General features: G+C 38.3%; 1 protein-coding gene across 1 annotated transcript; it reads left to right on the top strand.

Moving 5' to 3' along the window:
• Positions 1-97088: 97088 nt before the first annotated feature.
• Positions 97089-249724, top strand: LOC120523143 (melatonin receptor type 1B-like). The gene is made up of 2 exons (XM_039744148.1): positions 97089-97755; positions 248662-249724. The coding sequence occupies exons 1-2, from the start codon at positions 97581-97583 to the stop codon at positions 249528-249530; spliced, it is 1044 nt and encodes a 347-aa protein (XP_039600082.1). The 5' UTR covers positions 97089-97580; the 3' UTR covers positions 249531-249724.
• Positions 249725-288358: the final 38634 nt, after the last annotated feature.

Raw genomic sequence — 288358 nt, 5'->3', positions numbered from 1 at the left:
TATCAATGCTAATTATTCTAATAAACATAATACTTGGAAACCATACTCCTGCCAAACACAATTTCTGTTTTTATCACAAATGATTATTGACTTAGTCTTGGATAAAGTGAAACTGGGTCACTGGATCATTAGTAACAAACAAAACAGTTCCTTTACTGACCTACTTTTTAAGATATTGTTTAATGACTTTAGCTGTTAGGACTGTGCATCTGTACTAGTATCATTTTCTATGAATGCAATGTACTTTAGTTTTTATCATTTATTATAATATGCCTTATTGGCTTGAGGAAAATACATATAATCTGAACATAAATTATCTTTATATTCCTTGCACTATAAATGGACAAAAATGTTACAAATGAAATAACATCATAAATTAAAAGCAGATCTGAATCTCACTCAAATGAAAATGGTATCATAAAAGTGACCTACTTATTATCTTTCCAGTGCCTAAAAGAGTAGAAGTCAGGGACTATTCTTTTCATTGATAGCAAAGCAAAATGTCAAAATCGAAGTATCAAGATGTGAGAGGGAAGTCAGAATACCCAGATACAATCCAATACAGATAGAAGGCCAATGACGGGGATAGGAATTCTACCAAGGACTCTGGTGCTTAGAGGTCGCAAAGACTGAAGAAAGGAAATAAACAATGTTAAAACATTGTGGAAAATGACAGCATGCAAACAATCACATTAAAATGAGTGTTTACTGTGCTCATGACTGCCAATAGTTAGACACATATCAAGCTTGTCAATAAAAGCTATAATCAGTCAGGGTTAGATGGTGCCAATGGGATGGCTGTATAAAATCAACAACTGCATCACTGTAAAAATGTTACAAACCATATAGCCATGTAAGTCAGTTTTATAATCATCTAGGATACATCAATAGTGAATATACATGGTCACCATAATGTATCATGTGTAAAAGGCTCTATATAGCGCCCGACCCGGCACAGAATCACCCGCACGTGAATAAAACACACAGGCTTTATTTTCTTTTCTTCAGCCTTGGGGCACGTCTTCCCCGTGTCCCACAGGCACAACACAGTTCCCAAATAACAAGATACAGCACAAACAACCTTTCTCAACACCTCTCCTCCCAGGTTGCATGCTTTATAGCCCACCCAGAGGTGCTCCAGGTGCCTGACCAGCTGGTCTTAATTGCACCTCCGGGTGGGGCTGGTAAGTCAGCCATTGTGGCGGCTGGCTCTCTGCAGCACCCCCTAGCGGCCACCCCATCTCCCAATCGGGCTGTGGTGGACTCCATGTCCCATGGAGCCACGGGGGAGACTGAGGAAGGACCCACGGCCAGGGAGGTTGCCCCCAGGTGCCCCGGGGGAGGCATTGCACTGTCCATGGTGGCTCCCCCAGGACGTATGCAGCAGAGGCGTCCCGGCCAGGCATGGGACCCGGCTGTCCGTTGCACATGACATACGTATCCCAGTATTTATGACGATATGATGATGATTTTTCTTTACTTGTTCCCTTAAAAAATAAGCAAGAACTTGTAATCAAAGCCCTCACCTAAATTACGCAATAACTTATTTTTGTCCACTATTTTCAAATGTTATACTCGAATGCCACACTCCTAACCAGATATTTTTTTTATAATGTTACAAAAACATAAAATGGCAGCATCACTGATAAAAACAAAATTGCTAGTCAAATAAAAACAAAAGAACAATAATAAACACATACTTGTAGGATGAATAATGGCAAATATTCCAATTAATAAACAATCCATATACAGTAGTTCATAAATACCAAATGGAAGAAAATATGTTCTTAACAGGGTCTGAAATATTTGCAAGAGAGCTCTTTTGGAAAGTTCTGCGAGACCTAGAGGAACAACACTGTGGAAGCAGCAAACATTGTATTTCATTATTTTCTAAAATTTAGAGAGATGCGGCTCCTTATGTAGATTAAACATGAATACTTTTTACCAATAGGTTGACAGCTCGTATGAGGTAGGATTCCTTTCACAAGATGAGCCTTGGCCATTCAGAATCTACCACAGCATCTGAATTTGCATAGGGGTAGTATAGTCTAATCTTCCAAATGAGGGGCCATATTGAGGAATAAGGCCTAATTTCCCCTTTGAGTCTAACAGCTGCACAATTTATATGTGGAGAAACAGCAGGGGTCATGCTGTTAATATCTTATTCAAAGATCTTGCCTATACATTGTTCTTCTCTCTTGCTTAATGAATCTTAGCCTGAAGCGGTCTATTAATTTTTTATATTTAAGATGTCTCACTTAAGGCTAGAATTACCAAAGCCTACGAAATAACTCGTAAACTCAGCCCACCTTAAATCTGTTCACACCTCTTCATCAGCATCTTTTATTTTGGAAATGTGTCGATAAACACAAGCAGCAAGCAGTCTACTATCTCATCCTCCCACCGCCGCCAAAACTGCAAAAAGCTCTCCCAGCTCAAGCCTTGTTTATCTGGGAGTGAGGTACCGGGCAACGTATAGTGTAAATAATATATCGTTATTAGGAATGCATGCATTTCATGTGTGTTCCATGTCTACAAAGATCTATTTAAGTGTAGCATGACACAAATGTTGAACGCATACCTAAAATACAAACTTTTTCATGTTTTAGTTCTAACAACAACATTTTGACATGAAGTGTACAATGTGTGATGACTGAAGTCCGAATGTCAAATACGCACTTACACAAAAGGTACAAGTATAACAAAATAAGTGAGATTTTATTCAAGCCTATAACTAAAGAAAAATAAATCGGGTTAGTGTACTTCATAATCAAGAGGTTGCAGGTTCAAGCCTTGCCGCGTCACAAAATAAACGTTTTGAGTAGTTTGCTGCTCTTATTGTTAATATTATACAATAAAAAAATACATTTGATTTGAGTCTGTAACAGCCAGTTTAAATGTATGGTACTTGTAAATGTAACCTTTTTTTTTTTAATTCAGTTGTATTCTCTCAGTTGCGTTCACGGTCACCCTCGATCTGACACTGTTAGTTTTCAAATAAATGCGTGTTATAACAGAGGTGAACTCAGATGAGGATGAGGGTTCTACATCAGAGAAGTAGAACAGAAGCCCTCCCCTCCCTGTGAGAAATGACCACTCACATATAAGAACAACGCAGTTGCACCAGGTGTAAAGGCAAAAAATGGCATCATTTGGATGCAGCAAGAGGTCCGGCTTCATCCTGCTAGTCAGTTTGCCCCACATCTGTTCTTCAAAGAAAAAGCACTGCTTACAGAGCTCGCCAAGGTATCATGCAAAGTCCAGTTTATGATTATGTTTTGTGATGGACTTTATATAAAAACTTTTATATGATCTATACTAATAAAAGGCAAAGCCCTCACTGACTCACTCACTCACTCACTCACTCACTCACTCATCACTAATTCTCCAACTTCCCGTGTAGGTAGAAGGCTGAAATTTGGCAGGCTCATTCCTTATAGGTTACTTACAAAAGTTAAGCAGGTTTCATTTCGAAATTCTACGCGTAACGGTCATAGCGGTCGACAACGTCCGCCATGTTAAACTTTCTTATTTATGGCCCCATCTTCACGAAATTTGGTAGCCGGCTTTCCTGCGCTAACCAAAACCGATGTACGTACTTATTTCGGTGGTATGACGCCACTTTTGGCTGCCATTTTGAACTTTCCAATGGTCTTTGTTACCTATGGGCCCATCTTCAAGAAATTTGGTACGCGGGTTCACAACACTAACTGAATCCTATTAATGTACATAACTATGTCCATAGCCTGCAGCTCGGTCGCCGTTTGAGGTGGCGTTGGGTCCCCCATCCCCACACCTCCCATGTTGTTGGCTGCCTGCCTATATAAGGCTGTCCATCGCTCCGGTCTCTTCATTCCCTTCATTGATTCACCAAGGTATTCAAGTCTCACTGCTGATAACTGCAGCCTTTTTATTTAATCCACGGCTTCTCTGCTGTTTTATTGTTCATTTATTACGATTATAGTTATTATGTAGGTATTTTAGACTTAGTTTACATTGTTCAGGTACCCATTTCCTTTATCGTTCCAACCGTACCCCTATTAACATGACTATCGAGGTGATCACCATCGATCTAAGAACTGTCACTTACCGAGTGGTTTCCATGCCCAGAGATGGCACCTACCTTTTCCATTCTCTTTGTTACATATTGCACGGCCATATCAGGCTCACTCTTGATATCCAGAGGAACATTGTGTCTTATGTATTGAATGACTGGGACAGGTTCAAGGTGTGCACTGATGACGGTACAGGAGATAATTATACTACGCAGGAGCACTATAAGAGTGAAATGCTTAAGCCCTTCACCTATGGTTCTGCATGCGAGTTGATGGCTGCCGCTGAATTGTTCGGTTGTCGCTTTCAAGTGTACCGAAATGGCCAAATATTTTACACCTTTGGACAACCGCCAATGCCTCTTAAACATCTTAGATTGACAGGTGATGATTTCAGTAGTGGACACCTTGATGTTTATGAATGTTTAAACTCTCAAAAGCTGGATGCGAAGTTATCGATGAAACCGGTTGTATGCTTACAGCGCTTGACAGATGCCGAATGTCACTTCAACACAAGTCCTACAAATACTGTTGTAATTGAAACAAACCATGAAACTCAAACTGATTATGACAGCAGCAATCCAAGCTGTCAGATTTGAGATAAGATTACTGTTCACATGGCCAACTGTATGTTGCATGCTCAAGAGTAAGCTCAGCGCACAGCTTGGTCATATTACAACCGGAGGGCTGAACTGACAACGTGGGATACAAAGAAATCCTTAACAAATAATTATTGGTATGTTTTCCCTCAGTTTAAAAAGGTTTACTTTTCTTCTTAATAAAAATTTTAAGGCAGTACTTTGCCGCTGCAAATCGTGGGTATTTTGCTAGTATTTATATAAAAGCCAGATTGAATGTTATTTTCCTTGGTGTATTTACGTATCTTCCTACAGCATAAAGTCACATGTAAACTGCAGAGATTCCTGTGTTTGATCAACATGGGCATGCTGACAAACTACATGTGTACTGAAGTGACTTCATGTGCAGGTGGAAGCTCCACACAACTGTTGTTACTGTTCTGCCTTTGTCCAGAAACAGTTTCATAAGCTTTATGACCTTAGTCTCGGAAAGGGTGACTGGGATCTTTCCCCGAATAAGATCAAACACAGTGGTGTAGGGTGCGACAGGAGCTTCCACCTGCAGATCTTTGCAGACATTGAAATGCATGCATTCCAAATATTATTTACACTATACAGCTCCCAGTACCTCACTCCCAGATAAACAAGGCTTGAGCTGGGAGAGCTTTTTACGGCGGTGGAAGGATGGGATAGTAGGCTGCTTACGCTTATCGACACATTTACAAAACAAAAGATGCTGACGGAAATGTGCAAACGGATTTAAGGTGGGCCAGGTTTACGAGTTTTTTCGTAGGTTTTGATAATTCTAGTGTTAAAGGTTTTCCAATGTTGTATTTGCCCTGGTGTCTATATAAACACAGGGAACTCCAGTTTCTGTATTACATCTTGCCTGAAGAAGGGTCTTGAGTTGCCTCAAAAGCTTGCATATTGTAATCTTTTTAGTTAGCCAATAAAAGGTGTCATTTTGCTTGACTTTTCACTACATTCATAATGGCTAACATGGTACAACACCCTAGTACGCAAGGTACTAGAAGTTTGTAGAAAGCTGGTGCTGACACTTTTTTGTTAGGCCAGTGCAAGAAAAAAACAGTCACTAGAGGACAAAATGCCTTAAGGGGGGGACTAGAAGGATAAGGATAAGCAAGTAGGAAGGGATACCTACACAAAGATGAGTAAGTGTTAGCTAGGGTGTATGCACGCAATGTTTTTTCCAAGTTGCTCAGACCAATGTTCCAGTAGTTGACAGGGATGGATATCCCTTGTCAAACAGAAATAGAACGTGGCCACAAAAGGTTGAAGGGTGTTTCAAGACTTCTTGATTAAAAGGGGGCAGAACCTTGTCCCAAGGTAAAAAATCGGACCATCCTGCCCTCTTATAGTCAGGTACTCCCATGAGGCCACTCTCAGCCCTTGAAATAGAAGCACACACCCATGAACTAGAAAGAGTTGAACTGTATGGTTCTTTATAGATCTGGCCGTTTAAAAGCAACAGAAGATCTTGAGGTTCAGACACTACAGGCTACTACAGGCTGATACAGCCTGGTGTCCCTATGGTGAAAATTGAGTTGTTCTATACCAGAAGTAATTGTGGGGCATGGTCAGAAGTGACCGCAGGATAAGGATATACAAAATCCACCTTTTTGTCAGGGCTTGGGAGTGGAGCTAGAGGGGTTATTAGGAACAATTACTCAACTGACAGGAGAGAGTCAGGGGGTGTGTGAACACAGAAGTGTTTAATTGCGATAGTCTAGTGGATGTACTTTGTTTAATGAGTACTTTCCCTTTGTTCGTTACCTTTCTGAGTTATTATTTGGATAATAACCACATCTTTTATGTATTACTTTGTCAAGTTTCATCTGTATTGGGAAGCTCCATGGATACTCCCATCTGTATACTATTTAATTATTCTGCAGATCTTCATTTAAAATTGTGTTATTTCATGTTGTGTGGTTTGTTTAGGGGTTCAACTCACCACTGTAATAAGGTATGCAAAAGATTCAGACCTCTTCACATCATTGCTTGCCTTGATTTAATGAGAATACTAAATCTCCTAAATTAGAATACTTATAAACTAGAGCGTAGAAGGAGGGCAACAAAGTTGCCGGTCTTCCAAATTGCATGAACAGAGAGTGTTAAAAAAGTTTTAAAAAGCTATTTTTATAGTCCTCTCAGACTTCTATTTTAGATTTATTGATAACAACAGTAATAAACCTCATGTACCAAATGGTAATTCTGAACTGCAATGCAAAATACCTAGAGACATTAGCAGTGCAGACTTTATGAACTTCTTTAATGAGAAAATTGACAATATAAGATCTCAGCCATACAGTGCAAACTTAATACTGGATTAGTAAACCCTGTCGTGTCTCTGACACACCACTTTAATAATTTTAATTTGGTAACCGAAAAGGAAGGCATAACTTTAATTTTCATAATGAAACTCACTACTTGTTCTTTAGACTCATTCCCAACAAAAAGTAAAAAAGTCAATGTATGTTCTGGTAACAATCATTTTTAGTATATTGATAGTTCATTACTGAATGATACAGTTCCTGATATATGTTAGAATTGAATATACAATGGGAGGTCTTAAAATTTGAAAATGTAACTTATGAGAAGGATTTAGAGGTCTTATTGGACTTGTCAACATCAACTTCCAGACAGTGTTCAGAAGCCATTAAGAAGGCTAACAGAATATTAGGTTAAATGGCACAATGTGTGAAGTACAAGTCCATGGAGGTTATGCTGAAGCTTTATGCAGAAGCTTTATAACAAACTGGTGAAGTCTGATTTCCAGGATACAAAAAGGACATAGCAGCACTAGAAAAAGTCCTGAGAAGAGAAACTGGGCTGATTCCACTGCTATAGTGGATGAGTTATGATGAAAGATTAAAAGAGCTGAGCCTTTTCAGTTTAAGCAAAGGGTCATTAAGAGGTGACATAAATGAAGGGTTTCAAACTATGAAGGGAATTAGTAAAGTGGATCAAGACTGGTACTTTAACATGAGTTCATCAAGAAAATGGGAACACTGTTGGAAAGTTCTTAAAGGTAAATTTTCCACAAACATTAGTGAGTTTTTTTTTTTCACACAGAGAACCACAGACATGTGGAACAAGTTGCCAAGTAGTGTGGTAGACAGCAAGACTTTAGGGGCCTTCAAATGTTATGTTGTACTTGTTATTTTGGAAGAATTAAGTAGATAGGGCTGATGAGCCTGTTCTCAAATTGTTCTAATGTTATCTAAAAGTGGCAGTTATCAGACCATTTCCTATGCTTAATAATTTTAGACTCATTTCAAATTTACCTTTTTTCACTAAAATACATGAAAACACCTTCAATCTGACCTTACATAATTTATTACAAAGTATTATAGAAATTCCAGAATTCCATTTACAGAAATGGAGCTTACCCATGTTGTAAACAACATTCTAATATCCTCTAATGAAGGAACTTCAACAGTAGTTATGTGGTTAAAGTGCAGGTATCTGATGCCATTGACCATTCTATTTTACTACACAGGCTGGGAAATTACATTGGGTTCACAGGTGCTGTGCTTGCCTGGTTTAGTTCTTACTTATAAAATAAATTCCAATATGTACACAAATGAACTGACAGTACTCCCATCATTATTCTTAGAAGTTAAACATGGTGTCCTGCAAGGCTCAGTATTGTGTATAAAGCATTCAGTACTGTATATAGCCTTAAATGGCCAAGGCCCTGCTTACTTATCTGAATATATCACTGCTTACAAACCAGAATGCATTTCAATGCAGGTCTACTTAAGATTCCAAGAATGTAAAAAAATAACAGTGGGAGATCAAGCTTTTAGCTACAGGGCCCAGAGGCTGTGGAATGATTTGCTTGCTAATAGAAGAGATGCCCCTTCGGTGTTAGCTTTTAAATCAAGGCTGAAGAGTTGCTACTTTAGTCTGACTACCGCTACTGATTACCTGTACATACTGCATCTCTGTTTGTTAGTCATTTGTACAGAAATATAAGTAATACAGTGTTTATAAAACCTTTACTGACCCTCCTCTATTCTGTTTCTTTTCTCTGTATCTGAATGTACCGCTCTACTGCCAGGCTGCTCTCCTGCATTTGGAAAAGCCATCTCAGTTACAGGAGCATTGAAATCATTTAACGGGAAGATTCTCTCACTGCATTGGATGGCATAGCACAGACTCTACTACAGCATGCCCATGAGAGGAGGTAGGCAGCCTGGTGGCCACAGTTTCCAGGACTCTGACTTTGTTTTTGACCTTCTCTTTTACAATTTTCACTTCCTCTTTTGTCAACTGGCCATAGTTCCTGAATTGATTAATGGACAGATATTGTTGGCTTCCATTTATGTTAATTAGTTTCTACTATGTTTTCTGTGTGTTTTAACAAACCTGTATCTTTATGTGTACTTATTTTGTATTTTGTAATTAGTATAATCTATGCTTGTATTTTACCTGTAAATTTGTTCACAGCGCTTTGTTTCTGCACTCATTGAATAGCACTATACAAACATAAAAATAGAATTGTATTTTATTTTATAGACACTCCTATCTTTGCCCTGTACTATGCTACCTTCTAAGAAGAAAAGTCTTCATAAGGAGCTGGACTCAAAGAAAAATAAACTACAACTAAATCATTATTAATTCCTCCAAAAATATATATCTCCCTCAACTATATCCAAATACAGCAATAAACATGTTGCATTTTGTGATTCATTCCTTTCGAAAATGAAGCTGATGCCGTTAATGGACATTCTCCTGTTAATATTGTCCTGTAAAATACTTTTTGGATGGTCCTTACCGAGGAGATTTGGTTTCAGTAATTTATAAAACACACAGGGTACTCAATACAATCATTAAAAAGATTGGAAGTTACTGTACTCACATATCTGAGGAGCTGAGGTGTTCAAAAAGCTCTCTGTAAATAACTTTTGGCAAATCTAGAGCAGATTTTCTTTTTCCTGGAACATCAAAACCAATGGTTGTGAATAATCATAATAAAAAAGATTTCAATTTTTGCCTGGCATAGAGAGATAGAGTACTTTATGAAATAAATATGTGAAAATTAACAAAAGAGGCATTTATCTGGGACATGGACCACATTTAGACTTGACTGCAAAATAAGGTGCACTTTTTTCACATTTTGCTCTTTGTGTCATTTAAAATCAGAAGAATGGCGTGCACAATGCAATCCCTGAAAAGAAAACCATTTAAAAGGGATGAGACCTAGTATGAATTGTAATGCATTTATCTAAGAAGGCATTTTATTTTATTTTTAGGTTTAAAATTAAAACATTCAACCCAGTTTAAATGAACTTATGTAAGAAACAATTTAAATTGGCATCTCCAAAATGGCACAATAATTAAAACAACGTTCAGAAATGACCCCGATGTCTGTTTGTACAGTATGTGTTTGTGTGTTTTACATGTAAAGATCTAAAGCTTCACTACAAAGTATATTGACCCACAAAATTCAATATGAAAGGCAAAGTGAAGTTATAAAGGAAACAGCGTAACTGTCTAATATAAAAAAAATGTGTGTAGCTGCAGCCAAAGATAAAGATAAAACAATCCTTTGAGAATCAGAAAAATGCTGTGCTCTAAAGGAAACAGCAAACTTTTATTGGATTGCTGTGCTTTAGAAGAAACATATGTCGTTCTTTGGAAGAAATCAGCAAGGTTAATTTCTAACTGAAAAACATGTTTCATTTTGAGATATTACATATTAAATCTGTCTTTTAGTTTGCCATAGCCTAAATGTTTCAATCATGCACTTGAATTAGTACTCACTACCAAAATGAATTTGAAACTCATCAAAGAAAACATGAATCTTTTAAACTAGATTTAAGTAATTGTTTTGTTTTAGTTTTAACAATTAAGTACAATGTCCAACATTCACACTGTTACAATTTATTTACATTGGTGCCAGTTTTTTTTTGAGTCATATCTATAACTTATATTAGCTGCTAATTTAGGGGTTTGGCATCATGACAGTATAAGAGATGACCAGTACCTAAAAGTCATTAAGCCTATTTGTTTCCTTCGCAAAATTAACATTTTTTTAGTGATCTAATCATTTGACCTGCTAGAAAAAAAGTAAAAATGATTTACATAATCGCATATTGTAGTGAAAGTTATGCATTTTTGTTCAGAAATTTTCTTATTGTGTGTACATTTTTAAGCATTCGTAAATGATTATTAAGTGGCAAGATTTAGAGGAGATATGCAACTTTCCACTAGATCCTAACCTTTTTCAGCAGCATATTAATTTACATTCTGGAAGGTGTTGTTACAACTGATCAGACTTTTCCATAAAGAAATAAGATTGAAAAAGGTTGTTGATTATTGTTTGTGAGTAAATCTTCAATTTCTTTCAAAGGACAGGGGAAGAGAGAAGTCAGGACTTTACAATCTCTACAAATGAAAGAGGCAAACATTGACTCATTCTCTGGGACAAAAAAAAAATGTTAAAACCAAAAAGTTCAAACATCAAAATTAAATTGCATAAGAAACTAGTTTTCTCATACTAGAAAAGTGTCTTTTATTAGAACCATAGTTCAGTCATTTTATGAACATGGTTCTACCTCTTAAATAAAATGGCTGCTATGACAAGACATAATGTACAGTAACGGCCACTCACTCTGAAATGATTACACCTGATGACATCCACCAACACACAACCACATAATGCTAAGATAATAAAGCATTAAAAAAATTATTAAGGCTTACGAAATAAACATGAGGGATGTGTTACAAAAATTAAGAGGTTCTTTTCTATTTATTACATAGGATTTATCTTCTCTAAATAGTCTATTTATAAATAATGCACTACAACACAACATCTATAGAAAGAATATTTAGGTAGCAGCAGATGAAAGACAAAATATTTAAATATCATTAAATAAAATGGCATATGGTCATAAATCAGTTCGAAATGTTTTGTTTTTTTTCACCAGTCCAAAAAAACAAACTAATCTGTAAGTGGTAGGAACAATGATAAAATGTACAGTAAGTAATCTTTTCAGATATAAGCCTTTAGCCTTATGGCAGAAAAGATACAAAAACTGGCAAGCTGAAATTATTATGTCCATGGCATCTCTTATTTAGATCATAAATGTGACATCAACATGTGTGACCTGTGACATGTAAAATAAATGGAAATAATAATAGAGGCACCAAGCACTTTGCATGGTATTCATGATGTCCTGAATCCTGGCATTATGACTGACTTCAAACTGTCAATTAAATAATCATACAATTTCAAAATTTGTGACAGTTTATGTGCCTCATCATCATAAAGTAACAAGCTTATATACAGAATAGCCACCAAACAGTAAATAGTAAAAATTCAGATTGAATCTGGTCCTCTAAGGCTCTCGTACAAAAATATTATGAAAGGTATAAAGCTCTTTAATATTACTTTCTCCATTTTTAAACTTCAAAAAGGGCATCTGGAGGAAGCAACTAAAATTTGGTAGTGACCTCTTTACAGTAATGTCAGTTATACTTTAGGAATAAACACAAATCTTCATCGGGTAGTGTTTCATCTGTGAAAGTCATTTCTACTGCTGGCTACATGCAGAAAATTGCTTGATTCTTGTGTATAGTTCTCTTTTCATTGTCTAATGTTCTGTAACTCATGAGGGTTCCTAAACTCTTTCCATAATAATAATACATTGTGGCCAGTATTTAGGCACGGTGCCAGTATTGGGCCTAATCACACCCACTTTACTTACTGCCCACTTTGTTTTGTAATTTAGTTTATTATTTTTTTACAAACTAAATTGAAGTCTATATTGCATTAATTAAAGTTGATATTGCATACCTGCCTTTTAATATATACCTGGCATGACTAAAATATCGTAAAGTGCACCAAGATGGAAGAGACTGACCTATATACACTGTGACGTATGGCTGGAGCCCTTCACTGACCGGGATGACTCTATAGTGGATGGACTGTGGGAGAGAGCATGCACAGGGCACTACCTCTTCTAGAGCGCTAGATGACAATCTCCAGTATTAAAGCAGTGCCTTGGAATCTCACAGGGCTTCATGGGAGTTGGAGTTTGGAACAGTTCTGTTGGGTTCCATGGGTGCTACAGGAGCTGCAGAGCCCTACTACGTTGGGGTTCCACCACATTCGGGAGTATGTGAACAGAACTTCAAAGCATTCCAAACTCTGATTTTTTGCATAGAAAATTTCAGTAAAGCTCCAGTGCCAAGCGAAGACAGCATTGCTAGCAACACTGTTACTGAGTGTGCTGAAAGATGCATGAAAACTCAGTTGGCATATGCTGAAAGTAGGAGTATTTTGAAGCTAGGTCCCTCCCTATCATTTTTATTTAATTTATATAAATCATCAACTGTCAATTATTTTACTGGCTCACTTCAAAATGGAACCCCCTCCAGACCTCAGTTCAGACATCAACAAACCAAGCTGCTCTAACCTTCAAGGGGAAGGACCTTAATTTAATAGTCAAAAGGCTGCAAAAAGGACATAGCAGTGCTATAAAATTTCTAGAGAAGAGCCACTAAGCTGTTTGCAGGGCTACAGGGGATACATTATGTGGAAATATTAAAAGAACTGAGATTTTCCAGTTTGAGCAAAAGGAGATTAAGAGGTGACATGATTAAGTGTTTAAAATTAGGAATGGAATTACAACAGTGGATTAAGACTGTTACCTGTTATCAAGACCAAAGGTACACAGCTGCAAACTTGTTAAGGATAAATTTCACACAAACATTAAAAAAGTTTTTCTTTATACAGATAACCATAGACACATGAAATAAGTTACCAAGTAGTGTGGTAGAGAGTAGGACTTCATGGACCTTCAAAGCTAGACTTGATGTGATTCTGGAAGAATCAAGTGGATATGATTGGCTAGCTATGTTGGCCTGAATGGCCTGTTCTCATCTAGAGTATTGTAATGCTCTGTTCTAATGTCAGTAAAGCGAGATGCTCCCCGTCCTTGCTACCTGTGTTGCTTGCCCAAGCAGTTGTTTCCAGGCCAACCCAGTTTGAATTTTCTGGGTTCACTGGTGGTTGAAGGATTGGCCAAGGCCATAGATTTGTCTAATATAGATGAGCCACCAACTCAATTGTAAAAAGTCTCCATGTTCCATTTTAGACAGTAAGACGAGCAGCTTTGTGGACTCTAGGTTATAGAAGTTAAGGTGCATAGCTTGATTACAGTATAGTATATTTTGCAAAATAAGTAGTATTGTTGGTTGATGCTTAAACTTTGGGAGGTGTAGTTTCAAATGTACAATATGTATTAACTTGTTTGCAGGATGGCCTCTTCTTTTCTCCATTCTTGCTCTTTGGGTGTGCATTCATTTGCTCTCTTTCTCTACCACAGATGTGAAAAGGGGCTGTAACATGGCATGTGGCATGTAGCTGATTCTGTCTGTTTCTGTTTGGTTTTTAGCTCTTTGGCCTCAACTCAACTAGTGAAAAATGAATGTTGGTAGAGGTGTAGGGTTAACTTTGCTGAGCAAAATACAACTTACACAATGTACTATAGAGTATGTCTGTACTGTATATAAAGACTATATAGTTAACAATAATAAAAACAACATTTGGTTTACTGTCATTAGCCTCTTAACTGTTGAATTGTCTTAAAGAACCCCAGAATATATTGTTACCTAATAAAAATACTTATTGTCTATTAACCAGCCTTATCTATTTGAAAGACTTTGACTCAAGACAAAAGCTGATACTCCAGAGTCATATTTTCTTGCAAAACAAATATATGACAAAATTATCTGAGACTAAAGTATAAGTAGGTTTAGAGTAAGGTGACAACTGCATTTAGTAAAGCAGAAATTGTCTTCATGTAAACAAAAAAGGAAAGCCTACACATAAAGTAAAACATATTTATTTATTCATGTAGTTCAATACCACAACATTAAGGATGTACAAAATAAGAAAAATAAAATATAAACTTTCAGTATTGAACAAGATGTGAAATGTTTGTTCTTTGTGCACAAAACATGTATACATTGTTTATTTAATTTCCCAAATGAACATGGATAGAGAAATTCACCTTAACAATTACCACTTTTTTATTTCTAAACAATTACCATTTTCAAATTTTCTTCAGTCATGCTATTCAAATCTATTTCTGTGGTGCAGTAATTTTACACAAGCTGTAATCAGTTATGGTATGCTTCCTAATCCAAAAAGGCAATAACTTGAAAAACGTCTTTGTTATATCAAAAAACATGCTATTACCCCAGAATCTCTTTAATAATTTTCCCGATATATTACATGACATCACATCACACAGCCTTTTCCCTCCATTTTATTAGGCAATTTGCAATTTCCACATCTTTCTGCTTTCCATGCTCCTATGGCCTCCAAGTTTCTGTTAGATGAAAACAAACATTTCATTGTGATTGACGTATAAAGTAAACTATGTCAAACTGTTTGGGATTTCACAATTCATCCCTAAAAATGAAAAACCCTTATTCAGCATTTCTCCAAGTAAAAAATAGATGTCAATTGTACTGACAGTACAAAGCAACATTCTATGATGAAGCCAGTATCCAAATTTTGTTATGTCCACAGAGATTATTTTCTTTCAACCATTTATTTGTCTGCATATTATTAAACTTGTTTATTCCCATTCAGAAAATCCAAGAACATCACAGACAGGAAGCTGAACCCCCAATGCACCTTTTGAACTGAAAACCCATATTTCCCCTCATTCATTGGTCAAAAGCCGTTTTCTTCAATTAAAAACAAGTCAATCTCATGAGGCTTTAGTTTCCTGTTTATGAAGTATGTTTTTTATTCCAAATGGAAGTATTTAAAAATATTTTAGCAAAAAGGCACGTGTTTTGCATGTTTTGAACACACAACTGGATAACTGGACATTTTTTACATCATTTGTCCTTGCACAGCATTGGTCACTACTGGCATCTGTTACATTATTATTATTATTTTCTCCGTGAGATTAAAAACAACACTACTAAGTACATGGACTAAGTAACAATATAAAAAGACACATTTTTTGGTTGGAGTACTCCTTTAAGTTAATGTTCACAATACTTACAATCCTATATCTACTGTCCAATATGTATATAACCCTGTTTTTTTTTTTCAAAAAATCACTCAACTGACATACTAATAAGGTAAACAGTATAATGCCCTAAGATGAAATATCCTAATTAACTGTGTCAGCCATTGAGCAAACATTCAATGTCTTGTCATATAACCAAGTACTTCATAACTGTTTTGACATTTGTATCATTTCTTTCATTAGCAGCAACTTTGAATGTACTTTTCAAACAGTACTGCCTATGGATTTATTTCTTCTAATATAATGAACAAATTTTTTTTTTGTTAGATCTACCTGCATTTTACTTTAGTTTACCTGTGTTCACTTTTATGCAATAACTTATGGAGTCATGAGTCTTCACCATGAGAAGAAGTTCTTAATATATAAGATCTGTATATTGTGGTTGAGTGCAAATGCATTGATGATTTTCTCAACATCCCCATCATTTGTTTGGTGTAAGTGTATTGCTAATAGCCATGTTACTTAACCAACGTTTTTCAATACTGTTTCTTGGTAAAATTTTTAAGTAATAAACTACAAGTAACAATATTTACAGGCCATGGAGGTAATAAGTAATTTAACAGACATGGAAACAAGATGGGACAGATTAGTGACAACATCCTTGTAAGTCTGGGATTGAAGTGTTTATAGTTTATTAATGCTGAAATAAATTGTTAAAATTAGCATACAAACTGTATTATAAAAATATATGTATACTATTCTACATGGCCTCAGACGGTTTGGCAAAAAGTTGGGGGAACAGTGTAGAAGGAAAATGTTTTATTAGCATGAGAGGATAGCAAATTAACATATAGAGCCATAAAAAGTAGTTAAAAGCTTTTAAAAAATTAGATTAAGCATAAATTAGAATATTAAAGCAAATAAGATAGGTCTAGCAAATAGTTAACTAAAAAATCTGTTATATTGCATTATTTTTTAGGCTTACATTAAAATTTCCAAGTAAGAAAAGAACAGTATAATTGATACACTAGTTTTGGACAGGATAAGAGTTTGAGAACACCTGTGATTCAAGGCTAGGAAGCGATAGCACAGAGAAGCTGCCTCTGAAAGCAGCTGGGCTGATGAATCAGCAGAAAGGCAACAAAAGGCTTTTGCTATAAGCAGGGTCACGCTGACCTAATGCATGAAGAGAAAATCTTAGTAAATGCAGGCATTAGCAAAAATATTATAAGAATATATTAGCAATTAACTTTAGTGTAGAAATTAAGACAAATCAAGCATGCCAAGCAATGATTAAATGAAAGCACATACTATACTTCTTTTTAATTAAAGCTTAAGCTTCAGGTCACTATTGTAAAAAGTTTGGAAGGCTTAAGAGAGAAAACAATGAGAGGAAACCCATATATGGAATTGAAGCCTTGGCCAGTTAGAGAAAATGGGAACAACATAGAAAGATTACAAATTCCATAAGGGGGCCAGTGAAAGGAAAAGTAAGGAGATAATAAGGGTTCCCATGGAAACTCAAGGTCTGGCCAGACAGGAGTAAAAGAGAGTCAGAGGAGACGGGCAAAAGAGCTCATTAGAGCAAGGTCAGAAAAGATAGGAAATTACATAGAGTAGCCCAAAGATGGTAAGAGGAAGTCATCCACCCAGTCTTAGACCAATCAAAATAAGCCAAACAGACACCAAGAGGAACAATGGACAGTAAAACCAGGTGCAGAATGAGCTAATTGAATGAGCCAAAATGATAAGAAATTGTTATAAAAACTTCAATTGCTGTAATGATCGTTGCTCAATCTCATTCGGCCGAATTGGGTTGAGTCCGTGTGGTTGATTTATTGCAATAAAGCCTTAAAACTCTGTCTGTCTATCTCGAGTCCTAATAGCCTTTATTTTTAGGTAAAAAGCCTTCTGATGATGAATTTTTCGCCACAACAACAGTCCCTTATAAAGAGGAAACTTCTGATTGTAATTAACTCGTAACAATATAATGGTCCAGGGAACAGCCATAGTATTCCAAATACCATAACTGCTTTAGCGTTGTTACTCACTGCACCTTCCTCTTCTTCTTATTTTTCTTCTTCTTTCAGCTCCTCCCGTTAGGAGTTGCCACAGCAGATCATCTTTTTCCATATTACTCTCACTGCACCACTCGGAGTATTTATATCACTGTATCCGAGTGTGAATCACAGCAGCAGCTGATCGGAAAGAGAATTATCGGTATACTATACAGCTTCAAGGACACGCTGTCTCAGCCACTGCAAAAGGTTTTAAAGCCTTTCCTGTACAGACCTCGCGGTTCAGAAACAGTTTCATCCCAAGAACTTTAAACGCACTCAATCAATTGCTCCTTGTAGAACTGTTTGTACTTATAAGTACAATCACCCCACTGTAAACTTGCACTATAGTTATAATATCGCACAACCTGAGCCACTTTATAAAGAGTGTATTTACATATGATGACGATATCATTTTTAAGGTGAAATGCAGCAAAATATGTTTGTTAAATTATACAGATAAAACTTTAACTTCATTTAAATAATCTATATTCTTCACTGGGAGTGTCGTTAAGGATAGAATAATTAAACATGTACTATGAAGATATTTCAATGTTCTTTAAACGTTTTGAAGAATTGGCGCTAAGCTTACAGATGGCTTAACTTCTATTACAGAGCTGATTGTGTGGCGACCGGTTACTTGGGGAAAGAAAAGCACTGACTGCAGTGACGGCTACGCCAATATATATTAAATATAACACAGAAAGAGAAAATAAAAACTCAGCTAAAAACGCAGCGACAAATTTTGGCAAAAGTTAAATGCTTGTGTCATGAGCACGAGGAGGCTATGCAGTGTCTGCAACGGACGTGGCCATCCAGCGTGCATAAGCTACCTTACTGACATTGTCAGACGAAGGAGCCACCGATTCTTCCTCTGCCCAGTGCCACCACAAGCCTAGAGCCGCCCTTGAGTACTGCTGCAATAAATTATTTCATCGAAGTGAAACACATGTTTAATAACGTACTTTAACTCCTATCATCATGAAAATGATATCACGTATACATCTCAGTATTTTAGTTATTCAGAGAGCTGTAATATCACGAATGTAATGGATTCTGTGTCCAGTTGGAGGAAGAGAGCCGGTTTAAGAAGCAAGTAGTGATTCACACACATAGGCACATAGAAGATCAAATACAAAACAAAGCATTTAACGTGCTACTTTAATTACGATGGGATTTGAGAAACTGGTTAATTAAACGATTTTAAGATGAAGTTTATGATGTTCTACTTTAATGACAAAATAAACTACGTGATTAAAGTGGAAATGTCGAGATTGAAGTTGACATTTCGTGCTTTTTCCCCACTGTGTGCCGTTTTTTCTCTGTACCCTAATAAGCTTTCATATGACACTCAGACATGGGTTACAACTCGCCTTTTCACGGCGTCTTTGATATGTGACTTCTTTTTTATTTCCGGGACTGTGCGATTTTGTGAACGTGAGCTTTCAAGTTTCTCCAACACGCTATGTCACTCGATCAACTTCCTTTTGTTGATTATCCCACGGTTTATTTGAACAAATAGTATGTTTTTCCTTTGCCTCCACTTGGTATTCGCTGAAATTCTTATATTTTCCCCCATGCTTTTCCCATTGTCTTTTCACAGAAGGCTGAGCTTAAGGGCGATTTATATTCATTTGCATATTCAAAAAGGCGTAATTCTGGGAGGAGTTGGGGCGTTACATAAAGCGCGTGCACGAGCGTTAGTTTTCACGCTGATCGGGATTTATGTAGCGGAAGAACGTGGAAGTTGGAGTATGCATGGATTCCTGCATCTGGATTTTTCTGTGCGTAAGCACATTTCGGCTTTTGTGCTTACGCCATGTTATAGTGCGAGTTCTATGCACGCCGTTATACATGAGGCCCCTGCAGACAACGAGGGACTGTAATTGGTCAGACATTCATTTTAGCAAACAGCTGAGAACAAATTGCTTTGTGATTGTCTTTTTATATTTTTGAGATTGTTGCAAATGTGTGAGAAAGTTATCTATATATCACACAGTGGTTAGTACTGACCTAGAATGCCTCAATCATTTTTGGGTGGAATTTGTGGCCCACATGATTGAAAAATAAACATGTTTATTGATATTTATCTTTTATGTATGACTTAATATAATATACAATTAAGATGTACTTTTCTGTCATCATTGTTGTTTGGAATATCATGATTCTTGAAATGGAGGAAGTTTCTGTTTTTTTAATCTTGTACTCTTTTTTTTTGTTTTAATTTTGTCTACAAGACAGCCAAAAATGACGTTTTTTTCCACGTGATGGTACGCAGCTTTAACAATCCTCTGACAAAAACTTCAGACTTCTGGCATGGATCCTTTACATGCTTTGGACTGTGTCACTTTAAATGTTCCTGCAGCTTTGTACCAACACTAGAAAGCAGCAGCAGTGGCTAGAGCATTGGCGGCAGCTGATAAAGGATCATCTTTTTCTATTGCGATAGCAGGAACTTGCTTCTGTGTGTAGGACACTCAAAGTAAAACAAAAATTGCCTGTGAGAGAACTGAGGCCCATCCTGCCCGAGGGTATCAAGTGACAGGTGGAGAAGTGTAAGCTGTTCACCAGACAGAAGACGAGTCCTTGCGTTACTCTGAAGAGTTCGTTAGAAGTCTGAAGATTACAGTAATCCCTCGATATATCGCGCTTTGACTTTCGCGGTTTCACTCTATCGCGGATTTTAAATGTAAGCACATCTAAATATATATCACAGATTTTTCACTGGTTTGCGGATTTCTGCAGACAGTGGGTCTTTTAATTTATGCTACACGCTTCCTCAGTTTGTTTGCCCTGTTGATTTCATACAAGGGACGCTATTGGCGGATGGCTTAGAAGCTACCCAATCAGAGCATGTATTACATATTAACTAAAACTCCTCAATGCTATAAGATATGCATCCCGCGCGGAGCTTGATTGTTTGCTTGTCTCTGCCTCTCTCTCACCCTCTCTGACATTCTCTGCGCCTGATGGAGGGGCTGTTTGCACAGAGGCTGTTTGCTTAAAAGATACTGACGCTCCTCTAAAAAAATGCCGCTTTATTGCGGTGCTCGCCATATTTAAAAGCACAAAAGCACACGTATTGATTTTTTGATTGTTGCTTTAATCTCGCTCTCTCTCTGACGTTCTCTGCGCCTGACGGAGGAGATGTGAGCAGAGGGGCTGTTTGCACAGAGGCTGTTTGCTTAGAAGATACTAACGCTCCTCTAAAAATGCCGCAAACTTAAAAGCACAAGTATTGATTTTTTGATTGTTTGCTTTTCTTTTGCGAGCGAGCTCTCTCTCCCTCTGAAATTCTCTGCTCCTGAAGAGAAGAAGATCTATTTGCATTCTTTTAATTGTGAGAAAGAACTGTCATCTCTGTCTTGTAATGAAGCACAGTTTAAACTTTTGACTAAAGGGTGTTATTTCATGTCTAGAGGGCTCTAATAATGTTAACAGTGTGGGAGAGTTTATAAGGGCTTAAAATATATAAAAATAACTACACAAACATATGGTTTCTACTTCGCAGATTTTCGTCTATCGCGGGGGGTTCTGGAACGCAACCCCCGCGATTGAGGAGGGATTACTGTATTTCTTTTATGTTTTCTTTCGGCAGTGGAATACTTGGAAGTGGAGTGCAGTGGAAGTTCCTGATTACTCAGTTGACTTGGTCTGGCTTTGACATCAAGCTTATCATTAGTCACTAGTCTCTTTTTCCTTTTGTCACATGAATGACTAAATTAGTCTATTCACAATTAGTCTATAATCAAGTAACAATTCTTGAGTTTCATTTTTCCTGCAAAAACATGTACTGAGTCAAATCACCCTTCTCCAACTTCCAAACCAGAAAATTCAGAAATACTAGTCTAGTTATGCTTTTGCTTAAATTGATACAAATTGTGTTGATAATAATAAAAATAATAATAATAACAGTTAAAAGCTAACATTAAATTTAGTTTTTCTACACTTTCTACACTTTTTCTAAAGTAAATATATTTTTTCCTTTTTAAAAGAAAGGTAACATTTTGAGTTCAAATACTTCTTTTTGATGACTAATATTTTAATGTAAATCAGGTGTGACTAAAAAATGTTTTCTTAATTGAAACATACATAATGTGTTCTGGTGGGTTATTCTGATAAGCCACAGAAAAAAAAAAAGGTACTGAAATACCATCTTCTTTTTGTAAAATATTTTCTGGCTATTTTTAATATTAATAAAAAAACAGTACTGTATATCTTTAATGACAGGCATAATCTTAACTAGTAGGAGAGCAAAATTGTAATTACATACTGTACATAATGTATACTTATGGACTGACGGATTATGTCCAATTTATGACTGGAAACTATAATGTCTGCAAAAGTGAAGGCATCGTGAAACACTAAAACATGGTGGTATTATCTTTCATTTCAATTTACTTTTTACAGCTCTAGTATTGTTAATCTTACATCTCTGAAAATTTAGCACACCTCTCCTCCACAATCAGTGCTTTCATTTAAATGATTCATCCTGTTTGCTGATGCCTTTGTGGTCTGCTTTAGCAAAAATAATTACATGATGGCTACATAACATCTTAGATAAAATGTTTCTTGGTGTCAATCATTTACAAAGGCATAAGGTCAATATGTACTGTATCTTTAGTTATTTATAAGAATATCACAAGACAGTCATTTTGAAAAGTAAATCATTTATCTATTCATATTCTTTTTTTAGAAAGATTATATGTAAGCAATGTTATGAATTAAACTACTGTGCTTCCTGACGCAATTTATATGCTGTAAAAGTGTTCAAATTAGAGGCTGACCTAGAAATAAAAGTGTTTAGAGAAGTCCAAAAGACAACTTTGAGGAATTATTAAATCACAATCAAAGGGGGGATGAACAAATAGACCATTAAAAACTGTAGACAGTATTAGCAGACACGGGCAGCCATTAAAATATAATCCTTAAGTTGAATTCAGGACAATTTATGTAACTGCCCTAGTAAGTAAGGGGACCATTTCAATACACTGCCCTCTGTTCTCTACCAGGGCAAAGAGCCTAAGTCTGCATTTGTCAATGGGCAGCAAAGCCCAAGCTGCTCATTTCAGAGTTTCCTTTCTTCGATGGAACAAATTTGGGATTATAACGTGACCTCTCAGGAGATTTCCAATATCATCCCAATTGTCTTGGCCCCTTCTATACTCTTAAATAAATGAAAATAAGTACAAAATTTATGATTGCCATTCTTCAGCAATTAGTGCTTAACTACATTGACTTTTTGAGAGCCTCTTATGTCATCATGTGGGTTCTTTGTTTAGTTGACTCACTCAGGCCCTTACCTTATTTTGTGCCACTTACTCTAACTGCACTCTTTTGTTTGGTATTGCTCAAATTGACATAACTCCCTAGTTAATAGTTGGTATTACATGCTCCTTGAACCTGTTCCTTTTCCATAAGGATCATCCTATTGATATTAAGAGCCTTGAATGCCAGGCAACACAGCAAAATCCTGATTCTAACAGACCACAGACATCCCATGGTTTGGTTTAAAATTAAGCCATATGAAGATTGTAATGTTCAAAACTCACAATATTAAAAAAATACAAATTAAAATGTGAATTGTGTGAACTAACATTGATTAACCTACCAGTAGTAAGAACAAATAGAAAACATTTTGACTTCATTTAAATTTTCAAATTTTGGATTATTTAATCCTATTTTAAACTTGCTCTGTGTATATTTTTAATGACTGATTTTTAATTCTGTATCTTTACTGACTTTAACCTTGTATCTTTTAGAACAGTGATCCGCAATATGTGATGCTATGTGTGGCGTGGCGCAATGCCTCCAAGAGGAGGAAAAACACAAGATTTATGGTGGGCACGTGTGTCATACTCATATCACAGGGTGACACTCATGAATGTACTCAGTACTACATATGTGTAACATTCGCAAAAGCGTGTACACAATAATAATAATAATTCTTTACATTTATATAGCACTTTTCTCTCCACTCAAAGCACTTTGTGCTCCAACCATGGAGGACCCAGAGCGTGAACTCATGATCTCCTAACTGCGAGGCAGCAGCACTACCACTGCAGCACCCTTTCACTGCCCAGCGTGAAGAACGAGGTGGTGAGGAATTAGAAACAATTGTGATAATGAGAAATCATTCATTTGGTGGTCACAACTGCCATTGGTTGTGTTGCTACAGAAACTATATACTGTAATTGTTTTTTTTTTCTTACAGAAATGTTCTTTTGTGTTAAAGAAATATAGATATTTCGTTTATATTTATTTAGTATAAGTTTAAATATATACAAGTTTTTGAGGACAGGACTGACTAATGATGAGGAAACCAGCACGCGCAGTGTTGTAAAAAAAACCTGAAGATTGTGAAGAGGCAGTACAATGAAGAATACATTTGATATAGATTTTCTTGGTTTGGGGAAGAAACAGCTCCAAAACCAAAATGCATTAATTTGCAGAGAACAACTTTCTAACGAAGCAATAATGATTCACCATCTAATATCAAAACATTCCAGTTACACCAACAAGGACAAACAAAATATTTTGCAGATTTTAAAGCAAAATCTAAAATTGAGGAAATTTATGAGATTGTCCATCACAGCTTCTGAAAAAGATTTGAAAAATTAATTGCATGTCAGAAAAAACAACATATCATTGGTGAAATACTTATTAAACCAGCATGCAAGGAAATTGTTCCATTAATGCTTGGGCCTAAAGAAGTGAGCAAAGTTTCATTGTCAGCTTATACTGTTAAAACATGTATTGACGATATGGTGAGTGATATTCTGGAAACACTGATTAAAAAATTGAAAACAGCAGAGACATTTTCACTACAAAATGAAGAATCAGTAGATGTTAAAAAGTAAGTGCAAGTAATAAGTATTGTATATTTCATTAATGAGGACTCATCACTTAAAACATTATTTATTTTGCAAAGAGCTTCAAGGGCAGACTACCGGTGAGGAGATGTTTCGAGCAACAGATGATTTCTCCGCAACTTTTGGCATCCTATGGAGTAAATGTGTTAGTGTTTGGACAAATGCCGCTGTAGCAATGATGGGTAATAAAAAGGGGTTTGTCTCATGTGTAAAATGACAAAATCGGACTGTACAAATTAAACATTGCTGCATACATCAGGAAATATTGATGGCTAAAAACTTGCCAGAGGATCTATTACAAACAATGAAAAAATGCATCAACATCATAAACATCATTAAAACAAGAGCCTTAAATTCACAGATTATTGTAATACAGAAATGGGATTTCAACATCAATCATTATTGTTTTACAATTAAATACTTTGGCTGTCCTGAGGCAAAGTTCTGGCAAGTTTATTTGAGCTTCGCCACACGGTTAGTCAATTTCTTTTAAATCAAAACTACACCAGGGGGGTATTTTCAGTACGTCGCTTAAATCATCCAAGATCAGATGCCTCATCTTGGATGAGTTAATGCCGGTGAAGCTCATCCGGGATAAGTTGGTTTTTCAAACGCAGCCGTGTAGTAGATTGGTCTAGCTGTATCTAATTATCCAAGATGATTGTACGCGCACATGCTGATTGAAAAGCCCATATATATTGAGTCTAGAAAACATGATCAGCAGGTCTTTGATGGGTTGTAACAAAATGCCGAAAGAATGGGCGCATTTTTTCACACAAGTGGAGCAGGACCTTTTACTTGAATGATATGAAGAACTTCAAGATTTAATATGCACAAGGGTTAACACTGCAAAAGCAGCCCAAACCAGAAAAGACGGCTGGTAAAAAGTGGCCGACAAATTAAACACTAAGTAGTGTGCATTGTACTTAATGAATGTAGTGTTTCATTTCCTATGTGTCAGATTAATTATTATTTAATATGTCATAATTCCAGATCAAATGTGAGTGCAAAGAGAACATGGGAACAGGTTAAAGTGAAGTACAAAAATATGCTTCAAACTGGTAAATATTGGTATATAACTACTTAAAGAATTATTGACATAAAGAATCATATATAACATATAAAACATTAATTTTAAAGCTAATAAGAAGGCAGACAAGCAAAAAACAGATGGAGGTCCACGCGGTCCAGACCTAAACCCTGCAGAAGAGTTGGCTTTCCAGGAAAATGCCCATCACCCTGTTTCTGAGGGCATTCCAGGGGGAAGGTCCTACTCAGAACCAGTGGCAGGATGCAGTGGTCACTTCATTTCAGGTAAAGGATGGTCATTGCATATATTTGTCCTCAATGTGTGCCATAGGTATGTTCCATATAGCCCTCTTTTTTTGTTGGGTCAGTTGCAGGAAGTCATATTCCTAGAACCTGTGTCTGCCCAACGAGATATTGAAGAATGTCAAATATTTCATGAAGACACTGTGTCTGATTATTCATCAGGAGGAGAGGTACATTTTCCAAATAATGTTTGATCAAACTCCACTCTGATCAGTCCCATGTGCCCAGTCCCATTTGGAAACCCTGGGTAATCAGAATGGTAGGCTGATTGTGAGATTCTTTATGGAACTGTGGGTGTTTTTGCCTGTGTACCTGCAATGGCATGAAACACCTCTTTTATTATCTGCACAAGCAGGTGTCCGGGAAACACTATGAAAACCCGAAGGAAATATTTCAGAGCCAAACAGACTTTACGAATTGCCTGGCAAACTGCACTTTTAGATAGATTTTCCGCATCGCCTACAGTATAAAAAAAAAGTGCCGCTTGCAAAAACCCTTAAAGCAATGCATACTGTCTGTGTGGTTGTGAGAGCCCAACTTCGCCTAGTTTGACTTCGAAGGTGCTAAAGAATCTTTGAGGTACAATATTCCCCCTCGGCTAAAGCAGTATCTTTTGAAAAGAATTTCCTCCAGGAGCAATAAAGGATCTTGCCAATCGCACAAAACCCTCTCTATATGAAATTCTCTTCTTATAATTTGCGCACCAATATCAATTGGTCACTCATTCATGAACGGCGAAGCCATGACTGAATGAATTCCATGCACAGACACTGATTAAGTGTTTCAGCTAATCCTTGATTACATAGAACAAACCTGCTCTGAGCATGTTTAAGGATTTGGATGTGCTGCTATGACAACACATCCAGCAAGAGTTTTGAAAAACGACAGATCCAGGATCATGCCAAATTGTCAACAATTACATCCGGCTAAATGAGTAATCAACATACGAAAAATACCCCCCAGCTCTTCTAAGATAATCACTGGATGGCCAAACTTGCATACATGGCTGACATTCAAGCACCTGAATGAACTCAATAAAAAAATGTAAAGTCAGAATGAAAATGTATTGAAATACTTCGTAAAAATTGAACGGATTCAAACATAACTTTGAACCTTGGCAAACAGAGTTATGATGAGGATAACTAAAAATATACTAAAGGACCAACCAGACTATGATTGAAAACAAGCAGATTATATTGGATTTAGCTCAACAACATTTAACATTGCTACAATGGAAATCTGAGAAATACTTTTACACAATTAATACAGAGCAATATGATTGGATTTGAAATCTTTTTGCAACTAATGCCGAAAATTCTACAGAAGCACTGTCCCTTCTGAGAGATCTGAGAGTAATTTCTTGAATTGAGGAACAAAGGTATGCTAAAATGAAAACTCATAAAGTTCCATTGGATGTTTCTAGATTGTGGTTAAGGAAGAATATTCTTGGCTACTGCAGTTCTGCTCCCATTTTCTACAACGCAGCTATGCCAACAAAACTTTTAGCTTTAATTTTAATAAAAAATGATAAGTGGTTGTGTTTGAAGGACCTTAACCAAGAAATTCAAGTTGCTCTGTCAAATATCAGGCTGAATATAAAACTATTGTGGTCATTAAAACAAGCAGAGGTATCACATTAATTGTAATTAAAAGTTAATATTAGTTAATGTAAGTTTTAAGATAGCGTTATTAGCTGTGATGTTACATTTATCATATAAAAATAAATACATTTAATTTCTTTGTATGAACTTTGTAACTCCTATATTAGGTTTAGGCTTAGGGTTAGGGTTAGAAAAGTAGAGTGAGAAAAGTTTGCAGAGCATTGTTTAAGATCATTCCTTTAGAATCTTAAAAAAAAATAGAATGATCAAATACTTTTTGTAATTAATTTAACCTGGGGTAATTATGAACTGAATGGACAAACAGTCTGAGAAAGGCAAACACTTATTGATTATTCTTTTAGTCATTGTTAATTCAAAGTGACGTTACACTAGGTCTTAAAGTTTGGTGTGCATGGTGAGAAAAGAAGGGTAGAGCAAAGTAAGTAGGAAAAAAGCAAGGAGACCAGAGAAGAGGAAGAACCTACGGAAACTAGAATGGACCTCTGCAGACTGAACAACAATCTAAATCAACACTGCACTCAGTAATTTTGTTTTAAAATAAAATTAATGTTATACTGTTTGAGTAGGTCAAAGTATATTGTTAAGAGCACCAGGGGCCTAGAATTCACACTAAAACATAGTCTACGGACAAAACTAGAAATATGCATATATGCAAAAAATGCAGACAAAAAATCTGATGCATGAAACTATGTGTAAGCAAAGTTCTACATACTTTCTGCTTATTAATCCAAATAAACATGAAATTTAACACACATGCACAAGACTACAGCCCTACTCCAACTCCTCCCAGTATTTCACATATTTGAATATGCAAATTATTATAAATAGCCCCTGATGTTCAGTTTTAGTTAAAAGACAATGGCCAAAACACATTTAGAAAAGAATTTTAGTGAATGAGAATTGGAGGTCCTGCTCAGTGAAGTGAAGGCAAGGAGAAGAATACTATTTGGTGGCTTAAGCAGTGGTATAAGCAACAAAAGGAAATTGATGGAGTGGCACAGCATAGGCATTCAAAAGTTCAAGTCACACGGTTCCTAAAACAAAAAAATACTGGTCAGATATCAAAGTCAACGTGAAAAGGTTAGCCTCAGCCCACTGTCTGAGTGTCAACATCATTGGAGGAGGTAGCAGAATTCAAGGGCTGACATTGTTTGAGTAAGGAGCTGCTGCGTTTATTGATTATTGGCAAGAAACTTACTGTATAACCGACATTTTACCAATGGGTGAGGGTGAGTTTTCATTTTTTTCCTTACCACTATCCTTACTCATGTAAATAATTTGTATGTTTAATAAGACAAACAAGCAGGCAGCAGATGTGTTATTACTGTTTATTCTGTTTCAGACAATATTACAAAAAGTGACTCCTGTGCAATTGACACAACTCCAGATGGACGCTGTTCTGGAGTCACAAAATATAAAGCGGATGCTGTAAGAGATGTGAAGAAAGAAATTAAGGAATATAAATGCTATACTACATGATTCTGACCACAAATTAAATTAATTGGTTACAAAATAAATGCTGCATCTGATGATCTGTTTTACATTCTTCTAAGTACATTCAAACAAAGTTGTAACACTGTCTGATTTGGCATATCATTTGGCCACGATTGTGTGCCACATTATGCAGCATGATACATCCTTGCACAATGCAACACACTTTCTGTGGACTATGGAGCAGCACTCCAACAGTCTTATCCAATCAGTGCCAACAGCCCTTAAGCTACTCTATAGTACATTCTACCACTGCTTAAGCCCGAGAGTAGATGTCATTAAAACTTCACTCTTGTTCATTGAGTAGGTTGGCAGGCAGAGTGAGAAGCCACATCTTCAGTAGTCACCTGCTGTCACCTAAGTAATTGTGTTATATGGTTACATCATACAGATAACTTATTGTTTTGACCAAAGGGGTAATATTACATGTCTTATCTTACCTAAAAGCCATCACATACAACACCATTTTGAAGTTTGTTCCCAACACTAATATTTCTCACAATGAATGAATCATGAGATGAGCCAGGACATCTCACTACAATATTAATGACAACATTTTCGCATCACAGATAATTTTCACATTAATAGAGTAGAAAAGTTTTGTATTTTAATAAGGAAATTCATTCTCTGAAGGCACCTTTAGAGCAAGTGATGTATATGTAATGTACATGCAATCATCTGCTCCGATTACATTTGGAAAACCAGGACATTGCTGCAAATTGCACCTTGATGTTTGCGTGTTCAACCATAGTGCCATGATGCATGATGACTGAGAAATACCCGATTGATCAGCCAGTTCACATTGAAAAGATCCTGTGGCTAACAACTCGAGTTTGGACAGAACTTGCAAAGGAACAGGTAGAACAAAATTCCGCTTTTTTCAGCTTTTTTGTAAAGTCAGCCGCATTTCACCACACAGCTCCAAGAGGATAGCTCTTGGAATTCTAAACTGACTTAGAAGCCAATCATCATCCAGGGACAAGAAATCAGTATAGTCTCTAAATACATGCTCTCTTATTCTTCCATGTGTGATGTCTTCTAAGAATGCTAAAGCAGACATGGTAGTTGGAACAGTTTGGTCATTACGTGCCTCATTATATTGTTACAGGCTGATTACAATCAAGTTCCTGAAATATGTAAACAATATACAATTAATTTTGGTGTATTTGAAAAAGCATACATCATGAATGTGAATCTAAAAAAGAAAGTGAAACCACACAGGAACAGTAGCACTGCTTTGATGCTGGTTGCAGCCTGTTTACAAAACCGGGGAGAAACGTGCATATGCAAGGTCTGAGGCTGCTGTGAAAATATGCATAGAGTTACAGCAAGTTTAGTTTTTATACATCTCAACATGAGTGTGGAAATGGGCATACACTCCATTTTTACGCGTATACACCATTTATACATGAGGTCCCTGCTGTGGGTGATTGTCATATTCCCACAGGGGTTAGAAACTGAGAAGAGACATATTCAGAAGAAAGTAGCGCAGTGAGTGGGCACCTGCTTTGGTGATTGACACAGATTTAGCTCAAATCTGAAAACAACTGTTTGGTCAGCTTGTGCAGAGCTAGTAAGCCTCTTTGCCTGCGGCAGCTGTCCATACGCAGGTAAGGCTATACACGAGGAACACTAAAATTATCTATGCCTAACACTCCTATAAAGAATATAGTTAACAGTATCTATAGCCTAGGTAATATATTCAATGTATACTAATAAGAGCATCTGGTATGGGTGATTGCCATATTCTCACAGGGGGTTAGCAGCTTGTGTCGGACGCCTCCAATAAAAGGCCAGGCAGTGAGCGGGCACCTGCTTTGGTTATTGGCACAGATATAGGTTAACCATTTGGGCTGCTTGTGCTGTGTTAGCAAGTTGCTTTGCTTAAAGCAGTTGTCCACTTGGACATAAAGCTGTATACATGTGATGCTATAAAGCAGCTATATTAAGGCAAATTTTACAACACTTCCCATAACTAGTAAAGCTCAGGAGTTCTTACTTCCTGTCATTCAAGTTCTAACCATCTTCACCACTGGCAACAGGTCAATTTCTGGGCATAAGCAAGCTAAGTGACTACTTAGGTCTCCACAGCCAGTTTGGACCCCCCAAATCACACACAGAATAAGGATGAATTAGGATAGGGGCCCAAAATGTATTTAATGCTTAGAGCTCACAATCACTAGAAAAGGCCCTGCTGGAAAGATTGGGTTCACAAAGCAAGTCCAAATTTTGTCCAGGGTTGAAGATACCAATATTACTCCAAAATACTGGGACATACAAATCAGAGTACGTTACGAATGCCCAATTTTCTATTTAGACAGAAAGTGTAGCTATGTGAGGCAGGAAGAGGAAGAAACAACAACTTAGCCTGTGTCTCACAAAATTACACAAACAAGTTAAATTACTGAGTCATTTCCTTCATTTTCTCTTTTTAACATTCTCTTTGGTTGCATAGACTTAATAAAAACGTTTAACATTTATATAGAGCTTTTCTCACTATCCAAAGCACTTTGTGCTCTAATTCTTTCATAACGACAATAGAAGCCAATGCAACAATGGCACCGACATTTTGATGGAGCATTTCTTATTCAACCACTAACTGTTAGAGAGCTTTTGCAAATTATAATCACCTTATCTAGAATGCAATCTCCACATGTCTGAGGTCACTCATTTATAATTGTCTGATGTTTTCTTGTTACTGCTTAGGTTTCCTCATAAAATGTTCAGATGAGTATTAATCTTTTTTCTGAGAGAGAATGAATTAGAGGTGGAAGTTCTTTGAGGCCAAAGTAAAAAAAAAACAGAGAACACGGCAAGGCTTGTTCTGCAGAGAATGAAAATAAGAACAGAAAGTATAAAAACAAATTGAATTTGAAAGAAATTTTTTGAGAAAACTGTTTTTGTTTTGTTACAAGGTTGTCATTTTACAAAGTTCAGAAGATTCCAGAGTATAAGTTTCGACAATAAAGAGCGTGGTTGCCAATGACATTACAGACCGCATGCATAGACACAGTACACAAAAAGGAGGAGCGCAAATATGCCACCTAAATGGTAAAAATGTCACAAACTGCATGTCAAAGAGCATGACAAAGTCTTGATGACATTTTCTGACATCCTATAGAAAAGAAATAAAACAAATGATGAACAATAATTACATTGATTATGGAAAGAGAATGGCTGCCAGATAAAGGTCAAATCATATTTAATATCAAAATTTAAAGTTAAGTAATGTCCTGTACAGCACGGGTGTCAAACTCCAGACCTGGAGGGCCGCAGTGACTACAGGTTTTCTTTCTAACCCTTTTCCTAATCAGTGTCCAGTTTTCACTGCTAATTAACTTCTTTTCCCTTCATTTTAACAGCCCTGTTTTTAAGGATTAAGTCTTCTGAATTGATTCTTTTCTTCATTAAACGACAGCCAAACAGAAATGAGACATGAAACGAGCCAACAGATGACCAGCTAAACTGGGATTTCAAACTCCCACCAGTTTCTTAACGAGAAGCCGATCCTTGCTGTTAATTAGACCCGTTATTCAATTCCATGGCTTGTTGCTGCTCTCTTTTTGCCACAGCAGCCATTTCCAAAACTGTTGATATTCTGTTTTTTTCTCAGAACTCCTAAAATGTTTTGGTAACCTGAGGGATCAACCTTACTGAGACCTTCATCCTTATTTTCAGTTATTGTGTGATGGGTACAGGTGAGCTGGTCATGTCCTGCTTGTTTTATGCCTCATTATTGTCCGGCTGCTAATTAAGAAAAAACGACTAAGGGGCCTGAGTAAAGCTAATTAAAGCTAAGGCTAAAGAAGTTAATTAACATAAAAAACTGGTCACTAATTAAGACAATGGTTAGAATGAAAACCTGCAGCCACTGCGGCCCTCCAGGACTGGAGTTTGACACCCCTGCTGTACAAAGCTTTATCACTGAGCAAAAGAGAATCCTAAAGAAAGATGGAGTTGTCATAGAAAGTCTCAATAATAATACTTTAGTTTAGGTGCTGCAAAATTGCATCTATTACTCATTTCCTATTGTGTAACAAGATCCTAACATTCACTTCTTTGGGTATTCATAACACTTACAAAACATCAGTAAAGCGTTTATTCATCTTTCTAATGTCACCTACTAACAAAACTTCACTTTGCAGTGGTCTGAGGTGGCTTAAGCGAGACACATTTCTCTTAATATTTCATATATTAAGTATGAATCCTTCATATTAATGAGTCATTTTACCATCATGTCAATATGCCACACTGCATATAGATGTATAACAGATCTACTAATATTTTATAAGTGTTATGAAGACCAAAAGAAACCTTTGTTAAGGTCTTATTACATAAGAGCAAATGAGTAAATGATGCATTTTTGCAGTACCTAAACTAAAGTGTTACCGGCTCAATTGTGACATGCAAGTCAGAATTAACCACGTCTTAGGTAAATTTATGCATTGAAATGGTTCTAGTAAAATATTGTGAGTTTCATGGGATTTTTACAATGATCCAGGAACTGAGATCATCACTGAACAAGTGGTATGGAAAAAGAGGTAAAGAGTAGACATGCAAGTAAGAATTTCACTGTCCTGTATACAACTGACGATGCTATTACTACTACTACTACTTCTTCTATAATTACTACATTACTAAATGTCCAATGTGCTTCTGTGGTTGCAGATAATCTGTAGACTTTAACCACAACGAACAGTGGAATTTTGGGGTTAATCAAGGCCACATTTTAAATCTCTTCTTGGTCTAAAATAAGTAGTATAAATGTTCAAAGTGCTTTTACATATTCCCCTGGTCCTTTATTTGAAGGAGCACAAATACCCTTGCCATTTGTTGTAGGTAAATCTATTATAGGATTTACCCGCTGCCACTTGCCAGCTTGAGAAAAAAGTGCTTGCTTTCTATCTATAACACGTCTTTTAAAATTAACATCTTGGCAATTTTTTTTCTTGGAAAACCCTTTTTGATTTTAATCTAATTCTTAGGTAATTAAGTCACATACTATGGAGATTCTTTTTAAGTACAGTGGTCATAGCCCTGTTGCTGTCTCCTCACACTGGGTTTTGGAGGGTACATCTGTTGTGGAAAAAACTATCCTCTATTTTCAAAGAAGCCATTCAAGGAGACCAGATGAGAATACAAAAAAATTCCTTACTTGCACATAGTATGCACATATGCCCATAAATAGTCCATGGAGTGAGCAATTAATTAAACAATTTGTCTGCTTTCATGCTTCTCTGTTATATTACCCCATCTAATAAGTCACGTCATCTGACTCTTGGTATGCATAATATGCAGAACTTTATTATTCCATCCAATAAACAAGTCCCACCAGTATTTTCAGACTCCTGTAGACTCTTCCATTTACCTGAAATTCCACCTCGATTTTTTTATCGATTTAGTGCCACTCCATAGGAGGCGTCTTTTGGCGTTCCCATTAGTTTAAACTTGTTTTCTAGTGGGGTATTGATTACTTATTTACCTCATTTTAACCTTGAGAAATCAAGCTGGTGGTTTCTCTAAGGTGAAGACTGACCTCATGTGTTTAAGCTTTAAGCCACGTTTACTTAACCATTTAGTTACAGTCAGTCCTTTTCCTTATGTTTTAATAGTTCATTGTTACAACTTCATTTAGGTATATACTTGTAATAATTGTAAAGATTATATATTAACTAAAAATTCCATACTTCCTTGAGCCTATCTAACCCATGCTCCTGCTCCGTCTTCACTGGCTCCCTGTGTCTTACAGAATCGAATATAAAATCCTACTAATAACCTACAAAGCCTTAAATAAACTCGCGCCAAACTACATCAGTGACCTTCTCCATCACTATGTGCCTGCCCGTCCACTAAGGTCCTCTGATTCTGGCAATCTTGTTGTGCCCCACACTAACCTACACTCCATGGGTGACAGGGCCTTCAGCTGTATAGCGCCCAGACTCTGGAATGACCTACGAAATTAATCAGGTCAGCTGACTCCATGAATTCTTTTAAAAAACAACTTAAAACTCATCTGTTCAGGAAGGCTTTTAGCTCTATTTGACTTCATTCCCCTTCTCTCAGTTTACCTCTCTGTCAAGATGCTCATGTAACCTGTGTGTGTGCTAGACCATCAATTCTGTTATCTGTTAGGCTTTCTCTGAATTTACTGTCTTAATCTTCTTTATTTATTTGTTTGGTTTGTACAATGCTATATACTGTATACCCTGCCGTTCTTTCTTATATTCTGTAAGTGCCTTGAGCATGGGAAAGGCGCTATATAAATAAAATGTATTATTATTATTATTATTATTATTTATGCTGACCCGTAAGATGCCATCTTATACCTGGATGGCTAATTGAGCAACACATTGAAATATTATTAAGCTGTATATGCACGGTTTTTATTATATACTGAAACTAGGTGATGTAGCAGTGGTTGGATGTTATTCGCAAGTAATGTGTCATTAACTAAATCTAGACATACTTTGATTGCCTCGTAATTATATTTTTTGAAGCTCTTTGTAAAATACTTGTCATGTGCAGTTCTTCTTGACATTCATGCCTATTTCACTTTCATCTTTTAACTGCTATTTTCTTAGAGGCAACATTTTCTCCTGTTTACTCATAGTTCTTAATGTAAAATTGTTTTCAAACAACAAGTGTGGCACAGGATATTTTTTTTGATAATTTACATTGTTTCATTGCAGAGATGGACAACAACTGACCAGAGATGGACAACAACAATCTCATATTACTGTAATTACAGTATTAAGAATTGTGTTCAAAAGCACCAACGTTGAATCTAGGATGTGTTAAAAATCCATCCATTATCCAACCCGTTATATCCTAACTACAGGGTCACGGGGGTCTGCTGGAGCCAATCCCAGCCAACACAGGGCGCAAGGTAGGAAGCAAACCCTGGGCAGGGCACCAGCCCACCGCAGGGCACACACACACACACACCAAGCACACACTAGGGACAATTTAGACTTGCCAATGCACCTAACCTGCATGTCTTTGGACTGTGGGAGGAAACCAGAGTACCTGGAGGAAACCCATGCAGATACGGGGAGAACATGCAAACTCCATTCAGGGAGGACCTGGGAAGCGAACCTGGGTCTCCTAACTGCGAGGTAGCAGCGCTACCCACTGCGCCACTTGTGTTAAAAATAATTGGACATTTATGTTTATGCCCTGCATTTCTGATAACTATTTTTTGTGCCAGGGGCAAGCTTCAAGCTAGTGAATACAGATGTTATCCTGCCAGTCAACTACATTCTCATCTTTCTACTATCATGAAACTGTAGTCATCCAGCTCCATGTCCTATCATGCATAAAAGAAAGGTTAGTTCTTTTACAATCAGTGTGACTGTGAATAGCAATCATTGATATCCCAGATGGTCTCATGCTGCCTGAGGCACTTAGATTTAAGAGCCAGAAGAATTATAAGGAGCTGTCATGGATGTATGCAGATAGCAGAAATGGCTACCTGTTTTTAAGCAACATATTCTGCTTCTAGTCAAGAATGGCTTTTTATGTTTTGAGAAAGAAGAAGGGGGAAACCATTTTCATCATATCTCAAAAATATTCAGCTTCCAAGCAACTTTGGGTTTGATGCAGTGCTTCTATTAAAGTATAGCTCATTTGATGACATTTGATTACAGTCAGCATAGTCATACATCAGAATATGCACCTTTATTCAATCTTCTAAAATTTTACCAAAATAAATACTGGCTGACTTCCCATAAACCATATGAAAATTCATTGAACAAAAACTGATGAAAATAAATGTTAAATAATGTTTGAATCTTTGTTCAACCTGAATTTTGATGTCACATCCACCACAGTGTTCATTACATTACAGTGTTCAACACACTTTGAGATGCATGGTGACGTAAAAAAAGTTATTTTCAAAGGCTGGCCTGCTTTAGTCATCCAGTGGGTTTCAGTAGTCTATAAAAATAACTTCTATATATATATATTTGTGACTATTGTGATTATGGTATCATCAGGCTCTTTCCCAGCAAGAATGATTTTCTGCAGAATTAAGTTACATACAGTTTATATCCACAACAGAGGCTTGCTTTAAAATGTCTATGTGTCCGAGTAGTGTACAAGTCAATGCAACAGTAGAAATAGAGGGTGAACATAATATATGAATGAAACACAAATAAAGAAATTAGGACATAGGAACTGTATCAGAAAATATCATTGACAACTTGATAGAAGCCACCTTTAAGACTAATCCAGGTTCATTTTCACATGCTTAAGAACAACTTAAGAAAATGAGCTCCTTTTCAGTCACTCTTGGAGATGACCTCATCAGACCTTCATCTAATCCAAGCAATCTTGGTTTATTTTTTGATTCCTCCCTTTCTTATTACACTCACATAATTCTTGGTGCTTTAATATAACTGCAATCAGCAAGTTTTGTTGTCCGGACGTGGAATATCTGATGCTAAGATGCCGACTGTTTTACATACCGAGAGAACATACCGTTGTTATTATTATGGCAGTATACATACCTCTTCAGGCTAATGATAAGTCAGCGCTTGAAAAATTGTTTGACATTATCAGTAAACAAAAGAACTTGCACCCTGATGCAGTTTTTATCATTGCTGAGGATTTTAATCAAGTGAATCTTAAAGATGTATTCCCCAGATTTTATCAGCATGTACATTGTAAAACCATAGGGGAAAACACCTTAGACCACGTCTACACAAACATAAAAGATGCCTATAAGGTCATTCCACGCCCCCACCTTGGCCAGCCTGATCATTTTTCCTTGTTTCTTATTCCAGCTCTCAAAGCCCTTATCAACAGTACTAATCCAATTAGAAAGACTGTTAAAGCTTGGACCTGAAACGGCCATTTGCCAACTCCAGGACTGCTTTGAACAAACAGACTGGAATATATTTTTTCATCAGACAGACTTAGAGACATATACTTAATCTGTGCTGTCATATATTAATTACTGTGTGGACAATGTCACTGTCAACAAAAGGATTAAGGTCTACCCAAATGAGAAACCATGGATGAATAGTGAAGTCAAACAGTTGCTCAGGGAAAGGGACAAAGCCTTTAAATTAGGAGACACCTCAGCCTATAGAGCTGCCAGAGCTAACCTCAAGAAGGGCATCAAGTCTGCTAAACTAATCTACAAACAACGGATTGAGGAGGACTTTGACAGTAACTCTAACTCACAGAGGGTGTGACGAGGCATCTGATTAATCATGGATTACAGAAAGAAAAATGGCATACAATACACACTGGCCAATAGCAATGCCAGCCTAGCAGAGGAACTTAACAGTTTCTTTGCATGGTTTGACAAGGACAATAACCAGCCTCCAGTTAGCTTCAAGCTGACCAGAGACTCACAGCCTTTGGTCGTACACATACATGATGTGCGGTGGGCACTTGAAAACATCAATACAAGGAAGGCAGCAGCTCCTGATAATGTGTAAGGACGCGTGCTTCAGGCCTGTGCTGACCAATTAGCGGAGGTATTTACTCTCTCTCCTCAGGTGTAGACCCGTTGTGCCTGAAATCCACAACTATTGTACCTGTTCCCAAAAAAACGAGGATAACCTGTCTTAATGACTATCGACCAGTCGCTCTCACCCCTGTCATCGCAAAGTGCTTTTAATGATTGGTAATCACTCACATCAAAGCCTCAATCCCAGCTGATCTAGACCAACACCAGTTTGCCTATCGGTCGAACAGATCAACTGAGGACATCATCTGTGTGGCTCTATATGCTGCCCTCTCGCACCTGGAAAAGCCCAACACCTATGTTAGGATGCTCTTCGTTGACTACAGCTCTGCATTTAATACCATCATACCTAACCAGCTAATCAAAAACTCTGTCCATATGCAACTCTAGTTTTGGCTCTGTCCATATGCAACTAGTTACTGGATATTCTCACCAACCGCCCCCAGTCTGTCAGGATGGGCAAACACACATCCTCCACCTTTACCCTGAGCACTGGTGTGCCGCAAAGATGTGTACTAAGACTTCTCTATGCACTCTTCACCCATGACTGTCAACCCATCCACCAATCAAATATTATGTTAAATTTGCGGATGATACGACTGTCATTGGGCTTGTAACAGACAACAATGAAGCTGCATATAGAGAAGAGGTTCAGAATCTGACAGCATGGTGCAACACCAACAGCCTGGTCTTAAATACCAAAAAGACCAAAGAAGTTATTCTGGAATTTAGGACCACTAAAAAGACCAATCACAGTCTGATAACAATTAATGCAGATGCTGTGGAGAGAGTTTCAAGCTTTAAGTTTCTAGGAGTCACCATCTCAGAGGACCTGTTCTGAGCTGACAACAACTTGGCTATAATAAGCAAAGCACAACAACGCCTCTATTTTCTCAGGAAGCTAAGGAGAGCTGACCTCCCCCAGAAGCTGATGGTTAATTTCTATAGATGCACTATAGAGCACACCTTATCTAACTGCATGATGGCCTGGTACAACAGCTGCAGCAAGGCTGCTAAAGAAGCCCTGCAGTGGGTTGTAAAAACAGCAGAGGCCATTAATGGGACTGAACTGCCATCACTCGAACTCTTGTATAAGACTCGCTGTGTGAGAAGGGCCAAAAACATTCTCAAGGACAAAACTCATCCTGGAAAGTCTTTGTTTGAGCTCCTCCCGTCAGGCAGACATTTTAGGTCAATCTGTGTACGCACAAACAGACTAGAAAATAGCTTTTTCCCATCTGCCATAAACTTTCTGAACTCTGAATCTCCTCAGTCTGAGATCATTTTTAATTGAACATGTGCAATATACTAATGTAATACAATATATAATATGTAATGTACTATCCATTAACAGGTGCAATAACAATTTATGCTGCTGTACTTTGAGCAATAATAATTTGATCTGGTTACTTGATCACTTAACACTATATACGACATATTTGGAATTATTTGACTTTTGCACCTTGGGGCAGTCACAAAAAGTAATTTCGTTGTGTTACACAATGACAATAAAGTGCTTGAACTTGAACATAAACCACATTAATAAACCTTCTTACTTTTGCTTTTGTAACATATCCTGTGTTCACTCTTTCTTCTCCTTTTCTAATGCTGAGAAAGGTGTCCTTGCTTTTATGACATCCCAGATCAATTGCTGTAACTCCCTACTGGCAGGTGCCACTTCTAATTAAATATCAGATCTTCAGTTAATTCAAAACTCTGCTGCAAGAGTCCTTACTAAAACCAGCAACAGCGAGCACATAACACAAACACTGCTTCGCCTTCACTGGCTCCCTGTGTCTTACAGGATGGAACATAAAATTCTATTAATAACCTAAAAAGCTTTAAATGGACTTGCACTGGACTACATCAGCATCACTATGCTCCTGTTTGCCCACTAAGGTCCTCTGATACTGGCAAACTTGTTGTTCCCCACACTAACCTGCACTCTATGGGTGACAGGGCCTTTAGCTGCCCAGACTTTGGAATGACCTCCCAAAATTAATTAGATGAGCTGAGTTAACTCAATCTGTCAAAAAACAACTTAAAACTCATCTGTTCAAGAAGGCTTTTAAATTAACCTGACACTCTACCGTTTCGTTCAGTTTACCCCTCTGTCCAGATGCTCAGGATAATTTGCATGCTTGCGCACGTGCGCGCATGTGTGTGTATGTTATGATACAAATTTTATTATTTGTACAGGATTTATTTTATTATTAAATATAGCATTTTGCTCTGGTCTATTTTTTTATTCTTTGTATTCTAGTTATTGCTTTGTATATTCTGCATTTATTTGTTCTAGTGTTCTATGCAGTAAATTATTTGTATCCAATGTTACATATACCCTGCTGTTCTTCCTGTGACTCTGTGAAGTGCTCTGAGCATGAGAAAGGCACTATATAAATAAAATGTATTATTTTTATTAAGCTGTATTAAATAGGGTGTCTGATAAGTCACTTGGATATCACAACACAGACTCTCACTGCTAGCCAACAAAGCACAAATGTGTCAAAGAATGAATCACGGAGACATTTACCTGTAAACTAATTAGTTCATTATTCAGATTATTGAAAATGCAACAGTATTCTTTCAGATATAATAATCAGTTATTTTAAAAGGTTGTATCTGGTATTGGCAGTTGCTCTTCATAGAAATGAATGTTATTGAATCCTGAGTCATATAATTGCATTTTATTAAAAAATGAACAGAAAAAGTAAGGTACCATTTTATCTAAGAAAAGTAAATTTATTGAAAGCCTTTCCAAATGCTGTAAATGATTAACTTATTATGTATTCATTCATACAGCTCAACTATTAAGGCTTGAAGGCATAAGGGGCTTGTATTCTGTTTAAGGATAACAGTCCAATACCTCCCCGGGGCGCTTTCAAAAGGTGATTCCCCAACCGCCCGCGGGGCTCCATGGGAGATGGAGTCCTCCACAGCTTGCCCTGAACAGGGATATGCCTGCTCAGCAGCCTGGCTGGAGAGCTTTCAGCCCCAAAGTTCAAGAACCTGGAATGCCCTGGGCTATGAAGTGCCACCACCACTGGTTCATGTTGGGAGAAGGAGGACTAAGCTCTGGTGCAAGAGAAGGTGGAGAAGTGAGTTTTGTGGCTTTGTGCTTTTACTGTGTTTGGGCTGTGTGGCACGGGGAAGGCGTGTCACACAGCTGAAAAAAATAATAAAGCCTGAGTGTTTTGTACACGTTGCCTCTGCACATATAGCGCCTTTTACAAGGCATAAACTTGTATTTTATAAGATAACATTTTCAAAAGTGCACAATCCAGTTCAAGTTGCACTGAACAGAGATATTCTCAGCAGCATCAGATACAAAGCAAGAACCAACCCTGAATGAAGTGCTGGTTCATGTGCAGGACTCTCTCGTGCACCCACTTACATAGGGTCAATTAGGCAAAAGTGTGACCCACAACTACCCTAACATACATGTATTTGACACGTGGGAGGAAGACAGAGATAGCCAAAAAACTCCATCAGACACAGGAAGTAGATATAAACAGCATTTCTCTACATTTTTGGTGTTGCTGTCCACTTGTTCACATGTAAGCGTCTTCACAACCCACCAGGGGAGTCCCACTTGTTGATTCAAACGTGATCATTAGAGCAAGGGAATCAAGTGCACTCATCAGGGAGGCAATGGACCACTGCACAGCCCCTAGTGACCAACTTCCATTATAAAAAATAGCAACTCACAACCAAGTGGCTTAGAAACACTGTTATAAATGACTTACAATTAAAAACAAGTTAAATGTTATAAACCTTTATTAAAGCAACTGTATGGTACAATTAATATTTTTATAAAAAAAATAACATTTTCTATAACTTTGGTATATTAATCCTTAGGCGAATGTACTTACTATTTAATAAAAACATTTCACAAGAATCTAAGTTATGCCTTGACCCTGCTTTTATAATTTTTTTAACATCTGTGTTTTAGATGTAGTTGAACATTTTTAAACAGATCTTTCATAATGAAGTGTTACCTTTCTTGTGCAATAAACTATTATATTTTGCATCTGATGTTGTGTAGTAATGTCAATACTAAACTTGCCACAGATATGACTAATATTTTTGTAATAATAATCTATTCTTTTATTTGCTTTTTGTAAGAGTATAAATGTGCAAAGCAAACATGAGAAAAAAAGGTTTTGTTTTTCTCTGAATTTTAAAACCTAAAGAAAACACTTCAAATAAAGTGTGACTATTAAAAAAGACAAAGTTTTTATTTTACAGCAAGAAATGAATGAAAAATATTGTAGAATTCCTCGTACTGATTAATTTTAGACATTCATTAAGGAGCTTGAGTTTGAAGAAATGAACTAATAATTAAAATTCTTCAAAAGGTAAAAGCTATATAGGAATCAACAATCACAAAAATAATTAGGAGATAGGAAGCTTTTGCACCCTGTCACTTTGCATAAGTATTTTAAGAAAAACTGTGAGAGACAGAGGTTTGCTTACATGTACAGTATATGTATCAATGGATAAATGAATAATAGTGATAACTGCAGTAATTCTGCAGTGTCTTCAAGTAGAACATTAATTGACTTTGAGAACTCATAAAAAATAATCTCACCAGGAAAACTGTATTTAAATTACAATAATAATAATAATAAGAATAAGTCAATTTTCAAAGATATTTGCTTTTAGCTCAGAAATGACCAGTTTTAGAACATATATTGGAAATATACTGTATGTACTATATGGACAAATCAAGAAACAATGTCGATTTTATTCTGTGGCTTATAGAGGGAACATTTTATTAAAATTTGGGTTCATACTTACGCTTTGAAACTCAACTTGTCATAAACCAATGTGGAAACAAGAGATGAACGACCAAAATTTCATCATTGTTTATCAGATTATGACTGCCATAAGAATGAGAAACATGTTAAACTTTTATAAGTGTCAAGAATACTCTGAACACAAGTATCAAGAATAATTGGATTCTGAGTAAGGAGCAGCCATTCCTCTGCACTGATCTACAGTGCCCGATAGCACTGAAGTTAAAAAAGAAATATTCAACAAACCAGTACTCCCCTTACAATTGGTTTGAGTACAATGCAGTTGTAATAATAATAATAATAATAATAAATTTTATTTAATAGGCGCCTTTTTTGACACTCAAGGTCACTTTACAATGAAATTAAATAACATTAATAAAATATAAGTAAGTAAGTATAGTCTTTGGGTGAAAAGTAGAGGAGATTGTAATAAATATTTATTGAATGGTTAGATAGCTATTCCAGTAGTTAGAAGATGGTGAGAAGTCTAGTAAATCTGCTAAATATATTGCCCTTGTTACTTTGTAATTTATATGACATAATAATAATAATAATAATAAAACTAGTACATTTTATTTATATAGCACCTTTCCCATGCTTAAGGCGCTTCACAGAGTCTTACAAAAAGAAAACAGCAGGGTATATGTAACATTGGATATGTTTTCCTGAATAGAATAATGAAACAGATAACAAAGCATTAAATAGAATAAAGAACAATAAACCAGAGTAAAATGCTAAATTCAATACTAAAAGAAAAACCTAAAAAATAACCTAATTTGTGATATAACAGACACACAATTTATCCTGAGCACCTGGACAGAGAGGTAAACTGAAAGAAAGGTCAGACTGTTAAGTTAAGTTAAAAGCCTTACTAAAGAGATGAGTTGTTTTTTAAAAGAATGAATTTAGTCTAATTAATTTTGGGATGTCATTCCAAAGTCTGGGTGCTATGGAGCTGAAGGCCCTGTCACTCATAGACTGCAGGTTAGTGTGAGGCACAACAAGATTACCAGAATCAGAGGACCTTAGTCGGTGAACAGGCACATAGTGATTTAGAAGGTCACTGATGTTGTCCAGTGCAAGGTCATTTAAAGCTTTGTAGGTTATTAATAGAATTTTATATTCAATCCTGTAAGACACAGGGAGCCAGTGAAGGCAAAGCAGGATGAATGTGATGTGCTCGCTGTTGCTGGTTCGAGTAAGGACTCTTGCAGCAGAGTTTTGAATCAACTGGAGATGTCATATAAGATTAGAAGGGGCACCTGTCAGCAGTGTTACAATAATCGATGTGAAATAAAAGCATGGACAAGTTTCTCAGCATTAGAAAAGGAGAGGAATGAGCGAACACGGGATATTTTACAGAGACATCGATATTATGTATTATTAGATATATTAACTGTTAAACTTTATATTGTCCTTTATTGTGAATATTGTAGTATTTTGTGGGGTCCAAGTTATTTTCAAACTCCATAAACTCCAATAACTGCTTCCTGTCCTCAGTAACATGGAATAACACAAAGCTGGAACTTTATTTAGTGGCCACCCTTACTGCAATAACAACATCTATTTATACAGTAATCCCTCCTCGATCGCGGGGTTGCGTTCCAGACCCCCCCGTGATAGGTGAAAATCTGCGAAGTAGAAACCATATGTTTGTATGGTTATTTTTATATATTTTAAGCCCTTATAAACTCTCCCACACTCTTATAAACATTTATTGCACCGTTATACAGCATAAACCCTTTGTATTCTCTTAAATATTAGGTAAGATTCATTGAAATTATGTATGTAAACACACTTTATATGCAGTAAAACCTAAATATTATTTTAAAGATATCGAGTGTCACTGATATCACATATGTTACAGCCATTAGGATAGACAGGCCACCAGCAATAAATACGTACAATGCAAGAAAAATTGTATACAGTAACTGTGTACAGCGACACTAAACGTACGTACATGTACTAAGTACTGTAAGTAGAAAATTAATTATGGTTACTCACCAACAATGACACGATGACTTGTCCGATAACGATGAGTTTAGTTTTACTACACAACAAAGGAGAGCGTTACAGCTTTTCTAAAGGAGCCTCTTCAGGCGACTGTGTAGCACCGCCGTTGTTCTTCTTCCAGCAGTCTTCAATCCAAATCCCTAAAGCAGATTCCATCCAGACTACTGCCTTATTACATCCACTTACAACTAGTTTTGCACCCTGGTTAAAAGGACACTGCAGCCGTAGATCTTATATTCCTTTCCTACTTTTTAAATAAAAAGAATCGTAGCCTCATTGATGCCGTAATGGCATCCTACAGCGGTGTAGTTTTTCCCTTCCTTCAACATATTCAAAACGTTTACCTTTTCGGCAATCATTAACATCTTCTGTTGGCGCTTGGGCACGGCCCCTGAAGCAGTAGCAGGAGCAGATCGTTTTGGAGCCATAATTAAAGGCTTGACTATGCACAAAGATAAACATAAAAAAGCACAAAAGTTAACTCTTTACACAGCGAAACACGTTGATGCTGAATGAGCGAGACGAGACTTCCTGGTTAACGCTGCGGAATCGAATTCGGCGCTGCGTCGCTGAGCCATTCAGCACACAGGAACTTAACTGCATGCTCTGATTGGTTAGCTTCTCAGACATCCGCCAATAGCGTCCCTTGTATGAAATCAACTGGACAAACCAACTGAGGAAGCATGTACAGGAAGTAAAAAGACCCATTGTCCGCAGAACCCGTGAAGCATCGAAAAATCTGCGTTATATATTTAGATATGCTTAAATATAAAATCCGCGATGTGAAGCCGCGAAAGTCGAAGCACGATATAGCGAGGGATTACTGTATAGCAAATTTTCATAGAACAATGTAGCTCAAAGTGCTTTACAAGATGGCAAAGAAAAAGTTACAAGAAAAGAAAAACAAGAAGATAAGGCAGTAATATTAAAGAATAGGTAACAACAAAACAAGGTAAGGTAAAATGGCTGGGAGGAAAGAAAAAACAAATAAAAAACTCTACTTTGGCTGGAGAAAAAAAATCTGCAGGGGTTCCAAAGCCAAATGACCATCCAGCCCTCATGGGGCAGACTAACATAAATATTCCTAAATCAGGTGCCTTGATCATGTAGTAGTGGCACAGAAGGAGAAATACAGACTTTTACAAAGAAAAATTCGACTCTTGTTATACTGAGCACAGCAAAGAGAGTTGAAAGAGTGATAAGGTTTACTTTTCTTTTAGTAATATTGAGTATGTATTGGCTGTTTTCTCAGTACAGAGTGTAAGGTATGCAGTTTGTCCATTTTAGCTGAATCAACAAAGGTAATTAATGTGTTTTTCACCAAATTAGATAGATAGATAGATAGATAGATAGATAGATAGATAGATAGATAGATAGATAGATAGATAGATAGATAGATAGATAGATAGAACTTTATTTGTTACATGTGAACTCTAAAAACATAAACAGTTATTTTCCTGCATTTTAAAATACACACTCCATACCTAATGGACATTGTTGAATGGTTTGTTGGTTTCCAAAACACATTTGACAGGTGATGATTTGACAAAGGCAAAAAGTACACAAACATATTATCAGAAGCACCAACAATAATTCTAATGTGAACTGACTTCATTATGGCTGTTAGACTATTTCTGCCACCATGAATTGGACAAGGGGTTAGAAAAAAATACATAATTACTAATAATAATAATTATTACTAATAATGTTATGCATTTACACACATACATTGTGCTTAGGAGACTTCTTCGGGGTGCTGAATCAAACTGTAACACCACTAATATACGAGCTGGCGCTGCGAGTAATGTCTTCTCCTTTCTTGTGTTTAGACATGAGGACATCGACCAGAAGACTCCCTCCCAGATGCTCTGCCCCTTACAACATGGTCAGTATATAAAATCCTACAATGCAAGAAATCATCATTCAGAACATGATCAATGACTGTGAACAACAGAGATTGTGCACAAAGGCCCTGACTAAAGAAGTCACTCTTGTTTTGTCTTCTTTGTTTTAATTTATTTTGGCCCGGCCAGCCACACAATTAAATAGGGGTCACTGTAATGTGCCTATAATCTTTATCTTGTCCTAGTCTCTTATATTACAGTGTATATACATTTAAAAAAAAAAAATAAATTAATAAATGGCATTAACTTCCACATGCCCACAACTTCATGGATTAATAATTTTCCATGGCCAACAATACAGGAAATGTCAATTGTTTCCACAACACCCAATTACTGGGCAAGCACACAGTCAGGAACATATAATCAGTTTTATCCCATTTGTGGAGGATGGCTCTGTGAATATGCTACACACATGAAAATGGAATTTGAGCTTGAATTTGTTCTTGTGTTTTCTAATTGCGGTTCAAGCAGGCTTAACTAAATATATTTCTGTATAAGATATGCTGTCATTTCCTTAAATTGTTCTTACCTTAATTGATTTAGGAGATGGATTTTGGGATGTTGGACCTTTTAGCCTCATTATATTTGTCAAAATTGTTCTCTTACCTCTCACTCAGTACTGTATTTTACCTACAGTATCTTTATCCTGACATCTAAAAATTCAACAATTAAATCATGAAGGTATTTCCACTAAAGTTCAGAGATCATACATATAGTTCAGTAGATACAATTTTAGACTGAACAAAATAAATAAATGTGCCTATCCAGGATTGTTGTCTTAGAAGCTCACAGTATTAGGCTTGTCTAGTCATTTCTGAAAGCACAATTAAATGTAATGCTTTGTGCAGTCAAAGAGTAAATGTCTGCATGAGGTACTTCAGTTAAAGAGATCACTGTGAAGTACATAATGTGATAACTAATGCAATATTTATATTCCCACCTCACCAATACCACACAAAAGCATTTCTCATCTTCTGTTTGTCTGCCAAGAATGTCCTCTGGATGCTATGAGATTCTTTGCACACTTTGCCCTAAAAACACAAGGCATGCTTACCAGCTTTGAGTACTATAACCTTATTCTTGGCAAAAGTTTGGTATACAGTGATCCCTCGCTATATCGCGCTTCGACTTTCGCAGCTTCACTCCATTGTGGATTTTAAATGCAAACATATCTAAATATATATCACGGATTTTTCGCAGGTTCGCAAATTTCTGCGGACAAAGGGTCTTTTAATTTATGGTAAATGCTTCCTCGATTGGTTTGCCCAGTTGATTTCATACAAGGGACGCTATTGGCGGATGGCTGAGAAGCTACCCAATCAGAGCACGTATTACGTATTAAATAAAACTCCTCAGTGATATACGATATACTTCCCACACGGTGCTTCGCATACTTGAAAGCCCAAACAGCACGTATTGATTTTTGATTGTTTGCTTTTCTCTGTCTCTCTCACTCTCTCTGACATTCTCTGCTCCTGACGGAGGGGGTGTGAGCAGAGGGGCTGTTCACACACTGGCCTAGAGGATATGGATGCTCCTCTAAAAATGCTGAAAGACTACCTTCACATTGCTCCCTTCCTTGCAGATGCTTTGTCCGGCGGTGCTTCGCATACTTAAAAGCCCGAACAGCCCTATTGATTTTTCATTGTTTGCTTCTCTCTCTCTCTGATATTCTCTGCTCCTGACGTGCACTCCTTTGAAGAGGAAGATATGTTTGCATTCTTTTAATTGTGAGACGGAACTGTCATCTCTGTCTTGTCATTGAGCACAGTTTAAACTTTTGACTAAAGGGTGTTATTTCATGTCTAGAGAGCTCTAATGATGTTAAAAAACGTATTTAGAAGGTCGTAAATGGGTTTTCTATGCTCTAACTGCAAAAATATTCGATTTAGAAATAAAGAATCCTACTTCACGGAAATTCATTTATCGTGGTAGAGTTTGGAACAGATTAACTGTGATAAACGAGGGTTTACTGTATACAGTACGGTGTTCTTATGCTCTGCAGTCTCCTGGGATATCAACCTGAGCACAAAAGAAGCACAATGCCTGAACAAACTTATCAAGTAAGCCTGCTACACTACAGGGTAAACCAGGACACATTGGAAGCAGTTGTGCAAAAGAGAATGCCATCAAAAATAATCCCCTCTGACCCCTCCAAGAATTACTTTCTTGGACCACTTTTAGGCACAATCTCATTCCATTACAGTGTGCTAAGGAGTACTAAAAGCCCCCCAGAAAAAAAACCAGAAAAGATCTTTGCTATCAGGCAATTCAATACTTTCACCCAGTGTACTTGTTAAGTTTATTTTCATTTATTCATTTATCAATTAATTAATTGGATATATTATCTGTCCTGTGAGTCTGTATTATTATAAGTTTCTGCTTTTGTATGTGTTCCCCATGGGATTAAAAAAGTTTATCTAATCCAATCTAATGTGCAACATAAAATCAGATAGTGTCAAACAAATAAGAACAATGTAACTATTGAACTGAAGGAATAACACAAAAAATAAAACAGAATTTTTAATGAAGTACTCCTGCAAGGAACTGGAAAAAGACAAAAACAAACAGATTTCTTTGTTTTAGGCTTCAGTGATTTAGAGAATCATTGTACAATGCTTGAACACAGGTCATTCAGAATTACTTTTTCTCTTCTACTCCAACTTGCTTGCCCTGCGTCATTCAAGCCAAACACTTTGTAAATGAAATCTTCCTCTGATTTGGCTTTCTCATCCCCAGCTAAGAGGTACACTTGTTTTTTAGAACAACGTGGCTCAGGCCTGACAAGAACGTGTCTTTGTAGCTTTTTGTGAGTGGTTTTATAGAAAACCAAATGATTTATTGGGATGAAGCTTCATAAGCTGTTTGCTGTTGTTACATTTTGTTTGAGCAAAGAGCTGTTTTCATTCCCAAGCAAATAAAGTACAAAACCATTAAGCACTCCCCAAAACTTACACTACAACAATGTTTACAATGAAGAAAAAAAGCAACACTGAGGAATAACAAAGAACAAGGAAAGGATATGAGTGACATTGAAAATGAACAAATAGGGAGACTAAAAGAAGGTAAAGAAGAGAATTATATATACTGTATATATATATATATATATTTATATGTATATATATATATACTGCTCAAAAGAATTAAAGGAACACTTTTAATCAGAGTATAGCATAAAGTCAATGAAACTTATGGGATATTAATCTGGTCAGTTAAGTAGCAGAGGGGTTGTTAATCAGTTTCAGCTGCTGTGGTGTTAATGAAATTAACAACAGATGCACTAGAGGGCAACAATGAGATGACCCCAAAACAGGAATGGTTTAACAGGTGGAGGCCACTGACATTTTTCCCTCCTCATCTTTTCTGACTGTTTCTTCACTAGTTTTGCATTTGGCTACAGTCAGTGTCACTACTGGTAGCATGAGGCGATACCTGGACCCTACAGAGGTTGCACAGGTAGTCCAACTTCTCCAGGATGGCACATCAATACGTGTCATTGCCAGAAGGTTTGCTGTGTCTCCTGCACAGTCTCAAGGGCATGGAGGAGATTCTAGGAGACAAGCAGTTACTCTAGGAGAGCTGGAGAGGGCCATAGAAGGTCCATAACCCATCAGCAGGACCAGTATCTGCTCCTTTGGGCAAGGAGGAACAGGATGAGCACTGCCAGAGCCCTACAAAATGACCTCCAGCAGGCCACTGGTGTGAATGTCTCTGACCAAACAACCAGAAAGACTTCATGAGGGTGACCCAAGGGCCCCATGTCCTCTAATGGGCCCTGAGCTCACTGCCCAGCAGCATGCAGCTCGATTGGCATTCGCCATAGAATACCAGAATTGGCAGATGCACCACTGGTGCCCTGTGCTTTTACAGATGAGAGCAGGTTCACCCTGAGCACGTGACAGAAGTGAAAGGGTCTGGAGAAGCCATGGAGAACATTATGCTGCCTGTAACATCATTCAGCATGAGCAGTTTGGTGGTGGGTTAATGATTGTCTGGGGAGGCATATCCATGGAGGGTCACACAGACCGCTACAGGCTTGACAAAGGCACCTTGGCTGCCATTAGGTATCAGGATGAAATCCTTGGACCCATTGTCAGACCCTATGCTGGTACAGTGGCTCCTGGTGCACGACAATTCCTGGCCTCATGTGGTGAGAGTATGCAGGCAGTTCCTGGAGGATGAAGGAATTGATACCATTGACTGGCCACCACACTTTCCTGACCTAAATCCAATAGAACACCTCTGGGACATTATGTTTTGGTCCATCCAATGCCACCAGGTTGCACCTCAGACTGTCCAGGAGCTCAGTAATGCCCTGGTCCAGATCTGGGAGGAGATCCCCCACAGCACCATCTGTCATCTCATTAGAAGCATGCACCGATGTTGTCAGGCATGTATACAAGAACACAGGGGCCATACAAAGTGCTGCGTACAATTTTGAGTTGCTGCAATTAAATTTTGGCAAAATGGACTAGCCTGCCACATAATTTTTTCACTCTGATTTTTGCGGCGTCTTTGAATTCAGGGCTCTGTAGGTTGATCATTTTCATTTCCATCAAACGATGTGGCATCCTTTCGTTCCTAACACATTACCCAGTCTATATCAGTATAGATATCCAGGAGGATTTCTTTTTCCCATTGAGATCTGATGTGTTTTCAAAGTGTTCCTTTAATTTTTTTGAGCAGTTTATATACCAAACATTCAAAAAGTACTAAAAAGACCAAAAAAACTTAAAAAACAGCAATTGATGCAGAAACCAATTGTATAAGCCAACAATCAGAATATCACAACTAAGTTAGATATATACAGGGAGATTCACTCCTGAAAGAGGCCCTGAATATTCTGTAATAACTCTTGCTAAGTCGAAGCAATCCAAACGAAACAACATGCAATGTGCTCCTTAGTATATGGAGCTCTGAACAAGCCGGGATGCCCCTGTATCGGAGCAATGAGGTAGGTGCCAAACAGAGTTGCAACATTTAACCTCCATTTGCAACTTCTGGGTGCATACCGCCCGTACCTCTTCACTCAATCACTCGACTTCTCATCAGGATGGTGGTGTACAGTATTGAGCAGCACATCTTCATTGTTTGAACATATTGGGTCACCAATTTGATTAAGCAATGTCAGAATCAACTTGATCTTCGTGAGTTAATGGAGGGTTACTTCCAGCAAGATGGAGCAACGTTCACACACTGGCAAGGAGCATGGAAGAAATTAAGTCCTTCTTCGGCAACAGGGTGATTTCAAAGGGGCTTTGGCCACCATGGTCGCCGGATCTGACACCACCAGACTTCTTCCTTTTTGGAATGGTCAAAGGAAAAGTCTATCAGAACAAGCCTCGCACTGTGAAAGATTTGAAGGAAAACATCCAACATGAAATTCCTGCAATTCCCCCCGAGAACCTTGCTGATATGTTCAGGAACATGGAGCAATGCGTCGAAATGTGTCTGGCAGAAAATGGAAGCCACTTCCAGCATCACATGTAATACAATCATTTACACACAAGTTAAGATATAGAGAATATTTTTTTTGGTTCAGATTGCTTTAAACTAATGGGAGCTACAACTGAATATTCGGGGCCTCTTTCAAATGAATCTCTCTATATGTGCTTATTGAATTACTAAGAATCTACTCAGGAAGCCAACTGCAATGCCATAGCAAAAAGCTGAAGTGAGAGCACTTCTTACGTCTCCCTCTGGTGAATGCTATTATGCACTGAGGCCACCATGATTGCAAAAAGACCCAGTGAACAAGAATAAGCATTACTCCTGAAGTGTTTTTGCTTCCAAGTCTTTTAGAAAGCAGTTGAAGAGAGCAGGTACTACTGTAGAGACTGTGTTGCAATCCAGTGGGTCTGCTGTCAGCTGCAATAAAACATTTTCTTTTAAATTTATTCTAGAGTTTAAAAAAATTCTGTCATGTCTTGTTGTGAACCACAATTTTAAACGGAAGAGATGCGCTCAATACAGTATATAATTTAAAGTTGAATAATTCTATGCTTTGTGCATATAAAGCTTGAATGAATTCTGTGCGTTGGTACTTTCCACTTCTTTTCTGAAATATTGAGTAAGAGATCCTTTTCCCACTTTTCTCTTAGATCTTTGAAAGGGAGGGACTCTAAAATGGTTTTATATATTACAAAAATGCTGTCTGAGCCCTCGAAACTGTGCAATATTTTTTCCAGCACAGAGAGAGGTGGGGAAAATTGGGCAGGTTCTGTTTAACAAAGTTTCGAATTTGAAGGTAGTGAAAGAAATGTGTTGCTTGTAAGTTAAATTTGGAGTGTAATTGTTTGTAGGATGAAAAGACATTGTCTATGTACAGATATCTAAGTGATTTAATAGCAGATGTTTTCCAGGTATCAAAAACTGCGTACGTTTGAAAGGGTGGAAAAAGATGGTTCTCGTGCAGAGGTGCCACTGATAAAAGCTTATCTATCTTAAAATACTTCCTACATTGGTTCCATATTCTGATTGAGTGAAGCACAATTGGGTTGTTAGTATATTGGCGATAATTTGTATTTATAGGGGTACAAAGCAAGGAATATAAAGGAGTACTGTAGGATTTTATTTCTATTGCAGACCAAGCATGTGTATGTTCGTCTATTTCTGTCCATGTCCAGGTTTTTATAGTTTGTATGTTTGCTGCCCAGTACTAAAATTGAAAGTTAGGTAGAGCCATGCCACCTTCCGCATTAGGTCTTTGTAGGGTCGCACTTTGGATACGTGGATGTTTTGAATTTCAAATAAACGGGGTTATGGTTGAATCTAATTTCTTAAAAAAATGATTTATTTAATGTATTTTGTTTTGAAATAAAAAGAGAAGCTTAGGAAGGATATTCATCTTAACAATGTTAATTCTTCCAGCTAAAGTGAGATGAAGGGTTGACCATCTATGCAAGTCTTGCTTAATATTTTCCATACAGATGGCACAATTTTGTTGCTAAAGAGCTTTATGTTTACTTGTGATGTTTACCCCATGGTATTTAAACTTTTTCTTAAATTGATTACTATAATGCATTCATAACAGGACTACCAGTTCAATCGGATGCAGTTAGGTCAAAAAGCAGAAAGCAAGGCTAATAACCAGGGAAAGAAAATCTGAGCACATATCACCAGTTTTAGTAACATTGCCTTGGTTGCCTGCTCCTTTCTACAGTTCATAGTTCCTTTCCTCTTCTAATAATGGCTTGTTTATGATTCTAACAGCTTAGTATAAAAGAAGTGGTGAACTAATGTTTTTGCTGATATGCAGCAAAAATCTGAAATACTTTACCAATAAAGGTACGCCAGGCTAACACCATGGAAAATTTTTAAAATAATCTAAAAATGTAACTTTTTTAGATTTGCTTTTTTATAATAGCATGTTGATTTGAATTCTAATGGATTATATACCTGTATGCGTATAAATATATTCTTCATTAATTTTTAGTCATTATTAATCTCTACTTTTCTTTGCTCTCTTTTCCTGCTTTCTGTAGTGGTTTTGAGTTATCTCCACCTCATGAAAGTATGTTCGGCTATCTGTGATGTTTAAATGAAAGTAGATAGCTACTCCAGAAGCTGAAGACACCCACTGCATTGAATCTTCTGGAATGAAGCTTAAAAAACTATTGGAACTACTCAATTACATTTATGTTAGGTAGAATAGCTCAGTGGAAGCTGGGAAGTATTTTGGCCTTTGGACTCCAGCAGATGTACTTTCCTTCTCCAGCATCTCATGCCAGGAGTTTTGTTTTGTTTTTTGTTCTCCCTGGCCATCTGATCACAGCATCAGACTTTATATGACAGACTTAAAAATGAATCTATAAATAAGGACTCTGTTATATCTGTGACATGTATATTTGTGTTATGTAAGTACATATTAATTTATTCTTATTTAGTGATTTTGGCATGCCATTTATTCATTCCTGTTCTTATATAATTAATGTTGTTGTTATCACGGGTGGCACGGTGGCGCAATGGTAGCACTGCTGCCTCGCAGTTAGGAGACCTGGGTTCGCTTGCCGGGTCCTCCCTGCGTGGAGTTTGCATGTTCTACCTGTCTGAGTGGGTTTCCTCTGGGTACTCTGGTTTCCTTCCACAGTCCAAAGATATGCAGGTTAGGTGTATTGGTGATCCAAATTGTCCTTAGCATGTGCTTGGTGTGTGTGTGTGTGTCTGCGCACCCTGTGGTGGGCTGGCGCCCTGCCCGGGGTTTGTTTCCTGGATGTTAGGATGTAGCGGGTTGGATAATGGATGGATGGATGTTGTTATCACATCCAATTGTCCTTTAGCATTCATAGTCAGTACATAGTCATATTGGTTTTCTGGAGACACATCAGATTTTAGTTATTTATGAGTTGCCATTTGTAGTCTTTCCATTCTGAGTATTATTTGATCAAATTTCTAGTTAGATTTTCTCTCACTGTCATTAAACAGCTCATCAAGGAAAGCATTTCATGTACAAGAAGAGAAACATTAGATGTCCAGTGTTAACTCAGCTGTCTCTTCACCTGTTGTGAGATATTTCAATATCAGATGATGTAAAATAAAGTTTATAATTTTTTATATTTTGATTGAAGCAGTTGATGATAAACCAAGTCTAGCATACTATTCAAACAAATTCTACCTTTATCCTATTATTTATCTTCTCGCCATTGCCCTATAAGCACTTTCCTTTCAATGTAAATTGTTTCTGTAAATAAAACCACACACCATCAGCATTTACTGTTCTGAACTAAATGTTTTTGTAAGTCACCTTAGCTACTCAGTTAGAAATCCTAAACATATCACTTTTACTCTTCTGTAATTTTCTTAGACACTTCCTATAAATATTGCTTAATTATCTTGTCTTGTTTCCAAGCAGCCTCTTTGTTCAAATCCGGTATTACATTCAATATGTCAATTATCTTAAATGTGTACAGAATAAGTAAATGCATTATTGCATAATTGTGTGCTGCGAGGGACATAGGCTTCAAAAACATTTTTTTGGACATCAGTAGTCAATAGTCATGGCTCTAACCAAGGTCCACCTTGACCAAAATAAACATCAATCCAAGGAGACAAATGCTAAGGTACTTTTTTCATCAAAATATTACTCCTCAACTACTTTTGTCTAAGGTAATTGAATGTGACATCTGCATTTTTAAAGGCTTAATAACCCACAATCAAATGAGTCATAACTTTTAATTTTGCCCACAATTGCTCCTCCAGCCCCATCCTCACCATAGGAGCAGCAATTCCTTGGCCATAAGCACTCAATAAATCAGGTTTTTCTCCTGGTCACAAAAGCATTACAGTCAGGAATTCAAATGTGTAAGTACATCTCCGGGACAAATCTTCTCTGTTAACCATAAAAACGAAATATGCACCCTGCTGCATTTCTTCCCTATAATGTCGTTGAAAAGAAAATAAAGAAAATACAAATTTCATCAATTTTTTTTTTTATAAATGTATTCCTGACAGGCTTATAATTAGAAACTGCTTATAAGTAAAAAAAAAATCTTGTCTCCTGTAGACATCACCTCTGCTTTAATAGCAGGGTAACAAAGTGAACAAGAAACTGCAAAATTAGGATTGATTCTATTTGTAATCCCATTAAACATTCTTTAAAAATGTCCCTCATGACTAAAAATCTGACATACAAAAGATAATAAGCTCAAAATAATTCTAATGCGGGTGGCACGGTGGCGCAGTGGTAGCGCTGCTGCCTCGCAGTTAGGGGACCCGGGTTCGCTTCCCGGGTCCTCCCTGCGTGGAGTTTGCATGTTCTCCCCATGTCTGCGTGGGTTTGCTCTGGTTTCCTCCCACAGTCCAAAGACATGGTGGATTGGTGATTCTAAATTGGCCTGGGTGTGTTTGTGTGTGTCCTGCAGTGGGTTGGCACCCTGCCCAGGATTGGTTCCTGCCTTGTGCCCTGTTTGGCTGGGATTGGCTCCAGCAGACCCCCATGACCCTGTGTTTGGATTCAGTGGGTTGGAAAATGGATGGATGGATAATTCTAATGCAGTTAATCTAATGAATCTCAGTTTATAAAAAGCATTCAATGCAACAAAGGCCTGAAAAATCCTAAAATGATTCCAGGAACATATGATTTAATTCATTTGCCTTAAAGCAGTTGCCAACACAGTTGCCATTTCTAAACCAGCTGGGATGAAACAAGCTGTTCACACTAGAGATGACAATTCAGTAATCAGACAGGAGAAATGACTCCTCGGCAAAATGCCTTGGAGGGAGCATTCTTCAAAAGCAGTCTGCTACAGCCTGGTCAGAATGATCAGAATGATCAGAGAAACAAAGGATAGAGATTAATTTTATAAACTGTTGAATTTACATACAGTGTTAATCGATGCATACATTTTATTCTGGTTGGTTCATTGGTTTACACCCAAATGATTTATATAAAATAAAAATATATTATATTCTGGTTCTTCTTATACCTTTTGAGATGCCACCACCCTTGAAATTTCTGTGCATATAACCACTGTCCTTTCGCGTTCATAGGACATCTGCTGATTTCTTAGTCATCTCTTAGGGCCGGTTTATACTTCACGCTCAGAAGCATTCCCAGCGTTCATTTCACACATCCTCTGAGCATGTCCTCAGAAATTAACATGACACGTGCACAAGTTGCAGTACCAGCAAAAAGTCAGGGGGCGCAGTGTGCTAAAAGTTGGAATGTGACGTCAGAGTCTCTGTTTACTATCCACATGTGACAGAAAACCGCTTTGAGGATCCTAAATCAATGTGTGTGTTTCGATGTTTGATGAATGGTTCGATGTGGTGAAGCAAAATGCTGACATTCAGATGCATTCGTGGTGCTTTTATATTCAAGTGTCACATATTTCCGATCGTAATGACACGATACATTTTAAAAGTCTCACATAACATCTTTTGTGCCGTCTTTTTTTTTGCAACTTCACAGCAGCAACATAATGTGCAGCTCTGTATTTGAGCCACAGAGTAGAAAAATTAAGGACATAGTGAAAATGCGTAGTTTGTGATTAAAGTGGAAATATCGACTTTAATCTCGAAATGTCCACATTAACTCGTAGTTTACTTTATTACTAAAGCAAACCGTCATAAATGTCATCCCCGTTTTTAATCGCTACGAGCTTCTTGGACCTGACAGCAGCGGCAAGCAGCAACAGATCACCACTCAGAACACATTAAATGTGCGATATTCCAACTCTCTGCAAATTTAGAATCTTTAGATTTATACTTGATATCACTTTCATGATGAAATGCAATAAAGTATGTGTGTTACATTTTACAGATAAATTGTTAATTTCGTTTAATACTGTTAATATTTACACACATGGGGGGGTGACACGGTGGCAGAATGGTAGCACTGTTGGCTCACAGGGAGTCACGTCGCTGGTATTCCCTGCTTGGAGTTTACATGTTTTCCTGTTAGGTTTCCACACTATGCTCCGGTTTCCTTCCAAAGACATGCAGATTTGGGGATTTCGTGCCGCTAAAAGGACTCCAGTGTATGTGTGTGCTTGTATTCACCTTGCAATACCCCGTCCAGGGATTGTTTCAATTGTTTTTCGTGCCCAGTGTTTTCTGGAATGGACACATCCCTGGATTGATGGATTTAATCATTAAACATCCTTTTCAGAGATACTGCGGTAAAGTGTCATTGGAATTTAATGGGTGTTTCAGGCAATTCACAACACAGAGAAACTGAAACTGTTCTCACTGTGATAATATCTCACACTGCTACCTGGTGGTTTTCTCAAGATTTACGTAAAGTACGTGCGCAAATATAAACAATCAAATGCTAGCATAGCAGGAGCGTCCACTGCAGCATGCATCGCATCGCGTCAAGTATAACCCTGGCCTAAGTCATCCTTCAGTACATTTTGTATATTACATCAACCTTTCTTCTGGTACATTCCAATTTACTTGACCATCTCAGTATTTTTCCTAAATCAAATCTTATATTTCAGTGTACACTTGATCTTTATTTGGTTTCCCACATTTATTAACACTTTATGCTGTTTCTTTAAGAAGAATGCTATGTTACCCTAAAATTATTCTTCCACAACAGGCATTACTTTGTAACAGCACAAGGTTAATAAATAAAAATATCTACCAATTTTGTCATTAGAGCAACTACAAAAGCAGTTGAAAAAAAACATTGAATTCCTGAGGGAACATCAGACATTCTGTTGAAGTTTAAAAGACTCCAATAGAATGCAATAAAGTGATTGCTGCCACCATTTAAATGAAAACATAACTCATGCTGGATCCTTCTATCCTCCTGTGTGTTTACTGTGGCACACTACAGATCATTTAAAATTTATAGGGTCTTACTGTCTTTACATTCTGCAGTGGTGGGTCTTGATTAAAATACCATGAGAATGTTCCTGGTGTTTTACTGTTAGGAATCCTAGTTCCATACTTTTTAGGCATACTCTCTTTGCCTATATTCTTGCTTGCATTTTGCATTTTGAAAAAAAAGCATAGGCCACATTTTAGGCCTGTGCAGGCCTGAAAGTCTGTCTGTAGCATTTGGGGTCTGGCTGCTTGGGGAAAGGCCTATTTTGAGGCTGACTACTGAGGTCCAGTCATTTATTCAATGAAGCATTCATGTGAAATCAAGACCTATTTAATTAAACCTCACTTGAACAGGCCTCGATTTATAACCAAGGATCAAATAGTGCCATGAATGCAGAGTTTCTCTCATTAACTCAAGACAGACTTAAGCAATTCATGATTATGCATGCCTTTGGGATATTTAAGTAGCCACTAGGAATGATTGCTAATAATGTCAAGCATAGTTCAAAAAGCGCAGGGGTATATGGGGTATTATGGGACAGCTTTAAAATTTTACTTTTATTTAATTGAAAGAACATGTAACTGAAACAGTGGTGGTCTTTTCAGTAATTGATCAAAAATTAATATTTGATTTATAATAACACAAATAGGAAATGACTCTGATATTAAGAAAGTGAGAGAGGCTGTACAACAATCTATAGAAGACCGATGCTTAAGTACATTATGGTTCTGAATTTGTGCATTACATAAACACATTTTAATTGCATTATTCAAATTAAATTTACTTTTAACCATCCAGTTTGATTATAAATAATCTAGTTTGTGAATGTTATAATTCAGTCACTTAAAACAAGTTAGTCTTCAATAGCAATATGAAGCATATTTGACAGCAATTGAAAGTTATATAGAAAAATATACTTACTAGAAAGAACAGCACATTTATATAAAAAATATATTGCACCTTGTGGGTGTCAGAGGGGAAGGATTCCTGCCTAGCCAGGAGGCCATAATGGAAGACACAGACAAACAGGCTCAGCAGGAGCAGTTTATTCCCCTACAGTACAGATGGGTGGCATGGGAGTTAAAGTTCGGAAATGCAGTCCTACTCAGCCCAGCCGGGGGAGGACTGCCCTGGTTTTTGTGTGACCTGGAAGTGCTTCCGAGAGCATGGACAGGAGACTGGACACAATTCCTAGGTCTAGCTTAAAAAAAAGCCTGCTGTCTCACTTAGTTCGAATGCTCTTTTGAAAGGAGAATAATTATGAATGGTTTACTTTGTTGTTAATTGTATGTGAAAGGTACTTTCTCAAATAAAAATCCTTTATTTGAACTTGGAATTGTGTTGGCTATTGCTTTGTCTGTGGTTTGGAGCTCAGTTGTAATCCACTAGTGGTTACAACATATAGCTGGAGCGTCTACCACAGTTTCATTAAATGCATTCTACATAGATTCACTTACCAAAAAAAAGTAAAATTAATGCAAATTGTTTGCTTAGTGGTAAGGCAATTGCAGCGGTGAAGTAACTTTGCAAATTATTGCAACTAATTGTATATAAAGTTGTTTTTGCTGTTCTGTAGTTCTCAGTAAATGCCAAGGCTTCTGTGATATCCTTTCACAATATTTGTTATGGGAAATCTCAGCTCCCTTATTCATCATGTTTTTCAAGGCATGAGCCCACCTTTTATAATCCCACAGAGTTGATGAAAGCAAACTGACTTTTTATGTATTGAATGTAACCTCAAATGTCTGTATGAAAATCATATTTATGAGTACCACGTGATTTTTGCCAGTTTTTATAAAGAGAGTTTCTATTTTAATGGCATATTCTCAATAAGAAAACATTTCATATCTTATATATAAACGTATACGCATGGAAGTGCTTCTGTCTGTCCAGCCCGGATGTGAGAGGTGGAGTCGGGGTAAGGGCTCCACCTCTGAGGATACACAAGTGGAGCCAGCACGTCGGCAAAGCGAAACCTCCAAAGAAAGAGTCACTTACTTAGCAGCTAATACAGAACCAAGGTGAGCACGTCGGCAAAACGATATCCATTTTACTTTTTCTACCGCTGCTAAAACACAAGCAAGACGAGCACGCCGGCAAAAGGAAACCTCCGAAGAAAGACAGTCGTTTAGCCACTAATGCACAAGCGATGCAAGCATGTTGGCAAAACGTAACCTCCTAGGAGAGAGATGCCCAGAGTAGTTCCTTTCAACTTCCTGACATCTCTGCATTTCAATTTTTTTTCTGACCGTTTAAATAGTTACTATAAAAATAATAGAGGTTTAATGCATTTAATATTAATATTAAGGTATGCAGTTGAATTCATTTAATATATTACTCTTTATTATTATATACAGTATTATATACAAAAGGAGTGGTGGATCTGAGGCTAGGGATCAGCACTGGCAATCGGAAGCTTGCCAGTTCGAATTCCATAAATGCCAAAAGGGACTCTACTCTGTTGGGCCCTTGAGCAAGGCCCTTAACCTGCAATTGCTGAGCGCTTTGAGTAGTGAGAAAAGCGCTATATAAATGTAAAGAATTATTATTATTATTACCTCGGTATATGACCTTAATCCATTCCAGACCCTTTGACTTATACCAAACAGGACAGATACCAAACAAATTTTTCCCATAAGAAATAAAGGGAAATAAAGGGAAAAATCCAATTGTTATTGGCATATTATACATTGATGGGGTTGTATAAAATAATTTAAACACGCTTAATACTAAAATACATAAATACAAAAGCAATTAGATGAAATAAATGAAAATTTAACCTCATTTTACTTTTAAATAACGTTTTTGTTTTTCACAATCATAGATACCGTTATTCTCAGCATACAGTATACAGCAGCCAAGTCGTGGATACGCATGCCACCTTCATACTTTTCAACAATCAATTCAAATTTACGTGAAAAAACACAAAATCACGTGATAATTCACTGAGATTTATAGCGCGTACTGACGATCGTGGGCAGTCGTGGCTTTGTCTAGAGAGAGGTAAACAAGGGTAGCACACGGTGTTCTAGCACGCAAGTCGTATTCCAAACAAAGGTCATATACCAAGCAAAAATGTTCGCATTCAAACTGGACATATACCAAGCTGGACTTATTCCAAAGCAGATTTATACCAAGGTACCACTGTAATACACATACAGATACTGCCTTGACTTCATCAAAATGGCAAAGGGCTTTCTGTTTATTCATTATTTGCGCTAATGGTTTATGAGTTCTTTGTAGTTCATGAGGACAGAAGTACACCAGGGTTGATCCTAGAAGGTTGTGAAGTGAAGCTTTATTTTCTTGTGTATTACATTACTATGAACAATTTTGTACTTCTTTCGTGTTAAGAGGTTTACTGCCTTAGAATTGGTACTTTTGATAACTACCAATTTTAACTTTATGGAACAGACCTTTTTAACATATTTTGCTTTATCTTTTCCGTTTGACTTTCACAGACAAAAAAGAGCAATGAGGATGAATAGGATAATAATTTAAATGTGATATACTATTAATTCTTGTAATTTTCAATATGTAGTACAGCGTTTAATGTTTTACCATTTTTTAAAAAACAAATCAGATTAATACAATGATTGTGTAACTGGCAACAATGGTTTAGAGGTTTCTTTAAACTCTATATATAAACTTTATATATATTTGTGACAGATTAGTGCTTTCTCGCACCCTTGTACCCTCAGACCACTCGTCAGACACCAGGTAAAAGGTAATAATATGTGCACAAAGCACCCTCCACTCCCAAATATTCAAATAATTAATACACAATAAACAATCCTCCAAACTCCCAAACGCTTAGCCACCCTGCCTCCCAACTCAGCTCGTCCGTCTGGGATCTCCCACAGTCCTTTATACTCCTTGACCCGGAAGCGTTTCACCCTCTCTGTCCTTGTGACCTGGAACACTTCCAGGTCAGATAAAAATCCTTCTTTTTCTTCACCCAGGAAGCACATCATTCCCTTTGTCCAAGTGACTATGACGTACTTCCTGAGCGTAAGGCAAATAGTCTCCGGGACTCCCTGCAGCGTCTCCTGGTGGCCCCCATGGTATCCAGCAGGGCTGTGCATTAAAAGTCCATTGTCCATAATTCCCTGGCGGCATTCGGGGCACCTCTTTGCTGCAAGGAGGGCTCCATCTGGCGGCCTGGGGGTATTGGCCGGGATGAACGGCCGGCCATGTACCACAATATTGTAAGGTTTCTAAATTCTTTTGGGACTACCCCCAATGGGACAACACACCGAAGAGCGAAGAACTGTGGAAGACAGTTTATCCATTGCCTTGGAAACCACTGGCTCCCAGCACTGCAGCAGCTCACTATGAAACCAAATTTAAGCCGACCACAGCCACTCTATAAGTGCTTGTAATGATGGGTGATACAAGGAACATTATAAATGCCCTGTAGTATTACTTGGCCACGACCCTGCCTGATTGATGTACTTGTGTATAGGAGAGTAGTATATCCCGCTACAATAATGTAGCAATGTTCCTGTTTCATGCTGAATAAATCTAGTTTTGCTAAAGTACTAAGACTCAGCCTCGTGTTTTGGGGTCCAAGACAGGGACTTACATGTCACTATATATATATATATATATATATATATATATATATATATATATATATATATATATATATATATTCACACTTGGGTCACAGATTTGCACAGAGACACAGGAGGTTGTAGAAACAAGAAGGATTTTTATTCAAACACTGCAAACACATGAGCTTAAACGTGCTCCATGACAAGTCAGAGATGACAGTTCCGCTAGGAGCAGAGAGAGAGATAAAAGCAAACAATCAATTCCAAATCTGACAGGCTTTGTGGTTTTCCCAGGGGCGTCTGTCTCTATTTGGGGTGCAAACAGCCCTCCAGCTCACACCCTCCCCCTCAGCTTTATTCACATTTGTGTGAATCAAGCGACTCTCTGTACCAAGTTCATGTTCATGTAGTCGTGATAATACGTCTGCGTTGACATATTCAGAACCTGGTCGGTGCTTTACTGTGAAACTATAAGGTTGTAAACCCAGAAACCATCTTATTAGACGAGAGTTTGTATCTTTCTCTTGGTACAACCACTGGAGTGGAGCATGATCAGTTACCAAAGTGAAGTTTCGTCCCCACAAGTAATATCGAAGTGCTTCCACAGCCCACCTGATTGCCAAGCATTCTTTCTCAATTGTAGAATAATTACGCTCCCTAGGTAGTAATTTCCTACTTAAATATGTGATTGGATGTTCCTCTCCATCAAAAATCTGAGACAACACTGCGCCCACACCAAACGCGCTTGCGTCTGTTTGCAAGATAAAATCTTTTGTGAAATCCGGGTTTCTTAGAACCGGGTAAGAAGACAATGCTTTTTTTAAATCGCTGAAAGAACGTTTGCAATTTTCTGTCCACAAGATAGGTCGGTTTTTCTTGCCTCTAGTAAGTTCTGTAAGGGGAGCAGCTCTATGTGCAAAATTTGGGATGAATCTTCTGTAGTAACCAGCAAGCCCCAGAAAAGCGCGCACCTGCTTCTGTGTCCCAGGTCTCGGATAAGCAAGCATTTCTTCTATTTTCCTTAATTGTGGCCTAAGTAAACCCTTGCCCATAGAATAGCCTAGGTAATGTGTCTCAGACATGCCCAGTTTACATTTTTTTGGGTTAGCAGTAAGGCCAGCCTGTTTCAAGCTTCCAAGAATGATCCGTCTCGCTGGAGAGATCGGGTTCAATATCTAAGTTGGGCTTTAGATTTTCCCCGGCCGCTACCAGTTCTTCGTCTTGGTTTTCTTCTTCTTAACCCCCACTAAGTTCATTAGTGGACTGGACTACTGGTCCCTTACATTTATTAATCAGTTTCGGAAAAAGGGCATTTCTCCGTCCTATGAGTAATGGCCAAGGGCACAAGTCTGAAATGGCAGACCAAACCTTAAAGTGGCGACCCCTATAAGTTAAAGGAAGAAGTAAAGTCTGATAATCTTTAACATCACCATGTACACAGCGTATTTTTACAGTCTCACAGTCTCTAAGGCATTGTTCATTAAGACAGTCTCGTCTCACAATACAAAGGTCACTTCCCGAGTCTAACAATGCTGAGATTTCTCTGCCCCCCAATTTCACCGGGATCAACAAGCCATCTTTTCCATCCGAAGGATATGTAATAGTTGAGCAACAAACCTAGGTCAGTCCAATCTCCATTGAATGAGCTGGAGACAAGCGACATTCTCTTGCCAAATGGCTGAGTTGATCACACCAGAAACATCTACGGTCGGCTCCGCTTCCGAAATATCCTCTGCGACGTGCACGTCGACGTGCTCTGTAGTGTCCACGGTTTCCTCGGCCAGCTGTTGCCACCGTCTCCCCAGAAACAGGCGTCTCATCTAGGACTGGATTTCCCGGCGTCCTACCTGACCCCATTCAATTTTCAGGTCCTGCAGCTTGTCGATCGAAGCGACGAGAATGTCCTGGGCGTTCGTTCACAGGTTGCGAAGCAGCACGAAATCCACCGCTCTTTCTCCAAGCGGACTGTGAACCCTCTAATCGTCTGGACATAATTGTTAATGATTTAAAATCATGACGTAGAAATTAATCTCGAAGAACTGCAGGTATGCCGGCCAGTAATATACTCACGACAACTGTTTCCATCATGTCTCCTTCAAACCAGCAGTGCACTTTATATATCAAATCTTGAATTTGTGCACGGATTGGGTCATCCATGTTTAGTTTCCAGTCTTTAAGTGCATAAGTTTTAGACCTCTGAAATAAGTCTTCGGCGGTATCCATCTGTGCAACCACTTCTGGTACCACTTGTCACGCTTCGGTCACAGATTTGCACAGAGACACAGGAGGTTGTAGAAACAAGAAGGATTTTTATTCAAACACTGCAAACACATGAGCTTAAACATGCTCCATGACAAGTCAGAGATGACAGCTCCGCTAGGAGCAGAGAGAGATAAAAGCAAACAAACAATTCCAAATCTGACAGACGCTGCGCATGGCTTTTAAGTCGGCGGAGTACCACGCGAGGCTTGTATAATGCGTTATAGTACAAGGATAAGGAGCAATGTGAGGGTAGTCAGTGTTTCAGGCTTTTTGGTTTTCCCAGGGGCTTTTGTCTCTATTTGGGGTGCGATCAGCCCTCCAGCTCACAATATATATAGAACTAGCAAAATACCCGCGCTTCACAGCGGAGAAGTAGTGTGTTAAAGAAGCAATGAAAAAGAAAAGGAAACATTTTGAAAATAACGTAACCTGATTGTCAATGTAATTGTTTTGTCACTGTTGTGAGTGATGAGTGTTGTTGTCATATATATATATATATATATATATATTTACACACACACACATAAACATATATATATATACATACACACACACACATATATAAACATATATATACATACATATCTACATATATACACACACAGCTATTTCGTATCAGTGCAATACGCTGTTTGTTAAAACGGTTGACTCCAGCTCTTACGTGCAATAACAAATCAAATCATTCAGTTGTCTTTGCTCATATGTCATTTTAGAGCTGGACGCCTGGCATCTTTTTTTGGCCACAAGTTCGTTTCTGTTTGGTGTGAGGTTCTGTGTTGTGGAGATTCTCAGGATGGATTGCAGGTGCTCATCAGTGAGGCGACTCCTGTGTGCTGTTTTGTTAGTCTTTATCACTGAGAAGAGCTTCTCACACAGATATGTGCTACCAAACATGCACAAGGTTCGAGCCGCATGTAGACGGACTTTTTTTGTTCTTCAAAGTCACCAAAGCGCCGTGCAAACTCAGTGCGCAATAACTCTAGCTTCGTGAAGCGCTGCATTATGGGATCTGTAGTTTATTGTGTTACCAGCGCTTCATATACCCGGGCTTTAATAACAATAATACAGTATATAAAATGATCTCGGGCGGATATAATTACACGCCGGGCGGATGTGGCCCGCGCCCTTGAGTTTGACACATATGGACTAAATAGAACTTGAAAAGATATATTTTTTCAAATGTGATCGCAATTCAGATAGAGTTGGCCAAGACTACAGCCTGCATGCCTCAATGAGTCATCCTCTCCTCGCTCTTACTTTTTACCGTTCATCTAATGAATACACTGAGTATGGCTTTACCAAAACAATCATTGATGGCGAATAAAGTATCCATTATTCGAGTATGTAGATCGTGATATATATATATACATATATATATACCCGCGTATCGCAGCGGAGAAGTAGTGTGTTAAAAAAGGTAGAAAAAGAAAAGGGAACATTTTAAAAATAACGTAACATGACTGTCAATATACAGTATTTGTTTTGTGAGTGTTACTGAGTGTTGCTGTCATCAAGGATTTGATTATCATTATTTCTTTCAATCAGGTTCGTATTTGTAGGATGTGTTGTGTTCAAGTTACATTCCGTGTTTGTCAATCGCTGTAAAGATGACAGGTTTCATTCATCGATTCGTTTCTTACTGCATCAATAAACAGCTCGTCTTCTTCTTTATCTGAGACCTGACACACTGCATGCACAGGTTTTTTTTACACTGTCTTCCTTTAGCGGGACATTGACTTTTTCCACCGTGTGCTTTGTTTCCACAGTAGCTGCATTTATGAATATGCTTATCAGACGCTTCATATTTTTTGCTGCCTTTTCAATTGTGTAATTCGGTTTTGTTCAGCTCTTTGGAACTGTTGCTTTTATCTGTGCACTGCCTCAGTTCACGTGAGCCTCGGTGTACATGCATCGAAGGTTCCCAGCTGTGCTGGTGCCATCTCGTGCTATGTCCATAGCTTTATTTAATGTTACCTTAGTCCTGGCACTTAAAACTTTCTCTCACAGTTTCGCTGAGTTTGTGTCAAACACCACCCTGACCATCTCATCTTCCTCTCCATAAGCACAGTCCTTCACCCGTGAATATTTACCCGTGGCAGTTTGCTATTGGATTGCCGCTGACGGACGGCCTTATATGGGCAGGCACTAAATTACAAACGCCAGCGGCAGCCTGTCTATGAACTTAATTTAAAGTGTAGGTTTACATCGTGCTTTGTTTCAAGTAGCAGAACTCATGAATATGGTTGTATATGTCACTCGCTCGCTTCTTATTGTTTCGCTGCCTTCTCAATTATATAATGCATGTTTTCTTGAGCGCTTTTTTGAGGTCTTCCTGGTTTTCTATGTACTGCGTGATTACGTGGGAGGCGTGATGATGTCACACGAAACTCCGCCCCCACGGCGTTGAAGCTCATCTCCATTACAGTAAATGGAGAAAAACTGCTTCCAGTTATGACCATTACGCGTAGAATTTCGATATAAAACCTGCCCAACTTTTGTAAGGAAGCTGTAAGGAATCAACCTGCCAAATTTCAGCCTTCCACCCACACGGGAAGTTGGAGAATTAGTGATGAGTCAGTGAGTGAGTCAGTGAGTGAGTGAGTGAGTGAGGGCTTTGCCTTTTATTAGTATAGATATGGCATCACACTAATCTCCCTTTATTTAATATTAGGTTGTAGTTGAAGACTATAATTATTCAGTCTCAAAGATTTGCAATAATAAAAGAAATTAGTTAACAATATTCCTGGAGATAATAATTATTTGGGGGTCCACATTTCTTTGTAATAAGTAAAGCCAGAAATATTCTTGTCTAATTAGCTGCCCTCCCATTTGTGGCATTCTACAGTTATGTCATCTATATAACGCTGTCCCTGTACATTACCCAAAACAAAGCATAAATAAGTAAACCTTATTTGTTTGGAACAGAGTAATTTATTGACAAAGCTTAGAAAGCACCATCTTTCTGGTAGAAGAAGAAACCATCTACAGTAGGTTGAATAAACACTGTGAGAGGTTGGATATAAAATCTCCTGCTGAACTTTTAAGTACTGAGGCACTCCCATTCGTCATAGAATAAACAACAGCCATTAACTTTTTTTTTTAATTTTATTGATTTTATTGCAATCATTCCATATAAATAGATACATTTTTACAAAAAAAATAGGATTGAAAACAAATCAACTCCCACCCCGAGAAAGAGAGCATGGCCAACGGACTAAAACTTAAAAACAGTTAAAATTAATAAATTGATGAGTTTATTAGGCGGATACGGATAAATGGAGAAGAAAAAGAAATGGGGAGAGAATCTACTTCCTCAGTGCTTTAAGAGCTTATTGTAAAATATTATTGATTAGATCCTGCCAGGTTTTGAAAAAGTTTTGCACAGATCCTCTAAGTGAGAATTAGATTTTTTCCAATTTCAAATAATATAAAATATCAGTTACCAACTGACTTAAAAGAGGAGAGTTAGGATTCTTCCAGTTTAGCAAAATAAGTCTGCGTGCCAATAGTGTAGTGAAGGCAATCACAGTTTGTTTGTCCTTCTCCACTTTAAGCCCATCTGGAAGAACACCAAACACAGCTGTTAATGGGTTAGGAGGGATTGTGACACCAAGGCTGTCTGAAAGGCACTTAAAAGTTTTGTCCAGAATGATGTTAATTTGGTGCAGGCCCAAAACATGTGACCCAGTGAGGCTGGAACTTGATTGCAGTGTTCACCGGTTGGATCTGGCCCTGGAAACATTTTGGACAGTTTTAAGCGACACAGATGTGCTCGATTATATAATTTTGAGTTGAATAATTGTATGCTTTGCACATATGGAGCTCGAATGAATTCTCTGCATTGCTACCTTCCACTCCTTTTTTGATATGTTGAGTGAGAGATCATTTTCCCATTGTCCTCTTGGATCTTTGAAAGGCAGGGACTGTAAAATATTTTTATATATTTTCTCCAGCATAGAGGAAGGTGGGAGATGGGGAAAATCAGGCAGGTTCTGTTTGACAAAGTTTCTGATTTGAAGATAGTGAAAGAAATGTGTTTCAATAACCGTTAACTCTTTCAGTAAAACTAGAACAAAAAGAGACATGGCCTGAACTATAGATAGACAAAATAGAAAAGCATCTAAACCACCAAATAGTGAAAGTCTGTGTTCTGAGAATAATTATACATAAAAGAAAACTACTGTATAATTTATTTTCTATGTCATTATAAGTAAGAAATAAATACTAGTCTGTTTTAATAAAGCAATTACTGAAATTAAAGCTTTACTTTTCTTCAGATAAAATACAAATGGCCTGCTTTGAGTTGTAAATGTATTTGGTTGAAAAACAGGGATGGCTTAGCTGGTAGAAATGAAAGTACACTTGATGGACTGAATGGTCTCCTCTCATTTCTAACATTTGTATGTTATTATTATTAAAGGGCAGTTAGCATGAAAACTAAAATAAATCTGTTTCTTAAAAAATTGTCTGATTATTTCCTGTAGTAAAGAGGGCACAGTGAGGTTTACAGCTGATCTTGAGTTAATGAAAATGAATTCCTTTAAATATTGTCACAATGAGGGACTGTTCTGACCAGTAGATAGAGAAAGAATGCCACAGTCATCCCGTGTATATTATCATGGGGTGAGTGTATGGATTGGCCTACTCTCATGCACCCTAAGCACCACATATGCTCGTACTTAGAAAGTTTTGGTTATACTCTCACTTAAGTTCTGATTATGCCTGTTTACAATCACTCATCAGTACTCCAATTACAGACTTACTAGCCTAGGCTTGAGCAGACCAAACGACTGTCCATATGTGTCCCCTCAACACTGGAAGTTTATACACTTTGATTACTGTATATACTCACGTTTAAGTTCTCCCACAGATAAGTCAGGGCTTAATTTTACTGTATAATTTATGGTATTTTATAATGTCAGTCGAATAAGTCAAATGCAGAAATCTCACGCTATTGGTCCAAGAGATTATGATATGCTAACGCCCGATTGAAAGAGTACCCATGGAGCACATTGCCTTTTTTTCCTATGTATTATGCCTATGTAACCACAAAATAATTCCTGAACTATTAAGAAGCGACGTTTGCACTGTTTTATGTTTTTTTGGCATTTCAACCCTGATACACCTTTATCGTAAGAGCATCCCTTATCTATGATGAAGCCTTAGATCAGAAGAAAATATGAAGCTGGTTTTAAATTAAACATCATTGAAGTGGCAAAAGAAATTGGTAACTGTGCTGCTGCAACAAAATTCGATGTGTCTGAGAAACTGGTTTGAGATTGGAGGAAGCAAGAAGATGTAAAAGTAAAAATAATTGTTACATTTTTGAACGGGCGTATAAGTCGGGGTCTGATTTTATGATCGAATTTTCGGGTTTCAAGACCCGACTTATTCACGAGTATATACGGTACTGCTACCTATTGTAGGTGTTACTCCCTATTGGAGGTGTCCCTCCTCAGCCACTAAACTTGTGGGAAAGCAGTGCCTATCTGCACCCACCAGATGCCCTGTATTTACCTCTAACAGTCAAGATGTACAGAAAACGTATAAAACTTTAAAATAGGGCAATATTCATTAAAATAGGAATAATAGCAGTAAAAGCAAATAATGGCAGCCAACAATATATATGAAAATAAATGACTAGGAATAATAGCAAAATCTGGATGTAAAGCCCTAAATACTCTTTTTCCAATATCATAAAATGTAAACAATATTTTTCATAACGATATGAAAACTGAAGAGTAACATCAAAAGAAGCATCTTTAAAAGGGAGTGAGAATAGAAGAGAGAAAGATCTTGTCTTTCAACTGGCTCAGCTTGACTCAGAGGTCAGGCTAGTGCATGGTATCTTCGAAGTTCAGGTGGAGGACTCTCTCTCTGTCTCTTTCTCTGAGCACCACATGAGGTTTAAGACCTTGTGATGTTGCTTACTACTCTGCTGATGGAAAGCTTGTGCATTAATCATAAAAAATATGTGCAAGCACCTTATCTTGTCAGATTTATTTAGCTATGCTGACTTCAGTTCCCTAGGAATAGATATTTTCCACCAGGTGTTTGAGTCATAAATTGTTTGGTCATTCTTATCTAACGTTATACTGTGAGTTATACACTGATATAAACTAAATGAAAATGTGAAAAAATATGTAGACAAATACATAGAGAAGTATAAACATTAAATCAAAGTTTTAATAACGTTTACTGTTGTTTAGCATCAATCCCCATTGATGCTTATTATACAGTATATCAGTAATATTCTTACCTTCATTCTCTATAAAAACATGAAATCAATAACTATAAACAACTCAGGGTAACGTTAAAAAATTATCATTTTAGGTTGGAGTATTCCTTTAATAATATTTGGGGGTGGGGTAAAAAAATTGAAGATACTTGCAATAGAAATAATCAGATTTTTGTTAAAAAAAGTTAGAGAAAATTCATTTTTTAAGATTGAGTATTCCTTTAAGTTCTGTTAATTCAGGGTTCAACTTGTAAATGGATACATTTTTTTTTCATTGAATTCTTTCCAATTCTTTCTTTGGATGGTTTGCCATTTTTTTATTATTGACTTCTTTAACACTAGAATTACTAGAGCCTACGAAAAAACTCGTAGATCCATCCCACCTTAAATCGCTTCTTAAAACCGTTCAAAGCTCTCCACCAGCGTCTTTTGTCATCTAAATGTGCTGATAAATTCAGGCTGCAAGCAGCCGGCTATTCCATCCTCCCACCGACTTAGAACGTGCACAAACCTCTCCCAGCTCATGCCTTGATTGATTTTCTGGGAGTGAAGTGGAGTTTTAGAGTGGAAATAACAGATCCTTATTTGGAACACATGCATTTCATGTCTGTTCCGTTTCTACAGTAATCTGTGTAAACACATTTTTAAAACAGAGACTTTTTCATATTCTAGTAGTAGATGACAAAATGTAGGCATAAACTATATAAGGTATGAAGCCTGAAGTCCAAATATCAAAGAAACACTTTCACAAAAGGTACAAATCTAACACAATTGCGCTTTTATTCAAAAATATAACTGCAGAAAAAAAAAACCTTCCTTAACATGCAACATTGACACCCATTTATTATGACTTCCTCTGTGGCGTAATAGAATCAGCTGCTGACTGGTAATCAAAAGGTTGAGAAGTAAACTGCTCTTAGTCTTACTATTTTAGAATAAAACATACATTTGATTTCAGTCTGTAACAGCCGGTGTAATTTATGATACTTGTAAAGGTTAGCTTTGTTTTTTTTTTTTTTATTTATTAGTCAGTTTTATTATCTCGGCCGCGTTCACAAGCCCAAACATACCCCACCCCCGCATCTGACACTGCTGTTTTCACATAGACGCGCTATAACAGAGGTAAACTCAGATCCCTTCTACATCGGAGCAAGAATGCATGTACCATTGCTTGCATACTAAAGTGTCAGCAGGCACTTTTCGTGGCATTACACACATTTTTGAGCATGCCCTCTGCACACTACTTGTGACTTTAGGCTTTAGGAAGTAAGTAAATAAATAAAGGTAAATCGTGTCATAAAATGATTTCTTCAAAACGTCACATATATTTGTCTCTTTCTTTTTTTAAAATGTGCGTTGATCACCGCCAGCATGTTGTAGCACACAGCATCTGGCCACCTGCATGTTCTTGCACGCACTGAATAAGTGCACTGAATAAGAGACAAATATACAGTCTGACTGAGAGAATCAGACTGAAAAAAAGCAAACATTTAGAAATGCCATACTTTTACAGCTGATCTGATGCTGTTCATTTTCAAATAATATTGCATTAGTGCAACGATGTTTTCTGATTGGTACTATTCAGGTCATAAAATCATTTCTTCAAAATGTCACATGTATTTGTCTCCTTTTTATTCCGCTGCTGCGCTGACTTCATGCACCAGAAGGCGTGAGCTTATTCAGTGCGGCAGGAGCACGCAGGTGGCCGGTTGCTTGTACTATCACAAGCTTTTTTTGAAATGTGCGTTGATCACTGACAGCATGTTGTATGTAGCACACAGCAACTGGCCACCTGCATGTTCTTGCGCGCACTGAATAAGCTCCTGATCTGACTCTAAGTAATGGTGCCAGCATAAATTCAAACCCAATCTGACGCTGTTCGTTTTCAAATAATATTGCATTTGTGCGATGATGTTTTCACATATATTGTCTCTTTCTTTCAGGTGTGTAATAGAAACCACAGCATAGAGAGACGCTTCTTACAGGAAAAGGCGATGGAAAAAGAAAAGATGATGCAGCTTCAGTTCTTTATTTACCTTTAGTTACCTTTATTTATTTACTTACTTCCTACAGCGTAAAGGGACATGTAAAATGCAGAGCTTCCCATATACATATACAAAGTACAGCGATGGCAAAAGTGCGATGTGCATTCTTGGTCCGACGCTAGATCTGCAGTGTATCACGATACATTCTCTTACCAATGGTAGCGAAATGAAGTGTCTGCATGCACTTTTTGTGGCATTACACATGTATTTTTTGAGCATGTCCGTGCCAAATAAATAACATTCGAACTATAGCGCGTCTCAAATAAATTACATTCGAGCTATAGCGCGTCTTTATGTGATCCAGATAAATAACATTCAAGCTATAGTGCATCTCCAAATAAGTAACATTCGAGCTATAGCTCGTCTTTATGTGATCCAAATAAATAACATTCGAGCTATAGCGCGTCTCCAAGTAAATAACATTTGAGCTGTAGTGCATCTTTATGTGATCCAATTTTTCACATAAAGGCGCTTTAAGGCTTGAATGTTATTTATTTGGATCACATAAAGACGCGCTATAGCTCGAATGTTATTTATTTGGCACGGACATGCTCAAAAAATACATGTGTAATGCCACAAAAAGTGCATGCAGACACTTCATTTCGCTAGCATTGGTAAGAGAATGTATCGTGATATACTGCAGAGCTATAGCGCGTCTTTATGTGAAAACAGAAGTGTCAGATGGGGAGGGGGCTTAGGGAAGGATCCTGAACGTGACTGAGAGAATGAAAAATGAATAAAAAAAACCAAAGCTAACCTTTACAAGTATCATAAATTACACCGGCTGTTACAGACTGAAATCAAATGTATGTTTTTATTCTAAAATACTATGAATAAGATCAGTTTACTTCTCGAGACGGAGTCGTGAGGGATCGAACTTGTGACCTTTTGATTCCCAGTCAGCAGCTGATACCAATACGCCACCGTGCCAGTTGTAGTGAATATGCGTCAGTATAGCCTGCTAAGGCAGCTTTTTTTTCTGCAGTTACACTTTAGAATAAAAGCGCATTTGTTCTGTTATATTTGTACCTTTTGTGAAAGTGTTTCTTTGATATTTGGACTTCAGGCTTCATACATTATATAGTTTATGTCTACATTTTGTCATTTACTACTGGAATATGAAAAACGTTTCTGTTTTAAAAATGTGTTTACACAGATTACTGTAGAAACGGAACACACATGAAATGCGTGTGTTCCAAATAAGGATCTATTATTTCCACTCTAAAACTCCACTTCACTCCCAGATAATCAATCAAGGCATGAGCTGGGAGAAGTTTGTGGACGTTCTAAGTCGGTGGGTGGATGGAATAGCCAGCTGCTTGCAGCCTGATTTTATCAGCACATTTAGATGACAAAAGATGCTGGTGGAGAGCTGTGAACGATTTTAAGAAGCGATTTAAGGTGGGATGGATCTACGAGATTTTTCATAGGCTCTGGTAATTCTAGTGTTAAGCAGAAAATGTAATTCATATAAGAAATTGTTATTTTTATTACACACCAAATTACTATAAAACACCACTTATCTATATATATAAAGGAGAGTTGGGATCCAAGAGACTGTGTTTGTGGAGGGATTGAGAGTTAAGGCGGGTGGGGGAGTCACATGATCATCTCCCCTCCCATTCACGTCATTTCATTCACTTCATTTCGCTCTGAGCTGAGCTCCGCAGTTAACGCGGTCTTGCCGTTCTTTTTCCTTAGTGTTTAGTACTTTCTCCTTTACTAATTTACCATTTAGTACACGCGGTACTTACACAGTCACTCATAAAAGGGGAGAAGACTTCGTGTAAGAAATGAGTATTGAAACTACCTTGGAAGACATGCAATCAATGAGGCCATTAAACGGATCTCAAGAGAGGTCTTCTAGGTTGGAAAAAAAGCGCTTGGCTGCCAAAACTAGGCGATTAAACGAATCTCAACAAGAAACGACTTCTACGTTAGAAAAAAAATGATTCGCTGCCAAAATCAGGTGGTTAAATGGGGTCAAAATTACTGCTGAACTCTCCATACCTGTTAACCCTTTGCATAGCACCTGCTTTGTCAGGCAACATGCTACTGGCTACTTATGCTACTGACATAAAAATGAGCGAGCAGGACTGTGCTAGAAAGTTAGCAGACAATCGCTAACTTCATTATTTTCAGTCATGTAAATTGACATGGTCTGGCAGTGGGATCAGCAACTGCATTGCACAAGTCTGACATAAAAAATAACTAGAAGTCACGTAATATGAGATCAGTTTCAGATTCACCAATCACATACACATCTTTACAACATATGAGGAAAAGTAAGCAGATATGGGTGAACATGCATATTGCACAAAGACTGGGACAAGAATAGAATTTATTTAGCAAATTGTTTCTTTATATAATTATTTTTTAGTTTTGTTAATAAGAATAATTTTGTTTAGTTTATTGTTGGTGTACAGTTTATTTCACATTGTGTATCTTTATACTCACTGGCTGATTCTCCAATATTAACTGATTGCTGAAATAATCATAAATAATTTATTTTACTATTGGAACATCTCTCACAGACTCAAGTGTTCTGTTAGTCTTCAATTCACCTGGTCCCTGAAAAACATGTTGCACATGTGTTTTAAAATGCTTAAACCAGAATCTACTTTTATTTCTACCTGAGGCATTCCATGTATTTCTTCTTTTGTTAAAAAACTGTGGTGAATTATGAATTCTGCTAATTTGCTGTTTCCATTACATTTTCAATTATTTTTCTTTCATATCTCTAAGGCTTTAAAATTGTGTTTCATTATTTTTAATGGGAGTTGCTCAGAAAGAGTTTTTCTTCTTTTCCTTGTAACATTAATGGCAATATTTGTTTCACTTTCCATACTAAAATGTGAAATACCTGTTTAGAACTCGGGTTTCAGTTTCCAGTATTACTTTTTATCTTATATGTGTTCAATATTTGTAAAATCTTCAGCAAAAATAATCTTTTAATTTAGTCTGTGTTTTCATTGTACTTGTTAGAGGGGGTATATTTATTTTATTTATGAATTAGAGTATCCCAGATAATGACACGAAATTTCAATAAAATTGCAAGACCTTTTTAGGTTTTCCACCTTTCCATTTATTTTTACAACATATGAGGGGAGCTGACCTGGGGAAATAGCTCAGTTACCCAGGTTCCATTGCAGTGAACACGCTTAGGCCAGACATGGTCTGAAACAGCAGGACCATGTAGCTCTGTTGGAGTTGATAATTCTCTTGGACAGTGTTTCCAAACCCGATCCTGGGCACCCCCTGCGGCTACAGGTTTTTGTTCCAACCAGATTCACAATAAGTGATAATAATTGATCTCATTTAGTTAGCTGGATTTTTTTTCTCTTCTCTTATTCTGCATTCAGAAAAGCTTAGCAGTATGATTTTTACATTATAAAACATTTAGAAATATTTCAACTTTTTGCTATAGCTTTAAATGTTTAACTCTTTTTCTTTTTCTATAATTTTTCCCTTATTCTATGTAGTCTGCTCCCTTCATTGTATCTTAATAGTGACAATTAAAAACAAGCAAAACAGACACCCTAGTGAACAACACTAAATAATGAAAAGCTGCAACTGCTTCAGAATCAGACCCACTAATAATAAATGGAAAGGCAGAATGGAAATCAGGATGAGCATAAATAAAAAATACTGTATCTACTGTCACAATAACGAGACATGAACAGATAAAGGTTTGGGGCAGCCACCCGTGTAATATGGTATCCCGGCTGCAAAAGTCGTTTTTATCACAATAATTAGCACTGAAGTGCATACAACGGAGTCTAAAACAAGACTGAGGGAAAAGGGGAAAAGGGCAGGCTTTTGAAGGGGAAGACAGGAAGTGAGGTCATAAGGATCGGGCATGTGTTCATCGCTCATTGGATCAGGCCCGGACGTGACATCGGGGGGCCGGAGCTGGTAAGGTCTGTTTCCATTGGTTCGGTCCAGGAAGTGATGTCAAGAGAGCCAGGTGGAGTCTCCCAGGAATGGTCTACAGGGAAGTGAGAAAAAGAGTCAGTGCACTCTGCCACATCCCGGCATGCCTCCGAACTGCCTTCATTTAAGCCCTTTAGCTGCCTTCCAAGCGCACGTGTGTGACAAGGCCCCCCCCTTAGCCCAGACCCGTCGGGTCGGGCGACCCTAACCGAGAGGTCGTGAACCGAGAAAGAGCATCAGCGTTGGCATGGAGAGCACCCCGACGATGAACGAGCGAAAATTTGTACGGCTGTAGGTCAAGAAACCACCGGGTGACCCGGTGCAGAGCCATCCACTGTAGAGGTGCATGATCCGTGACAAGGGTAAATTCCCGGCCCAACAGGTAGTACCTAAGCTATGTAATCGCCCATTTAATCGACAAACCCTCCCTTTCCACTGCTGCATACCTGGTCTCCCGGTCCAACAGTTTCCGGCTCAGGAACATGATGGGGTGTTCCACACCATCGACACTTTGGCTCAGCACGGCGCCCAGGCCTGTGTCCGAAGCGTCCGTCTGGAGGATGAAAGGCAAAGAAAAGTTAGGTGCCATCAAAATAGGTGTGGACGTAAGGGCCTGCTTTAAGTCACCAAATGCAGCGCCTGTCTTCTCAGTCCATACCACAATGTTTGTCAAATCAAATATCTTTGTTAAATCAGTCAAGGGCGCCGCTCTCTCCGAGAACCGGAGTACAAACCGGCGGTAGTACCCGGCTAACCCGAGAAAGGCTTGGATCTGCTGCTTGGTTCGCGGACGGGGCCATTTCAAAATGGCATCAATTTTGGAGCACTGTGGCCTTACGGTACCCTGACCCACCAGGTAGCCTAAATACTTGGCCTCGCTTAATCCAAAGAAGCATTTCTTGGGATTAATCCGAAGCCCGGCCTCACCAAGTGTCCACAATACCGCTCTGACATGCTGTAGGTGTTCCCTCCATGTGCTGGAATAGATGACCACGTCATCCAGGTAGGCAGCACTGTATGAGTTATGAGGCCTTAGCACTTTGTCCACCAGACGCTGGAAGGTTGCTGGAGCCCCATGTAACCCAAATGGAAGGACACGATACTGCCAGTGTTCGCTAGGGGTACTAAATGCAGTTTTTTCCTTTGCGGAGTCCGTTAAAGGAACCTGCCAGTACCCTTTTGTCATGTCAAGTGTGGTCAGATATCGAGCCTAACTAATTCCTTCGGCCGACGATTGGGTTGACTCACCAAATAGTCCCTTCCTCTCCTTAACTTCGTAGGGGCCCTGCCAGTGGGCAAGCAACTTAGAGTGGGAGGTAGGTACTAGGACCATGACCCGATCTCCCGGGTGGAACTCCCGAAGAGATGTGCCGCGGTTGTAGTAATGGGCCTGTGCTGCTTGAGTCTCTTCCATGTGACTTTTATGGAGAGGCCGAATCTTTCCAAATCTATCGCGTAACTGCGCGATATACTCTAGTATGTTTGTAGAGGGAAGAGCCTCTTCTTCCCACCCTTCTTTTAAAATATCTAATATGCCCCGAGGTTGTCGCCCATAAAGTAGTTCAAAAGGGAAGAACCCTGTGGAGGCTTGTGGGACTTCCCGATAGGCAAAAAGGACGAGGGGGAGGAGCTGATCCCAGTTCCTTCCATCCTCGCTGACCACCTTACGCAGCATTTGCTTGAGAGTTTGATTAAACCTCTCTACTAATCTGTCGGTTTGAGGATGCTACACCAAGGTCTTTAAATGCTTTATTTTCAGTAACTTGGCAGTCTCCTTGAACGTCTCCGAAGTGAAAGAGGTCCCCTGGTCCGTCAAGACTTCCTTGGGGATCCCCACGCGCACAAATATCCCTAGTAATTTCCGTGCGATGGCTTTAGAGGTAGCTGAGCGCAACGGAACAGCTTCGGGGTATCGTGTAGAATAATCCACGAGGACTAAAATGTACTTGTGTCCTCGGGCTGAGGGCTCTAGGGGTCCAACCAAGTCGACCCCGATTCTGTTGAAGGGAACATCAATCAGGGGAATAGGAACGAGGGGAGCACGGTTCCTCCTAGGAATTTGTTGCAGTTGACACTTTGGGCAGGAAGTGCAAAAGCGACGAACCTCCTCATTGATTCCCGGCCAGTAGAAACGGAGCTTGATCCACTCCAGAGTTTTCTCAATGCCCAAGTGGCCACCTAGTAGGTGGGTGTGTGCTAGCTCGCAGACCTGCCGCCAGAAGGTACGCGGAATTAGCAGCAGCTTTCTCTCCTGCCCGTCATGCATTGCTACACGGTAAAGAAGGTCGTTGTCTAACACAAAGTGAGGGCCCTGTGGCATCGACTGAACAGTGCGCTGGCCATTGACAAGGACCACTGCATTCGTCGTTCCATTGCTCCCTTCTAAAAGAATCCGGCGTCTCTTTAAATTGGAACCGCAACACGGAGAGAGGGTCCGCGTCGACCTCAATGGCCGTGGTTTCCTCCCGCTCCGCCGCAGCGTTGGTGGATGACGTGTCAGCACGCGATGGCCCGGGAGTTGCCACGTCACCCAGGACTGCCGCTTTGTCTCTCTCTGCCGGCTGATTACACGGCGTGGAGGCAGCTTGAGATGGTTCATCTCCGTCCATAACGAGGCCCAAATTAACCCCGGGAGTGGTATGTGTCTCACCGCTTTTAATTTCAGACCAGTCCCGCCCTAGTATCGCCGGGTGTGGAGGATCAGGAAGGATTGCCGCGGTTACTTTCTGAACTGATCCTCCGTAGCTGATGACACAAGCGGTGGTCCTGTACCAGCGGATTTCCCTGTGGACACAGGTTATACTGCTCTTAAATTTTAACCACTGTTGCGGTAGCACAAATCGGCGGGCAACAATGGAAATGTTGCTGCCGGAATCGAACAGAGCTGAAGTTTTAAACCCGTTAACAATCACCATGCCTGTGTGTGGGACCGTCAACGGGTTTGTAGGAGCACACCAACCCCTCTTCCCCCTCCACCTGCATTCCACCTTATTCCAGGGACGCCGGCACAAGCTCTGGGTTGTACAGGGGGGGGCTAGGTTTTGGGACATACACCACCTGCTCTATTATTTGGTAGGGCTTAAGATTCTGTGGCCGTAGCCACTGCCCTACCTTTGCCCATAGACACAGGCTTGCTTTGGGGTCGGCCGCTCTGTGTCAAACCTCCGGTTTTTCAGGCTACTCACCTGCCAGTCTGGGGCACCCCTAGGTGGAAATCGGGGCTCTGGCTTTACAGGGAGGCGGGCACTCTCCTCCAAGAGAGCACAAACAGCCCTCTTTTCCTCCCCCTTCCGAAGCAGCCCACGTCTGTGAGCCTCTCCCGAACACTCCCTGGCCTGCCTAGTAGAGCTTGCCGGGAGCAGAGCCTGTACTGGGCCATTCCGAAACACGGTACACCCTCCCCGCCTAAAAACTCGGCCCCGGTACGCTCCCACCTGGTTGGGTTGCAAGTCCTGTCCCCTTCTCTTCCAGGACTTCTCCATCCTGCCGACTACGCCACTGTCACAATAACGAGACATGATCAGATAAAGGTTTAGGGCAGCCACCCGTGTAATATGGTATCCTGGCTGCAAAAGTCGTTTTTATCACAATAATTAGCACTGAAGTGCATACAAAGGAGTCCAAAACAAGACTGAGGGAAAAGGGCAGGCTTTTAAAGGGGAAGACAGGAAGTGATTTCATAAGGATCGGGCATGTGTTTATTGCTCATTGGATCAGGCCCGGACGTGACATCAGGGGGGCCGGAGCTGGTAAGGTCTGTTTCCATTGGTTCGGTCCAGGAAGTGATGTCAAGAGAGCCAGGTGGAGTCTCCCAGGAATGGTCTACAGGGAAGTGAGAAAAAGAGTCAGTGCACTCTGCCATATCCCGGCATGCCTCCGAACTGCCTTTATTTAAGCCCTTTAGCTGCCTTCCATGCTCATGTGTGTGATACTACATATAACTGGTTAATTTTTATTAAAATGTATTAATACACATACTTTTCTAATTTCTTAATTGACTCCAAAACATAGAAACAGGGAAATAACAGCTCACTTAATTAGCCTAGGAGTCCAAATAAAAACAGAAGTTACAACAAAAACCTGCAGCCTCAAAGGGTCACTAGAACCAAGTTTGGGAACTAATGCTCAGGGAGGACCGGCTGGAGGAGGCATTTTAAAGAAACACTGCCAGATACAAACAACTGGTAGGTAAATGTCAGAGGCAGGGTTTTTATTGCCCAGCAATTTCTCTGGAGGATACTTAAGGTCCATGGCATCAAAGGACAACAAAAAGCAGAAAAGCCATCTGGAATATCACAGTGGATATGGAGAAAGCCCTAAGATGGCTCTTGATCAAGACGGGAGATTCATGGATAACATCTGCTGCCTGGTTACAGGTTTGGGCCTGAAATATTTTATTCATGTATTAGAACATAAGAACAATCTAAGAAAAATCTGGGGACCCCCTGTGGCTTGTCTGTCCTATACACACAATTCTTCTAAAATAACATCAAGTCTAAATCATAAGTCCTAATGTCTACCACACTACTTGGTAGCTTATTCCATGTGTCTATGGTTCTCTGTGTAAAGAAAAACTACCTAATGTTTGATGCAAAATGAACCCTTAACAAGTTTCCAACTGTGTCCCCATGTTCTAGATGAACTCATTTTAAAATAACAGTCTAGATCCACTGTACTAATTCCCTTCATAATTTTTTGCTTAAACTGAAAAGTCCCAGCTCTTTTAATCTTTCCTCATAATTCATCTCCTGTTGCCCTGGAATCAGCCTAGTTGCTCATCTCTGGACTTTTACCAGTGCTGCTTTGTCCTTTTTGTAGCCTGGAGACTAAATCTGCACACAGTACTCCAGGGGCCTCATGCATAACGCCGTGCATAGAACTCACACTATAACATGACGTAAGCACAAAAGCCGAAATGTGCTTATGCACAGAAAAATTCCAGATTCAGGAATCTGTGCGTTCGCCAACTTCCGCGTTCTTCCGCTACATAAATCTTGGTCAGCATGAAAAGTAACGCTCATGCACGCGTGTGCTGTCCCGCCCCAACTCCTCCCAGAATTACGCCTCTTTGAATATACAAATCAGTATAAATAGCCCTTAAGCTCAGTGTTCTGTGAAAAGACAATGACAAAAGCAAGAGGGAAAATGGAAGAATTTCAGCAAATACCAAGATACCAAGTGGAAGCAAAGAAAAACGTACTATTTGTTGGTTTAAACAGTGATATAAACAACAAAAGGAAGTTGATCAACTGACATAGCGTGTCAGAGAAACTCGAAAGCTCAAGTTCACAAAGTCGCACAATGCCCTAAATACAAAAGAAGTTGTCAGATATCAAAGTTGCCGTGAAAAGGTGAGTCGTAGCCCACCATCTGAGTTTCATATGAAAGCTTATTAGGGCACAGAGAAAAAAAAAAGGCACACAGTGGGGAAAAAGCACGAAATGTCAACTTCAATCTCGAAATGTCCACTTTAATCACGTAGTTTATTTTGTCATTAAAGTAGAACATCATAAATTTCATCTTAAAATCATTTAATTTACTAGTTTCTCAAATCCCAATGTAACTAAAGTAGCATGTTAAATGCTTTGCTTTGTATTTGATCTTCTATGTGCTCTATGTGTGTGAATCACTATGTGCTTCTGTTCTTTTTCTTTCTCCGACAGAACGATAAGCCATCTGTAAGCTTACAACGACGCTTCTTCAAAACTTTTAAGGTACATTGAAATATCTTCATAGTACGTGTTTAATTATTCTATCCTTCCAGTGTCGCGCCAGCCTCAGCAAATATACAGCGCGATGCAGGAACAATAAGTGAACTTGCTAGCGCTGTGGCACCGTGCCCTCACATGTTTAATTATTAACAATATAGATTATTGAAATTAAGTTAAAGTTTTATCTGTATAATATAATCAACATATTTTGCTGCATTTCATCTTAAAAATGATATTGTTATCATATGTAAATACGCTCTTTATAAAGTGGCGCAGGTTGTGCAATATTATAACTGTAGTGCAAGTTTACAGTGGGGTAATATGTACTTATAAGTACAAACAGTTCTACAAGGAGCACTTAATTGAGTGCGTTTATAGTTCTTGGGATGAAACTGTTACTAAACCGTGAGGTCTGTACAGGAAAGGTTTTGAAATGTTTTGCCGTGGCTGAGGCAGCGTGGGCTTGATGCTGTATACCGATAATTCTCTACTCCGAGTGGTGCAGTGAGAGTAATATGGAAAAAGATGGTCCACTGTGGCAACCCCTAACTGGAGCAGCTGAAATCAGAAAAAGAAGGTGCAGTGAGAGTAACAATGCTAAAGCAGTTATGGTATTTTGAATACTATGGCTATTCCCTGGACCATTATATTGTTACAGGTTAATTACAATCAGATGCATTACACTAATAAAAAATATGCAGTTAGTTTCAGTGTATTTATAAAGCCGCGTCAGGAATGTGCATCAAAGACAGAAAGGGTAACCACACAGGAACAGTAGCACTGCTTTGACGCTGGGTGCTGCCAGTCTGCAAAACCGAGCGGAGAACTTGCGTACGACAGGTTATGAGGTACCGTGGAAATGTGCGTGGCTTTACAACAAGTTTAGGTTTTATACATCGCGATTTGAACGTGGAAACGTTCTTACACAACATTTCTGTGCGTACGCACCATTTATACATGAGGCCCCAGATGAGGCCTCACCACTGCGTTTTAAACCTTGAGCATAATCTCCTTGGACTCCACGCATTGTGCTATATAACCTAACATTCTGTTAGCCCTCTTATTGGCTTCTGAACACTGTCTGGCAGGTCGAGTCCAGTATGACTCCATGACTCCTATATCCTTATCATAAGGTTCGCTTTTCGCTTTTCCGAACTCCCATTATCTAGTCAAACCTAAGAATTTTATGTTCTACATGTAATACTTTACATTTATTTATAATACATTTAATCTGCCCAAGCATGTATGATGTCCAAGTCCCTCTGTAAAAAATCAATGGACTCTAGACTTCGTGGTGAAAAAAAAAAAAGCAAAAAACCCTTCTAATGGGAAAAAAGTTTAAAAAATTCCTGCACACATCCTTATGGGCAACGAAAACATAAGTTTTTAGGAGAGAAAATGTATTTTTTAATTAACCCTTACAACACAGAACACGAAAACTCTCAACTGATTCTCCTTCTTTTGCAAGGAACAGGCCAGTACGTCAGTGAATATATCAACTCTATGTACAGTAAGCAGTTAGTGTGGACACAAAATATATCTCTTGTCATTAAAAAATTGGAATTAATTTCAAGAGGTTTTGTCTAGAGTATACATTTGTTATTTTATTTTTAATGAAAAGTATTCACTTATAATTATTACATCATTTTGGGAGTAAAGGGTTGCCACAAGGACCTGAAAGAACAATATAATCATTTCTAAAAAAAATGTGAAGCTTTAAAATGTTTTTAAGTTTGTACCAAATGAGCATTAGATGGATCGATTGAGCATTAGATAGATAGATAGATAGATAGATAGATAGATAGATAGATACTATGTTCTTATGAGAGAAAATAATTGTAAAATACGTCAATGTACTGTATATGGTTAATTCAAACTGCATATTGTAAACATAAAAATTAACAAAAAATAATCTCTGTATGGCTGTCTTGTTTGCATGAATTATATAAAGATAGGCAAAGTTCAAATTAGTTTGCCTTTTTAACAAACTAGCATCTCTTGATATTTAAATTTGGATTGAGTTTTTTTTTAGTTTGTTAAATGTATTTTTAATGCATAAATAAAATAATTTTGTTTGGGGTATACTGTACATTTTTCAGTTACAAATTTGCCTTACATTTTAAAACATAAGGCCAACTAATCTTGTCTTTGAATGGAGAAGTGGTTGTTTAAGGAGCAACTTTGTAAGCCTTCCACCTTCTACACTTAATTAGTTCTGTTGATGTGGTGAGCAACACCTTTATGCTGCTTTTACTCTTCCTAATTTAACTCACACATCTAAGCAACAAAACGGAGCCCCTGAGGGGACATTGTGTAATTTTTTTTCTGGGGATTTTTCTGGTGTGCACCAGATAGTTTCAAGTGAGCACCAGATAGTTTAAAGTGAGCACCAGTTAGTTTCAAGTGAGCACCAGATAGTTTCAAGTGAGCACCAGATACTTTTAAACACATAGTAACTGAAAAGGGGCTACCTATACATAATGTCTGATGCATATTAGTTATGTTTTATAGTTGCACTTAGGAAAAACCCATCTAGCGCCTTCAATATCAGACAAAAATCTTCCTTCTTCACATGCAAACCATTTTTTTGATATTTTGTGTGCATACATTGGTAGCCATGAAGCTGAACTGAGCTTTGCAATTGTTGCTGTATATCCCCAAAGTTGCTATAGACCTTATGATGAAATAGGCCTTTAGACTTCAATATATGTTTTAAATGCCTTTCAGTGATAATGTATCCTTGACAAACTGCAAGACGAAAATGCTGTGTCTTTGTGTTTAAGATCAAGCTGAAAGTATACTTCTATAAAGTCTCAAATTTCCATCCATCCATCCGTCCTCTTCCACTTATCCGAGATCGGGTCACGGGAGCAGCAGCTTGAGCAGAGATGCCCAGGCTTCCCTCTTCCTGGCCACTTATACTAGCTCTTCCGGGGGAATCCCGAGGTGTTCACAGGCCAGCCGAGAGACAAAGTCCCTCCAGCGTGTCCTGGGTCTTCCCCGGGGCCTCCTCCCGGATAGACGTGCCCGGAACACCTCACCAGGGAGGTGTCCAGGAGGCATCCTGATCAGATGCCCGAGCCACCTCATCTGACTCCTCTTGATGCGGAGGAGCAGCGGCTCTACTCTGAGCTCCTCCCGGATGACTGAGCTTCTCAACCAATCTTTAAGGGAAATCCCAGACACCCTGCAGTTCTACTACCCACAGCTCATGACCATAGGTGAGGGTAGGAACGTAGATCGACTGGTAAATTGAGAGCTTTGCCTTACGGCTCAGCTACTTTTTCACCACGACAGACCGATGCAGAGCCTGCATCACTGCGGATGCTGCACCGATCTGCCTGTCAATCTCCCGCTCCTTTCTTCCCTCATTCATGAACAAGACCCCGAGATACCTGAACTCGACGGGGCAGGATCTCGCCCCCAACCCTGAGAAGGCACTTCACCCTTTTCCTGATGAGGACTATAGTCTAGGATTTGGAGGTGGCTGATTCCCATCCCAGCCGCTTCACACTCGGCTGCGAACCGATCCAGAGAGAGCTGAAGATCACGGCCTGATGAAGCAAACAGGACAACATCATCTGCAAAAAGCAGTGACCCAATCCTGAGCCCACTAAACTGGACCCCCTCAACACCCTGGCTGTGCCTAGAAATTCTGTCCATAAAAGTTATGAACAGAATCGGTGACAAAGGGCAGCCCTGGCGGAGTCCAACTCTCACTGGAAACGGGTTTGACTTACTGCCGGCAATGCGGACCAAGCTCTGACACCGGTTGTACAGGGACTGAACAGCCCTTATCAGGGGGTCTGGTACTCCATACTCACGGAGCACACCCCACAGGATCCCCGAGGGACATGGTCAAACGCCTTTTCCAAGTCCACAAAACACATGTACACTGGTTGGGCAAACTCCCATGCACCCTCCAGGACCCTGCCAAGGTTATAGAACTGGTCCACTGTTCCACAACCAGGATGAAAACCACACTGTTCCTCCTGAATCCGAGGTTTGACTATCTGATGGACCCTCCTCTCCAGGACCCGTGAATAGACTTTTCCAGGGAGGCTGAGGAGTGTGATCCCTCAGTAGTTGGAACACACCCTCCGGTCCCCTTTCTTAAAGAGGGGGACTAGCACCCCGGTCTGCCAATCCAGAGGCACTGTCCCTGATGTCCATGCAATGTTGCAGAGGCGTGTCAACCAAGACAGTCCTACAACATCCAGAGCTTTGAGGAACTCTGGGCGTATCTCATCCAGCCCCGGGGCCCTGCCACCAAGGAGTTTTTTGACCACCTCGGTGGCCTCAGTCCCAGAGATGGGAGAGCCCACCTCCAAGTCCCCAGGCTCTGCTTCCTCATTGAAAGGCATGTTAGTGGGATTGAGGAGGTCTTCGAAGTACTACCCCCACCGACCAACAACGTCCCGGATTGAGGTCAGCACTGCACCATCCCCACCGTACACAGTGTTGACACTGCACCGCTTTCCCCTTCTGAGACGCTGGATGGTGGACCAGAATCTCCTCAAAGCCGTCTGGAAGTCGTTCTCCATGGCCTCCCAAAACTCCTCCCTCGCCCAAATTTTTGCCTCAGCAACCACCGAAGCCGACTTCTGTTTGGCCTGCCAGTATCTATCAGCTGCCTCCAGAGACCCACAGGACAAAAGGGTCCTATAGGACTCCTTCTTCAGCTTGACGGCATCCCTCACCACTGGTGTCCTTCAACGCGTTCGGGGATTGCCACCATGACAGGCACCGACCACCTTACGGCCAAGGCTCCGGTCAGCCATCTCAACAATAGAGGAACGGAACATGGCCCATTCGGACTCAATGACCCCCACCTCACTCGGGACGTGGTCAAAGTTCTGCCGGAGGTGGGAGTTGAAGCTACTTCTGACAGGGGACTCTGCCAGCCGTTCCCAGCAGACCCTCACAACACGTTTGGGCCTACCAGGTCTGACCGGCATCTTCCCCCACCATCGAAGCCAACTCACCACAAGGTGTTGATCAGTTGATAGCTCCGCCCCTCTCATTACCCGAATGTCCAAGACATGTGGCCACAAGTCCGACGACACGACCACGAAGTCAATCATCGAACTGAGGCCTAGGGTGTCCTTGTGCCAGGTGCACATATGGATACCCCTATGCTTGAACATGGTGTTCGTTATGGACAATCCATGACGAGCACAGAAGTCCAATAACAAAACACCGCTTGGGTTCAGATCGGGGGGGCCATTCCTCCCAATCATGCCCTTTCAGGTCTTACTGTCATTGCCCACGTGAGCATTGAAGTCTCCCAGCAGAACGAGGGAGTCCCCAGAAGGTGTGCCCTCTAGCACCCCCTCCCGGGACTCCAAAAAGGGTGGGTACTCCAGACTCCTGTTCGGCACATACTCACAAACAACAGTTAGGACCCATCCACCCACCTGAAGGTGGAGGGAGGGTACCCTCTCGTCTATTGGGGTGAACCCCAATGAACAGGCTCCAAGTCGGGGGGCAATAAGTATGCCCACACTTACTCTGCGCCTCTCACCAAGGGCAACTCCAGAGTAGTAGAGAGTCCAGCCCCTCTCAAGGAGATTGGTTCCAGAGTCCACGCTGTGCGTTGAGGTGAACCCGACTATATCTAGCTGGAACCGCTCGACCTTGTACACTAGATCAGGCTCCTTCCCCTTCAGAGAGGTGACATTCCACATCCCAAGAGCCAGCCACACTGCACCCAATCTCCTTGGCCCCTCCCACAGGTGGTGAGCCCATGGGTAGGGGGACCCACGTTGCCTCTTCGGGCTGTGTCTGGCTGAGCCCCATGGGGGGCCCTGGTGACCCACATCCGGGCGAGGGAAAAAGAAGTACAAAGTTTTTATTATTCACGGTAGGATTTCTGAACCGATCTTTGTCTCGTCCCTCACCTAGGACCAGTTTGCCTTGAGTGACCCTACCAGGGGCATAAAGCCCCCAACAACAGAGCTCCTAGGATTATTGGGACACGCAAACCCCTCCACCACGATAAGGTGGGCGCTTGAGGAGGAGTCTCCAATTTCCATTTTTCCTAAGTGCAACTATTAAACAGAACTAACATGCATCAGAAATTATGTATAGGTATGGATTCCCCTCAGTTACTGTGTGGTTGAAAGTATCTGGTGCACACTTGAAAGTATCTGTCAGCAAATTTCAAAGACTATGTCTGAGAATTTTGGAGTGCTGCTAGTAATATACTACATATTCAGATCATGTTTATCTTCAAGCCACCTTACTGATGATGAGCGTGCATGACAGTGGATATGTACTGTTGTCCTCTGCTCTTCCTCTGCTCAAAACCACCAAGATGGAAATGGTATGTTGGGTTAACCAGTGATTCCAAATTAGCACTGGTGTTTGCGTGTGTGCATCTGTGTTGGTCCTGTAATGAACTAGTGTCCTGCCTTGTGCCCAGTGTTGCCAGAGTTGACTCTGGTTCACCAACAACCCTGAATTAGATTAAATAGGCTTAAGGTTATTATGTTATTTTAATATACTCCATACCACTGCCAACACTTTTAAAATAGCCTATTGATTTACACTGTTGCTTTGCACCTGCCGTTATTTGTTTCCTTTAACTGCGTGAAAAAAGAAATGTAATTCCTAAATATGTTGAGATAAATGTACTCCTGATTGTAATGATTACATTTGTACATCTCTTTAGTCCAGGAATAATTAAATTAGAGCACTGGCAAATTCTTGATAAAGAATGAAAAGGATTATTTTAATTAAAACAATTTATCCATCTATTTCAGAATCCACTCAAAGCCGTCTGGAAGTCGTTCTCCATGGCCTCCCAAAACTCCTCCCTCGCCCGAGTTTTTGCCTCAGCAACCACCGAAGCCGACTTCTGTTTGGCCTGCCAGTACTTACGAGCTGCCTCCTGAGTCCCACAGGACAAAAGGGTCCTGTAGGACTCCTTCTTCAGCTTGACGGCATCCCTCACCACTGGTGTCCTTCAACGCGTTCGGGGATTGCCACCATGACAGGCACCGACCACCTTACAGCCACAGCTCCGGTCAGCCATCTCATGGCCCATTCGGACTCAATGTCCCCCACCTTACTCGGGACGTGGTCAAAGTTCTGCCGGAGGTGGGATTTGAAGCTACTTCTGACAGGGGACTCTGCCAGACGTTCCCAGCAGACCCTCTATCCATCTATTTCAGAATGCACTTGTTCCATTACATGATCATCAGAAGCTAGAACCCCTCCTGGCTGTACTGCGAAGGCAAAAATCAGACCTACATGGCAACATCCACTTTTACTCATATTGGGTCAATTTAGTGACACCAGATAACATATGGATCTTTGAAATAAGGAAGCTAACTACAACACCCATGTAAAAGTCCGTATGGACATGATGTGATGATTCCAACTGAAGAGATAGTTTCCTAAAGCTGTAAGACAACAGTGATATCTTCTGCATTGCTGTGCCTCCATGGTAACAACACAAATCATTTTTAAGTATTGACCCACTACAGAAAATCTGTTGCGCCTACATCAATAAATCTTTCCCAGAGGCCAAGAACAAAAACCATGATCCATGTGTGCTCTGTATTATACATTGGAGGGCTGAGTATGGCCTCTGTGACAAGGATCAAAAATGCTTATCTTGGTTTAGAATTACTCTGCACCCAACCAATTCCATAAATGAAACCCACAATCTTGCAGAGAATGGAAAATGTGTGACTGTTGACCTACTCTTAGTTATTGCAGCCTCTGTTTTTGTAGGCATGATCTTATCACTGATCATGTTATACAAAGCCTCAGAGTTCTGTTGCACTTATACTCTTGTTTCATTGTTAACCCCCTTCCATAAAGTCTTATTAGATCTCTGCTCGTTGATCCAACCACAAACTCAAAACCAAAGCTCTTAAAAATAAAATGGGCTTCCTCTGCAGTCTTACCCTTCACTAACAAATAGCATCAATATCTATGACTCCTAATAACTGCACAAAATCCTACTAGCATTTTTGTTCAGATATTCTCTGTGCTTAAAAGAAGGTGCAACACATCTGAAGGCACATTAATATCAAATGGAAGAACAGCAAGAAACTGCTGGCCATATTTACAATGTTTTGTGTCTGTGGTCAAGGCCACGATAGTGCAGTGTATAGTATGAATGTTTGGTTCTTGGTGAGGCCTAAGTATTTTTCATAACTAAAAATATCTTCAAATAGTATCACTTGTTACATTGTATATTGTAAGTCAATATATGAGTAAAGGTTAATGTATTAGTTGACACACAGACACTCCCAAACTTTGTTTTTTACAAGTCTCCCCACAATTGTATGTCAATTTTAGGGATTTCAAATAATGGATGGTATCAAAGAGAGTCTGGCCAAATTAATCTGAGCATTTCAGTGTTCTACCCAAGCCACTACAATAAAGGTGCTATATGAAAAAGAATAAATTAAAATGAAATTTGCCAACATGCTCAAGACTCTTCATTGATCAGGACTCTGCTTTGATTTTTAATAAACTTCACGAACGTCCACTTACACAACAGGAGTCAGAACCTAAGCATACACAGCACAGGAAAGCAAAGCAAAAGAACAATAACAAAGAGCAAAAATAATATTATTAATTACAATAATGGGATACATAGAAAGAAATGAAACTTAACCTATGGAACAAAATAATGAATGTATTTAATAAATGCATGTTGAAATAGGTTGAAAACAGCAACAGACAATAAGATGCCGTTGACATCTGTGCTTAAGGATCGAGTAACTACTCAAAAAATACCAGGGGGAAGATGTGGGTGTTCAAGTGTGATGTGCACATTAGCAGAAATGGAGCATACAAGTAAATAAGTGTTTGCCAAAAACCTGCTAAATATGTCATAATTCATCAGAATACATAAATGACGGAAATGTATACATGTTTATGTTGATAGTTTCATTTTTTGTTGAAAGTAAAATGACTCCAACCAACTATGGTCTTCATTGGAAATCAACAGTGCATATAATCACAATAAATAAACTGTTTAAAACAAGCTGTCCATAATTAGAACTGAAATTACTATATTTAAGTGAATAAATGGATAAAAAACATTTTAAATGTATACGTAAGTCAAATCTCGTTATAGCGAATACTGAAGCAAAGAAATTTTCTGAATAATTAATATTTTTTTGTTGGGCTGAACAAACATTTGCACATATCATGTTTAACAAATTTCATTTTAACGAAATATAAATTTCAGTATAATGAACTTTTTTTTAACCAAAAATGGCCACTGAAGATAATGATAAGATGCAAAAAAATACTTGGGAACCCTGAAACAGCCTGTTTCTTTCTTGTTAGACCAAAAGAAAGTGACAATGTGTTGTGAAATTTCCAGTCTCTACAGCAGTCTGTGACATCATACAGCCGAATTCAGAATCAGTGCTCGACCAAAAGTCTGTGTGGGTAGTTGCATCATGTGCGTTGGTATGTGGCTACCTCATTCATTGAAATCAACAATTAAATCGAGATTACTGGAACAGATCCAGGCGAAGCAGTGGAAAATGAAATGTGGAGTTCTGATGGTGCAAATTATGAGGAGTACATTGATGCAGATAATAACTTAATTATCACTGATAATGACAGTACTGAAAATTAACAGTCATCTGCATCGTATGTCTTAATTCTGGAAAGTAGGGAAAAAGATGATGATATCGTCCTGCACTGATATCCCAGGAAGTGTTTTTAAAAATATATCTGATATAGAAAATGTGATCATGAAAACTGCTAAAATAATTCTCTGCAGTCAAAAATTACTTCAGTTTTTGAAAAAAAAAGTTTCTGTATTCGTGTATATAAAAAATTACATCTAACGTCTTATTTTCAAATAAAATATTTTTGCAGTTTAAGAAGTGCTGTTTTTAGTATATCCCTCCATATTCGTTATAACAAAATTTCCGTATAAAGAAATATTTTTTGGTCCCATGCATTCGGTTCCCAAGTTCGGCCTGGACAGTATATAAAAGTTAAGTAAATAACAGGACATAATGAAATTGTGCTCTTGTGTTAACCTATCACCTCTATTGCATTCATTTAATACAAGTCTAACTCGTAACAGGATGGATAATTAGACTTCCTCTCTACTTCATAAGTTTCTTCATGTTGTAAAAGTGTCAATAAAATAAAATAAAGTGTCCTGATGCAGTATTTTTGGAACATGGACTGACAAGGTACAAGGTATTTATTTTTTATTGGCGAACTCATGCCAAATCTGGTCGCTGTTGTCATCAGTGTTTAGAATTTTAAATTGCTCAAACTCAGAATGGTGGAGTTGTTCATTATAAACATTTTGAAGTCCTAAATTGATGTATTATTCCATTGTAGAGCACCTAGTTATATATATATATATATATATATATATATATATATATATATATATATATATATATATATATATATATATATATATATATATATCCATCCATCCATTTCCTAACCCGCTGAATCCGAATACAGGGCCACGGGGGTCTGCTGGAGCCAATCCCAGCCAACACAGGGCACAAGGCAGGAACCAATCCCGGGCAGGGTGCCAACCCACCGCAGTATATATACATATATATATATATATATATATATATATATATATATATATATATATATATATATACACAGTATATATATATATAAAACACACCTTAAATTCGATTTTTAAAGCTAGTTAATAATATCTATTTTCCAGGTACAGCTTCGGTAATTATTTTGTCAGTGCATCTAGAAAAAGTGAGCAATTACTTACTCACGCGGAGCACTGGGTTTTGACAGATAAGTAGCCATAAAAATGTATTATGCCTTCGCTCTGGTTCTTCTTCTTCTTCAGATATTGTGATCTGATCAGGTAACATGTTATTGAGAATTTTCTCTTTCACAGCTGTCCTGTCCTGTTGATTGGGTTCAAATCCAAACCTGTTGCGTTTCTGTGTGCGTGGTTTCTGTTACACTCAAAGGCGTGTGTGTTATGTTTCTTCTCTGCCTAAAATTTGTCCGCTGTAAATGTTTGCGTTTGTGTGCGTGAATGTGTCCTGGAATACGCTATCGCACCTCCGGGGATTGGTCCCTGCCTTCTTTCCAAAGATGGTGCTAAAAAACAAAAAACGGGTAACTTAATTGTAATTAAATTAATTCAAACATTTGCAATGGCCACTTCAGTGTTTAATTTGTATATTAAAATGTTTTTTTAATGTTTAATATATCCTGAGGAATGTGTTCCCAGATTCATGCCAAGTTTAGCGCTTGTTTTCGGCTTCACATTGCTGACAGGCACCTCTCCACTGCCATCTGCGGGGAATTTCATAAATGTTCTCCAGACACATGCCGCACGTATGACCTTGAACAACAAGTACGACTTGTCACAATTGATATTCCGATAATACAACGCGGTCAGGTTTCGCAGCAACTTTCCAATGGAGTCAAATTCATGTTTCTTTCTTGCACTTTCCAGGAAAATAAAACGGATCAGTATTATACCGATTTTTTTTTCGCTATTTGAAACTTAAACGCACTGCTGCTCTGATACACTCGTGCTAGTCTAGCGAAATAACAGACTGTCACTGTGTAAACAACGATCGTGCTCGGTTAGGTCTTTAAAGTGGATAAACCAAGGACATCGTAGAATGAAACTGGAAAGATACTGAAGCGTAATAGGACTAATTTAGCATTCTTTGGGACACATTAGTCATTACTCGTGTGTGCTTGTGTTGTTTGGAACCGCATTTACAGCCCGGACTCTCTTCATTATAAAATTTGGCTACAACATGAACGTGATAGACGCAATCAAGATGTTAAAACACTTCACTAGCGACTGAGACGTTCTTATTCGCCAGCTTATTTGCCTGCAATTTCATTTGCACACTTAATTATCAATGATTCTGTGACAACCTAATAAAAATATTCCGAAAGCAATCTCACGAATCCCACCTCGTCGTGCACAAATAGCTTTACACATTTAAATCTATAGTGTAAAACAAAATAATTAATATATCCGGTATTAACTGTCCTCTAAACATGCGACGTCAGGTTCCAAATATTTTTAAGTAATAGTAATATTTGCCTTTGCTGAATAAAAAGACTGGCTATTATGAATGTGCCGTCGTCGCGTGTGTAGTGGGGTGGTGGTTTAGGGGTTAACGTCAAACGGACACAACAAGATAAATCACTGTATAAACACCATATTTAATGAAATCACCATATTTGTCTAGTTAACGCATTTGCTTTATTAATTTGCTAAACATGCTTCGTTCCAAGCATCCACTACCTCATATTCGAACGCTCGTTTATAATCGTCGATTAACCTTCATGTTTTCCAGGAATGCTGAAGGAAACTCATGCGCACCCGGGTAGCATAAAATGTTTGAGCGAAGGTAGACTTTAGGAACTGTGATGATGCAGCGCCGGTCCCCATGCCTCTTTATTTATGAATTGATAGAACACAACTAGCACAATATGTGTCTGCACCTAAGTTTACTTTTCCTGGTGCAGGAATCACAAATGACGAAAAAAACATTGTTTATCCAATTAAACAGTTTGATATATGATCTAAAGTATAATGGGATTATTTAAATGTTCTCTAAATAATTACACGTTCTTGTTTCAATTTATTAAGTCAAACTAGGCACGATTAAAGAAACTGGAAAAATGACAAAATATTTCGCTCTTGTTTCAAGTTGTTAAGACAAACTAGGCACGATAAAAAATTGGAGAAATGACACAATATTTCGTTCTTGTTTCAAGTTATTAAGTCAAACTAGGCACGACAAGAAACTGGAAAAATGACAAAATATTTGAAAATGTGAACGACTATACTTTATCCGTTTCTCCAATCGCCGCCAACCCTCTCTACTCCCACCTCCCGATACACAACTGTCCTTCGTCCCACTTCTTTCATTTCAGAATGAAGCAGTCATTGTAGTGTCACTACTTTTTCCCCCCCACCACACGTCCGATTAGCAAAAGCTGTAAGTCAATGAATAAATCAGCCATTGAACTGCTCAAGTTAAACTGCTGTCTGTCATCTGAGCGCTTGTTCACCTCCAGCTACTGACTGGTTATGCAAACAAGATTTACAGAAAAAAAAATTGGGCATGTGAGTACCTACGCCTGGTGAGCCAACTGATCGATAGCGGATATTAAACAGACTGGCGTGGCAGATTTCGCATATCAGGGCGTTATTCTTACAAGTCGTTCGCTCCCGTAGCCCTTCGGATGGAAGCGCTACAACTACTGTCTGAAAAAAGAAAAAGAAGAGGACGAAGCGCGGCCACTGTCGGCGCTGCAGACCCGTGTTGTGAGTGGCTCCCACCGTGTAGTACTTTCATGAGCCACGGAGGTTTTCGCGATGCTCGACAATGTTTCAGCGTTTGGGAACTTCACGGAGCAGGGGGGCGTCTCTCGACCAGCTTGGGCAGTGACGGCGCTAGCCAGCGTGCTGATCTTTACTACTGTAGTGGACATCCTGGGCAATCTGTTGGTCATTTTGTCCGTGCTTAGGAACAGAAAACTCCGGAATGCAGGTCAGTGACTAAAACGTGGAATGTCTTAGCGGTCAGTTTCAAGTTCGAAACTCTGCTTGGACCAGGAGGAGTTTTCAGATGCAATTCATAGTGGTTATTTGTATTAAGAGTCAATATTTAAAGGTTGTGTGTGAAATTTAGATAAGTTATTATTATTATTATTATTATTATTATTATTATTATTATTATTATTATTATCTACCCTTGGATGCTTCCTTTTTGTCTTTTCAGTATTTTATTTTTTATTAGAGGAGAAGTAGAAACTACTTTTGTTTAATTTCATTTGTGATACTATAAACTGATTATTAAATAAGTATCATTATGAGACATTGAGTAATATGTCAGCTTCTTTTGAATACAATATCAAATGTGTACGAATTTATCGGGCAAGTAAATTAAAGTAGCAGAAGAACTTCTGCACAAAGGTAAATAGAATGTCACCGCAATCGGATGCTGTGTGCGGATTTCTAAACTACCGAGTTTAGGATTTATTATAGTTACCAAGTTTAAAGTCCTTTCCTTATTGTTCATTTCTGATCTTTAAAAAAAGAGCATGCTTTACGGGCATACCAAAACGTCCTGTTTGATCTACCAATGAAAAGATCAGCTGAAGCACTGAAGACCTCTCACACTGCAAAAAGCCGAGTCTGCGCAGACTGAAGTAGCGCTTTTCGCAGCTAGAGGGTAACTAATTTCAAAGCGAACGGGATTTGCTCTCACAAGAGATGTACAGTATATGGGATCTCTTTCGGTTAACGCTCCTCTAAAAGCTTAATTGCAATATAACATTTTTACAAGACGATCACGGTAAATAGAAGGATGTGGATAATGTAACGAGGAGAGTATTATAACACTGAGACCGGGTACACAGTTGAACAATTAAAGTATAACAGCACTAACTGCCTTAAACCTGGCTTTCAATTACCAGATACTCTTGAATCGAACAGGAAAACTGTCAGCAAAAACGAAAAATCTTTTCAATGTAATGTAAATGTTCCAGGGAATTATTTCACTGAATGAATATTAAATTAGGGAATATTCTTTTGGCGCTATCGCCTATAAAGAAATCTTTGCAAGACACAAGTATCTCAATCTTCTTCAAAAGGTATTAAGTGTGGATACACAAGTCACTAACAAGAATTAACACAACGTACAAAGTCTGTTTTAAGTGCCACTAGAGTGAATATAACGGAGCTGTGACATCATGCGCTTAAAGGTACAGATCGATATAAAATGTAAAACGCAACAAACCAAGAACGAACGTTGTACCTTTTCAGGGTGTACCTTAAATTAAAATACACGTGCACATTACATGTGCATTTTTAGATTTCGACTATCAAGTAGTTAGTTTTAGATGGAATGATTTTATGCAATATGTGTGCACTCCTCAGATTTCAAGTCTCGGGTCTCTTATAAAGACTAGTATTTTTGTATTGACTGTAATAAGAAGAATATAATCATGCTGCTTAAAGGGAAGTTGGCCCAAACCGAGGATAAACCCATCGGAAATCGTGAAGGACTTCCGTCTAAAAGAGTAGCTTTAGGCAAAATTCGTCCGTTGTGAGAATTAAACGCTGGACTTGTATTGGTCGACCGATCTCATAGCGTGAGTTGCATAACGCGTCACAACAGACCGTGTTTTGTTTTTGGCGGTAGAACATTGCACTGCAGATCTTGTGACTGAATATGGGGTTGCATGACATAAAGGTTGTTTGGTGTTCTCTAGTTTTTGGCGTGGGCGTTTGTGTTAATAAAAATAACCTCATGGAAAGGCAGGGTCAGCTGAAAAAGCAAGAGACTACTATATACTGCATATCTATCTATCTATCTATCTATCTATCTATCTATCTATCTATCTATCTATCTATCTATCTATCCATCCATCCATCCATCCATCCATCCATCCATCCATCCATGTTTTGCATAGGAAGTTTCATTTGAAAGGCAAATCTCTCTGAATTTCTGTAGTTCTATCTATAGTATTGTAAAAATGTAAAAAGTGAACACTTTCCACATGGCGTATTTGTAATACAGAATTTTAACATTATGTTTTATCTTAGCATATTTTTTATAATTCTGTACATTTTCAGAACTGACACAAAATCAAAAGTCATGTATTATGCCACATGATGTTTTTTGCATTGCATTCAAAAATTAAATTTAGTGTAGTGTAACCAGATTGTGGAAGTGTTTTGAAATTTTCCTGTACATTCCCATCACAAAATTTCACTTCAAGATCACAGTGATTCTTATACAGTGTTCGGACTAAAGAGTGAAAAGGAATATAGTAATGTCTTATTTGTGAAATATAAATATCCACAAGTTAAGATTTAAGTCTTTAATTTTTTATTATTGACAAACTTATAAATAGGAGATATATGGAAGAAAGTTTTTAAATGATGCCTTAATATTTAATGACAATAAACAGTAAGCAAAATTAGTTCTCAGAGCAGACTTCTCATGTTATCCTCATTAATAACCAGAGCAGTATAATATTTTTAAATCCCCTAAACCAATTTAGAATCATATGGAAATAATAAAAATTATAGTGACTGTCATTATACTCTGTAGCTGTGTAGTGCTTAGCAAGGAATTAAAACCATGTACAGTAGTTCTTTAGCAGTTTAGGAGTCTATTTTATAAATTTGCTAACATTAATGATGAGTTTGAGTTACATGGCTACATACTGCTTCTCACAAAGCCCAGTATTTGTGACAGACTCAAACAAAGGTAATTGCAGAGGAGACCTTAACTTCGCTGTTCTCATTGAAAGTCTGCATTTTTATTTCTCAACATACAGCAATAAAAGTGATTTGTATCATGAAATGTCATCAGTGAGAAGAAATTAATTTTTTTTTCATGGAAAAACTCCAAAGTATGCATGTTGTTTCACTTTGAACATAGGAACCTTTGCAGTAAAGATGAAACAAAATTCAAGTTAGAGCAATATACACTGTACTTTGTGCCTCATTAGCCAATGTGTTATATTAAATAATAGTGTAGATACCATCAATATGATTTACAAGGTGTTATGTTTACATGCATTATTACTTCAGAAAACTGGGTTAGAATCCCAGGTTTGAGTGCACTTATATATATATATATATATATATATATATATATATATATATATATATATATATATATATATATATATATATATATATATATATACTGTATATATATGGTTTTCTTTTGAGCATTGTGATGATGTATTTGTTAAGTTAATTGGTGAGTCATTATGTGTGCATAAATGATTATGAGTGCCTATGTATTGTATGCCCTTATATAAACTGATGTGCTTTCCAGGGCCAGTTTCTGGGTTGTGGCTGAGTATGCCATAGTAACCCCTAGTCAAACAAAACCATAAACCTGGATTATGCAAGTTTAGTATGTGTGTCAGTGTCTATGTTAATTTATCTATAGCACTACCTATGACTGGTTTCTGTGTGGCACTCATTGCCTCTAGGATTAGTTTTATTTCCTTGTCACATTGTCCACAGTTAATGAGAATAGAAAGGAGTATTGGTAGGTATGTTGAATCTGATAAACATATATTGCCTAGCTATGATTTGCTTGCCATAAAGCACAGCTCTCTAACCACATGGTCATAACTATACATTTATAAGGTTACTCACCATTTTCATAACTAAAAATAGTATTAGAAAGTGGGTACAGCTTTTATTCTAGAAGAAAAGGAAATTGGCAAAAATAAATGAGTCAATTATCCTTTAAATTATAATGAATGAGTCATTCAAAATAATTGTTTTCATGAAAAAGTTTTCACTTTTTTACTTGTGTGGAACAAACACATATCCTCCAGCACAGCCTGTTAATACAGTTGCTTCTATAGTATTTGGCATGAGGTTCTTCATACATATTCTGGTTCCATTATACTATTTAAGTAGTTCAAGAACATGCAGTAGCTCTTAAAATCAAGTTATGGGATGGCATATTATGTTGTTTCAAAGAGCTAAGAGTCTTAGCTGGATAAAATCTAGCTTGCTGGGTATCAATAACAGTGTCAACCCCATTGTATGTTATGGCATCTCCGGGCAGCTGACTTTGTATTTGTACTACTAATGCTGACATTTTTAGATGCCAGAACTGTTTCTTCACAGTGTTATTTATGGTTTATTCAGTTGTTGTAAATGTTTAAAAAAAACTCTTTTGTAATTGTTGACATGAATGGATGCCTGTGCAAGAAACAGAAGAAAATTAAACCAGATTAGTTTTAGGATTAATAGGAAATTTGGTCTCCGAGATCAGCCATGTATGTAATATTGAATCACAAAGAATATATTGTTATATGAAAGACTACTGCTTATTTCTTAAAAGTATACCTTCCAGTTTCATGGAATTCTGCTTGCTTACAAACCAAATCAGACGAAATTTTATTTGTCACATTCAATTGTGCACAGAGTGCAAATTGTAGTAAAATGCTTACAGAAGCTCAAGCAAAATCTAAATACTGTATTATAGAAAAAACAAATCCATACACATATACAAATTTCTGGCTTCGACACAGTAATAAGAGAGCTGCTGCTTCCAATAGCAGGCTTGATGGGGGTAGTAAGATGGTCAGCCCTGCACAGATGTGCCACAGTTTTACATTTAAAGGCATTCACATTTAAATAGAGCAGGTCCAACTTGGTTTGTCCAAAAACAGAATGTGCCAGTAGAAGTTTATTTGTGTCAATATTCCCATGCTCAAAGTCACCAACATTCTAGGGTCAGAATGATTAATTCTTTAGAGTGTTGGAAACAAAGTGAATCATTTTTATTGCTGAGGTAATAAACATACATCAAGATGTTACCATTTATCCCCCTACACAGTAATGTGGATTAATTCATTCAGTAGTTCAATGTTTGGATATCACATTTTAACTATAATGTGCTGACGTTTTTACCATTACTCATTCACATAAACCTCTAGTCTCCTTCTTTTCCACTTTATCTGATCGTATAAGATGAAGCCCATCCAGCATTAAAATATTTTCTGGAATAAGAAGTTTATGCCAGTTCTCCACAGTACAAAAATGCCACAGTATCTGTGTGATAAAGCAGATATTGGGGTCTGTGACAAAGTGCAGATTTTTTTTAGTGCGCTCAGGTTTGAGGTATAGGTGTACGTGTTAGTGTAGTCAAGTGGCCCTGTGGTGTTGATGAAGAGATTGGCTGACCATGCAAGCACATGCAGATGCATAGAGCTTAGATGATTTCCTCATTAACGCTCCGGAGGCTTGGGTACATGGGTACTTTAAACAGTCAGACATGAAATCCTCTTGCTGTTTTCTTTCTTTATCTTTGTTCTTCACTGCCACTAGTTCATCCCACATCTTCCACCATTTGTGATGGCAGCTGGCATACTCCTCTTGAACCCAGGACACAGATAGACATAAGCCAAGGATTGCTCAACTTGCCATGACTCAGCATGAGATGTAAAGTTCATCCAGTTTATTTAAAAGAGATCAAACACTCCATGTTTGTGGAGACAAGTCAGTTGTGAATTCTTTCCACCTTGCTTTTATCCTCACACCGGATCTTTGGCCTTTTCATCTTTTGATGAACTGGTCCTCTAATAAGGTGAATGTAATAGAGCTCCTTAGGTGGTGGTGATCCTAGTGCTACCAGATGAGGTGGAGAATACATAATATATGCCAGTTTACGATCCTCAAAGTCTCTTACATTCTCAGACGTTATCAATATAAGGTAGCTATCATATCCTTTCAAGCCTATTTGTTTACCCAGTGACATCTGTCAGGTTCCCAACTTATCAAAAAGGCAGTTGAGACAGGCTGACTCACAGATCTGGGTAAGTAATGGAAGCAGCATATCTTCAATTTAAAAATACATTAAAAAATTAGTAGTAACAAGCCAGATTCCAGTATAAATAAATTAACTAATCGATCATTGTAAAAAAAAAAATGGTTAAAAAAAAAAAAGAAAGCTCTTCTGTTGCAGATGGCTGCCTGGGTGGCACCCAGAAGTAAATTGTGAGACCATCTGTACATGTTTCTGTCTGTCTCTGGAGAGTGATTGTTGGAGTTCCCATGTGTCCTGTGTTACTTGTGATGTCATAAAAATTACATTTTCAAAGTTTAGTCCTGATAGCTCAAATGATGTAGGAATGTGATGGGAACAAACAGGCAAAGATATAACCAAGTTCATATACAGTATATAGATGGAAGCCTATTTATGGTCAGCTGACCAGTTGTCCGCATAAATTGTCAGTTAGTGTGCTAGAGCACTTAGCCGCCTTTTCTATGATGTTAACCAAAGTAAACTTGTTGACATAGAAGAGTCCAGATCCACTGCTGGATAGACAGATAGGAAGAATTGTAAAGTTCATCTACATATTGTTTTTTAGGATTCAGTTAACATGGCCACTATGTTCTTTACTTATCAAAAAACATTTTGAACTAGTCATGCACTATAACATCCTTTATTCTGTCAGGCTCTATCTTCTCCTTAATCTGTCTCCAATTGTAATTGTCTTTTTTTAAAAATTATACTGAAGATGAGGCAACGTCTGAGTAGTCTATGCTCAAACAAACAGAATACAACTGCCTCCCATACATTTAATGATACTTTAGCTACATTCTGACTCAATAAGCAATACAAAAATGTTATCAAAGAATACAATTTCATAGTGTTTGACTTTGTTCCAGACAGCTGTTCTGCATTATGGTGTATTATTATTGTTTTATACTGGCAAAATAAAAATTGGTCATTCTCAAGACTTTGTTCTGTGAACATCCATGAAGAACAGAATGGATGCACACTACATAATTCCTCCAAGACCACCAGTAGGTTTAAATATGCTTTCAAACCCAGACAGCTTGCATTCAACAGCATTGTCAACAAGCAAGAAGTTCAAAAAGTTTTTTTATTTATGGGTAGGTCAGCAGGACACTTTAAGTATTTAGAATTGACGGTCACTAGGGAACCTTTAAAAAACAAAATACACAACATGCCGCTTTCCTGTGGAGTCTTTTAAGAACGTAACATATATTTAGTTTTGTTCCTTATTTTAAATATTCTGTTTCATTTTTCTAATTGTTATGGAGTAGCTGTAGTAAAAGTTGTGGACTAAAAGAATGTGCTTTATGAAAACAGAAGCCATCTGAGAAAACACATCTAGTCTGCATGTGATGCTCTAAGCTGGAAAAATATAAAGCAGTTCAGAGCAAATACAGATATGCTCTTAGCAGATGAAGGCACATTTCTTGATATACTATAAAGAAGATAATATTAGGAAATCTACCCATTCATCTACCTGAATAAAATAAAATACATCTTCTTTCTGGAATTTGCAAATTTTAATTTACTATTACCATCAATTTTATCCATCCATCCATTCATTATCCAACCTGCTATATCCTAACTACAGGGTCACGGGGGTCTACTGGAGCCAATCCCAGCCAACACAGGGCGCAAGGCAGGAAACAAACCCCAGGCAGGGTGCCAGTGCACCACAGGGCACACAAACACACACGCTAGGAACAATTTAGTATCGCCAATGCACCTAACCTGCATGTCTTTGCACTGTGGGAGGAAACTGGAGCACCCGGAGGAAACCCACGCAGACACGGGGAGAACATGCAAACTCTATGCAGGGAGGACCCAAGAAGCGAACCTGGGTCTCCTAACTGTGAGGCAGCAGCACTACCCACTGCGCCACTGTGCTGCCCCCATCAATTTTAATGCTTTGAAATTTTTTTGTCATTGAGTCACACAATATAACAGGTTGCTTATTAGAAAATTCTTTGCTAGCATAAACATTTGTAAAGGCAATACTTTATTAGTATAAATTGCAGGTTGAAGTCTCCTTAGATTTATCTGTATATTCTTGATTTGGGAAATTTATGCTCATTCTTAGTTGCAAATTTGATGAAACTGAAGAAGTGTCACCAAACACAAACTTCAAGGTACCTTTAAAACAATCCAGGGTAGTGTGAATGGTATGCTTTTGGTTGTTGTGCAATTATAATGCACATGTTGACCACAGTTTAAGTAATTCCGAACAGTGAGCAAGTTCTTTTCAAGAATTTACTACAATACAGTATGTCTTTCACATCTCTTGATTTATAATTACTGCAGTCCCTCCAGTAAAAAGCATTAACATAACGTGATATTGCCAATAATAAAGATGATATAAGGGGTGGTGTTACACAGGTTAGGAGTCATGCTGAGATTGTTTAAAGCAGAGCTCTCTGTATTCAGGATAAAGAGTCCAGTGCTTGTTTCTTCAGCCCATGCAATCAATTGATGTATTTTTTTATGAATCTGACATGTCTTATTATAAATTTGTGGTATAGGGTCATTAATCTCACATGCGCTGATTACAGTGAAATTTTTTTTTATATATACTAATCAAGATTCATCATGATGTCATTCTCTGGCGCCATCTTAGTGAATAACTACCATACTTCAAAATTTTTGTCTGCAATCTCTGAAAAATCTCAGAACACATTTTTCACAACTTTGTTATCTGACTGTTAGGGGATTAGCATTATTGTTTTCCTTATGTTGTATGATTGTATCAAAGTGTTATCTGTTGAGCTATACCAAATAAATCTGAATTTTACTGGTGTTATTTCGGCAATAAAATAAAGTACAGTATTTACTTACCTATTCAAAAATTTAAGCACAACCTTAATGCCATTTTAAACATAATTTTAATCTGTTAAACATAAATTAAAAATATGAAGGTGCCAAATCTTCTTTTACTTAATTATAAAGTAACTAGCCTACTTTTTTTTCTGCTTTGCAACCTTCTCTTCCTAGTCAGGCCTCTCTACTTTCCATGACTCACCAGGAAAGTAAAGGTGCTGAATGAAAGAATGGACCTGCATTCAAATTCCACAGAGTCAGTGTACTAAAGGTCTGTGTGTTCAGTCCCTCTGAAAAATCTGATTGGTCAGCTTAACTTTGGTGATGCTACAAAAGAGAAAGTGCAAGTGTGAGACACACAAGGAGGAGTAATGGCATGGGAAACATGTGGAGACACAAAGACGGCAAGTATAAAACCAGACAGGCTGTGAGAAAGGTGCCTTGAAAATAATGACAGAGTCTGAGAAGCAGGCTTTACAGGAATACGCTTGAGAGACGGAGTGCTGGTAAAGAGAGATACAGACACACAGAAATACCGAGGAATGATGCTGAAAGCACATGTAGAGCAAATATTTTAAAATTGTTCTATTACCTGTCCTCAACAGGTAGCATGGCCAATTAAATAATAATCTACAGAGCTTTACTACCCACATTATTTTTGCATTCAGTTAATAGAATAATTTTTTGTCCTCTACAATATACAATATTTAATAGTAAGTTGTAGCGGGACCACATAGGTGTTGCTGTGTATTGTGTTGCACCCAGTTGTGTCTCAGCACCCTGTTTAAACTAATGTGTGTCTGTTTAAATGTTGTTCCCCATAATAAGAAACAGGGAAGAATGTTGCAGGGAGGCAGCATCCCCTGGACACGTCAGAACCGGGATTTTAACAGTTGCATCCGGTTCATCATTTTAAAAGCCATCAGGAGGGAAAGAAAAGAAAAAGGAGAGAGACCTAGGTTTCAAGCACTGACAACCGATCAATATAATTCTGCTATTTTTTCATTGTGCCTGGTTACAATTTGATTGTCACTCCGCTGAAATCACATCAACACCATCATCGCCAAGAAACCCCGGGGTTGAACATTATACTCCACCATCCACCGAGAAAGCACGGTGAGGTCGTTCTGCTTTTCTGGAGATTCAAACACATCTATTTTGATCAGTCATCCGTATTCTGGACAGTGATTTTACCTGGACTCAATTTCACGTTCATTGTCGTTCAGTATTCATACATTACTATTATTTGTGCGTTGTGTTTGTTATACGTTTGCAGGGTCAAGGGAGATTTTGTTATTGTAGTGGTGTTGTTTCACTTAGCTGCTTTGGTGGAGGGATATATATATTTATATAAGTAGATACATTTTACATCGCGGATTTATATTGTATTTTTGTCATTGTATTGTACTGTATTTAATATATTCCACACTTATTTATTTGCCTTCATTTGCTAGACTTTAATCATCGATTGGGGAGGAGGGAAAAATTATTATTTGCTAGAGGTAAAGCTTGGTATTGATAGGTTATTCTCAGTAATTCATCCAGGCCACAGGTCCTGGTAATGTGGCTGGGTAGGAAGTCGGTCGTTACAAAGTAAAAGTAAACATTAAAAGAAATTTTGTACAGAGTTTGTAATAAAAGTCTATGATTTACTTGGTGTTTAAAAATAATGAAAAGTAAAAATACTCAGATACTTTGAAATTTTATGCATACTTAATGATTTTCTTTGTGCTCTTTACTTTCTAAAGCATGTGCATTCTTTCCACAGGTGGTTTTATTCAAATGTCAAAATGACCATTAAGCCAATGTTTAATTGAATAGGCGACTAGGTTTTTAATCCATCCATCCATTATTAAACCTGCTGAAACCAGTTTTAAGGACACGCTGTGGAACCAAATCCAAGTCCACCAACTGGACATTTAAGTGAATTCTTTTATGAATTTAATTTAAAAGATATATATTTGCTTTAGGTAGCTCTCCTACTGTTAAAGCTCAAGCTTAATTTTATTTGAAGTCAAAGATGTAAGGCAATGGGATGATCACTAAGGTCTAACTGAACACAAGAAGACATAGGCTTTGAGACCTCTAAAGGACAATCAATTCAGCAGAAAACCAAACAAAGGACCAAAAGAGTAATTTTGACACATTCACAAAATGCAGATTGTTAAATTTACATCAAATTGTGTTTATGACTTTCCCTCACAATGTCTATTTGAAGCTTGCAATCTATAGTCATAAAGAAAACTGCCATGAAATATGTCTGAAAACCTAACTGTAGTGTACTGACTTCAGGATTAGCTGCATATCGATTTATCAATTGGAAGGTTTACCTTTTTCTTTTTTTTTTGTCATGCCCATAATGTACAGTGATTTTCTTCTTTTGTTTTAAAACCGTCTACCACTTCCTTCGGTGCACAATTTTTTTTTTATAAATAATCAATAGAAGATATCATGATTCTCTTTTTCATTATTCATTTTTTGTATAAATAACAAAAGATAACCTTTTCAAAGATTTTGTTGTCCTGAAGAAAATTTCCTGATTATGATAGTCGGCTGTAACATATTCTGCTTGGCCTGTGCCACTTTTCTATCGTCTTGGTTAAATCTTTCAAGTCCTAGTGTGAATCCAGAAAATGAATCTTTACCAACTTGTTGCACTTCATGGTTTTATTATACCTGAAGCATGTGGTCAATCAGCTGGATTCTCTGTTGTTGACAATACAATTCTCTATAACACCATTGAATGTCTTCCATGCGATTGTGTCTGGCCCCACTAGCAGATATTCAATCGGCTTGTTATGAATGACATCTAATTTGTGAACCAACAAATATTGCCTCCCTTAATACTGGTATCAGTTATTCGTGGAAACATTTGTTTCAGATGTTTCTTCACAACAAGTGGTTTATTTGGCACATTTTCAGCCCTCAAACCAAATGTTCATGTCCATTTTTTAATATAATAAAACCCTTCAGCATGGCTATCTCATTCTCAAATTAAACTTCAGTTCTTGGTACATCTGAGTGGCATTCCTAGTTGCAGTGCCCCTAACTTTTAGAGCACTACAGATGTTCCAGTTATAGTTGCTGTACTGTACAAGCAAAATTGTAATATGACAGGAAATCACAAAAAATAGATGGTTGCAAAGAAATGGTATGTGGTAGGAACATTTAAAGATGGTTTTTGCGATCAGCATGCCAAAATCCATAAAATTCATGGAAAAGTGTTTAGGAAGCAAAATATTTGCTGTCCTGTGTAACCCATAGGTGGCACTTGCAGGTAGGATGACATTTCAACTCTTCGTTGAGTCTAATATTCTGATTATATGACTACACAATTTTGTTGTGGACTGAGAAGAGATTTGAAGACCCATAGTAAACTTTGGTCTTTCTGAGCACCTATTCTTGATGATTTTTCACTGTTAAGTTTAAATGTGTCCTCTTCTTCTTCTAGTTTTAAAACTTCATCAAGGGCATACTCAAGAAGAGAACAAGCATAATTCACATGTTTCACAAACTACTTATGACTTTAATCTCAAAATTTCCACTTTAATCTCGTATTTTGTCATTAAATTAGAATATTGTAAACTTCATCTTAAAATCGATGTTTAATTTACTAGAGTTTCTCAAATCCCATTGTAACTAAAGTAGCACATCAAATACTTTTTATTTTGTGGGTTCCCCATTTCGTGTCGATAATTGTTACGTGCTTCTTAAATGGGCTTTCTTTCATGCCAACAGGAGCACGCAGGTAGTGACCGCCAAACAGAATACATTACATTCATGATATTACAGCTCTCTGAACGTTTTAGAATACTAAAATGTATACTTGATGAAATGCATTAAAACATGTATTTAACATGTGGGGGGCACGGTGGAGCAGAAGTAGTGATAAGGGATAATGTAATAATGTACTGCAGCAATACTGTCTCTGGCAAACGTACCAGCCCCCAATTACTGTCCTTCCATTTCCTTTCTCCATGTAACCAATCACCACACAATAAGTGTCTATAATAAATGTAAAACTAGCTGTAAGTTTAGAACGCAGATTCTTCAAAACTTTTAAGGAATATTGAAATATTCTTCGTTATACACATTTAATTATTCCATTCATCCATCCATCCAGGGTTGCACCAGTCCCAGCAAGTATAGAGTGCAAGGCAGGAACAATCCCTGGATGGGGCACCAGCTCATTTGGTACCGCTATGCCACCGTGCCTCCACATATTTAATTATTAACAGTGAACATTATTTAAATGAAGTAAATAATTTATCTCTAAAATGTAATTTACATACTTTAATGCATTTCAACATAAAAAATTATATTATGTATACATCTTAGTATTCTAACTGCACACGGCTCCAAAATGATAGCTCCTGGAAATCTAAATCAATATACAGTAAAAGTCAGTCATAATCAATCTGTAAATATGTGCTCTCTTCTATTGAATTGAACTGAATTCCTTTGTCATTGTATGGTACAATGAGATTCAATATGCAACTCCTCCATAAATTTATTTTCCTATGTAATAATAAAAAAATAATAATACAATAAAAAACTATGAAAAATATAAAATATGAAAGCAGAAATACAATATACATGTACATATAGTGCAGATAGTGTAAACGGTTCATGAAGTGGCTCAGGCTGTGCAATATTACACTTGTAGTGCAAGTTTATAGTAAAGTAATTGTAATTATAAGTATATTTACAGTGAAGTAAATGTAATTATAAGTACAAACAGTTCTACCCAGAGCACTTGATGGACTGATTGAGTGCATTTATAGCTAATGGAAAGAAACTGTTTCTGAGCCTCGAAGTATGGGCAGGAAAACCTCTGACGCATTTGCTAGATGGGAGAGGTTAAAAAAAAACTGTGGCCGGTGCCACCATTAAGTCAAATTAGGCCATAGATCATAAGGTCAGGAAGAACCCAAACACATGGGATAGCTACTTCCTTTTAAAATCATAAACATCCCCCTTTCAATATTGGATGTGATTATACTTCATATCAAGAATCATCATTTTCAGCATTCAGTATGTGCAGATCTTGCTCATTGCTCATGTTTATTTAGTCAAGAAGATTATACACAGTTATACATAACTGTTCCTATAATGTCTGCTGGCTGATATTCTATCACTCTGTGATTCAGTCCACAGTTTATGCTGTCATCAAGCCAACCCTGGGTTATATTTTAGAGATGGCCATCCCTGACAGAAATTTTGTAGCCCTTTTTTTTTTTTTAACTGATCATGGTAATGTGGTCGAAATTTAACATTTTATTAAAGAAAAAAACATCCTCTAACAGGACAATTCAGTAATTCATTGTATCTTTTAATTACTCCTTGGCAAAATGCCTTGGAAGAAGCATTCTTCAAAAAGCAGTCCATTTACAGCATGGTCTGAATGGTCAGAGAAACAAAAAATAGAGGTCCATTTTATAAACTGCTGAATTTACATACAGTGTCAATTAATGCATACATTTTACTCTGGTTGGTTCATTAGTTTACACCCAAATGATTTATATAAAATAAAAGTCTATTTTATTATATTCTGGGTCTTCTGATACCTTTTGAGATGAGACACCACCCTTGAAGTTACTTTGCATATAACAACTGCCCATTCTCCTTTATAGGACATCTGCTGATTTCTTAGTCATCTCTTAGTCATCCTTCAGTACATTTCGTATCATCTGGTACATTCTTTATTTACTTGACCATCACAGTATTTTTCCTATTACGTCAACCTTTATTCTGGTAGATTCTTTATTTACATGACCATTTCAGTATTTTTTCTAAACCAAATCTTATACTTCAGTGTACATTTTCTTGTTCACTTGACCTTTATTTGGTTTCCCACATTTATGAACCCTTTATGCTATTTCTTTAAGATGAATGCTATGTTACCCTAAAATTATTCTTCCACATTCAAAACTGTAAGGAATAATTTCCCTTTATTACCCTATTTCTAAACTGTATAAAATGTGTGTTTACTGAATATATCCTAGAGGCTAAAATGAAGTAAAAGATTCCTGGCTAGCTGCATTTGGGGAATAACAGAAATCAGTGCAAATCATTAATACCTAAAGATAAATCACATAAATCAATAATACCTAATACAGTCATGTGAATAAGTTTGGGAACCCCTCTCAGCCTGCATAATAATTTACTTTAAACAAAAGAGATAACAGTTGTATGCAATGTTCCCTCTAAGCTGAGCGCCTGAGCGATCGCGCACACAAATTCAGAGCGTCGCTCATACTTCCCGCACGATCGCTCATTCCGACGGCATAGCTCGTACTTATCACGAAAATTGGTGCTCATAAATTTTTGGCTTAAACAAAATGTCGCTCATAAACAATGATTTTTGCTCACTATATGCTACTCCTTAGAGGGAACATTGGTTGTATGTCTTTCATTTCCTAGGAACATCTGAGTACTGGGGTGTTTTCCAAACAAAGATTTTTAGTGAAGCAGTATTTTAGTTGTATAAAATTAAATTAAATGTGAAATACTGGCTGTGCAAAAATGTGGGTACCCTTGTAATTTTGCTGATTTGAATGCATGTAACTGCTTAATACTGATACTGATACTGACTTGCAACACCATATTGGTTGGATTAGCTCATTAAGCCTTGAACTTCATAGACAGGTGTGTCCAATCATAAGAAAAGGTATTTAAGGTGGTCAATTGCAAGTTGTACTTCCCTTTGACTCTCCTCTGAAGAGTGACCGCATGAAATCCTCAAAGCAACTCTCAAAAGATCTGAAAACAAAGATTGTTCAGTCTCATGGTTTAGGGGAAGCTATTTCACAGGTTTAAACTGTCAGTTTCAACTGTAAGGAATGTCATCAGGAAATGGAAGGCCACAGGCACAGTTGCTGTTAAACCCAGGTCTGGCAGGCCAAGAAAAATACAGAGCAGCATATGCGCAGGATTGTGAGAATGGTTACAGACAACCCACAGATCACCTCCAAAGACCTGCAAGAACATCTTTCTGCAGATAGTGTATCTGTACATCGTTCTACAATTCACAATTTGCACAAAGAACATCTGTATGGCAGGGTGATGAGAAAGAAGCACTTTCTGCATTCACGCCACAAACAGAGTCGCTTGTTGTATGCAAATGCTCATTTAGACAAGCCAAATTCATTTTGGAACAAAGTGCTTTGGGCTGATGAGACATAAATTGAGTTATTTGGTCATAACAAAAAGAGCTTTGCATGGCGAAAGAAGAACACCACATTCCAAGAAAAACACCTGCTACCTACTGCCAAATTTGGTGGAGGTTCCATCATGCTGTGGGGCTGTGGGGCTAGTTCAGGGACTGGGGCACTTGTTAAAGTCAAGGGTCGGATGAATTCAACCCAATATCAACAAATTCTTATAATGTTCAAGCATCAGTCACAAAGTTGAAGTTACGCAGGGGTTGAATATTCCAACCAGACAATGACCCAAAACACAGTTCGAAATCTACAAAGCCATTCATGCAGAGGGAGAAGAACAATGTTCTGGAATGATCGTCACAGTCCCCTGACTTGAATATTGTTGAAAATCTATGAGATGATTTGAAGCAGGCTGTCCATGCTCGGCAGCCATCAAATTTAACTGAACTGGAGAGATTTTGTATGGAAGAATGGTCAAAAATACCTCCACCCAGGATCCAGACACTCATCAAAGCTATAGGAGGCGTCTGGAGGCTGTTATATTTGCAAAAGGAGGCTCAACAAAGTATTGGTGTAATATCTCTGTTGGGGTGCCCAAATTTATGCACCTGTCTAATTTTGTTATGATGCATATTGCATATTTTCTGTTAATCCAATAAACATAATTTCACTGCTGAAATACTACTGTTTCCATAAGGCATGTCATATATTGAAAGGAAGTTGCTACTTTGAATGCTCATACAATGATAAACAAAAACAATTAAGAGGGGTTCCCAAACTTTTTCATATAACTGTAAAATCAGTAATAGTGAACACAGAAATTAAACATGTATCAACGTTATTGTTCTGCTAAGTACAGTATACTGGCATCACATGTTTTTCCCCTATCAGATTTGTGTCCCATAACCTCATAACGTCCATGTAGAATGATAAAAACATTGTCAAGAACTGTTTGATTTCCTTCTTATCCAACAAACATTAGCTAGCTTGGTTCACAGAAGTGTACCTAGTCCTATATTTTTCATCAATGTTATTGTTGGTGGTGATACAGACAGCCCAAGTATTTACTTTAAAAACATCCAAAGTCCCTAGTTTATAGTGCCAATGATATGTACAGCAATAACCAGAGATAGAATCCTTATGCAAATAACCATGCTCGCATCCTCATGCTCTCATTCATAAAGTTGCCCCAATTTACATCCTGCTGTGGCCTTAAATTAGATGATCACCTTTGCTGCATAAAAACAGCTATCTTGCTAAAAGTACGTGTTAATCCTCCCTTCAGAAGATGTCAGCTCTACTCTCATTAATGCAGGCCATTGGCCCATGTCAAGGTCACGTTAGAATTGCAAGGGTTGTCTCTCTGGTCTCAGAATTAATCTGAATAAAAGTGTACTCTTTCCGGTGAATTCTCAAGCATATAATATTAGATTAGACACCCTACCTTTTATCATTGCAGAACAGTTTAAATACCTCGGGGTAAACATCACAAGTAAACATAAAGTTCTATATCAACAAAATTTCGTCGTCTGCATGGAAAAAATTAAACAAGACTTGCATAGATGGTCAACCCTTCATCTCACACTAGCTGGAAGAATTAACACTGTTAAGATGAATATTCTTCCTAAGCTCCTTTTTATTTCAAAACATACCAATATACATTAATAAATCGTTCTTTAAGCAATTAGATTCAACAATAACCTCATTTATTTGGAATTCTAAACATCCACGCATCAAAAGAGCGACCCTACAAAGACAAAAGGCAGAAGGCGGCATGGCTCTACCTAACTTCCAGTTTTATTACTGGGCGCAAATATACAGTCGATAAGAACCTGGACACAAATAGAAGAACATACACAGGCATGGACCGCAATAGAAGTAAAATCCTGCAGTACTTCTTTGTATTCCCTGCTCTGCGCTCCAATAAACACACGTTATCGGCAATACACTAATAACCCAATTGTGCTCCACTCACTTAGAATCTGGAACCAATGTAGAAAGCATTTTAAGACGGAGAAGCTTCTTTCTGTGGCACCCCTGCAAAAGAACCACCTCTTTCAACCTTCACAAACATATGCAGTTTTAATATCTGGAAAAATTTGGAATTAACTTGCTTAGAGATCTTTATATAGACAACGTCTTTGCATCCTATGAACAATTACATTCCAAATTTAACATTCCAGTTACAAATTTCTTTCACTATCTTCAAATCAGGAACTTTGTTAAACAGAACCTTCCAGATTTTCCCCATCTTGCACCCTCATCCACGCTGGAAAAAATATTGCTCAATTTTGAGGAATTAGACTCCATCTCTACAATATATAAAATCATTTTACAATCCTTCCTTTCAAAGATCCAAGAGGACACTGGGAAAATGACCTCTCAATTAATATATCAGAAAAGGAGTGGAAAGTAGCAATGCAGAGAATTCACTCAAGCTCCATATGCAAAGCATACAATTATACAACTCAAAATTATATATCGAGCACATCTGTCTCGACTAAAACTCTCCAAAATGTTTCCAGGACATGATCCAACCTGTGAACGTTGCAACCAAGCCCCAGCCTCACTAGGTCACATGTTCTGGGCCTGCACCAAATTAACATTATTCTGGACAAAAATTTTAATTACCTCTCAGACAGCCTTGGACTCACAATCCCTCCTAACCCATTAACAGCTGTGTTTGGGGTTCTTCCAGAGGGTCTTAAAGTGGAGAAGGACAAACAAATTGTGATTGCATTCACTACACTGTTGGCACGCAGACTCATTCTGATAAACTGGAAGAACCCAAACTCTCCTCTTTAAGTCAGTGGGAAACTGATGTGTTATATTATTTAAAATTGGAAAAAATCAAATACTCAGTTAGAGGATCTGTGCAGACTTTTTCAAAACATGGCAGGATCTAATCAGTAATATTTTAAAATAAGTTTATAAAGCACAGAGAATTTATTAATTTAGGTATTTTTACAAGCCTTAAATTTTACACCGTTTGGCTTGCTCTCTCTCTCAAGGGTGGGGATCGATCTGTTCTTAGCATAATTCTTTTTTTTGTAAAAACTTGATTGCTATGTATTGATTGTAATAAAATTAATAAATAAAAATTAAAAAAAAAAAAAAAAAGAATTGCAAGGGTTGTACTCAAGCTCCTTATTGATGTTAAAGTCTTCTGCCACCTGCTGAGATCCTTGGTTTGTATCTGGGCTTTCCAATTTCACAAACACTCCATCTCTGTTTTGCTGACTTCTATATTACTTAGGCCCAAAAAGCCATAATTATTTGTCCTGTATTGCCACCAACTATTTCTGTCAATATAGACCTAATTATCCCAGTTCTTAAAAACACTTAGCACTCTACCAAAAACTTCTTTTCCCTTATACCATGTTCTACAAACTTTAAAGGTTTGTACTATACCCTGCATCTAATGTAGCACATTTAAACCTTAAAACCCAATATAAAATCTGTCCTGATGTTGCATCTAATCCTAATGCAAAATTCCAAATGCATTAATATTCATATTTGTTCCATCTTTCTGTATCAGTTACTACTATTTACACAAATTCACATCCTTCATAAAAAAAACAGTAATTTAAACTTTGTATTCAAATTATATCAATAGATTTAGACATTTTGTCCTGAGTGTCTCTATTCCCAAAACACTTGGCTGTCCCTCAAGTTTACTACCATTCTTCACAGTTAACATATTTCTCTTTATGTTAAACTATATTATTCATTCAATTATTAAAACCAATAATCAAGAAAGTTTAAATTGGACTGACTTTTAACTGTTAATGCTGCAAATGCTAATAATCATGTGTTAAAATTTGATTAACAGTCCAAATTACAAACATTGTTCCTTAAAACATTTTTAAGTATCAATAGACTCAGATGTACTAGAAACATCTATCTAAAAATATTTATTCTTTATTCTAAGTGCTGACCATGTTATGCTAATCACATTTTCTAAACTTGTTCAATTATACTACCAAAATTGCTATACAGGTTAAACAATTTAAATAATAGTTGTGCAGTATTTCCATTAATAAAATAGTTACAATTAGCCAAAGCCCGCTGTAGCTTACGACTGTGTAAGAACAGGAACGGAAAAGGGTGAGGAAAAAATTCAGTATAACAAAGACTTAGGAAACCACCGTCGCAGTATAACGAAAATAGCAAGGAGCAAAACCAATGCCAGTGGTCGAGAGAGTACCTTCCTGTAGCAGGCTACGGAAAACATAGACATATATAGATAGACGCCGCATTCACTGTGTTGCCCAGTCGACATGATAAGTCAGCACATCTGCCCTATTGCAAGTGGTAAAAGTGCCATTTAAACTAATACAGGTAGACATGAAAACCGGGTTTTCTGATGAAAAAACAATAACGTTTTAAACAGTATCGTTTACATACAACAGATTTTGGTGAATCGTTTACATGCAATTATTTATATCCATTTATACACTAATAATGGCAATTATTAAATAACTAGTAAAATACCTGCGCTTCGCAGCGGCGAAGTACTGCCTTAAAAGTTTTATTAAGAAGAAAATTAAACCTTTTTAAACTGAGGGAAAATATACCAATAATTATTTGTTAAGGATCTCTTTGTATACCACATTGTGAGTTCGGCCCTCCGGTTGTAATATGACGAAGCTGTGCGCTGAGCTTACTCTTGAGCATGCAACGTACAGTTGGCCATGTCAACAGTAACAGTTTCAAATCTCACAGCTTGGATTGCTGCTGTCATAATCGGTTTGAGTTTCATGGTTTGTTTCAATTGCAACAGTATTTGTAGGACTTGTGTTGAAGAGACATTCGGCATCTGTCAAGCGTTTTAAGTATACAACCAGTTTCATCGATAACTTCCAGCTTTTGAGAGCTTAAACATTCATAAACATCAAAGTGTCCACTACTGAAATCGTCACCTGTGAATCTAAGATGTTTAAGAGGCATTGGCGGTTGTCCAAAGGTGTAAAATATTTGGCCATTTCGGTACACTTGAAAGCGACAACCGAACAATTCAGCGGCAGCCATCAACTTACATGCAGATGCATAGGTGAAGGGCTTAAGCATTTCACTCTTATAGTTTATAGTTCTCCTGTGTAGTATAATTATCTCCTGTACCGTCATCAGTCCACACCTTGAACCTGTCCCAGTCATTCAATACATAAGACACAATGTTCCTCCAGATATCAAGAGTGAGCCTGATATGGCCGTGCAATATGTAACAAAGAGAATGGAAAAGGTAGGTGCCATCTCCGGGCATAGAAACCACTCGGTAAGTGACAGTTCTTTGATCGATGGTGATCACCTTGATAGACATGCTAATGCAGGTACGATTGGAATGATAAAGGAAATGGATACCTGAACAATGTAAAGTAAGTCTAAAATACCTACACAATAACTATAATCGTAATAAATGAACAATAAAACAGTGAAGAAGCTGTGGATTAAATAAAAAGGCTGTAGTTATCAGCAGGGAGACGTGAATCCCGTGGCGAAGCAAGGAAGGGAATGTGGAGACTGGAGTGATGGACGGCCTTATATAGGCAGGCAGCCAACAACATGGGAGGCGTTGGGATGGGGGACCCAACGTCGCCTCACACTGTGACCGAGCTGCAGGCAATGGACGTATATATGTACGTAAGTAGGATTCAGTTAGCGTTGGGAACCCGCGTGCCAAATTTCTTGAAGATGGGCCCATATGTAACAAAGACTGTTGAAAAGTTCAGTATGGCAGCCAACAGTGGCAACATACCACCAAAATAAGTACCAAATTTCAGCCTTCTACTTACATGGGAAGTTGGAGAATTAGTGACGTTGGAAAGTTCAATATTGCGGTTGACAGTGGCGTCATACCACCGAAATAAGTACGTACATTGGTTTCGGTTAGAGCAGAGAAGCCGCCTACCAAATTTTGTGAAGACGGGGCATGAATAAGAAAGTTCAACATGGCGGATGTTGTTGACCGTTATGACCGTTATGCCTAGAATTTTGAAATGAAACCTGCTTAACTTTTCTAAGTAAGCTGTAAGGAATGAGCCTGCCAAATTTCAGCCTTCTACCTACATGGGAAGTTGGAGAATTAGTGACATTGGAAACTTCAATATGGCGGCCGACAGTGGCATCATACCACTGAAATAAATACGTACATCGGTTTTGGTTAGCGCAGGGAAGACACCTACCAAATTTCGTGAAGATGGGGCCATAAATAAAGTTCAACATGGCGGACGTTGTCGACCGTTATGACCGTTACGTGTAGAATTTTGAAATGAAACCTGCTTTACTTTTGTAAGTAAGCTGTAAGGAATAAGCCTGCCAAATTTCAGCCTTCTGCCTACACGGGAAGTTGGAGAATTAGTGATGAGGGAGTGAGTGAGTCAGTGAGGGCTTTGCCTTTTATTAGTATAGATAATAATAATTATTATCATTATTAAATAATTCCTCCCGTATAAGTAACATTTCTCGGACTGCTTTCTTCCATCTCCAAAACATTTCTAGACTTATGCCCGAGTCACCTCACGTATAGATTACTGTAATGCTATTCTATCTGTCAACCCACAAAAACGTATCCATCGCTTACAATTTATTCAAAATTCTGCTGCCAGAATAATAACCTGCTGTTCTAAATCCACTGAACATACTACACCTATTCTCTCTTAACTTCACTGGCTCCCTGTTAACTACAGAATACAATACTAAATACCGCTCTTAACATTTTAAGCTTTCCACAACCTCACTGATCTCCTACAGACTGACACTCGTCTCGCTCATTCTGATTCTCATCTGCAGCTGTACTTTCTGTACCACACATCAAACTGTGCTATGGGAGCTCAAGCGTCTCTCATAGTGCTTTTCAACTCGGGAATTCTCTTCTCTCTCATATACATCAGCTCGATTCAATAACACATTTTAAAACTACCCTCAAAACTTATATTTTCAAAGTGGCATACCAATTGTGAATTTTGCACTGTTACTGCCAGTTATCTTTGTTTGTTTGCTAATTATGGCTGTTTGATCGAGAGCGACGGTGGACGGGGAAGTAGGATTAGAGATGGCGGGCTGGGCTCTGTCATGTGTTCCCCATGACGCGGGAGGAGGGTTAGAGTTGGTGGCCGTGGCTCTCTGTCTTGCTTGCCCTTAGTTAGAGTTGTCGGGCGGGCTTTGGCAGGCGTGGCTCTCTGTCTTGCGTGCGCTCTCTGTCCTGCTTGCCCTTAGTTAGATTTGGGGGGCAGGGCTCTGTCGAGTGTATCCCATGGTCTTAGAGTTGGCGGGCGGGGCTCTGTCTTGTCTTGTGCCCTCAGTGTCTTGCTTGCGCTCAGTGAATTATATATATAGAATATTCAATAAATACATATTGCTTATGAAAAGGAGTTCATTTGCTTTGCCGTGCTTGCAGATAATTAGCCTTTCCTTTTATACCATCCATAACTCCATGGTTTATATCTTCCTTAAAGACATTGCTGCAGAAAAAGACAGATTAGGTTCCTAGGGCAAGAAGAATTCAAGTACTTGGTCAACAACTTTCATAAAATTGAAAACGAGTGAAAAAATTTTAAGGCATATCAAACATAGAACCCTGCACAGTAAAAATGTGAATCAGATCTTGGGGTCCAATACCCCAAATCAAGGGATATCAATATCCTGGACCTCTTCATCTAATGAATGAGGCTCTGGTATGGATGCCATGCAGACTGCCCTGTACGATTGTAGACCCATGATTATCTTTTGATGTCAATGGTCACCAACACAGTTTACTTGTTAGCAGCGAGAACCCGTGATGCCTTGGACTAAAATTTGAGTACGTTGTCCAGTAGTCAATTGATCAATGGCATGGTCCATGGCTTGATCCCCTCTCTGGTATGGCTTGCTTCTCCTTGGAGTTGGATGATTTGTTTGTCTGCAGACCTATAGAACAGCTCAGTCTCCAGGTTCAAATTCAAGTGCAGTTATAAAAAATGTGCTAGGACAAACAGCTTTTACCTGTAGGTGCAAAGACTTAAAAAATGTGTTCCATATTATTCAGCATTGCAGTACTTCATCTGTAATTTTTAAGTTACTTATGGATCCCAAAAATAGTGTCTCATGAGATATTAGGCTTGTTTCGTTGGGGGTACCCATTATCAAAAATAACGCTAGTGGTAAAACAGTTATTTTATTCAGTCTCTGCTCGTCTGTTAGCCAATTTGTTTTTAATGGTCAAAAATGAATTCTGCAGCTGGTAAGCACAATGCAGAAGTTTCTCCTTTTTGTATCCATTTTGTTCAAAAAACAGATCCCTCCACAAAAAAAATCTCTATAGTTGTATCTAGTTTGGCCATTGTTGTGGGCCCCACTCAAAAGCATATTCATCATAACAAGTAAATCACCACAATATAAAATAAAGTCAGTCTTAATATATATACATACCAAAGGAAAAGCATTCAATTGTCTCAAAATATTCAAACTATTGGTACATAACCTTTGCTGTTATATAAGTAACTTTGCAAACCAAATATCATCTTTCCCCCCTTAGAGGGAATGTGGAGCAGTAGGGTATCTATCGGTCAGCAAGAACCCTGAAACCAATCCCATTAATATTACAAGTTCATAAGACCTGAATGTTATAGTTCTCCTATAGAGAACACAAATATGTCCAGGAGCAGCAAGCCAAACCAAAGAAAAGAGAAAGTACAGTGGTGTGGAGGTTCCCGTAGACAATTTTAAAGTATTTACTTTCTTATACCAGTCTTGAAATGGAGCCTAGACTGACATTCTCAGTCCCCTTTTCATCATGAATGTAATATAATACCAATGTCCTCCAGAGAACATTTCTCAGACAGCATAGCAAGCAGAAGTAAAAGAAGAAATCTACAGTCTGAACTGGTAAATTCCTAATTATTTCTGGAAATGAGATAAAAATAAACTAAAACAGTTAAGCTCCACATTGCCTTTTCCCAATTGCTCTAATTAAAGAATACTGTTCAATTATGTGCAGTCTTGGGATTTACATTATTTAAAAAAAAAATTAGTATTTCACTTCTGATACTGTATAATTATGCACAGTCTTGAGATTTACATTATTTAGAAAAGAAATTTGTATTTAACTTCATCTAAGGCTAACAGTTTTTTTTTCAAAAGTTACATTTATCTTAAAATACATCTATTATTACCTCTCAACTTTTACTCTTAAAGCTAAACAGTTTCTATATTCATATCCCAGCTATTTTTCTTTAACCTAATATTTTACTAATTAAATTGACACATACATTTCTACTTTTTGCTTCATAATTTAACCAGTGTCTGGAATGTTTCATTTGAGCATCAAATTATAGAAAATAAAGCTAAACCCTGTTATCAGCTATAAAGGACATGCAGGTAATGGGTGTAACAGAACAAGATGCAGAGGACAGAAAGATATGGAAGAAGATGATCCGCTGTGGTGACCCCTAACGGGAGCAGCCAAAAGAAGAAGAAGAAGTCATTCAAACATTAACATTCTAATTCACATTTAAGATATTCAAATTACTTGTGAACAAGGAGTGATGGGAAAATAAATCAACATCTCACACTGTATCAAATGCCTTATAATTTAAAATCTTGTTTTTATTAAAAAATGCTCTTATGGTCATTTAAAAAAAATGCTCTCATGGTAGTTTACCATTACATACAGTACTTTAAAGAAAATATTTTGATATATAAAAATTAGCTATGCTTAATAATATTGATTTGTTTTACCCATAACCTCTTATTAAGGTTATAGTCCATGCCTTCTTTTTTTGTTCATGTCATCCCGAGATGCTTATTGCAGCTTCTCCAGAGTGATGATCTGCAGAAAAAGCACAGTCTACCCCTTTGTACAGCATGCCTTAATATAGAACACTACCTGGACTGGAAGCCACTGCTCATCACCAGCTTTTTACTATCCTAGAGAATACTTTTACTAAAAGAACTTTCTTCCATTTGAGTATGGCCAGTACTCAAAGGAAAAGAGGCACACACATTTATACTTAATCTGGAAACATTTCATTGGACCTAATGAAATTCATTTTTTAAGTTTGAATTTTAAACATATTTATGTACACTATACCACTGTCCATTTCCTCATTTTATACTTGAAAAAAATAGTCTCCTTTATATTTTATAATTATCAAAGAACATTTTTCCCTAAGACTTGATCAGGGTCTGAAGGAAAGATGTTTTCTACGTATAAACATTTTTATAAGCAAAGATGTTTTCATTTTAACAAATATTACACATTTCCAAAACTCACATTTTAGCCCAAATTAACTCAGAGTTCTGGAACTTTATCAGATATTTATAAAATTGTGTGCACAATATATTTTACTTTAAACATTCAGTTTAATACAAGTACAAAGATGTCCCATTTACACATTTCTTAGGGTACAGAACAACATTTTCAGACACACAAAACAGTTTTTTCAAACTTTTTGCACACATTTCTTTAAATTCACTGCACATCAAGACATCTTATTTACTTACACACACTATGCCTGGCACGAAACAAAACAAAAATATATACTTATTTATTTTTACAGAACATACAAACTCTACATAAACCTTCCATATTCCTTGTTCTTACTAGTTAACATTTTCCATATACTTCGTAGCATAAATTGATTACTCTTCAATTATTATACAATTACATTATTCTACCTTTAGCCCTATCTTCCTGTGGGACTCTACCTCCCACTGGTTACAACCTTATTACCTCAGGGAGGACTTTAACCTTCTTTCTTTTTTACTTAGTTGGGGAACGCTGTCCCCTTTGTTATGTGCCTGGGACTCGAACCCAGGACTTCTATGTGCCTGGGACTTGAACCCAGGACTTCTCTATCCATTTAACAGCATTACTGTCTACTGAGAACTTTTGCCAAACCCAGTGAGAAATCTGGGCAACTCCCCCAGACAATAGTGGGTCACCTCCTCCGGACGGCAACCCAAAATAATCCACCACGTGACGAGGAGTGATATCGGCATGATTCTTTACTCATCGGCAATCTCTGATGCGTCCCGGTGAGTCCCTGGGATGACATATGCTCTCTCTAGGGGGGCAAAAGGCACTCATTGAATTCTTTTTACTTTCTCTTAACACAACATCACTAAAAACCAACCCTAACTCTAAACGCAAAACACTCCTGTTCTAACGGCATTGGCGTCTAACCAAGCACCTTATCCCCAAAAGAACGAATGAACATGCCTCCTCTCATTCCGTTTCGGGTCCGATGATCGCATCCTCCGGAGGGGAGTCCTGCGCAGATGGGAACAAGCCTGTTCCAGTTTTGCATCATCTGCTTCACATCTTTTGAGATTCTGCTGGGAGTTCCCTCAAGGGTATGGATTGCCCCATGTTGGGCACCAAAAACTGTGGTTGAAATTTAACATCTTATTAAAGAAAGAAACGTCCTCTAACAGGACAATTCAGTAATCAGGCAGGAGAAAAGCTGTTCATTGTATCTTTTAATTACTCCTCGATAAAATGCCTTGGAGGGAGCATTCTTCAAAAGCAGTCTGTTACAGCACGGTCTGAATGATCAGAATGGTCAGAGAAACAAAGAATAGAGGTTCATTTTATAATGGTCAGAGAAACAAAGAATAGAGGTTCATTTTATACATTTTACTCTGGTTGGTTCATTAATTTACACCCAAAATAATTTATATAAAAGAAAAGTCTATTATATTGTATTCTGGTTCTTCGTATACTTTTTGAGATGAGACACCACCCTTGAAATTTCTGTGCATATAACAACTGTCACAGCATCAACCTTTCTTCTGGTACATTCCTTATTTACTTGACCATCTCAGTATCTTATATTTCAGTGTAAATTTTGTTGTTCACTTGACCTTTATTTGGTTTCCCACATTTATTAACCCTTTATGCTATTTCTTTAAGATGAATGCTATGTTGCCCTAAAATTATTCTTCCACAGTACACATTAACCAGAAATGCATATTTTTCTCCTGCATTAGAAATTAATTCATAGCACAATATTTGATGTTGTGATTTCAATTGTCTAAGTTAACTTGGTAATAACAAGCAGGAAACAAACTATAAACCACTTGTTATTCACATTTACTAATACACAGGAGCTAGCTTTTACAAAGTCAGCACTGCAGAATAGTCCTTTCAGATTCTGACTCAAAGATCACTATTGTTATAGCACATTTGTTAGAAACTTCTATCTTAAGGAACTTTACAAAACACACAGAAATACAATTTAAAACAACCAGATGACTTGATAAACCTTGGGTACATAAACACAGGACATAATACATAAACGCAGCATGAGTACAAATATTCATCCATTCATCTATTTTATGGAATTTAGGATTTAAGCTTTTGTTTAATGTAAAGCTTCTGAATCTAGAAAGTCATTCTTTTACACATTCACAAGTTGTACTATCATTCATTTTTTCATATTTAGTTCATTCATTTTTTCTGGCCCAAGAGAAATAGTCAGAGTGCAAGTCCATTCATGGCACACTTAAACAAACTAATTTGCAAGTCTTTGGGATGTAGACAAAAAGCAGGGAAAACCCCAAGGCAGACACAAGGGGAACTTGTATACTCTGTCAAGGCAGTGACTTGGTCAGAATTTAAACTCGCTGTTTTGGGACTGTGAGGCAGCAACACTATGTGATGAGACGGTTTGGTTTTGTCTGAGCAATACAATTGAGATAGAGCTGAAGGTACTAAGATCAAGCCTTGCAGGTCCTGGCTGTCCAAGATATTGGATTCTCTCAAAAGACATTTGCATTCATTTTTTTGATGTTTTTAAATTCAAGGTCAGCAATTCTTTTGCCCTGATTTTTGAGTACAATTTAGGATTTGGACCTGGATACATGCTCCTTTTTATTTTTGGCTATCAGACTTACTTGCACCACTTCCTGACAACAGTTTTTGAGACAATTCCTGAGCACTACTTGCTTAACTTTCTTTCTTTCTGGTTCTGACCAAGCCACTGTGAGTACACTACATGATTCTCTTTTTTCTGTTCAACCTTTCATTCACTGACTTTAATCAGCACAAAAGGCACAACTGGTACTTTAAAATATACAGTAAATGCTTGAACAAACTGTTTTGATATCAGCCACATGAAATGAGGATATTTTAGATACTATTCTTCTTCTTTCGGCTGCTCCCATTAGGGGTCGCCACAGCAGATCATCTTCTTCCATATCTTTCTGTCCTTTGCATCTTGCTCTGTTAGACCTATCACCTGCATCTCCTCTCTCACCACATCCATAAACCTTCGCTTAGGCCTTCATCTTTTTCCTGGCAGCTCTACCCTTAGCATCCTTCTCCCAATATACCCAGCATCTCTCCTCTGCACATGTCCAAACCAATGCAATCTCGCCTCTCTGACTTTGTCTCCCAACCATCCAACTTGAGCTGACCCTCTAATGTACTCATTTCTAATCCTATCCATCCTTGTCACACCCAATGCAAATCTTAGCATCTTTAACTCTGCTACTTTCTGGTCAGTGCCACCATCTCCAAACCATATAACATAGCTGGTCTCACTACCATCCTGTAGACCTTCCCTTTCACTCTTGCTGATACCCGTCTGTCACAAATTACTCCTGACACTCTTCTTGACCCATTCCACCCTGCCTGCACTCTCTTTTTCACCTCTCTTCCACAATCCTCTGTACTGTTGATCCCAAGTATTTAAACTCATCCACCTTCGCCAGCTCTACTCCCTGCATCTTCACCATTCCACTGACCTCCCTCTCATTTACACACATGTATTCTGTCTTGTTCCTACTGACCTTCATTCCTCCCCTCTCTAGAGCATATCTCCACCTTTCCAGGGTCTCCTCAACCTGCTCCCTACTATTGCTACAGATCACAATGTCATCAGCAAGCATCATAGTCCACTGGTGGCAGTCGTTGTTAACCCGGGGCTTGACTGATCTGGTATGGAAATTTGTATTGTTGTCCACATATTGATCTGGCAAAATTTTACACTGACGTAACCCTCCCCATTTATCCAGGCTTGGGACCGGCACGAAGAAACACACTGGTTTGTGCATCCCTTTAGATACTATTATGAAAAAAAATATTTAAAGAACTATTTATAAATTCACATTATTTTAAAAATGGCCTTTTGCAGATTTTTAAAAGAAGGCATTTTCATTTCAACCAGGTAGTGGTGAGTAGAAATACAGAAAGCCACAAAAAAGTAGAGACTCACAGTTCACTTAGACTGCAAAAGGTCACAAGAAAGAAGCAGCATCAAAAAGACACATAAGGTCAAAAACCTTTATATCTTATGGTTGTGGCCCTCACTGTCTCCAATACAGGACAATGCATTGCTGATATGTATGATAAACATATTCGGGAAACACTATTTTAGGATGGACCCTTTCAATATGCTGTGGGATTTGTCATAAGCAGGACTATGACAAGATTTTTCTCCTGATTTCAGTTCACTCAGGACTGCTGCCACCTTGTGCAGTCTGAACAGAATGAGCATGTGGACATTACTGTATTACATTTCATAGTACAAAAAAAAGAGAGTCGTCCTTAAAAGGACAAATAAAAATTGATAAGAAGATAAGGGAAGAAAGACAAAATCAATCAAAAAGAAAAGACTTAAAAAGAAAGCCAGCCCGAGTAAATTTTCAAAATGCTAAAGTAAAAAATACAAAAAAGGCTCAAAACTTCAAATAATGCATGAACAAGCTGGGTTCCCAATATAGCATGCATGTTACACACCACACACATTTGCCACCTGGCCTGAAATTCCAATTCTACAATAATTAAAATGGCATTGGTGGAGAATGCAAGAAAATCCTAATCCAAAAAAAAATATAATAATCAGGACAAGCATTTGTTGAGTATCTTGGACATCACTCTATATTACATAACAAATTTCAGTTTAATGACTTAAAAATTAGACTTGTAGGTAATAAAACTAGAACACAGTTGCACACCTCTGCAAATGACCAAAGTAGTTGCATTAAGATGAATCCGTGGGATTAGTATCTTGTAGAATAAATAAATGGCATCATATACCTGCCACAATTAAACATCCCCAAACTTTTCGTCAGAAGGTTCAGATTACCTCACTTTGTTTTTTATTTACAGCAAGAATTTATAATAGACTATTATTTGTTCAGTTGCATTTTCTGCTTATCCAGTAGCATAGATCATTCTAAATAAACACTATAAACCTTGATGCAGAAGAACTGGTATCCTAAAATGGACACATACACCAGTGGAATGAACAATTTTAGCAAGTGATATGGTGTTAACTTGTTACACAGATAATTATAAAAGAGAAATGAATTTAACACATCATTCATCAAGCTGTACTCAGAATCTTTTTTTATTTGAACACAAATATAGCATTTTCTACTTTCATTAAAATGACAATGAACATGTACTGAATTTGTCTGCATGGAGATGGAACAGAATGACATATTGCACTTTAAGTGATAATGCTTTGCTGATTATCTAGCATAGTCTATTTTACGCAGTCTAATTCATTTTTTAAACATCACGCTTCCCCTTTCTCATTCATTAAATAAAACAATAGCAAATGCTCTGAGGATTTCATGGATGCATGACTTTCTGTTCATTATGGCACTGTTTTTAGAAAAAGGACAAGCAGTTCAGAAGCTGGCATAAAAGATTACCGTATGTTCTAATGACATTAGGCTTGTGAATTTTTAACAGTTACTAGAAAACACCCTAAGCTATATATTTTAATACTTCAGTCTTACTTTCTCTATATTCATTAATTGTTCACATTCCCACTGTCTATAAATAAATAAAATCTTATGTGCATATGTACTGTAATGAGGAGTCTGTGTAGGCCCAACTAACCCCTTAATAAAAAAGTGAATTTCAGTATTATTAAAAGTGGATGTTTGTCCACTAAAAATGCGTACTTGACGGATGATTAAAGGGTGACTACAACAAATCAAATGAGACATATATATAAAGTGAAACCCTACTTTGCAAAGTCGGCTTCATTAAACAGGTTCTGCTCCCTAACTAACGTCTACTCGTCTATTGCCCAAAATCCTATATCTTAAGTACAAAGTCTTTTTGACTCACCATCAAAATGTCCTTTCATTAAAAAACCCGCCATACTACTCTTCTGCCAAATGACACATTTTACCAACTCTCTTCACAAATTCTCCTAAGGGGCCACCAATAAGAATTGGCTGTTAAACCTCAACCTGGACTTACTTTTGGGAATCAAAAACTTCATCTCAATGTGCTCTTTCCTGAGTTCACTAAAATGTCTTTACAATCCTTAGAACCAATAATTACGTAAGGAGTTTTCACCCTTAATAGCGCCTGGTTTTCATACAATATGGAAAGATCCCATATATTCTAAGATGGAACCTATTGCTTCTATCTGACTCTTTGAAGGAATCCTCCTGGTGTTTTACCTGTCACCCATGAACTCCCTCTTACGTCATTGCCCAGCATGTAATTGCACACAGGGCTTACAGCCCTCTGGTAGACATTGATCCATACTAGCAGTTAAAGGGGCTTTCTAGTTAGTAATATGGACTTCTTGTACAGTTGTGTGTCAACACAGTATCTCTTCTGAGTCAGGCATCCTCTTCCCACCTGAGCAACCTATTATAATAAACACATCAAAAAGTATAATTATAATTAAAAAATCCTGGGATGAGATGAGACTTTTTAGCCTGGGACAAGACGTGACTTTTTCAGAAAGATACTTCCACATCCCGTGAAACAAGACTTTGTGCCAAGAGATTTAACCATGTCTGGAGCTGGAAATAAAAGACAAAGAGTAGATGATAAAGTAGAATGACGTAAAGAATTCAGAAACATTGGCGCGATACACATGCAGAGCAGGTTAGAGATAATGAAAGGACTAAAATTCAAAAGTCTCAAAAAAATGACAGTGAAGATTGCATTAGCACAAACAAATGGAAATTATTATGGGAACAGCGAAAAAAGATCGAATATATTGTTCAGATTTAAACTTTAAGTCAGAGACTTATAGATCATCTAATTCATTTGCCATCAGGGAAAAATAGTGTTTCTTCCCAATGATATCCACCAGAATTAAAAGATTTGTTGTTTGGGACAGTGAAATCCACATATGCGAGCGGCAAAGATGCGAAGTGGCTGGTGCGTAGCACAGGCTGGGGGGGTTGGCGAGCGAAGCGAGCCAGGGCAAAGCCCCCTAGTAAATTAATGAAAAACAGCAAGAGATTGTTTGATTACTTAAAATATTTACTGACAGAACAAATGTCAATAACTGAGCTTATATCGAGAATTTAAAGTTCCACCCAGCGTGCAATACTCTTGAGACACAAGGTAACCTCAAAATAGTAGTACGTATGCAGTGGATTTGGAGTTCTTGAACATTCATCAAATGAATGCATATAGCTTTACCTTCTTCAGATATTAAATAAAATCCCATGTCAGGTAACAAAATACTTAACAGCTAAATGTTCATAATGTACAACTATGGCAGAAAAGCATCCTCCAGCTTTTAATGGCCTGTAGACGCAGTGGCGCTAGTGGACAGCAGTGTTAAATATATCTAATTGTTAATATTATATCAACAAAATATAGGGCAGTTTTTAAAATTGTGCCAAAATGAATTATAAGTAAGAATTATATACAATGCTGGGGATTTTAATGGGCAACATTATCACTGATCCTCTGTATCATCAATTGCCTTTTAATGTACTCATCAACATGCAACTACTGTATAATTGAATGCAAGTTTTTAGAAACCTAAGCCAAGGAAAGTGGAGCTTTATGGATGCTTAGATGAAATGTCAATTTTAGATAATGGCGAGAAGTAGCTTTCTTACATTTACATTTTTTATCCTTTACGATGAGCATGTGTCTGATTTAATATTCATGCAGTAGAAACTCAGTGATTAAGTATTTGATTGACACATTCATTTACTTATTTGCTTTCAAGAACAAGCAAGTTGGGAAAATCTTTATATGCTATTTAAACCTGTGGTTTTTTTTTTTTAAATATACCTCATGGTGCACCTTATAAAATAAAATTGTTTATTTGAAGTTCTTTTTCTGGAAATATGTAGATTATTAAATGTGGGTGAAGAGGAAAAAGCATTTCAATCTTTATTTTATTTGGCAACATTAAGATTGGGCAGTATAAAGTCAAAATTTTGCTTTGAAAATATTTATACTGTAATGCACCAATAAGAAATGAAAGCAGACTGTGCTGTAAAGCCACGAACAGGAGCAAATTATAAAGAGCAAACCCTCTTTGTATGGATGTGGCTACCCTTTAAGACAATCAGTTGTCTTAAGACAGTTAGTTCTTAGCACTAAATTCAGACCTCCTGGGTTTCTCAAGACCTCCTGTCATCACTGTTTGAGTAGATGAACACTTCACTTCAAGTAGACAGAAATCCCTATGTACCTGGTGGTACTTGCTTGAATTTTCCAATTGTGCTGTGCAATGTTACCTTCATTGCGCACTGCTCTTGCAAGACTAGTTTGTTGAATAATTTCAAACTTAAGTCTGTTACTCATTCCCATACAAAGTCTATCCACCGTCAGCCTATGCCCAAGGTGTAGGTCTAGTTTTTATGAATTTATACAGTATCTCTTTAGATATGAAATCAGGACCTAGCTATGAAATCAGGGTATAGCTTAAACATTTAGCCTCTTTATGTTGTGTTTTGTATGATTATCACTATTAGTGAGTGATAAGAAGAGAATTAAAGGAAATTCTCTAAAACAGTATTCAGATAGGACAGATTAGTAACACTAAGTTCAACATCACCAAAGTATACCACTGAAATGAATCCTGTTACAGCACAATAAAGGTGATGATCAATGGCATAAGAGAACAGGATGTTGAAATTTATATCAGAACTTGCTATGCCACCTGTCAAAGACGTAGTAAGATAATTAAAAAATATTTTCTATCTCTTGCCCCACGTGTACCTGCAGTGCCTTTCTGTTGTAACTGTGTGCTTCTGAACCTCTCTTTACTGGTGCTGCAACTCTTTGACATTATTTTCAAGGCACCTTTTTCTCCTCTAGTCTTGTTTTATATTTTCTGTCTTTGAAGGTAACTCTCTGTTTGTCCTATCTAGGGATGGGACATTTGATACTCATCTGTGGATACCATGTTGAGCTTTCAAAGCACAGACATTCTGAAATGCTGATTCGAGGCACATTTCAAATGAGCTTGTCATGTGATTTTGATGCATGGTAGCACCATTTCATCACTCACGTGCCCATAGCCAAAAGTCAGTTTGGTCAGCTGCTTGCTTGCTAATCTTCATTGACTCAAAAGTAAAAAGAGTGGCCCTGCCCAGTCTGAGTGGAGCATTGACATGAGATTGTGTTCTGTGAGTCCCGTAGCTAGGATTTGAGCTTGAAACGCTGTCTAAGCAAAGATAAAATTATTAAAAAACTAGGGGGCTTTGCCCCCTGCTCGCTTTGCTTGTCAGTCCTCTGGCCAGCGCTATGCACTAGCTTCTTTGTGATTCTGCCGCACTCATATGGGGATGTGGATGTACAATTTAGTGTACAAAAGTGTTACATTTGCATCCACATGACGTATAACTGCCTGTGGTTGAATTTCATTTCTTTTCTCTCTATTAAATAAAATGACTTTTTCAAATGTTTGGCTCTAAAATTTGTTAATTGGCTTTGCAATAGCTATTCTAATGGTAAACTGTTAACGTTTTAATACGAATGGCATATCAAGATTTCCTTTGATGTCTAATGTTATCTATGGAAGATGTACTACATTACCTTTCTTGGATACATCCTTTTTTCTATAGTAATTTGTGCAGTGGAAGACTGGATGTTGATAACGGTTGTAGCTATTCTTCATGATATTGTAAGTTGTTTTCATCTTCCGCACGATCACCACCAACTGTTTCAGGATAGTCTATTGATACGCATTTAACCATTTTGCAGTGTTACCGATCGACATTTTTGGCATAAATTCATTTGTCTTCCTCGTTTCTAGGTGCTAGGATTGCCTGTGTACTCATTTTTTTTGCTGATGAAATTCTTCAATAAGATTTGGACATAATACATCTTCTTTAATTGGGAACTTAAAGTTAGGAAAACGTTAAAATTTATAACAGCTGAGAACGCAGGAAGTGTGTCTGACAAAAACATTCACAAGTCTGAGAGGTGAGAGTTCCGTGTTCTTGTTCGAAAATGGTTGCTAGGAGGGTGTGTCGTTTTAAAAATATCATGGCAATATTCTCATCTCACGGGACTTGAAAAAATCTTTTTCAAAAAGTCTTGTATCCTAAAATGTCTCGTCATGTCAAAAGATTTTTTTATATAAAAGAGAGATAAGTTAAGTGATATTATTTATAAGTTAAAGAGTCATGACCACATAGAATCATCATCAAATCGATGAGCATATTTTTGCATAAGGTAGCATGGATATTGTAACAATCCAGCTTTAATTCTGCCCTATCTCAATCATGTCATAGAAGTTGAGAATCTCTTCACATTAGAGTTTACATAGCCTACATGATCATCATGATAGGATATGCGCATGACATTCCTTAGTAAATGTTATTAGTATTCATGTAATATTCAGATCTGTGTGTGATATGTAAGGCCAATTTTCAAATGCAATGTGAATAAAGTATATTCTGCATAAATAATTACAATTGTCTTTCAAACAAAACCAATGCTTGGGTTTGCTTCCCAGGTCCTCCCTGCGTGAAGTTTGCATGTTCTCCCCGTGTCTACGTGGGTTTCCTCCGTTGCTCCAGTTTCTTTCCACAGTCCAAAGACATGCAGATTAGGTGGCGATCCTAAATTGTCCCTAGTGTGTGCTTGGTGTGTGTGTGTGTATGTGTGTCCTGCGGTGGGCTGACACTCTGCCTGGGATTTGTTCCTGCCTTGCACCCTGTGCTGGCTGGGATTGGCTCAAGCAGATCCCCATGACCCTGTGTTAGGATATAGGGGGTTGGACAATGACATTTTTTGCAATTTGTGGGAACCTGGGAACTTCCATATTAGTGAGACAAAAAAGTTTGAAGATATTTCAAGTATTCATACAGAGGTGGACATGAAGATCACCTAGGTAACTGGCAAGAAAGAGCAGCTAGATAAGCACATCTGGACCTAAACTTTCAGAAAAACATCAGGAACATCACTTCCTTGTGAATGCATCTTGTCAAAGGCTAGGAAAGAATCAGTAAATAAGATGTCATCCTAACTCCAGCACAGCAGAATAAATCCTTTATGCAAAGAGAGTTAATCAAAGACAGGTGTTTTCCTTTTTGCATTCTTAACCATCTTCCAGTCAGGCAAGTACAGCCACAGCCAGTCACTGACACATTTAAGTGCCTTTTTCCAATCATCTTCCCCAAGGTAGTCATCTGCTGTCGCTTTTTTCTGATTGTCAATGCTGTAAAATTCATTCAATGCTTTATTGGCCTTTCTGCCATACATATAAAAAAGACATATTTTCTTTGCAAACGTGTTAATTATTAAAGATAACAATAAAGTGACAAAAATTGGAAAAAATGCAAGATGGGTCTATTTATTAAAATAACCCTAGGCATCATTGTGAGGAGGTACCCTGTCTCACATTACTTGGGCCTGTCAGCCTACTGTGACCAAATGTAATGGAGAATACTGGCAATGTACACCTTTGTAAGTGTTATAAAACAACTGTACGTTGAAACAATCCATTGCCAATGCATGTCTACAAAACAATGATTTTTATTGATTAATAAAAAAACAACACTATAACTACTATACACTTATTCTCACTAAATGTTTCATATTTATGTAAGCAATGAACAATGCCTAATATCTACAAAAATCGTGTAGATTAGATTAAATTAAAACAGGTTTCAAAATATATCAAAAAACAAACTGAGAAACATTTGCCTTTAGGAAGTATCAAAAAACTTATGAGATTTTATTTAGGACAGAATGCATTTGTAACAGTTGACACTCTCAATGTCACAAAAAATACATTTATAATACTGTGGCAAGCATGGGCTACCCAATTCCTCACTCGGGATGCAAGATGGCAACACCCCTGGGTTGCAACAGTGCCTCGGACTCCCGCAGGGCTTCATGGGAGTTGGAGTTGCTCTGTTGGGATCCGCAGGTGCCGCCAGGGCGTGGTGCAGCAGGAGCTGGCAAACTCTTATGGGCAGTGTATTCACCATACCTGGAAGTGCAGCCGGAAATGGGCAATCAAGCACCTAAAGCACTTCCGGTTGCCTTATAAAAGGAGCCAGCGGCCACCACTTGAGGAGCCAGAGTCGGGAGGAGGGAGACAAAGTTGCCAGGGAGGAGTGGATGATTCTTTTAAAGGAGATTTGTGTTTGTGCTTGTGGGGACTGTGTTGTGTCTGTGGGTACGGGGAAGACGTAGTCCACAGACAAAGAAAATAAATAATTATTTGTTTTTTTACTTGTGCCTCTGGTGTCAGTCTGTTTCGGGTTGGTGCTCATATAGCACCTTATCACAATACACATTGTGTAGTTATACCACACTGCCAACAAGAACACCTGATAAAGGGATCATTTTCCTTCAGAACATCCAATGTGGTTTACCTAATTATGTGCATTAAATATCCCAAAACTGCACTTTGTGCGAGAGAAACTGGATAAACACTCCGCCAAAGAATGAATTTACAGACATTTCACATTAAGCATGGCAACAGGGATGTTCCTGTAGAAAATCATTTAATTTCAGCAGTAATGGGCTCTTTGAGGAGGATTTTAAAATCACAGTGTTTATGGGAAACTTCAAGGCACAACAAGAGAGAAAGCAATGGGAAGTTAAATTGATGCTAAAATATAAACACATTATTTAAATAGAGACAAGAGTTTCATGACCAGATATGAGGACTGTTTACACCACTCAGAGTGACCCAGACAGTTTAACTACAGGTCGACATTGTATGGAAAACTCACCAAAATCTTCAAATGACCTTGTTGGACAGTTATCAAAAGATCTTGACTATACATTGTTCTCGTCTACGTATAAAATTCAAGCCCTCCTCCAGTCCTCTTGGGTGTCCCGACTGGGTAGCAGCCCCAGCCACTTGCCACAATGTGTAAAATCAAATGTCAATTTAGAAAAAGTGGAAACTAGTTTTACTATTCCTTTTGGAAGCTGAGTGTGTTAACTAAAGGAAAATACAGTAAAAATGTTCCTAAACCTGGCTTGTAAAGAGTGTTTGTTTTTCATTATCCTCACCATTGGTAAGACTGAAGTTACAAGAGTACAATAATGTCAGCTGCTTGAAAAGAAAATAAATAGTAACAGTTAACCAGCGCCGCATTATCTATTGATATCATTCAGGGAAAAGATTAGTAAGCGATATACAGTATGTTGACCTGAATATGCTTTTAGGTGTTAACAGCACTTCTATCTCCCCCCGTGGAACTTGCACTTTATCCATTTTTAATGTGCAGCTTGTACATTAGCTAAGAAGATTCACTTGTTTCCTGCTTTCTGCCATCATTTTGTCACTTTTGTCCTGTCCATTATTTACTTTACTGTGATTAAACTCCTTAGCATTACATTTTTTCTCAAAAAAAAACATGTAAAAAGCATTGCATTTTTTGGCTTGAAAAATGATATTTTTATTATATGTTAACTTTCTACTGCCTGAAGACAGATTCACTTCGTCATCACTGCTGATGAACAGCATTTCTTATAAGACGCCAGCATGAAGCTAGGGCTTGACGCTTGGCACTAATGCTTTTGGCACTTTTACAGCCCAAGCAATTCTCGGTGTTACACAAGGCGTGTCTACAGTACAGTATATTGTTGCCCAAGTGACATTTTGGATATTCTAATGCTGAGGAGGTTAATTAAATGCATTTATGACAAATAAGATAGCATTGCATATTTCTGAGTTTTGCTGTAACAGAAATCAAGCCTCATGTATAACGTTGTTGGTGGTTATTTTCATCCAAGGTCTATATGACGGCAGCAGAAGACACGTTTTTGCATGATCTCCCAATTGTTGTTCAGCTCCACTTGCCTGAATTTCAGAAAAAAACACAATTGCTAGTTTAGGAACTACTTATAACAGTAGAAGTCTCAATGTGTGAGTTTACATGTGCTTTTTAATAACCCAGTTATGCACAGAAACCCAGTTTCAAAAATTCAATATATGCCTTTATTCCGGTTAGAGACTCTGATATTGGTCTCTGAGAAATCAGGGTGACACACTTAGATTTCTCACTGAATAACCTGGTTATGTGGCCGTGTAAATCCTTAACTGGGTTACACTTAAGAATTTCGTAGTCTGTTAGCCGATGCATGTGTTAACTTGCCATATGCATTCAGCAGCCATGGGTAGAAAATGGTTGATGTGTCCTCTAAGATAAATTTCTTCAGGCCATTGCTCAGGCACTCACATTATTCCTTTTCCTGGCTAAAATAACCTGTCTCAATATTTAAAATTTTTTTTACATTTATGTTGAAGAGTTGGATGTACAGTGTAAGCTCAGCAGCACAATTTTGGCAGTGGTATTGGGGGTAACACATTAAAAGTAACATTCATTAAGTAGTCTGTACTTTTTAAAGTACAATGCTTATTTTATTGAAGTAAAAATACCTGCATTATTATACTCCCAGCAGCACTTGGGTGAAAGGCAAGAAGTAAATGTACCAGTATGCTGCACCTTTGCAGAGCACAGCCAAGCAGAAGAGTGTCAGTCAGTCAGTCATTTTCCAGCCCGCTATATCCCAACACAGGGTCACGGGGGTCTGCTGGAGCCAATCCCAGGCAGCACAGGGTGCAAAGCAGGAACAAATCCTAGGCAAGGCACCATCCCACCGCAGGGTACACACAGACACACCCACCCACACACCACGCACACAGTAGGGATAATTTAGGATGTCATGTGCAATCAGTTAAAAGAAACATGTTATTAAAGTGTTATTTCAGTCTTCATACAGCCATTTGTTACAGATATGTTGAAATAGTGTAATTGGGAGATACAGTGCTTACCACAAATCAATGGTAGCTCAAGTCGGGAAGTAAAAAAAGGGGTGAATGTGATTTACTTCACAGCACATGAAGGACTAAACATATTTATAAATAACAAAATAATGATTACGTTTGTCTATATTTCTGGTCAGTTTCATGAAGGTTCATATTTGGGCTTAGAATTTAATAACAAGTACTGCCCAGTCAAAGTGCAGATTTTCATACAAAACAAGAAAAAGTAACACAAAAGGAATGTATTGCTTGTAACACATTAAATTCTATAATAAATAACTATACAACATTTTTCATTTTTTTGTAAGTAATGAGTAATGTATCTAAGTTATTTTTAAAAGTAGACTTCCCCACACTGCTCAGAAGACATAGGCTCCATGCTTGTTTTTGCAATCTTGGAAGCCAATGAGGACTTTTAACTATTTTTTTCTACAGTTTATTGACATTGGAGCATTTTTCCAAGAGAGAATTCCCATAAGTGGGTTTGACCATGTTTTTAAGAAACTAGGTTTCTGCCTTAACTTTGTTACTCACCTTTGTGTGTGCATGTAAACACACTCAATGTTATTAATGACATAGCGAGTTGGAATTCAGGTGACACAGTCACAGAGTAGTTAACCCTGCTGCTTCACAGCTCCTGAGTCCCGAGTACATCCTGAAGTGAGACGGCATGCTAGATTGCTTGTTCACCCGGTTTATCCATGGGTTGCCCTACTAAGGCAAGTATGCTGGCTGATTGGGAGATTCTAAATTGGCACTATGTGAGGGTATTTGTGATGTGCTAGCACCCTGTTCAAGTTTGCTGTTTACCTTGCACAGTTCTACAGGACTAGGTAGCTCTTCACAAGCATGAACTGAATAAGTACTTTTGAAAATGGATGAGCTGACAGTTAGTAACTCATGTATTAGCAGTTTTGAGGAGAGTACTCACTTTGACTACTGTACCAGACAGATTGTTTTTAGCTGTATTAGAACATCATATACTGTTTTAAGATTACTTGCTTGGGGTATAAAGTTGGAATGGACTTAGAGAACTATAAATAAAAAATACTATAGTTTGAAACAAATACATGAATGAATGGTGATAGTGAAACCAGCTTTTCCTAATGGCATCACATCAGTGACTATTTCCTAGTCTATATCCAGAGTTGTCAGAAATGGCTTCAGAATCACATGACCTTATAATGGTATAAGAAGGTTTGTTAAATCCATCGATGAACCAACATCTGGGATTTGTGATAGGGAAATGACAAATGTCGAGAAGACATCTTGTAGAAGACAAAATAAAAAAAAACAAACAAAACATAATGCCTTACATTGACTGTAACTCCATACTCTAATTCTATGGAAAAATAGGCCACTTATTTAAACAGGATGTCACAAACTAGTGTGCTTGAATTGACTTGACAACTTGGATTGTATACTTCTAAAAAAAAAAACAAAAAAAAACTAAATGTAGGTTGAGGTTAATTTTGCTGGAAGGAATAGAGATAACTGCATGGAAAACAAACAGGTTTTCATTGTACTATTGATTACAGTCATCTGCAGTAGGGATGTATGCGTCAAGGTGTGAAAATTTCAGCTCTCAGTTTTTCCATATGTGTTGTAATAGAAAGAAAAAATCGACAGCCAATCAAATAAAGTTTTGGGGAATCACCCCGTATAATGTCCAACGGACAGGTCAAAATAAAGCTGAAACATAAGGGTTCAACCAAGCATTTGACAAAATCATATTGCAAATAGGGGGGTATTTATAGAGATAAACAAAATGGCTGCAGGAAATTAAATGGGGGAAGTGATGCCTTGGCTCCGACTTGTTTGAGATGTCATGAAGGAAGGACGGAAAGACAATTCGGCCATTTTGGCTCTGCGATATGGTGGTTTATTTTTCTTCTTTGCTTCCACGGAAAAAGAGAGAGAAAGGTTAGTACCCTTTTGTAGCCTTTCAACTGTCTGCTCACCGTGGGTTTTGTCAACTGTCTCCTAATTGCGCATGCGTGACATGAACCCCTTCTTAGCTCAGACCCACCAGGTTGGGCGATCTGCACCGAGGTTGTAAACGCAAGAGAGAGCATCAGTGTTGGCCTGCAAGGCACCCCGATGGTAAACAACGGTGAACCTATAAGGTTGGAGGTCTAAAACCCATCTGGTTACACGGGGGTTACATTCCCTATGCAGAGCCATCTATTGTAAAGCAGCATGGTCTGTAACTAGGGTAAACTCCCATCCTAACAGGTAGTACCTCAAATGGTTCACTGCCCATTTAATCGCCAAGGCCTCGCGTTCCACCGCCGCATACTTCCACTCGCGGTCTTACAGTTTCCGGCTCAGATACATCACGGGGTGTTCAGCACCGTCAATGCATTGGCTCAACACGGCTCTAAGTCCGGTGTCTGATGCATCAGTCTGGAGAATAAAAGGAACAGAAAAATAAGGCGTTCTTAGAACCAGTGCTGCTGTCAGGACCGTTTTCAAATCACTAAATGCAGTCTCAGTAGCATCGTCCCTAACCACTTTCACGGGTGCCATTTTCTTCGTCAGATTTGTGAAGAGCATAGCCATCTCTGAGAATCTCGGGACAAACCGATGGTAGTAACCCGCTAATCCCAAAAATGCCTGTACCTGCTTCTTGGTAATCAGACGGGGTCAATTGGGAATGGCTTTGGCTTTCGAACACTGTGGCTTCACGGCACTCCCGCTCAACTAGGTAGCCCAAATATTTGGCTTCTTTCAACCTGAAATAAATTTTTTTTGCATTGATACAAAGTCCGGTCTGCGCTAGTGTCGAGAACACCGCTTTCACCCGCAGTATATGTTCCTCCCAGGTGTCAGAAAAGATGATGACATCATCCAGGTAGGCGGCACTATAGGTAACAGAGTGTCCATCAGATGTTGGAAAGTCGCTGGTGCCCCGTGCAAGTCAAATGGGAGTACCTTATACTGCCACTGCCAGTGTCCGCCAGGTGTGCTAAAGGCGTTTTTTTCTCTTGTGGAGGCCGCTAAGGGATTTTGCCAGTACCCCTTCATCATGTCAAGAGTAGTTATATATTGAGTGTTACCGATCCTCTCCAACAAATCATCCACTCGAGGCATCGTGTAGGCATCAAATTTGGAGACCTGATTGAGGTGCCGGAAGTCATTAAAAAACCTCCAGGATCCATCAGGTTTTGAAATCAGAATAATAGGACTGGACCATGGGCTATGGCTTGGTTCAATCACTCCTATTTCCAGCATTCGTCTGATTTCCAGCTCCACTTCCGCCTGTTTCACCTCAGGAAGCTTATAGGGTCTCTCTGGTACAACCACGTCTAGGTCTGTAATGATGTCATGTTCAACACACCTCCTAGTAGATGTGAATGAGCTAATTTGCACACTTGCCTCTGGAAAGTACGCAAAATCAGCAGTAATTTTCTCAGTTCTCCCTCGTGCTCTGCCACTCGGTACAAGAGTTCATTTTCTATGACAAAGTAAGTCAATCGTGGATTGGGATTGGTGGATGTGTGTCCGTTAACAGAGACCACTGCATTTCTAGCATTTTTGAGTGAATCATCATTCCATTACTCCTTCTTAAACGAGGATGGTGTGTTTCATAACTGAGAAGCCATTTCCTCTATGAGATCAGTATCAACCTCAGTGGACAGGGCTTCTGGAGGTTGAGGCTGCCCTTCTGCTTCGTCACACTGGGTCGACACATGACACGTAGGTATTGCTGAGTATGGTGTGGAGACAGCATTATCCTTGTCCATCATCAAATCCACCTTAGACACAGGCGTTGTGTTTTTACCGCTTATACTATCAGACCAGTCCCACACCAATATTACGGGATAAGGTGGATTAGGTAATATAGCAACGACCAGGAGGGTCATAGAACCATCTGCAGTAACTACACATGTGCCGGATTTATAGAAATGGGTATACCCGTATATGCATCTCAGACTGGTCTTAAGTTGTAGCCATTGTCATGGTAGGAGAAAGGAGCGAGCAACAATGGAGATGTTACTCCCCGAGTCAAACATCGCGGTGATCCTGTGACAATTCACCAAAACAACACCTATATGAGGAAGAGACAAAGAGTTCATTAGGGCACAGTACCTTTCTCCCTTGCTGTGTGAACCATCCATTGGCTTGGCCAGGCAGGCTGGGAATATATGTCCTATCCCCCTGCACTTGAAACAGCTGGGAGGGGGCTGTAGGTCTTCTCCCTTCTCTTAGTCGGAGCATCTATGGTTTGTCGGATGGGCTCAGGGGCTGCAGCACATACCTGTCTAGGTTGGCATGAAGACCCATCCAACCCTCCTGACTTCAATCAGGGTGTCCATGGTATTGTAATTCTGCCGGCAAATCTCCTGGGCGAGATTATCTGGGAGGGCAGCTACGAAGGTCTCACAGGCCAGCTGCTCGACCACTTGCTAGGCGGAATTGACATCTGGCCGTAGTCAATGCCCCAGGTTACTCCAGACCTTGAAGGCCTGTGCTCTGATAGCCCTTTCGGGGTCAAACTGCCACTCACGCCAGTCCCTCGCCTTCTGAGCCACCGATATGTCGTAGCGCTTGAACACCTCTAACTTGAGGGTGGTGTACTCGGTGGCCTGCTCCTCAGTCAGGTTGTAATAGGCCCTTTGCACCTCCCCTTTCAAATACGGCGCTAGTGTGTACGGCCACGCATTGCGCCGGATCATGTGCTCAAAAATCAGTAAGTATGACTCTACATCGTCCCCCTCTGTGAGATAAGTTAATTGAGGGGGCAGAGACCGGGCAGTCTCTGACCTTACCGCAGCCACTGCGCGAGCCTCTGCTTCCGCCAGCTGGGTCCTAGTTTCTCCCAGCTGTAACCTGACCGTCCAAAGTTCCACCATGGTTGTGCCCAGGATGGTGTTGATGTCTTGCTATTCTGACATGGTACTGAAACAATAATCCTGCAGACTACGCCAACTGTAATAGGAAGACAATTTGACAGCCAGTCAAATAAAGTTTTTGGGAACCGCCCCGTATAATGTTCAACGGACAGGTCAAAATAAATCTGAAACATAATGGTTCAACCATGCATTTGACAAAATCATATTGCAAATAGGGGGGTATTTATACAGAAAAACAAAATGGCTACAGGAAATTAAATGAGGGAAGTGATGTCTTGGCTCCAACTTGTTCGTGACGTCATGAAGGAAGGACGGAAAGACAATTCGGCCATTTTGGCTTACCGATACGACAGTTTATTTGTCTTCTTTACTTCTACAGAAAAAGATAGAGAAAGGTTAGTACCCTTTTGTAGCCCTCTGTCTTTCAACCGTCTACTCGCTGTGGGTTTTGTCGACTGTCTTCTAATCACGCGTGTGTGACAATGTTTATTCCATTACAAAGTGATGTGAAATGGGAGCCTGTTACATCAGCATCTGGATCATGGTAGGAACCAACAATAGGAGATTGAGAGAAGATAGTCTTGCATGTGGCAACAGTACACAGCATATATTTTCAGTCACTGGTTAACTTAAGTACAGCTCAAGCAAATAAGAGTACCATAAACACAGGGAGAACCAGCAATCTTCCATACAAAGAGTAACCAGGCTCACTTACTAACTGACATTCATGGAAATATGAGGCAGCACTATTTGTTGCACTAGTCTGCTACCCTGTTGTGAACTTTGAAATATAATTTTCTTTAATAACTACTTTTGTAAGAGTTAATGCATGTCATAATACAGCATTATCAAGCCTACATAATCCATTTCAGCAGGACAGATGTCCACAATTTATCATGGCAACACTGGACACGAGAAGAATGAACCCTGGACTGAACACCAGCCCACTGTTGGAACCAGTTCTCCAAACTAGAATTCCCAGTTGATCTTCACTGGGGATATACAAGAAAAACAGACTGAAAAATGCCAGCAGAAAAAATGGGATAATGTGTAAACGTGACATGACAAGTCAATGACCAGGCGTGAGATTCAAAGCCAGGTTGTTCAATACTGAATCCACGAGACAGCTGCCCTAACCACTCCATTGCTATGCTGAAAGTGGTAGATGTACAAATTTCAAATTCCGTCGTCCATTATTTGCATACTTAGTTGCCACAGAAGGCTTATGAGTAGTAGCGATATGAAAGATTCTTCTCCAAACAGAAGCACAGTACTAAATATTAGAAACTACAGTACAACAGAGCTTCACTGTCATTTCTTGAAACAGTTATAATAAATACTGTACAGGATAGTGGCACTAACACCAGTTTGGGTGAACAAAACAAACATTTTTTATTTTGTATTTTTGACCTGCTCTTTTTGTGTATAATGCGGTTATGTCAATGAAATGCATTGCTGATGAAACATTTATAAGCTCACAGAATTGGGGTCTTGGCTGGTTTAGTAGAGACACATAGCAGCAGCAGGTCAGTGTGATGGGTGGAAGTCTTGTGGATGGATGCTGTGAGCCACTTGTAAGACCAAGCTCCCTTGCGTTGCTCTATGTAATTTTAGGATGCACCATAGCTGGTGTAATCATTGGAGTGGATGGACTGGCATCTGAATGGGGATCAAGGCTAATTCCCTGCCCAACTGGGAATATGTAACGGAAGAATGTGGATGGCCATGCATCTTGGCCAGATTGGTTGCTGGTATGCTTCCCGATCTGGAGGCCATAATTAAAGGGCAGAGAAAAGCTGCTTCACGGGGCCATGAATTCTACCTGGACACAGGGTGGCAGCATCCCTCTAGTAGAACTCCCATTAGTAACCCCACAGGGCATATTGGGAGCTGTTGTCCTGGGAGGCAGCCCTGTTTGGGTACTTGGGTACTACTACGGGAGCAGCAGGGGAATACTGTCCCTACTTTCAGAAGCTTCCACCTGGCCTAGAAGTGCTCTTGATATGCAATGCTTTGACCCTGGAATTTCTCCCGGGTCCGGCATTGAAGACGCCACCTTATCTGCACCTGGGAGTCAGAGTCGGGGCGCAGGGGGTAAAACTCGACTGGAGGAGCAGAAGGAGTTATAATGGATTGGAAACTGAAGGAGGTATTGTGAATACAAAAACATTTATTTGCAACTGGGGTTGTCTTTGTGGGGCTTAGTTCTTGGTGATGTCCCCTGGATGGATGGATGGATGGATAGATAGATAGATAGATAGATAGATAGATAGATAGATAGATAGATAGATAGATAGATAGATAGATAGGATACTTTATTAATCCCAAGGGGAAATTCACATACTCCAGCAGCAGCATACTGATAAAGAACAATATTAAATTAAAGAGTGATAAAAATGTAGGTATAACAGACAATAACTTTGTATAATGTTCACGTTTACCCTCCTGGGTGGAATTGAAGAGTCGCATAGTGTGGGGGAGGAACGATCTTCTCAGTCTGTCAGTGGAGCAGGACAGTGACAGCAGTCTGTGGCTGAAGCTACTCCTGTCTGGAGATAGAGACACTGTTCAGTGGATGCAGTGGATTCTCCATGATTGACAGGAGCCAGCTCAGTGCCCGTCGCTCTGCCACGGATGTCAAACTGTCCAGCTCCGTGCCTACAATAGAGCCTGCCTTCCTCACCAGTTTGTCCATGCGTGAATATCACAGATAAATAAAAAATTTTAATGGACTGTCAATGTGCAATTATTTATAATAAAAAAAAAATATGTAGTTACACATTTCAGAAATATCTGTAGAACATAAAAGGGTTAACAGATTTTTTTATTCTTTTTGTACATCTGAATTGACATCATCTCCTCATGCACATACAGTATTCTTTTCTGCTTCCAAGACTACAAGCTGTCAGATGAGTGGACTTTTCCTAACAAAGTCAGATTTAGTAACATTAGTAAAGCAGGCCTTTAGAAATTGGAATTAAAATTGGCCTGTCTGCATGTTTTTTTCATTAAGATGTCTGGCATTGGCATGAGATAGTATTATTGGATCCCCTTGAGATGGCAGTGACTGAAGCAAAGCAAAAAAAGTCCTTTGTAATCCAATAATGTCACATTACACTACAGCAAGAGGTTATTTACTGCACTAGTAAATCAGGTGTTAATTTTTTCAGGCCGTTGTATATGTGGGACACTCGAGCCGAGTCCCTTATTTGGCACATCCAACAAATGGAAAACAACAGCTGCACACATATCTGTACCCCTGGCCCAATGCCCCTATGCATACCATAAGGCCTTTAAGGTTAGAAGGTGCACTTTGGGCATGGCTATGGCCTTGGATCTTCAAGTGAACCTTTTATCGTATTCAGTTATTCAGCACTGTCCAAGAGGACTGCTTGGTTAGGCATTTTCAGTCAAGGAACAAGTGAGAGTTTAATGGCTGTTTCTAATTGCTAATTTCTAATTCTAATCTAATCTGCGGGTCAAGAAAGAAAGCAGCAACATGGAAACATTTCGAGACTGCTGAACTAGCAAGTTAAAGGTTGCACATACTGTATTTATTGAAATGGTTATGATAAAAAAAGGAAAAAAATGACTTGCAATATAGGTTGACTATTAATTTGTCACGTAAATTCAATTTTTGTTTTAATGTATAGTATATGTATGTGTTTCAACAAATCAGGCCATCAGCTTTACAGCCTCAAGAGTGAGTTCACATTATGGCCCAGACCCTGCCTGTGTGGATTTAGTGTTTCCGTGTTTGTGTGGGTCTTTCCTCCAGGGATTTGCAGGTGCCATAGACATGCATGGTAGTTTTGTCACCTGGAATGGGGGCATGTGAATGTGTGCCTTTGTGATGGATTGATGCTATCTCTATAATTGGATCCCTCTTTACCCCAATAGCTTTGCAATAGACACTAGCTCTTCTCCACCTTGAAATAGATGGTTTAGAAAAACGAATGGATGGATGATTGTAAAAGGATACATTTAGACAACTGTATTAGCCTAAACAGCTACAGAGGAAGGAATAAATATATAGCAACAACTGATGGTACACAGTGTAAAGAAGAGAACAATGGGCACCTGAGCCTCTGAGTTTCTCAATTATTTCTGTTTCTTTTGTCTTATATTTCATAATATTCAGGTTTACTTTCTGAGGAGCATTTGCACCATGCTGGTTAGTCACAGCTTGTGTAGTATTAGTCTGTATGAAGCAGGGTGTCAATTTGAGGCTTAACAAAAGTGCCAGTATTAGCAGATTAAAAATAAAGTTTATTTTGCACAAAGACATATCCGTCTATTCATTTTCTTAACCCACTGAGGCCATCAAAGAATCATGGGAATGTGGAACCTCTCTGTGAGCACTAGATGCAAGGTGGAATGCAGCTGTCAGTTAGACACCAATGAATAGATGAATAAATGAGTTTTATACAAAGCTGGTTTCATATTTAAATGCTGTAATATTTATTATGTTCAGTTGCTTATGTTATAGGTGGACAATTTGAAGATTATATTTCTACCAAGGGCAATACAATGATGCAGTGATCAGCACTGCTGCTTCATGAATACCAAATTATAGACATTGTCCACATGGAGATTCAGTTTCATCCTTGTGCCTGTATGGGTTTTACTCCAAGTTCTGTGCTCTGGTTTTCCAAAATATGGGCTGTTTTATCATGAACGTGTCCACGAAAGGCACTTTATCCTCATAAGATTCTTTTTCAATGATGGATAAGGTAATCCTGGAAATGCCTAAATAATGTTTCTGAATTAACCCATCTTGTTTTACATGTACACGCTACAACACTTACATGTTGAGTCATTAACAAGGGTTGGCTGCACTTTTGAGATCTGTTCTCAGTTTTTCACCCTTGGGAGGATTTAACAGTGAACCTCTGAGTACCATAACAGTGGCAGGCTGAACACTGCTGGGATTTTGTTGACAGTTTTTCACTACTGCAATGGCCGAACTTCTGAATACCCTGACAATGGCTGGAACCAGACTTACACTCAATTTCTTCACTGCCCTATTCCTAACAGGAACTGACCACCCTGAATGGATTTTACACTAAATACTCTAACAAAAGCCAGTAGCATTCTCCCGCCAAGGTCACAGACCACCATTTGCTCTCAGTTTGCTACCTCTGAAAGGATTTAACCTGAAATATTACTGAACCTTTATACTGTTATGACCTGTGTTAGGGTCCTACAGTACCTGGATAAGTGTCTCAATCCCTCTTCCTCCAGACTCTCCGACCCTCCAGTGGTTGCTAATGCCAGCAAACAACAAGGTGCTTTCAATGAGATACAACCCAAATTTTATTTCAGTTTAAACTTTTGTTTATTTGCAGAGAGACCAGCTATATACTAGAAAGTCATAATACTGGAAGTCATAATAAAATAAAGAATAGCTTCAAATCAATGTCCATCAGTAAATCAAAAAAGATGTCTGTGTAAATTGAGCCTTTTCTTATTAATCCGGCTAAGTTGTTCTTGTAATGTGCATGCCATTTCACAGCCTTTTTCTCCTCTTAACAATTGGCCCCATTGCTGCTTATTTTCATTTGGTAGGTGGCACTGTTATTTTTGTGCCTTGACTGCATGATGTTTCATAGCATCTTCAAAACTGTCTCACTCACATTATCTCTTAAACCCTCTCTCTTATTCATAACAAACAATTGCCAGTAGGTCCATAAGTTTTTAGTGAAACTATTTTTAGTTAAATATGACAATAAGTCATAAACACATATTTCACATCTTACCAGCATACACATTCTGTTTAGATTATCTGATTTTAAATCATACACATGCTATTAGTTATAACAATATATTAGTATTTACTTTTACATTTGCATGTCTCCCAGTATTTTTACATTTATTTGCATGCTTCTCAGTATCCTGTCTCTTGAAAAACATTCATTAAGGGCACCTGTCTGCTAAACTCCTGTTTAAATACACACAATCAAAAATAATGTTAGCATTCACTGTTTATTCTCATAAAAGTTGTACCAGATCTAAAAATGCTTCAATAATCTTAAGTAAGAATACTTAACAAACTGTAAAATTTTTTCACCCCAATACTTGTGCATTAAGTAAATTGGTGATTATAAAAAGGCCTATTTAAGTTTAGTGCTGTCTATGGTGTGGACAGGTGGAAGGACACTTGTAGGCTGCAAGGAAGTGTTGGGATACCAGCTGGGTTGCCACATTTAATCCTAACTTAAACATTATTCAAAAAACAGGCATTTGATGGCATAAAAGGTAACAAAAGCAACAAAAACAAAAGGCATTCTTCTCAGCTCTCGTAGTCCAACAGCTCAGTAGAGTGAGTCTTTCCCGGGTGCTCTGTTCTGGCTGCAGTTTGAATCCACATTGAGACAATTCACTGTAGGAAATCTGGTCTTTTATAGTGATCCAATGGTAAAGGCAGAGTCTGTTGCCCCCATGAGATGATACCGTAAGTGACAGCGTCCTCTCTCATCGCGGGTTGGTATTGCTTACCTTAGGTAAGCCCAGAAAGTAATATTTTGACATGCATGCATGACAATGGGTGGATTGGCACCCTTTTTAAGGTTGGTCCCTGTCCTGCTCCCAATGCTGTCAATACAGTCCTCTGTCCATTGTGATCTTTAAGTAGGATTGAGAATATTATATTCAAATGGTAATATGCTGCTTGCAAGATTAATAAACCAAGAAAAAAGCAAAAAGGTTTATTGTATGAAAACATATTTGTTTTCTGACATGTCGTCTTTTTTATTTCTTCTGGTATTATTATAAGCTTCAAGCTTTGCACAAAGCTACTAATTTCTACCTCAGATTAAAGGATTTGCACATATTGTGCAGGAAAATCATCCATCTACTGAGTTTTAGGTTGAAATTAATGTTATTTGTGGGTGCTCTTCTCCAAGCATGCCTTTGTTTGCACAGTCACTGATTATGTGCCTCTGTGTTGTGCCCTTCACTGTTATAACATGATTTTCTAAATTTCCTTGACATTTACTTATCTGGAGGAACACACAGACGTATCGGTAGGACTACAGGCAGTGTGGGTTTGGAATGGAGCTTTAAATTACAAAGGTGGCAGATTCAGTCCTGCATTCTGACTGCTTGTCCCTGAGCTAAGAGACCTAAATATCAGTAATAGAAGTACAGAAATATCTGTGGTGGCACAAAATGAGCAAAGTGGTATAAGGTGAAAAGATGATCAGTTCAATTTAAGGTTTTAGATAGATTCATTAATTTTTTTCCCTTGATATAGTAATCTTCAGGCTGTTAAACTGCAGTTCAGTAGATTTCCATGTAGTGTCTCCAAGTAATCCTTTGCTAATCAGCACAAGCACATGACACATACTACCAATTATGTGGCTAATTACAATGCATTTGTAAAATAGTACGGACAATCAGAGAAGGGCTAATTAGTTTTACCCATGCATCACTTGATAAACTGAGCAGTAGAGGCATTCCTTTTGAAAAAAAAACATCATCCAAATTGATGTTCTAAGTGCCAGCAACCTGTCCATTCACTGTCCACTTAATTTCACAAGTATTTACTCTAGTCTTTCAACCTGTAAAAAAATATCTGTTGCCATTGCCACAGCTAAAAGTTCACAAAATTTATTTTTTGAGTCATTTCCATACGCATACTGTCTAGACTTCTGGAAATATTCTTTTATGAGAAAATAAGTTCAGTCCATCCATCCATTCATTAAGAATCAAGCCCACTTAAAGCACCATGAAATCTAAATGCATTTAAACTGGATTTTAAAATTCTACTCTCAGACATGAAATCTGTTGTAACTGAACCTGTCATATGCATTCATTCAGAGTAGCTGTTTTCAAATTCAGAGCATTGAACAAATAATACATACACATGGGCCTTGGTGAGATTATACATTTGCATTGTAAACATACATTTGAGGAATTGTCTCAGAGAATGGGCAGCATGGTTGCACAGGAATTGTAACTGCTGCCTCACAGCACTAAAAAGCTGTGTTTGCATTCCAGTCAGGTCAATGTCAGTACTGTTTACATTTTGTCCTTCTGTGCATCTGGGTTTCCTCTGGCAGATGTATGAGTTCAGATAATTCTGTACTTAAAATTTACTCAATGTGAGTGTATTTTACATGATTATATTCTGTACATGTGCCCTCCCTTGGACATGCCCTGTTCAGAGTTGTTTCCTATTTTATACCCAATACTGCCAAAATGGATAGTAGCACCAACCTCAGTTTTGAGAACAAATATACGTTTGAGAATACATCCAGCAGTGTGATGAGCTATCCTCTATTGGCTCAATCCAACACACTGTAGTTTCCAGAATCCATAAGCAATGTAATAAATAAAAACAAGTAAGAAAATGCGCATGTATTTTAACATTCAAATGTTTTCATAGACTTGGTTAAATGGTTTGAAAGTTGGAGAATTTTTACATGTTCTAGACACTTCATCAATGATTTTTTTAGTAAAACTGAGTGATATTAAAAAAAAGATAATAGAATGTAAGTACATGTACAGTACATAAAAATGTTCTTAAATCTGGAACCCATGGCCGTCTCCAAGTGTTTGGGTTACCACCCTACAGATGCATTGCTATGCCTTTACTGCAGTTGTTTTCAGGTGCTGCTTGTTCATTGGACTTTCTGCCTTCAGCAAGTGAAATTCATGTCCAATTAGGCTGAGGTCAGTTGATTGATTTGGTCATTGAAGAATATTCCACTTATTTGCCTTGAAAAGCACTTGGTTTGCTGTCACAGTATGCTTTGGCTCATTGTCCATCTGTACTGTGAAGTGTCATCCTGTCAGTTGTGTGGCATTTGTCTAAAACTGAGCAGAGAGTATAGCCCTGTACACTTCATAAATCATCCTGCAACCTTTGTCAGTCATGCATGCCCATACTGTAACACTGCCTCCATGATGTTTCACAGATTATGTGTTATAATACAGATCATGAGCTATTTCTTCTCTTCTCCATATTCTTGTGGTGCTTCTGCTATCTTTTGGATGGGTTTGTTTTATTTTCTTTGCCTAATGATGGCCTGTTTTTACTTGCATGGACAGCATTTTGGACCTCATATTTAGAGATCATAGCAACAACTTCCAAATGCAAATTCCACACTCCACTGGCTATGAAACAGCTTGTCAGTCAATTGTTCAAATACTTTTGAATCCCTGTAAATGGGGCTGTAAGTTGGAACAAAAATGGTGGTCATTCCTAAATGGTTCATATGATATTTTTGTTAAACTCTTTAAATTAATTCTGAAAGCCTACACTTCAACCATGTAATTCTTCATTTCAAATCCATTGTGGTAGCATATAGAGCCAGAATTGCGAACATGGTTTCACTGTCCAAATACTTATGGGCCTAACTGTATTTGGCTCAGATGTCTTAAATGATAAATTATCTGTATAACCTGCACAGTAATAAAGGTTATTGAACTAAGGAGAAATAAAAGAAGGTTTTTAAAAATACAAAAAGATGACAGTACATAGAGATAGTTTCTGCCTTAACATATTGTTGCAGGGATAGGTGTCCCCCTGGACTCTGTGGCCCTGTAAAGGAACACAGTCAGTGAGTCTGTCATTTTCTAACCCACTTAGTCTTGAACTGGATCACAGGGGTCTGCTGGAGCTTATCCTAGCTTGCACAGGGTGGAAGGCAGAAATAAACCTGAACAGGGTGCCAGTCCATCGCATTATAAAGGAAAATATTTGTTCAGAAAGTTAAGCGATGGATTTTGTGGATGAAGGTTTCAGACCAGACAGCAGGTGCGGTTATAAAGCAGCTTTATTTTTCAGAGTCACGGTGAGAAGAGTTTCAGAAAAGCAGACAATCAAATATACATGACAGCATCAGGGCTCTTCTGAACCCCGTCTGTTGGGTGGGGTCCAGTTTTATACCCCTAGAATGCGTGATTTAATATCATTATAAAATGTAACAGTCAACACATTTATTATACACAAATCTTGAGCCCCTTTAACGTCCCTTGTAAAACTTGATTTCTTGGCTCCTTTTGTTATGGCGTTCAGATGTAAGCTAAGGGAAAACGTGATAAGGCAGACTCATGTGTGGAATGCTCAGACCTTGAGTCCTTTGCACAAACATTTTTCTGTTTGCTAAAACAAAGCATGCTGTTACTTGGTTTCGTAAAGCTTACTTCTCAGACATGAATTAGTACAAGGGAACGAAGAGAACATTCGTCTTCCACAATTTGAGCAATTTTCAAATTACCTTTGTTCCCCTACTTCCAGGCAATTTACAGTACCTGGTTAAATACAGACAACATCCATAGCCTGTAAACAGGTCACTGTGACTAAGTAATCTTGTAAATATAGGAAAAAATGATAATTAAGTTCAGTTGAAAAGAAAATTGATGTCTTTGAACCTGAACGTAATAAAGATATAAGAAAGGTGAGCAAATAAGGGGATGTTGTAGGATATTCTGAATATTCCAAGTTTGCCTGATTAGAAGAGAACAAAAATTAAGATAATGCAAAGGAACAGAAGGTGTTACTTTGAAAATGGAAATAAAACGTAAAGGCTATCAGGAAAAAAAAAACAGGACATATACTGTACTAAACTTTTGAAGGATGCTGTAAAACAGAGTAAAAATTCATTTCATTTTTTGTGTTTATTCTTTGATGAACATCATATGAAAGTTACTTAGGGACAGAATAGGACAGATCATTGACCATTGTCCTCCTTGCAGGCAAACTTGGATATAGTGGATTTCTCATGATCACTGCTTGTAAGAGAATTGTAATGTTTTTAAAATTGTCAAGCTGTCATCCTCTTATGTCTTCAATTTCCCTAGTGGTTATATTACCTTTATATTTACATTACCAGATCTACAAAAGGGCAGATTAGTGTTAAGGAAAACTGTTTAATTTTGCTGTTATTGTACTTTTACACTATTATGTGCTATTAAGTTTTTCATTTTAATGTAATAAAAGAGCATATCTCATAGGCCTCCCATTGCTTGACCAGTACTCTTCATGGTCTTAACACTCCTATCTTTCTGACTTCAATAATGACTTTGATACATGTGGTGGGGTTAAAACACTGCTGTGCTATACCTGCAGGAAACTGGCTTCTAATCCTAGTCTCAGTCACTGTCCATGTGGAGTGTGCGCATTCTTCCTAAGTACAAGTTATTTCCAGTTTTTTTTTAACCCCCTGTTGTGATGTGAAATTTTGCATACAAGTTGATAAATATTTTGTATGTCTTTATTTGTAACTTAGACAAAGCAATATAATATTAGTGTTATATTAGTGAAAAGCATTCATGCTTACCAAACCCCATACCCTAAGTCAGGAAAGTAAATTTTATGACAGGGTTGGCGGAAGTGCCTCAAACCAGTTTGGCAAGTGTTTCTCTGCTATAGTCTCTCTCTCGACCCTCACAGGAAAGTCAGGCTGCCTAACTGCCAAGCTTTACTTTAACATATGGTTTGGAGGGCAGGTGTGAAGGTGTTTTATTCACCCATTGGTCTGAAGTATGGCTGTTTGGAATTGGCTTGTATCAAAAGCCTTTAAGTACCACGACACCCTATTGGCTCTAGGGGTTGGACAGAAAACCTATAAATTTGCTTGCTTTACCTCATTCTTTCTCTCTCTTATCAAACTGATGAAAGACACCATGAACAGAAAAGGACAACACAATGAAGAGCACTGCTCAGCAGCCATATTGAGACAGGCATGCGGCCTGTTCTGAAGAAAGCTGACCACAAAATAATGTCTTAACTAGAGACATTTTAAGTGACTAACAAGTCTGTGTGCTGCCTGAAACTACACATCAACATTTATCAGATTGTATGGTTGCCAATATTCAAATGTACTTTGCATATTGTTATTATTTATGAATATTATCAGTAATACATTGTTCAAATTGTAACTTAACTCCTGCTTTTCTTTTACTACACCTAATTGCCTGAGGTTATAAATGTAGAAGGGAAGGTGGGGAGAAGTTATATGGTACAATACCTTATAAACAGTGGTAATTCTGGAAGATTTGAGGCATTCTGACAAAGGCTACATATTAATAATACAAAAGGGGAAAGTAGAGTAAAATATTACTCTAACAAGAGAAAATACCCCCATATTCTGAATATGTGTTTTGTAAGTTAATTGGCATCTATAAATTGCCTCAGTTTAGTTGTGAGAATGTATTATGCCCTTCAAAGCACTGCGATTCCAGCATCACACTAACAGCTACCAGGATAGACTCTGGCTTTTCTGTGAACTTATAATTTAATTAAGCAGCTTTCATAATGCATAAATAGATGGATGATATTAATACCGGTATTTTGTTTTTCAAGTCACTTAATCTTGGATATTACTTTCTATCTAAATTAGTAAGGATCTGGGTGAGACGTATCTTACAATATATTAAAATATGTTCATACTGATATAGTATTTCAGTAATGTTTTTCCAATGCTTGTATTAAATATGATCTTTATGGAAATCTATTTATGAAAAGCTTATCATCACATTCTAGCACATTCCAACCAACAGTCATATTTACATACAGTTAATTCCCAATTGTCTTCTCCTCATATGTTAGCCACCTGTTGTTCTAATTCCTGTACAAAGAATCACCATTCACAGATAGCATTTCTCCACTCCATAGACACTTTCTGCAATAACTGCCAAGTTTCTTGACAACTGCAGGAGCTGTTCTGATGTGCAGTAGCCATAAACGGTAACTGCACCAAGGAAGTCCTTCCTCCAGGCACTTACCTTTCCTCTACTGTTTTCTGTTTTTGGTTGAAAAATTATAATTGGCTAATTATGTTTTTTTTTGTCGTGAGTAGAAACAAAAAGCCACTGATATACAGTTTATATTAGCATTTTAGTTCATGAAGAAATATAAATGAGGTGTGATTAAGATAATTTAACTTTAAGGAACATTCTTAATGTAGAACTGTTCATATACAGAATGTCGCATAATTATTCTTTTCGAATAATACACAAATGGAAAGGGTTCTGAATTGTTCCACCTAGTAGAATTTTTCCGATTAAGCTCATTCTTAGTTTATTGATACTATTTCTTCAATAATTAATAAAATTACCATAACATAAAATTGTAAAAATGCATGGCTTTCACTTTGCAAAGGTTATACATATATGATATTACTTGCAAAATGAAGTGTGAAAAAATTGAAGACTACAGAATGGTAGGTACAGAATAATAGAGAAACATTCTGCTAGCCATTTTCTCTCATTTTCATGGACCTTAAGGACAATTAAACCAGTTTAGTGACACAAAAAAGGATTATTCTGCAACATGAGAAGTCTGTATGGGATACTACGTAAAGAGATTGTGCCTGACTATCCTTTGTTAGGTTTCACTGTCCACTGTTTTGTATGGATTTTGTATTTTTTGTAATTTCTTATTTAATGTTGTTTGCCTGTAGATCTTACATTATCCCAGGGATCCAAAATTTCTGCCAAGAACTTACATCATGGGTGTGGTCACTTAATGCAAGTGGCAAGGTCATGAAGTCATCATGTGATGTAATATACAAATAGTCATGTGGTAAATGTTTTCTTCATTACAGTATAAAAGCAGCCCTATTTTATGGTAAGATTTGTAGCTCTTTTGATCTTTTTAGAAAAGTAAGATTCAGTCTTTTTGATTCCATTTCTGCTAAGTTTTCATTAAATAATAATAACAAATTTTATTTGTTATTATAGCACCTTCCCCATGCTCAAATCACTTCCAGAAACTCAAAATGAACAACAAGAACATAGCAGAAAAATGATCAAATACACAGCATTGGATACAAAATAACCTACTGTATTATAAAGCACTGCTGTCTGTGTGTGTGCATGCACATTTGCGTTCCCTGCAGTCTGATTGGTCAGTTTTGTTTTGGTCTGATTGATCATTTTGGCTTTGGTGGCTCAGTGGTAAGGATGATGAGACAAGACAGAGGATGTTTTGGGGTGCAAAGTTCTATTTCAACAATGAAAGAGCAAATAACATACTAAGTATTGTGGGGTCGCAAAATACTAACAAGACAAAATTCAATTTGCCTCCAAAAATGGGAAGTATTGACAAGAATATGAATGATGTGAATTTAAAATTCAGTGAGTTGCACATCCATAGTCTGATAATTGGTTATTTTTGTTGGTTATCTTTGACATCACACTAACTGTGTATCTATAGTGTGAAAATGTATCTGTTTTCAAAAATGCGTTCTGCACTGCTTACTTAGCAATTTCATTTTGCAAATCTGGACATTGCATTTTTCCCCCCATTCTTCTTTGCAAAACCGCTCAAACTCTGTCTGGTTGAACAGAGATTTTCACTTTTTCAAGTCAAAACACTCTAGGATATTAACATTCTTGCTTCCCTGTATTTTGCTTCATATATTTTACCCTCTGCTCTCACAAACCTTGTAGGGACTGTTACTGAAAGGAGAAGCTTCTCCACAGCATAAAGCTGCCACCATCATGCTTTATTGTAGGCATGGTGTGTTTTTAATAATGTACAGTGTTTGGCTTATGCCAAACATGGCATTTAGCCTAATGGCAAAATAAAGCTTAATTTTGGTCTCATCATACATAGGATCGTCTTCTTGTTGACTTCAGAGTCTTCCATGTGCCCTCGATCAAGCTCTAGAAGAGATATCAGTTGCGTTTTTTTTTTTTAACAGTGGTGTCCTCTTTGCTATTCTCCCATAAAGCTGTGACTGGTGAAACGATCGTTGTCATATGCAGGGTCTCTCCAATTTCAGCTTGCAACACTTTTCAGAATGATCAGAGGTATTTTGGCCCCCTCTTTAGTCTTCTTCATGCATGATCACTCAGTTTTTGTGGATTGCCTATTCCACGCAGAATTACATCTGTGCAATACTTTTTCTATTAATGAATAGTTTACCTCTACTGCAAGGAATATTGAATATTTGGATATTTTCTTGTCTGCATCTCCCAGCTTGTGCTTCAGTTGATTGTAGTATAAATGTACCTTATCTGGTTCAACCTATGGTGAGTTAGTATGGTGGCCTATCCTATACAATAAAGACAGAAGAACCATCCAAGCAACTTGTGAAAAGGTAATTGAAGAGCACACATAATTATGTTAATTCAAAAACATATTGAATATTTAGGAGTGTCATATCAAAAATAGTGAATATGCATGCTTCAATTACTTCATCTTTGTATTTATTATTAATTTACACCAGTTTGCAGAAATATGTTTTTATTAAATGGCTTTTTTTCTGGTGATCAGTGTGAAAAAGCCAAATTAACTTTAGTGTAATTCAGTGTTGTATAACAATAAAATCTGAAAACTGCCAAGGGAGTGAATACTGTAGGCACTGTATACATGAGAACTTCATTTTTTATTTTTTGACTTAGCATATGCAATATTTAGATTTACTATTTACTAATTTATTTGTAGGTTAAAAAATAGATGGTGAAGGGAATTGTCTCTTGTGAACATAAGTGGAACTTTTATACAATGGGATGGTGACAAAATGAATTAGCGACAAAATTTGAATCATGCTGCTCAGAGGAAGATACATATCACACAATGGTTACAGCTGATAATTTTATAATAGGATAGAAAACATTTACATTTACTTGTTTGGCTGACTCCTTTATCCAAGGTGACTTACAACATTTATGATACAACTAGTAATGGTGCACTGCATGATAATGTGCAGTGAATACACTTGACTTGAGCGTTCATAGTTTTCATTCTCTTTCTCTGTACGTTTAGCATTCGTTTGCTCAGAGGTTGATGCGTTTGCTGCTTCCTGAGCAGATCTTCTTTTCTCCACCCTAGCGGCCCATTTCTTTTCTTCTTTTGTTGGCATCTTTGGTTCACCGACAAAAGCGCGAAAGAAATATGCGGCCGACAAAACCGCTATTGACAAATGAGCGCCGACAAACCTGCTAACTGGTTTTCAACAAATGCGCGCCGACAAAATCGTCACGACAAAATCGCGAGAGAGGCCAAGAGAGTGGGACGTGTACATGTGCATTATGTACACATTATGTGCTTGGTTATAACTGTTATAACTGCTGATGGTATTCCGCGAACAAATAACTCAGTCGAGGGTTGGCATAACGCATCGTATACAAAGCAGAATTACCAGCAGTCAGGCAGCCAGCAAGTCTAAATACACTCAACTATCAAGACGTCTTGCTGCAATTCTTCCTACATATGCAGGGCGTGATCTTAAGGATTATCTGCGTGCCGTGCTGATGGCATGCCGCGTCTCATAATATTGACTTCTAAAATAAACATTATTATATATGCTTTAAACTAGTAATTCGTATTTAATGAAACTTTTGCGATTTTGTTGGCGCGATTTTGTCTGTGTGATTTTGTTGCCGCAATTTTGACAGCGCATTTTAATCGTCGCTATTTTGTCGCCGCTCATATGTCTATCGCGCAAATGTCGGGTCACAGCATCTTTCTACATTAAACCTGATTAAGTCAGTGTTTGTGTTGCAGTTACTTAGTATGTTTTCTTTAATTTTTCATTTAAGCTGGCACTTAACTCTTCAATCTGACTCAAGAATGATTTAAGATATGAAGAGGTAGGGGAAGTGCCAAGAGTTGATTCTATAATAAAATAAAATAAACATAAAAAGAGTAATAACCTTGGAGGTCAATCATCACCCCAAAAGTGAATAGTAGACATCACGTAGTATATGTGTACCAAATCTCGGGTCAATAGGTCATACGGTTTGCGAGCTTCAGGTGATTTACATTCTGAACAGACAAACGAACAGCCACGGTAGTGTATTGTATATAAAAATTGGTTACATTTCTTTTGGTTTTCCATTTGGAGCACAGGCTGGTCAAGGGGCTTGCTCAGGGTCACACAGTGTCAGCAGGGGGATTTGAGCCCACAGCCTCAGAGTTTGAAGTCCAGAGCCTTAACCACTACAAAACACTAATAACAATTTTAAGATGCTGACAGATCTTCACAAGAAACAGCAAAAATATGCCTCAGTGATTATAGAAATTTGCCTTTTCTTCAAAGTGTGGAGAAAAGGGTAATACTTATGTTGACGGCATGCCTGCTTTCTTGTTCAAGAATCCATCATGGGAAGTGCAGTCCATTAGAAAAAATAATTTCTTGTTAATTTATCTTCTTTTTTTACACGAACCTAACTATACTTCAGGCTAACACACCAAGGTATTATTAATATCATAAGCAGACAGGCACACTTCATTATAATCACTCAATGGCCCAAAGAATTATGTCTTATGTCTACAGGCATTTCTGGGCAACACAGCCATCTGGGCTTTACTGCCTTGACTAATATACCTACTGTGGAAGCAGACAATTCCTCCATGTCTCACATACTGTAAAATACACACACATGCTGTTTATAGTCTGCCTCATATTATAGCTGGAAATTGTGATGATGTTGTGGGAACAAAGATGCTAATTGACAATTTGCATAAAATGTAAATACAGCTGAAAAAAGGCATAATGAGACAAGTGGAAACTTAAACTGGAAACTATACTACAGAGAAAGCAGTGAAGCCATATAATGAAAGTGTAATTCAACCTCAAGGCACATTCCTTGAAAGATTCACCTACTTTCTGAACCTGTCTGTTCTAGCTCAGGGTTATACTGGCAGCACTGAGAACAAAGCAATGATGAGCCTGTGTACTGTGAACTTGTACACACACCTACACAGGGTCAAGAGGTTGATCCTTAACTTAACATGGACAGATTTTTGATATGGTAGGAAAACCTGGACAGACACGCTGAAAGTAACTGGGCTGAGATTTGATCCTATGTCCCAGAGTTATGATGAAGCACGCCTAACCCCTGCACCAAGTTTCTTCCATTTTTTTTATAAAATTACTAGGGGGCCTTGCCCCCTGCTTGCTTCGCTCACCAACCCCCCCGGCCTGTGCTAAGCACCAGCCACTTTGCGTCTCTGCTGCTCGCATACAGTATGTGGATTTCACTTTCACCAAACAACAAATCTTTTAATCCTCACGGATATGCCTCTTCATTGGCAACATGAATTAGACGATCTACAAAACTTAAAAGTTTAAATCCGAACAATATTTTCAACCTCTTTTTGCTGTTCTGTTATTTTACAGAGTAATAATTTCCATTTGTTTGCGCTAATGCAATCTTTACTATAATTTTTTTGAGACTTTTGAATTTTAGTACTTTCATTATCTCTAACCAGCTCTGCATGTGTATTGTGCCATCGTTTTTGAATTCTTTACGACATTCTACTTTGTCATCTACTCTTTGTCTTTTATTTCTGGCCCCGGGTGTGGTTAAATCTCTTGGCACAAAGTCTCGTCTTGCGGGACATGAAAGTATCTCTCTGAAAAAGTCAGGCTCGTCCCAGGCTAAAAAGTCTCATCTCATCCCAGAATTTTTTTTATTATAATAGAGAAATTTCCTTAATACCACTTAGCACATGCACTCCCATAGATGCATACTCAAAGAACATTATTGCAGTTTATACAATAGAATGCATAAACTTAACGTCTTAAAGATGGAAGCCTCATGTATGCCAAGTTCATCATGAGATTATCTCAACATAGTGAAAATGTAAGCCTTAGCTAAGAAATATCAAGAAAATAGAAAGACAGAATATCTGTTCTATATGGCAGAGCAGCAGCTGGAAAAGGACAAAGAACTTGTGTATGTAGCAAGGCAGTAGTAGTGCAGCAAGTTCTCAGAGAGCTCCTTTAAAATATGTGGGATGCTAATATATTGTAAGATGCACAGAAAACAAATTCTGGGAGAAGGGCAGGCTTTGCAATAAAGTGTATTCCATAGGTGCTAGGCTGACCTCACCATAACAGTTTTTAACCTACCCATAGTTCTCAACATGACAGCTTAAACAATCTCTGTCAATACTAGTGTTTTCATCATTTACAAAAGCATTTCCATACTAAAACAGCTGAAAACACACATTACCTAGACGTTCGTCTACATGTGACGTGTACAAATGCTGAAAAATCCTTGGCGCCAGTGACAGAATTAATCACAACACTAGAATTCAGTGAATTATTTGCCTTTTGCACAAGTAAACAACTGTTAAAGATGTAATTTACATCCATACAGGTAAGCAACACAACAAGCACCATGGAAAACAACTCTTCGGTGCTCGCTATGTTAAAATGTGTTTTTCTTACATGAAGGGTAATGAATCAGGGACTGAGACATTGTAATGAGCAAGATCCGGCCAAGGAAGGGTTACATAATAAGCATGAACAAATCAGAATGTAATTAGAGTGTTCTTGCTCTATTCACATTCCATTGCCAAGCCAGCATTTTTAGGAGAATACAGCTCTAGAGAGCATTTTCAAAAGTCTTTGGAGACCAACATCTGTATTTTTAAATGAAAGCATAACAATGTGACTGTAGAGTAAGCAGCCTGCACTCCATCTACTGTGTAATGCTATATTTCATGGCCTTTTTAGAACTCACTTATTCTGCCCTGGGTCATGGCACCTTGGTGATTATGCAGGCAGTGTTGGGGATTTAGAAGGAACTAACCCTGAACAGAGTACCAATGGTTAAATATAAACATATTACATACAGTATATAATAGTATGCATAGTGTTTATTTTTTTTTAATTAAAAGTTAAAAAATTTCAATTCTATTTGAGAAGTCCTTATGTGGGCTTTCTTGTTACTGCACGCATTTTTCAAAAGTGATAAACAAGCTGAATTGATTCCTTCTTGTATTTTTTTTGTCACATACTGCTTTGCTTTTAATAATAAACTTTAAATAACATACACACAACTAAATAGATAATTCAAAAGTATTTTCTACCCAAAGTACGATATTTCTATTGAATGAATTGTGTTTATAACTAACTCGAACATTGATATAATTGACTTATTTCAAGATTTTGCTTTTATTCATAACCACAATGCAAAGATACACAAGATACACAAAGCCTGGTACAATGATGACATAAATGTTTACCACAGTGTAGCCCCTTCCAACCAGTATTCTGACTCTCAGTTCAACTAACACAGTGGAGATGAAGGCTGGTTATGTCCACAGTGCCCAATGATGGCCTGAAAGTAGTCTGATTAGTATTGATTCCTGTTAACTTTAATGCTTTGTTGATTATTCAACATTAAAATTCAGCAGTTCAATGAAATTATTCAGCAGATTTTCCGTATTTGTAAGTCAATTGAAAAATGTAAAGTTACTTTACAATAACTAAAGGAATAAAGTGTAGGGAATCTATGCTTTGCATTATATGGCTACTTCAAAGAGACAACAAGGACATGCATTACCCTTTCAGACAGTCTACTTGCTTTCTTCAAGAGCCATGTAAGAAAATTACAGCTGTTTAGGGAGAGCAAGAGGTGTTTACTGCCACATCACAGACCGAGAGTATTGATTAATGAAGTGTCTTGAACACAATTTATGTTTACTTAATTCATCTAAAGTATTCCCACAATGGATGGTAATTCTGTATTCATTTGGGTAGTGTATTAAGAGGTGAAAAAGAACAGTTGTTAAGCCTACTGCATTGCAGTAAAATGTAAAAATGATCTCTTCAGATCAGAATTGGTTTTATTGGAAACCTGAAGACCCTGTGGTTTTTGGTGGTTATTTGAAAACCGCTGATTACTGATATATACCATTTTAAGAGTAAAAGCCCATATGTTTGTTTGTATAGGTGACAGAAAGGATCAAGTGAATTTCTAGTATCATTATGTATCAGTGGAGAGACAGAGTGCGTGTCTGGCTGAGCATGTAGTGATTTAACTGCTCATTTACTGACTTTATGTATGTGAAATAGAAAAGCACATATGTGCTAAGCACTGTGTGTTAAGTTTAAGTCCCAGATGGGATGCAGCAGAGCCATATGTTTCTGAAACAAATTTTATTTAATTAATCCTTCATGTGACATAGCTATTCACAGTTTGAACTAAATAAATGAAATATCAAGTTAAATGGTTTTGTACCATTTGTTGATGTGCCAATAACATACATTCTCCAGTGAAGAGTTCAGGGAATACTCACTGAGCAGTGAGTATTCACAGAAAACCCAATCTCATTGAAGGAGGTCTCTGCTATGTATTATGTTGGCTATATGCAGACGTGGGGGTTAAATAGACCTGCCACTGCACCTGTCAGACAGAGGTTTGGACTGACATGGGTAGACCCAATGAGGATTCAGGTTCTGCTTTGCTTTTGCTTTCTGATATATTTAACCATTCCCCTTTGTACTGTACATTGCTCCTTTTTTTATTTTTTTAGCAATTTTTTTTTCTTTATACATTGGCATACTTCATGAATGGCCCAAGTGCACCTCTGATCATCTATGACTGTTTATCGTTTTCCTAACTCAAACCAATGTTATCGGGGTTTGTTTGTTGATGGTAGAACACCAAAGTAAGAAATAACTGGTATTTACAGTGCCTCCCGACTCCGGCTCCTTAAATGGAGTGATTCAGCCCCTTTTATAATGCCCCGGATGTGCTCCAGGTGTTCCGTGATGACCTTCCTGCAGCACTTCCTGGTGTGGCGGAAGTGCTGCATGGGCACCCGGAAGCACTCTGGGTGTACCTGGTTCCTGTTCCTGCAGCACTTCCTGATGTGACAGAAGTGCTGAAGCCCAAGGCTCCATAGTCATTCAGACGCCCGTGGTGGTGGCCATGGGCACCAGCAGGTTTGAGCTTCTAAGCTCCGATCCCATGGCCCCAATGCAAACCAGGTCGACTGCCCTCTTGTTTCCTGGGCGAGGTATTGTCCCTCTCCCAGTCCTTCCATCTTCCAGGCATCCCAGCTGGACAGGATCCCCAACCATCTGCCACAATGCATGTATCTTTATATATATATATATATATATATATATATATATATATATATATATATATATATATATATATATATATATATATAATCCACCGTCTGTCTGTCTGCTTTTCACAAGAGAAGTATTTAATGGATTTAAATCAGGTTTTTTTGTATAATTTGCTTGAATATTCTGGTTGATTTTGCAACTTCGCTCATTGCCCAAGTATCATAGTTTGCTTGCTGGAGTGATTTATTCACATTAATCCAAGGAGAGGGGGAAGCATGATGTAAGGTGAGGGGAGCCGGGCCAGGACTTCCTCACTCATGCGCCAGCCTCCATTCGAATCAGTAAACCTCTGGCCACGTTTTGCAGCATACCTTGCCTCCACTTAGCTAGCGATACCTGTATGTTTACTGTTTTTAAAGTATGTCCCGTTTCACTACTATGCGGGTGAAGCCGCGGGGGACAGCTAGTAGATGATAAATTCACAAAAATTGCTATCATGCATAGACTTCTTGAGTGTCAGGTGTGAGACACTACCATCTTTTCCGTGACAATTAACCCTTTCAGCATTTCAAATTATGAAATGATTATTGGAGAAGTGATAGGAGAACCAGTATGTGCATAAACTCAACAGTGTGGGGATTTATATGACAAGTGGAATAAAAGATTAGTGTTTTGAAGAGCAACACAGGTGCCACCATGATCAAAAATTGGGAGCATGCCAATCAGAAAAAGACTATATTGGATTGGTGGTACCTATGAGTGACTTGAATTCACCAGAGTTTCAAGGCAATAGCTATAACTCTAATGAAGGAAATCAATTTCAATTATGAGTTTAGCCACCTAATAATATTTTGTCTAAAAATGTTCTCTCTTATTATTTTTTATTTTTTTTACTTAATCACATGTTTAACCAAGCTAGTTCAATGATGTCCAGCACAACACTTTGAACATGACAGCTGCACAACTTCTTAGCTGCTCAAACTGCAAAGACTTATGTTTTCCATATAAATCTTTAATGCGTGGCACATGTGAAGGTAATGTGTAAAAACTGTCAAACCTTGATAAATAATCTGTCTGGGCTCTTTATCTCCATCTACATTTTGTAGAGTTCTGTAGTTTGGTGTGATTCATTTTGTAATAAATAATGGTAGTTAGTGTTTTAGATTTTTTTATGTTCACTGACATAAGCTGAATTGTTCATTCATAATTTAAAGTCTACTGCAGATTTTGCTGCTTTGTCATATCTTATAACAGCGACATCATGCATGTTTTTCTTTTAAGTGATAAGTCAAGTACTTGTTTGAATTTAAGTTTGCCTTCACTTAGTTTACAGGCATTAACAATTTTGTCCTTTGAACCATCTGGAAGAGTTTAAATCAAAAACATCCATGTTACATTTTATCTTTCTCAGCAATTGTTAATGGAATAGATTAGATTAAGGATTTCAAACGTTAAGTCAAGGTCCCCCAAAATGCTGTATCAACTAATATAAACCCAATGTGATGAAACAGAGCATGATTTTACATCTTGGTTACGACTATTAATAATTATACTGCATGACTTTGTATAAAAGTAGACCTGTTAATGAATGTAAATGCTTCAGACATCTGACACATGTATTTAAACGTATGTCATATGATATTTCTAGGCCTGGGATATTCATCCCTTTATTGTTGTGGCACCTCCAAGAATTTGAATATTTTGAAGTTTCCCCATTTTCTTTCATTGTTAAATTGTTAAGTACTGAACTCTAACTAGGCACAAATAAAATTGAGATTTCTTAACTTCTAACCCTGCCCCTAATATTACATCTAGGGATTTTAACAAATGATTAATCAATTATTGCTTAAAGTAAGAATAGCAGCATAGCTTAATTGAGGGATAAAAATTAGAAAAACAAAAGTTTCCATATTTTTATTTTACTAAACTTATACAGTTACATATGAGTCCAGATCAAAAAAAGCAGAAAAACACTCAAGTTACATATAACTCTAGGTAAGAAAAAAGTCAATTGTGATATTTTACAGTCATATGAAAAAGTTTGGGAACCCCTCTCAGCCTGCATAATAATTTACTTTCAACAAAGAGATAACAGTGGTATGTCTTTCATTTCTGGGGTGTTTTCCAAACAAAGATTTTTAGTGAAGCAGTATTTAGTTGTATGAAATTAAATCAAATGTGAAAAACTGGCTGTGCAAAAATTTGGGGACCCTTGTAATTTTGCTAATTTGAATGCATGTAATTGTGAGAATGATTACAGACAACCCACAGATCGCCTCCAAAGACATGCAAGAACATCTTTCTGCAGATGGTGTATCTGTATATCGTTCTACAATTCAATGCAATTTGCACAAAGAACATCTGTATGGCAGGGTCATGAGAAAGAAGCCCCTTCTGCACTCACACCACAAACAGAGTTGTTTGTTGTATGCAAATGCTCATTTAAACAAGCCAGATTCATTTTGAAACAAAGTGCTTTGGACTGATGAGACAAAAATTAAGTTATTTGGTCATAACAAAAAACACTTTGCATGTGAAATGTCAAATTTGCCTCCAAATTTGGTGGAGGTTCCATCATGCTGTGGGGCTGTGTGGCTAGTTCAGGGACTGGGGCACTTGTTAAAGTCAAGGGTCGGATGAATTCAACCCAATATCAAAACATTATTCAGGATAATGTTCAAGCATCAGTCACAAAGTTGTAATTACGCATAGGTTGGATATTCCAACAAGACAATAACCCAAAACACAGTTTGAAATCTACAAAGGCATTCATGCAGAGGGAAAAGTACAATGTTCTGGAATGGCCGTTACAGTCCCCTGACTTGAATATCATCCAAAATCTATGGGATGATTTGAAGCAGGCTGTCCATGCTCGGCAGCCGTCAAATTTAACTGCACTAGAGAGATTTTGTATGGAAGAATGGCCAAAAATACCTCCATCCAGAATCCAGACACTCATCAAAGGCTATAGGAGGCATCTAGAGGCTGTTATATTTGCAAAAGGAGGCTCAACTAAGTATTGATGTCATATCTCTGTTGGGGTGCCCAAATTTATGCACCTGTCTAATTTTGTTATGATGTATATTGCATATTTTCTGTTAATCCAATAAACTTAATGTCACTGCTGAAATACTACTGTTTCCTAAAGGCACTTCATATATTAAAAGGAAGTTGCTACTTTGAAAGCTCAGCCAATGATAAACAAAAATCCAAAGAATTAAGAGGGGTTCCTAAACCTTTTCATATGACTGTATATGGTAATGTTTGACAATGAAGAGTTCCAGTTTTGTAATCGTTTGGAAAAAGTTCTCCTTCTAACTTCAAACTATTCCTGTATTTATTTTTAAAGGAAGAATAAAGGTAGAAAAGTAGAAACTCAGAAGAAACTGATACTTTCTTTTTTCGACCACTGCTAAGCTGTTCTTCAAGCTGTTGTGCTAGGAGGCACCTAACACACAAGCCTGCAATGTTTTGGCAAATATTGAGGATACCTCATCCTTGTGAGAGATATGGGGGCTTTCTAGATTGAATATGTTGCTGAAATATCTGATGACTAACATTGTTTTATCATTTCTTCAAGAACTGCTATACAAGCATCTAAATTAGTACAGAATTACCAATCAACAAACTGTCCATGCATAAACAACATTTGTAACACAATGGGGTTAAAAAAGGTAAATTGTGTAATTGTATTTGGATTTGTAATTAATTAAATTCCCTTTCAGGATTCCCTCTACAAAAAAACAATGTCTAATAAGCATATGACTAAGTGAAAAAAAATGTTAAAGTGTGCTAAGTGTCCAAGTGAGGTCCTCACTGATGTAGACGCCCAGATATGCTGCTCACCCTCTCCACTTCAAGACCTCGGATGAACTGTGGCCAGTGAGGTCTCCTCTCCTTCCTCATGTCCACTATCATTTCCTTTGTCTTGTCTGTGTTGAAGGTGAGGTTGTTGTCCTTACACCATGACACCAGACTGACCACCTCCCTCCAGTAGGCCGCCTCATCCTCACCAGTGACGCATCCTATCACTGCGATGTCGTCTGCGAACTTTAGGATGATGTTATCTTTGTGGGAGGCGACACAGTAGTGGGTGAACAAGGTGTAGAGGATGGGGCTAAGGACACATCCCTGTGGGGTGCCTGTGTTTGTGATAATGATGGCTGAAATCCTATTACCAATCCTGTCAGATTGGACCTGCCAGTCAGAAAGTCTGGGAGCCAGTCACAGAAGGTAGGGTGCAGGCCAAGTGCTTTTTTTTTGACCAAGGGGCCAAAAGCATTGAAGACACAGGAATAAACCAGAAATTAAAGAAGGTGCCAAAGAATTCTGGCTAATGGACAAGAGTTTGCTTAAGTACAGCAATTAAAATAGCATTCAGTGTTTTTATTCCTTGCTATGGTAGATGGTTATGAGTGAACAGAGGACCATGAGAAATTATGTAGTAAATGTGAGCTGAGATACTAACCCTTTTTATATAAAAAGTATCATTTTTCACTGCCTATTTACTCAGTTGTAATCAGAGATACACAACAATGACACTGATTTCCCCATTCAGTGTATTAATAAAAACAATGTCCCCCACCACCACTGAGCAGAAAAATATACAAGGGCTTATGTGGAGCTACACACTCAAGTGGAGATCCCATAAAGGAGACATGCATGAAGGAACAAGGAGATGATGACAACACTGAGTTTAGCGTTTTAGTGTTTAGGTGACCCACAGTTTGGCACCTACCCAGTCAGTAACTGTCCTGTACCTCCATTAAAATAATAGAGAAGATTGATAAGAGAATACGGGAGATGTGTTGGTAATATCATATAACAGTTTGGGAACAAATACAGTATATATACAGAGGCTTTTATTTAAAAAAAGGACCATAGCTGAGATGCAAAGTATGGATGAACATTAAACTAGTCACACCCTCTGAAAAGTGCTATTTTTAAAGCCCACCACTGTGACAATGGTTTTTTGGATGCTTTTGACTCCCCCATGAATACATGCATTGATGCTTTATTCAAATGTTAAGAGGGATGGCCAGCATTTAAGAAGTTACCAGAGCAAGCACATAACCAGGTTGACACAAAGTAGGTTAATACTCACAGAAAACCTCCAGGCAAGTAACAGAAACACACTGACATCAGGGACAGTTCTGTATACACCATCATAGGAGTGCAGGATCTGCCTGACAGCAGTATGTCTTGTATGTTTGATGCATGCCAGAGAACAGTATTAGGTAGGGGAGCCAATACAAATGTGAGAGAAAAATGGCCCAAATGAAAGCATGCAAAGCTGGTTCAGAATGCTAAGAACTGGGCAGCCAAGAATTGGGCCTGACCTTTCCTAGTATAAGGCAAGGCCAGTGAGGAAATGCCAACATCTGATGGCCACTAAATGGCACACAGTCACACGATGTCTACTTTTTTAACACCAGGTAGACATTAAGGCATATAGACAGAGTTGTAGTTTCTCTGGAACAAATGGATAGCAACGCCAGATCTCTAGGTTTTGCATAGGGATGATCTAAAAGTACCCAGAGGAATACGAAGTGTAAAATTTGGGGGAAAGTGGGTAAACAATTAGCAAGTGGTAGGAAGAAAGAAAAGGGTCTGAGGAGACTAAGAGAAAGATGGGTGGTTGGAATGGCAATTAACTTTATTATTGTACTGTGGGTTCAAGTAAATGGGCCACTTCACCTCAGTGATAGAAACATGGAGGTCCAGAGGCGCAACAGGCTTAGTTATTTTACTGTTCTTTGTTTGAACTTTGACTTGTTGTGTCTCTCTACTTGTGGTATTTTGGTTTTATAAAGAAGCATGGTTTTGTATGTTTTGCCTCCATGGTGTATTTCAGTATACAGAGGCTGCCACAAGAGACCCCTTCTATCATAAAAGGTACAGAAAGACTGCTTCTTTGGGACTGTCGATTTCATGAGACCACTCTAAATCACTAATGACTTTATCCAGCCCACACAGACACACTCAAGCATAGCCCTACATAGCACAGAAGACTGTGTTACTTGCTACTATAATTATCTGCCATTCAGTGCTGAAAGAAATCTGTGCAATTATTTGTGCTTTTGAGAAGAGGCTTTAATACTCTAATCAAGATCTTTCTGTAGAAGCTCCCAAGAGAATTGAGATTTGCACACCAAGAGTGCTTCAGGATGCTCTCAGCCTTGCTGCATTTGATGGCAGAAAGAGCAAATAAGAAAAGGAGAAGGCCATACATGCATAAGCTTATTAGCTCCTCTGAGTTTATGGGAAGGCTGGCAGTTTATCTTTAATGGTGTACAGTATGTAAGGCCGTCTGGAAGGTGAAGGAAGTAGTTCTGATGTTTGATAAGGCCCTGATAAATAAGAACAGAGCATTAACAACAAACGCACTTGGGAAAAAAAAATCAAGTTTCCTCCTAGCAGCAGCCTCTGCCAGTTCATTGCAGCTTTTGTCTGGCACTAGGGCAGAGCATCAGGGATTAAACATTGCAATGAGAATGTTTCACTATTGTGAATTCCATTGGCACAGCTTATGAACTCATCTGGCTCTGCTGATAGAGTTGACAGGTTTTAACTGGCAGGTGGAGGGTAGAATTTAAGATGAAGTGAAAATGTTGTTTCTGTTCATTTGCATGACTGAATGCAAAATATGTTCAGGAGTATTGCCCAGAGTGTGGAAATGTCCTTTCTGAGTTTAAAAATAATACTATGTATAAAAGCAAAGCTGTTTTTTGTAGTCTTTCCAGGGCCATTTAAAATTCAAATAAACATTTGGAGAAAATGATAAAAAGTAAAACAGTGTCTTTAACCGATTAACATACATGTGATCTTGTTTAATAAAGCTTAATAAATATTGTAAAGTCTAAATTATTCCACTTTGAATGGTTTTATTGTTGATGGAAACATTTGTTAATTGTTACCACATCAACATGCTATTTCTTAAGGAACTCTGTATCCAGCATTGTTTTTAATTGTACCACACAATATATACAAAAATATCACTGAAACTTGTTGGGATCTTTGAAATGTTAGGGATTCTCTGTTGTTCAAGTCGTCTCTGGGGTTTGGTTTATTTTTCTAGTTGAAAGTAATATTTGTGTTCCTACTGAAGTACTAGGGTGTTGTACCGTGTTAGCCATTATGAATGTAGAGAAAAGCCAAGCCAAATGACACCTTTTATTGGCTAACTAAAAAGATTACAATATGCAAGCTTTCGAGGCAACCTTCTTCAGGCAAGATGTAATACAGAAACTGAAGTTACCTGTGTGTATATACACACTAGGACAAGAAACAACAATGGTAAATATTTAAATGAAAAATCTTAAATGTAAAAAATTAATAGGTTCATTCAGGCTATGATTAATTAAACAGGAGAGAGAGGAACAATGTATGGTCAAGATCTTTAGATAAGATAACTGTCCAACAAAGTCCTTTGAAGTTTGTGATGAGTTTTTCAAAACAAGAGAATTAATGTCTGCATGAAATGTCCTAACACTGCACTCTATGTGGGAGAAACTGGACAAACACTCCACCAGATAATGAATTTACACAGGTTCCACATTAAACGTGGCAACACAGATGTTCCTGTAGCGGCCCACTTCAACAGCCATGGACACTGTGAGAGGGACTTTAAAGTCACAGTGCTTATGGGCAACTTCAAAACGCAGCAAGAGAGAAAAGAATGGGAAGTTAAACTCATGTTAAAATTTAATACATTACAACATGGGTTGAATAGAGACAAGTGTTTTATAGCCAGGTATGAGGACTGTTTGCATATCTCAGAATGACACAGACAACCTGTCTACAGACCCATATTGTTTTGAAAAACTCATCACAAATTTCAAAGGACTTTGTTGGACAGTTATCTTATCTAAAGATCTTGACCATACATTGTTCCTCTATCTCCTGTTTAATTAATCTTAGCCTGAATGAACCTATTAATTTTTTACATTTAAGATTTTTCATTTAAAGATTTACCATTGTTATTTCTTGTCCTAATGTCTGGATATAAGCACAGGAAACTTCAGTTTCTGTATTACATCTTGCCTGAAGAAGGGGCCTGAGTTTCCTCGAAAGCTTGCATATTGTAATCTTTTTAGTTAGCCAATAAAAGGTGTCATTTTGCTTGGCTTTTCTCTATGTTCCTACTGAACAAATTAAGAACTAATGAATTATACAGCATATTGAAAGAGAAAAGACCAAGTCATGGCTTGTTGCCTCCTGTTGAGAATGGTGGGGATAGTAGGACAGTAAAAGCTAAACATATTAGGCATGTTCAGTAGCCTGTATCACACTGTTGCCATGTTGGCATTGTATAGTTTCTCAATATTGTTTTAGTACTTATTGGTGATCTGAGGTGTCTGGGATGTTGTAGCCAGAAGATAATGTAAAGGACCTCTTTCAGGCAGGTGAAATTCAATTGTTTTCCTCACCGTGAAATTGCACAATAGTGGCAAACATACAATGTATAAATACCAGTGCTCAAAGGGAAATAGCTAGAAAAAAGACATTTTAGGCTGACAAACAGGCAGTATAAAACATTTATGTTACACTTCCATCAATGTTATGCTTTAACTAGCAAACATGCAGTCCTCCGGTCCTCAAATAAACATGCTTCATAAAGTGAAAACTGAACATTTCCATTTTGGCCACACATTCAGTGGTAAAATATTCTGCCCCACAGTTATTGTCATTGACAATCTAACTGGAAATTACAGCTAGTCAATCAAACATGGATTTAAGGATGTAAAAGTAATGTTTATATAGGAATGGAAGTTGTGAGTATTTGATGATCTCCTTGTTTGTTGACATACTTTTCATTGTCATCATCATTCTTGAATTCTGCATTGTGGACCATGCGTGGCATAGTATTCAGCTGGCTCTATATTTAGTCTGACCTCTCATCATTCTTTGCTACTGAAGTGTTTCCTGTGTTTGTCTCATTGCTCAGGACATGTAGTCTCTGGTGCAATTTTTCAGGTCATCACAGTGTGCAGCACAGATAGGAGCACATACCAGTTTGTGCAGGCATTTGTCAGTCTTGGTCTCACATGCATTCTGTTTTCTGTACTTGACATTCAGCAGATGGTGCTGCTTTTCTTTTTCTTCTTCATATGTGTCCTTAACAATGTGCTTCATGCTCAGAAGATGCCGTCGCTTTTATTTTTCTTTCTGGGATGTCACCCTCTCAAGCAGTTACTTGTCGAAAGATGCAAACCACAATACCTTCACTTAGCGTGGTGTTTCCCCAATTTTTTGCCTCATCAATGCCTATTCTGTCATACACTTTTGATTAAGAGCGAAATGGAGGTTCTAGCCCCACTGATTTGCAAGTCACTGTGTAACAGACAGACACAACCTTTAGCCTTTTATACATATAGATGATTAGCTTACAGTCTTCCTTGTTATCTAGTTTAAGTTAATTTCTGATGTATTTTCGCTCTGATATATCTCATGATGGTTTCAAGTGCAACATGCTGTATAAAAGGACTGATTGATTTTTGCTTTACAGTTCATTGTGTAGTCTTCTTCGAGGCTTCCTGGCATAATCTAAAGATATACTGTTAGATGGGTTGGTAGAACCACTATTAAGAAAGCATTCATGTACATACCCATGCTCACAATCAACTAGAGCCAATTTTGAATCTCTGCTTAACCATTCAAATATGGGGAGACTGTGTCAATTCCACAGAAGGAATCAAATGTGGAAGCTGGATCCATTTGGCAGGAATGCTTATCATTGTGCTGCGACACCATTATCTGTAGTGTGGTCCCCGGCTGGGACGCCCAGGAGGACCGGAGGAGGGCGTGTGTCTCCTCAAGACCGCGAGAGGGCGTCCGCCCTGGTTATGTTGGGGACCTCGGGTAAAGGGCTTGGAAGCCCAGCCCTGTAGGGACCCGTGGCCACCGCCAGGCGGTGCCCCAGTGCCTGAATATCCCGGGAGCCCAGCACTTCCGCCACACCAGGAAGTGCTGGGGGGAAGACGACAGGGGACACCCGGAAGCCTTCCGGGTGCGCAGCCGGCACTTCCGCCACACTGGGGCGTGGCTACGGAGGAATGCCAGGAAGCAGCTGGAGCCCATCCAGGTTCCCATTTAAGGGGTCGCCTCCCTCCAGTCATCAGCAAGAGTCGGGTGGAAGAGGACGGAGCTATAGGGAGAACTGTAGGCGGCCAGGAGAAAGGCACAAAGTACTGTGAGGCCTGGACTTTGGGGGAACGGTGCAAGAGGCACTGGGACGTGCACTGAACTGCAATTTGTAAATATTGTAAATAAATGGGTGTGTTGGGTGAGAAACCGTTGTCCATCTGTCTGTGTCCGGGCCAGCGTCCAGAGTAGTCATCTGCAACATTGTTAGTTTTTTTCATAGAGAGAAACTTTAAAACTATCTTGTATCTTCAGATAAAAGAATTGTACTTGTAGCATTTTCAAAACCCATTAATCAATACAAGGTGTAAAAGGCACTATATAGCGCCCAACCCGGCACAGACCACGCAGAGGCAACGTGTACAAAACACTCAGGCTTTATTATTTTTCTTCAGCTGTGTGACACGTCTTCCCCGTGCCACACAGCCCAAACACAGTCCCAAAAGCACAAAGCCACAAAACTCACTTCTCCACCTTCTCTTCCACCACTCCTCCGCAAGCTTAGTCCTCCTCCTCCCAACCCTGGCTCCCGAGTGGTGGTGGCTGGGGTTTTTATAGCCCACCCGGAAGCATTCCAGGTGATTAACCACCTGGTCCTAATTGAACTTCCGGGTGGGGCTGAAAGCTCGTCCAGCCGGGCTGTGGGAAGCAGGCAGCTCCCCCTAGCGGCCATGCCGGGCCCCAACCAAGCTGTGGAGGACTCCATCTCCCATGGAGCCCTGCGGGCAGTTGGGGAATCACCGTCGGCCAGGGAGGCTGCCACCAAGCGTCCCGGGGGAGGTATTGGACTGCCCATGGCGACTCCCCCGGAACAGAAGAAGCAGGGGCGTCCCTGCCGGGCATGGGACCCGGCTGTCCGTCACAAAGGTTATGAGGAGCCAGGGCCTATCCCAGAAGTTTTAGGTGCAAGACATGAGCCAAACTTGGATGGGGTAGCAGTTATAGGCCTCAAATTGTAACATATTATGCATAATTAATAATTTTTAAGTTTTGGCTCCCCTAATTATGAAAACAGATTAAGCACCAATTGTTAGGGACTGTGGGTGTATAATTGATCATTGTCATTTGTATGTCTTTAACAGAGCAGCTACATGCAATCATACAGCAGGGTAACTTGCATATTTAGTAAATTCTTATGCTTATAAAAACATTATGCAGTGCTAGCCTTGCACAGGAAAGGTTACTAACTTTAAAGGAATGACCCGGAGAGGAAAAATAAGACAACCAAACCAAAAATCTACTTTATCTTTCTTCACAGCCAAAATACTAATCAAACAATTGAAGGAAGCGAATAGAAGACCAAAGTCTAGAACAAATAATTCTAAATAGCAATATTAATATAAACATGAAGGTTGTTTTATCTTTGAACATCTGCAGACTTGGATAGTGATGTAGCTGATTTCTTATAACATAGTCGACGATGTCAGTTACATAACTTCTGGGATTGTGTTCTGTAGTAACTGTCACATCATGATGATGGCAACACAAAATGGTGGCACCTAGAAAATGGTCATGAAAATGATACAAAGTAATTTCCAATAGCTGAAAACAATTTCCATTATTTGGGTCCTTAAAAAACCCATAATAGGAAATAATCAGTAAGGGACAACTCTTAAGTAAGTGTACAGAAACTATCAACAGACATAATCATAACACACAGTAAGTTCTGCAAAACTATTTTTTATTATTAGTAATTGTTTGTAACATTCTCAAACACCTTACAGAATACATGTGTTTAAATGAGAGGGAGATCAGTAGAATGGTGAGGATGCAAGGAGTAGAATTGGCGAAGGTGGATGAGTTTAAATACTTGGGATCAACAGTACAAAGTAATGCGGATTGTGGAAGAGAGGTGAAAAAGAGAGTGCAGGCAGGGTGGAATGGGTGGAGAAGAGTGTCAGGAGTCATTTGTGACAGACGGATATCAGCAAGAGTGAAAGGGATGGTCTACAGGACAGTAGTGAGACCAGCTATGTTATATGGGTTGGAGATGGTGGCACTGACCAGAAAGCAGGAGACAGAGCTGAAGGTAGCAGAGTTAAAGATGCCAAGATTTGCATTAGGTGTGACAAGGATGGATAGGATTAGAAATGAGTACATTAGAGGGTCAGCTCAAGTTGGACGGTTGGGAGACAAAGTCAGAGAGGCGAGATTGTGTTGGTTTCGACATGTGCAGAGGAGAGATGCTGGGTATATTGGGAGAAGAATGTTAAGGATAGAGCTGCCAGGGAAGAGGAAAAGAGGAAGCTCTAAGAGAAGGTTTATGGAAGTGGTGAGAGAGGACATACAGGTGCTAGGTGTCAAAGAGCAAGATGTAGAGGACAGGAAGATATGGAAAAAAAGATCGTCCATTGTGGCAACCCCTAGCGGAAGCAGCTGAAAGAAGAAGAAAAAGATTCTCAAATACCTTAATCCAATTCATTATCTTGTGGAACAAGAGCCCACCCCAAAACCTGGGTGTGAGACAGGAGTCATCCCTGGATGGGGTGGTAGTCCATCACAGGATCTCATGACCGTGAAAATGGATAAAGCCAGGTTGGTAAGTAGATGACAGAGATTTTTTAGAACAGTATAATTACAAATGGTCTATTACCAGTAAACACAGTATTGCACTTTCTACTGAAAGTCTTATTGATATAGACTTCTTTTTTCTCAGCACAAGGATTCTGTAAAGTAATGTGGTTTGGCCAGGCATTCATTGTGAATATAGGTCTGATGAAGACTCTTCATTTTCACTGTTCTACTACAGTATATCTGTGATGCAAAGCCTCGTGAATCATTGCACAATCAGTGCATTAAAGTTCCCGGGAATATGCACAGGTATGTTTTCTCACTGAGAACCCCGTCTACAATGGTGAGCCTGTCATCTTGACATTATATTCTGTCAAAGGCATTAGCACATTTCTTGTATTGGGGTGTAAGTTACTGGAACCTATTCAATGTGTTTGTGCTGTGAAACACTTTTAGAAGATCAAGGAAAAACAATTGTTTAAATAAAGTGAACATTTTTGCATATGGCCTACTGTCATCAATAAAGTATATGTTGGTGGTATCATAAATCGATCCATCCTCCAAGTAAAATGTTGCCAATATAGCGATACAAATTCTTGTCATTCCATTAAAGGCTTGAGGATTCTTCATCAGTTTCAACACAGTGTAACTTCAGTAGGCCTCTCTGCTCTGTTAGCGATAACCATTCCAGGGTGATACAGCAATGCATCACACATTACATAAAAGTTATCTTTGTCATGAAAGTGTATGAGCACTCCATTTGAATTTGTTAATTGTTTTGCATTGTGGGAAGGCAGTTTTTGTGGGGTTTGAGTACTTTTAGTATGCTTCTGCCAACACTAAGACAAATTCAGTTGAATTTGTCAATGTAAAAAGAAGCAGCCAGAACTCGAGATGACAGCTGACAAGAGAAAGGTACGTTCTTAGCTATGACATGCTTTCAGGCTGTGAGGCAATGGACATGACTTCTGTCTTCTCTTGAGACTTGTGTTACTTATTTTTGTCAATAATGTGTACACACAATGTGCACTTTTGTTTTTCAAATGCATGTGCTTCCCCTTTCTGGTTCCAAGTCCAAATTCCTTACACCTAAAGAGCATTTTCTGCAGGTAATCTATGAGATTGCCATTATTTTGCGTTGTGTTATCATGAGGATATATGAACAAAAAGAACAATGAACAAAAGCTAGATATATTAGAGAAAGTGCTAAGAGTTGTGATTGAGTGGCTGCCACAATGTTAACAGTTTTTTAAATTCCATTCTGCAGGTGAACTTGCACTAGTTTGCTGAAAAGAGTGTTAACATCAGGGATTTTCAGTAAACACAGATGCCTCTTGCACTTTACTTTTGTTATCCTGCAGCACCTCCTTTTGTTAAAGCGGCAGCAGATGCCTCATCAAAGAACAACATATTGTACTTGTTTTTTTTTATTATCCACAAGACCCTGCAATGGTTCCTCTGTTTCTGCCAGCAGGGCCACAGAGCCTATGCCAAACATTAAAATATAATGCAACTGTACTTTTACATAGCCTTTCACTCACTGTTCCTAGGTATTTTTCAAATTAAGCCAATTGCTTTAAAGCCAGTGTCACATTAGGTGACTTCTAATTGGCAGGGATGTCAAACTTGATCTCATCACAATAGGATGTCAGATTATATATCTCAAGGTATGTCAAATTTCTTGTCACTAGTGCTGCATTTCTTGTGAGGTGGCACACCTTTTAGTGGTTTGAAGATGTGCTAATCAGCTTTACTTTTTCTCAAAAAACTGAAAAATAGTGCTGGTCTTTCTTTAACTATTACATATGACTCTTGGGTTATGTCAGTTACATTTAGCAGACATGTTTTCATGTGCTGATCTGGATGGGTGCTCTTCAACCATTCTCTAATTTCAAAAGATATCAAAAAAGTAAAGATAAAAGGAAAGCTTACTGAACAAGGAGCATATAAAGTATAAACATAGGAAAACAATAGAAGATATTATGCCCCACAGGGCCTCCTTATTCTCCAAAGTTTCTTTCCAATCTAATGTAGTGGCCGATCTATTTCTTTTAAATATTCCATACATTGTTCCACTGCTCAATTTCTTTTAAGATACTAACAAATATCTTTTTCTACCTTTCTTCCTATTGTGAGTTAAGAGTTTTCCGTTAACTAAACCAGAATCAGAGTCCTAAGTTTTCCAGTTATTTGATATAGCATTATGTTTATTTCACAGTGAACATTGTTTTATTTTTGCTTTGTTACCCTTCTTGTTTTGGACACAGTTGTGACACTTTTCTCCATTTATACAGCAGTCATTGGCAATATACATAGTGGTTACCTATAATATAGTAGTCTATCTGAATGTTTAGTTTAAACATGCTTTTTTGTGTACATAGTCCCTTTCTGTCATAATTCAGATGTTTCCACTGAATTTGATTATGACGGTCATAGGGACTTCAGACTTTAATCCATCAATGTAGGGACATCACGGTGCTTTTGATAAGGTGGTGGTGGCCACCACAGAAAACCAGAAAAGAAAAGAAGAGAAAGTAGGGGTTAGTACGAATTTTGGAGCCACCATGAATAATAACAATAATTAATTGAATATACAGAGCATCAGGATTAAACTAAGATGAAACTATGAGAAAGCCATGTTAAAGTAATGTGTTTTCAGAAATGTTTTAAATACTCTACTGTATCAGCCTGGCGAAATCCTATTGGCAAGCTATTCCAGATTTTAGGTGCATAACAGCAGAAGGCCGCCTCACCACTTCTTTTAAGTTTAGCTCTTGGAATTCCAAGCAGACACTCACTTGAAGATCTAAAGTTACAATTTGGTACATTAGGTGTAAGACATTCTGAAGTATAAGATGGAGCGAGATTATTTAAGGCTTTGTAAACCATAAGCAGTATTTTAAAGTCAATTCTAAATGACACAGGTAACCAGTGTAGTGACATCAAAACTGGAGAAATGTGTTTGAATTTTCTTTTCCTAGTTAGGATTCTAGCAGCTGCATTCAGCACTAGTTGCAAACGATTTATGTCTTTTTTGGGTAGTCCTGAGAGGAGTGCATTACAGTAATCTAGTCTACTGAAAACAAAAGCGTGAATTAATTTCTCAGCATCTTGCAGTGTTATAAGAGGTCTAACTTTTGCTATATTTCTTAACTGAAAAAATGCTGTCCTAGTAATCTGATTTATATGTGATTTAAAATTCAGGTCATAGTCAATAGTTAACCCTAAATTCTTTACCTCTATCTTGACTTTTAATTCTAATGCATCAAGTTTATTTCTAATAACCTCATTATATCCATTATTGCCAATCACTAAAATTTCTGTTACTGAATAAACCAATAACCTTGTTTATTTCCCCAACACCATTTTCCCACAGTGAAATATGTTTTTCAATGTATTTCAACTGATCTAGATTAATATTTTCATTAGTTCTCTGACATTTTTTATCATTCATTTTCATTCTTGCTCACCATATTTTAACTTGTATTTTTGCTTACACATTTGCCCTTTGCATCTGCAGTTCCTGAGTGTTCACTTAATGCTGGCTCATTTCCTTTGAAATTATGTCATTCCCCAAGTTAATCCTTATTACCATTTTTCCATATTTGTGTCTATAATTAAGACAACCGCAGACAATAATATGACAATTTGCATTTCAAATGAAGTGTACCTAAAGAAATCCCCTTGGAATACTTATAATGCAAAGAAGTGCCTAACTAGCAAGAGGTTGCAAGAGTAAGGACACTACCTAACCTCAAGGACCAACACAAACTAATAGAGCTGATGCTTGACACAATGATTGCTTTCTTCTTATCACCATGTTCTTTCACTCACACTATCTGAAGTACATAGTTATGACTTTTCCATACTGTGAATATGTGAATGTAGGATACATATCAATATAATGGCTAGTTAAAAAGAAAAAAGAATGAAAATAAATGAAAAACTCATGAAACCTGAGGTGTAAGCTTAAATAATTTTCAAAGAATATTGCCTAATCTTGATTATGGTTGCATTTACAGAAAATATATCTGAGATTACTCTTTCCTGCTTAATCTCACATGCTATCTCACTGTTCAATAATCCATCATTGTCTGTGATCAGTAGTTTGGACATGACAGGTAAGATGATAATTTGTAAAAGGACTGGACTAGTCTGTTGTGCTCTTTTAAATATGTTTGTTATGATTTTTAAGAAAAATGTGATACTGGCACATCAAAACGTACAGATGGAGTAATATTCAGGTGCATTCAGGGAATTAATTAGCTGATTTTACAGTGGGAGCATTTAAACTTTTTCAGTTACTTCAGATGGTCAGTTACCACAGTTAAATATTTGTGTAATAATGTGCCATATTCATAAAAAACAGTGATATTTGAATGTAATTGCATGTGTTAATACACTACATTAAACACATGATAATAACAGCACTTTGTAATATCATCGCCTAAATAGGCTTGTGGTGGCTCAATAGCTTTCATAGACAGTAGATTCCAATTCAAGTGATGTAAAAATGCCATTGATTAATGTCCTATTGTTACTTGTTGGTTCTGGAGAGTCTATGACTAATTGTAGTTTACATTTCTTAAATATAACATTGTTGGAAGATATACAAAAAGGGTTAAAATCTATTTTAAGTCTCAAAGTGAAAATGTTGGCTGCTTCTGACCAGTATGTGTGAAATTATTAGTGATGTGGAAAAGTGGCAGGCCACCAGGGCAGAGATTGATGGACCAGAAGATGAAATGTAAGTCTGAAGTGTGGCAAGTCAAAACCAGCAAATAAAGCCTATCCTTCTTCAAAACCAGAACATAATTCAAAGTCATAAAAACAGAATCTGCTGGTTTGGGTGCCAGAAAACCTACACTATAGTATACAAAAAACTTTCAGAGTGTGCTCATAGACTGGGACAGTGAGCCACTTGCTGTACCAACCTAATATATGGTCGTATTGAAGACATCACAAGACAAGACTATGATGAAGAGCTGGTCTGGAGCTTTGGCAATAAATTACAGTGTGTGAAGATCAGTCTGGCCAAAAGTCCAAAACCACACATTTTTATTTTGCCTTTCCCAGCACACAGTGCACAAACCAGCAACAAAAAGTTCACAGTCCTTATCTTTTCTTCTCTTTTCCGTTCTTTTTGTCTCTTTTCTGCTGCCTCCACTCATCTCTCACAAGCTCTGTCCTCTGCCTCCAGACTCCGCCTCTCAGAATGGAGTTGGCGGCCTCTTTTATGTTGCACCCAGATGTGCTCCAGGTGCTCCTTGATGATCTTTCTGCAGCACTTCCTGGTGTTGCAGAAGTGCTGCATGGGCCATATTCTTTTCCAGCGGCACTTCCTGGTATGGCAGAAGTGTTGCATTCCATGGTTCCAGAATCATTCAGGTGCCCCCTGGCAGTGGCCACGAGCCCCAACAGGGTTGAGCTTCCAAGCTCCAATCCTGTGGCCCTGATGCAAACCAGGGGGGCTGCCCTCATATGTTCCGGGGGAGGCATTGCCACTCTCCCAGTCCTTCTATCCTCTGGGCATCCTGCCACAAGTGTCAGAGAAATACTAAATTAGTATAATGTGCAGATAATGCAGCCATGAGTTGTTTCCTGTGTAACATACATGAATATTGAATACATATTTATTCATGCTGTGCTTACAGTGCAACACTCTCTTCTTACATTTATTTCTAGATTAATGATATTTGCTTTTTTGACTTTAATGGTTAATTTACCTCAAGCAGCATGAGAGGTGAGCTGGAGCAATTTGAGTGCATGTGCCTCTTTCCCTAACTTGTATTTGCAATTTGCTTTTCTACCAGGAGATACTGTCAAACAAGTAAAAATAGAGAAGCTGAAATGACCTTTCTCAAGATTAATTTGAAAATGCAAACTAATCATTAATTACAATTGCACTGAATGTTGCTGTGGTTTAAGACAAATGACTTAACTAATTTACCAATACTTTTCAACAGGAAGTTTTGGATTTTTAAAAGTTTGTACATTGTGGTCTATTCATGATATCTCACTAAAACCTGAACTTAATGTGTAAATAAATGTGCAAAATTAAAAGAAGCACAGTCCACTGGGAGCTGAGTTATTTCATGCAGAGAGACAGACAGACAGGCAGGCAGGCAGGCAGGCAGACAGACAGACACTTATGGAATGCAGTAAGTGCTTTTTACATTTTAAGCAAACACACCTAAAAAGAGAAGTTGAAATAATTGTTTATGCATTTATCTACTAAGAAACTAGTGAGTGTTGCATATTTATAAAGCAGCTTTATGTCAGGTGAGAGAGTTACTATACAAACAACAATCTAAATATATTTAAGCATTTTTAGCATCCTGGTAACTGAGTAGCAATAGGTACTAATTGTCAAAGTTCACACAGACCATGATGTTTTTCCAGTTTGTTATCTCCATGTCCATTATCTAAACCCACGTATCCAGAGCAGGGTCACAGGGCAGCTTGAGCCTATCTCAGTAAACACTGGGGGCAATGTAGGATCAGTCCTTGGGCAAGGTGTCAGCTTATCAAAAATTTAACACAGACACACATCAGGGGCCAATTTAGTATTATCATTCCATCTAACCTGCATGTGCTTGAACTGTGGAAGGAATGCAAGTAAACACAGGGAGAACATTCAGAGTCCACCTTGGACTTAAAACCTGGTCTTCTTGTTGCAAGGCACAAGCTCTACCAATGTGCCACTATGACACCCATTTTCCAGCTCTTTATCAGCAATTCATATTAGAGGTAGTTTTCTGTTTTGAAATTGTGTGATCAACATCTACCAAACCTTTAATTTTGATGGGGAAAAGTAGTACAGTAGTATAAAAAATAATAATCATGGGATGGCTATGTTTGAGCATATTTGTACATGGCTATCTAGGACATGTTGCTAGGTCATTGGGGACTCTAAGCGAATGAGTGTGGACATGGGGAACTGCTTGTTCCAGCCTCACTGATATGAGACCAAGGAAAAAGTGTGAATTAAGAATGAGGTACATGTATCTGTCCATTTACATATTCGTCTGTTGCTTTATATGCTGTGTCCTGCAGGGGGTGCTCCATCTGCCCAAGCCCGACTACAGACAGATGCAGGCACAAGTTTGGCACAACACACACGTTTTATTTTGCTGTGGGAAACTCTTCCCAAATCTTTCTCACTTGTAAGCACAATAAAGCACCACAGAACAATGCCTTTCTCTTCCTCTCTTTATCCTCATCTCTCTCTCCTTCCGCCTCCACTCCTCCTCCAGCAGGCTTTGTCTCCAGCAAGCTTCCTCTCGACTCTGGCTCCTGGAGCAGTGTCAGCCGACTTATTTTATATAATCCCTGAGAGTACTTCCGGTGTCCTGTAGGACTGGTCTGGGAGCACTTCTGGGTAAAGTGGGAGTCACTGCAGCATCCCCTGGCAGCATCCCCAGAACCCAACAGGGCTGAGGCAATAAACAATAATTCCCAACATGCCCTGTGGAAATGAGTGGTGACGCATTAACCCAGCGGAGCAGCCAGCCCACAGCCCAAGATAATGCCCTGTGTATGTTCTCTCCCCAGTGCTTTCACTGCAAAGGCTACCCGGCTGGACAAGGGCCACAATGCATTATTGCAATTGCACATGTGCTTATTTCCTTGCAGAACTCTATTAATGCCACTAATTTGAAAGTTTAAATCTATCCTCTTGGCTCATTCTTTGTCTCCTGGCAAGTCATTTAACCATTCTCCAAACTTAGGAAATACTGACCTTCCATGAAAACTATATTATGATGTTTATGAGTGTTTACAAAATGAGAAGTGATACATGGAATAAAGACTGATTGATTAACTAATGAGATTGTACTGGGAAGGCATTAAAGGAAATTGCTTGGAGTCTGATAAAAAAGCTGTATTCCTGCTTCATAGAATCTGAGATACATAAAGGTTGCTCTCTCGTTGATGTTTAACATGAAGTTAGTACTGAAGTCATATCAGTTTATACACAGAGGTAATGTGGATTTAATGGAATAAAGGTCTGTCTAATAATGATGAAAGATCAGAGAGAAGCATCACTGAACAATTGCAGGCTGTTCCTTCCAGAATACTAATTAATAGGCACTCAGCAACAGGTAGCTTAAACACTGCAGAAAATTTTGCAATTTTCATTACTGCTGATGCTTAGTGTTCCAATTTAAACAAACAAATATACAGTAGTATGATATCACAAATAACAATGTTATTTTGGAGATGTGCCCTATGTGAATGAGTGAAGTTGTTACCCTGTCTGATGGATGCCTGCAATTTCTTTGATTCCAAAGTTACATGGACTGTGTGTTTTGACATATTCTGATAGTATTTATTTGCTTGATGGGCTATAATTGTTACTGATTTTTGGGTGTAGCTGAAAATGCTGCTACATTTCAGCAATTTGGCTGCAAAAATCTCCATATTTACCTGTCAATTCAATGAACAGGAGGATGGAAGCAAAATGAAGGACTTAATGTTACACCTAGAATTTAGCACGTTAAATCTGAATGACTGAACGCCTTCTCCTAGGTTTCAGAAGTGAGCTACAAACCCCCTGTACCAAGGGGAAAGGTATGATAACTCAGTATATTTTATTCTCTATTGGTAACAGGAAAATGCAGCAAATTCATACTAAAATTAAACTACATACTAAAATTAACACTAAATAGAAAATCTTCAAAATTATATACAATTTCTCTCAGCCTAAAAATACAAAAAAAAATGTTCAGAAATGGGAATGTACAGGTATATGTCTTCGCAGAACCAAAGAACCGTGTAGGAGCTGACTCATGAGCTGTCTAGGTGCTTTTGGTCCTAGAGGAAAAAATTCCAGATCAGTTCAAGTAAACTGTCATGGCATCTTGATAGCAAACTGCCTTCTGTTGGTGCAGACTTTAAAATGGTCCTTCAGTTTGACCTATATTCGAACCTGAAATAATATATAAATTCATTTTTAAGCAGTTTAATGGTGATGGACTCTGGTGAGCTATAACGTATCCTGGCAGTAATTAATATAAGACTTGGCTGGTTATCACCGGGTGTGTTGAACTCATAATCTTAAAATGTACAGGTCATTATAGAAGGTGTCCTTCAGATCTGGTGCAGATGTGATGATTTCATAAACTTTAAAAGTAATTTTACAGAGATTAACCCTCAAGAGGTGTATCACACCAAAAGAAGGATCCTCTTGGAAAACAATTGCTGATGAATCCATAGCATTTTAAGTGGCATACATTAATATTGTTAAAGAACATTTCTCCTGAAATGGGAAAAAGAGAGATGAAGAGAAAGACAGGGATGATTAGGGGGAGTGGCAGCCTTATTACTAGTGTCATTATTACAAGTGCTCTCACAGCTTTATTTTCAGAGCTATGGAAATTTTTGAAACATATTCTGAGCTGCACAAAGTGACTAATTCTTGTAAATAATTTGAATTTGTCTCGTCTTTTATGCTAATAACATATTGGATTAGAATTTGATACTCAGCAAGTAATTGTGTTCTTTTTCCAGAATTAAATCCCAGGCTGTGTGCTCTTCATTGTCATGGAATTCATCCATCAATTCATTCATCTTCAAAAATCGCTTATCGGGAGCAGGGTAGCAAGCAGGCTGGGGTGTATCCCCCAAGTATTGAGCCCAAGGCAGGAACAACACCTGACCAGGATTCCAGCCCATCACAAGGGGAACACACTCTCACTCACACACATACCAGGGTCAGTATGCGTATGCGAGTATATATGCCAATATACTTTATATGAATGCATTTTTGAAAACAAAACGGAAAAAAATGTGTATGTGAAAAAATTATTGGGAGGATATTATTGATGAAATGTGTCAATGTAAGTAGAAATAAATATACAAGGGAAACGAGAAAAAGATGATCAGACATTAATGTTTTAAAAGGGCAGTCCAAATGAATTGCACAACAACTGTCAAATATGCTAGTTGTCATTCACAGAGTAGCTGAAGTGGCTCAGTTGTCTGTACTAAGTGAGGTCTTGCTATAAGAACTGTCACATTCTGGCCATTAAAGGTATGTAGTTTCTCTACCATCAGGTGTACAAAACAGACGAAGAATATAGAATTATATAAGATTTTATCAGAAACGGGGGCAAGTTACTGGAAATAGTCAATGATGTCTGACAGGCCCCATGATTGGCCAGAAAATAGGAAGATAAGCAGCAGTACTGAGTAACACTTGCAAGAGCCTGCTTCATCTCCCTGATCCCGCACATTTAATTGTGGCACCTGCCTAATTTAACTAACCCCTAATCATCCCCATCCATCCATCCATCCTCTTCCGCTTATCCGAGGTCGGGTCGCGGGGGCAGCAGCTTGAGCAGAGAGGCCCAGACTTCTCTCTCCCTGGCCACTTCTTCTAGCTCTTCCGGGAGAATCCCAAGGCATTCCCAGGCCAGCCGGGAGACATAGTCCCTCCAGCGTGTCCTGGGTCTTTCCTGGGGCCTCCTCCTGGTTGGACGTGCCAGGAACACCTCACCAGGGAGGTGTCCAGGAGGCATCCTGATCAGATGCCCGAGCCACCTCATCTGACTCCTCTCGATGCGGAGAAGCAGCAGCTCTAAGCTCTGAGCCCCTCCCGGATGACTGAGCTTCTCACCCTATCTTTAAGGGAAAGCCCAGACACCCTGCGGAGGAAACTCATTTCAGCTGCTTGTATTCGCGATCTCATTCTTTCAGTCACTACCCATAGCTCATGACCATAGGTCATATGTAAACACCACAGTGCTGAAAAGGAAAAAAATGCGAACTGCCATAAACAAAGAAATAATAGCTCAAAAAACAAATACATTAATGTGATAATTCAAAGGCACAGATGGAATAAAAGAAATGACTGAAGAACAGAGTCTAGATTTTCCTAAATAAAACAGAAGACCCCCAAACAGGGGTTCAAGATTTGCTTGAATAGTGTTTCAAATTGTCTGCCAAAAGTAGTTGACCACATCCAGTGACATCAGACATCTACCATGTAAGTATGATGATCAGTTTGGGTCTTTGGAAATAACAGAAGATCAATATCACTAAAAAATGAAATATGTATGCATATGTGTCACCAAATGTAATTGGCAGCATGTGTACCAACACCTTCACAGGTAGGCTGCTAGACTGGCAGCTGGCTATTCAGCTGAGTGGGAGAACCCGCTGCTTGTAATTCCCCTGTGTCCTGAGTGCACATCCCAGAAGCTTAATCTAAAGGAGTATTTGCCACTGAAAAGGGTTAGCAATACTCAGATAAGACAGTAGGTGTCTCACCATTGCCTGGTAGTGGTAGATTTTTATGCCATCATTATACTCTTTTCAACTCTACAAGGTGCTGCATCATTATCAAAAAATGTGTTAGCCACTTACTTTAACATCCTACACTATACTTACCTGAAGTCCAAACCCTTAGTAATTTTTTAAATTATTTTATTTAAAGTACAGTAATATTGCTACAGTGTTATTTTATTAACAATTTGGAAACACTTTTCTGTAGCAACACATAATAAAGCATTAGGAAATTTTGCCAATTTCTCATTAACTGACATTTTTAGTGCAAGTTTTGATTTTCATACATAATCGGGGTTATGAATGTCTGCAGGAATGTTATTTTATTTGCAACCTAAGACCTGTCTGTATTATTACAATATACCACAGTGCCAGTTGAAGCCCATTTGGAGCCCTGCGCAGGGAGGGGAAGACACCCCTTGGTGTTCATGGATGAAGTCAGTAATAGACTTCAATTTCTTGTCTCCTGCTCGGTGTACAGAGCACACACCCCTTCAGTCACATAATCAGTGAACCTATGTGTACATACCACAGATTTTACAGAATGCGTACACATTACCTTGCATCAGCAGTATTACTGGACTTTGACGACCGGGGTCCAGAGCCTACACACATTCAGTTACATAAACACCATACCAAATTGTACATATCATAGAATTTATGGAGCGCACACATACATTTTCCCTTCATAAACTGCATCCTTTAAGTGAATGTGCACAAACAGTACTCTTTAGAATTTGACAACTGGGGAGGGGTCCGGACCGCTTACCCCTTCAGTTACATAATTGTTATCCCTCTTTTTGCATAACATAGACTTTACATGGAGCTCACAACTCTAATGGATTGATCAGCTCAGGCTATAATCACCATTCTAAAAGTTTTGGTGCGTGTGCCCCATGCCACACCTGGCAAGATGCCATACTAGGTGGCTGCCCATATTGCCCATAACTAAATCCACAACTGACATACCATACTGCTGTTTGTAATATTGCACTGTCTGTTATGGCCTATGATGTGCATGGTTTGTGGTCTGCAGCAGGCAGTATGAAGTGTGTGCATTAGAACATTAGAACAATTTTGACAAGAACAGGCTATCCACATCCATTTACCTAGAATCTTCAAAACAACATCAAGTCAAGATTTGAAGATCCCTAAAGTCCTAGTCTCTGTTCTCTAAATTCAACTCTGTCTGCATTCAGAAAGTGTACAAAAATGGTTAAAAAGGCTAATAATACAGTATATTGGGTTACCTAGCACTTTATTTCATGGACAATTCAAGTAAGCTTACACATGAGTTGTATTAATGTAAAAGTTTAGTGTCATCTGGAATATGGAAATACTGAAACCTCGCTTGAGAAGATATAGACAAAGCAACTATATTAAATTCATTCTAGGAGAAAATTGTGAGGAGAGATAAAAATATTGAATCTTTATATTTTAAGCAAACACAGAGTAAGAGGCAACATGCTAGAAATGCTTAACATTATGAAGAGTCAGCAGGGGAGCTGCTCCGTGTTACTTTAAAATGAGTTCCTCTATAAGAACATGGGGCACAGAAAAAACTTGTTTAATGGAAACATTCACACAAATATTAGAAAGTGTTCCCTTTACACTCAGGATGGAATAAGCTACCAAACAGTGTAACAGACAACAGTTTGGGAAATTTTAAATCTCAACTTGATATTTTACAAAGGCAATGTAAAATTGTTCTTATGTTCTAATTATTTTTTAACTGTGATTTTTCTAACACAATATGACTCAAATATCAAATTGAGATCTCACATATGGTGTTATCTCTATTTTTCCAATCTCTGTGTCTCATTAAAGCTGTCTTAAGCACAAGATATTTTTGGGCTAGGTTTGAAGAAAAAAGAAATGACAGGGGGACACAGGATTTATTAGCAACTGTGGAGCAGGTACAGAATTTGTCAAGCTCTAAGTCTAAAATTATAAAGTAAAGCCTAAAAACACTATTGGGGTATCACTTATCTCCCTACAGTTTTGAGGAATAGGCCCAAAGTTGCCACTGCTAACAAGCTGCCTTTTAAATTACATGAATACAGAAGCAGAAGTCACATAGTGAGCAGCTATCATTTAGCAATAAAATATGCTTGTAAGTTTATTTTTCTTCAGGAAAACTGACAACCTCATCCTGTTTGGTTTAAAATCTAATATTCTGGATAAAAACAGATACTTAAATGGGAACTTTCCTGGTTAATTAATCTGAAAATGTTTTATTCTACAGTTATTAATGAAAAATTGTTATTCCCTTTACTTCAATTACTCAATTTCACATTGGCTACTAATAAACATACTTCAGACAATAATACCACAAAAAGATAAGAGATGAGGTGAATCTAGATATTGGATGAGAGGTCGGAGTATTTCAGATTTCCCCAATATCCAAAAGTAGAAGTTAAAATGGATGAAAATATGCAACCTGAAAGATTCAAATCAATGACACACAACAATTCTTATTTAACAAACAGTAAAAAGCACTATTTTTTCCCAGTACAAAGTTAAAGACTTATAGCCTTGATGCCACCAATTCAGAGGTGACTGGTTACCTTAAAGTAAAAAGGAAGAAGTCTAAGGTTAAGGTAATTTTTATACGATAGGAAGTAGCAAGAGAAAGTAAGAAGACAAAATAAGAATGGTAGGGTGTAGCCTGGATTTGTGGAAAGAAAGAATTTTGACGTTTATGGTTAAGGACTTATTAGTGAAAATGGAGATACTGTCTTCACGGATGTATTTAGGGACTTTCTTCCTTTGCTTTGTTATTTGGGAGTAAAGGTTAAAACAATGGTGTTTCATTTTGTGTGGTGATGCAGGTATGAGAGGATAAAAAGATTTAATAATAGCACAGTGTATGGAAAATGTAGGTAGAGATATCATAGACTTTCAATTGAAGATGGTCTGGGTTTTTTATACTGTATTCTTTGTGCAAGTTTTTTTTATTTTTCCTTTGTACATGAATTCCAACATTTTGTGCCTCTGTGGTTCATATTAGTGATGAGGGCTCTGACAGTCTGATCAAATTTGATACCAAAGACAAAGGAGATACCAGGAGGTTATGAATATGCAAAAAATTGAAAAAAATACAGAAAATCTGCAGGTTTTGCTTTGTGCTGCAAACAGAAGAATCTGGAAAAGGCAATTAGGCGTAAAATGGAGGAGGGGTAGAGTTTGAAAATAAAATTTGAAACCAAAAGGTATGGACTATACTTTAAAGAACTTAAACTGAATGATTGTTTGGGGAGATTATGTGTGAGGGAGAGGAGGTTTAGACAAGGTTTGTCACAGACGAGGAAGTGTCCGAAACTAGACTGTGCCCAGGTGGAGACAATTAGACATGTGTTTTGGGGTTGCAGCTGAGCAGAAGTGTGAGCTGAAATAGAAGGATTATTGGAAAAGGTGAAAGTTTTGGTTGTTTTGACTTTGATATCATTTTTAGAGTTGAGTCTCTAGTAGGGAATGGTAGAAGCTTAAGGGAAGCCACTTTGATATGGCTTATTAGTCTGGCAAAGAAGAGGATATGGGATGGCAGGGGTATTCTGATAAAGCGAAATCTGACCAGAGATGTGCAGTTGGTACAAAAGAGCTTGAAAAAGATTCCAGAAGGGAAAGTGAAGAGAGATATTGAGAAATGGGGTTTTGCAGGTGCTAAGGAGAGATGGAAGGCTTTATGGATATTGGGGAATGGGAAATAGAGCAATTACTGTGAATTGTTCTTTAATCAAAGATAACTGAATTTTAAATGGATGTTGGTCAAATATTTTGAACAGAAGAAAATATGAGAATATAATTGTTTTTCAAAAAGAATGTTTTTATTAGATTGTATAATGAAACCGATAATGCTATAACAAGAATTGCAATTTGTGAGTGAAAATATAATTAGTGTGAGCTCTGAACATAAAAAAGTTGCTCTGTGCATTGTATTCTGTACTGCGTAAATACAATTTGCATATATATGTATATACGTATATATTGTATATATATATATAAGCATATACATATGTGTGTATATATATATATATATGCAAAATCAGTGAAAAAGAGGTAAGTTTTAAGGGCTTTTTTGTACTATATAACAAGGACAATGAATCTCTTGGAACATCAGGCATAGGGTGCAAATATGGATCAATCTGTGACAAGTTTCATTTATTTTCAAAGAATGTTTTCTGCCTTCTTTTTTATTTTAGAAAACTAGGGGGCTCCACCCCCTGCTCACTTCACTCGTCCACCCCCATATTTGGTTTACCGGATATACAATTTAAAGAGATTGTTATTTTCATGGAAATTGTTACATATGCATTATTTCCACTTTTACTTTAAAAACTTTTGTAAAAACAATACTTATCCTTTATTTCCTGCCCCAGGCGTGGTTAGATGCTTTTCTCGCAGGATGTATAATGCTGCTCGTATTGTGAAGGGGGGCAGCATCGATCATTTTAAAGCCTGTACAGCCACTGTCCTTTTTGCCACTTTGTGTCTCTACTGCTTGCGTTGTGATCGCTTCTCCATGATCATAAATATACACGTGACCGAATTGAGTCTCTTTTCTCCGCACTGGTCTTTCTTCTTTGCTTAGTCGTTGATGTTTCATCTAGAACGTATTTTCCTTATACGCTTTATATGTGCTGAGAGCACAGGATCTGTGTGTGCTATGTGCTTTCACATGACTGAGTGTTTTCTGGCCGTGCTCTCTTATTTGATACTGTTTGCGTCTTGCGGGTCTTTTAAGTGTCTTCTGAGAAGATGACGTCTCGTCGCCCTGCTTTTCCTTTCCAGGATTTTTTTTTTATAATAGAGAGATCATTCTATTGATCTGACTTGCTCATAATGTGCCATTTCTATAAAGTGTCTTTACATTTAGCATTTCATCATTTTTGGAGTATGGTTTGTGTACCACAAAAACAAAAAAAAGGCAGAACCGTGATAAATTATGATTTATTAGATGAAGAAACAAAAAGTACTGATTTCTTTTTTTGTTTTTGTACAAAATGACACTGCAGCACCTACATTTTTAATCGATGTTCCTTTATAGTATTAATTTTTAAAGTAACCAGTTGCCTATTGTTCACTGATTAAAACTAACTTATATATACTGTACAGATCAAAACACTTTTTTTTAGAGAAATAATAACTTCTACAGTATAGGCCTTCTTCATACAGCCAAAACAGCTCTGACGCATCGAGGCATGAATTCCACAAGACCAATTAAGGTGTCCTCTGGTAATTGGTACCAAGACTTTAACAGCAGATCCTTTAAGTCATGTAAGTTGCAAGATGGGGCATCAATGGATCGGACTAGTTTTTCCAGCACATCCCACAGATGGTCAGTTGGATTGAGATCTGGGGAATTTGGAGGACAGGTCAACTCTTTGTCATGTTCCTTAAACCATTCCTGAAAAATTTTTTTAGTGTGACAAGGTGCATTATCCTGATGAAAGAGGACACTGCCATCAGGGAATATGATTGTCATAAGGAGGTATATGTGGTCTGTCAAAAGTCTTTAGGTAAATGGTACATGTCAAAGTAACATCTACATAAAGGCCAGGACCCAAGGTTTCCCAGCATAACATTTCTCAGTGCATCTTCCCATAGTGCATTGTGATCATATCTTGTCCCCAGGTAAAGGAAGCACATGCACTTAGAGATCTACATGATCTAAAATAAAAAATGATTCATCAGACCAGGCCACCTTCTACCATTGCTCTTTGGTCCAGCTCAGACATTCACATCCCCATTGTAGGCACATTTGGCAGTGCACAGGAGTCAACATGGGCAGTATGTCTGGTATGTGTCTACACAGAAAGCCGTTATCCACTATGTGTTCTGACACCTTTTACTCATGGCCAGTATTAGATTTTCTAGCAATTTGCGTTACACTAGCTCTTCTGTGGGACTAGAACAGACAGAGGCTAGCCTTTCCTCACCATTTGCATCAATAACTCTTGGGCACCTAATACCCTGTCTCCTGTTCACCAATTGTACTACCTTTGACCACTTTTGTTAGGTACCAACCTCTGCATACCGGGCCTCCCCACAAGACCTGTCATTTTGGAGATGCTGTGACCAAGCTGTCTAGCCGTCACAATATGGCCCTTGTCAAAGTCACTCACATTCTTACGCTTAAACATTTTTCCTGCTTCCAACTCATTACCTTCAAGAACCAACTGTTCACTTGCTGCCTAGTATATCCCAACCCCTTGACAGGAGCTATTGTAACAAGATAATCAATGTTATTCACTTTGGCGCTCAATAGTTTTAATGTTGAGGCTGATCGGTGTATAGGATCAATTTCCTAGCAAAGTGGTACAAAACTGCTGAATAGAGAACTGCAGATATCATTTTACAGTAAAAAGATGAATAGGAAACTGCCAAGCTATGTTAGGTTGAATGGCTATTTGTTTGAAATTTCTCTTACAGTATGTAGATTCTTATTCATGCTTGAAAAGAGACTAATGAATCATATTTCTGAAGCCACTTAAGTGTTGTATTCATTTTATAACTAATGAAATTCAGGGTCATCTATTATGTCCATATATTTTACAAATACTCACCTCTATAAATCATGTTACGGCATGCAGAAAAGTATGCTGGGCGATGTTTTCTATGGAGTGTCTAGTGCAAAACTGAATTATCCTGCACAGTTGATACATATTTCCATTTTATCCAAAATTACAAAGAACAAAAAGACATCGGTACTAATGATCCTAAAGGCACCAAAAACACAGAGGAATAAACATAAGTTTATATGTGACCAGAATAGTGACATCCATCCATCCATTATACAACCCACTATATCCTAGCTACAGGGTCATGGGGGTCTGCTGGAGCCAATCCCAGCCACCACAGGGCGCAAGGCAGTAAATAAACCCGGGCAGGGCGCCAGCCCACCGCAGGGCACGCGCACACACACACACACACACACACACACACCAAGCACACACTAGGGACAATTTAGAATCACCAATTCACTTAACCTGCACTGGGAGAACATGCAAACTCCACACAGGGAGGACCCAGGAAGCCAAAATTGCAAATAACAAAAGACGTCGGTACTAATGATCCTAAAGGCACCAAAAACTCAGAGGAATAAGCAGTGATAAATTTATATGTGGCGAGAATAGTGACATGTTTTATAGATCTGCTGTCTCATGACTCTATCATTTGTGTAGATTGTGAAATTTTTTTATCTTTAACTTTTTCAGGTTCCCTCATTTCCTCCTGTGTTTGACAGATATGCATGTTAAGTTAAATTACACAGCTAAATGAATGTGGGGGTGTATGTTAGGAGAGACTAGTGTCCCATCTAAACTTGTTTAGACTTACTAGGATAGCATTGTTTCCTCATGATGCTCTAATGGAAAATTCACTAAAAGGATGGCTGTTTACATTTGTCAAAGCTTAGACATTTTAAGCCTTAATTTTATGTTATTTACTTGTTCTGTCTCCAGAATACAAACACTGTGTCTTCCAAAACCATTAAATCAATGTGTTCTCTTCACAGTTTTAAATGAAAATCTACTATACTCACACACAAACCCATTTTTGTCTTTGATTTATCTGTGTGTTAAAATGCTTTCTAATCATATGCATTCAAATAAATTCATTCTGTTAACTTTTCTTTTCATATTGCATGTCTGCTAGTGGCCTTACCCCAGCTGCTAAGCCTGGCATTGACTCAAAGAAATCCGAGTTTTTATAAATTCATTTACTCTGCAATAGGAGATGGCAGCAGGGTATTTGTCATCAAACATCAGGCTTTGCACCAACTTAAAACATGTTCTAGGGATGAGATCTAATTTGAGTGGCTATCTGGCCTGCTCAACTCCTAGACTACCAGGCCCTCACATTTTGCATACCTTTATAGATCTCCATGCTCCCTTTCTATCTCTAAACACCATTCTTTCCTGTTAGCTGAAGTTATTTTTATCCTTCTTATTCTGAACACATGCAAGAATTAAGTGTGATTTGCAGTAACTAAATACATGTTTCTGTTGCTCAGAGAGACTGAACTTAGGTTATTATTAAATTTATAATTTCTGTTTTTCTAAACAATTGTAAATTGATTTTCCAAACTAGAAACAGCAAAAGCAAAATTCACAGTGTGAGAACAAATACAAGAAATGGAAACAAAGTGAAGAATATCTACATGAAGTATAATTGATATGGCCAGTGGAGGAGGTTTGCTTGTTATCTTTCACAATTCATTCACCCAAATGACTAAGATGTTTACCAAAATGTTGGTTTTATTGTAAATTATATTTCTATCCTCAGTTAATGAAATTAATTTTCTGATATTAAGTGCTGTGAGCAGATCTTCCAGTAGGTGGAGGTAATGAATCAATCTAGGCTCAGCATTTGAGCTAAATAACACAGCATTGTAAATCAATTAATCTGGTCTCAATTATTCTGAATAATTATTTACACCATTTAGTTTTTATTTATACCTACTAAAATTAACCTGCTAGCTCAATAAAAGGGGGAATGGTTTAAAGTTTAAATATCGGCATTTTAAAGTACATAATACACATTATCTTATTACCTCCATAGAGATTACAGTAAATGTTATACCACAAGACTTGGGGACTAGTTTTATGAAGAGGTGATGTTTCTTTCCTTTAAATTCACTTTGTTTTGAATTTCTGTAAAATCTGCCAGTTCCAGACCTAAATATCAGCATTGTGTCAACTACTTGCTGTAAGAAGCTTTTGTTTTAATTCCCCCTGCTTCTTGTCCATGTTACATAATGTTCTGTTTCGTTTCTGTATTGTTTGGGAATTACATAATAAAAGATTAATAAGTTGTATACAAATGTTCAAGTAACAGAAAGTTGCAACTAGGTGGTTCATCCACATCCATAGTTATATTTATTTTAGTTGTTAAATTAGTTCAGGAATAGAGCAGTTAGTTCATTATGTGAGCCTAGACCATTTGTATACATTACATAGTTTGTGAAAAGATTATTAGGAATGTTTAAAGGAAAAAAAAATGTCATGACCTCTCACAGTGACTTGTTTTTTACCAGCATATATAGTATTAGAAGTTGTTTATAACAAAGACAAGTGTTCCAACATCCTTTGTGGCCCTTTTCTGATTTTACTGCAAACTGAGTACTGCTCTAGCATTTACAAGGTCATTTTTTTCACTTATGCAAACTTACACCTGCCATGTATGACACAAAAAGAATAGAGAGTGTGCATCCTTTAACATTTGACTGCTTGTCAAATATATAGAGTTGCACATCCAGCTTTGAGGACTGAATACAAAGGTTGTTCCTTTTCTGAGCTGAAAATGGCAACAGCAAACCATGAAAATAAATGTGTAATGCCCTTGGCTTACTCAGCAGAGAAACTAGCTTTGGACAGGGTGCTAGTCTATTATCGGGCAAACTAAATCACACACTGGTATGCATTCATACAAGTCCATGGCAAACTCGTTCCATTTGAAACATTAAATAAAGGGACTTGCTTTTGCTTTATTTTTATTTATTCCAACAGATGTATCATTCACCTGCACATTTTTTATTTGGCATTACCACTGGCTTACAGGTATTTCTGAGCTACTACCTGTCATTCCAGTGTGATATGACCCTCTTAATGAAGTCTAGGTGATTTATAGCAACCAATTTAGCACTCATCTGTGAAATGTGTCAGTAGATATTGAATGCTTTGGGGTCAGGTTGACAAGACTTCCTGATACATGTTGACTAAAATGCACTGACATGAGTTGCCCGATTATTAAAGGCTTTCTTTGTTTTCAGTGCAAGTATGTACTAAAGTAGTCTTTAATTGTATGAAAGCTGTCAGATCTTAATGAGGGTATACTTAAATGTCTCTAAATTTTCAAATTAGTCCTATGTGTTTGCACACCTTCATATAAAGTCATAAAAAGTGCCTCAATTTGTTTAAAATGGTGCCACATGCACTATGATTGAAAGACCCTACACATACACGACTGACATACAACAGGTAACAACCACAAGTGACCTGTCAGATTTGCACATGAACTGCACCCTTTATAAAAATCCAAATTGCACAGGCCTAGGTCCCAATATGGATAACCAAGGGCCAAATGTATAAACGGTGCGTACGCGCAAAAAAATGTTGCTTACGCTCGTTTTCATGCTCACATTGCGATGATGTCAGCAGATACTGGTTCTCCTTCTTTACTCATTCTCCTTGACCTGACAGTTGCTTTTGATACAATTGATCATGATATTCTTCTTCACCGTCTGCAATACACCCTTGGACTTTCAGGAACTGTTCAAAATTGGTTTACATCTTATTTGACCGGTAGAACTGAGTATGTCGCACTCGGCAGCGCAAAATCTCACACCCATAATGTTACTTGTGGTGTTCCACAGGGCTCTGTGTTGGGCCCCATCCTTTTCAACATTTATATGCTCCCCCTTGGAAGTGTCATTAGCAGACATGGTTTTTCTTTTCATTGTTATGCCGATGACACTCAGCTTTATCTTAGGACTACTCCCACCTCCTCTACTGCTCCTCTGCCAACATCTGCACTGACTATTTGTTTGGAGGAAATAGAGGCATGGATGAGGCTCAACTTCCTTCAGCTAAACAGATCTAAAACAGAAGCCATTTTACTTGGCACACCACACCAGCTTCGTTCCACTACCATCACCAGTATCACCTTCTCTGGAAAAAAGATACCTCTTTCTACATTTGTTACAAACTTGGGTGTTAAAATGGATTCTCAACTAACTTTTGACACCCACATTAAACATCTCTGTAAGTCATCTTTTCACCATCTCAGGAACATTGCTAAACTCCGTCCAACAATTACCCTGGCAGATGCAGAGAGGCTTGTCCATGCCTTTGTCTCGTCCAGGCTGGATTACTGTAATGCGCTCCTCATTGGGATTCCTGGCAAGAGTATCCAGAGACTCCAGTACATTCAGAACAGCGCTGCCAGGATCCTGATGAGGGTGCGAAAGCATGACCACATCACTCCTATCCTGAAAACCCTTCACTGGCTCCCTGTACCACTTAGAATTGAGTACAAGGTTTCCCTCCTTACCCATCAGTGCATCTATGGATCTGCTCCCCTGTATTTACAGGAACTCCTTATCCCTCATACTTCCTCACGCACCCTCCGCTCTGTGCATACCAACACTCTTCAAGTTCCCAGAACTAAACTTAGCAGTATGGGCGATAGAGCCTTTTCTTCGGTGGCGCCGAGGCTGTGGAATTCCCTCCCCGACTACTTGAGAGCCCCACAGTCGATTGATGCCTTCAAACAAAGCCTAAAAACTTATCTTTTTAGAAAGGCTTTCTGTTAATTTATTTCTATAGATTTTTTGTTTGTTAATTTTTATTCTTCTTTTGTAGCACTTTGAGATTGTTAAATATAAAGCGCGATATAAATAAAATCTATTATTATTATTATTTATTATTATAAAGACTAAATTTGGCATAAAGCCATGCACATTATCAAGGTAGCACAATCTATTGTGTACACATGTTTTCTGCTCAGTTTTGCAAAAGCAGTCCTAATATTCCTGTGTGATTTCCCTTTTTTTTTTTAGATTATCATCCCTGAAGCAGCTTTATCAATTACAATGAAATTAACTGCATGTCGTTTATAAATTTAAGGCATTGGATTGTAATCAACCTGTAACAATATAATGGTTCATGGAATGGCCAAACTATTCCAAACACCATAGCTGCTTTAGCATTGTTATTCTCAGTGCACCACTCAGAGTATTTTTACCAACTGTATGGAATCACAGCTGTATAGCAGCTGATCAGAAAGCTCTATGGCTGATTGTGTTGCAAACGAAGAGGATTATCGGGATACAGCACCTAACCCTGGAGAACATTTGTAATACAAGCTGCCTCAGTCATGCACACAGTCTATTTGAGCTTCTCCCATCTGGCAAATGTTTCAGAGCCTTTCCTGTATGGACCTTGAGGTTCAGAAACAATTTCATCCCAAGAGCTATAAATGCACTCAAATCAGTCCATCAAGTGATCCAGGTGGAGCTGTTTATACTTATAAGTACATTTACCTCACTGTAAACTTGCACAACAGTTTTAATATTGCACAGCCTGAGCCACTTTATGAACCATTTGCACTATCTGCACTATATGTATGTATATTTTGCACTTATGCTTTCATATACTCTGTTTTAATTGTTTTTTGTTGTATTATTATTATTATTGTTATGTTATCATTTTATACGAAAGTAGAAACCTGGAGGATTTGAATAATGAATCTCATTGTACCATACAATAACAATAAAGGAATTCAATTCAATTCAATAGAAGAGAATGCATATTTATAGATGATGACGACTGGCTTGTGTGGTGATTGGTGACATGGAGAAAGTAAAGGGCAGAAATTGGGGTTGGTATGTTTGAAAGAGACAGTACTGCTGCATTAAATTATTTCATAGAAGGCCACGCACATCCCAGCAAGCATCTTGCGGGAGACAGGAACAATCCCTGGACAGGACACCAGCGCATTGCTACCATTGTGCCACCATGCCCTCATGTTTAATACATGCTTTAATGCATTTCATCATGAAAATGATATTAAGTATACATCTTAGTATTTAAATTGTTCAGAAAGCTGTAATATCATGAATGTAATGTATTCTGTGTCCTGTCGCATAAGAGAAACCCCTTTTAAGAAGCATGTAGTGATTCACACACATAGAGCACATAGAAGAACACATAGAATATGAATCATTTAACATGCTATTTTAGTTACGATGGGATTTAGGAAACTCTAGTAAATTAAACATTGATTTTAAGATTAAGATTATGATGTTCTACTTTAATGACAAAAAAAACCTATGAGATTAAAGTGAACATCACTGTGTCCCAATTTTTTTTTTCTCTGTACCCTAATATGCCTCCGTATGACACTCAGACAGTGGGCTATGGCTCACCTTTTCATGGCGACTTTGATATCTGATCACTACTTTTTTTATTTTGGGCACTGTGAAACTTTCTGAACTCGATCTTACGAGTTTCTCCGAGACTCTGTATCATTTGATTAACTTACTTTTGTTGTTTATACCACTGCTTAAGCCAAATAATAGTACGATTTTCTTTGCCTCCACTTCACATTCGCTATATTCTTTTTTTCATGTGCTTTTGTCATTGTCTTTTAACCAAACGGTATCACTCTGCCTATGCTAAAACATCTATACTAAAATTATTAAACTTTAAAGTGATTAAACCTAAATTTATACTTAAAACATCTGTTCAGTTCTTATCCTTTGAATACACATAATGCATATGCTTAACTTCTTCCTCACTAGCTGTCAATAGACAATACAGAAAACACATGCAATATAATGCCAACAGTTGCATGCAATATCTTTGAGAAATAACGCATAGTTTTTTTCTGGAGTCTGGAGTAAGCTACTCTGTCATTCAGTATATGTTAGCTTTAGGGGTGCGCCCATGGAAATGTCAAAACTCAACCCATAACAGCTATTGACAGCAAACACGTGAACAAAAAATAAACGCTTATCTCAAAACATTAGTACAGGTTGAAAATCACTAATCCAGCATTGTTGGGACCTGTGGAGGATGGGATTAATGAATTTGCTGGATCACTTGGGGTTAGAATAGCACATGCAGTGTGATTGTAAAGGTTCTTTGTATTGGAGTATATTTTCAAGAGAAGTCAGTCTCATCAACATTGTAGACCAGCTTAGGTTTTTATCAGATACTACCTTGCCGATCTTATCAACAAATGCAGCAGCTGCTCTCTAGTTTGCTGAAAGTTTTTTGCCACATACTGGAAGGAACTTTAAGCCATGTCACTGCTTAAAATGCTGATGCCAACTTTCAATATAATCATACATGGAATCTAGACCTAGATCTTCATGAAAAATGTTAGATTGTTCCTTTAGCAAATCCCTAGACAGCTCAACACTTTCACTTATGCAGATCTTAAATGATGTTATCAGCATTTTATCCTGTTCAGAACTTTTTCTGTCTTTCCTCATTTTCTGTATGCCTGTCTGTTTCTTTAATCCACTATTAACAAAGAACAGGAGCAATTTTTTCTTTATGTTTCTTTATGTCATATACTGTTAAATACTGAGTGTATCATTCACACAAACTTCTCTCAGACACACTGCTGTTGTGGTTTTCAGAAAATGACCTTTATCCATTATGGACAATGTGCTATGTTTGAACTTTACACCACAAGAAGCCCTTCCTTTATACATTGGAACAATGGCTGGGGCTAAATGTGAGCAGATTATAATAATAAATACAGAAAAATTAATAGGAATGGCTTGCCAGTGTTTAGGACTTCAAGCCAACAGCTGACGATGCAATCAACATTACCAAAACAGTAGCGAGAGGCCATTGTGCCAAGCCAGGAAATCTGAAATTATACTCGCTGAAATGATGTCCAAATTAGCAGTATATTCAGATTACCGGTAGCCAGATTAGTGATGGTTGACTTGTATCAAGAATCATTTTTAAAATTGATTTTTTCCAGATTGCCACAAGCATCTCAGAAATGGGCAATATGCTTTTTTTATCAAATTCTTTGCTGCTTGTTTTCAGATTTGGACCCTTCATTTCCATTTCAAAGTGCAAGAGCAGGTTAGGTGTTTTTAAAATGTATTAAAAATGCTTCACTTTAGAGCACAATAGTATGTGACAAATTGATATATGCAATCATTTTGTAGAAATAACATTGATTTGAAAAATACCAAACTTATCCTTTAATGATAAGAACTTTTAATAAAAGAAGTTAGCATATGTAGCAATTATCATTGTGAAGCCATTGAAAGGTGATTTAATTCAATTCACTCTAACATTGCACTTTTCAATGTAGATTAGTGCAGAGCTATTAGGCAGATGTACAAATACAAAGGAATAACAGAAAAGAACATCCATCCATCCATTTTCTAACCCGCTGAATCCGAACACAGGGTCACGGGGGTCTGCTGGAGCCAATCCCAGCCAACACAGGGCACAAGGCAGGGACCAATCCTGGGTAGGGTGCCAACCCACTGCAGGACACACACAAATACACCCACACACCAGGGCCAATTTAGAAACACCAATCCACCTAACCTGCATGTCTTTGGATTGTGGGAGGAAACCGGAGTGCCCAGAGGAAACCAACGTAGACACGGGGAGAACATGCAAACTCCACGCAGGGAGGACCCGGGAAGCGAACCCAGGTCTCCTATCTGCGAGGCAGCAGCGCTACCACTGCGCCACCGTGCCGCCCTAGAAAAGAACATAACCATTTAAATGTACATTAATAAAAGTGCATAAACATTTGCCTACATAAAAATACAAAGCTAATGAATGTAATAGAAAACATACAAATAAATGCACATATATTCTGAATACAGTAAACATTATGCTGCCTGAAGATAGAAAGGAAAGCAAATACTCCAGTTACACACTAGACATAATTTTGTAACTACTGCCCAGTATGGTTATGTGAGCTGCAGAATGAAAAAGTCTACTATTATTTAATCCTATGCTTAGCCAAAGGGGCATCCAGCCTGTCAGTTAACAATATTATAAATCCATGTTAATGGGTTGTGACAAAAGAAAAGAAAAGGCATTCTTACATGGCAACCTTTAATTCATATATTTATTAACAATGTTAAATATTAGCACAGTTTTGCAGTAAACTGTCAATAACAACAGCTTAGAATAAAATTTAATACCCTAAATGGTGCCATTTTAAGTCAGTTAATACTGCAGTGAGCAGCCCCATTTTGCTTAAAATAGAATGGAGTGGTGAGCACTCTAGTACAGTTTTCTTCTATTAACCATATTCTGTAAATACATATTCAGCATCATTGACTATTTGGGGGATGGTAGTTCAATATAAAATTAACGTATTTCTTCATAAGTACCTCACCTATTAAAAGTATTAACCCCTTTGGAATTTTTCACATCTTAATGTTATACAACATTGAATTTACAATGGATTTAATTTGGCTTTTTCGACACTAATCAATATAAAAAAGACCATTTGGTGTAAAAGTGAAAATATATATCTGCAAAATACTCTCAAAATAACTGATCACATAAATATGTATCCCTTTTAATTTGGCACACCTAAATCATCACTGGTTTAGCTAACTGTTTTAGAGGTTAGATACTTTGTTCAATGGAAATCACCTGTGTGTAGTCAAGAGGTTTGGCCAATTGGCCCTAGTGTGTACATGTGGTGTGTATGTGAGTGTTCACTCTGTGATGGACAGGTGTTCTGTCTAGGGATTATTCTTACCCAGCACCCTATACTTGCTAAGAGGGGCTCCAGCTTCTCTGTGACCCTATTCAATATAAAATGGGTTTAGAAGATAGATGGATGGATAGATGTAGTATAAAGGTACCTCATGTGGAAGGTCCAACTTCTAGTCCGTATCATGGCCTAACCTACACAATGAAGACCAAAGAACACAAGAAAATATCACTGAATATCCCATGGTGTCTAGTTAAGTCAGTCATTAAGAAGTGGGAAGAGTATGGAAAAGCTGTAAATCTGCCAAGAGTGCACCCTTTATAAAAACAGTGATTCTGCAGGAAGTAGTCTAGTGAGGGTGGCCATCACTAGAACTGTGATGGCTCTGAAGGAGTTACAAGTGGTTGCACATTTTTACAACTCTCAAATGTGAGACTTTGAAGTTAGCTGGAAGAAGGTTCTGTGGTTTGATGAGTTGAAAATTAAAATTTCTGGCCATAAGCCAAACACTGCACATTAACAAAAGCACACTATTCTCACCATGGGCCGTCATGGCTCATGGTGGCAGCATCATGTTGTGAGGAAGCTGCTCTGCAGCAAGCCCTAGAAGGCATGTGAGGGTAGACAGTCAAACCAATGAGGTACAACACTGGGACATCCTGAACATTTGAACAATCATTAGAACAATCTAGATGAGAACAGGCCATTCAGCCCAACAAAGCTCGCCAGTCCTATCCACTTGTTTCCTTCAAGAAAACATCAAGTCGAATTTTGAAAGTCCCTAACGTCTTACTGTCTACCACACTACTTGGTAGCTTATTCCAAGTGTCTATCGTTCAGGAAAACCTGATGTGGTCTGTCAAAAAATCCTGCACATTGGGAATATTTTTTCTAGCAACACAACAACCCCAAGCATAAACATAAACCTATATGGTAATGACTTAAAACCAATTATGTTAAAGTCCTGAAGTGGCCGAGTCTGAGTCCAGATCTCAATCCAAATGAGAAGTTTTGGCTGGTCTTGAAAAAGGCAGTTCATTCACAATCCCTATGCAACATGTCAGAGCTTGAACAATTTTGCCAAAAAATGGGGAGAAATTGCAGTGTCCAGATGTGCTGGCAGAGACCGGTGCACACAGACTGGTGCACACAGACTCAAGGCTGTCATGGTTGCAAAGGTGCATCTACTAAACACTTACTTAAAGAGGGTGAGTACATATGTGGTTAGGTTGACATTAAAGAGTCTTTTGCTGTTGAATAATGTGTAAAAAAAAAAATTGTGAATCAATGTTGTGAAACAATAAAATGTGAAAACTTGCAAGGGGTGAATATTTTTTAGAGGCACCAAACTTTTCTGTAATCTGAATTAATGTATCTCTTTATCTCTGCTCTACATGCCTTAACATTCTCACATATAAAAATATATTTTTACTGATACACACCTTATTATGTGCATTTTATATGTAATGGAACTATGCACTAAGCTGCAGTCCCTTTAAAATTATTAGTCTGTTTTTGTATGTTACAGCTTGTTATCAACCGAGTGTGAACCTAACATGGCAAAGATTTAAGAACACTATTGCAGCACATTTCCACAAAACACCCTTTGGCATCCCTGCTCAAAATAAGCACTATTACTTTAGACAGTGATATAAAATCTTTGCTAAATGTAACAGCATGCAGGTAACTCACAAAGTCAATACAGTAGATTCACTATTTTAAACAAAATTAGGAGGTTCATGAGACCAGTAAAACCAGATTTTAAGGAAATTCTTGAAAACATTTAGATATACTGTATGTGTATTCTTGAATTAATTTAAAAATAAAATGTGTCCTGATTTTCTTTGAAGGTTTAATAATAAATATACTAATCTACTTAAATAAAGAAACTGTGGAGCCTACTTGTCACTGGTGAGGAACTGGAATGGGAGACACTGTCACTCTTGCTCTAGTCATCCTTTCTGAGATGGCAGAGGTGGGATACAAACATGGATTCATGATATTAAAGCCACTGCTGTTGTTCCAAAGGAAATTTCTGTCAGCCAGCATCAGATATGCCCGCTTACCCTGTGATGTGGTCCACCTGCACAGCAGCTCTGTCACGCTCTCAGACTTCATGTCTGAGACATGGAAAGATTTGTGTCTCCAGCTTGGAGATCGCAGGTTATTTCATTTGCAACATAAACAAAAAGATATTTTATTAAAAGAAATAGGTGAAATGCTTCCCTCTGGTGGTGTATGTAAGAATTGGTCACCAGTTCAACCTGCATCCATTGTTTGTTTTTTTAACCCTGTGTGGCTGGAAAGGATAGAACCAGAGGTGGAGTTGGAGGCGGGCGGAAGCATTGACAATTTTTTTCCAGCTGTTGTTTCTCCAGGGAGAAATTAATACCATTAGTAAAGACATTCGAATCCCTTAGTACACCCCGTGTTCCCTTTAAATTTAGTTTAGGTAAAAAACTCACCAGTCCTTTGTGTGAGACAGTTGTCGCAGGTGGCTGGGGTGGCGACCCGGCCAGGACACCCAGGAGGACCGGAGGAGGGCTTGTGCCTTCCCCAGACCATTTGGGGGCGACCGCCCTGGTTCCTTTGGGGGTCTACGGGTACAGAGCTTTGAAGCTCCACCCTGTAGGGGCCCGTGGTCACTGCCAGGGGGCGCCCCCATGCCTTTGGAGCCCTGGACCTCAGCACTTCCACCACACCAGGAAGTGCTGGGGGGAAGAGGAGCAGGGACACCCGGAGTGCTTCCGGGGATACAGCCGGCACTTCTGCCACATGGGGGCGTGTCGGTGGGAGATTGCCGGGGAGCACCTGGAGCACATCCGGGTGTGGATAAAAGGGGCCGCCTCCCTTCATTTGGCGCGAGAGTCCGAGTGGAGTGGACTGAGCTTGCTGGAGGAGGCAAGGAGGCAGCCTGAAGAGGAGAATGAAGGCATTGTGTGGCCAGCAGTTTGGGGACTTGTGGGGTTTGTGTGGCACTTATATGACTTTTGTAAATAATAGTGTAAATAAACGTGTGTTCGGTGAAATGAACGTGTCTGCCTGTCTGTGTCCGGGCCAACCTCCACACAATGTTAATCAAATAAACCCCACATATCAGCCTGTAGATAGTTTTGTCCATTCCTTTGAGCAGAAATTATATTTTATGTGGGCTTTACATGATTATTTTTGGGTAGTGTTGTAACATTCCGATTCACATATGGTTGGGAGTCAGTCATAACATTTTTAGCGATTCTGTTATTGATTTTCTTTTGTGTTTATGAATGTTCTCACATTGCAGTTTTGTTAAATTGTTAAAATTTATTTCACTTAAATTTCCTGTAATAAATTGTTCACTAAAATATATTAGAGCAGTCTAAAATCATTTGCTCTTCACAGTTAAGGTTTCTTTGGAGTTCAGTGTTGTTATGTTCGTTAAAAGTAACATTTATCAATTAAACAAAAAATTTCATTTACTTGTCATATTTCCATTTATTATTCCACTCATAGCCTTCACAGTCATCTGGATGGTCTGTGGGAAAGTGATGATGCAACGAACCACTATGTTTTATGTGACTGTTTCATAGAGAACACAGTGGAAGAGGTTGCTCATAAACAGGGATCTGGCATAACTATAAATATATACTGGGGCAGAGGCAGATATAGGAATTGAAACATGGAGTTAAAAGGTGTATGCGATAGTCACTAGACCACACTTCCTGTGGAAGAAATGCTATTTGGTCTATGGCATCCTCCAATGAATACCAATCTTCCTCACTGTTTTCGAGAGGACTGTAGTCATTATCCTGCAGTTGAAAGGGTTAAGAAATCGTTTCTAAACACTTTAGTCAACATCAGGTCTTTTCAAAGCAGACATTGTACAAACTGTTTGAAAGTTCATTAATTTTCTTATTTTTTTTTTAATTAATGTGAGACCTCTGGGACTTAAAACATCATCTGGAATCCATATTTGTATGGATCACATATGTACTGTATGGCCATTTCATGGAAAACAATGAAGTCTACCTGCGATGGGCTGATGGCCTGCCCAGGGTTTGTTTCCTGCCTTGTGCCCTGTGTTGTCTGGGATTGGCTCTAGCAGACCCCCGTGACCCTGTAGTTAGGATATGGCAGGTTGGATAATGGATGGATGGACAATGAAGTCTACATCACAATTCTTAGACACATTATGGGTAAGATTACTAAGCTTGGTGTTTTTGCAAAGCAGACAAAACGGTCCATTTACTCTTCCCTTAAGATTGCTTTTCAGTTCAGCTACTAGCCTAAATACTGAAATTATACTGAATGAATTGGCTTCCAGTGTTTCACTAGTGTATGAGAACAATTTCAGAATGTGATTGTAGAATGAGAAATAGATCTCTGATGATTCATAGAACATTTGCTTAATCTCCAATGCACTTCAACAATGCCCTGTGTAAAAAGGTGCTATATAAGCGTCCGACCTGACACAGATTCACACTGGAAGCACGTATAAAATAAAAAGACTTTTATTTTTCTTCATCTGTGGGGCACGTCTTCCCCGTAATCCCTACAGGCACAACACAGTCCCAAGTGTGCAAGCACCACCAAACACACCACGCACTTTCTTTTCCTTTCTCTTCCACCACCACTCCTCCAAGCTTTGTCCTCCTCCTCCAGACTCTAGCAATCGAGTGGTGGCTGCTGGTCCCTTTTATAGTTTACCCAGAAGTGCTCCAGATACTTGATTGCCGACTTCCGGCTCTACTTCCGGGTGTGATGAAAATACTGCCCACAAGGGCTCTGGAGTTCCAGCTACACAAACCGGGACCAAAAAGGGCTGCCCCCAACTCCAATTCCCATGGAGTCCTGTGGGAAACCGAGGCACCGCTCCAACCCAGGGGCGCGACCATCTAGTGTCCAGGGGGTGGTATTGCACTGTTCATGGCTGCTACCCCGAGCATATAACGAAGGGGCGTCCTGGCCGGTCATGGATCCCAGACGTACGCCACACCTGGGACACTCTTCCTCATCTAGACTTTAGAATTAACTTTTTAAGTCTTCCCAGCATGAAAGTATTCTATATATTGTCACACACGTGTGCATGGGAAGCAGCTGAAGGGCTTAGACAATACTGTTTATACATCTGCCCGGGCGGGTCACGCTCTTTCTGAGTTCTCTGCAGGTCTTACCAAATCCCACCAGGAGCCGCCATTTCCAGGAAGGACACACCACCTTCCGGAATGAGGTCACTTCCGGTTCCGCCCCAAGGGTGATGTCACTTCTTCCGCCCAGAGGACTTTCATTTCCGCCCTCTGAGCTATAAAGCTCACTGCCTTTGCTAGGGCAGGCAGTTCTGTCTTGGACTCTGTTGTGTAAACAACTGTTTTGAAAATGCCTCAAATTCTATTGCAGCCGGGAAACCGCATTAAACGGGTGGCTGCCCCAAACCTTTCCACGCCTCTGGTCTCCAGTTATTACAATATACAGTACATGTGAAAAAACAAAAGAGTCAACTAGTCACAACATGCTGCAACAGATTGTAATTATTCCACAAATCACAGAATTCCTTTAGTTTTGCTGTTCTTTTTTTCTGAAATGCTAAAATGGTTTCATGCTTTGAGCACAATATTTTCAACACCAACATCCAGGTTTCCTGTGGACAAATCTTGTTGCACTGTGCCCAAATATGGGCCAGGCAGTTTGCAGCAATAATTTTCTTTTGAGCTAGTTTCAGTTTTTGATGAGCACTGCTGTGTTTTCCATAGTTAGATTAGATTTGATTCGATTAGATAGAACAGACAGACAGACAGTTACACTATAATGACAAAAAAGGAAGAAAGTTAAGAACAAAAAGAAAACGTCTGACATGTCAGTCACATTCACAGTGAGACATTATGCAGACGTATTGTTGCAGTTATAAATGAGCCCCAGTAGCGTTTCTTGATGCACTTCTGCTGAATGACTCTTTGGCTAAAAGTCCTCAGTATGTTTGAGTACAATACTGTACTTGCATTTGTCAGCATATATGTAGACACATTACTCTGATCTAGTTTAGACATCTCTAGTTTATCCAGCTAATTTGTTATGGCCTCTGATGATTCACTGTTATCCCTGTAAAAGTCAAATAATACATTTTGCACTCCCTTTTCAAATGAAAGCATCATAGAAGTACTGGGAAACACTTTGTTGCACCTTTATTTAAAACAGTAATTATAACTGAAAAGGGCAAGCCATTTTCTGTGACATACTCCACATTTATATACAGAATATAGTGCTAGAATATTTTCATACAGAGCTTCAGCTTTAGTTTCCCCCCATCTTATACATTTCAGTATCAATGAGTCACTGAATATAATCTTTATCAACTTTTACTTAACACTCAACACTTCTGTATAACTGATAACACTTCACAGTATGAAACATTTGACACAATTCTGCAGCCAAGTTTTTGTCATTGCCAGTTGAAGTACCTGAGGAGAGAAATGCTAACAATGACGACATACCAGCAAAATGAGTGCGAACTTTATGTTTACCTGTGACAGTATGTCATTCAGTTGCATTTTTTCTCTTACCTGTCAAACTCCACATCCCAAAAGTATAGTGTTGTGAAATAGGACGGCTCGGACACACACAGGCGGACACCGTTTCAGCCATCACCACACGTTTATTTACAGTCCTATTATATACAAAATTTTATGTGCAGCGCCACCAAACCCCACAGTCCCCCAGAGTCCAGGCTCTCAATAGCCACTTTCTTCACACAAATCACACTTGGGCCTCTCCTCGCCACCTCTGCACCGACCTCGTCTTCTTCCTCACCCGACTCCAGCCTTGATTGCAGGGCAGCGGCTCCTTAAATAGGCGGCTGATTGTCGACCACACCCAGCCACCTGTGACAATACTCCCCCGCTAGCTGAGACCTCCAGGGACCAGTGGACCATTCCGCGAGGACGTGAACACCTCGGCGGAAAGCCGACACACTGTAACCCAGGGCCCGAACCTGCAAACGAAACAGAAAAACAAGGGGCTGGGATGTTGCCCTGACGTAGCCCCTCGGCTCGTCTTCTCGGCTGGGCCAACACTCTCTGCTCCGATCAGCACCCCGATGCTCCCTCCTTCGGCTTCCCCGCTCGAGCAGTTTGCAGTCCCTGCCACGGAACCACTAGTGGGATCAGGCTTCGTGTCCACCTCCCAAGCTGCGGGTTTCTTCTCTGCATCCGCAGAGGACGGCCCTTCGCGGGACGTGCACACCCAGTGGCACGTCCTCCCATATCGGAGGAACTGGCTTCCCCAAGCCGCTTCCTCCGCTTACTTTGGGACGCAGCGGCGGTTTGGATCTGCCCATTGTAAGAGGGCAGACCCAGCCCCGCTGGCATCTGGAGCTTCACGGGGTCGGTCCCCCTTACTTTCCCCGCCGTGCCTCTCTGTCTAGGAGCTCCTGCAGTGCGCCGATCTTCTCTTGCCTGCGGCTCTCGATCCAACGCCACTGCCATCCCTCCCTACTCCAGCATCTCAGCCCGGGGGGGCACATTGCTCGGCCGGCAGTGACAGCACAAGGCGCAGCTGCTCTTGCAAGTCCTGCAAAATCGTCGCCAAGGAGAGAGAAGCAGCCAGTGGTGGGCTTACCTTGAGAGTAGTTCCACTTACCGACTGCTCTCTATGGACCTTTCCCTGCGGCCCACTCGGGTTTCTTCGGAGCATGGGACAGACATTCCCTGCTCTCGCCTTCAACCAATCACGCTGTCCACTCTCGTGCCTGCTACGAGGAGGGACTTCTGGTCGGCCATCTCGCTCTCCTCTCTCACAGGAGAGCGTCTCTCCAGGCAGCTCCGCTGCTGCTGCGGCTTCCGCAGCCACAGCCTCTCCTTCTCGGGAGCCTCCTTCCTGGCCCCTGCGTCGGTGAGCTGCCCCTGAAGCACAAAGTCCACCAACGGACTGCCTACGGTCCATGACACACTCCGTTGCTGCAGGGTGGGGTGCACGCCGCCCCACAGGCACGTGGGTGTGTTCCCCTGTTGTGCTGGGCCTTTCATAGATTTTTCCATGAATGCAGATCCCCACCTTGACCCAGGTGGAGCATCCTGCCGACTAAGCCACTGTGAAATAGGACGGCTCGGAACCACACAGGTGGACACCGTTTCAGCCATCACCACACGTTTATTTACAGTCCTATTATATACAAAGTCTTATGTGCACCGCCACCAAACCCCACAGTCCCCCAAAGTCCAGGCTCTCAATAGCCACTTTCTTCACACAAATCACACTTGGGCCTCTCCTCGCCTCCTCTGCACCGACCTCGTCTTCCTCCTCACCCGACTCCAGCCTTGATTGCAGGGTGGCGGCTGATTGCCGACCGCACCCAGCGACCTGTGACAGTGTATAATAACACGAAAGTCACCTTTTTTATTTTAGCAAAACATCCAAGTGCATTATATGCCAATGTGTGCAATATTTGAAACAAGTCTTTAGCTCAATAAAACATTTATCACAGGGACTGAGATGGTATCAGTAAATTGCAGAGTGGGACTCACCCACAGTAATTCATAATGGGCCAATGAAGGTCTGCCAGTAAACCTAAGCTACATGTACAGGCTAAGTTTACTGGGAGGCAAACCGGAGTATTTGGGAAAAAAACCTAAGAAGACACAGGCAGAATGCATAAAGTTCATATAGACAGTTACCAAGCCGAGATTCAAATGCAGGCTGCTAGGGGTTATGAGGCAGAAATGCAAACCATTGTACCAACATGTGATCTTTTCAAGGTAGAACTGGGAAAAATAAATGTTTTTATAGTCTTAGATTTATATTTTTCAATTGAGGATGTATCGTAGTTACAATAAGAGAAACCCATTACAGATTTTCCTTGAATGTTTAGTATTTTGGGTTTGTAGGCTATTTGAAAGCCACTCTGTGAATGCATTGTCTCATTTTTATGTGGACATTAATGTTACAAGATGGTCTAAAATGTAATCCAGAGTTCATTCCTGCCATGCACGTCTGGTTTAAGTTCCAGCTCCCATAGAACTCTAAAACTGGATAATCTGATCAATAAATGGCTATTTACTGTAGATGTGTAAACTGTTGCCATTGATTCACCATGAGCAACACAGGATCGACTTCCAACTTTTTATTTATAAATTTAAAATACTGAATTTTTAAGATGCATTTCTGATTCTAAGAGTGTATGATAAGTAGTACAATTCCAGAAAATGATATTGTCAAGCATGTGTCGTAGATTTGCTATAAAGAGACAGAAAGGTGAGAACAGGTTTTCTAGGGAATATAAATTTAGTGCTGAGAAGGCAGAAAGAGTTTCAAGACTTTATTCAAAATAGGAATTTTTCTTCAGTACACAAAACACACAAGTTACAAGCAGTGATGGGGGCAGTGGCAGTTTTTGATATGGGTGACATGGGCCGTTGCCCAGGGTGGCATTGTGGTGAAGGCGGCATCATGGACATCGGCAAAAAAAAAAATTTTTTTTTTTTTTGCACGCGCCCATGCTGCCCCAACATCATGCCAGCGTGTTTTTGGGATTGCATGGGTACCGATCGGTTTTCTATTGCCCATTTGAGGGGAGTAAGGGCGCCCTCCATTTGTGAGGTGCGGTTGCAGCTTGCCGTACATGTAGGAGAGGGGCGGGGCGGCGGGGGATTCTCTGGCTGGCTGGCTGGAGCAGCAAGATTTAATAACCAGCTCACAAAATAAAACAAAATAAAAATAAACAAACACAAAAGCACCAGACATTATGATATAGACTTATAATTTGTACCAATGTGTTTTCTAAATTCTATCACACCCATATATGTTGATAAAATGATTTGAGTTAGTAAGAGTTTTTTTGTATGGATATATATGTTTGCATGCTAACTTACTAATGCAAATGACTCCCGTAGTGTAGAGTGTTAGGCTAGGAAAGTTAACCCGAAATAACTGACTGCAGCTCTGAGAGAAAAGGTTTATGTAGTTGTTAGTGACCTGGTGAACTGATGACTGGAGATTGTACTATAGTGAAAATTCTTTACACTATAACAAAATATTTTGGTGCTGTATAAATGTAAAATTTGATTTTGTCTCTGTTAGACATTACATTTCCAATAGTTTGTTTTATTGCACTGATTTTGTTCAGTGTTTATTAGAACGGGGGTTAGCCCCGCACCAGAGTGGGTGTTCGCCCAGGGCACCAAACAGGCTAGGACCATCCCTGGATGGGGGCAATCATTCTTCTTCAGCTCCCTTCTTCAGATTAAATTAACACAAAGCCTACTTCTTCGATCAGGCTCAGTGGCTGGGAAACACTGGCTAGGGCAGATGCAGTTTAGAGAACAGGACAGGAGAAAGAGAAAGCAAAACATCAAGTCAAAGCTCAGTACATTGTGCGACAATAATGTTAAGCAGTAAAGGGGAGCTGATCCTGCAGAGGGCAAGTTAAGAGTGTGCTAGTCTTTATTTGGTTTACTGTTTAACAGAGTGTCAGTGCACACCTAACAGAGTGTTAGTGTGCACCTGCTGGTGGCAGCCTTCTGAGTGTCCATTGAGTCATCACCAATAGCCACCTCAGTCTGAGAGACTGCAGCAGCATTGGTTAACACCTCAATAGCATCATGCCACAGTTTCAAAAGATTAACATGTAAGTCCTGAATGGGCTTTCACTGGCCTGTTATCCTAACCTTATAATTTAAAAGTCTCATCCATTCCTCTACTACAGCTGGACCCTTCCATTTCGCTACAGGCTTATGTAGGTCAGATGGGATCAAAACAAGTACTCAGTTGCCTTTTTTGAATTCACTGAGTTTGCTTTTCCAATCATAATTACATTTCTGTGTCTCCTATTCACATTGTTGATGCTCCACAGCAATAGAGAGCAACAGAGAACAATTTAGAAATTTGTTCCTGCAGTGAAACAATCCGATCAAATAATTTCAAACTGAGCTCCAGTGGCTCATTCATTCTTCTTGAATAATATCCAACATACCTCTTAGTCTGACAAACGGTACTTCAAATGTACTTAAACCAGTAGAAGCTTGAGGGGATTCACAAACAGCGAACATGAGTAAGGGCAACACAGTGTCCCAGGATGTCAGGTCATCAAGAGCCACACACCTAACCATCTGCTTTAAAGTCTTGTTAAATTGTTCAGTCAGGCCATTTGTCAGAGGATGGTAAACAGTGGTGCTCAATTTTTTAATTGCCAGGTTCTTACACAGCTGTTTCATTACCCTAGAAGTAAAGGGCATACTCTGCTCAGTTAAAATTTGGTGTGGTATTCCTATATGAGTAAAAGCCTCAGACAGAGCCTTTGCAACAGCCTCCGAGTTAGCTTTCTGCAATGCTGCCACTTTGGGATATCTTGTTGCATAATCAATCATCACAAGTATATACTGATAACTATTCTTACTCTTGTGAAGTGGAGCAACAATGTCTAATCCAAGTCTCTTGAAAGGGACGTCCAAAATAGACATTGGTGAAATGGGAGCTCAATAGAGTCTGTGAGAGGAGACAACTTGGCTGTCAGAGCAGAACTGTTCCACATCTCTGCCCATACTCAGCCATTAAAAATGTTTTAAGATGCAATGCCTTGTCTTCTCCACGCTGAGATGATTGCCCAAGATATGTTTGTAAGCAATTTTCTACTCTCTCTCCCTATGATCAATACCCTATGATCTCCCTTTGATCAATCGATCAGACCACCCCTATCCGATCGGAAATTACCCAATCCAGGAAGCCATTCTTGACTAAAAAGTGAGGAGTTTTGAAACTAGGATCCTTGCGCTATTTATAGTAGTAATCATCCACGAGACGTGCTTGTTTAAATGCAAAGTCTAAACTGCTGTCAGCTTGTTACAAGTGCACAAACACCATCTGTGTGCCAGCCTGAAACAGCAGTTCCATCTGAGGAGGCTGAAGCTGCAAGTGCCTGTTGCGAACAACCCGAAACCTCTTCCAGAAAATCAGTTGAGGGATCACTTTTCCAATAAACACAAGACAAATCAGGTTCAATTTCCAAGCCAACCAACTCTGTCAGCAACAAGCCCCTCCCTTTCTACAAAAGAAAGTGGTGCTTTTCAGGCTGCCAAGACCTGCGGGAACAGGGCATTCCTCTTTCCAGCTAAGAGAGGCTAGGGTGAGGAGCCCAATACAACGGCCCATGCTCAAATGGTTCCTTCCCTTATATTTCAGAGGAAGCAGTACAGTCTCATACTCCTTAACATCCTCATGAACACAACAAATGTTCACTCACTCTGTGCTTATGCAAGGGATCTCATGGAGCAAGTTGCATCAAATCACAGAGAGGTCACTACCAGAGTTCAGCAGGGCAGGGATCTTGAACCCAGCCAAGCCAATAGAGACCCTAAAGTTATCTTCTTTCAAGGATTTAGAGATGACCTGAGAGCAACACACCTTGCCAAACTGATCTCCATGGACTGAGCAGATGAGAGGCGACACTCCCTAGCCAGATGTTCAGATTGGTCACAGCAAAAACACCTGTGTTTGGTCCAAGCTGCAGAGTTTCCTCAACAGCGTCTTGTGCCTGGGGTGCAGAACTAGGGTCCCCCACTAGTAATATCTGCAACTCCAGGGGCCTGGGCTTGAACTTGAGTGACTGGAGAAGGGATTGGCACCGTTTATTGCTCTAACATAAGGAGAGGATGAGCCAGAAGCTGAGGCTGAAGAAAATAGCTACAATGATTGACCATTGGATGGGTGGACAGGAACAGGAACAGGAACCAGACTATGTTAACCCGTCTGCCTTCAAGTGGCTTGGGCCCCTTCCAATCTGCAGGCCAAATACAACAGAGTTGACATCACTCTAGAGCATTTCATACAGAGATCATTGGCTATCCCAGACAACAATGAGTAAATAGTGAGCTTTTCTAAGATGCGTTCAAAGGAGTCTCCACAGAACCAGCTTTGGATATGGTTCAGCAAGTCCTGCACCTGCCCTCAAATAGAGCAATATGGATCGATCTGACACAGCCAGAATTTACACTCCTTAGCCAAGGAGCTAATAGCAGTACGAAGAAGAATTTGCAGCTTCAGGAAATCATAATCATCAAGTCTCTCAAGAAAGAGGTTTCACATCCTCGGTCAAAAAAGATGCCATGATGGCAGTCTAGTCTCGCTTGTCCCAACGCATCGACATGGCAGTGCATTCAGAGCAAACGAGAAAACACTCAGGGTTTTCCGAAGGAGCCATCTTCACGAGCACATCCCTGGAATGGGTAGGGGCTGGAGCACTCGCAGACACATCCTCTGGGTCAGGTGGAGTGGGAACATGCTGGAGTTGAACGTGCTGAGCCTATTGAGTATCCATCTGTGCAACACCCCACTTCTAGTACCACTTTTCAAGCTTTGGTCACAGAGTTGCATGAGAGACAGGAATGCGAAACCACGTTTCCAAAGAAAAATAAATATTGTTGAGAAGGCAGGAACAGTCTCAAGACTTTATTCAAAATAGGAGATTTCTTCAGCATACAAGCACGCAAGTTACGAGCAGCGATGTGGGCAGTTGTTCTGCTTTTGCTACCCTCTTCAAGATTAAAAGAACACAAACCTTTTTCCTCAAGCAGGCTGAGTGGCTGCTAGGGTAGACATAGTCTAGAGAAGAAAGGACAGCAGAGAGAGCAAAAAGGCAGGTCAGAGCTATGTTACACAGTAAGTGTGCAGCTGAACTTACAGACTGAAAGTTGAGTGTGCTGCTTTCTCATTGGTTATATAAAGTTTAACAGTGTCAGCTGCCAGCAGTAGGTGGGAGGAATATGCAGCAGATGTGCCATTCGCTCTAATGACGAATAGTCAGCGACACTGGTCATAATATATTGGAAACTTAAATAAGGCCAAAAAAGTAATAAATTAAATTGATGTGTACAGTGGGTTAGTATTGCTTCTCATTATGGAATAATACTTGAGTACATTATGATGAACCTTTTGATGAAACAAAGTATTTATGACATTATTAGCCCATTTGAAACAATTCCTGTTGGAATATTCTGTAGACTCATACCTTGACTTAAATTAAAATAGTAAAATAAAATGAACTGCCCATGCTTTCAGTGTTTCCCAATGTTTCTGTAGATATACTGTATAAAGGAAAAGCTATTGGAATGCAAAAATGAAGATGTCAAGGAAATTGATCCTACATATATAAAATGAAGTTTTAATATAGACAGGCCTTTAAGCTGCACAGAGCATATGAAATTCATATTCAGTTAACATCTGCAAAATAATATTAAATCAAGACCTTGAGGTCTCCAAGATACCACTTTCAGCTACATGACCATGTGTCTCTATTTTTGATGTCACAATTTACATGAAATGTGTTTGAACTTTTCTCTAATCAAGTTTTCACCTTTTACTATATATGCTTGTTAAAAGCATATATGAAAAATCATAGCTTGCATCCGTACAGAATGTCATGAATATATAATATAGAATATCATGTCTTATTTTTGTGCCAGTCTGTGTAGGCTGTAAAAGTTCTACTCTATCAGTCTTTACTCTTAACTCATAGACTGCAGCCCTGGAATAGTCTAATTAAATTGTTCTGATGCAGTGTTCATGTTTTTTGGTTTAATCTATTTTATCACGTGTTTTACTCACGTGCCTTCTCTCGTTATCTTCAGCTACATGGCTACAAAAAAGATTGTGAATGAGTTGGGTATGGACAAAAAAGATAGAAAGGGCATTACTTTTAATATAAAGCTTGATGTGATAAACTAAAAGTAAACAATCTTATTAAACAGTATTAAATTAAAATAATTCGATCAATTTCCATATACTTTGGTGTTATCTTGGCGCAAATGAGGTAATTGTCTCTATCCAGGGAATGCTTTAACATTTTCCTATTTACATTTTCTATAATTGTATGTGCATGGTCCAAAAATATGAAGGAGTGTTGAGGAATGTATTAGGTTTACATGAGTTGCATGGAACACATACTCTTCTTGTGCAAGTTACTAATCCAGTTTTTCTTACCCCAAAACTGATAAACCCTTTTCCTAACAAATTTTGTAAGACAGAGGTTCCCAAAGTGTGGGTCATGGGTCACAGTAAAGAGCTGGGGGGGTCAGAGGTTGCAACAGGATTTCTAAAATAAACCAAAAAAAGCCTTATAAAATAAAGCAAAAAACACCTCAAAAGGTGAATGTTGACTTTTGTCGACAGGAGTAGTTGAGGGTGGATGTTGACATGGGTGATAATCAACTATAAAAAAAAAAAACTCATTGTTATGGTAAAGGTAATGAAGAGCAAACAATGGCAAAAATAGCAACTACATCTGGCAAGAGAGTGAAGCAAATGTGCAAAGCAAAATAATCAGTGGATGACATTTTATGTATTATAAGCTCAATTGGACTCTGACTTGTCAGACACTGATTTTGATGCAAGTGATCTGGAGATCGAGATCAAAAACGAAAGTGAGGTACCGACATCAGCTGATTGCTCCCCAGCTGATCAAAGTGCTGAACAGGTTTGTGTAGGTAACGCACCTACAGCTGAGGGACAAACCAGGTGGTTGTCGCACTGCGACCACCGCTGCCGCCAACACCCCCACCTCCACTGCTGCCAGAGTTGCAAATATCTGTGGATTCATCCATCTGTAATGAGACATACTTGTACTTAATATTTTCAAGAATGTCTGTTCGATTATCTTCTGCCACATCACTTATTCTTCTTTGGATCATATTTTTGGAGAGAGGTATTGTTTTCAGCTTGTCAGCCTCTTTTACACCAACTATTATTTGTACCATATCAACAAGCTGTTGGGAAAATCTGATTTTTGTCAATTGTATGTGGCTTACTGGCTTTTACAATGGAAAATGCAATTCAATAACTTGCTAGTAATGTTTTCTCATTATTGGTGGTTACTGAAGTAAACATGGCTTGCTCCTTGTGGAAGTAGATTAGCTTTCTTTTCAAAGAATTCCACAGGCTTGTTTTTTTGTCTGGGTGTTTGGTATTTAAATGTTGAAGTATCTTTGATGGCTTCATACTTTCTTTTAACAGCATTTGTTGACAAACTACACAATGGGGTTTATTGGAAATAACAGTAAAACCATACTTGAGATATATTCCTCGCTGTAAAATCTATTTTTCTTTTTATTCTTGTCACATAGAAGGATCGAATGATCTTTAACAAAATGGGCATAGTTTATAGTTAACTTTGAATATCTGATATTATACTTGTCACTCACCAGCACAGTGCACAGCTTGGAAATGATGCCTCATTGCACTTCACTGCTTATATAAATAAAGCTGAATTGAAATTTCCAGAAGACTCAAGTGCCATCAAGCAATGATGCAGCAATTAAAAATAATTAGCACACACTTTCTTGTGGTGGAAAGTCCAGGAAACAAAAAAGAACAAAGGCAAATTGTGCAACTTGGTAACAAATGGTGCCAGTACTTCTATTATTTGATAACTATTTTACCACCAGTCAGCTGCTGTTTGTTTACGAATGGGATAGAGTACGGTAGTGGGGGGGTCGAAAGCAATATTCTCTCTCAAAAGCAGGTCATACTTTAAAAAAGTTTGGGAACCACCATTATAAGAATTGCACTAAATAAGCAATCAGACAGGCATTTATTATTGATTTTGTATAAGTTGTATGTCATAAATACTTTATTTAAATCAGCTGTAGAAGTAGAAAAATATATATTTTAACTAGCTGTTTTACCCGGCTTTATCCAGAAAATTTTGTGTAACAAATGACATCAGTTGTGATGGTGTCATTTAACACTAGAATTACCAGAGCCTACGAAAAAACTCGTAGATCCGTCCCACCTTAAATTGTTACTTAAATCCATCCGCACCTCTCCCAGCATCTTTTTTCTTGTTAATGTTGAGATTAAGAGAACATGCACGAACTTCTCCCTGCTCTTGCCTTGATTGATTATCTGGGTGTGAAGTGGAGTTTTAGAGTGGAAATAATAGATCCTTATTTGGAACACACGCATTTCATGTGTGTTCCGTTTCTACAGTAATCTGTGTAAACACATTGTTAAAATAGAAACTTTTCCATATATTAGTAATAAATGTTACAAAATATAGGCATAAACTATAGAATATGTGAGGGTTGATTTCCAAACCCTCATTCACAAATGATTCAAGACTAATACAGTAACTCCCGTGGTGTAGTGGTAAGATTTGCTTCGTAGCACATCTACCGTGCCTCAGAGACCTGAGTTTGATTCCCCATTGGGAAGAAACTTACTATTTTTTTCTTTTTAACCTCAAACAGACATAAAATTTATAAATTGGTATGCACTGTCAGTTGATGATATCGTTATATTTCCATGTGGGATGCTCCTTTAAAATATTTTTAACAACTGAGACTGCAATTAACATGAACAAGTGTCCTTATAACTGTTATTTTTAAGATCCATAACACACAGACAGACAGAGCACTGCGTAATAGAGAGACAGGCAAACAGGCAGAGAAGTCACTAAATAAATAGGGAAAGTACTGTATAATAGATATATCAAAAAACAGCGAAGGGAATAGTTATATAGATAGATAGGAAGGAAAGGCATTATATGATAGGCAGACAGGGAAGCCGCTATATAATAATAAAATTACTGTTATTACTTTATAGATAGACGGAGTTCATAGTATAATAGACAGACAGAGAAAGCACTACTAAATGAAAAATAGGCGGGCTGGGAGTTAGAGCGTGATCGTCATTGAGAAAATAAAACTCAAAAAAGGAGGATGCAACATCGTCAAGCTTCTGTTCCAAGACAGCCGCTTCCCCAGGAAAGTACACTGTGTCAGTGTCAAGTGCCCTTTCAATGTAATAGAAACCACAACATATAGAAAATTGTGCGCATTGCAACAGGTACACACGTCGTAATGTAGGAAAGACGGTTATTGTACGCTCTAACCCCCCCAGTCTAACCAAAGGGTTCTGACACACAAACGCTGGCGAAGCTGCCTTCTTTGTATCTCACCGTCACTTGATTTTCTTTTTATTCAGTTTTATTGAGTGTTCCTGCCAGTCTCCGCATGTTGCTGTATGCTGTTTCTTTTGTACTCCAGGACATGCAGAGGAGAGAATGGTAAAGAGCAGTAACTTCGGCGCAATATGCAATCATCAGACACTCCCCATCTGCCCGTGGAAACAAAGGAACATATGTTGGTGTAAAAGTATAACAAAAGTGCACTTTTATTCAAGTGCACTTTTTCCATTGCCTTTTCCTGTAAGAAGCAATGTACACACTTCTCTCTATGCTGTGGTTTCTATTACACACCTGAAAGAAAGAGACAATATATGTAAAAATCATCGCACTACGAACGACCCGCTATACGCTAACGAACAGCGTCAGATCGGGTTTGAATTTATGCAGGAACTGGAAATTCTCTGATGTGGGATCAGTTCTGTATGGTTGTGGGCGCGGGTGTGAGTGGTGGACATAACTGGGAATTACTGTGAATGTGTGTGGTGTTTTGAGATAATGAATAGAGCTGCAAATTACAGGGAATTCTCAGATGTGACGCTGTTCGTTTTCAAATAATATTGCATTAGTGTGATGATGTTTTTACATATATTGTCTCTTTCTTTCAGGTGTGTACAGTAATCCCTCCTCGATCGCGGGGGTTGCGTTCCAGACTCCCCCGCGATAGGTGAAAATCCATGAAGTAGAAACCATATGTTTGTATGGTTATTTTCATATATTTTAAGCCCCTATAAACTCTCCCACACTGTTTATAAATATTCCCCGCAGAGTTAAACAGCATAATCCCTTTGTATTCTCTTAGATATTAAGTAAGATTCATTGAAATTATGTATATAAACACACTGTTTATATACAGTAAAACCTAAATATTATTTTAAAGATATTGAGTGTCTCCGATATCACATATGGTACAGCCATTACGATAGACAGGCCACCGGCAATAAATACGTACAATGCAAGAAAAATAGTATACAGTAAATGTATGTACAGTGACACTAAACTTACGTACATGTACTAAGTACTGTAAGTAGAAAATTAATTATGGTTACTCACCAACAATGACACAATGACTTGTCCGATAACAATGAGTTTAATTTTACTACACAACAAAGGAGAGCGTTACAATTCTTCCAAAGGAGCCACTTCAGGCGATTGTGTAGCACTGCTGTTGTTCTTCTTCTGGCAGTTTTCAATCCAAACCCCTAAAGCAGATTCCATCCAGGCTACTAACTTATTACATCCACTTACAACTCGTTTTACACCCTGGTTAAAAGGACACTGCAGCCGTAGATCTTATATTCCTTTCCTACTTTTTAAATAAAAAGAAACGTAGCCTTCAACAAATCCAAACCGTTTACCTTTTCGGCAATCGTTAACATCTTCCGTTTGCGCTTGGGCACGGCCCCGAAGCAGTAGCAGATCGTTTTGGAGCCATAATGAAGGGCTTGACTATGCACAAAGATAAACACAAAAGAGCACAACTCTTTACACAGCAAAACACGTTGATGCTGAATGAGCGAGACGAGACTTCCTGGTTAACACTGCATTAAGCACGCAGGAACTTAACTGCGTGCTCTGATTGGTTAGCTTCTCAGTCATCCGCCAATAGCGTCCCTTGTATGAAATCAACTGGGCAAACCAACTGAGGAAGCATGTACAGGAAGTAAAAAGACACATTGTCCGCAGAACCCGCATTATATATTTAGTTATGCTTTCATATAAAATCCGCGATAGAGTGAAGCTGCGAAAGTCGAAGCGCGATATAGCGAGGGATTACTGTAATAGAAACCACAGCATAGAGAGAAGTGTGTACATTGCTTCTTACAGGAAAAGGCAATGGAAAAAGTGCACTTGAATAAAAGTGCACTTTTGTTATACAGTGGGATGCAAAAGTTTGGGCAACCTTGTTAATAGTCATTTCCTGTATAAATCGTTGGTTGTTACGATAAAAAATGTCAGTTAAATATATCACATAGGAGACACACACAGTGATATTTGAGAAGTGAAATGAAGTTTATTGGATTTACAGAAAGTGTACAATAATTGTTCAAACTAAATCAGGCAGGTGCATAAATTTGGGCACCACAAAAAAGAAATGAAATCAATATTTAGTAGATCCGCCTTTTGCAGAAATTACAGCCTCTAAACGCTTCCTGTAGGTTCCAATGAGAGTCTGGATTGTGGTTGAAGGTATTTTGGACCATTTCTCTTTACAAAACATCCCTAGTTCATTCAGGTTTGATGGCTTCCGAGCATGGACAGCTCTCTTTAACTCACACCACAGATTTTCAATTATATTCAGGTCTGGGGACTGAGATGGCCATTCCAGAATGTTGTACTTGTTCCTCTGCATGAATGCCTTAGTGGATTTTGAGCAGTGTTTCGGTCGTTGTCTTGTTGAAAGATCCAGCCCCGGCGCAGCTTCAGCTTTGTCACTGATTCCTGGACATTGGTCTCCAGAAACTGCTGATACTGAGTGGAATCCATGCGTCCCTCAACTTTGACAAGATTCCCAGTCCCTGCACTGGCCACACAGCCCCACAGCATGATGGAACCACCACCATATTTTACTATAGGTAGCAGGTGTTTTTCTTGGAATGCTGTGTTCTTTTTCCTCCATGCATAATGCCCCTTGTTATGCCCAAATAACTCAATTTTAGTTTCATCAGTCCACAGCACCTCATTCCAAAATGAAGCTGGCTTGTCCAAATGTGCTTGAGCATACCTCAAGCGGCTTTGTTTGTGCTGTGGGCGGAGAAAAGGCTTCCTCTGCATCACTCTTGCATACAGCATCTCCTTGTGTAAAGTGCGCCGAATGGTTGAACGATGCACAGTGACTCCATCTGCTGCAAAATGATGTTGTAGGTCTTTGGTGCTGGTCTGTGGGTTGACTCTGACTGCTCTCACCATTCGTCGCTTCTTTCTATCCGAAATCTTTCTTGGTCTTTCACTTGAGCCTTAACTTGAACTGAGCCTGTGGTCTTCCATTTCCTCAATATGTTCCTAACTGTGGAAACAGACAGCTTAAATCTCTGGGACAGCTTTCTGTATCCTTCCCCTAAACCATGATGGTGAACAATCTTTGTCTTCAGGTCATTTGAGAGTTGTTTTGTGACCCCCATGTTGCTACTCTTCAGAGAAAATTAAAGGAGGAGGGAAACTTACAATTGACCCCCTTAAATCTCTTTCTCATTATAGGATTCACCTGTGTATGTAGGTCAGGGGTCACTGAGCTTACCAAGCCAATTTGAGTTCCAATAATTAGTTCTAAAAGTTTTGGAATCAATAAAATGACAACGGTGCTCAAATTTATGCACCTGCCTGATTTTGTTTGAACAATTATTGCACATTTCTGTAAATCCAATAAACTTCATTTCACTTCTCAAATATCACTGTGTGTGTCTCCTATATGATATACTAGCAAAATACCCGCGCTTCGCAGCGGAGAAGTAGTGTGTTAAAGAAGTTATGAAAAAGAAAAGCAAACATTTTAAAAATAACGTAAGATGATTGTTAATGTAATTGTTTTGTCATTGATATTGAGTGTTGTTGTCATATCTATCTATTTATATATATATATATTTATATATATCTGTATATATATATATATATATATATATATATATATATATATATATATAGCAAAATACCTGCGATTGGCAGCGAGAAGTAAAAAGAAAAGGAAAAATTTTAAAAATAACGTAACATGATTGTTAATGTAATTGTTTTGTCATTGATATGAGTGTTGTTCTCATATCTATCTATCTATATATCTCTATCTATCTATCTATCTATATATATATATATATATATATATATATATATATATATATATATATATATATATATATATATAGGCAGCGGAGAAGTAGTGTGTTAAAGAAGGAAAGAGAAAGAAAAGGAAACATTTTGAAAATAACGTAACATGATTGTCAAAGTAATTGTTTTGTGTATTTGGCGGCAGCGTCACAAAGTTTTTTTCATCTAGCTGCATCAGAAAATGTACCACGACGTCTGACACGCCTCCTTTTTACCGTTTTCTCACAGCTTGGATTGCTGCTGTCATATACACACACACACACACACATACATATATATATATACACATACATATCTTCATATCTATATACATATCTACATATACACTTATATATATACATACCTATCTACATCATATATACACACACATACATACACACACACAAATTATATATATGTGTGTATGTATGTGTGTGTGTGTGTGTGTGTGTGTGTATATGTATATATATATATATATATATATATATATATATATATATATATATATATATATATATATATATATATATATATGTAGATGGTGTGTGTTTGTGTATATATATATATATATATACATACATACATATATATACACATACATATACTTGTGTGTATGTTTGTATGTGTCTATATGTGTGTGTATAGCTTTGGTCACTGAGTGCAAGGGAAAAATAATAAAATATAGTCTATAAGTTATTAAACAGTAAAACATTAACGTTTTAAGAAGTACAGGTACATTGAGCACTACTGGAGTGGTTGGGGTAAACTACATTTTAAAGACTGTGTAACACAACAGGTAAGTAACTAACAGCAGCTAAAATGTATATGGATCATCTCTCGGTAGTAGATCCCTTTTGAAAGGCGCTACACGACGGCTGTGGTATAGAAATTACATTTTCTATGTGAACGTTCAAATTTGTGCCTCTGGTAATGTGCCTTACCGGCATTTAAAGAAAATTAGTTTTGTGTCCTCTGCAGTGTTAAGAGAGAAAGGCTTTGGTTTGGGATAAAAGGAAAAAGGTGTAAAGAAAGGAAAGTTGCCTTTTCTATAGAGAGATGTGTTCGCTGACGCTATGATCGCCTTTTGGGGACAGTCTTGGGTGGGTCTTGTGTAGACTGGTGAGACGCCCCGCCATTAATCGGCTGTGATGGCACTGTCAGTCCTCCACTCGTATGCGTGTCTTCATAATCCGAGCTGACAACCTCATAATCGTAACGCAAAAGAAAGTGTGAATCGCCTTAATATTATTTTGCTGGGTGTAGAAAAGGGGTCCCGTGTTTGCACTTGTCTGGGCTATCAGGGGAGGATGAAAAAATTAAAAGTGCTCACTTTGACTTAAGGCAGAAGCGCAGTCAGCGTCTCAAAGGCCGGCACAGCTATGCGCGCTGGCTGCTCGACTTTTGCTGGGCAGGAGACCACAGTTTTGCAGACACGCTCATGATATCAAAAGTCTCAGCGCTCTTTGGAGGTCATTCATATATTATATATATAGCAAAATACCCGCTACCTGAGCGGAGAAGTAGTGTGTTAAAGAAGTAATGAAAAGAAAAGGAAACATTTTAATAATAACGTAACATGATTGACATTGTCATGAGTGTTGCTGTCATATATATGCCTGCCTAAATAAGTCACCCTCGCTTTGCTCTTACTTTATTTACCGTTCATTTAATCATGGCTAATGGCGGAAAAATTATAAAATGGAAGGAGGATGGCTTTACCAAAACAATTATTGATGGCTTAATCGATTATTCATAAAGCTTGAATTGGTGATCTGTTTTTCTGTGTTAACCTCATATTTTTCATACTTCTTCTCAAACTAAGGTGGTGCGAGGGTAAAATGAATCGGGATGCGCTGATCAATGTAATCGTGTACCAGGAAATCATGCATTGACAAAAGCTCCCTTTGCTTGTAATGCAAAGTGTGATTAAATGCATTATTTTTAACGTTATGGAGCACATGCATCGAAGCTTCTCAGCTGTGCTTGTGCTAAGAAAAGGAAAGATTTTAAAAATAACGTAACACATTGTCAATGTAACCTTTTGTAAGTAGTGCCTGGAGGATTCAGTGTGTAGAAACTCTAGAGACAGCGTGTGTATTAACTTGTGGATTTTTCTGTGAGTATTTGGTGGCAGTGTGACAAAGTTGCTTCGGAAGACGGCGCTGGAGCTCAGCTCAGACCGAAATTAGATGAATGGGAGGGAGATGATGACGTGACTCCCCACCCCCTTTATCCGTCAATCCCCCACAAACACAGTCTCTCGGAATTTGCATAAGCACACCCCTTCACCTACAATTTTAACTTAGTTACAAAGTGATCAAAACTCTCGTTTATATCCTGCATCCTCTCATTAAACTTGTATCCCGCATTACCTGTGGGCATGTGAAACGCCAGCGTAGCCTGTCTATGAACTTAATGTAAAGTTTAGGTTTACACCTTGCTTTCTTTCCGAGGTAGCAGCAGTCATGAATATGGTAGTATATGTCACTCGCTCGCTTCTTATTGTTTTTCGCTGTCTTCTCAATTATATAATGCATGTTTTCTTAAGCGCTTTTGGAGGTCTTCCTGGTTTTCTACGCACTGCGTTGACAATCAGTTCACGTGATTACGTGGGAGGCGTGATGATGTCACACGAAACTCCCCCCCCGTCATTCCAGCTCAACTCCATTACAGTTAATGGAGAAAAATACCTTCCAGTTATGACCATTAGGCGTAGAATTTCGAAATGAAACCTGCCCAACTTTTGTAAGTAAGCTGTAAGGAATGAGCCTGCCAAATTTCAGCCTTCTACCTACACGGGAAGTTGGAGAATTAGTGATGAGTCAGTGAGTGAGTCAGTGAGTGAGTGAGTGAGTGAGGGCTTTGCCTTTTATTAGTATAGATTTAACTGACATTTTTTATCGTAACAACCAACGATTTATACAGGGAAATAATGACTATTAACAAGGTTGCCCAAACCTTTGCATCCCACTGTACTTTTACACCAACATATGTTCCTGTGTTTGAGCGACACGGGCAGATGGGGAGTGTCTGATGATTGCATATAGCGCCGAAGTTAATGCTCTTTACCATTCTCTCCTCTGCATGTCCTGGAGTACAAAAGAAACAGCATACAGCAACACGCGGGGACTGGGAGGAACACTCAATAAAACTGAATAAAAAGAAAATCAAGTGACAGTGAGATACGAAGAAGCAGCTTTGCCAGCGTTTGTGTGTCAGAACTCTTTTGGGGGTTGCGTTAGTATGCAACGTGGTACACTGCAGAGCTATAGCGCGTCTTTATGTGAAAACATCCGTGTCAGATGGGGTTGTATGGATTGATTCTGAACGCGACTGAGAGAATGAAAAGTGAATTAAAAAAAAACAATCAAAGCTAACCTTTATAAGGATCATAAATTACACCGGCTGTTACAGACTGAAATCAAATGTATGCTTTTATTCTAAAATAGTAAGACTAAGAGCAGTTTACTTCTCAAAACGGAATACTGCAAAATCGAACTCGTGACTTTTTGATTCCCAGTCAGCAGCCGAATGTATTGCGCCACGGAGGGGGTCGTAATTAGTGAGTGTCAATGTCACATGTTAAGGCGGCTTTATTTTCTGCAGCTATAATTTTGAATAAAAGCGCAATTGTTGTCTTATATTTGTACCTTTAGTGAAAATATTTCTTTGATATTTGGACTTCAGGCTTCATACATTATATAGGTTATGCCTACATTTTGTCATCTACTACTAGAATATAAAAAATGTTTCTGTTTTAACAATGTGTTTACACAGATTACTGTAGAAACGGAACAGACATGAAATGCGTGTGTTCCAAATAACGATCTATTATTTCCACTCTAAAACTCCACTTCACTCCTAGATACTCAATCAAGGCATGGGCTTGGAGAAGTTCGTACACGTTCTAAATTGGTGGGGGGATGGAATAGCCGGCTGCTCCTAGCTTCTCTTTATCGGCACACTTAGAGGACAAAGGACGCTGGCGGAGAGGTGTGAAGGGATTTAAGAAGCGATTTAAGGTGGGACGGATTTACGAGTTTTTTCGTAGGCTCTGGTAATTCTAGTGTTAATTGGCAGTATTAGAAGTACTCTATTTAAGTAAGTGCTTTTCTGACACTTCACCTGCTTCTTCTAGACCAGGGACCTCCAACCTTTTTTCCCCTGAGAGCTACTTTTACACAAAGAAAATGGCCGAGAGCTACTCATGTTTTCTAACATTTATTCTCATATCTTATTTCAACCCAAACAAACTGAATAAGCTTGTTTTGCCTGAACATTTACAAATATACAAAAACATCATTAAAACATCACAAAAAATATTTTGTTCACCTGCAAGTTCATCTTGTATTTCTGTATGCATTTTCTAGTGTATCTCACACTATTGAATTAAAACATGAATGCTGTCAAATAAAAACAATGCGATTCAAAATACACAGATATTACTTATTCATTTGTCATTTTGCTACATTTCACTGTTTCACTTCACAAGAGTATTCACAGGTGTGTTTTTTAGTTAGTGAGATGACTGGCACTGCATGGAGTCAACAAGAGAGGTGTATGGTGGAGTGTAGCCACTTAGGTTCACTCTTATGAAGTCATTTAACACTAGAATTACCAGAGCCTACGAAAAAAACTCGTAGATCTGTCCCACCTTAAATCGCTTTTTAAAACCGTTCACAGCTGTCCACCAGCGTCTTTTGTCATCTAAATGTGCTGATAAAATCAGGCTGCAAACTGACGGCTATTCCATCCCACCACCGACTTAGAACGTGCACAAACTTCTCCCAGCTCATGCCTTGATTGATTTTCTGGGAGTAAAGTGGAGTTTTAGAGTGGAAATAATAGATCCTTATTTGGAACACACACGTTTCATATGTGTTCTGTTTCTACAGTAATCTGTATAAACGCATTTTTAAAACAGAAACGTTTTTCATATTCTAGTAGTAAAGCCTGAAGTCCAAATATCAAAGAAACACTTTCACAAAAGGTACAAATATAACAGAACAAATGCGCTTTTATTCTAAAGTGTTAACTGCGGAAAAAGAAGCCACCTTAGTAGGCCATACTGACGCATAATCACTACAACTGGCCCGGTGGCATAATGGTATCAGTTGTTGACTGGTAATGAAAAGGTTACAAGTCTGATCCCTCACGACTCCGTTTTGAGAAGTAAACTGATCTTATTCTTACTATTTTAGAATAAAAACATACATCTGATTTCAGTCTGTAACAGCCGGTGTAATTTATGATACTTGTAAAGGTTAGCTTTGGTTTTTTTTTATTCACTTTTCATTCTCTCAGTCGCATTCAGGATCTTTTCCTATGCCCCCCCCCCCATTTGACACTACTGTTTTCACATAAAGACGCGCTGTAGCTCTGCAGTGTAACATGATACATTCTCTAACCAATGCTAGCGAAATGAAGTGTCTGCATGCACTTTTTATGGTATTACACATGTATTTTTTGAGCATGTTGGTGCCAAATAAATAACATTCGAGCTATAGAGCGCCTTTATGTGAAAAATTGGATCACATAGAGATGCGCTACAGCTCAAATGTTACTTATTTGGTGACGCGCTATAGCTCGAATGTTATTTATATGGCACGGACATGCTCAAAAATACATGTGTAATGCCACAAAAAGTGCATGCACACACTCATTTCGCTACAATTGGTAAGAGAATGTATCGTGATACACTGCAGATGTAGCGTTGGAGCAAGAATGCACTTTGCACTTTTGCCATCGCTGTACTTTGTATATGTATATGGGAAGCTCTGCATTTTACATGTGCCTTTACGCTGTAGGAAGTGAGTAAATAAATAAAGGTAACTAAAGGTAAATAAAGAACTGAAGCTTGTTGATGTTGCATCATCTTTTCTTTTTCCATTGCCTTTTCCTGTAAGAAGCGTTCTACACACTTCTCTCTATGCTTTTGTTTCTATTACACACCTGAAAGAAAGAGACAATATATGTGAAAACATCATCGCACAAATGCAATATTATTTGAAAACGAACAGCGTCAGATAGGGTTTGAATTTATACTGGCACTATTATTTAGAGTCAGATCAGGAGCTTATTCAGTGCGCGCAAGAACATGCAGGTGACCAGTTGCTGTGTGCTACATACAACATGCTGGCGGTGATTAACGCACATTTTAAAAAAAGCTTCTGATAGTACAAGCAACCGGCCACCTGCATGCTCCTGCCGCACTGAATAAGCTCACGCCTTCTTGTGCACAATGTCAGCGCAGTGAATGTGAAATTTTGAAGAAATCATTTTATGACCTGAATAGTACCAATCAGAAAACATTGTTGCACTAATGCAATATTATTTGAAAACGAACAGCGTCAGATCAGCTGTAAAAGTATGGCATTTCTAAATGTTTGCTTTTTTCAGTCTGATTCTCTCAGTCAGACTGAATATTTGTCTCTTATTCAGTGCGCTTATTCAGTGCGCACAAGAACATGCAGGTGGCCAGATGCTGTGTGCTACAACATGCTGGCGGTGATCAACGCACATTTTAAAAAAAGAAAGAGACAAATATATGTGACATTTTGAAGAAATCATTTTATGACACGATTTACCTTTATTTATTTACTTCCTAAAGCCTAAAATCACAAGTAGTGTGCAGAGGGCATGCTCAGAAATGTGTGTAATACCATGAAAAGTGCCCGCTGACACTTTAGTATGCAAGCAATGGTATGTGCATTCTTGCTCCGATGTAGAAGGGAACCGAGTTTACCTCTGTTACAACGCGTCTATGTGAAAACAGCAATGTCAGATGCGGGGGTGGGGTGTCTGGGCTTGTGAACGCGGCTGAGATAATAAAACTGACTAAAAAAAAACAAAAAAAACAAACTAACCTTTACAAGTATCATAAATTACACCAGCTGTTACAGACTGAAATGAAATGTATGTTTTTATTCTAAAATAGTAAGACTAAGAGCAGTTTACTTCTCAAAATGGAACTCACCACTTTTTGATTCCCAGTCAGCAGCTGATTCTATTATGCCACGGAGGCAGTCATAACAAACAGGTGTCAATGTCGCATGTTAAGGCGGCTTTTTGTTTCTGCAGTTATATTTTTGAATAAAAGCGCAATTGTTGTTATATTTGTACCTTTTGTGAAAGTGTTTCTTTCATATTTGGACTTCAGGCTTCATACATTATATAGTTTATGCCTACATTTTGTCATCTACTACTAGAATATAAAAAATGTTTCTGTTTTAACAATGTGTTTACACAGATTACTGTAGAAACGGAACAGACATAAACTGTGTGTGTTTCTCCACTTCACTCCCAGAAAATCAATCAAGGCATGAGCTGGGAGCACATTCTAAGTCGGTGGGGGATGGAATAGCTGGCTAATTGCAGCCTGAGTTTATCAGCACATTTAGATGACAAAAGACGCTGGTGGAGAGCTGTGAACGGTTTTAAGAAGCGATTTAAGGTGGGACGGATCTACGAGTTTTTTCGTAGGCTCTGGTAATTCTAGTGTTAAATGTTTATCTGTCAGTCTTGTTCTGATCTTTGATTTCATGACAGTCATGTCAGAAAAGGCAGACTAACAGAGGTATGAAGACCCAAACAAATCAGACATTTTCAAAGCTGCTTGGTGAAGATTCTTATAGTTATCTGGCTCTACTAAGCTCCAGAAATGCTGAGAATGCTATTGACACTTTAACTGAACATTATTTTGAAGGTTTACTAATATACAGTATAATATGTAAAATCCAATGTCTGTCTGTATGTCTGTTCGCTTTTCACAAGAGAACTACCTAATGGATTTAAATCGTTTTTTTTTCTATAATTTGCTTGAACATTGTGGTTGATTTTGTTACGTCTCTCATTTTGCTATGTGTCATATTTCACTTGCAGTACCGATTTATTTGTGTGAATCTGAGAGAGATGCAGTGGGCCGAAGGGAAGGGCCTTCTTCACTCACTCGCCAGCTTTGGGGCATGTTCCTTAACTCCACTTAGCTAGCAAATGAGAGAACAATTTAATTCCACTTCGTTTGATATTTAAAACAAAGTGTTACTTAGGTCTTGATGAGTTTGAGTTCGGATCTATACTAATAAAAGGCAAAGCCCTCACTCACTCACTCACTCACTCACTCACTCACTCACTCACTCACTCACTGACTCATCACTAATTCTCCAACTTCCCGTGTGGGTGGAAGGCTGAAATTTGGCAGGTTCATTCCTTACAGCTTCCTTACAAAAGTTGGGCAGGTTTCATTTCGAAATTCTACGCGTAATGGTCATAACTGGAAGCTGTTTTTCTCCATTTACTGTAATGGAGATGAGCTTGAACGCCGTGGGGGCGGAGTTTCGTGTGACATCATCACGCCTCACGTAATCACGCAGTACATAGAAAATCAGGAAGACCTCCAAAAAGCGCTGAAGAAAACATGCATTATATAATTGAGAAGGCAGCGAAACAATAAGCGAGTGACATATACAACCATATTGATGAGTTCTGCTACTTCGGAAACAAAGCGATGTAAACCTACACTTTAAATTAAGTTCATAGACAGGCTGCGCTGGCGTTTGTAATTTAGTGCCTGCCCATATAAGGCCGTCCGTCAGCTGCAATCCAATAGCAAACTCCCACTAAATATTCACGGGTTAAGGACTGTGCTTATGCAGAGGAAGATGAGATGGTCAGCGTGGTGTTTGGCACAAACTCAGCGAAACTGCGAGAGAAAGTTTTAAGTGCCAGGACTAAGGTAACATTAAATACAGCCATGGACATAGCATGAGATGGCACCAGCACAACTGGGAACTTCGATGCATGTACACCGGCGGCTCACGTGAACTGGCGCAGTGCACAGATAAAAGCAACAGTTCCAAAGAGCTGAACAAAACCGAATTACACAATTGAAAAGGCAGCAAAAATATGAAGCGTCTGATACATACAAGCATATTCATAAATGCTGCTACTGTGGAAACAAAGCACACGGTGGAAAAAGTCAATGTCCCGCTAAAGGAAGACAGTGTAAAAAACCCGTGCATGCAGTGTGTCAGGTCTCGGATAAAGAAGAAGACGAGCTGTTTATTGATGCAGTAAGAAACGAATCGATGAATGAAACCTGTCATCTTTACAACGATTGACAAACACGGAATGTAACTTGAACACAACACATCCTACAAATACGAACCTGATTGAAAGAAATAATGATAATCAAATCATTGATGACAGCAACACTCAGTAACACTCACAAAACAAATACTGTATATTGACAGTCATGTTACGTTATTTTTAAAATGTTCCCTTTTCTTTTCTAGCTTTTTAACACACTACTTCTCGCTGCGATCGCGGGTATATATATATGTATATATATATCCCGATCTACATACTCGAATAATGGATACTTTATTCGCCATCAATGATTGTTTTGGTAAAGCCATACTCAGTGTATTCATTAGATGAACGGTAAAAAGTAAGAGCGAGGGAGGATGACTTATTGAGGCATGCAGGCTGTAGTGCGCGTCAACTCTATCTGAATTGCGCGATCACATTTGAAAAATATATCTTTTCAAGTTCTATTTAGTCCATATGTGTCAAACTCAAGGGCCACATCCGGCCCGGCGTGTAATTATATCCAGCCGCGAGATCATTTTATATACTGTATTATTGTTATTAATGGCACGGGTATATGAAGCGCTGGTAACACAATAAACTACAGATCCCATAATGCAGCGCTTCAGCTGCCTTGCCGAACACTTACCGCGTTAATCAAGTCTAGCTTATGATGCTGCAAGTTATTGCGAAGCTAGCTCACACGATGCTGAAGAGAAAAGTTGATTCTGAAAATAGAGCCTTTAAAAACCGATGGGAGGCTGAGTATATGTTTACTGAACCCGTGTGTCTCATTTGTGGAGCTAATGTGGCTGTAATTACAGAATTTAATCTAAGACGGCACTATGAGACAAAACATCAGGGAGTTCTGTGTTGTGGAGATTCTCAGGATGGATTGCAGGTGCTCATCAGTGAGGCTGAAAGACCTGAATGCAATGCAGAAGATACAGAAAGCAGAAGAATTAAATAAGAATCTGACACCAGCGGACGTTTTACCGTGCACAATCACAAAGTGATTTCAAGTGAAGTTGCTTTTATGGGAGACACAAATGCACCAGTGCAACTTTCCCTGTTGCCAAGTAATGTTAAACCAAGTCGTCACTACGGTGTTCCCAAATCGCACTTTGCTGATAAACCGAAGCGCACTGAGTTTGCACGGCGCTTTGGTGACTTTGAAGAACAAAAAGTCCGTCTACATGCGGCTCGAACCTTGTGCATGTTTGGTAGCACATATCTGTGTGAGAAGCTCTTCTCAGTGATAAAGACTAACAAAACAGCACACAGGAGTCGCCTCACTGATGAGCACCTGCAATCCATCCTGAGAATCTCCACAACACAGAACCTCACACCAAACATAAACGAACCTGTTGCCAAAAAAGATGCCAGGCGTCCAGCTCTAAAATGACATATGAGCAAAGACAACTGAATGATTTGATTTGTTATTGCTGAAAGGAACACATTTTATTTATATTTCCAGGTTTTGTTATGCAGCATGTTCATATTTGAATTTGTATAATTTTGAAAGGATATATTTTTATGGAGAGCAATATCTTTTGGGATATTTAAAATCTAAGTTTATTTTTTATATAAATTTACATAAGAGTAAAGAAATTTGAATGTTTGTTCTTTTAAGTTATTTAAGGTTTGAGTTGATTTATTCACGAATAATATTCCTGTCTGTTTTACCATTCCTACCAAAGATATTTCTGTCGACTAAATAAAAATTCCTTCTATTTAAAATTTAAATAGAACTTGAACAAATCGATAGTTCATAATATCCACGCAGACTTGCACGTAAGAGCGGAGTTATCCGTTTTAACAAGCAGCGTATTGCACTGAACTGAAATAGCTGTGTGTGTATATATGTAGATATGTATGTATATGTATATATATGTTTATATATGTGTGTGTGTATGTATATATATATATGTGTGTGTATATATGTGTGTGTATGTATATGTATGTGTATATATGTAGATATATATATGTATGTATATATGTGTATGTGTATATATGTGTATATGTATAGATATGTATATATATATGTTTATGTGTGTGTGTGTGTATATATATATATATATATATATATATATATATATATATATATATATATATATATATATATATGACAGCAACACTCATCACTCACAACAGTGACAAAACAATTACATTGACAATCATGTTACGTTATTTTCAAAATGTTTCCTTTTCTTTTTCATTGCTTCTTCAACACACTACTTCTCCGCTGCGAAGCGTGGGTATTTTGCTAGTATTCTCTTAAGTGTATGCTACATTGAAAAGATTGATTGCAATTCAGATTGTGGATCATGATACGATTTTTTGGAAATATTTCCCACCCCTAATTTGACTAATGAAGTTTTCAAATTTATGTAGGATTCATTAACCCTTTAGTGAGCTACTTGGAAAGGGGTTGCGAAGTACCAGTAGCTCGCGAGCGACGTGTTGGAGATCCCTGTTCTTGACTAAACGGAAAAACAAAAGAAATGCAACCAATTATATCCAGTAAGTTGTCTTTGATAAAGTCATCAGTCAAATAATAATAATATTATTAGGTTACTTGTGCTGCTATAAACATTTGTCTCTGAGGAAAACGTTCCAGCATTGGATTAACAGTAATTCGGCAGTTTTTCAGGAATGTGTATTCTTCTGAATATGTTTCCCTTGAAGTTTTGCTAGAGTTGATACCTTGATCAGGGGCTATATTGTATACAATGACCAAGAATGTGTATGTCTGGGGCTCAAAGATCAGGGACTGGGCACTGATACAGGCATAGAGTAAAAGTCTGTGGATGTATTTAAGAAGTGTAAAGTCTTATTACAGTTGATGTGTCGTGGTACTGCTACCACCTCACTTATCCCATCATCCTGATTTCAAAGCCCATGCCCCGTCATTGACCTTGTGGAGTTTGCAAGTTTCCCTTAAGTCTACATCAGTTTTTACTCCTTTTACTCTTTTTACATTATCACAAACTCAAACACATGCTGGCTTGGTGTTTCTAAATTGGCCTTGTGCAAATGTGGCTGTGTGCGTGAGTAGGCACTGTGGTGGACAGGCATCTTGTACTGCTTTATTGCTGCTTGGATTGTCTCTGGCCTCACACAACCATGAACTGGATTAAGAAGATTGTTAGTTCATCTTTAATTTTTTCTGACTTTTCATGTTCATTTTGGATTTTGAAGTATGCAGGTTCTTATTTTTATAATGGTTTTTAGATTAAAAATGTATTTAACACAATTAAAATGTTTTCATATAATTTTCTGTTGACTTTTCCCTTTGGTGGAGTGTTTTCCACAATGTCAGTATATATAATGAGCTTCCATAAATAGGATATTACAAGCTAATGGCCTGTTCTTGTGAAAGTATTTTTGTGCCCACTAATGTTTATTTTTTTTTTAATTTCCTGCAGCCACTGTAGAAGCCTGTAAGCAATCTGTGTAAAGGATCAAAAATCTGACCTCTGATCTTTCCCCACGAGCATGCTATATTTGATTCCTTAAGCCGTATTACCTGAAAAGTTTTGCTTGAATAAACACATGCAATAAACAGCATTTTGCGAAATGTATTCAGATATTGCATAACGTATGCAATGTGATAATCTAGCACACATATGTGGTGATTATAAACAATGTAAGTCAAAGTGATGTGCTTAATTTTATATTCCAATTTTTTTAACTTCTTTGAAAAAAGGTTCAATTACACCACTTTAGAGTTAATGTAATTGAATTCTTTGAAACAACACAGTTTGCACATACATAAATAGAAATGGTTTGAACTTTTGGCCAGCAATCTATATGCAAATATTAGTTGGAAATGAAAAAAGAAAATGTGTGATCTGCTACGTAATTAAAATAACAGCTGCTTGCCTCAGCTAATCAAAAGAGTTATCAGACTTCAATTGCCTTTCTCTTTGTAATGGAGCTCTCATTTCTGGTAGGTACTACTACTAAAACAAATTGAAGGGAAGGGCAAATTTTGTAAAGTCTAGAATACTATACATACTGTATTTCTCAGTGATCTCTGAAAAAATGTAAAAGCATGGACATGGTTACATTTTATCATTTATACATCCAGTGATTTTCTATTATATGATTTGAGAAGATCGAACTTTTCACTGGTTTTGTGCAACCTAAATATTATGCATGTATATGGGACATTTGAATTCTAATATAACAATGTTGTAATAGTTTCTCAGTTTTAAGCATTTTAACATTCTGTATATCTAAAAATGGATAAGATCACTACCCTCACTAATTGTTACTAGTTTATTAATATTAACTAACGCATTAGGCATATAGAACTGCAGCCTCACTGGTCCATATGACTTGATTCAAATGTCAGGGTGGCCGTTATGTTTGTGAAATCTACATATTTAACTTGTGTCTCTGTGTTTTTTCCCTCTGTGGGTATTCTAATTTTCCTTACACATTACAAAGTCATTAAACTGCCCAGTGATGGACTGATACCCTATCTAGGAGTGGATTTTCTCAATCAAGGAATTTACTTATGAATCGGAAAATAGGCATCTTGAGGAGGATAGACAGCATCTAATGCAGGGAAGGATCCCAATCCATCATCAAGTATACTTATTAATTTGGGTCCAAGAGATACTTATGGGAGCCTAAAAGAAAACCAGAAAAATTGAAAAAAATACACAAAATGTGCATATTCCACATAGTTGGTGCTCAGGCTGTGATTTCACACAGGACTTTTCTGTCATGAGACAACAACGGTGACTGCTGCACCCCAATTAATATTGATCCTACAATTATTACTTTGTATCTTCAACATTTGTTTCAACAATGAAATCAGCTAAAACTAATAAGAATTTAGGTTGATTAGCTTGTAATATGGTTCAGGATATTCACCTTTGTGGGTTGGGGCACTGTACTGATTTGTTCTGTATTTTGCCTGTTTATTTTCTTATTTGGTGATCAGTTTGTATTAATATAATCAAAAATAGTTAATGTGTAACAGAATGAAATTATTACACCGATTACAATTGTCACCAATCTCCCACTCTTCCCATGCCAAGTTCACCACCATACTATCAGGAATTGTTACAATGCTAACTTACAACACCATCATACCCAACTAAGCCAACCATTACATCACATATTTTTGTGAGTAAATGGTTTGACCAGTGTGGCGAGTGGCTGGGGCTGCTACCCAGCCGGGACGCACAGGAGGACCAGAGGAGGGCTTGCACCTCCTCCAGACCACAAGGGGGCGACCTCCCTGTTGGCTTTGGGGACCACGGGTACAGAGCTTTGAAGCTCAGCCCTGTAGGGGCCTGTGGTCACTGCCAGTGCCCGCCCCAGTGCCTTTGGAGCCTTGGACCTCAGCACTTCCGCCACACCCGGAAGTGCTGGGGGGAAGACGATTGGGGACACCCGGAGTTCTTCCAGGTTGCACAGTCGGCACTTCCGCCACACTTGGGAGAGCCGGCAGAAGATTGTTTGAGGCACCTGGAGCACATCCGGGTGACTATAAAGGGGCCGCCTCTTCCGTTCGTTGGCTGGAGTTGAGAGGTCGAGTGACGGGGTCTTGGAGCAGGCAAGGAGGCAGCCTGAAGAAGGAAAAGCATTTGGATTGTTGGCCTGGACTTGTGGGGACTTTGGGGTTGTGTGTCACATTTGTAAATAATAAAATGTGTGTTGGGTGACTTCAACATGTCTGCCTGTCTGTGTCCGGGTCTGCTTCCACAGCAGCTAAGCAGCAAAATCCCACTTGAATGGTCTGGCTGAATGCTTCACTAATGTGTGATACAGATAGCTGTAGATAAATTAAATGATAGAATGAGGACAGCTGTTATGTCCCATGTGCCTACTGCCTTGGAATTGCCCTCTTCCCAGGGTATCAATATTCTCAACAGAGAAATGAGCCAGGGCAACAGAGTAAACAAACATGAGACTTGCTTGTCAAAATCAGTAACAGTCTAACAGTACAATTAAAAACTGTTTAATAAATAATGCAATAAATAATCCATCAAACCATGTCATCAAAAACCAACAAAGTGTTGGGGTGTTTAAAATCCTCAATCCAATAAATAAGTTAAAATCCAAATCGGACAGGTAAAATTACTATATTTCTTCCTTGATGCTCTTTCTTGGTCCTCGTCAGGACCCATGAGCATCCCACAGATTCAGCCTGGCACATCTTCTCTGATCTGCCACCTTAGGAGGTACCTGTAAGCCTGGAACTGCCACCTCTGTCAGTCTCCACAACTCCCAGGGTGCAGTCTCCTGGATTACGCCATGTCAGGACCCTTTATCTTTGACCTGCCCCTGTGGCCTTTTTCACCCTCCAACCAGCCCCACTTTCAGTTTCATCAGCTGCCAAGTGTGCAGCCTCTTTTCAGAGCTACCCCAGCCCCTCCATTTTGATCCCCATAAACTCATTAACTAACTCACTAATGCACAGCTCCTGTCCAGCAATAATCATTTACTACTGGCACAAGCCAGCACCTGTGTGTCCTAACATCTACCTCAAAGTGATTATTTTAAGAGTGTTCCATTTTTTGAATTTCAGCAGGTAGTTAATGGGTCACCAGGAAGCCTTGCTTTGTTGCTAGAGACCATCTCGCAGGAGGCACAATGATTTGCATCATGAATTCCAGCACAACACCACTAATTCTTTGTCAGAGATTACACATTTAAACTGTGAACAAGTGCTGGTTTAGTGATTTAGGTTTTCTGGTAAAGATTCATAGCGTTCCAAGTCTTGGTCCAAGTGACACACTTGAATCTTTCCTGACATATGTTTTGAACAGAGTGCATCAGTCTAAGAATATTTTCTGTATAAATCTGTAGGAGCAAAAAAAAAAAACAAGCCTTAACCCAGTAAGTTGGAGGAGGGAGTTTAGGGTATCATATAATTTATGAAGCTGTTTTCTAGCAGCAATTTTGAGAATGGCTAGGCAGGACTGACATGACAAAGGAATATTTAATCACAAATGAATCGATGTCTTGAGATTTGTACAGGCATGACAGAATTTAGAAGAGAGGGAGAATGTCACTACCCAAAATATGTGAACCTAACAGTAGTAGGTACACAAAATTTAAATGTAATAAACTGGGAAGTAGGGTTGTGTGGTGCAAGGTTAACCCTCTGCCAATTAATCTGATAGCCTGTTGGATTTGAAAAGGTCTCAAACATATGTGAGATATTTAGGAGCATTACCTAAATATAGAATGGCATCATCAGGATAAAGAGAGAGACTCTGTGGCTTTTATTAATGTAGCAAAATATCTGTAATCAGCTTACATGTACAAAGAGTCTCTTTCAGTGCCTCCTGTGATAAATTAAAGTAGACAGGAGATCACTGCCAGGATCCCTTCTGAGTAAGAAATGGGAGAGAGAGAGATGTTTGAATTCATGTACAATACTGCTGAGGGAATGTACAACATTTTAATCATGCTCACAAATACCACGCCAAACCCCTTCCTGTCCGTAACCTATCAAAGTATTGAACAGTTTAGCAATTAATGGCTTTACGGCATGTAATGAGAGCTATGGTGCAGGTTGAGGAAATGAGAAGGCCATATCAATGGAACAGATAAAATCAGTTTAATTTGATTGGATGAGTTAATCAGTTAGAGACTGTATTTAGTGAGCTAAAAGTTTAGCAAAAAGATTAGCATCTGAATTAATTAAGGGTACTTCTGTGGGTAGAGTCTTTACCTTGTTTTAACAGGAAATTGATAGTCACTGTATTAAGTCTGAAATTTTGTGAAAGGAAATGGCTTTACTCAGCATTTGAGAGAATGAAAAAAAAAGAGATCTGTTTCCAAAAAGCTGATATGAGTTCTGGCAGAATGCCATCAAGCCCAGAGGCATTACTTTTATTCATAGAGCCCATACCTTCATTGCAGCAATACGTTAACCAGAAGTCCATTGAGGAGGAAGCTGACATTATCTTCTGCTAGAATAAGGAAACAGAAGGCAAACCACGCAAGATAAAGCCTAGCTCTTTTATTGTGGAATATATGTGGCTTAGGTGTAGTAAAATACAGGCAGGAGTTAAGTTATAATTTAAACAATGTATTATTGATAATATTCATAAATAATAACAATATGCAAAGTACATTTGAATATTGGCAACCATAAAACCTGATTAAATGATGATGTGTAGTTTCAGGCGGCACACTGACTTGTTAGATACTTAAAAATGTTAAGGCATCATTTGTGGTCAGCTTTCTTCAGAACAGGCTGCATGCCTGTTTCAATATGGCTGCTGAGCTGTGCTCTTCATTGTGTTGTTCTTTTCAGTTCACGCTGTGAGATGGTCATTCATCAGTTTGGTAAGAGAGAGAGTGTGAGGGAGTGAGCAAATTTATAGGTTTTCTGTTCAACCCCTAGAGCCAATAGGATATCATGGTACTTAAAAGCTTCTGATACAAGCTGCAGTTTAAAACAGCAATACTTCAGAACAATGGGGGAATAGAACATCTTCACACCTGCCCGCCAAACCAAATGTTAAGGTAAAGCTTGGCAGTTAGGCAGCCTGGCTTTGTGTTGGGGTTGACAGAGAGACTAAACTTGTTTGAGGCACTTCCCCCAAATCCTGTCATAAAATTAAATAATACTCAGTCCTAGTGTTTTGTAAACATGAATGCTTCTCACTAATGTAACATTAATATTACATTGCGTTGCCTAAATTACAAATAAAGACATACAAAATATTTTATCAACTTATATGCAAAATCTCACATCACAACACCACTTAAGCAGTAAATATGAGTGACTCCTGCGAGGGGGCTGATATACCTTACTTATGGCCTATTACAAAGATGGGTTACACCTTCCAGTGCTGCTCACTATTGACAGTGTCTCTTCTCAGCTGCTGTGTAGGAAATAAGACATAATCTACCCATACCAGGTGATCTATATTTAATTCCTTTTAAAGAAAGTATGGTTTTAAAGCAAATCAAAATTTATTGTGATATAATAATAGCACAAATCAATGAATAATGTAAAAATATAAATGAATAGTAGTATATGAGTAGTAAAACTTGTATGTAAAGTCCCTATGGCCATCCAAAGGCTTTATACCAGGCACATTAAAAAGATGGTTTCAATAAGGATGTTATAACTGAAGAGATGCACAAGGATTTGCATTTGTGCAATGAATTGATCTAGAAGGTGGTTCATTGAACTTCAGAAATCTAGCTGGCACTGGACGGTGTCTCTCTGGGTCAACTTTATTTAGTTTTTCTCTCTCTTTCACACTCACTCTTACCCTCGAGGTCCATCCTCTATGCCAGTACTCCCACATTGGGTTTTGGACTCCATGATGTTACTTACTGATAATTGACTAATCTTTCTAATGCTTGACAGCTTTGCTCAAAAACATCAAATCATGTGTCTTTTTGATATTGAATACTTCAGATTTGCTAATCATAGTCACTTCTCTTGTCGCTGAACCATGTAAAGTCATCCAACTGAAAATCACAGCCCATGTCACATTTACGAACTGAGTAACGGTTTTTAGCACAATGCTTACCCCTTTTTCTGACAGCCTATATCATGCTACCTGACTGAGCCCAAAAGTGTTAACAGCTGCAGTGGGTTCAGCAGCAATTTCTTCCCTTTATTTTTTTTTTCCATTTTGTTATAGAAGGTAAAATACGAGACATCAAACAAACAAGCTTCTCTTCTGTTTGCGAAGTCCATGAAGCTGATTGTCTAATGTGACATACCTAATGAATGAGACCAACTAGTCTATGACTGGCTAAGATTACGTAAATGAAGGCTACAACTGAAAAACGCTGGAAAAGTCGTTCAATCTGACAAAAAATCTGTTCATGTCTTCTTAATTCTCTTGAGGCACAGAGACATGCTTCTGGCTCATGATTATAGACTAAACTAGTTAGTCTGATGCAAAAGTCTTACAAATAATACATACATCGATCAAGAAAAATTCAGAGCTATGCTTATAACAAATAAATGAAGTATTCTGTGAGTATGTATAGCAAAGAATGATGATCAACAGAAAGAGGACTCAGAGGTTAAATGACGGGAGAGAAGGTAGGAGGTGGAGAGAGCTGGTGCATAAGCAAGCAAAAGACATGGAGGAGGCAGGCAACCAGAAGGAAAGTCCCTTAAGGAGTGCGCTCAGGGGCTAGAGGAGGCTACTCCAGCTGAGTGACCAGGAAGCTGCCGTAACCACCAGATGCCGCTTCTGTGTAGGTCCAAGAAGGCACCGGGTACTAACTGAGGAGACGTCACTTTGTGAGATTCTAAACTCTTTTGAGATTCTCCCCCACAGGATGACACGCCAAAGAGAATCCCAAAGCGTGATCGCGTCACCTATGGAAGACAGCTTATCCGTTGCTGGGGCAACCGCAGGCACCCAGTGCTGCAGTGGCTCACTACGAAAGCAAATTCGAGCCAACCGCAGTCACACTATAAATAAGCGCCTGTCATTGATGGGTGATGCAAGGAACATTATAAATGCAGGTAACAGTATTACTTGGCCACTATCCTGGCCACAACCCTGCCTGACTGCTGTGTCTGTATATAGGAGAGCGGTAGTTCTCGCTACAATAAATAACCATGCTGTTCCTGTTTCAAGCTGTATAAAGCTGGTTTTGCTAAAGTACTGAAATTCTGCCTCTTGTTTTGGGGTGCAAGACAGGAACTCACACATCTCAGCTTTTAAAGGATTGTTCTGGGATCTTGGACTTTAAATATAAGATTCCTGCCAGGTTTTAACCTTTTTATGTATATATTTATTTGGATTTTAACCCACACCATCACTTGCTCTAATAGATTATTTATTGGAGACTTTGTGACGCACTGCACTTTTTGAACACTGCTTGTTTTTGGATTTTAATAAAAGCACAATTTAATTTGCACCTACCCCTTGGGTGGGCATGTGTGTCCTCATTTGCCTGGCTCGTCACTCAGGTCTGTTATCGACGGTGGCAGGTTCAAGAGGCTCCTTGAGCGTGGAACTGACATGTACCGTTACAGTCTATTTTTTAGGAACACATGTAGTGGAAAAGTACAAAACTGCTCTTTACTGGGGAAATCAAAAAAGCCAAATAATTTGACTTTTTAAATATTTTTTATTTTACCAACAAACCTTTAAAATAAAAAACAAACAGTGCTTCATGAATGTATAATGTAGTAAGTAAAATGTTGAGGGTTTTGTTTTTGATATATTACAGGAAATTGCTAATTTTCCTTAATTTTTTAAATTTCTAGATCAAACAGATTGTCTATGATGTGCACCAAAGATGCTCTGCATGTTTGTTGATTTGGAAGAAGGTGCATCGCTGAGAGTTGTAAAATTATTTTTTTCTTACATCTGTCAAGATAACTAGTGACTGAAGGCTATTTTATGGGGATATAATGAAAAGTATTTAAGTACAAAGAATACTTTTTTGCAGTTTCTTAAATAAATCACTGAAGTGAGTCTTCTACACTGGGACAAAACAAATTTAATTAAATTATCGTATAAAACATAGAAACAACTGAGGTAAAGATCATCTCTATTTTTTAGAAGGAAAACAGAAAAATATTTATTGAAAGGCGCATCAAAATGTATGTTGAGTTTCGGCAGGGTGTTTTGGCCACAGAAATTGCGTCCCAAAGCTTTGTAACACTAGGAGCCAAAACTGGTGTTTTTAGTCTTATGTTTTTTTTTTCATTCAAAACATGTATTGGAGTGCATTTGTCTTCTTTTTACATAGAACAAAATAAATACTGCACCTCTGATTGCCAGTTTATCACCCTTAATGAAAATGCAAAGGTTTTTAAGTACAATGGTCTGCCTGTCATTTTGCTTGTTGTTTACTCTTAAAATTAAACTTGTCTCTCAGTGCATATATTGTAAATAACAATTGGAATTATTGAGGTTGTTATTGCTGAACTTTGTCAGTGTGCTCTTTAGTATGAAATCTTTTCACCTAAATTGAAAACTTCCATAATCCCATTGAAGAGTAAAGCTGGAGGTTCAAGGAAACGTGTGTGGTTTATTTTTATATTTTCTATGTGGAAATGAAGCACATTTAAAATAATATCAGTACCTGCATCATAATAAGTAAAGCAATGTATTGGAATAAAAATTACTGACATATATAATGGATGTTTATTATCATTAAAAAATGCTAACTGGTATTTTTTTTGCAATATTGCATTGTCATCACAAGGGCCTGGAGCATGGATAAGTTAGCTTAACCAGGGTAACAAGTAGTAAAAAGCAAATATACATGTGTAAACTGGTAGCAGTACACATATGCAGTATTCGTTCACTTGTCGTGTGCAAGAATGTTAAACAAGATGCATCTTGGGAAATGGTTTTCATAGCAACCCTAGTAAATCAATGAGGAACTTTGTGACTTCTTGCAAAATGAACGGGTTTCCTAGAAGTGAAAGCATGTCCTTATTCTGAATTTGTATGTCTGTATTTTGAGTCTTAATTTTGGCATTACTCTTCGCCTATAGTTTATAGCTGTCATAAGAGTTTCTCTCTTAGAAATATGTGTGTAGCATTTTTGCATCATTTTTACAAAACATTTTCATTAATTCATTTTTTTTATCTCCTACAGGTAATGTGTTTGTAGTTAACCTGGCTTTTGCAGATCTTGTGGTGGCATTTTATCCGTACCCTCTTGTGCTGTTTGCCATGTTACATGATGGATGGTCCTTGGGAGAAATTCACTGTAAAGTAAGCGGGTTCCTAATGGGCCTAAGTGTGATGGGGTCTATCTTCAACATCACTGGCATAGCAATAAACAGGTACTGCTACATCTGCCACAGCTTTACCTATGACAAACTATACAGCTACAGCAACACCCTGATCTTTGTTGTTCTTATCTGGGCATTCACGGTAATTGCTATTGTGCCAAATCTTTTTGTTGGATCACTTCAGTATGACCCTCGCATCTACTCTTGTACATTTACACAGACAGTAAGCTCTTCATATACAATAACAGTTGTTGTGATCCATTTCATTGTGCCAATAATGGTGGTGACTTTCTGCTACCTGAGGATATGGATCTTGGTACTACAGGTGCGGCGAAGAGTAAAGACCGATATTAGGCCCAGGCTGAAGCCCAGTGATCTGAAAAACTTTGTGACCATGTTTGTTGTGTTTGTTCTTTTTGCTATTTGCTGGGCCCCTTTGAACTTCATCGGCCTGGCAGTGGCCATCAATCCAAAGGATGTAGCTCCAAAAATCCCTGAATGGCTCTTTGTTGTCAGCTACTTTATGGCATATTTTAATAGTTGCCTTAATGCAATAATTTATGGACTTCTCAATCAGAACTTCAGAAAGGAATATAAACGAATCATCATGTCTTTGTGGATGCCAAGATTTTTTTTCCAGGACACATCTAAAGGAGGAACAGAAGCTATAAAAAGCAAACCTTCTCCAGCATTGAACAACAACGATCACATGAAAACAGACACATTGTGATGAAGCAATAAAATAATCAAATTAAAGCCTAAAGCTATGATGAAATGAAAATATTTATCTAATTTTATATGTATTTTGTATTCATTGGAGTGCCATACGTATGATATGTAATCTAGTGTATTTATCATATCCTTATACACACCTCAGGTTGCCTACAATACTGACCTTGTAGCAATACACTTATATTTTAAGTTTTTTTTTTTTTTTTTAATTTCAAAGAAAAAAGTTTACTGAAATTGAAATAAATTCTCTACATCTATAGTATGTTTGTGGTTTGTTCTTTATTCTTGACAAAAGTGATAGCACTCCTAAATGTAGGTAGAAATTACAGAGTGAATGTCAAATGTTTCTTAACCATACAGTGCATTTCAGAACAAAGAGACACTTAAATATTATATTTAAGTGAAAATAATAGTACCTTATTGTTTCTTTATATTATGTTACTTACAAACCAAAGCATATATATATATATATATATATATATATACTGCTCAAAAGAATTAAAGGAACACTTTTTAATCAGAGTATAGCATAAAGTCAATGAAACTTATGGGATATTAATCTGGTCAGTTAAGTAGCAGACGGGGTTGTTAATCAGTTTCAGCTGCTGTGGTGTTAATGAAATTAACAACAGATGCACTAGAGGGGCAACAATGAGATGACCCCCAAAACAGGAATGGTTTAACAGGTGGAGGCCACTGACATTTTTCCCTCCTCATCTTTTCTGACCGTTTCTTCACTAGTTTTGCATTTGGCTACAGTCAGTGTCACTACTGGTAGCATGAGGCGATACCTGGACCCTACAGAGGTTGCACAGGGAGTCCAACTTCTCCAGGATGGCACATCAAATACGTGTCATTGCCAGAAGGTTTGCTGTGTCTCCCTGCCCAGTCTCAAGGGCATGGAGGAGAATCTAGGAGACAAGCAGTTACTCTAGGAGAGCTGGAGAGGGCAATAGAAGGTCCATAACCCATCAGCAGTACCAGTATCTGCTCCTTTGGGCAAGGAGGAACAGGATGAGCACTGCCAGAGCCCTACAAAATGACCTCCAGCAGGCCACTGGTGTGAATGTCTCTGACTAAACAACCAGAAAGACTTCATGAGGGTGACCCAAGGGCCCCATGTCCTTTAATGGGCCCTGAGCTCACTGCCCAGCAGCATGCAGCTCGATTGGCATTCGCCATAGAATACCAGAATTGGCAGATGCACCACTGGTGCCCTGTGCTTTTTACCGATGAGAGCAGGTTCACCCTGAGCACGTGACAGAAGTGAAAGGGTCTGGAGAAGCCATGGAGAACATTATGCTGCCTGTAACATCATTCAGCATGAGCAGTTTGGTGGTGGGTTAATGATTGTCTGGGGAGGCATATCCATGGAGGGTCACACAGACCGCTACAGGCTTGACAAAGGCACCTTGGCTGCCATTAGGTATCAGGATGAAATCCTTGGACCCATTGTCAGACCCTATGCTGGTACAGTGGCTCCTGGTGCACGACAATTCCTGGCCTCATGTAGTGAGAGTATGCAGGCAGTTCCTGGAGGATGAAGGAATTGATACCATTGACTGGCCACCACACTTTCCTGACCTACATCCAATAGAACACCTCTGGGACATTATGTTTTGGTCCATCCAATGCCAAGAGGTTGCACCTCAGACTGTCCAGGAGCTCAGTGATGCCCTGGTCCAGATCTGGGAGGAGATCCCCCACAACACCATCTGTCATCTCATTAGAAGCATGCACCAATGCTGCGTACAATTTTGAGTTGCTGCAATTAAATTTTGGCAAAATGGACTAGCCTGCCACATAATTTTTTCACTCTGATTTTTGGGGCGTCTTTGAATTCAGGGCTCTGTAGGTTGATCATTTTAATTTCCATCAAACGATGTGGCATCCTTTTGTTCCTAACACATTACTCAGTCTATATCAGTATAGATATCCAGGAGGGTTTCTTTTTCCCATTGAGATCTGATGTGTTTTCAAAGTGTTCCTTTAATTTTTTTGAGCAGTGTTTATATATATATATATATATATATATATATATATATATATATATATATATATATATATACTAATAAAATATATACAGTATACTAATAAAAGGCAAAGCCCTCACTGACTGACTGACTGACTCATCACAAATTTTCCAAGTTCCTGTGTGGGTAGAAGGCTGAAATTTGGCAGGCTCATTCCTTACAGCTTCCTTACAAAAGTTGGGCAGGTTTCATTTCGAAATTCTACGCGTAATGGTCATTACTGGAAGCTAATTTTCTCCATATACTGTAATGTAGTTGAGCTGGATGGCTGGGGGGGCGGAGTTTCGTGTGACATCATCACGCCTCCTACGTAAGTACGTAGAGAACAAGGAAGACCTCTAAACAGCGCTGAACAAAAAACGCCATTTCACAATTGAGAAGGCAGAAAAAGATTATGAAGCAAGTGATGCATACAAGCGTATTCATAAATCCAAGCATATTCATAAGTACAGCTACTGCGGAAACAAAGCACGGCGTGAACCGTAAATTTACATTAAGTTTATAGACACACTCCCACTGCCGTTTGTCATGCCTACGGCGAATGACGCTATTCGCAACATACAAGTTTACCGAGAAGACACGAGGTATAGACGAGACTTTGGATCACTTTGTAACGGAGTTAAAATTGCTGTAGCAAGAAACTTTTAAGTGCCGGGTCTTACCTAACATTAAATAAACACATCCTCCAAATACGAACTTGATTGCAAGAAATAATGATGATCAAATCCTTGATGACAGCAACACTCATAACGGTCACAAAACTATTACTTTGACAATCATGTTACATTATTTTTAAAACGTTTCCTTTTCTTAGCACAAGCACAGCTGAGAAGCTTCGATGTATGTACTCCATAACACGTTAAAAAAATAACGCATTTAATCACACTTTCAATTCCAAGCAAAGGGGAACTTTTGTCAATGCATGATTTCCTGGTATATTGATTACATTTATGCACACATCAGAGCTACAAAAATGTAAGAGTCGAAAGAAATCGCGTTGCTGGGACTAATCGGAGGCAAATTTCATTTCGAAACACTACCCAACGGAAGCCTTTATAAAAGCATGGTTTTGTGCACACTGAAAAGCAAGCAAAATTAGATGCATTGAAAGCGGACTTTGTGGCTCTTCCTGGGGATCATTGGACTGTTAGTAATTCTAATTACATCTAATTACAAAATGTTCAATGATCACACTGTTTTAGCCTAATGTACAAAATAATTTTGGCTAAGTTTACTCAGAATATAAAGGTGAAGTCTTTTTTTTAAGAACAAAAACTGCACTTTATGTTGAAATTTTTCTTATTATTATTTAAAGACAATACCATTCTGAAAATGTACTTAAAGTACTTAAAATGCCACTTTATTTTTAAGTCTGCCCAATTTTAGCCAGGGATATTTTTTTCTGTTTTGAATTGAAATGCAGTTTAAAAGCATTTTTTTTTCAGAAATTAGAAGAGCTTCAGTTTACAATATTCATGTCCATGTCTATTATTTGATTCTCTCGCCCACTAAAACCCTTTTTCATGTGTGATTACATACGATTAATCAAGATTAATTATTACACAGCCTCTAATTAATTACATTAATTTTTTTAATCGAGTCCCACCCCTAATATATATATGTGTATATATATATATAATATGTATATATATATATATGTATATGTGTATATATATATGTATATATGTATAAGTGTATATATATATATATATATATATATATATATATATATATATATATATATATATATATATATATATACTAGCAGAATACCCACGCTGGCGGAGAAGTAGTGTGTTAAAGAAGTTATGAAAAGTAAAGGAAAAATTTTAAAAATAACGTAACATGATTGTTAATGTAATTGTTTTGTCATTGATATGAGTGTTGTTCTCATATCTATATATATATATCTATATATATATCTATCTATATATATATATCTATATCTATATATATATATATATTATAGCAAAATACCCGCGCTTGGCAGCGGAGAAGTAAAAATAAAAGGAAACATTTTAATAATAACGTAACATGATTGACAATGTAACCTTTTGTAAGTAGTGAGTAGTCAGTGTGGAGAAACTGTGAGCCTACCTTTCAACATCCCTTCTCAGTGCGATAACAACTGAATTAGTACTGTAACCTGCTTCCCTTAAGGTTTTTAATTAAAACTGAAATTTGAATTAATACAAAACGTTTAATCAAAAAAAAACTAAAGTTAATATTAATGAGAGAATTTCTCATATATGCTAAAACATCTGCCATTTAATAATAATAAAAAATGTTTAGATAATGAAACACACAGTTTATTCAATATTTTGACTGGCACAGTAAAAATTACTTTTGCGGTTTTTGTATTATTTAGACATCCTGAGAGACACCCCCAGGCTACAGTTGATGTGGAGAGAGTTCAGGTACCCCTTTTAGTAGCAGGAGACCCAGCCTATCCGCTACTGCATTGGCTCATCACGAGAAATAACGAGTCTCTTCATCAGACCATGCGAACTGCTCTGCTATTCTTGTTTTGATTGCACGTGATGAAAATGTATCATGTGTATCATTTTTCCGACAAAAAGTGTTTCCAATGTAGTTTTTGCGACATCTGAAGTATCGATATGGAATTTATGTGCTAAAGTTAAACGGAAAAATATTATGTCGACATGTACAACATTTTACCGATAATTAGCATTTCCATCAGCTAAAATTTGAAGCACTAAATATTTTTTTGCAAAAATTCCTTGGATGGAAACCTGGTCATCATGACTGTTGCTGGCATATATATATATATATATACACATACATGTGTACATATACACACACACATATACTGTGGGGTGCCAAACAGGCAAATACATTGATTTTGTGAATATATAAAGTCAAAACTTGAATATATAAAGTCACTGTCGGAATATATAAAGTGTAAAGTGACTTTATATATTTAAGTTTTGACTTTATATATTCCAGCTTATTTTATATTTTCAGAAATACTCCAACGCCGTCTTTATATACTCAGGTTTTGACTTTATATGTTTGGGAATGACTTTATATATTCATGTTTTGACTTTATATATTCCAGCGCTGACTTTATATAATCAAGGTTTGACTTTGTATATTCGGGAATGACTTTATATATAAAACTTTTGACTTTATATAGTTAAATTCCATTCCTAACAAAGATATTTCTGGCGACTAAATAGAACCTACTTCTATCCAAATTCGAGCTACTGAGTCACCCTCGCTTCGCTCTTACTTTTTTACCGTTCATTTAATCATGACTAGTGGCGGAAAAATTATAAAATGGAAGGAGGTTTACACTGAGTATGGCTTTACCAAAACAATTATTGATGGCAAATCGATTATTCATAAAGCTTCAATTGGTGATCTGTTTTTCTGTGTTAACCTCATATTTTTTCATACTTCTTCTCAAACCAAGGGGGTGCGAGGGTAAAATGAATCGGGAAGTGCTGATCAATGTAATCGGTGTACCAGGAAATCATGCATTGACAGAAGCTCCGCTTTGGTTGTATTGCAAAGTGTGATTACATGCGTGATTTTTTAACGCGTTATGGAGCACATGCTGAGAAGCTTCTCAGCTGTGCTTGTGCTAAGAAAATGAAACATTTTAAAAATAACGTAACATGATTGTCAATGTAACCTTTTGTAAGTAGTGCCTGGAGGATTCAGTGTGGAGAAACTGTAGAGACAGCGTGTGTATTAACTTGTGGATAGGATTACAGTGAGTATGGCTTTACCAAAATAATTATTGATGGCGAATCGATTATTCATAAAGCTTCAATTGGTGATCTGTTTTTCTGTGTTAACCTCATATTTTTTCATACTTCTTCTCAAACCAAGGTGGCGCGAGGGTAAAATGAATCGGGAAGTGCTGATCAATGTAATCGGTGTACCATGAAATCATGCATTGACAGAAGTTCCCCTTTGCTAGTATTGCAAAGTGTGATTAAATACGTGATTTTTTAATGCGTTATGGAGCATATGCATCGAAGCTTCTCAGCTGTGCGTGTGCTAAGAAAAGGAAACATTTTAAAAAATAACGTAACACGATTGTCAATGTAACCTTTTGTAAGTAGTGCCTGGAGGATTCAGTGTGGAGAAACTGTAGAGACAGCGGGTGTATTAACTTGTGGATTTTTCTGTGAAATTTTGGTGGCAGCGTCACAAAGTCGCTTCCGTAACACTGCGTGCGGTAGCTACGGAGCTCAGCTCAGAGCGAAATGAGGTGAATAGGAGGGGAGATGATGATGTGACTCCCCCACTCGCCTTAATTGTCAATCCACCACAAACACAGTCTCTCGGAATTTGCATAAGCACAGCCCTTCATGTGCAATTTTAACTTAGTTACAAAGTGATCAAAACTCTCGTTTATATCCTGCGTCCTCTCATTAAACTTGTATCCCGCATTACCCGTGGGCATGACAAACGCCAGCGGTAGCCTGTCTATGAACTTAATTTAAACTTTAGGTTTACACCTTGCTTTGTTTCCGAAGTAGCAGCACTCATGAATATGGTTGTATATGTCACTTGCTCGCTTCTTATTGTTTCGCTGCCTTCTCAATTATATAATGCTTGTTTTCTTCAGCGCTTTTTGGAGGTCTTCCTGGTTTTCTACCCACTGCGTTGACAGTCAGTTCACGTGATTACGTGGGAGGCGTGATGATGTCACACGAAACTCCACCCCCCACGGCTTTCAAGCTCAACTCCATTACAGTAAATGGAGAATTAGTGATGTGTCAGTGAGTGAGTGAGTGAGTCAGTCAGTCAGTCAGTGCTTTGCCTTTTATTAGTATAGATATATATATATATATATGCACGCAACACTCATGACAATGACAACACAATTATATTGTCAATCATGTTACGTTATTATTAAAGTGTTTCCTTTTCTTTTTCATTACTAACACACTACTTCTCCACTGCGAAGCGCAGGTATTCTGCTAGTATAATATATTGTGACAGTAGGGGTTGCTGTTGCCCCGTGAAATCTGCAGACAACATGTCCAGACACCAGGTAAAAGTTCCAGAAATTAAGTTAATTTCTTCAGTTGTGCACAAAGCACCTCCACCTCCACGATACACAATAATAAATCAATAATCACAATAATAACAATAAATCCTCCTCTCCACCCAGCAGCTCTGTCACACTCCCACCCAACTCTGGCTCCATCTGCTGGGTTTCCCAGAGTCCTTTTATAGTCCTTGACCCGGAAGTGCTTTTATCCCTCAGTCCATGTGATTTTATAGCACTTCCGGCTCAGATGGAAACTCTCCTTTTTCTTCAGCCCGGAAGTACTACTCTTCCTCCAACTTGACACAGAATTCATTACATTCTTGATATTACAGCTCTCTGAATAACTAAAATACTGAGATGTATATGTGATATCATTTTCATGATGATAGGAGTTAAAGCATGTTATTAAACATGGGTTTCATGGTGCAGTGATTGTGCACGACCTTCGATGAAATTATTTATTGCAGCAGTACTCGTGGGCAGCTCTAGGCTTGTGGCGACCCTGGGCAGAGAAAGAATTGGTGGCCCCTTCGCCCGCCAATATCAATATGGTATCTTATGCACGGTGGATGGCCACGTCTGTTGCGGACACTGCATAACCACCTCGTGCTCATGACACAAGCGTTTAACTTTTGTCGAAATTTGCCGCTGAATTTTTAGCTGTGTCATTTTCTCTTTCTGTTTTATATTCAATATATATTGGCGTGGCCGCCCCTGCAGTCCTTACTTTTCTTTCTCCAAGTAACTGATCGCCACACAATCAGCTCTGTAATAGACGTTAAGCCATCTGAAAGCTTAGAGCGCCGATTCTTCAAAACGTTTAAGGAACATTAAAATATCTTCGTAGTACATGTTTAATTATTATATCCTTCACGACAGTCCCAGTGAAGAATATAGATTAAATGAAGTTATAGTTTTATCTGTATAATATAATAAACATATTTTGCTGCATTTCATCTTAAAAATGATATCGTCATCATATGTAAATATGCGCTTTATAAAGTGGCTCAGCTTGTGTAATATTATAACTGTAGTGCAGGTTTACAGTAGGGTGATTGTACTTATAAGTACAAACAGTTCAACAAGGAGCACTTGATTGAGTGCGTTTATAGTTCTTGGGATGAAACTGTTTCTGAACTGCGAGGTCCGTACAGGAAAGGCTGTGAAACGTTTTGCAGTGACCGAGACAGCGTGTGCTTGATACTGTATACCGATAATTCTCTTTCCGATCAGCTGCTACTATAATTCACCACTCATACAGTTATATAAATACTCTGAGTGGTGCAGTGAGAGTAATATGGAAAAAGATGATCCGCTGTGGCAACTCCTAACGGGAGCAGCTGAAAGACGAAGAAGGAGAAGAAGACGGTGCAGTGAGAGTAACAATGCTAAAGCAGTTAAAGTATTTGGAATGCTATGGCTATTCCCTGGACAATTATATTGTTACAAGTTAGTGTATGCATTACACTAATAAACAATATGCGGTTAGTTTTAGTGTATTTAAAAAGCCGCGTCAGGTTACGTATGACAAGGTATGAGGTACCGGGAAAAAGTGCGTGGCTTTACGCCAAGTGTAGGTTTTATACATCACGATTTGAACGCGGAAACGTTCTTACAGAACATGTCTGTGCGTACGCACCATTTTTGTATGAGGCCCCAGGAGATTACCACCACTGACCATGAGCTTTCTGCATGCATACCTTGGCCCATTATGACCAATTAGTTCAATTTTTGTCTCGTCTGTTCACAGAACTTTTGAGGATCATCAAGGCTTTTTTGGCAAATGTGCTGCAATAGCAGTGTTTTTTCCCTGGATCCCATTAAATATACTTTTGCCAAATGTCCATCTGACAATTGAGTAAGGAACAAGCTACTTGACTACTGTGCTTAATCAAGGCAAGTGATGATGACTGCATGTCTCCAAATGTTCTTCTTCTTGGAAAATGTAGGGAGTCGTTGTATGAAAAACTTTGGCAGAATGTTTGCTGCTCTGAAAAATGACTAACATCTCACTTTCTCCATTTGGACACTACTACTGCATCTTATAGGGTAGAGTCCAAAAGCCTTAAAATATTTTTCAAACTGATGCACATCAAAAACTGTTAGTTGGTTGTTGCATAAGGTGTCCTTTAAAAAAACATAGTATGTGCTGATAAGTTTACTTTTGATGCCAATGTCCAGAGATAGTCAAATTTATATTGGCCTGGTTGTTAATTTAAATATTAAAACAGCTGACTAGAGGAATAATAAATGGTCACAGAATAAATTGCAAGTTTGGCTGCCTTGCTCATTGAATAAATGAAAGAACCTGGTAGTTTTTTTTAATCTTTTTTACTGAAACTACCTATGCAAGGGATTTTGTTATAAACATAGAATATAAACATAATCAATTCCTCGTTTTTATATATTGTTTGACTAATAATAGGAGCAATTAGGATCACTTTCCCATTATATTTGGCTATTTTATTACAACGTAATTAATATTTCAAAAATAACTGCTAAATTTCTATGCTTGATACCAAATCAATGCAAATGAATTCTGTGATTTTGATATTTATAACTACAGTACTTTCCTGGGCAAGACTAGTTCAGCATGACCATTAATGTTAATTATTCATTTCATCATTGTAATTAGCTCACTTTCTTGATCCCTATCACCATTATTAAGGGGGTCACCTTGGTAAGCAAGTAAAAATTAAACCCCAAAGAAATAGATGAAAAATCAAACCATATTGGAAACCATTACAATGTAATGCCCATTTCACTACAAAAACCTCAAAGATGTCATATTCTACTCTTGATCACCAGAACTGTGCAATAGGTGGTGCAATTCAACCAGTGCTGTTTGGTAGCATCATTTCTGGAAGATCCTGAAATGGTGCTTTCATCTAGAAGTATAAAAATACAAGTCAGTTTTGAGATTATCTACAAACTTCTAAGTGATGTATTTATGGTAAATCTACATAATCTTTTCACAGTGCAGCATGTGGAGTGAAATATACTTTGGTTTTCAAAGATGTTTCAGATGTATCAGTGTTCACATCACTGAGGCTCTCACCTGGTGAAGAAGGCATGGCAATGTCTGTATCACCTCAGGAACCGCAGGGATTTCAGGCTTCCCTGCCAAACACTAAACAACTTCTATACATCCACCACTGAAAGTTTACTGACAGGACGTATCACCTCCTGGTTTGGGAACAGCACACAGCAGGACCACAATGCTCCGCAGAGAGTGGTGTGGTCTGCTAAACACATCCTTGGGTATACACTCACTAACCTTCATGACATGTACACCAAGTGATGATGAAGGAGGGCAAGGAAAACTAACTATCTGTGACAACACACATTCCAACAACAGCCTCTTTCCTGTGCTGCAGTCAGGTAAAAGCTACCTCTGCCTAAAGTCCGCTTCAGGGAGAGTGAGGAGGAGCTTTTTTCTATAGTCCATTTGCAAGTAAAATAAGTAGAGTGTCTGAAAAGCATGATTCCCTAATACTAACTGTCTCACATGAAGTTATTTAGGTTGAATCATCTATTTAGTTCTTATTATTACGAATTTCTTATTAGTTATTGCATTTATAATTCTATTAATGGTTTTTGAATTTATAAAATGTACTAATCAAGGCACCTGTCAAAGGCAGGCAATTGAATACGTTTATAAAATAATTTGCTATCTTTTGCTGTACATATACCTTCAGCATATTTCCTCAGTATATACATGTATGCAAACATTTCTTCACTGGTGCTCCCTCTATCAATCACATTCCTGTATATCCTGCTTCTCAGACTCTCATTTTTGAGGCACAATCCTTGCCTTCTGTCCATTTTTATACTTGCCATTTTAGAAGGCGACTCTCTCTCTGGATGTGTTCCTCACACTTGCACTTCCCCTTTCAATCGTATCACCAAAGCCAAACTGACCAATCAGAGTGATCTGAGGGACTTGACACTTAGTGTTTTCTTATATAGTAGGTATTGTTATTGTCGATTAATGAATTGGGTTTACTTATAACTGTCATTCATTGTAATTATATGTTTTTTTCAGATTTCTGCACTGTGGATTTAGAACTAACTGTAGGTTTGAAAGTAAGCAAATCTGTGTATTAATATGCCAAGTTTGTTCAGATGAATGCATTTATTTTTTTCAAATTCAATAGTATTTTGCTATTTTTTTTTTCTGAACTGCAAGCAATTTGTATTTAACAGGCACAAGTTCCAGCGAAAATGAATGTGTGCCTTCTCACTAAGGTCCATTGCTTGCTTCAAAGACTGATTTATCCATCCATCCATTTTCTAACCCGCTGAATCCGAATACAGGGTCATGGGGGTCTGCTGGAGCCAATCCCAGCCAACACAGGGCACAAGGCAGGAACCAATCCTGGGCAGGGTGCCAACCCACTGCAGGACACACAAAAACACACCCACACACTAGGGCCAATTTAGAATCGCCAATCCACCTAACCTGCATGTCTTTGGATTGTGGGAGGAAACCCACGGGGAGAACATGCAAACTCCACGCAGGGAGGACCCGGGAAGCCTCCTAACTGTGCTACCACTGCGCCACCATGCCGCCAAGACTGATTTATTGCAAATTAAATTCACTATTTTAAATTATTTAGCTAGAGAACATTACAGTTACATCACAGAAAAAAAATACTATTTTTTGTGACCTAAAATTCTTGAATAGAACTCATGTTAACTAAACAGCTTCTATAAAAGTCTGTATTCGCTTATTGGTTATAGTATCTTCTTCTGTTTGCTCAAGCTAATTTATGTAACACAGTTATACTCATCTTTAATTTTTATCTACTGTACTTAAAGCCCTCTGGGGCAGTACAGCAATAAGGACAGTCATCAGAGAGTTATATCATAATCTTTGGAATATTTCTAAATGCTGTTTAAAGAGTTATCTTGGAAACGATTTTGCTGTTTTGAAAATGACTTTCTAAATTTAGAGGTAATTAAAAAGCAAATTGTCATCAAAATGTATTGAAATTCTAATATACACTATAACTATTAACTCCACTAAGTATTAATGACTACATAAAGCAGTTTATATACTACAAAAGCCGTGTTGGACAAGAAAAAAAGCACACAGTTAAACATGAATATTGTCTCATTATTTGCATGTTACAGAGCAGGTCTACACAAAGGTCAAATGCACATATTTCCATTATGATCGTTCTCCCATTATAGATAAACTGGTGATCAGACTGATCCAAGTAACTATAGGCAAGTAAGCTTAACGTGCATCAAAGATACATTTATTGAGGAATTATAAAGAAAAAAAATTATAACAACTGTTAAGAACAGATAAATTAGTTAAAAGTCAGCATGGGCTCAGATGAGATATTATGCTTCACTAATATGATTCTATGAGAAAAGTACGACAGTATATGACCAATAAGGTGTATATGATAATACGGGTATTAATTTTGAAATGTAGTGATGAAACTCAAAAGAAGTGACAGTTAATGGCATAATGTGTAGGTGGGTTAAAAATTAGCATAAATACGGCAAGGAAAACGTTGAAATGCAAACAGCCGTTTCCTGAATTAGGCGAAGTAGTGTCCATTCAGGGGTCAGTGCTGGGGACCGTTGTTTTTTGTTTTCTTTAACGTATATAGATCTTGATAAGAATATAAATAACAAACTGGTCAAGTTTGCACATGATACCAAACAAGATGGAATGACAGATAATGTGAAATCAGACTGATTATTGTAAATAGACCTGAAGAGATTTCAGAATTTGTGGCAGATTCAATTTAATAAAAGTATAGCACATAGGAAGTTAAAATCTTTGATTTGAAAACATAATAGAAAACCTTGGAACTTTAAATTACAGCCTAAGAAAAGGGCATCAAAGTTACATTGGTCTTAATACAGACAGTGTGTAGAAGCGATTAAGAAGGATAAGAGGCCTGATACATACAAGTAAAGAAGGATTGTATTTAAGCTACAGTATATGACACATTAGTAAGGTCTCATCTGGAGTATTGTGTGCCATTTTGGTTTTTATAATACAAACAAGGGTGCCAGAGAAGAATAACTAGGCTGATTCATGGACTGTGAGGTATGTTTTGTGAAGACAGATTGAAGGAGTTCTCGGATTATACAAATGGAAATTAACAGGTGGTATTATTAAAGTGTTCAAAATTATGAATGGAAATAGTACAGTGGTTCCTGCCTTTTATTTAAAAATCAGGGTGCTATATAACCTAACATTCTGTAAGTCTTCTTAATCACTTCTGAAAACTGCATTTAATGTTGTTGAGTCCACTACGACTCCTAAATCCTTTTCATAAGGTGTAGTTTCAATTTTCACACCTCCTATTATGTATTCAATCCTAAAATGTTTACTTCTTACATGTATTTCATTACATTTACTTAAATTAAATTTCATCTGCCACAAATATGCCCAAGCCTATATGCTGTGTAAGTCCCTCTGAAATTATTCCAAGGATTCTAGACTATCTTTCAATCCACCTTCCTTGGTATTCTCTACAAACATAACCAGCTTGTTGCTTATATTATCATCTAAAACATCTATATACAGTATATTAAACATTTCAGCTTAGCACAGACCCCTGAGAAACACCACTCTTAACGTCAGACAATTCTGATACGATTCTTTACACTATCTTCCTTTGCTTCCTTTGCTTGAGCTTATTTTGCATCCATCAACCTGAACTAACACTTCTTTTAGTTTGACACCCAACCTCTCATGTGGTACCTTATCACATGCTTTCTGAAAGTCAAAATAAATAATATATGCTCTACATTGAGCATGTGCTTTTGTTTCTTCCTCACAGAATTCTAGCTAGTTGGTAAAACATGACCTCCCCCCTCTGAACCCATGCTGAATGTTCGGTAAAACTTTAACAATACATTCCATTAATTTACCTGTGATGCACTTTAAGCTTACTTACCTATGGTTGCTTTGCTCTGCCTGGTCACCATTTTTATATAATGGGATATTTGCCATTTTCCAGTGACTTCCTAAAAATATGTGTCATGGGTTTGTATATGTACTCACTAACCTCCTTAAGAACTTGAGGGTAAATATTATATGGTTTTGGAGATTTGCTTGAAATCAGCCTATTTAATTTAAGCAGTACTTCTCCCTTTACAATTACTCGACAGTTTCCAAATCACTCAGTACCTCCTCAGTAATTACTTTCACCAGCGGGAGGTTATCCATTTCCTCACACGTAAAGACCTCAGAAAAATGCAACTATAGAGCATATGCTATTTCATTATATTTTTTAAGTGTCCTTTACTATTCCTGCTGCACTTCACCTCCTCCTTGACTGTTTTTTAACTACTAAAATACTGAAAGAATCTCTTTGGGTCATGTTATGTCAGTTTTGCTATATTGTTCTCTAGCCGCCTTTTCAAATATCCTTCTTAATAGTTGCCCTCATGTTTTCATACACACTACGATTCACATTATTAGTCTTACACATGTTATACGGCTGTTTCCTTTGCAGCTTCTTTATCAACTCTTTATTTACAATTTTTAAAAAGCTTATCCCAGTCTATCCTCCTTAGGCTTTTCCTCATCTGCTCAAAATTTGTCCCACCAAAGTTAAACTTAGTTTTAGTCTTTGCATCCACACTCTTCCAAAACACTGAAAACTGGATTATATTATGGTATCTTGACCCTAGTTATTCAATCACCTGTATACCCTCAATACTATCGTGATTATCACAAAATACTATATGCACACAGGCTTCGTCCCGCATTGGTGCTTTAATATATTATGTTAAAAAATATTTCTTCTAAAAACTCATGCTGTTGTACTCTGCCATTTCCAAGGTTATCCCAGTTAATATTCAGACATTTAAAGTCCCCGGTGACTACTATACTACTATACACTTGCTTTTTGAATATTACTAAAAAGATGTGTATTGAAATTATTGCATGCATTGTGTGGTTTATAACACACTCCTGTTTACCTAATGATTTCCAGATGATGCCACATATCCTCATTAAAATGGGACACATTGTCCAATTGAAAAGAACTAACATTTAAATTTCCTTTTCTGTTCTGTCTATACTTCTGAAAAATGTATATCCCTCTATGTTATACTCATACTCATCTTTGTTATTGTTTCTGTTATTGTCATGATATCATAATTATGCTCCACTACATACAACTCCAACTCACTTGTTTTATTTTTTTATATTTTTAAAATTAAGCAAGCTGTTTTTTGTGTTACTCATTTTACTTTTTCATTTAAATTTTGGGTTAAAATTTACACTACTGTGCATTTTTATTTTTACATTATTGTTTATTCCTTTATGTACAGTTTTAAACCTGGCCTCTCCTAATCTTCCTGCCTAGTACCAATCAGAAAACATCATCGCACTAATGCAATATTATTTGAAAATGAACAGCATCAGATCAGGAGAGGGGAAGGGAGAGCGTGAACTTGACTGAGAGAACAAAACTGAAAAAAGCTAACTTTTACAAATACCATAAATTTACACCGGATCTGACGCTGTTCGCTTTCAAATAATATTGCATTAGTGAGATGATGTTTTCTGATTGGTGCTATTAAAGTCATATAATGATTTCTTCAAAATGTCACATATATTTTTGTCTCTTTCTTTAACCCCTATTTACTGTTCGGACATCATGGACCAGAAGGCATGTGCTTATTCAGTGCGAACAGGAAAATGAAGGTGGCCGGTTGCTGTGTGCTACAACATGCTTGACCTGGCGGCGATGAATGCAATGCTGTACAAGGCATGCACTTACTCCACTTAGAAAGTAAGAGTGTTCTTGGCTTACCTTGCAGAGGAGCTTCTTTATTGCTTCTTACAAGAAAAGGCGATGGAAAAAGAAAAAGAGGATGCAATGTCTACAAACTTCTGTTCCAAGACCGCCACTTCCCCCAGAAAAGCAAACTCAGTGTCAAGTGCCCCTTCAATGTAATAGGAACCACAGCATAGAGAGAATTGTGTACATTGCAATAGGTACACATGTCGTAAATGTAGGAAGGACAGTCCATGGTGGCATAGTGGTAGTGCCTTGCAGTTAGGAGACCCGGGTTCGCTTCCCAGGTCCTCCCTGCGTTGAGTTTGTATGTTCTCCCCATGTCTGTGTGGGTTTCCTCCGGGTACTCCAGTTTCCTCCCATAGATTCTAAATTGTCCCTGGTGTGTGTGGGTGTGCACCCTGTGGTGGGCTGGCACCCAACCCAGGGATTGTTTCCTGCCTTGCGCCCTGTGTTGGCTAGTATTGGCTCCAGCAGTCCCTGTGACCCTGTAGTTAGGATATAGCAGGTTGGATAATGGATGGATGGATAGCAAATAGTGCATTGCTGATCTCTCTGTACTATTCTTTCCTCTGCATATCCGGGAGTACAAAAGAAACATCACCATCCACCAAAATGTGGAGATTGGGGAAAAAAAAACAAATGCAGTCACTGACTACAACCTTATGAAGGTATGCAAATGAATATGAATAATATGAATAATGTTGCATCAGTGCCACAATGTTTTCCAAAATGTACTATACAGATCATAAAATGAATTATTTTTGATATCATATATGCCTATGTCTCAGTTTTTTTTTTGTCGGTGCAGGTTTGACAAAATGGACCATAAGGTTCATACTAATTCAGTGTGAGCAGGAACACTCAATAAAACTGAATAAAAAAATTAAAATGACAACAAGATACCAAGAAGGCATGATTCACCATGACACCATGTTTATGTGTCAGCTTTTATCCTTCCAGATCAGAGAATTTCCAATTCCATTGTCTCAAAACACCACTCAAATCTACTGTACAGTTATTCCCAGTTTCAAATAAAAACTAACAGCGTCTGATCTGGGGTGGTGGTGGTGGAGGATGAGAGAATAAAAGTGAAAAAAATGTTAACTTTTACAAGTACCATACGTTTACACTGGGTGTTACAGATTCAAATCAAATATATGTTTTTATTGTATAGTATTAACAATAAGAGCAGCTTACTACTCAAAATGGTAACTGGTCTGTCTGGGAATTGAACCAGTGACCTCTTCATTATAAGTAAACAAGTCTTACTGCTACACCACCCAAGCAGTCATGTCAGTAGCAAACCCTAAGCCAACTTCTTTTTCTCTAGTTATGTTCTTGAATAAAAGTGCACTTGTTTTGTTATACCTTTTTGTGAAAGTGTTTATTTGATATTTGGACTTCAGTCTTCACACATTATACACTTCATGTCTACATTTTGTCAGTTATTACTAAAACAAGAAAAACATTTCTGTTTGAGCAATGTTTTTACATAGATCATTGTAGACACGGAACACACATGAAATGTATGTACTCTAAATGACAATATATTATTTACCCTCTACAATTCTAGGCACGTCACTCCCAGATAAACCACTTGTGCACTGAGAATCTTCTTTGCAACTTGAGCTGCGCTTGGAGGGGGGATGAATGGAATAGCAGGCTGCTTGTGCTGATCGACATATTTACAACACAAAAGACGCTGATGGAGTGGTGCAAATGAGTTTAAGGTGGTCCAGGATTACAACTTTTTCTGTAGGCTTCAGGGATTCTAGTGTTAATCTAGAAAAACTTGCTTACTGAATATCCGCTGCTAGTTAATTTTGTTACTATCTTGTATACTACTGCAGCCACTTGTGCCTGATCGGAGCCTTAACACGAGCCACTTGCCTACATGCCCCGAAACTCTTCTCTTTACCACTTTGAAGTCAGCTGGTGCCTTTTTTCCCCACTAAGGAATTGTTGTTTCTGCTACTTACTATGATACCGGTGATTTACTTTACGGAGATGCATGTGTCAACTACTGCTCCTTACTGACCTACCTCATCGACACTAGTTTGAATACAAATAACAGGTATAAGTACAAGGAACAAGTAACCTTTCCAAATGCTCCCCCAAAAACTGAGCTGCTTCTGCTTCTGTGCAGGAGAAAAAAAAAGCAAAAAATCCTTTTAGTGGGAAAAAAAGCTTAAAAAATTCCTGCACAGTGGCAACAAAAACTCTCAGCTGCTTCTCCTTCATTTGTAAGAATGGCATCAATAAGTCATTACATCTCCAATCTCTCTCTGACTATTACAAGCCCATAAAAACTTCCTTTGAAGCTCATTAATAAAAGAACAAATTTTATTTAACAATTTCAGGTCCTTCAACTCGCCCTTTTTAAGTGTTTTGCCCCATTGTTGTTTAAATTGATCACCTGAGTGCAACCTATGTAAATAATTATAGTTTAGTACTGTGTCAAATATCTCTGCGAAATTAGCTACATTTTTTTTCCAAATATGATACTGTACATTTATGAGCACTGAGATGATTGTTTTGAAGCAGAGCTAAAGTCCACAAACAAAATCCTCACATATGCCCCTGTCTTATCAAGGTGTTGGAAAGCAAAGCTCAGAACTGTACTCGCTGCATCACCCACAGACTGGTTGGCTCTGTTTGCAATGTGAAATGGGATGAGGAAATATTTTGTAGCATTCTTGATGTATTTCAGAATAAGGTACCCAAAGCTCTTCTTTACCACAGAGGTTAAAGCTACTGGTCTATAGTCATGTAAGCCTGTGACCTCTTATTTTTTTGTTAATGGAATAATGGTGGAAGTCTTGAAGCAGGCAGGAACAGTGCAAAGATCCAGAGATTGGTTGAAAATATTGTTGACAACTGGTCTTTACTATGCCTGAGTGTGGAAGGGGAAGTAAGGCCTGGGACTGCACCTCTTTTAATAATTTGTTTTTTGAATAAGCTGCAGATATAAGATGAGAGGGAAGCTGAGAAGGTAGATTTATGTTGCATTGTCTTTCAAAGCGACAATAACACTGATTTAATTGATTAGCCAAACTGGGATCAGCAGAACTGTTTTATGTTTGTTTCTTGTAGTTAATAACCTGTTTAAGGCCACTCCAGATTGGTGCACTGTCATTTGCAGACAATTGGTCCTACAGCTTATCTGAGTACTTTCTTTTTGCAACTTTGATCCCTTTCTTCAAGATATACTTGGCTTTCGTGTATACCACACAATTACCAGATCTGAAAGCATACTCTGTCTTGCCACAGTCGTCTGAGCTCTGGGGTGAACCAAGGCTTATCATTGCTAAACTTAATATTTGTTTTTGTTGGGATGCAAACATCTTCACAAAAACTAATATATAAAGTTACAGCATCAGTGTATTCGTGCATGTTGGAGGTGGCAGCTTTGAAAGCACTCCAGTCTGTACAGGAAAAGCAGTCCTGAAGTACCTCTATTACCTTGCTGGTCCACTTTTTAACTGTTCTTTTTACTAATGTTACAGTTATCAGCTTTTGTAAGCATGAATCAGGTGAATCGGGGGGCATGAAAGAAAGCATGATTAGCATCCTTAATAGCTGCATAGCAGTGATCTAAAATATTTCCATCTCTGTTAGAGCATTTTATTTGCTGTTGATATTTAGGAAGGACCTGGTTAAAAATTACATTGTTAAAATCACTCAAAGTAAAGATTTGCAAGTCCAGGTTGTCCTTTTCAGCCTCAGTGATTACATCAACGAGTCACCACTATACTTCATGAGCATTAGTGTGAGAGCAGATGTAAACACTGGCTAGAATTACTGAGGAAAACTCGTGTAGTAAATAAAATGGCTTACAGTTAATAATGAGCAACTCTAGATTTAGATGGCATGACTTAATTAGAACTGCCATATCGTTACACCAGCCTTGATTAGTGTAGAAACAAACTCCTTCATCCTTTGTTTTTTTACAAAGTTCAGTAATGCGGTCCATTCAGTACAGTGTGAAGTTGGGTAAATCCAATGCAGAGTTGGGAATAGAGTCATTCAGTCACATTTCTGTAAAGTACAGAGTATATAAAAAAGAAAAATCAGTTTTAGTATGTATTAATTGCTGCAGTTCATCGACTTTCTTTGCTAGTGTGTGCACATTGGACATATTCCACACACTAGTTGCCATAGCCCTCACATCCTGAATCAAACCAGGAATCCAGCTCGTTTGCTTCTAGTCCTTTGCCACAGAACTACCTGTTAAGCTGCATGAGGACCTGTGATCCACAAAGTTGTAAGATCCACGGCCTCAGTTTGTTTTATGGCCTCCCGGCTAAATATATCAATAGATTACAATATGTTCAGAATTCTGCTGCTCGTTTACTTACACACACTAAAAAATCTGCTCACATCACTCCTGTCCTCTATGATTTACATTGGTTACCAGTTTCTTCAAGAATCAAATATAAAATTATTCTTCTCACCTTTAAAGCCCTTCATAGGTTTGCCCCTCATTATCTGTTGGAGCTGCTGCTTCCTTACACTCCTGCCAGTGCATTATGATCCTCTGACGCTAAGTTACTCACTGTACCTAAATACAGATTAGTAACTATGGGTGGCAGAGCTTTCAGAGTGATAGCCCCTAAAATTTGTAATTCTCTCCCTCTCAGCCTTCGTGAGGAAAAAATCTATAATTAATTTCAAACTTTTGTTAGAAACACATCTTTTCAATGAGTAATATCCTTTTTCGTGTATGTAATTTCTACTGTCTTGTTAATGTGTGTATTGAATTGTAAATTGTCCTTGAGTGTATAAAAGGCACTACATAAATAAAACATTATTATTATTATTAATATAATTATTATATCTGGAGTCACATCAGGTGGCACACTGCGACCAATATTCAGATGCTCTGTTCCCATGTACTGTATATGTTATATGACTATTCATGGAGACAACGAATTTAATGAATTTTATGAATTTACGAATTTAATATAAAAACACAGACAAAGACATGACTGCCATCCATATATATATAATACAATGTTGGTCTGTTTGTCTGTCCGCTTTTCACAAAAGAACTACTTAACGGATTTAGATTGGGTTTTTTCTATAATTTGCTTGAACATTCTGGTTCACCTTTGCAACCTTTCTCATCATGCTAAGCATCATAGTTCACTTGCGGTACCAATTTATTTGTGTGAATCCGACAAGATAGATGCAGTGGGCCGAGGAGAGGGGGGCAATGCCCTCGTCACTCAGGCACCAGCCTTGGAGCGTATCTTACATCTGCTTAGCTAGTGAACTAGAGAACTACTCAATGGATTTAAATCGCGGGGGACGGCTAGTAAATATATTTATATATATATATATATATATATATATATATATATATATATATATATATATATATATATACTAGACATTAAGCCTGTTACAATAACGGGCGCTAGAACAGTATTGCATAAATATTAGTAGGAACAGTCCATATTAAATGGCAAGGGTTCTCGACCTCATTCTATTTCTTGTCATCATTTGTTTTTTTTCAAAAATATTTTTGCAAGAAGCCTAAAGTAAAATAATAATAAAAATAAAATAGAAACATATATGATAATACAGTAAGTATAATTAATATTGCCTTAGTGTAAAACTTTGTAACAATATGTAATACACAATATCTGAAGAAGATATTTAGGAAAAAGTTTTTATTTTTTTACCTCATGAAATTTTTCTATAAAATTTCATTATAGACAACATTCTTTGTAAATACTCTGTTTGAGTTTGGCAACAGTTTGCCTTGTTTAGGACCATCTACAACCTTGACAACATCTGAAAAACCTCTAACTCTTGATGATGCCACATATAACTGACTGTGGCTGAATACTGGTTGTGGCAAGTAAATGGCAACTTTTTCTAAGGTTTGCCCTGAGCTTTATTAATTGTTATGGCAAAGGCTAATGTAACTGGAAATTGTCGCCTTCCTAAGGTAAAGGGTAAATTAGTAGAGGATGGAGCCAAATCAATACGGGGAATAAAGACGATGTCCCCGTCAGCTGAACTTGTTATTACTTGAGCAATGTTTATATTCCTAAGGAGCATAATTATTGCTCTCCTTTTAAGGTTCAGTTTATGCCTTGACATTCCTGTTGGAATTAGCTGATTAAGAAACTCTATAGGATAGTTCTGCATATCTTGCTCAGTTGATAATTTTTTTACGCTCATTTTCCTGTTCTTCTATAGATCTATTTGCTCTTCTGAATCTTTCGCTTGTAGTGTTTCTATGACGCTCAGTTTCTTTCTCTTTAATCGATCTATGTGCTCGTCTTTTAGCCTTTCTTTTGTTGATGTTTGCTTGTTGAGCTGACAGTTCTTCCAGCAGATGTTGCTTAAAAAGGGTTTGAGTGTCTGTGTCTTTTGTCCCACTTCTTCTTTTTGGGTGGCATGTTATTAGTAGATAGTTAGTAAAAATGCGCGGAGCACTATGTGTGGCGTCTCTCCAGCAATGGATTTTATGTGCGCGGCCGTGAGTACCCAATCAGCACTCTCCCCAGCAAATGCACGGGGTACTATGTGTGGCGTCTCCCTAGCAACGGATTTAAAGTGCACAGTTTCCACCTTTATTTGCTTATCATGCGTAGCCGAGGCTACGCCATTCACTGTGTTGCTTATTATGCGCGGCCGAGGATACGACATTCACTGTGTGCCCAGGATCCACCTTTATTTGCTTATCATGCGCGGCCGAGGCTCGCCATTCACTGTGTTGCTTATCATGCACAGCCTAGGCTACGCCAATAACTGTGTTGCTTATTATGCGTGGCCGAGGATACACCATTCACTGTGTGCCCAGGTTCCACCTTTATTTGTGTATGATGCGTGGCCGAGGCTATGCTATTCACTGTCGTGCAAATGGGTGGGGCACGGTGCAGCCCCTTGCATGCGCACTTCACCAGAAGACACACACACATGGACACCTGGACGCACACAGGGGTTTTATTAAAGAGGATGATATATATAGTCACGCGTGCTTAGGAGGCAGTCAACAAGCCTGGAGGTGAGTGAAATGTTGCAAGACAAGAGGTTGATATACTGTAATCCTTGCTATATCGCGATTTGACTTTCGCGGTTTCGCTCTCATCGGATTTTATATGAAAGCATAACTAAATATATAACGCAGATTTTTCTGCTTCAGGGTTCTGCTGACAATGTGTCTTTTACTTCCTGTACATGCTTCCTCAGTTGGTTTGCCTAGTTGATTTCATACAAGGGACACTATTGGCGGATGACTGAGAAGCTAACCAATCAGAGCACGCAGTTAAGATCCTGCTTGCTGAATGCAGTGTTAACCAGGAAGTCTCGTCTCGCTCATTCAGCATCAACGTGTTTCGCTGTGTAAAGAGTTGTGCTCTTTTATGTTTATCTTTGTGCATAGTCAAGCCCTTCATTATGGCTCCAAAACGATCTGCTACTGCTTCAGGGGCCGTGCCCAAGCGCAAACGGAAGATGTTAACGATTGCCAAAAGGTAAGCGTTTTGGATTTGTTGAAGGCTACGATTCTTTTATTTAAAAAGTAGGAAAGGAATATAAGATCTACGGCGCAGTGTCCTTTTAACCAGGGTGCAAAACAAGTTGTAAGTGGATGTAATAAGGCAGTAGTCTGGATGGAATCTGCTTTGGGGATTTGGATTGAAGACTGCCAGAAGAAGAACAACGGCAGTGCTACACAATCGCCTGAAGTGGCTCCTTTAAGGGCTGTAACGCTCTCCTTTGTTGTGCAGTAAAATAAAACTCATTGTTATCGGACAAGTCATTGTGTCATTGTTGGTGAGTAACCATAATTAATTTTCTACTTACAGTACTTAGTACATGTATGCGTTTAGTGTCACTGTACACACATTTACTGTATACTATTTTTGTTGCATTGTATGCGTATTTATTGCTGGTGGCATGTCTATCGTAATGGCTGTAACATGTGATATCGGAGACACTCAATATCTTTAAAATAATATTTAGGTTTTACTGTATATAAACAGTGTGTTTATATACATAATTTCAATGAATCTTACCTAATATCTAAGAGAATACAAAGGGATTATTCTGTATAACTCTGCAGGGAATATTTATAAACTGTGTGGGAGAGTTTATAAGGGCTTAAAATATATAAAAATAACCATAGAAACATATGGTTTCTACTTGGATTTTCACCTATCGCGGGGTTCTGGAACGCAACCCTGCGATCGAGGAGGATTACTGTACTGTACTAATGCTTCTCTCTCTCTCATTAGACAAAAAGAAGAAATATAAAGTACCTTTTGTACTTCCGGGGTTCCCAAGATGGCGTCCAACCGTCACTTCCTCCTCTGACTCCCAAGAACCATGCACCCTAACCATGACGTTACTTCCGGCGCCTTCAACTTGATGTCACTTCCAGTTCAACCCCGATGTCCTCACTTCTGGCACCACATCACTTCCAGCAAGAGTTTGCATATTTGTTGCAAGAAATCCACAAAGGAGAAAATTTATCACGTATCTTAAAGTACTTTTTTACTTCTAAGCATTCGACTCCTACTAGGAATCATCAACAGAGGAACATGATTAGACATACAGGAATCCAAGGCAATATATAGCTAATAAGGAGGATGAGGGTATTGATGAGGTGGACTTTGGAGGGTGTTGGTCATAAAGTCTTATTTATATTTGTATGTTTTTATTTTCATGCCTCCATTGTTGATCCAAAATCAAAAAGCCATTTTTCATCTGACAGCTTTGTTGCAACTTTTTAATTATTGCTCATGAAAAGTGCAAGCTCATCCCAAAGCTCAAAAAGTTGCTTCAGTCTTGTTCCCCAAACTGGCCAGCATACATCTATTATGGTAAGGCATGTCTTGTGGTCAGTGTCCAAGAGGTCTGTCAAAAATTTGTAAAATCCATAATGGTTCATGCAGTAATTAAGTTAACAGCTTATATTACTGTATTTGTGATATGATCTTTTTTGACCACCTTCCCACAAAGTGCCTGTTGGTGAATAATGCAATGACATCTTGTCAGCATCCAGTGGATTTCTCCTCCAGTAACTGTTTCTTCTGCCCAACAAGATTGGATCTACAGTATAAGCATTACATGTATCCCATCTGTTGTAATCTATGCTAATTTCCTCCAAGTCAAATTCATTTCATTCACACATACATTCCTCAGTTTGAGCATACAGGTCCGTGTCTGTTGTGCTGCCATATCCAGATGTTCTTGAGTGACTGAGAGATCTGGATTTATGTCCCAAATAAAAACTGATAATTTCACCGTGTCATCAGCCACAAGGGAAAGGGAATAATATTTTTTTTTGCTTGAGCAGACAGCTGTGTTTTAACATTTTTCTAACCTTCTGGACCTCTCTGCCACAGTAGTTTTGGTAATGCTGAGATTTGAGAATACATTTATGCTTTTTGGACAGATGATCTCTCTAAACTTTGAGAATGAAAAAAGCCACTGAAACTGGCCTGAGTATGTTATTAATCCCATCTGAAAAGCTGGCCTTTACTGCTGCATCCTGTTCACTTTTAGCCTGTGTATGAATCATCTGCTGGATGTGAAAAGCATTTTAGGTTGTTTTGCTTTAGTGGTTTCACCCTTATGACTCAAATTATTGAACTTGGCTTTATGTTTTGTTTAATAATGGTCTTGTAAATTACACGCTTTTAGCACTGCCACCTTCTCTTTAGAGATGAGACACCAGGGTACCTCTTCACTGATAACAAATACGTATTCTAGCTCCTATCATTTTTTTAAATTGTTTTCCTACTCTGTCAGGTATTCTTTTCCTTGACATTTTCTTTAACAGGTTAGGAAGCTTGACTGTAATCTTATGAAAATAAAAATTGTTGCATCAGATTATGCATTGACAACAATTATGAACTGAGAAATGAAAGTCATGCTGGAATGTGTTAATTCAATTTGTTAATCTCATACAGCTATACATATTGCACTCTAAACTAAACTACAAGAAAAATGTGTCATATCTAGACAATCTCTCTTGAATTATGAAGTAGCAGTCAACATCAAGGATATTCCTGATAATTATGTAAAGAAAGACTTGTACATTTAACTTTTGGAGCCTGTGTTTGAGATGACTGACCTAGAGAAAAAGCAAAAAAAAAACAAGGTAGAGATGAAGATTTGGAACAAATGTTCTTTATAGAATCAAGGATGTACTGGAATGACTACTAGTTAAAATGCGTGTTTAAAGCAGCTAGATTGCCTGTTAGACTAATGCTTGTAAATAGTATCCAAGTAAAATTATACAAAGAGTACCCTCACACTCTGTCTATCTTTGTCACTATGTTTAAACATTGAACTACTATTCAATAAATTTCATCTATCCTTTCTCAGATCAAGGCCCCCTAGTAACAGCTAAATAGCTAAGAACTTTGTAAAAATAAGACATTTGCCAATGTTCAATTTCTGTTGGCCCATTATTCTGATGGAAATGTTGAAGATGATGATATGCTACTCGTTCCTACCACAGATTGTATGAGCAAAGTTTAGCCAACAATAAAAGTCAAACTAAGTGGTACTTTTCTGTAGTATTCTGTTTAAGGGTGTGTGTCATGGTTATATGCTGAGTACAGAATAAAATAACCTAACTTTAATGAGCATATGCCCCACTTAAAATATAACAAGTCATCCCAGCATCTCCGCCTGTGTAGTAGTGAAACAGGACAGTGAGGAGGGCCCTGCCCGACTCCCACTCCTGCTTTCCCGCTTCCCCTCTCCTTACGGCCCACAGCCTCTGTCTTGGATTAGTGCAAATATATATCGCTCCTGAAATGTAGTTTTCTAAGGCTTTGGCAACCTTATACCTGTTGTATCTATCTATCTATCTATCTATCTATCTATCTATATCTATCTATCCATCTCTCCAGACAAAGAAGTTTACTTTGTTTCTTCATCTCTCTTTCAGTGTTTCAGGTTCTTAACATGTAACAATCTTGGCTGTTAAATGGATGTGTAATAGGAAGGAGTTACACATTTTCGGAATTTCAAAGTGGATGACAAACTTTTAGGAGACACCATTGTAGTTGAATAATTTTTACAATTAAAAATGGCAATTTCAAATGTGGGTGGCATTGTGGCGCAGTGGGTAGCACTGCTGTCTTGCAGTAAGGAGACCTGTGTTCGCTTACATGTTCTCCCCGTGTCTCCATGGGTTTCCTCCGGGTACTCCGGTTTTCTCCCACAGTCCAAAGACATGCAGGTTAGGTGCATTGGCGATTCTAAATTGGCCCTAGTGTGTGATTGGTGTGTGTGTGTGTGTGCTCTGCGGTGGGCTGGTGCCCTGCACGGGGTTTGTTTCCTGCCTTGCACCCTGTGTTGGCTGGGATTGGCTCCAGCAGACCCCCGTGACCCTGTAGTTAGGATATAGCGGGTTGGATAATGGATGGATGGATGGATGGAATTTCAAATGTATCTGTGTTTGTCTGGAGTAAGCCTTAAAACATTGTAAAGAGGAGACAAGATATCAAAGAGCTGGGGCACCACCTTGGTTGCCCTGTATAATTAGAGTAGTTAGGAAAAACACAAGACACATAACAAGTTGCAGATGCGCCTTTTCAGACGTCATATGAGCTCCAGGCAGTTAGGTGGTTTAGAGGCAGGTCGAGGAGGACGGATTATTGTAATATTCCAATAACCAGTCGAAATAGTTTTTCAGTTGTGAATGTATTATTTCAAACTTATTGGAAATGACAGGTGTTACATCAAGTCACTCCTACAACTCCTGAGTTGACTTAACAGTGCCAAACCTTTCTGCAACAAACTACAAGGTCTCTTGCTGCCTGGTCTGCCTGTTTAACTGCCTGATTAATAATACAACACCTCTTAAACTGAGTCTAACCTCTCAGTAATACAGCAAAAATAATAATAATGAGCAAGAACAATATCAATGATAATAATATGAATAATCATCATTTATCCACTTATGGTGCTCTAGTGTACTGGCTTTGCTAACCTCCTGTAGAAATAAAACAATCCCGTTCATATTCAAAAGTAATCTTTCAAATAAGATGTGTGAATATTTCCTCAGTCAAACGGGATATCTTTGGAATGGTGGAACTGTCTCTGCCCTGTCTGTGTCCTCCAACTGTAGGCTACTGGACACATCTTCAGGTTCTGGCATATGAAGGGGTTTAATTACTGAGCTGTCTTCTGCATGTTCTGTTCTCTGACGATCATCTGCCAACGGAACCAAGAAGTCATCTTGTTGCACTGCCTGTAGTGCCCCAGGTTGGTCATAACTGGGACAGATGTGGTCTTGGTGTTGTTTGACCACCTGCCCATTCTCTGTCTCCACTCTCCAAGAAATAGGACCAGTCTGACTGACCACTGCCCCAAGCATCCAATGTTTCCCTGATGTCTGGAAATCACGAATATAAACAGGTTGTCCCACTGAGAATGTCCTCTACTTTGATTCTTCATTTTTACTTGCTTCTCTGCCACTCTTTCCCCCAGTCTTGGACTAAGTCCAAATTTGTCTGTAGTTGCCGCCTCTTTAATAACTCACCAGGGGATATGCCTGTGGTCGTCTGTGGTGTTGTCCTATAGCGTAACAAGAACGGTGCTAGTCTAGTTTCAAGTGTCCCACTTGTTAACTTCCACAGGCCTTCTTTAACTGTCCAGACTGCTCTTTCTGCCAGACCATTTGATGCCAGATGATGTTACATGACTGATGCCATTCATTTAAAAAAATAATTTCATTTCAGCACTAACAAAACTGCTTCCATTGTCCATTACTACAACTCTTGGTAAGCCATGCGTGGCAAAAATGCTTTGCAACTTTTCCATAGTGCCCAACGATGTGATGGATTGCATTGGGTGGGCCTCTATTTTGAATGTGCATCTACACAAATCAACAGCATCTTACCCATTACTGGTCCACAAAAATCCATATGAAGACAAGCTCGTGGTTGTTCAGGCCATTCCCAGGGATGAAGCGGAGCCCCTGCAGGAGAAGCCTGATTTTCTTGACAACTGACACATTCCCAGACTGCAAGCTCTATTTCTTTTCATATTTGGCCACCAAAGGTAACTGCGAGCCAAAGCTTTCATACGATTGATGCCTGGGTATGCATCATGTAATTCTTTTATTAATGTCTTTCTACCTTGTGGAGGTATTACAACCTGGCTCCCCCACAGTATGCAGCTATCCACCACACTCAGCTGTACTTTCCTGTGAATATACGGTAGCCAGGTTAGCTCAATAGGATGACTAGCATGTCGTATTCCTTCTTTATATATTAAAGTATATTCAGAAGCTAGAGTCAATGCCCAGCACTGAATGCATGCTGCTGCTAACTGCTAACCCTTCTGTTCCCCAAACAATCCTAACAAGGGCTTGTGATCTGTCACAATTTCAAATGATTTGCCAAAAAGGTACTGATGGAACTTATTCAGGTGAAAGATTATGGCCAATGCTTCTTTTTCAAGTTGTGAATAGCCCCTCTCAGCTTTAGTCAGTGTACAGGACATATAACCAATGGGTCTTTCTGTTCCATTTTCCCACCTGTGGAAAAGGTTGCTCCCACCCCATAAGGTGAAGCATCACAAGACAGGTACAGTTCCCTCCCCTCCTCAAAATAAATTAATAACCGGTCAGACTGTAATACTTCTTTGGCTTTCTAAAAAGCCAACTCTTCCTCAGCTGTCCAATGCCATTGAGTTTCCTTGTGCAACAATCAATGTAAGGGTTCCAAGGTGGTAGCCATATTTGGTAGAAATCTATGATAGTAATTAGGTAACCCCAGAAATGCTTTAAGCTGTGACTGATTACTAGGTTGTGGTGCTTCCTTAATGGCTGCTACTTTATCTGGCATGAGGTGTATGCCGTGGTGATCAACTTTATATCCCAGGTAAACAACTTTAGGTTGAAAAAACATTTGTCTTTATGTACTCTTAGTCCTGCTGAAGCTAACTTGCCAGTACTTCATCAAGGTGTTTACGATGACATTTATTGTCCTTTCCCGTAATCAAAATATCATCAATTCGTACTACCACCTGAGGGATGCCTTGTAGAATATTTTCTATAGTACACTAAAATATCCCAGCACTGGATGACACCCCGTATGGGAGTCGCATATACTGAAACAACCCTTTGTGTGTATTAAATGTAGTGAACTTGCGGGACCCTGGTTCTAACACTAATTGTTGATATGCCTGGGAGAGGTCTAATTTCGTAAACTTCTGACCACCTCCTAACTCTGCCAATAAGTCCTCTGTTTTGGGAAATGGATAATTATCCAGTCTGGAAACTCAGTTCACAGTGAGCTTGTAATCGCCACAGATGTGAATTGTTCTAACAGCCTTTACGACAGGTACTATGGGTGCAGCCCACTCTGAAAAATATACAGGTTCTATAATACCCTCACTCTGAAGTCTCTGTAATTCTTTTTCCACTTTGTCTTTCAAACTTTACAGCAATGGACGGGCTTTGAAGAATCTTGGCTGAACCGCCACATCCACATAAATCTTTGCCATTGTCCCCACCAGTGTTCCTAGTCCATTCTTGAATAAAATTCTGTGACTTCCCAACACTGACTCCAAAGTCTCAGGGGCAGTATGTACTCTGTATATTTCACCCCAGTTGGGTTTAATCTCTCTCAACCAGTCTTGGCCCATGAGATTTGCCCCATTACCTCTCACAATCAACAGAAGCAATTCCTTCTGCTGTTCTTTGAATTTAACTTGAGCCCATAGTCTGCCTAACACAGGAACCAAATCTCCAGTATATGTCTGTAATGACACATCAGCTTCCTGCAGTTTGACAGCTCCCAGCCATCTGTCCGCCTCTTCACTCAGTATGGTGACCGATGCATCTGTGTCAATTTCCATTTCAATGTTTTGCCCATTTATTTCTAGTGTGACTTTATATGGTGAAACTTTGTTGCTTGTTAGTTGGTACAGTGTGAATGCCTTTTCATCCTCACTTCCCTTCTTTTCATCTTCTAGAAAATTAGCTGTATTATCCTTTCTGGTCAACTTATTTTCTAGTTTGTCATTGTGTTGCGCTCTGATTAAACATTTCCTCGCTAAGTGCCCCCTCTTGTGACAGCAATTACATACTGCAGTTATGAAACGGCACTGAACACTATTGTGCTTGCCCCCGCAAAGAAAACAGGAAACACTATCCTTCTCCTTGGTCTGAGATGCATGGAGTTTATGCACTTTAATGTCTCTAGGGACTTACAATCAGCAGTTGCTGTTGTCCGCCACTTCCATAGCCAGTGCAATTTCCATGGCCTTTTTCAACGGAAGTTCTATTTCTGCCAGTAACCGATGTTGCATTCGATCATTTTTTATGCCACATACCAGTCTGTCTTGTATCATGTCCTTCAGATTGCCACCAAACTCACAAAACTCAAATGCCCTTCGCAGTTCAGCTACAAAATCCGACACCGACTGGTCTGCATTCCTCGTTTTGGAATGAAATTTGTATCTTCGAACAATTATGCTGGGTTATGAAAGAATTCCACTGTAGTACAGATATTTTTTTCATGTTCAAATTTTTATTAAAATCAAAATGAGATGATTAAGCACATGTAACTGAACTCACAACAATAATTCAGCACAATACCTACAAATTGTGGAAAGAAACCCCACTCCTATGGCTTCCAGCTCTATTGGTGTGCCCAACTGTGTAAAAACAAGGCAAAAAAGAAAGGGCAGGGATGCAAGGGTGGTCTCAGACAAAAGAAGACAAAAGAAAAAATAAGGAAATTGAGTCATCAAGCAAGGGTCATCCAGATTGTCCAGCCCCGTCCTCCCAAACAAGTGGCAGATGACCACTTGTTGACTGTGGCACTGGACAACCTCTTAATGTAAGGTACACATTGCCCCAGAAGTAAAGCCAAGTCAAATGGCTTTATTGTCATACTGTCCATGCACAGTATTGTAGCATACAGAAGAACTAAAGTGTAAAATAAGAATTTTCAGTGATTAAGTGAAAAATAATCTGGTACTTCTGTCAGGAGACAAATGTGTTAGCTGTAGTTTTACCTAATGACTTACTTCTTTGTTGAAAATATATGAGAGACAGAGAGAGAAAGCATGGGGAGATACAGAAACAGATGAATAAGAGATAAGAGAGGAATAGGCCAAGATGGAATCTTAGAGGAACATGTAGCAACACAGGACCAAAAAAGATGAGATGGAGACATTTCCAAAACATGCGACTAAGGGTACTGGCAATGTTATAGGTGCAAAGTTTACACAAAGGATTGGAAGCTAGTCCAGCAACAGAATGTTTCTAGGGGCTAAAATACAAAATTGTATGCAGTTAAACTAAATATGTTGGTGTGGTTAAGTTTAATAGGATACTAATACAGTGGGTTTGGGAGTAGGTTAAGCCAACTGTATAACAAATAAAGAGTAAACAACTAGTGATAAAATTCAATTTTTGGCAATGACACACCTTTCTTAGGCATGTACTCAACCAGGACTGAACATCTGATGACGACTCTTTGAGTTCTGGAGAAACAAAGAGAGGACAGCTCTAACCTCAGTCTGGGTGGAGCAGGGTGTTAGGTGAGCATGGTACTGACACATATTTAGTGGGGAATAATGTTTATTTTAATAATTGACAAGCAACCATTACCAAGCGAGAATGTAGCAACAAAAAAGTGAATACCAGTGGTTAAGGCAGTCTTAAACCATCTCAGTACTTAATGATATGTTGATATGTTGAACCAGGGTGAAGTTCTCAGTACTAAGGTATTTTAAGAAAGTTGCTATCAGGATGGACAGAGAGGAAAATCAGCCTCTTCCCTATTAGGGGACAAGAACAGATCTGGACCTATTCATTTGATACCCAGCCAGAATATCAAAAGATTTAAGAGATTAAAATCATGTGGAAGATCAGTTTGGACATCACATGAAACACTTGTATAGGATATTGTGTATGGTTATTGTGAGATCTGGTTTGCGTAATGGAAAGAGAAGGCAAACTTATCTGGCTACTTTATACATGAAGAAATTTTGAGAAATATTTGAGTTTGGAGGAAATGGTTTAAACCATACTGATAAGCTCTGTCCCAAATCCAAATCTCCTATAGCTAGCCTTAGAAATACCTGGTTTATCTGGTTAAAACAATTATCTGCATCAATTGGTACAGGAGTAATAGAACAGGATAAATTTGGAGCAGAGTCAATAATGTATGAGTATTATCAGAAGTCTATTATCAGAATATAAAATTGGGAGAACCCTCTCTGGTGAAGGTGTATTACTTTATGAATGAGCTCAGGAGTCAATAATTAAGGCATTCAGTGGGCCCATTGTTTGAGAAGAAATGTAACCAAATGTTAAATTATGTAAAGCGATCGTTTTAGTAGCTGACATAGCAGAATTAAACATTTGAAATAACAGTTCAGGCATCTAAATCCATAATGTAGGAAAAAATTCTAGTAGCAGACCACTACCATCCAGAGTTGTCCCATAACTCATGAAATTCAAAACATCCTTAATCTCTGAGATAGGCAGTAATAGAGAGAGCGCAAGGAAGAGATTTCAGAGTATAAAATAGAGGCTTCCTCATCCGAAAGCCAGAAGGGATCCAGTTTGCTATAAAGGCCTCAATCAAATGTTTTGTAGTCAGAAATAGGGGCATTAAAGTTATCTGTGAATAGCTCAGGCTGTAACTCCATGAAACTCCATTGTTACTGTTAGTGAGGAGTCATGATGTTTTATTGATTGCACAAATTGTAGCAAAAGAACAGCATTACTAAAGCCTTAGTGCTAGCAGTTTACTGGACTTAGTACTAGACCACATAATGATGGGCTCTTGTTCAGTTGATCCTGTGGTCTAAATCCATTCTGATATGATTAATGACTCAAGCATTATGGCTACCATACTAGGACACATTTTTTACAAGGAAATGAGGGTAGATTCTAATTGAAGTATTTTAAGGCATCTTCAGTGATAGAAGCTACTTGCAAAACCTGTCATGAAGTTACAAATTGCACTCTTGATAGCTAACCAGATAACATAACCACATTTTTAGATACTTAGAAGAATTTCAGATATCTTAAAAATGATATTATGGTCTCTTGAAAATAACCAAAATATACTGTATTTTGAGATATGATTTGCATAGGAAGTGATTTTATGTTATCTACAAATGTCAGCAATATTTTGAAATGATCTTTTGTTATTCCAAGATATCATGAAATGTAATGAAGATAAAGAGACTAAAACATTTTGAAAAGAACATGGTATATTTACCACACATATATTAAAATAAACAAAATATCAGTGTAGAAGTACCTCACCTAGGAATGCAAAAAAGTGTAACAACCCTGAATACAAAAAGAATAAAAACTTTTATTATTGATTACATTTACCTCCAGGTAAATATGACACTGAAGCATTTATAATAAGGTTCAAATTTATCCTCTTCCACTTTTTCCCCCATTATGGTGACTTTCAGATAAAAAGGCGAAACCCGAGTGTCTTGCCTAAACTTCCCATTTAAAAAAATTAAAAGTACTTGAAATATAAAGTTCCCCATTTTCCATCAATAAATTAACAAAGTTTGAGCAAAACTGACTGTATGAATGGATGAAAGCCTTAAAATCTCGATATGTTCAGATATTTGTAATTGGTGCCAAAATGTTAACTCTGTGAGCTAAATAGTTAGAAAAGTGTTATTTTTTATATATGAATAGCTAATTTCTCTCTTTAACTTTTTAATTATATTATGTAAGTCACTTGCATGCAATTAACATTTTAGGAAGTAACACACCAAAATCTGAAATTGTGTTAAAGGGAGAAGAATTTTCTTTGGTAGTACATGAAATGAAATTGAAATTGAAATCTTATAAATTATTTTTGAGGTGTGAACCCCACTAGACGCAGGGAAAGCTGTGCTTGGACAAGACTACATAAAATACCTACACATTAAAAATTCAAGAATGGCAACAGTACTTTATTAACAACACTTGAGAAAACCCTTACTTCTCTAAGGTTATACCATTACAACTCCTAATATATTTTATTTAGGTCAAATAATTCTGGAATAGAAGATTCCAAAGCAACAAATAGCACATTCATTTAATCCAATTCATGGTCATAGGGGGCTAGAGCCTTCCTCCCCCATTCCAAAAATGTATCAATCAATCAATCATTCTAAGTGTGGCAAGTGGCTGGGGGTGGTTCCCAGCTGGACGCCCGGAAGGACCAAAGGAGGAATTAAGCCTCATCCGGACCATGAGGGTGTGACTGCCCTGGTGACTATGGGAACCATGGGAAAGGAGCATAGAAGCTCAACCCTATAGGGGCCCGTGGTCACCGCCAGGGGGTGCCCAGATGCCTGGAGAGCCCTGGTCCTCAGCACTTTCACTACACCCGGAAGTGCTGGGGGGACGAAGGCCAGGGACATCCGGAGTGCTTCTAGGTGTACGGCCGGCACTTCCGCCACACCAGGGAGTGCCGGCAGAGGCTCATTGGGAGGCACCTGGAGCACGTCCGGTTGAGGATAAAAGCTCCCTCCATTCGGCAGCTGGAGTCGGGTGGGATAGGACAAACCCTGGAGGAAAGGAGAGGAATGGAGGCGGTCAACAAGATTAGGGGCATTGGAAAGGCCTGGACTGAAGGGTGATTGATGCTGGGGCACTGGGTTGTATGTGTGGTATTTTGTATAATATTATGAATAAACATGTGTTGGTTGTGGAACCATCAGTGTCCGCCTGTCTGTGTCCGGGATGTTCCCCGCATAAGGGAGAAGACAAACTTTGGCAACTAAAATTCCCAGTAAAGCATGCATTCTTATGTGTACAAAACATTCATGACAGAGAATGAAGAATGAAATGGACTGATTTGTAATGTTTTCCATATGTATCAATATCCAAGTAGAAATGTTAAAAGTAATGCAGATAGAATTAAATTGTATAACACAAATGTGCTTGTATATTACAGCCATAATCTTATGTTTTTGCAAACTTTGTTTAAACCATTCTAGATATTCCAGAAAGGCAGCAGTAAGACCAGCAAGCTGTTTAGTAAGCAAAAGTCCTTTTATTTTTATTTTATTTTTGAACTTTTCCCACAGGGATGTATATGACCACAGCATTGGCCAAAATCAATTTGCATATTCTTTTCCCCTTCCAGTTAGTTAAAAAAAGAAATGCTGAATTATTGCTAAAAAGTGTCAACATGTCAGCAGTATGCTGAGTGGGTCAATACATTTTTTATGAACTTAGAAAAAAATATTGCATTTTAGCATATCAGAAAAACATACAACGAGAGAGCAGCCTGTAAAAATTCAGACGCATCCATTTCTTCATATCAATAATCAGTTTAATGAAGTTTAGTCAAAAAGATGCAAACACCCTTAGTAGGTGGTTGACACGCTGAACTGCAGTTTTCATCATGCACATTGTAATATTTATATCACTCTGTCAAATGTTTTTAAAAAATCATTTTAGTATACAGTATTAAAATATAATGGATTAGCAATGATACCCACCCAAAATGGACTGACATCTAAGTAATCAACGTAGACTTCAGCATTAACATTTGCCGTGTACCATGCAATCAAAATGTCTCTGTTACATGCAATTTGGAAAGGAATTTGTGGAAGCAGTGTTACTTTGTGATGTGTCATCTATTGAAATGACAAATGCAATGCATTTTATTACTAAAAATGTTTGTGATGCAACATCTATTTGAACGACAGAAAAACAGCAACTGGATGGACACACAAACAGACACAGATAATTCTCCATTTATTAAAATGGATTTTGCAAGCTGTATTTTGTGAAAATGTATATTTACAATGCTTTTCAATAAGTATACTGTATATGCATGATAACATATATTGTAAGACATTTTCTATGAATAATGCATATTTTATTACATGTTGTATTTTTATTTTTACACATATAAATTAACATAAATGATGCTCCTGTTTTGTCTGAATTTCAATCTGTTGCAATCTGCCTAATGTTATTTTGTTTTTCTGTATCTGTATTCCTAATGACCCTGCGATGGACTGGTACCCCGGCTAATGTTTCTGCCTTGTGCCTAATGCTTGCTGGGACAGTCCCCAGCTTCTCTGTGACCCTGCTCTGAAAAGGTGGGTTGGGTAGATGGATGTTTACAATGTACAAGAAACCCTTCACAGAAGCATTTTTTGAATCAGTTTGGAGTATGCGCTTTTGGTGGACTGTCATCTCAGACCACCATTCCCAAGGCTGTGGAATGGTCTGCCTGCAACTTTAAGAGCTGTCCTTTAAATCCTGGCTGAAGGCTCACTACTTCAGTTTAGCATACCCTGACTAGAGATGCTTATTAGCTATGCATACTGCATGTCTTTTGTTAGTCATTAGTACTAAAATATAAGTAATACAATATTTTTAAACTACCGTATTACTAACCCTTGTCTATTCTGTTTCTCTTCTCAGTATCTTCTCGTGGCATTTGGAGCCTATTGATCACAGTATTAAAATATAATACTTGTTGTTAGTACAAGTATAATACAAGTCGTTTGCCTGCCAATGGAAAAGACATCTAAGATTAAAGTCCTTTCATCAGATTAGCCAACCCAGCACTCACTCAGCTGTAGAATGACCAGGGAAGAGTCCTCTAGTTGGACAAGGTCTACAGGACCTGTTAACTGATGGACATATGTTGTTTTTTATTTATGCTAATTAGTTTTTACTTTGATTTTGATGTACTTTAAAATAAATCTGTATCCTTTCATATAATAGCAAATAATAGTGAGTGGTATTATCTATTCTTGCATTTTGCCTTGACAGTTGTGGTGGTCTACGCCTGCACTTAGTAAGGAGTGCTGTGCAAGAAGAAACTAGTTAATACTACTATATTTGTATTTCTGAGGTGGCAATGATAAATTTGGCCATCTAGCTCTGTAATTTTTGACACCCATTGCACACTTGTCTTCCTAAAGAATTAAGGCTGGGGGGTTTGTTAAAAAACAGGGCCTGTTAAAGCCCATTTAGGCATTTCTTGTGTGATTTTTGGCTATACAAAAAAAAATAGTTGTTATTATCTCTAAATTGAAGGTTTTATCACCATATGAATCTAATATGAAAAGACTTTAAAAGCAATTGTGTTCCATGTTATGAACCAAAGAATTTAAAATGTGTTTTGGCAATGTTACATATTTTTAAATATTAACTTCTGTACATCAAATCAAAATGATTTGTTTGTTTAAACATCTGGATAGTTTTTTTTATTATTATTTTTGTTACTTTTAATTACGGCAGCATTAATGATTTCAAATCTGTATTAAACTGTACTTGGAAGTTACTACTAGATTTTTTGAACTTACAGTGAGTGAAGACTGAAATGCAAGTTTGATTTCAACTTTCAAATAATTCTTCTTACAAATGTTGTATTTCTGTTATAATCCACGGGCTCTTTTAATGCCAGGACTTTTATTTATCAAATAAAATTTTTGGGGGTTATGGAAATGAACACAAATCAATTTTTATATGCTATTTATTCACTATTGTTCACATCATTTTTAATTTGTTTTCTATTTTAAATTTCTTTGACATCTTCTAAAACATTTTGAGCTACATCCTGTTTATGAAACTGTGCAATATAAATAAATGTTGCTGTTGTTGTTAAATATATATTATATTGCAGAAGATAAGACTATGTTTGAAGAATAGGATGAGGATGATTATGCAAGTTCAGAATGTTCACTTGTGTCGTGGCAAGATGAGAACTTCACAGACTGCCAAATCTCCTGAACCACTTACACCTCCTCCTGCATCCTAGTCTGCTACACAACAAGAACATTCCTTTGGCTTGTGCAGTTTTCAGTGGTATCTTTTCTGCCAGTTACTTGGTTCTTTTGTTATTGCTAAACCTTCAGTCATAGTGAGTCACTTCCTTGTGTTGCCAGAGTAGCACATATATAACTGTGTATCTGTTGGAATACAAAGGAGAAATGTAAATGCACATCGCTAGTGGGCAGTGGATTTTGAAAGCAGTAACAG

This window comes from Polypterus senegalus, chromosome 2 (assembly GCF_016835505.1).
Source record: "Polypterus senegalus isolate Bchr_013 chromosome 2, ASM1683550v1, whole genome shotgun sequence".
Classification (NCBI taxonomy): Eukaryota; Metazoa; Chordata; class Cladistia; order Polypteriformes; family Polypteridae; genus Polypterus; species Polypterus senegalus.
This window is presented reverse-complemented; position numbering and strand designations above follow the sequence as displayed.

Coding starts and splice junctions, on each gene's coding strand:
- LOC120523143 (XM_039744148.1), top strand. CDS start 97,581: ATGCTCGACAATGTTTCAGCGTTTGGGAACTTCACGGAGCAGGGGGGC. Junction 97,756..248,661: donor CAGAAAACTCCGGAATGCAG/GTCAGTGACTAA, acceptor TATCTCCTACAG/GTAATGTGTTTGTAGTTAAC.